This window comes from Vanellus vanellus, assembly GCF_965231255.1.
Source record: "Vanellus vanellus genome assembly, chromosome: 2".
Classification (NCBI taxonomy): domain Eukaryota; kingdom Metazoa; phylum Chordata; class Aves; order Charadriiformes; family Charadriidae; genus Vanellus; species Vanellus vanellus.
In genome coordinates, this window is record NC_138906.1 from 1251388 (window position 1) to 1509032 (window position 257645).

Here is a 257645-nt window from a genome sequence, read left to right on the forward strand (position 1 = left end):
CTGCCTTCTTCCCGGTGTAAGAGGGTTTGACGGGGTTTCCTTGCCAAAGGTCTGAAGACTGCTCGCTTATTTAAAGGGTGGCTTTCAGCGACCAAGCGCAAGGTGATGGTCTAAGGCTTGACTGGAGAGAGATCTCCCAAACAATCTGAAACCCACAGAACCACTTACACCATTTAAAGAAAAAAAAAAAAAATTTGCTTTGAAGAGCACTCAGGTGATTGACTCATCGATGTTAACGGTTGAACTTCCCGGGTCCTGAGAGCGCGTGAGTATGAAGTAACCATTTCTGGGCTGCTTGCACACCCGCTGCGTGCTCGGGCGATGCTCTGCAGCCTTGTTACTTCCAGCGCGTAGGAACGATGCTTTCCACCGTCGAGCTCTGAGAATCCACAGTGCCTAGCAGAGAACGGTCAGGGCCTGCCTGCCTCCCGCCTCCCACCAAGGAAATTCATCCCCACCGTTCCCTTTCCCTCCAGGGTCTTTGGGGTGAGCATGGGATTTTCTGGTTCAGACCGTAGTCCAGTTTAGAATAACCTCAGGTTGTTTTTAGCGTGATCAACTTCACATATAAAGGATCCAGGTGGAGACTATTTTTTACTGTACTAGTGATGATCCTACAGAGTACCTGAATTCTTGACACTGTTGTGTTTCTGTATAAATAAGACATGTGCTGACTTTTTCATCTGATCCAATGTATAGGGCCGGTTTTATTCCTGCAACGCAGCCACCCAATTTTGTGAAATAAAGGAAAAAAAAATGTGGTTTTTGTACAAAGCTTGTGCCACTTTGTCTGGAGTCTCCTTTCCTTCCTTGGGTGTCGTGGGTGAGCTGAGAATGGTTAATACGATATGGGTCTAACGGGCTGCGTCGTAACTACGATGGAGTTAATACAGAGCCTGAGCTCGTTACTCGGCAAGGTGGGAGACCCCAAAGGTAAACGCAGGTAAGCGAAGGCCCTTCACAATGCGCTCCGTGATCCGCCACTTTGGAAGATGGTATTTCAGATTTTAAAAGCTTAATGAATGTGAACGAAGTAAAACAGCGTTGGAGGCCTAATAGGATTATTTCTGTTTGATTCCTGCTTTCCCGCTGTCTCGCTGCGCGGACTTGGACGGTTGCTCCGGCTCGCGGCCCCGGTTGAATCGCACATTTGAAAGAAGTGCTCTGAAGTGGCAGGTTTTAATAGAGGAGGACTGGGCACGCCAGCCTAGCGGGGTCCCACTGTTCCTCTATTCCCGTACCAGCTTCGCTGTTAATTGTTTAATTCAGATGACTGTTGAGATCTTTTGTCCTCTCCCACAGGGCTCCAGGGCCCGCCGGGATAGTTTGCCTTTTTGATTAAACTGAAACCAGGAATCCAATCTGGATTATATTCTAAATAAGCTCCTTCTCCAAGACAGACCCTTTTCCTCTGAAGAAGTGTCCTAATGGCACTTCTTCCCCAGCACCCTACAAGTGTAATGCCCGCAGTCCCGAATTCCCGGAAGCTGAAGAAGGAAAAGCACAGGGGTGGAGATGTGCCCCTGGGTCCAGGACACCCTGTCCCCAATTGGGGATTCCTTCTTCGCTGGCGTGGGAGGTCCCTTGGGTTGGGGTCTCCTGCTGGATGCTCCCTTGGTGGGCTCCGTAGTGCTCCTGCAGCATCGGGCCAGGTAGGGAAGGTAAGGAGCTCTTCCTGCCTTTGCACTCTGGGTGTCTTCAGCGAGGCTCGTCCCTTGCGATTGCGCCCTTCTCATCCTGCGGCACAGTCAGTGATTGTCATTTTTCCTTGGGCAAAGGGTCTTCAAGACAAGAGGAGGAACGCAAAGAATGCGGTAGATCACAGTGTCAGTTCTTGAACAGCTGGGTTTTTTTATTATGAGCCTTCAAATCTTTGCAGTTGCAGAAGGTGATCTAATTGATGATCTGGTTCAACCTGATGTAGTTGAAGATGTCCCTCCTCAAGGTGGGGGGGTTGGACTAGGTGGCTTTTAAAGGTCCCTTCCAACCTGAACTGTTCTATGATTCTGTGATTCTAAGATGGCTGAGGCCGTTGTCGTGGCAGTAAATAAGAGTGCGGTTAAGTGGAGGTCTGGATGCAGTTTGGGACTGCGCTTTTGATGTATGGATCCCCCACAGCCAGCACTAGTGATGGGGTGGGAACCAGTGCCGAAGGGCCGGGGTCGCTCAGGCTGCTGGGGCACGGAGTGGTGTGTGCTTGGAGAGAGCAACTCCATCCCTCCTCTCAGCTGTGGGGTGGGAGAGCAGGAAGCTTGAAGGCAAGTGGAGGATGGGGCTCTCAACTGCTTCTCTTCTAAACTGGCTCAGTGTCCACTCCAAAACTGCAGTGGATTCTTTTGAGACTAAGATGGCATTCATAAATTATCACAGAACAGTTTAGGGTGGGAAGGGACCAAAAAGATCACCTTGTTCCACCCCCCTGCCCAGGTTGCTCCAAGCCCTGTCCAACCTGGCCTTGACCACCTCCAGGGATGGGGCAGCCACAGCTTCTCAGGGCACCCTGCGCCAGGGGCTCACCACCCTCACAACCAAGAATTTCCTCCTGATATCTCATCTCAATCTCCCCTCTTCCAGTCTAAAACCATTCCCCCTCGTCCCATGGCTCCCCTCCCTCATCCAGAGTCCCCCCCCAGCTCTCCCGGAGCCCCTTTACGCACTGGAAGGGGCTCCGAGGTCTCCCCGGAGCCTTCTCTTCTCCAGGCCGACCCCCCCCACCTCTCCCAGCCTGTCCTCCCAGCAGAGGGGCTCCAGCCCTCCCAGCAGCTCCGGGGCCTCCTCTGGCCCTGCTCCACCAGCTCCATGTCTCTCCTGCGCTGAGGCCCCCGAGCTGGAGGCAGCACTGCGGGGGGGTCTCCCCAGAGCAGAGCAGAGCGCAGCAGAGGGGCACAATCCCCCCTCGCCCTGCTGGCCACGCTGCGGGGGATGCAGCCCGGGATGCCGGGGGCTCGCTGGGCTGCCAGCACACGTTGCCGGCTCATGGTGAGCTGCTTCTCCACCAACACCCCCAAGTCCCTCTCGGCAGGGCTGCTCTCCATCCCTTCTCTGCCTGGGTGAGTGGAAGCTTACCCGCTCGGCGCTGAGCCCTTCTGCCTTGTCCAAAAAATGCGCCGTCCCCCCTGCTAATGCACGCTGCTGGGGGAGTTCCGTCTTTATCTGAGTAATTCCGTACTGCCGGCGGTAGGAGATCCGGTGTGCAGTTTCTTGGCACGGTGGCCTTGTTGGCGGGCGGCGCGATGGGGCGGTGGAACAGGAGCAGGCGTTTGCACCCCCTGCCTGCGCTTGTCTCCACTTCCTAATAATATCCTAAAACTCCCCGTTGCGGCTGTGTCCTGTCTGGCGATACCAGCTCCACCATGTGGTTCCTGAAAAGCTGCTGTTGTTTTTTGTTGTTTTGTTTTGTTTTTTTTTTTTCATTCTGGCTGACTTAAAGCCAAAACCACATGTTGGGTTACCTAAAAGAGTTTGGGGCGCTTAAATATGCGAGTGCGCTTTGTCCTCCGGCAGCGCTACTTCAATTCCCGCGCTTTTCTCACTTTAAAACGAAGGATTTGGCGAGGTGGGAAACTCCTTTTCAAATTCTGACGGTTTTCTAGCACCGAATACGATGCAGCTGGGAATAACCCCACCGGGCAGTCCCGGACACCAGCGCCCATCCCCTGGACTAATCCCCCCCAAAAAATCCCGGTAGGAAACGATGTGCCCCAGACAATGGGTGGCAGTGCGGATGTGGGTGACCTGCCAACGGCTTGGTTGCACCGGGGCCGGTCCCTTGCCCGGCTCTCTAGGAACAGTGTCGCTCTTTGTGCCGGCTCCCACCCGGCCGGCGCGGGAATTGCCCCTTTCATTGGGACCTTCTGCCGCTGCCGGGGGGTCACAGCGCAGGGACCCTTTTCTGCAGCCCCGGGAGCAGCGGGGTGTCACTCGGAGGCTACAATGGGAAAGCGAGGGCTGAGGATTGGGAAGGATTTTTTTTTTTTTCCCCCCCAAATTTCCCAAGCAGATCATCTTGAGTGCCATCATGGGGCACGCGCAGGTGGAGTCACCATCCTGGGGATATTTAAAAGCCATGTGGACACTGAGGGACATGGTTTAGTGGTGGACTCCAGTGCTGGATTAACGGTTGGACCTGATGATCTTAAAGGTCTCTTCCAACTTCAATGATTCTATGAAAATCCCTCATTTTCTGTCCTTCCAAGTTGAAGTGTGATTAAAAACAACCTGGTGTCCTTCAAAACCAGCAGCCCTTTCTAGCACGCTCCCACGTTTCTAGCACTGGCATGTTGGTGGTGCTCGTGGTCACCATGGCTCAGCGCTGAGGTTGCCCACCCAGCTCCGCGCTACTGAGCTGACCACGTGCCGTGGGGAGGAGCAGCGGCTGATCTGGTGGACAAAGATCTGGATCAGCCACTTCCACAACACAGGTTCAGCCCGGTCCTGGCTGGTGACCCTGAGGGACATCTCACCATGCTGTTGGAAGAGCCACCAGATCCCTGCAGGATCCGTTCCGTGGAAATCCTTTGTTTCCCCCCCCACCCCCAGCACTGGAGACCAGGATATCGCAGAAGACCCACTGGGATGGAGACGGGTTCTGCCCTTGGAGGATGCTCAAGGCCAGAGCTGATTTCTGGTTCTCTGCTGCTGTAATTTTGGCTTCTCTCTTCCAGCTGAAACCGAGCCCAAGTCCTGCAGGTCGTTAAATACCCATGACCTGTCCTGAGAGGGCTGAGGTGTGTGTTCACCACTCCGTGCACCACCGGGGTTCAGCTCTTCTGCCCTCCTGAGCTTTTTTTGCTCCATTTTCTGTTGGGTGAAGTGGTGTCTTCGCTCCTTGTCCTTAACCATGAAACAGCTGCTTTGATTCATCCTGGTTTCCAGCGCTAGTAAAAGCAAAACTTTGAAGATAAAAAGCATTTCTAAAGTGGGTTTAATGCCCTCTTTGCAAAATCACAAGTATTAGACCGGTTTCTTAAGCCGGGCAGGAGAGGTGGGGAAGGTGCTGTTGCTTGCAGCTGCCTTACCCCGCTCCGTGACGGTTTTGTTTTTCGCTCCTCTCAGGCTCTGTGAACATTCGCAAACACAAAAGGTGTTGAACGCAACGGGTGGGTGCTGCGCTCGGTCCTGGATGCTCAGTCCTCAATCCTGGATCCTCGGTCCCGGATGCTCTTCGGGACGTGACGCTTGGTCCTCGGGACGCAGCTCTCTGCCGGCTCTTCTCCCCAAAGCACCTCGGGTCCATTTTACTCGATTTTTTTTTTTTTTTTTTTTCCTGGTCTTTGCAGCTCAGAGCTGCGGTGTGTGAGTATTAAACCTCTCCCACTTTTTCCCTCTGCAGCCGCAGAGGACCGTGGCTCAAAAACGGCCGCTGCGGGGAGAGCGGCAGCCGGGGGCTGTGCCCCTCCGACGATGGGGCTCTGCCTCCTCCCCGAGCCCGGCTCTGCCTCTGCGACACCCGGTCCTGGAGCCAAACACACCAGGGAGCAGGCCAGGAGGGGTTTTTTTGGAAGATATCAGCTTGGTTGTCCCTCTGGCCGGAGGGAGGAGAGGGCCTGGAAGGCTGCAGCGCCCCGAGGACACGCAGAGGCTGCAGATCCCTCTTCACCCGGTGCTGCCGCCGTCCCTCCCCGAGCCGCTCGCGCGGTCCTAAACACGGCGCCTGTGCCGAGGAGGTTCAATTACAGCAATTTTCAGATCAACTCGGCGTCGGGAGCGGTTTGGCGGGTGACTGATAGGTGGTGGGTGAATTTGTTCCCCGCAGAGATGGTTTGGCTGTTTTGGAGGGGCGTTGGAGGCAGCGGGGCCGGGCAGAGCACGGAGGAGGCTGAAGGTTGGGTTTGGGTTTTTTTTTTTATTTTTAAATCTCACAGCTGAAGCAGGCGGCGGTGGCGGCTTCCTCCAGCTATCGGTGTCCCATCGGGGCTCGCCACCTCGGAGCCGTGCCCCGTGTGGTGCCACCCCCGATCAAGGGCAAACCTGTGCCCGGCAAAATCCTCACATGAGCTTCCCCTGGGCTCAGCCTCCCCCTCGGGGAGGATTTGGAGAGGGAAGAGCTCACGCGTCCAAGGCCAGCGGCGCCTGAGCCGGGGTGGAAAACACCCACCTCAAACCCTGTCTGCTCTATTCAGCGTTTTCTGAAGTCGTGACGTCTTTCCACCTTTCCAATAGCTGTTAATTAAGAAAATGGGAAAATGGGTGGTTTGAGCATCTCTGGCTGTCAAGCAGGTGGGGCAGGGAGAGAGGATAGGAGAAACAAAAGCGGGTGGAGAAGTGCTGGCCCCAGCCCGTCCTGCCCCACCATTGAACCCCCCCCATTGTCCCGGGGGTCCGGACGCAGCCTGGCATGGGTCACCGTCTGTGGGACATTGTCCTGCAAGCGCGGGGAGGGGGCGATTCCCCCCTGCTCAGATAATAGGAAGGATCCCGTGAAGATGAGGGTCGGGAGCCCGGTTCTGCGCATCCATCCAGCCTCTGTCTGTCCCCACGGGGTCCCGGATCCGAATCTGATCTGTCATCTGTGCCCAGGCGGGAGCCAGAGCAGACGGACCCCCGGCCATGCTCAGGGATGGGAGGAGGAAGGGGTTTTGGGGACCTCGGGGCTGGGAAAGACCTGTGAGCAAGCTCAGCTCCCAGCGCTGAACTGGGCTGAGAAGGGATGTGGGCTGAGATCCCTCCTCTGCCGCGTGTGACCCGCTCACAGGACAGACAGACGGACAGACCTTACGCTGATTTCTTCCAGAAATGCCCCAAACAGGGTGGGCTGCATTGCAGTCTTTCAATTCACCTTAAATATTGTAACTCCCCCAGGAAAACACAGCGGCGGCGGCCGGTTCTGCCCGAGAGGAGGGCGCTGCCCCTGGATTTCTCCTGCGAGACTGAAAAACCGACTGTCTCGGTCTGTCTGTCCGTCCTGCCGCCCCTCATCCACCCCTCTGCTGCTGCTTCTGCCTTGAACGAAGACCAACCTGAGGCAGGTTTGTGGGAAAGGTGGGGAAAGCAGACCGGCGAGACGGCTCCCACGCCTGCGGTGGGCTCTGCTGCCTTGTCTGGTCCTAAATTTAAGCGCGGTGATGGAGCCCCACGTGTTAAGGCTCCGCCACGCTTCGCCTGGGGGGTGTGGGAGGGGGGGAGGCTCCGAACTTCAGCCCCCGGCTGGATGTCCCTGCCTGGTGCACGGCATCGCCCACCGGCCCTCCCCTCCCCGAAGCAGGAGCTGAGCTTTGCCCACGGAGGGGGTGAGACCCTCGAGCCCCCCGTTGCCCACCCAGGTTGGGTGCTGGGGGGGCCTCATCCGGAGCCACCGGTGTGAGGATGGGGGCGGAGCCTGCACCGAGGGGGGGGCTCTTCCCCTGTGAAGGTGGTCCGCAGGGAAATGTGATGGTGACCATCCCCTGGGACTGGGGGAGCAGCCTCCAGCCGGGGTGGGGAGTGTTGATGCCCCCTCGTCCCCCATGGATCCTCTGGCATCTGGGGCAATGTCCCTCCTCCCCGCCTTGCTCGGCACCCCGGGGTGTCGTTACTTCGAGGGGACACCAGCGAGCAGCTGGTTGACCACGGCTGGTGGCCCAGGCATGGGAGGAGGGTGTCCCCTCGGTGGCAGAGCCAGGAGGGGGGGATGCCCCTGGCAGAGGTGACATGGGTCGGAGCCACACCACCCCACCAGAGAGGAGCAGCTGGTGCTCCAGGACGCCGGCATGGGCTGCCCTGAGAGCTGGTGGAATCTCCACCCGTGGAGATGTCCAAGACCCAACCAGACGTGGTCTTGGGCAACCTGCTCCAGGTGACCCTGGGGGAGCAGGAGGTTGGCCCAGGTGGTCTCCAGGGGTCCCTGCCAGTCCCATGAGCTTCCCGCGCCCCCCAGGAGTTACTGAGGGTGCCGGAAGCTCCCATGGGCTCAACGAGCACCAACCACCTGAGCGTGAACATCTTGAGCCATCGCTGCTACCTACCAGCACCCTGCCCCGGTGCTTTGGGTGCAGGATGGGTGCTGCTACCCTGCCTGGGCTCCGTCCCCCTGCCCCGCGTGGCACCCCCAGCACCGTCCCCAGCGCCGTCCCCAGGATCCCACCCGCCTTCCCTCAGCCTCTTGCTGCGACGGTGGGGACCCGGTGGAGGGATCCCCCCATCCCGGGCAACATGTGGGACCCCGACGCCTCTTCCCGACCCTTTTCCCGGGCTGTCACAGCCATGTCCCCCCATCCATCCCGGCGGCCCCTCGGCCGGTCCCCTTGGAAACGCATCCAGGGGCGGAAGCGTGGGGAATATTAAGCAGCTGCAGCCCCTTCAATCCCCCTTTGAGCGGGGACAGAGCGGGGCTTGTTCCCAGCACGGGGAGCCTGGCCAGGCGCGGCGGCCGCTGGGGGGGAGAGGGGACCCCCCGGCCCCACCGTGTCCCCTGCCGCTGGCCAGCACCCCCTGTCACACACCCCACGGCTGCCCCTCTGCGGGGGACGGGGTGGCGTGGGCGAGGGGCGCACGGGGGGGGGTGGCAGCTGAGCCCATGTGGGTCCCACGCAGGGGCTGGGGGGACCCTGAAATGGGCTCCCCCGGGAGCACCTGCTGCTCCCCGGGACCCCCAGCCCTGCCCCGGGCATCCTTTCCCGGTGAGGGATGTGGGAGCAGCCATGGCCGGCACGTTCCACAGCGGTGACCTTGGAAAGCCTTGGCCAGCCGGGAGCTCATGCCGGCCCCGGGAGGACGAGGTGGCCACGGGGCAAGCGGTGCAGGGGACAGCAAAGGCAAAGCTCCTCTCCCACCCAGGGTTCCAGGCTGAGCCCCCCCCGGTGCAACTCGGAGTGTCCCCACATATGTGCTTGTCCCCAACACTGCCACGCGTCCCCCTGCAGCGGTGGGATTTCGGGTGGCCACGGGCTGGGTGTCCCCTGGGTCTGGCGGTGGCACCGCACCGGTGCTGCTCCGGCTCTGTCCCCCCATCCCGGCGTGGCTTCAGGCAGCGCGAAGGCAGAGCCTGAGCCCGGGGGGGGCCCGAGGAGTCCCGGGGGTCCCTCTGTGCCTGTGCACACCCACGGCCACGCACACACCTGGATCCCTACTGCGTCCTTGTCCCCTCGTCTCTGCACGGTGGGTATGTCATGGGGCTCCTGCCTGCACCCTCCTGCCCACCCCCCTCTGCCCGCACCCCCAGCCCGAGAGCCCCGTTCATGGCACCCACATGGACGGACAGTGGATGACGGAGGCCGTGGTGGCACCTGGTGGCATCTGGACCAGTTTGGCACTGGGCAGCGGCGCTATGGCTGCGGGGTCCCCACTCAGGGGATGAGGAGGGTCTGACCTGGGCTTTCATCTGGGGGGGTCGGAGTGGCCGCAGCCCCCTGCCCTGGGGGGGGGGTGTCCTCGTGCAGGGCTGCCCCCCCAATATAGGAGGAGTTTGGGGGGGAGGGGGCGATCAGTGAGGGATTCTGGTGCAGGGGGTCGTCCCCCCCCCCCCCAGCAGCAGATTTGGGGGGATCAATGAGGAATCCTGGTGTTGGGGGGGGGGGGGGGGTTGCAGAGGCATCCTGGTGCAAGGATTCCCCCCCCGATGCAAGACCAGTTTGGGGGGTGTCAGCGAGGGATCCCGGTGCTGGGGCAGTGATGTCCGTTGTATGTGTCCCCCCCTCAGCAGCAGATTTGGGGGGGGTCAATGAGGAATCCTGGTGTTGGGGGGGGGGAGGGTTGCAGAGGCATCCTGGTGCAAGGATCCCCCCCACATGCAGGACCATTTTGGGGGGGGGGGTTCAGCGAGGGGTCCCGGTGCTGGGGCAGGGATACCCCCCCCCCAGCAGCAGATTTGGGGGGGTCAATGAGGAATCCTGGTGTTGGGGGGGGGGGGGGGGGGTTGCAGGTCCATCCTGGTGCAAGGATCCCCCCCCAATGCAGGACCAGTTTGGGGGGGGTCAGCGAGGGATCCCGGTGCCGGGGGGGGGAGGGGGGAACCACGGTGCAGGGATGAACCCCCCCAGTGCATGAACAGGTTTTGGGGGGGAGGATGCTGTGCTGGGTCCCCCAATGCTATTTTGGGGGGGGGGGGGTGTCCGAGACGTGTGTGGGTCGGGGGAAGGGGGGGGGGGTCGGTGTCCCGTTGCCGTGTCCCGGAGCCCCGGAGCGCCGTTCCCGGCGGTGTCCCCCCGAGTCCCGCGGGCGGAGCCGGTGGCCGCCGCCCGCCCCCAGCCCGGCCCGGCCCCCCCTCACTCCCCCCCCCACTCCCGCAGCGGAGGAGCGGAGCGGCGGCGGCGGCGGGCGGCGGGCGGCGGCGGGGGGCGCGGGCGGAGCCGCTGCCGGTGCCGGCCCCGCTGGCGGAGCCCCGGGTCCCTCCATGCCGCCATGGCCCCCGCGGCTGCCCGGCCCCGCGCCGCACTCGCCCTGGCCCTGCTGCTCGGTGCCCTCGGTACGGACCGGGGTTGGGGATTTGGGGGGATGGGGGGGGTGAGCCCCGGGATGGGGATGGAGCCCGCACCGGGGGAGGGGGGGGGGGATCGGGAGGGGGGGGGCGGGTCCCCGGGCGGGCAGCGGAGGAGCGGGGGGGGGTGGTCCGCGGTGCCCGGTCCGGGCTGCATTCCTCTGCAGGCACCGGGGGGGGGGGTCCCCTTGTAAGGGGGCTGGATCCCCCTGCCCCGGCTGGATTCCTTTGGGAGGGGGCTGGATCCATTGGGGAGGGGGTGGATCCCCTTGGGAGGGGGCTGGATCCTCTTGTAGGGGGGCTGGATCCATTGAGGGGGGGTTGGATCCCCCTGCCGGGGCTGGATCCCCTTGGGAGGGGGCTGGGTCCGTTGGGGAGGGGGCTGGATCCCCTTGGGAGGGGGCTGGATCCCCCTGCCGGGGCTGGGTCCCCTTATAAAGGGGCTGGATCCATTGGGGTGGGGGGTGGGGGCTGGATCCATTTGGGGAGGGCTGGATACCCTTGTAAGGGGTCTGGTTCCCTTTGAGGGGGGGGCTGGATGTCCTTGGGAGGGGGCTGAATCCCGTTGGAGGGAGCTGCATCCTCTTGCAGGGCGGGCTGGATTATTTTGGGGGGTGGGGGGGCTGGGATCCCTTTGGGAGGGGGCCGGATCCCTTGCCGGTGGCTGGATCCCCTTGCCGGGGGCTGAATCCCTTTGGGAGGGGGATGGATACCTTTGGGGGGGGGGGGGGGGGGGGGGGGGGGGGGGGGGATGGATCCCCCTTGCCGGGGGCTGGATCCCTTGGGGGGGGTGGATCCCTTGGCGGGGGCTGGATCCCCCTGCCGGGAGAGGCTTGATCCTGTTGCAGTGGGCTGAATCCCCCCGGAGGAGGGGCTGGATCCCCTTGTCATTATGGGGTGCACTTGCAGGAACCAGAGAGGGCTGGATCCCCTTGGGGGGGGGGGGGGGGGGGCTGGATGCCACTGCGGGGGGGGGCTGGATGCCCTTCTAAGGGGGCTGGATCCCCTTGCAGGGGGCTGGATCCTGTTGCAGAGGGCAGGATTCCATCACAGAGGGGGCTGGAACCATTTGGGGGGGCTGGATCCCCTTGCAGGGGGCTGGATACAGTTGGGGGTGGGGGGCTGGATCCCATTGTGTGTAGTGGGTGCATATGTAGGAACCAGAGGAGGGCTGGATCCCATTTGGGGGGGGGAGTGGGATCCTGTTATGTGTAATGGGGTGCACTTGCAGGAACCAGAGGAGGGCTGGATCTATTTGGGGGGGGTGGGGGGGTGGAGGTGGATCCTGTTGCAGGGAGCTGGATCCCCTTGTGTGTGGGGCATGCACTTACAAGAACCAGAAGAGGGCTGGATCCCTTTTTTTGGGGGGGGAGGAGGGGCAGGATCCTGCCACAAGGGCCTGGATCCCATTTGGGGGGGGGGGGGGCTGGATCCCAGTATGTGTAATGGGGTGCACTTGCAGGAATCAGAGGAGGGGCTGGCTGGATCCCATTGTGGGGGGCAGGGGGGGGCTGGATCCCTTTTGGGGGGGGTTGGATCCCTTTTAAGGGGGGCTGGATCCCCTTGCAGGGGCAGGAAAGGCCGGTTCCCTTCGCAGGGGGGACCCAGGGGCAGCCTGGCTTGGGGGGGGGGCTGTGTTGCGGTGCAGGGGGGGGGTCACAGAGTTGGGGGGTGATGACTGGGGCTGTCATAGGTGCGGGGGGACCCACAGAGCTGGGGGGCTGCTGTGGGGTTTGCCCCTTCAGTCCCCGGGAGAGGCTGTAAAAGACTCAGGGTGTAGCCCCCCCTCCCAAAATGGCTTGTCATGGTGGTGGTGGGTGTGAGGTCGAGCTGGTGGGGACCCACCTTGACCCCCCCAGGTCACCGCAGCCCCTCCGGGGTGCAGGGGGCACCTCTGACACGTCTTTCTCTCCTTGTCCCCCTCCAGCATCCGAGTGGCCCCCCCAAAATGCCAGCGAGGCCGAGGGGAGAGGCTGGGCGGGCTCCCTGGAGAGCAGCCCCCCACGGTGGGACACAGCGAGCAGAGACCCTCCGGGGGGGCCCAGCAACAGCACCGGCCCGGGGGGGGCCGCGGTGGGCGGTGAACCCCCGGCGGGACCCCAGCTAGAGCCCCCCGGGGGGGACACGGCAGTCACCACGGAGCCGGCGGCGATGCCGGAGGGGTGCGTGGGGTGCGCCGGGGAGGGCGATGCCAGCGCTCTGCCCCCCAAAGCCGGCTCGGCGGAGGAGGGCCAAGCGGCGGTGACCTGGCCCGGTGACGGGGGGACGGTGGCAGTGGCGCTCGGCAGCCCCGAGGAGCCGGGGAGCGGCGAGCGGCCCACGAGAGCCTCCCTGCCCGGCCCGGGGGTTTTGGGGGGGCTCACGGCCGCCCCGCCGAGCCCCCCTGGCCCACAGCTTGCCACCGACTCGGCTGAATCCGACCTGCTGCTGGTGGCCGGAGGCTCGGCCGTGCCGCGGACCCCCATGCCGGGTGACCCCAGCCCCATGCCGGGCGCTGCGGGGGACTCGGGGCATCCCCCGGAGCTCTGGGTGGCCGCATCCAGCCCGGCCCCAGCGCAGGGGGCTCGTGGTCGGACGGATCTGACCTGGTTGGAGGCGGAGGAGTCCATCACCGCTGCCACGGGCCCGGCTGAGCCGCCGGCCGACCGGACGGCCTCGGAGATCATCGACGTCGACTACTACGACCTGTTTGAGGGGGGTGAGGGGCTGGGGGGCTTCCCCGGGGGCGGCCAAGGGGCGGCCGGCTCGGCGCGGCGGCGGGAGCCGGAGGGGGCGGCCACGCCGTGGGCCCTCCACGAGCTCTACGACGACTTCACGCCCTTCGATGAAGCCGATTTCTACCCCACCACCTCCTTCTACGCTGACGGGGATGAGGAGGATGAGCTGGAGGAGGATGAGGACGAAGAAGAGGAGGAGGAAGATGGGGGGCTGGAGGACGAGAATGGCTACCGGCTGCCCGCCTCGGCCATGCCCGGTGCTCAGCCGGCACCGCGGGACCCCCGACCCACCGGCCGCCGTGATGTGGTCCTGCCGCAGCCCTCCAGCATCGCCGGGGGCAGCCCCACGGCGCGGCCGCGGCCAGGGGAGAGGGGCCAGCCGGAGAACGGCACCGAGTGCCGGAGCGGTTACGTGCGGCACAACAGCTCCTGCCGCTCCGTCTGCGACCTCGTCCCCAGCTACTGCCACAACGGCGGCCAGTGCTACCTGGTGGAGAGCCACGGGGCCTTCTGCCGGTAAGGGATGGGGACCCCGGGTCCGTGGGGTGATGGGGGGGTGTATGTGGGGGCTCTCCATCTCGTGCATCCCACCCCTGGGCTCTCCATCCCCCTGCACCCCATCTCTGGGTCTCCATCTCCATGAACCCCATCTCTGGGCTCTTCATCCCCTGTGCATCCCATCCCTGGGCTCTCCATCCCAAATACCCCATTCCCAGGCTCTCCATCCCCATGCACCCTGTCCCCAGGCTCTCCATCCTTGTGCACTCCATTCCTAGGTTCTCCACCCCCTGTGCGCCCCATTTCAGGGCTCTCCATCCCCCTGCACCCCATCTCTAGGTCTCCATCCCCATACACCCCATTCCCGGGCTCTCCATTCCTATACACCACATTCCCAGGCTCTCCATCCCCCTGCACCCCATCCCCAGGCTCTCCATCCTTGTGCACCCCATTCCCAGGTTCTCCAGCCCCTGTGCACCCCATCTCAAGGCTCTCCATCCCCATACATCCCATCTCTTGGCTCTCCATCCCCCTGCACCCCATTCCCAGCCTCTCCATCCCCTGTGCATCCCATTTCTGGGCTCTCCTCCCTATGAACCCCATCTCTGGGTCTCCTTCTCCATGCATCCCATTCCCGGGCTCTCCATCCCCCTGCACCCCATCCCCGGGCTCTCCATCCCCCTGCACCCCATCCCTGGGCTCTCCACCCCCCTCCACCCCATCTCTGGGTCTCCATCCACTGTGTATTCCATTCCCAGGCTCTCCACCCCCCTCCACCCCATCTCTGCATCTCCATCCCTTGTGCATCCCATCCCTGGGCTCTCCATCCCGATTCCCAGGTTCTCCATCCCAGTGCACCCCATTCCCAGGCTCTCCATTCTCCCATTCACCCCATTCCCAGGCTCTCCAGCCCCCTGCACCCCATCTCTGGGTTTCTATCCTTGTGCACCCCATTCCCAGGCTCTCCATCCCCTGCACCCCATCCGGATCCCTTTGCCCCCGCATCCCTGTCCCGCTGGGGCACAGAGGGGCTTTCCCTGCCCCCCGAGCGGCGGCTGGCCAGGAATTAGGTCAGGGCAGCGCAGCCGAAGCTCTGGGGCCGCCGCGCTAATCGGCCCCGGCAGATTGCGCCGGGGGAGAGCCGATGCCGGCTGTGCCGTACGGCTCGGCACGCGCTGTGTGGCTGGCATCGAGCCCGACTGCACGGAGGGGGGGGACACGAGCATCGCCCCGACCCCACTCCCGGCATCCCCCACTGTCCCCCATCTCACTTGGCCCCAGTGTCGGGGGGGTCCGCATTCCTCGGGGTCCTATTAATCTCATCCCCCACCAGATACTCATAATCTCCCTGATTACAGATGTGGTGTCCCCCAGGGATGCTCTGGGATGGGGACGTGTTTTTGGGGTGGGGGTCCCTAACCGCCTCCCCTTGCAGGTGCAACACGCAGGACTACACGTGGCACAAGGGCACGCGCTGCGAGGCCATCGTCACCGACTTCCAGGTGATGTGCGTGGCCGTGGGCTCGGCCGCCCTGGTGGTGCTGCTGCTCTTCATGCTCACCGTCTTCTTCGCCAAGAAGCTCTACCTGCTCAAGACGGAGAACAGCAAACTGCGCAAGACCAAGTGAGTGGCGTCGGGGCCAGGGCTGGCACCCCCAAAACTGTCCCCAACCGTTCCAAGGTGGCACCTTGATAGCCACAGAGGTTTGGGTGGTCTCAGCTCCCGGCGGTGGCACCGGGGTTGGATGCGGTCCTGTCCCCACCTGGTGTCATCGAGACCCCCGGAGCCGATGAGGACCAGGTGACAGTGGATGGGAAAGCTCCCGGAGGCGGGACGTGGCTTGTCGTTGCTGCTCCACGGTTAATCCTTTAAAGCTGCTCCTGACTGGCACCAGTTAATCTGCTGTACTGGAAGCTGGGGCCACCAGCTGGACTTGCCACCCTGCCCGAGGGCCACCGGAGACGGTCCCTACTCTGTCCCTGGGGACAGGGCTGGGGGGTGACAGGGGAAGGTTGGGGTCACCCACCCCAGCAATCACTGCCCACCTCCCTGGAGCCGAGGAGGAGGAGGAGGAGGAGGAGGAGGAGAAAGCCCTCCCAGCCTGGGTCCCTAATGAGCTGTTAATTAGTGTTTGGAAGTGCCAAGTGTAATTAGCAGCCAAGCTCCTCCGTGCCAGCCCATGGGTCTCCCTCTCCAGCCCTGCCCCGGGCTGCCCTCACCGCTCCCCTGCCTGCGCTTCCCCAGAACTGGGGGCATTTCGCCCCAAACCCCCTGACCTGGGAGCATTCAGCCCCCCAAAATGCCAGAGCTGGGGTCACGTAGCCCCCAAACCTCCATCCCTGGGGACATTCAGCTCCCAAGCCCCCGGATCTGGGGCATTTAGCCCCAAACCTCCAGCCCTGGTGACATTTAGCTCCCAAACCTCCAGGGCTGGGGGCATTTAGACCCCAAACCCCTAGACCTGGGGGAATTTACCCCAAAACCTCCAGATCTGGAGACGTTTAGCCCCTCAGATCCTCAGAGCTGGGGGCATGTAGCCCCAAACCCCCAGAGCTGGGGATATTTAGTCCTTACATCCTCAGATGTGGGGGCATTTAACTCCCAAACCTCCATCCCAGGGGACATTTAGCCCCCAAATCCCCATAGCTGGGGGCATTTAGCCCCCCCCCCCCAGATCTGGGCGCATTTAGCCCCCAGACCCCAAGATCTGGGGGTATTTAGCCCCAAACCTCCATCCCTGGGGACATTTAGCCCCCAGATCTCCAGCACTGGGGGCATTTACCCCCTCCCAACACTGGGTTCACCCCGAAATGCGGCCAGGAGCACGGAGGGGTGCTGGGCGGTGTCCCCGGTCTCACTGCCACGTTCTCCTCTCCCCCCCCCGCAGATACCGCACCCCGTCCGAGCTGCACAACGACAACTTCTCCCTCTCCACCATCGCCGAGGGCTCCCACCCAAACGTAAGGACCATGTCCCGTCTCCCCCCCCCCGCCCATCCCACTTGCTGTCCTACCCTTGTCCCTCTGTCTAGTAACATCTTGTCTGTCCCCCCCCTCCATGATCACCGCCTGGGTGATGGTGTCACCACCAGGTCCCTCTGCACCCTCCTGTCCCCATCCCACCACGGTCACCGCTCCATCCCCTCACACTCCATACCTGCCGTGCCGCATCCTGCCCTGACTCCCCAAACTGGACCGGGACCAGGCAGGGGGTTGGTGTCACCCTGCTGTCCCCCTTTGCCCCATCCCCTCCTGCCCTGCGTGGCACCTTGGGGAGCCACCATCCAGAGTCGTGTGGTGGCTTTGGCTCCACGCTTGGGTGGGATGGGGGACAGCCGGTGCGATGTGGCGCCGGCAGACGATGCTCGCCAGGGCAGGACCGGTGGACGATGGCCGGCAGTGGATGAAACGCTCTGGGACGCTGCTGGCGTGGTCAGGATGCGGCCGCCCACGTTCCCCCCGGGGCTCTCCTTCCAACCTCCTGTCTTTCGAATCAAAACAGAGAGAAGCAAAAGGCTTTGCCGAGCACGAGCCGGAGGAGGAGCGTAGGTCCCTCTAGCCTTTGCCTTACCCCACCACCGGTTTTCCCCATCTTTCGACCACCTATAGCAGCCGTAGCGTCTGCCGCCGCTGGGCCCGACCGCCCTGGCTGGAGGCTCCCGGAGCCGGCTCACTCCCCGCTGCGGAGAGGATGAAACTTGGGATGAATTCAGTGCCGTTCCTCGGCATCTTGCTGGGGTCCCCTTTGGGATGTGGAGGGCTCGGTGCTGGGATGGGAGCCCGGTGCCCGGGACGCAGCGTACTGAGGATGGTGGAGGGGCCAACACCCCCCCTGGGAAAGGGGTTTTTGGGGACATGCGGTGCAGCCCCTCCGCGGAGCTCGGAGCTCGGTGCCCATCCCGTGGGGTTTGCCGGGGAGCTGATGGCATCACCCCGGACCAGCTGGGCATCGCTCATAGGATCACTGCCCGGAAGATGGAAGTTTTCCATCCCCGCATGAGCCGGCCCTTGGGTGTCTCCATCCATCCGCCGCTCACCGCACGGCACCAGGAGCACCGTAATTGTTATGACGCCGGCAGGTGCCTCACCGCCACGGCCCATCTCGCCCTCGCAGCTCCCCCATGCCAGGGCTCATCCTGCCCCATGCCGGGGCTCATCCTGCCCCACCAGCACCGACGGCGATGCCAGGACCATCCGGGAACAGACGTTACCCATCAGAGCCGGAGCTCAGCCCCAGTGCCAGCGGCATGGCTCTCCCCATGGATGCGGGACAAACGCGGGGCGCAGCCCAAGTCCGGGAGGGGGGAAGATGCTCCCGGCAGCCATGGGGGGACATGGGGAAGAGGCATCCCTGGTTTTGCCGCCGGCGGATCCGGCCAGCGGCACGGCAGGGCCGGCTGTACGCTAACGAACCGCAATAAATCCAACCCCTCGGGCCTCCTGCCAAGCGCCGCTCGGGGAGTTGCTAATTGGCAGTGGGACGATGAGACGAGCCGGGCTGGAAACGGGAAGAGAAATGGGGTGGTGGTGGGACGACGGCGGGGGTGGCTAGAGGGGTGGCGGGTGGGACGGCTCCCGGTGCCGGCACGGCTCTCGGGTGCTGTTGGCGAGCGGCTTTGGGTGCTGGAGGCACCCCAAGGTGGGGGACCCATGGCAGGGAATGGCAGCGGGTCACCGCAGGCGGGTCGGACCCTGTCACCCGCCGGGTCCCCCCGTGCCGTGAGCTCTACGTTCCCCCCAGTGCTGAGATGTGCGCAGGGTGGGGGGACAAGGTGTCCCTGCCCAGGGCAGGGGGGTGGGAACTCAATGATCTTGAAGGTCCCTTCCAGCCTAAACCATTCTATGATTCCATGACAATTATATTCACCTGCGGGCAGCCCTGCCTGCAGGGAGGCAGAGACCCTGTCGGGATGCTCGTTTGCCAGTGGGGACATTGATGCCTTCACCCAGTCCTCGCTGCGGGTCACCCCCCACCCCATTGCAACGGTGTCCCCCACGGCACGGTCATCTCCTGACCCCCCCCATCTCTCTCCCGGCAGGATGACCCCGGCGCTCCCCACAAGCTGCAGGACTCCCTGAAATCCTGTCTGAAGGACGAGGAGCCATTTAACATCCACAACTCGACGTCGCCCAAGCACGACGGGGGCGGCAAAGGGGATCAGGACGGCAGCGAGCTCAACTGTCTGCAGAACAACCTGACGTGAGCAGGGGAGGAGAAGGCGGCGAGAGCGGGAGGCAGCTCTCCCATCCCCTTGCTGTACAAATCTCCCATCTCCTCCCCGTCTTGGTATCTCTCTCTTTTTTTTTTTTTTTTTTTTTTTTTTTCCCCGCTCCGTGGCATGCTTTGGTGTGTTTTGTACAGAGGAAAACAAAAATTTAATTAATAATAATACAAAGCCAAAGGCCGTAAATGGTCTTCGGCCGTGTCGTGTCGTGGGGGTGTTTGGTTTGTGCTCCGTGTCTATCGCTTGGGTTAGTTCAGCGCTGTGATTTCTAAGCCTTTGCTGTTCCGCAACTGACTTTTTTTGTACTTTTGCCCCACTTTTTTTGAAATACAAGTAAAAACAACAACAAAAAAAAGGGAAGATCTTGAAATAAAACTTTTTTTTTTTTAAAGTTAAGCCTCTTGCCGGTGCCTGCGATCTCCTGAGTTAAGCCTCTTGCCGGTGCCTGCGATCTCCCGACACAGACAGACCAAGCCCTTCATCCCCGCTCCCCCAGGGTCCGATCTGAGCATCACCCTGGGGGTGGGGTGGGTACCCGGTCCCTCCTCCTTGCCCTCCCCGGGCACGTCCCTGGCTCTGCTAGTCCAGGGGTGCACCGCATCCCACCGGAGTGGGGAGCCTGCGGGGTGCTGCCATCCCGGAGACGCTGGGGTGCAGCCGGGACACCCCGGGATGTTTGGCGGAGGTGCCTGGGCTGCACCCTGCTCCATCCCTGTTCCCCCTCTTTGGGGGTCCCCCCTCTTTGGGGGTGTAGCCGTCACCGCCAGCGTGTTCCCGGCCACCTCCTCCCCAAACAGCCTCCTTTCGATGGGATGTCAGGGGGTTTTTGGGGTCTGCAGCCGAAACGCCCCGGGGTTGTCGCCTCCCAGCTCCTCGTTTCCATCCGGCACAACCCCTGGCAGCTTTGGCGATGCTGTCCCGGCTTCTGCCGGTGTAAATCAGAAGCAGCACCCCCCCCGATTGCCATCGCCCTGTCCTGGGACCAACGTGGAAGTGGGGGTCTCTCCCTGTGGAACCCCAACACTCCCACCACCCTCCCCTCCGGCTGCGGCTCTGTCTCGCTTCCCGCAGGAGCCGATTTCATCTTCCGGAGATGGATTCACCCATGAGCCAAAATTCATGGCTCCTCGGGAGAGAGGAAACGAAGCAATTAATCAACATACAATATTAAGAGTGCCACGCATCAGGGATCTCCCCAGGGCAGGTAGGAGCTAAAGCCACAGCTCAGCGTGTTTTAGACGTTGCCGATGCTTTCCATGAGCTGCTGAGTAACTAATTCTCAGCTCACTCGGGGACATTAAAAAATGAGGGGTGGTGGTGGGAGCCGGCAGATGATCCTGGGGAGTCACGCAAAGCGGAGGGAGCAGTTGGCCGGCACGAGCGTGGCTTCGGTTTTTGCTGTTGCCCTTCCAGCACGGAGCTGTATGGATAAAGCATCGGGGCAGCACGGACACAGCAACAAAAGATGGCTGGGGTCAAGGCCGGGGAGAGAGCGATGCGTTGGGGGAGCAGGAGCCCGGCTGAGCGGAGAGGAGATGCTGATGCTCAAGAAAGTCTCATGGAAAGGCAGGCTGTCCCCAGCACGGGCAGATGCTGGGTGTGAGCTTCCCATGGGACCAGGCGGGAGGGAAAGGGAGCTGGAGCGGGATGAGCGTCGCCGTGACAGGAGGGAGAAGGACCCGTGCTTGTGTATGAGAAGAGAAGAAGAAATTGTTACGGGCACGCATAAGGAAGGGGATGTTGGGGGAGAGTGGGAATGACATGGGGTTGTGGGTGAAAAATGCCTGCGGGGCTGCGGGGAAGAGGAGGGAAGGGGCACTGTGGGGATGGGGGAGGCCACCCCCCGTCTCCAGCTGCCCCTGGAGGGAGTTGGCGGGGCTGGATGCAGGGAGAAGCAGGGTGGGATGGGACGGCGGAGGAGCGAGTCCAACTGGTGAACACACAGCTATATGGTGGGCTCTGGAAACTCTCCACTCCTCGCTAGGATCCTTCCCGATGGCGCCTGTGGATCCAGCTGGATGCTGCCTGAGGAGAGAAGAAAATTTCCTTTGCAGGGAAGAAGAAGCCGGCATAATGCTGGTCTCTTGACCAGACAGAGAAACATCATGCCTGTTTCGCTGGGCAGCAGCAGGCAGGTCACCCACCTGGAGGTGGGGCAGCCTTCAGCCTTTGGGTGATTTGGGGAAGCAGCCATCCCTGCCTTGGTCCTTCTGCTTGGAGGTTATGGTGGCATGGCACAGCCCCTCCATCACGGATGGTGCCCACCTTGGAGGTGACGGTGGCACGGCACAGCTCATCCATCACGGATGGTGCCCACCTTGGAGGTGAGGGTGGCACGGCACAGCCCCTCCATCATGGATGGTGCCCACCTTGGAGGTGAGGGTGGCACAGGACAGCCCATCCATCCCAGCACAGCCCATCCCTCACGGATCTGCCCTGGCTTGACATGGAGGTGCCCACCTTGGGAACCTCCCAGGTGGGCAAGGTGGCAACTGGGGTTACTTGTTCTTTGCCACCCATTTTTTGCCCTTTCGGAGGAGCCCAGCACGTGGCCAAGGTGGGCAGTGGGGGACCAGCCTCTCCACAAAGCCAGGGTGGTGACTTCTCAGTTACCCCCTCGTTTAAGAGCAGTGAGGGGAGGACCTGAGGAGGAGCCGCGGGGATGGGTGTCATCTGCAGCCCTGCATTCTCGGCTGCAGCTGCTCACCCACACGGGCTGTAGGGACTTATCGGGATTCAGGGCAAAATTGGGTCACAAGGATTTAAGCAGGTCTAAGGATGCTCCTGTTCATAATACACATGTTAGAGTGTGTGGGGGGTATTTTCCCTCCTGTCCCTCTGCTTTGGGATCTTGGTCTGACCCTCATAATTCCCCTCCTCGCTGTGCCCCCTGCTTCGCACCCCACTCACCTACCCGGCACGCTCCCGTTTCCCACACGAAGACACAACCTCCTTTCCCCATCTCGGTCCAGCCGGCCACGAGCTCCGGAGCCCCATCTTGCTGTGGGGTCAGCGTCCCTTGTCGTGCGCCGTGTGGTCCCCCCCGGGCGACGGCACGTCCCCAGCCCGCGGGCTCTCCTCCTGCTCTGGCTTTGCCGGAGCACCGAAGGAGGGAGGAGCACGGTTTGCATGCGTGGGTGCACCATCAGGATGGAGGGGCCAGGATGGAGGGGCCGGGCTCCTCGTCAGTGCCTCGTCTGACATGGGGAGAGCAGGGGGGGGACATGGCGAAGAGCATCCGCCGTGTGCTGTGCTGGTCACCGGGGCTGATTTCATGGGCCCTGCGGAGGAATTTGCCTCCCAGCCAGCAAAGTAACACATGGGCTTTAATCAAACGCCTAATCGCTTTGAAACGGCGAGGTAGCGGACAGCTATTAAATTTAAATGCTTGGTTAGTTTGCCGGGAGGGGAGGCGGCCTTTTGTGGCCGGGCAAGGGCTGGCACGGGACGCAGGGTGCAAAGGGAAGGGAATTGGCATCGGCACCGGGTCTGTCCTCCTCGCTCTGTCGTCCTCTTTTCTCTCGCAGACACATAACAGGATTAGAGCCGCGACCCCGAGACAAGGAGCCTTTCTTCCTTTTGACGAGCTCCGGCTGCCTGAAACAAAACAGCCGGAGTCCCGATTCACCGGCTGAGCCCTGGCCGGGAGAGCGAAGGAGGGGAGAAGGGATCAGAGCAGTGGTGGGCTCTGTGCACCCCGAGCCGTGCTCGACACCCTGGGTGCGGGATGCAGCTCCATTGGGACCTGGGGTTTGGCCATCCCTCCCCGAGCTGCCGTGAGCTTCCCCTGGGAATGGAGGTTGGGGATTTGTTTGATACCTGGAGCTGGTGGGGAGGGAGCTCTGTGCCCGTGTCCTCTTCAGCACCATCTCTTTGCTGGCTTGGGTTTACACACCCTGAGTGTGGCCGGCAGTGTGGGGTGCTGGCACCCACCACGCTGGCAGAGGCACCTGCTTTGCTCCATGTGCAGCCCTGGGTGCTCCCACCCCACCACAAACCCACGTCCTGCTGCCTCACCGGACCGAGCCAGTGTGGCAATGCTGTGTCTTCCCTCTGTGTGATATTTTAAACACCTCCGAGGCCATTTCACAGAATCATAAAATGGTTGAGGTTGGAAAGGACCTTAAAGATCATCTCGTTCCACCCCCCCTGCCCTGGGCAGGGACACCTCCCACCAGACCTGGTTGTTCCAAGCCCCGTCCAACCTGGCCTTGAACTCCTCCAGGGATGGGGCAGCCACAGCTTCTTGGGGCAACCTGCTCCAGGGGCTCACCGCCCTCACAGTGAAAAATTTCTTCCCAATATCTCATCTAAATCTCCCCTCTTCCAGTTTGAAGCCATTCCCCGTCATCCTATCACTCCATGCCCTTGTAAAAAGTCCCTCCCCAGCTCTCCTGGAGCCCCTTTAGGGACTAGAAAGGGCTCTCAGGTCTCCCCGGAGCCTTCTCTTCTCCAGGCTGAACAGCCCCAACTCTCCCAGCCTGTCCTCCCAGCAGAGGGGCTCCAACCCTCTGATCATCATTTCCTGCAGCTCTGGCATCTCCCCTTGCCTTTGAGGAACATTTGGAAGGTGAGGCTGGTCACCTCCCTTCCCCTTGGTCAGTGCTTAACTCATCCACAGCCTCCACCACGGTACGGTCTGCCTCCCTTTGACCATAGCTGCAGCCTACATGCTCTGGTTGTGCACACCTACATGTGGTCAGATGAATACCACCCTTGCTGTCCCACCTCCAGCCTCCCAGGACCAGGGGAAGGAGGGTCAGGCTTGAGGGACCATTCTCAAACCCTCCTGACCCACCTGGACCATCGTCGGGAGCTGCTCTGCCAACCCAACTTAAAGGGGGCTTATAAGAAAGATGGGGAGTGACTTTTTAGCAGGGCCTGTTGTGATAGGACAAGGGGAGATGGCTCTAAACTAAAAGAAGGAAGACTTAGATTAGATATTAGGAAGAAATTTTGTTATGCTGAGGGTGGTGAAACCCTGACCCAGGTTGCCCAGAGAACTGGTAGATGCCCCATCCCTGGAAACATTCCAGGCCAGGTTGGACAGGGCTCTGAGCAACCTGATCTGGTTGAAGATGTCCCTGCCCATGGCAGGAGGTGGACTAGAGGGCCTTTAAAGGTCCCTTCTAACCTAAACCATTCTGTGATTCTATGATTCTATAACTCCCAGCATAGGACCACTGCATGGGGAGCTCAGGATGCTTCCCAGTGACCCAAAGGTGGGCGGTGAGGCACATTTGGGAGGAGACACCTCCTGTAGGTCACTGTGAGGAGCTTGCAGGAGTCAACATCCCGGTCTCCTGCCATCACTGGGCTGCCTCCTGGCTTGTAGGAGCCCTTACCTGGTATGTGCATAGCCAGAAAGCATCGGGAACTCAGTATTTAGTGATGGGGAATACCAATTACTCCATTATTCTCAGTCTCATTGCAACAGGGAGCGAATCCAGTATTAAACTGACTCTGCGTTGGATTTAAAGAGAGGAGAAAAGCAAAATCCTCTTAGCTTCATAAACTGTAAAATGCTCAGTGTGGGGAAGAACAGCTGGGCTGGTGCTAGCGAAGCGCTGGGGATGGCTGTAACTGCAGCAGCCCCTGTTTGTCACTGCTGTGTGCCGTGCTGGCTGGCACACTGGGCTGGGTTAACTGGTCCTGCTGGGAGAGGGAGAGAGCAGGGTGCAGGCAGCGATGGCGATCAGCCACCGGAGACTGATTTGGAACTTAAAGGCAGGAGGCAAGTTGGCCGAGACTGAGCGTGGAGTGCCCAAGCTCAGAACCCTCCTGAAGGGATGCGGAAGAAAAGGGAAATAAAGACAAGGGACCCTGAGACAGTTGGAGAACTGGTAAGTAAGATCTCATGGGAAGCACGTTTAAAGGTGAAAGGAGTTAAGGAAACTGGCAGTTCTTCAAAGAAATGACGCAAAAAACACACATACAAGCCATCCCAATAGGAAACGTAGTAGGAACCAGCTTGGCTACGTCGCCAAGGGCTTCACTGACCTCAGGCTCAAGAAAAAAAAGTTTACAGAAAGTGGGAACTAGGTCAAATTACTAAGGACAGTTGTAAGAGTGGCATAAGCATGTGGGGAAACATCAGAAGGGCCAAGGCACAAATTGAGATGGAAACAGCAAGCATCATTGAGAGGAAGAAGAAAAGACTGCATCAGCAGGAGGAGAACGAGCAAGGGAGCGTTGGTCCAGACCCAGTGAAGAAGGAAGGCTGCTGACAAAGGAGGCTGAGAATTCAAGTTGTTTTTTTTAAAAAAACAGTCTTTAAAAATGACGACTGCAACCAGATCCCTACCACAACAAATAAGATATTGTGGTCTCCACCAAAAGAGTGTTAATTGCAATAAATCAGAATACTAAATAGCGTACATGGATTGGTTAGGTTTTCCCTGAACTTCATCCTATGGTACTTAGAAAAAACAGTTAAAGCCACCTGAGACCTATTAGAATTATAGAATCATAGAATTGCTGAGGTTAGAAGGGACCTTTAAGATCATCAAGTCCAACCATTAACCCAACCTGACAAAAACCACTTCTAAACCATGTTCCTAAGTACCACATTTACCCTTATTAGGTAGCATAAGGGTTGGATAAGGTTTTACAAGACTGGGTCCAGTTTGAGGCACGCCACGTCAGGAAAGATGTGGCCCATGGAAGACTCCCAGAATCCCAGACTGGTGGGGGTTGGAAGGGCCCTCTGGAGCTCCCCCAGTCCCACCCCCGGCCAGAGCAGGGGCACCTACAGCAGTGGCACAGGATAGCATCCAGGCGGGTTTGGAATGTCTCTAGTGTGGGAGACTCCCCCACCTCTCTGGGCAGCCTGTGCCAGTGCTCTGCCTGAAGGTTCAGGGGAAGCAAGAAGATGAGAGATCCAGAACCGACAGCCTCTGTGGGGTGGGGTGGGAAGGACGGAGAACTGAAGACCAAGGGGGACATGAGAACAGACTCCAAGGGTGTAAAGGGCGACTTCAAAAAGGCCAGGAATAACCAGGGTCTGTGGTGGCATGTCAGAAGAACCCAAAAATAAAAAAGGTGAACTTCAAATGATGAACTTCAGTTGCCCGAAGAGGCAGTTCAGAGAGACATCAGGCAGTATTTTCTAACTGTAAGGAGAAAGCACCACAAGGACAGACTGCCGGGAGAGGGTGTGCAGCTCTCCTTGTAGAGGTCATCAAGAGCAGGTTAGCTGCGTCTCTGTGTGACAAGAATTGCTGACTCTCCCCTACGGCGAGGCTGTGGGATTGCTGATCCCCCGAGTCCCTCTCAGCTCCGGTTTCTACGATTCTGTGTTTTCCAGCACATCACCTTCTTCACACGGGCAGAGGTGGGGCTGGAGTCTGAGCTAGTCCGGCTTCTCTGTCTGCTGGGCACCACACCCAACTTCTTGCTTCCGTCACTCCCCAATATTTCTTGATTCAGGAATATTGCACAGATCGATGTATAATATTTGCATTTATTAAATGAATCAGAAGTCATTCTGCAGAAGCACCTAGGAGTCTCGGACTTGCAGGAAGGTCTCCTTTTGCTCGGTGCTACAAAAACGCAGCGTGAAAATACAGCTCTTGCTTCAGAGAGCTCACAACTTAACTGCGAGGCAAGAGACAGCAGATGGAGACAATCTGTTGGGTAGAAGAGCACAAAGAAACAGTGAGACAATACTGGCTGGCACGGCAGACAGTGGGGTTTCGCACAAGGCAAGCCAAACTCGCTGGGGTTTTGTGCAGACGTTGGAAAAGCAAGAGGAGAACGAGCAAGGGAGCATTGGTTTCAGGAAGGATTTGGGAGAAGATGGGGAAATTCCTCTGCAGCTTTAGAGCTCTAGCTTCTGCGTGATGACCAAGGCCAGAGGTACAGATGTGGAGGGCAGAAGTGGATCTCTGAAGTTGTCTATTGTCCTCAGGCTGCTGAGAGCTTGTTGTACATGAGATTGGCAGAAAAAAAAAAAAAGAGAGGGCAGGAAAAAAGGAGCTGCAGGAGAGCTCCGTGAGCAAGAGTTGGGAGGACGAGATGGGAGTGCTGCAGAACGGGCGATCAGAGAGGCCAGAAGAAAAGCAGGTTGGGGCAAAATGAGGAGCAGAGTCAGAAGAGGATCAGAAGTGTGAAGGATGAGGGGATGATGGTGGCTGGGAAGGGCAGAGGATGTGGCAGAGCGTGCTGCCTTTAGAGACCCAAACACCTGCATCTTGGGAGAAGAGAAGGACCACGTTTTCTCTGCCTGCTTTGATCCCATTTCGCCCGCAGCCATCCTCAGGATCTCGGCGGTTCCCCGCTGAGATGACTTTGCTGCCGGATCCCCGCTGGTTTCAGCACGTTTCCCAGGGATTTTTCAGCCTCTGCTGGTAAAGGCCTGGAGACCCCTCGTGGAGAGCCAGCAGGCATTTTGCTTCCAAATGGCAAAGGGAATTTTAAAGGTGACTTGACAATTGAATCAAAACTTTCTTTTTTTTTCCTCCTTGCTTTATGAATGCAGTGAATTATTCTTCACAGCCACTGGCAATCAGCAGCAACAAACCACGGTTAAATGTAGCAAAGGATACTTATGTTCGACATTAGCAGCAAGTGTATAGAGTCGGGATAATGAGGCGCCGAAAAGAAATGCCGAGAGGGTGCAGAGTCATTGTCACTGGGGATTTCTAAGAACAGGTTGGACAAACATCTGTCAGGAAAGGTTTAAGTTGAGCTGATTTTGCCCGGTGGCAGGTGTTGCTCTATCTACACGACCTCTCTGGGTCCCTCCAGTCTTATGCTCAGTGATCCTGCAATGCTTCTGCTTTTTTCTCATCAGAAATGTCAGGCCTCTTCTTCCATCCCTCTGCCAGGGTCGTTGCCTCTGCAAAACAGGTTTATGAGTGTTATCTGCAGTGGGTGCTGACAGAATGGTAATTCTTAATCATTTTCTCCTCCATTTTAAATAGTTGCTACATACACAGAGGGATATATATGTAGATACGTATACAAATAGGCAAAAAATAAGATTTGAAAAAGGAAAGAATAAAAATCATTGCCCTTCCTATATGTTTTCTCTGTTTACCTTGTATTTCTTCTGTCCCAGTCATATCAGTTCCTCACAAAATCTTCCAGGGCAACGAAAACCCATACGTGAGACTAACCCACCCTGAAGCGTGTAACCGCTTTCCTGGCTTCATGCAAGCAGCGTAAGGAGAAGGCAAAAGAGGGAGACGTATGCAGTGATGCTCTTCTGTGTTTTTCTTTTGTAGGTGTAAAGGCAGCTCAGGTGTCCTGGCTGTTTTACCGCGTCCTCAGGCACCGAAATTCATATTTATTTTCCCCATCTCCTCCCTGGCGCTTTGTCCCTACAGCCCAACGATTCTATGATCCGCGGCCCTGGGGAATCATAGAGTAGAAGCTTTGTAAACACCTGCAGGACTCTGTTTCATCAGTAGTGATTTTCCCAACCACCGCCACGCTAAAGGAGACAGGAACATGGAAGCCAACACTCCTCGCTCCGCTCCCTGGGTGCTACTTGGCCATTTTACCCTGTTTTTCTGAGCCAGTCCCCAAGGAAGACAGCAAGGTCCTGTGCCGGTCAGTGTAATACCTAACCCCAAATTCCAGCATGCACAGGGGAGATCTGCTAGCTGCCAAAAGCGGGACGAGCCAGTCCAAACACACCCGCAGGCAGCGATGTTTCATACCAGGAGTTGTACACAACCAGATCTGGTGTTTGCTGCTCATTTGCAAAGTGTAGACAAGCTGGAAAAAAATAAGTCAGATGTCCGCATTGCTAGCATGATAAAAAGAAACCAGTTTTCCCCTAGTTTGCCTATAGAAAAAAGCTGCTGTTAATGGCAGAGGGGTGAGGACTGAGGTTACGGCAGGGTGACACGTCTGAGGAATGGTGACAATGGCAGGAACAGGCAGCAGCCGCCCCCGGAGAACAGCCCTGCCTCTCACACCGGGCTTCACGCTCCCTCTCTCCACTGGCTGTCATGGGCAGGGACCCGCTGGCTTAGAAATTCTTTTCAAAGTCTGGCTCTTGCATTTCTTCAGAGAAATTCGGCACCTGGTTCAGCTCATCCATTATTCCGTCCAGCTGCTTTTTGCCATGTCAAGGCCCGAGCATTGAGCGGGCTGAATTTATCCCCCGAACACAAGCTGAGTTAAAGGGACAACTTACCCATTCCTTTTCTTACCCGGCCATTGACTCGGCCCAACATCTGCTCTCTTATTAACCTTCTCTGGCCTCAAAGCACTAACGATCTTTTATGACTCCAAGCATTACTAAAGCATTTAGCATTATATCAGCAACAACGGGGTTATTTGAAGACAAGAAAACCCTCCCACTTTGGTGCGCTCCTTTTGCTGTGGTGTAATTTGATTTGTGCATTAAAATCCAAAGGGACGGGAATATCCTCAGCAATAAGTAACGCAGGCATCTCTGTCACCAGAAACGGATAATCAAAGGAGGTAAATCTAAGTGCCTGTTCCCTAAGAATCCTTTTCCACACACTCATATCAAGAAACCCGGTGGTTTTAGTTAACCTTCCCTGCCAGGCTCTTGGGAATTTCCTCGAACGCCACAAGATTAATTGTTTTGATTTGTCCAGTTGTGGGCTTTTTTTCTACTCTTGGTCATGAATTGTTTTTTGCCCGCTGGTCTGACATAGCGGAGGAGCTTAATTGTAAGCAGCATTGTTACCTATGGATGCCATATGGCTCCTCTATGCAATACTTACAAGGTTTGCTGCATTGTAAATACTGCAAATAAGCATGAAGCAGATGGGAGGGAAGGGGCAACAGTTTTAACAGCAAAATTCTCACTGCCTTCGCGCGGTAACAAGTCATGAAATGTGAGAAGGAATATATTAAGAAGGACAAGAGGTGTTTTGAGAGATGCAGCTGTACTTTGCATGCGGTTTTGGTCCCCTTCCCACTGCAAAGAGCAAAAAAAAGAGGATTTTACATTTCATTTACAAGGCATTTAGGGCTCTGCGGCTCCTGACGGAGCTGGAAGGAAAGTGCTACAGAGAGAGAAATGCGACAGTGCAGACAAAGGGTGGTCTGAAAATGGCATATTTGCTAGCATACAAATGCAGCCCTATCGAGAGCTCCCAGGTAGGAACATGTCCAGGTTCTCCGTCTCTGAACTCCCTTTGCTGTCATCTGTGCTGCAGAATGGGGCTCTGCAGACAAACCATGTGAACTAGGAGGCCAGGAGCCAGAGCCAGACTATTTCAAAGGGCGGCGAAGGAATTAAGGCTCTGGCTGCACCAACACAGAGCAGGGACTTAGCTGGTTACTGGACTCCCTGAGACCAGACCCAGGTTCCCAGCTCTGTGAAAGGGTAGGAAAACAAAAGCAAAGTGATTTGGACTTTTAAAGAAGCTTTCAGCTGAAGCTTTTACAGAAATGAAGCCATCAAAGGGTAAGAGAGGAAGTCCTTTCACAGCTAAACAACTGGTTAAAAGACAGGAAGCAATGGGCTGACATAAATGATCCGTTTCTGCAACGAAGAGAGATTACAGACAGGATATCTCAGGGTCTGGGCTGGGACCTGGCTTATCCAGCATATTCCTAAACACTCCGAAGAAGGGATGGGGAACAGGATAATAAATTTTACAGATAATACACATGTGAACATAGGAAATAAGAGAGAAGAACAGCTGCAATAGCTCAAGCAAATATCCATACAGCCCACCGTCTTTTCTACAACAGTCGTCCTAACCAGAAGGTGAGGGAAGACTGAGGCCAAGGCAAACACTTTGTGTGTTCCCACAGCTCTCCTCCCAGGCCCCTTGCAGCTCAGGGACTTCCCGAGCCAGTGGTGGCCCTCAGGAGATTTCTCTTCCACTGACTTGTCCCCTTCTCCCATTGATTCAACCTCTTAAACCCACATAAACCTTCAGCAGTGATAATTTGTGGTTCTGAAGGGCCCCACGCTAAACTACACAGGAGTCTCCTCTCTCTCTTGCTCGGCGCTTGCCACTTATTATCATCGTTGGATGCCCCCTAATGCTCACAGCAGATGAGACAGTGCGAGGCTGGCGCATCTTCTCTCCGGGCCCCTTGGCACACCCAGGGCTCCGGCACATCTACCCTCAGCCGGGCAAATCTCGTCAAGATTACGAAAAATCAAAAGTTACCAAAGCTTAGATGGGGCAATGAAAGGGAAAGGTGAATTCAGTGCCAAAAAAAATGCAAATTCAGGCACGCAGGCAAAAATAACACTAAATAATGTGGCTGTTTGTGGTTAGAGGCTGAAAATTTGCCGTTGCTACTCAGCTGCTAGCTGGGAACTACTGCAGCTTGTCCTTTGAGAGTGCCAAATTACTGCTCAGCAGCACTCAAATGTGCTAATAACATAATAGGAAATATTAAGGGAATAATAGACCCCTCCCAAATATCCCACTGGCCCGTGGCATATTGTATCGGCCATGTGAACCCAGAGGCTCGCAGATGGCAAAGGGGGGGACCTCTGAGCCGGGGATCAGAGTGGTGACCAGTGCCAGCAGGTCCAGCTGGTGGTCGGTACTGGGATCCGGTCCCATTAACACCCTCATTAACGACTGGGATGGAGAGCGGTGCAGCCGCGGAGGGGCCCTGGGCATGCTGGAGGGATGGGGCTGACAGGACCTTCCCGAAGCTCAACCACGGGAAAGGCCAAGCCCTGCAGCGGGATGAACCCAAAGCACCGGGAGGGGCTGGGGGCTGCCCAGCCGAAGCCCCCCCCGCCAGAGAAGGGCCTGGTGGGCACCAGGGGGAGGGTGACCGGCGACACTGCTCCCCCCCACCCGCCCCGCGGCTGCCTGAGGGGGAGCGCGGCCGGCGCGGCGCTGGGCCCAGCCGCAGCGGCCCAGGCTGCCCGGGGCGGCGGTGAAGACGTCCCCAGAGATGTCCGGGGGTCACCGACTGGGACAGGCCGAGACCCCACCGGGCCGCTGAGGGGAGGTGACACACCCCCGCGGCTCCCCGCCCCCCTCCGGCAGGGGGCGCTCTCCGGACCCGCTCCGCGCATGCGCGGCCCTTCCCGCCCGGAAGTGCCCGGGTTTTCTCCCGCCCCTCCCTTCACCACACCGTCCGCGGCGGCTGCCCGCCATGTTCGCGGAGTTGAACGAGCTGCTGGGCGCCTCCCCGCAGCGACCGGAGACGGTGAGAGGGAGGGGGGGTAGGGAGCGGGGCCGCCGTGGAGGCGGCGGGGGGAGGGGCGGCGCGGTGCATGCTGGGAGCTGTAGGCCGGGCGGAGGCCGCGGTGCATGCTGGGAGGGGCGGGGCCTCGTGAGGCGGTGGCGGGAGCGCGGAATGGCGGCGGCCACAGGGCCTCTCCCGCAGCGGTTAACGGTCTCCCGGCCCTTCCCTTCGCCCGGCCTTGGCTCCCCGCGGTTAGGGATGGGTCGGGCCCTGTCCCTGCGGCCTTCGGGTCCCCGTGTATCTGTGCGTGGGCGCGGTCGGGTCGTGAATAACAGCAAAACTGGGAGTAAACCCCGCTCCCCAGCGCTCCTCCGGGCCCTGTGGTGTATCCTAGAGGTTCCTCTGCCTTTAGGAGACTCAATTAATTCAGCTCGTCCAAGCCGTTCTCGTGCTAATGAAATCACGCTGTAACTAAACAGCCTGATCCTGTATAAGAACCGTGAAGCACTTCAAGTAAGAATGTAATAAAATAATGCGTGCGTTACATACTACTTCATGGTTTTCCTGGTAGATACTAGCTTAGATAATAAAAACATGTTTGGGGTGACAATTTATTTTGTAAATCTTGAGTTTCTCTTCTCTCCTTGTAGAGCTTACAATGTGAGTAGGGCAGCTTTCTCCCTGGGCTGGAAAATGCCAGTGAGGGAATTGTCATCTGCCTGGAGCCGGGCAGGGCTGGTCCGCTGGGGAAGAAACACCAGGAGAGCGCTGCTGGATACAGGTTAGGCCCTCCAGGCTTGAAGCAAACCTGGTAGAGGTTGTTGGCTAAGGCTTGGTGGTAACAGTGTCATTCCATAAAGGACAGAGTGGCGCTATGAGCTGTCAATGTGAGCTGGCAGCCCAGCGAGCTCCCGGCACCCCGGGCTTCATCCCCAGCAGCGTGGCCAGCAGGGCGAGGGGGGGATTGTGCCCCTCTGCTGCGCTCTGCTCTGCTCTGGGGAGACCCCCCTGCAGTGCTGCCTCCAGCTCGGGGGCCTCAGCACAGGAGAGACACAGAGCTGGTGGAGCGGGGCCAGAGGAGGCCCCGGAGCTGCTGGGAGGGCTGGAGCCCCTCTGCTGGGAGGACAGGCTGGGAGAGTTGGGGAGGGTCAGCCTGGAGAAGAGAAGGCTCCGGGGAGACCCGAGAGCCCCTTCCAGTGCGTAAAGGGGCTCCAGGAGAGGTGGGGAGGGACTCTGGATGAGGGAGGGGAGCGATGGGATAAGGGGGAACGGTTTGACACTGGAAGAGGGGAGATTTAGGTTCGATATTAAGAGGAAATTCTTTCCTGTGAGGGCGGTGAGCCCCTGGCACATGTTGCCCAGAGAAGCTGTGGCTGCCCCATGCCTGGAGGTGTTCAAGGCCAGGTTGGACGGGGCTTGGAGCAACCTGGGCTGGTGGGAGGTGTCCCTGCCCAGGGCAGGGGGGGTTGGACTAGGTGGCCTTAAAAGGTCCCTTCCCACCCAAGCCATTCTGTGATTCTATGGTAAGCTGAGGCTGCATAAATTCCCAAGTCCCCATGGTTCCCGTGGGTTGATGACTGGGTTTCTGACATGCGAAATGCTGTCTGAGGAGCCCTTGGTGGAGTGTGAGTGTTGGCAGAGAGGAGCCTGTGCTCTAGGGTGGATTTGATGGTGGGTCTGTGGGATGAGCAGGGATGCTGCCATCCACAAGTATGGTTTCAGAGACAGAGGGCTCACCTTGATACAAATAGCAAATTCTGCAGAGCAAAACCATAAGGAGATTTGGCCTCAAGATCCTGGGTTTTGACTTGGCAGCCCAGGCAAGACCTGGCAGAGGAGCTGAACCAAAGGCTCCTCTGTGTGAGGAATTGCCTCGGATTTGAGTTGGCTCTTCCTCTTCCATCAGCCAGGGACTTGGAGCTCCCACCGCACGCTTCAGGTTCCTCCTCGTTGAGGTGTCTGGCAGTAGTGTAGCACCAGAATATGGCTGGCTGCAGAAGGAGTGGTGTTCCCTGCTACCAGAGTTGCAAGACTGAGTTCATACAATGTGATATGGACTAACCTGGTGGCAAATCATGATTATTCTTGTTTTGCAAGGCCCCCTCTGCACTGCTCAGCGTCACCGATGGATGCGCAGAGCCGTGCAGTCCTGGTCCGGGCTCTCCCCCTTGGGAAGCACGGTCCATGGGGTGTGCTGAGATACCTGGCCCAGGCTGGCTGGAAATCGCTGTCCCGCTGTGCTTAAAAAACACCAGCCCTTTGCAAATCTCTCTTTCCTGTCTCTGCCATTCCAATTTCTGCATCTCCATGGTTGGCTTGTGCCATTTTCAAAGTGCTGACAAACGCCTTCACTGCAGGGCTGGTAGATGGATGAAGCTGCCGCCTGCGTGGGTGTATCTGACATGTCACCGCTGAATGCTTGTGACACCCGCTGCTGCCCTGCCAAGGGATTTTGGCAGTTTCTAACAAGTAGCTGCAGCTTCTGCCTTGTAGCCTGCAGGTGGAAAGAGCGTGAAAGCAGAACATGGAGGGAAAGGGCTGGGGCAGGCGCATGGAGAAGGTGCTGCAAGAAAGGCCTTGTGTTTGGAAGCGCTTCATCGCCAGCAGCATCTTTCTGGGCTGGAGAAGGCTGCGCAGAAGGGGGAAGAGAATCGGATGTGCATCTGTGGTGGTGGCTGAGGGCCCGCGGGTTTTCCTCACACCAGCAAACAAGGTCCTGGTGGTGGGGCTGGGTTTTACCTGCTTCTCAGCAGGAGAATTCCTCTTGCCTGGCAGCAAGGGGAAGGCGCTCGCCCTCAGGACCTCCAGGAAACTGGTTGCTTCCAGCCAGCTGCTAAACAATCTGATAAGCATCGTCTGTGGGTATGGGTACAAGAGGACCTGTGTGAAGACATCGTGACCACAGGGCTTTGCAGACCTTGGAAAGCCTCGCAGATTCCTGCTGGCTTTGCATGCCTTCCTCCTTGTGTCGACACGACTGGTAGAACCCCGATTCCCGTATTACTGTCCTGTGCTCTGGAGTTGGTAAAGGCTTTGGGACAGTTCTGTGGCCAGAAACAGGATACTGGAGTTTCCCAGAACTGTTGCCTGCCTTCCTTTCTTTCTTCCTTCCTTTCTTTCTTTTTCTGCCACCAGCTGTGCTTTGGAGATGCACGGTTTGGACTTTTCCACCGCTGGCTAGCTGGACATGCAAGTGTCAGAAATGAAGAATTTTGAGTGCTGTTTAAGCAGCTACAGTGTGACGGCGAGGTGAGGGTTGGCAGGATTTAAGGGCTGATAACTGGAAGGTTTGAAGAAGCGAAATAAGTGTGCTCCGAATGATAAGGTCCTGCCATGTTCTGCGCAGTGTGTGTGGGAGCAAAGGAGAGAGCTTTTTGGGAGCTGGCAGGCGAGGGAGGGGACTTGGAGTGGCATTCAGCCTGCTGTTGCAGGGGGCCGTTGCGGGGAAGTGGGGAGCTGAAGGGGATGGAGTCGTGCAGAAGCTAAACAGCTGAACTTTTGTGCTTGTGCTGTTTGAATCCAGAGACTTCTCCAAGCTTAGAAGTGGAGGATACATCTCGGTGAGATGCTCACTGGGGTGGTGCCTCCTGTTATTGCAGTGGCTGCGGCGGCATAACCCTTTTTTTGGGTGGGAAAGAGCTCGCTCTCTGGCTGAGGCGGAGCAGCTCTTCTCTACCCTGGCTTCTGCTTTGCATTCCCTGCAGACGTGTTCAATATTTGCCATTCCATTAGCACCGCTTTTTAACACGTTTTAGGCACTGGGGAGTTAACTCTGATAGATGGTTTGTGAATTGCCTATGGGTAGATTGCTTGTTGCTGCGAAAGGCTTTTTCTTCTAATAGATTGGGGGAAAAAAAAAAAAAAAAGCATTGATAAGTTCTTTGTGATTAAAAGCAGCCCTTCTATGATTTGTATTGATTAAAGAAACATCTTGACTAAGGTTTTAATGGAAACAAATGCCTTGATGAGACTGGTACTGATAACAAGTGTGCACTGATGAACGGAATTAATTTCCTGCATGATGAAAACAAGGTATACACTTTGCGCAGAAAGCTTTGCTCCAGTAAACAAATTTTGACGATAAGGTTTTCTGCTCTGTCTGAGGTAAGCCTGGAACAGGGAGCAGGGAGGGCTGTTTGGGGACAGGAGAAGCAGCAGCCGTAGCTGCCATTTTAAGCGCACAGGCGACGCTGGCTGTGGCAGTGGGAGAATGGACTGGGAACAGAGTGGGCGGCTGTTGTCCCCCTGCCATCTGTGCCACTTGGAGTAGACAGAAGATGACTGCGAATTGGAGAAGAGGAAGACAGAGCTGAGAGGTGGAAATTGCTCACGGCCAGCCATGACGATGGTGTCCAGCACCAGGGGCACGAATACGTGTGTGCTCTGGATGTGCCGGCACTGGGAAGTGCAGTGCTGCTCGTTGGTGTCCTCTGCAGCAGTTGGGTGTTTCCATGTGAGGAGGTGGCTCTTGGTGGGCACAAGAGCTTGGGGGTCCAGCTGGGGTCTTGGTCTGGCGCAACAGCTTTTAGCTGGTGGGCATGTCTCTCAGAAAGCGGTGAACTTGACATCTTCTGCTCTGTCCAGAGGAAGCGCTGGCATCCCCTTGTAAACAGATGGGTGGCCGGAGCGCTGTTTGCCCACTTCATTCTCTGACTAATACCTGCAGAGATTCCCATAGCCTGAGCAGGCATCTTGTCTACCAAGGTGGAACTGGGAGCAATTTGTGCCTCATCTTCCTCTGTTAAGTGATTTTTGCTTCTTCTTTTTCAGGGTAAATTCACGCTGCTGCGAGACACCAGAACAGATGGCAGCTTCCTGGTGCACCATTTCCTCTCCTTCTACCTCAGAGGTGTGTCAGCAGCAGGATTCTCCAAGGCAAGGGTTTGCCTTTGCCTGCTCCTTGGAGGTTCCTTCAGTGTAAAGTGTTTCTGTGTGAGCAGAGGCTGGTTTTGCCGAGCATGAGGCATCCTCGGATTAGTGCTAAGCTTTGGGGTCAGCGTTTATGGATCCCAGTCCTGAGTTGTTCTTGGGACTTGCTTTATATCCTTGGGTACATCCCATAATGTCTGTGCACCTTGTTTTGTCATTAGTGCAGGGAATGTTGTAAATCACATGGGCATCTGACAATGAGCTGTTGACTGTAGTTCCTTCACGAGCTAGGTGTTTTATAATGCAATTAAAAATATCAGGAACAAGTAACAAATAGATAAGCTGATAGTGAGTAAAGAAACAAACAAAGAGCCTGGCAAGTTGCCTAATTGCTTTTCTGCTAACAGTTTCACCTGTGAGTAACCTACCAGCCCCTGCACAGCGGACGCTGGATTCATGGGCTCCTCCAGCTTTCTGCTGGCAAAGCAGCCAGCCCAGCAAATCTGGTACCTATCAGACTTGAAATTTAGCTCGGAGTGCTGTGCAGGTGGTGGAGCTGAGAGCATCCTCCCCCCCTTAACTGCCACTTCCTCAGCTATGGCTTTACCCCATTTTAAAAAAAAAAATGTTTTTATGTAATGGAACAGAGTGAAACTGCAGGAAAAGCCATGGAGAGCAGGTTATTAACAGTGAGAACTGTTCAGAGCCCCACCAATGCGCTGCCTCAGGGTCTGCCTGCGTCCCCGCACGGCTCTTATAACGTGCTGACCTGGGAGTCGCTGGATGGAGCTGCCCGTCTGCCTGGGAAAAGTCTCATCATCCCTTGTGGGTAGGCAGCGCTTTGGGATTATTAATGCACCTCAAGGCAGGTGTCCTTGCTGTCCCCCTCTCATTTCCACCCCAGGAGCTGGGTACCAGTTACTCTGCGTCTGTAGCACCCCCACGTTGTCCAAGTACCCGCTCGGTGCTGTCCTGGTTTGAGCACGACAGGTGCTCAAAAGCTTTGGGAGCTCCCGAGTGGTCAGTGAAGGCTCAAATGGGGCCACTGACTTGTTCCACTTGAAATCCGTGGCCTGCCCTCTGGCAGGGAGAAGCAAATACTGATTTTGTTCATGCCCAGACCATGAGGCCAGGTTGTCACATGCTGGGTTGTCCAAAATCACATTTTAGTGAGGTGTTTTTGTCAAAATTGCTTGTTCTGTGTGTTTTTCTAGTCAAGGCCACTTGCCCTGCGAGAGCCAAAACAGGGATTTTTGGCACATCACTGGTTTCAGTGGTTCGTGTCACGGTCGGCCGTTGGCCTCCTTGCAGTAATGTCAGCAAACAGTGCCAGGAGATCCCAGGGCAGGGTGGCAGGAGACAGAAAAGGGGCCCTCTACGTTTTTTTATGTCATCTTTTTCTGGTTCTTTTCCTTTCTTTTTAAACTGACTGACATTTTCCCTGATGTGGAAATTCTGTCGAAAGGTGAAAATTGAAAGCCCAGCCATGAGCAAGTGAGGGGCTGCCTAGACCTGTCTCGTTTCAAGGTCTTTCCAGACAGATTTGTAGCCTGACTGCTGTGATTTATGTGCTTTGATAATGGCAGCTTGCAAAATGGAAATGATAACGTGGCTTTTTGTCTTCCCACCCAGCTGGCTGTAAGGTTTGCTTTGTGGCCCTGCTCCAGTCCTTCAGTCACTATAACATCGTAGCACAGAAGCTGGTAAGTCTGTTGGCTTGGGTTAATAATCACAGGTCCGGGTAGTCGCAGATGTAGTTTCATTAGTGCTCTGGGGAGAAAAATGCCGTGGTGCCTGCGTCCCTGGGGCATCTCTGTACGCCTGCGGGATGCACTGGCTGTACAGCACAGGAGCTCCTGAGGTGACTTTATCCTCTGTCCTGTGGTTACGTTGTGATAAAGTGCTTTGGGCTGAATCACCTGTAGATTGAGAAGGACACCTACCTGTATGCCTCTTTTGGCCTCTGGGCCAAGCCGTCAGTTTGAGCTGTCTGAGGAGCCACAAGCGCTGAGCGTGTTCTTAGGGATTTCCTTCCTGTGGTGAGTCAGGTGAGGATTATGTGTACCCTGAAACGAGGAAACGGAGAAACAAAGTAGACACGGTCGTTCCCAGTGTCAGCAAATCAGTTTGAGCTCTGGCTTTAAACTGCATCTCTCAGCTTTTTGTACAATGCTTAGGTGTGAAATGCTCCCGTTGGGAAGTCCAAGTGACCTTCCAGGGCTGAAGGGATGAGGGCTTGCATCGGTCATCCCTCCTCCGCGTCTGCTGGAAATCCCAGCAGCGATGCTGCTTATAAACTTCCAGGTGTTGAAGAACCAAGTGTTGCAATAACGGTGTACTCCCCACAGCAAATGTGGGTTGTGTTTTGGTGCTTGCTTAACAACTGTATTTTATTTGCTACTCATTTTTTACCTTTTAAAAGGAGATCAATGGTCTGAGAGCTCAGACCTAAACTAAATAAAACAGACAGAGCGAACGAAGCACTTCCCTGTGGAGCTTTAATTCACAGGCAGATACTCAACGTGCGATTTCCCTGCAGAGCAGATTCCCCACCAGCCTCTGCGAGCGCTGAATAGTTCTGGGCTTCATGGTGTGGAGAAGGGGAAATCTTGCGGGGGGGAATTTGCTAAGTGGGACAGGAAATGGGACACAGCAACCGGTGTAGGTAGGAGATTCAGCTGTTAAATACGGGATCCTTGCTGGCTCTAAAAGCAGAGTTGTGTTCGTTGGTGTGTTTCCTAATGCGGCAAAATTTCCTGGTGCACAGCTTGTGCGTGTGCTTTTAATAGGTGCTGTTGTCATCTCCCTCGTGGGAGAGTCTGAGAAGGGAGAGAACATGAGGATTAGCTGGAGCATGCGTGCGATGCAAATCGAAATGATTTGCTGTCTGATGCTTCAACAGAAAGGTTACTGACATGAAGAGAGGTGATAAGAAGAACAATACAGCTTGCCCAGGGGAGTTCAGAGAAGCGATTACATTTGCCCGCAGCGGTGAGCTGTCCCTGTCCCGTTGGTTTCACGTTTGAGTCAGTCTTGCGTTATAACTTCACAGGTGCCCGTGCGGTCGGTTGTTGTGAATTCCTCCTAAGCTCCGAGGAGTTGGAGGTCTTAATATCAGTTATTTATATCTGTCTGAGTTCCCGTAAGATCTTGTCTCTGCCTTAATCCTTCTTTGTCTAAATGAACACATCAGGTTCAGTAAAGGTGTTTTTTGGGGGGGGTTGTTTCACTCTTAGACTTGCTTAAAAATTTGTTGCTGGAGGTCTCTGCTGGAGACCAGCCGGGGTGTCATTTACACGGCTGTAGCAAACCCCAATTTCAGGCAGAACCCTGAGCTGTGTCATGCTGCAGTTAGGTGTGCTGTACGCTCCAGCAAACGACTGGCTGCTCCCTTCCCACCTCCTCTTCCTTGGTGGCGAGCTCCTGGCTCTCTATGTGGGCCAGCGGAGTTGCAGGGGGTCAGGCTGTAGTTCCTCTGGGAACTGCTTGGAAGAATGCCAATGGAATCCTGGGCTGCATAGGGAAGAGTGTGGCCACTCTTGTGCTCTAGGCAATCCTGCTTTGGCAGGGGAGTTGGACTAGATGATTTCTGGAGGTCCCTTCCAATACTGAAACTCCGTGATTCCGTGAATCTGGTCCATGGGCAGCCACCTGCATTATGTTATCCCATCCACAGGTTAAATGTGCTACACGTAATCATTCCTAGCAGAAGATGATGCGCTTAGGAAAGATTGCTACTGGAAGAGCTTCATAACTTAGTGATGCTCCTCTTCCTGCTGGGAACGGGGTGGTCACAGGCCTGGGAGGAAGGATCCTGGAGCCAGGGTCATATTATACAGTCTTAACAGCCATGTTTTGTGGATCTGGTGCTTTAGCAGCTGATGTCTGGTGATATACCGAATATTTATATATAATTGAAGTAACGCTTGCCTTACATGCTGCTTCCCCACAGTGTTTCCAGGTCTTACCAGTCCAGAACCAGTTCCTTATGTGTTAGCTAAATGCAGTGATGTATTTTTATTTGCAGGAAAAAGCTCCCCTGGATTTTTGTGCCCGTGCTGGCTCTACAATACTGGCTTCACACTTTTCCTTTTCTGCAAATCCCGCTCTTTGCATGAGGATCTGCACTCTATTTAAGGGACAGTTATGTCATGACCTTGTAGAGAACATGCTGGGCCATAGCAAGTCTAATAGCACCAGGGCAGCCTGCCAGGTTGGTGTTCCCACCCTCATTTGTACGATGTTGGTTTTGTTTTAAAGGAAAAACATATTTATCCCCATTTGGTCTCCCTCTCGCTTGCTCCCCTGTTCCCTGCCACAGCACTGAGATCACAGAGCAGAGGACATCGCCCGGTCACCTCTGCTTTCCCCTGCAGGTAGTTGTACAAGAGAAGAGATGTTGGCCGGTTGCCCGATCGCAGATCGTCGCACTTTGTACCACGGCTGCGTTCACTATTTGAGCTAATGACCGCTGCCTTGCACGCTTCATTACTAGTCCTCTCCTGCAAATATTTTGCTTTCCCTTATGTAATGGCCAGCGGCGAGCGGCGGTTCTGGTTTGAAGGGACGTCACTGCTGGCAGGCGGGTGGGCTGCCACACTGCCTGGCTGGCAACGTCCCGGACGGACGAGAACAGTTGTGCTCCATTGCGGAGCTCACAGCTCCAGTCACCCCGAGCTGCTGTTTCAGAAGCATTTCTGGGCTTGATCGATAAATGACAGATTGCCAGAGATAATGTCTATGTGTTCCCGGTGATAATGGGCCGTGGTGCTGTGAGATAATGAAAGCTTTCAGGGATGGTAATGCAGGCTGTTTGGGTGCTCTGCGGCACTGGGGCTCTGCAGCAGGGACGTGCATAGTGTCTGTGGCAGTCAGGCAGGTGCCGTTGGACATTTTGAGCACTTTTTCCACCATCTCCGAACTATCCTGATGCTTCCTGTGCTGCTTCTAGAAGTTATGTTGGGTGGGCTGCTAGCTGGGAGATGAGCAGAGGTTTGCTACGGCAGGTTGACTGCAGTGGGGTGAGTCCAGGTCTCCATCCGATGCTGTCCTTCTGGGACCTGGTTCCCCAGTTGGAAAATGAGACTGGACTTGCTGGATCCACCCAGGAACGTCATGGCATGGAGGGGATTGAATTCCTGGTCTGACCCACGAGCATATTGCCGCTGGCTGCCTTCCTCTCATGCTGTGGCACTTCTCTCTGTCGTCCAGGCAGGCCCTGGTGTCACAGCACAGAGCTTCTGGGTATTTTAAAAAGGGGACACTTTCCTTGCTGCTCTTGAAGTATAGAGAGTTTGTGTGTGCAGGAAATGGCTGAAACAAAGTTAAAATAAGTTTCTGAATTATTGACATTAATAGTGAATTTAGCCACTGCTGTAGCAAAGCATTTCAGCAAGTGCCGAGTCCTGTGGCCTCCAAAAATTCACGAGAGGATGAGGGTTGTGAGACTGCCATGCAACCCAGCCCTGCTTTATGGCACGTCAGGTATTTGCCGGCCGTTCCCGGCTCCTGGCCTGCTGCATAAAGGTTCTTCTGTCCTTGGCTGCAAATTTTTTCCATCGTGTGTGCTTGCAGTTGCCCAAGAGGCTTTCCTTAGCTCTCCGTTCCTGCCCTGCTTTCTGGCATGGTTTTAGTGAGTAAATATCACCTGGAAAAGCCGAATCCCTCCGCCTACAGCCCACATCAGCCTCTGCTGGGCTTGGGGCTTGCAGGAGGTATTGGCAGGGAGAACGAAGCTCCCTGTGCTCTGTAAGAGTCTCATTGTTAGGAATTACTGCTCCTGGCTTGCCTGGGAGAAGGGGAAAAGAGTGGAGACAATGTGGATTAGAGGAGGTGAGAGTGTGCTGCAACACTGGCTGGTTAATGCTGTTCATTGAGAAGGTGCTTGAAAACAAAAGGGATGTGGCCAAAAGTGCTGGCTGGTGCCTTGCCTGAGGCTCTCTTTCCCGGAGTTGGAGTTTTTGTGGCAGGTGGGACTGATTCCCTCCCAGAAGCATGCTTGGAAGACCAGGAAAAAGAAGGGCAAGCTCAGGGCTGATTTAAAAACTGCATGTGAGGTGGGGACACGTCAGACATCCTTTTGCGCTGGAGGAGCCTCCGCTTGTCAAAGTATCCCCTGGCCGTGATGGAAGACATTGCCTCCAATCCGTTGTTTTCTAATTGCCGTAGACAGCGTTTTCTGGCAGCAGCCCTGATGAATGGATCTCTCCCCTTCGCTGGGAGGGAAAGCAGTGGAAATCTGTCTTTCCTCTCATTAGCACTGAACATGTGGCAACTGATAAGCCTTGCAGGAGCTCAGGGGTCATCTTCCTGGGAAGGACCTCTTCCTTATCTACCCAGACCTTCTCTCTGGAGGTCCTCGTGTGGAAATGCCACTCTCACGATGCAGCTGGGCCCAGCCCCTCGCAGGGATCGTCTCATTATCAGATGCTTAAGATGTGGCTTTACAATCTTTTTATTTTTTAAATAAAAAAGAGAAAAAAAAAAAGGGTTAAAATGGTGGCACTGACATTTTCATGTCAGGATAACCGGAAGGTTGAGCAGGTGAAAAGAAAGGGTAGAAAGCAGAAGGCAGAAGTGGACACATCACTTTGCTGTCTCTCCCTCTCGCGTGTGAGCAAAGAGAGGTGGCTCTTGGGGTGTCATGAGGACTGGGAAACGCTTGGAAAACCTCCGAGGTCTTTTCAAAAGAAGGTGTTGGGACAGTGCCAAGCACAGCGCTCTTAGGTGCTCGAGGTCCTGGGGGAAGAGCTGCTATGAGCCTTCCCCTTGCTGGGCAACTCAGACTCTGTGCTCAAGCATCCTGCAGACCCCAGTATAGGTTAGGGGCGGACCTGCTGGGAAGTAGTTCTGAGGAGAAGGATCTGGGGGTCCTAGTAGACAGTAAATTATCCATGACCCAGCAATGTGCCCTTATCGCCAAAAAGGCCAATGGAATCCTGGGCTGCATAGGGAAGAGTGTGGCCAGTAGGTCGAAGGAGGTCATTCTCCCCCTCTACTCTGCACTGGTGAGGGCACAACTGGAATACCGTGTCCAGTTTGGGGCTCCCCAGTTCAAGAGAGACAGGGAACTGCTGGAGCGAGTCCAGCGAAGGGCAACTAAGATGATGAAGGGATTGGAGCATCTCCCGTATGAGGAAAGGCTGAGGGCACTGGGACTCTTTAGCCTGGAGAAGAGAAGGCTGAGGGGAGACCTTATTATGGCGTACAAGTATCTAAAGGGTGGGTTGGAGGAGGATGGAGCCAGGCTCTTTTCAGTGGTTCCCAGTGACAGGACGAGGGGCAATGGGCACAACTTGGAACATAGGAAGTTCCGTTCAAACACACAGAAAGACTTCTTTACGGTTCGGGTGGCAGAGCACGGGCACAGGCTGCCCAGGGAGGGGGGGAGTCCCCTTCTCCGGAGATTTTCAAGCCCCGCCTGGATGCAGTCCTGAGGGATGTGCTCTGGGCCATCCTGCTTTGGCAGGGGAGTGGGGCTGGATGATCTCTAGAGGTCCCTTCCATCTCTGAAAACTCCGTGATTCTGTGATTGTTTAGGAAAAAGAGCAAAAATCTGTATTTTCTGTGACGCTTAAAAAGTTCCTGGTCAAAAGCACCAGCGCTGCTGGTGTGGGCCTCTTCCAGTGTTCAGGCAGAAGCCAGTCCTGGCTTAAGGTAAGGGCTCCTGCCCCTGCCCTAGGACTTGCCTCTGTTGCTGACCAGTCCTGCTCTGCCACCCTCTTCAGAGGGTTCAAAATCTCGCAGCATCCCGGAGGGATGTCTTCTCTTGGGGGATATGGGAACCGCTTTCTCAGGATCCTTGTTTCTGGTTCCTGGCCTCTGCCTCACCAGTTCTGCCAGTCGAGCAATACCGCATTGAGCTAAACCTTCCTGAACTCTTTGTAAACCGTCTATCTCACCATCTCATCCACCTACCTGCTGTGTTGTGCAACAGCCCTATTTCCAGGCTGCCGAGATGCTGCAAATCTTGGCGTTAATGCTCCTTTGTTCCATTTTAAGAAATGGCAGTCCCGTTGTGAAATGTGGGAAGCAACCCACACTGCAAAGCCGAACAAATTTGCACTTCTGCCTGCTGGGGAATGCACGGTTTGGCTGAGGTTTGAAGCCAGTGTGCATGAGATGTCTTTGTATGATCACGCCAGTAACAGGTACTAAATTTTCTCCTGAAAGGTGGACCGATGCAGTCACCAGTAAGCTGAAGAGCTATAAAGAGGTTGGCAAAAGTAGCCCTCGGTGATGAAAGAAAGGAGGATGAGGAAGGAGTTCAGGAATTAGATCTCCAGTTGGGGTCTTATGCGTGTCTGCTGCAGGTCTGCCAGGGCTTTCTCTGTTGGGGCTGGATGTGCCCGGCATGTGGCTCTTGAGGTCAACCTCATCGTGAAGCAGGGCTGAGAGCAGGAAACCTCAGTGTGAGTTAGAGTCACGGCCCCAGGCGGTTTGTCACGGGCCCTCCTCCTTCTCCAAAGAGGAGTTGGGGCTGAGGCTGCTTCCCGTGGGAGCCCCGGCCAGGCTGCTCTCTCCCGCCCGTTGTGCAAGCGCCGGGGTGCCCAGCCCACAGCGTTCTCCAGGTCCGGGCTGTGCCTCGCTCAGGTGCGTGGGTTGTGCCGGGGGGTCATTATTGCCACAGCGATGACTGGGAGATAGTGAAAACCAAGGGCTTTTGCCACCTAAGGAGGGTGGCCGAAGAAAGGCAAGGGCAAGGACCCCAGCAGGGTCCTTGGGGCAGCGTGCAGAAGTCCATCCCCATCCTCTCCCTGCCTCTGGGTAAGAAGCTGTTTTTCTCCCGTGCAATGACGCTGTTGTCTTCCCAGGAGCGATTCCAGGATGTTTGAACCACCCATATCAGTGGGGTTTTTTCCCTCCTGGCAAAATACAGGAGAGCAAATGTGTCCACCAGTGTGTGTAACAGAACTGCCTCTCACATCCCCTGTGCAAGAGTCCCCGAGGCATAGGCTTTGTTAACACATTTAGGTTAGACCTGATGAAAATCGGCTGTCGATCTGCTTGGTTCTGTTTGCACCATTCCTCCGAAGCTGTTCGCTCTGCAACATCACGTTTTCTTCTCTCGAGGGAGTCAGTCTGACAGCTGCCAAAGAACGGGGACAGCTTGTCTTCTTGGAAGGCCTCAAGTCCTGCCTCGACCTCTTGTTTGGAGAGGAGGAGGAACAGTCAGCACAGCCCAGTCCTCTCCAGTTTATAAGGTAAACCTGAGCGGTCGGTGGTTCTGCTGGGCTCGGCAGATCCCCCTGCACAGACCGTTTCCCCCCTCGTGTCCCTGCCCGCTGCAGCCAACACAGAGAGTAGCAGTGATGCCCACGGCTGAGACCCGGCTCCTTTTGGGCTCCCCTCCGGGGCCCAAGGACTCGGTAGCTGGACACGTAAGAGAAGGGAAATGTCAGTGCCGTGCGCACTGCTGTGCTTGTCCTGCCCTGTCTCTCCCTGTTGCTCAGATCCTGTCCCCCTTCTCCAGCATTTCAGGGCAATTTCTACCCCCATCCTCATTGCCAAGCATGTCATAGGTCTACAGAAAATTTATTCCAGCACTCAACGTGTTTGTGTCGAGAAAAACTCCATCCCAGCAGTTCCGTTCCTCTTCTTAGTTATTCTGATTTTTATTCTCATCCAAGAGAACAGTGCTGCTTTAACCATGCTGGCTGTCGTTTTTATTCCCCCTTCACTTTCTCCATGTCCCTGATGATTTGACAGAAAAATCCACTGAGGGCTGTTAAATTGGAAGGTGTCACCTCTGGGTCAAGCAGCCTCTGGGCAAAGACAGACATGTACTTGGTCTGTTCCTGTATGCTCCTGGCTCTCCACTGTTTCAGACTCATGCTGGGGTGGATGAGCCTTTGGTGAGACTCAAACCTCATGAGGTTCAACAAGGCCAAGTGCAGGGTCCTGCACCTGGGTGGGGGCAACCCCTGGTGTCCATCCAGGCTAGGGATGGAGGGATGGAGAGCAGCCCTGCCAAGAAGGACTTGGGGGTGCTGGGGGGGGGGGAAAGCTGGCCATGAGCCGGCAATGTGCGCTGGCAGCCCAGCGAGCCCCCGGCATCCCGGGCTGCATCCCCAGCAGCGTGGCCAGCAGGGCGAGGGGGGAATTGTGCCCCTCTGCTGCGCTCTGCTCTGCTCTGGGGAGACCCCCCCACAGTGCTGCCTCCAGCTTGGGGGCCTCAGCGCAGGAGAGACATGGAGCTGGTGGAGTGGGGCCAGAGGAGGCCCCGGAGCTGCTGGGAGGGCTGGAGCCCCTCTGCTGGGAGGACAGGCTGGGAGAGTTGGGGGGGTTCAGCCTGGAGAAGAGAAGGCTCTGCGGAGACCTCCGAGCCCCTTCCAGTGCGTAAAGGGGCTCCAGGAGAGGTGGGGAGGGACTCTGGATGAGGGAGGGGAGCCATGGGACGAGGGGGAACGGTTTTAGACTGGAAGAGGGGAGACTGAGATGAGATATTGGGAAGAAATTCTTGACTGTGCGGGTGGTGAGCCCCTGGCGCAGGTTGCCCCGAGAAGCTGTGGCTGCCCCATGCCTGGAGGTGTTCAAGGCCAGGTTGGACGGGGCTTGGAGCAACCTGGGCTGGTGGGAGGTGTCCCTGCCCAGGGCAGGGGGTGGGACTGGATGGCCTTTAAAGGTCCTTTCCCACCCAAACCATTCTGTGATCCCTGGAGCAGGGCAGAAGGGTTTCACCACACACAGGCGAGTGAAAGAGTGACTGTAAGGAAGTGCAGGACCTGGTGACTGTCACTGCAGTGGGGACAGCTGGGAGGGTGCAGGCTGGCATTCCTCACGTTGGGTCAGTGGGTGAGGAGGGGGGGACACAATGCGTGAGTGGACCAAGTCCCTTGAGATCTGCTGCTTCTCTTACAGTGAGAGCGCTTCCAACCTCAAAGCCTTGTTTGACTTCATCCGAACATCTCTGACTCCTGTCAGCGGCGACTCCTGGAAGGGCCCCGTGCTGCTGGTGGACGACCTCAGCGTCCTGCTCAGCCTGGGCGCCACGCCGGTGGCGGTGCTGGACTTCATCCACTACTGCAGAGTTGCGGTGTGCTCCCAGCTGAAGGTACTACTCCCTCCACACGCAGCGTCCTGTACTCTATGTGTACAAAAGAGCTTCTGGAGCAAAGCCTGGCTTTCTTTTCTTTTTCTATGTGTGCATGATGATGTTTTGAAAGGCTTTGGCTGTCCAAGAAATTCAAATCATTGCTCTAGGGCCGCTCTCCGGAGTTGTGTTAGTCCCTGGAGTTCCAGTGTAGGGTCCTTTGCAACTGGTTTCCCAGGAGGTGATGCCCAGAGGAGGGCTCTGTGTGTCCCTGACACGTGAGCCGAGCTCCAAAGTGTAAAATATTGTTTCTCAGAGCTCCTGGCTCTCCAGAGATCTCAACTCACACCTATGTGTGTGTGCGTGTGGGAGGGCAGGGAAGGAAACGGGTTAGGAAGGTTGTGAGGGGCTGGTGAGTCTGGCAGGGGACAGAGAGGAAGGTCCACTTGGAGGGGACGCGAGTCTCTGCTTCCACCAATCTTCAGTGTTGCTGTGTGTGGCACCGGCTGGTTTCTAAGGGCGTGTGACCTCGCAGCACTTCTACAAAGATCTCCCCAGCGATGTGCTAACTTCTGAGAGCATCGCAGCCAAAACTCGTTACAGTCACGTCCATCCTTTGCTGTTTACATTGCAGCGTCCCCCACCCTGGCCACTTCTCTCTCTGCTTGAGTGAGAAATAAAAGTAGACGGTGTCAGGTTTTGTTATCCTGCACTTCGTATGGTGCCAGGGTGTTTGTGCTGTAAACGCTGACAGGGAACGTTCCTCTTGCTGAGAATATTTACCTCGAAAATAGCAAAAAAAAAGATGATAAATTGTGCTAACACATTTCTATTTCTGTATAGGATGTTCTGAAGCTTTAAAGTACATTTTAATTGATTGGGAATTTCATGTTATTTTAAGTCCTCGGTGACCTGCCTGGGCTGAGGCAAAGACTCTTGGGATGTATTTTTAACAGAGGTGGTGTTGCGTTGGGGAGCTCTTTGCTTCTTGCGAGAGCTGTGAAGGTTTGAGCATCGCAGCTCTGGCTGCGGCCGTTCGGTCATGTCTTTATTTAGCTGTTCTGAATTCATTCAGAGAGGTGCCATTTGCGTGGCCTGACAGACTGGTTTAACCAGACAGCTGTCTTGTAACAAAGGCTCGATGTATTTTTAGGCTGCGTATTACATATATATGTGTGTATGTGTATATGTATACACAATATATATACAACGAATTGTTTCAGAGTTTTATATAGGTATCTGCTGTTTATTTTCCTGGTGGACATTAGCTCAGAAGCAGATGCCGTGCCAGGGGATGTCGACGTTGCTTGGTTAACATCTGTGCAAGCTCCTCCTGCTATCTCCCCTTCCTTACCCTGAGTGGTTTAGGAATCAGCCAGGGGGGCTCACCGCTGCCTGGTGCTCTTGTTCCAGGGGAACATCGTGGTGCTGGTTCACAGCAACGAGGATTCAGAAGACGAGGAAAACGAACTGGTGGTGAATTCCCTGTGTCATCACAGTGACCTGATCCTGTGGGTGGAGGGGCTGGCGACCGGCTTCTGCAAGGACGTTCATGGGCAGGTAACGCACGGGGGAGCACGGAGAGGTGGCACATGTTAAGGTCACACACAACACTGCCTGCAGGCCCAAGGGTAGGCGAGATGTTCTCCGCTGGCCCAGGACTAGCCTGGTCTGCAGCACGGCTAAGGACTAACAAGCAGCCTTGTTGTGGTCACCAGGATCTGCTGGAGCACCCGGCTGTGATTCTGCTTCTGTGGGGATGCTCAGGGACATCCTGCCGCCTGGGGATTCCCCCTCCCCTGGAAGCTGGAAGGGGTTTATACAGCAGCTGCAGTGCAGGCTGTATCCCAGAGTGATGGCAGAGGAATCCCAGACTGGTAAGGGTTGGAAGGGCCCTCTGGAGCTCCCCCAGTCCCACCCCCTACCAGAGCAGGGGCACCTCCAGCAGTGGCACAGGACATGTCCAGGAGGGTTTGGAATGGCTCCAGAGTGGGAGACTCCCCCCCTCTCTGGGCAGCTGTGCCAGTGCTCTGCCGCCCACACAGCAAAGAAGTTCCTCCTCAGGTTTAGATGGAACTTCCTATGGTCAAGTTCGTGCTTGTTCCCTCTTGTCCTGTCACTGGGCACCACTGGAAAAAGACTGTTCCCATCCCCCCGGCACCCTCCCTTTAAGGAGTTATGAGTGTTGATAAGATCCCCCCTCAGTCTTCTCTTCTCCTGGCTAAAAAGCCCCACGTCCCTCAGCCTTTCCTTGTAAGAAAGATGTTCCAGTCCCCAAATCAGGAATATCTAGTTAGAATCATAGAATAGTTTGGGTTGGAAGGGACCCTAAAGACCATCTCGTTCCACCCCCCTGCCCTGGGCAGGGCCACCTCCCCCCAGCCCAGGTTGCTCCCAGCCCCGTCCAACCCGGCCTTGAACACCTCCAGGGATGGGGCAGCCACAGCTTCTCGGGGCAACCTGTGCCAGGGGCTCACCACCTGCACAGCCAAGAATTTCTTCCTAATATCTCATCTAAATCTCCCGTCTTTCAGTGTAAAACCATTACTCCTCCTCCTAGTGCTACAAGTTCCTGGGAAACTTCCCCAAACTCTCCTGTGGGTGGATCTCAGCCTGGCTTGTAGTGATCTGGGCTGGGAGGGCAGCTGGGTCACTGGGGACTGGCGGCTGCATGGTCTGTCATCAGGGGCTGCCACCAGAGGCACCTGGTTACAGGCACTTGTGTGATATTTGTTTTTAATGAGTGATCTCCTTTCCCTGCCGGCCAGCAAGAGGCGTGGAGGGTGAGGATGCTGTGACTGCGACAGCCAAAGGGATGATATTCCTCTTCCTTTCCCTTTGCAGATTAAAATAATTAGGAGAGTGTCCTTGGAGCTGACAGCGGAGCAGGATCACATCCAGATCTACCAGTATAAGATCCAGGACAAGAATGTCACCTTTTTTGCGAGAGGGCTGTCAGCTGCTGTCCTGTGATACTGCAGAGCGCTGTGAGAGCAACGTCGGGGAGACTGGCAACCTCTAGTCTGGACGTGCCACCAAACCAGCCTGGCTGCATCACCAGCGCCTTCCAGGAGCGCGGTGCAGCAAACTGACCCAGGAGGGAAGCTTAAACACGTGTTGAACTGCATGCCAACGAGGGGATTAGCCTGCCCGGAGCTTGCCGCATCCCTTTGTCCTCCCACCCCGTTCCCAACGTATGGAGGCCAAGAGGAAGAGCAAAAACTTGCAAGAATGGCCCTCAGAGCGTGTAAATACAAGCAGGGGGGATGCCCGGCAGGCTGGGCCGTGCCTCACCTTTTCCTGTGTTATGGCATGGCAGTGCCAGGTGCTGCTTCGTTGGAGGGATCACCCCACCCTCCCGCTGGCATTTAACGAGATGACACAGAGCGGGTGGAGGCAGGGATGGTCCGGGAGCGTGTTGCAATTCTTACTTTTCTCCCAGCTCTGGCACAGAAGAGATTTGCTCAACTCCCAATTTCCACAGAATTAAAACATCTATAGCTACACGTACAGTCCCTCGCTGTGCTGCTGCGAGACCTAAAGGCTGCCCGGCTTGGTTGATCCCGTGCTTTGTTTTGTTCCTTTCCCTCTTTTCACGTGAAACCACCGTGTCTGTGTGTGTCTGTTTAGCATGTGGCTTCCCAAGCTCGTCCTTGGCTTTGGGCAATGGACAGACGCCGGTACATGAGTCTGTCTCGGCCGCTGCTTCCTGATTGCAAATCATTACTCGCAGTTATATGACCTGCCTGTATTGAAGCACCGTTGGGGGCTAATCACTAGTTTTAATTCGATAAGGGTACAGTCATTAGGTAACCATGGATCTCTACAGGAAACCCTCCCCATGGGCTCCTGGCAGGGGAGAGAGATGGGTATCTCCTGAGCCGGGGTGAGGACACGGCTTTGGGTCCCCCTCCCTCCCCACGGATGTGAGGGCAGTCCCGGGAGCAGACCTGGAGGTCTCCTGGAAGATGCTCTGGTTGCAGCGGGAGAGAAGTAACATCCCGCTTGTGAGAGAAGAGCGACCTGCCCGGTTCTTTGCAGCTCCAGAGATGGGGTAACAACTCTGTTTCTGCTTTTGCCATGCAGAAACACGGGTCCCAGTGACCCATCCTGCCATGGGTTTGGGAACGGTCCCCTTTGGCTTGAGTTTGGGGAGCCCTGGCACGCTTGGAGGCTGTGGCTGCTCATCGATAGCAGCCCAGGGAGACTGGGCAGGCTCTGGGGATTGTGGTGAGTGCCAGGGAAGTCGGGAGGGTGAGCAGGACCCCGCGTGTGCTTTAGGATCACTTCACTCTGCTATGTCAGGACATAGCCTGTGGGTCTCCATGCTGCCAAGGAGAGCGCCAAGTTGTGTCTCCAGCCCAGCATCGCTCAGCAACCTCCCAATTCCCAGGTTCAGGTGGTGCCTGCTGGGCCTGACCCCACAGCGTCACGGGCCCAAATTATCCATGGTGGGTGAGTCCCGGGCTGCCCGTGTGCATGGCTCAGGCAGGTGGCTGGATCCCGTGGCACGTGGCATGTGGGTGGTGCTTGGGGTGCCCAGCCCAGCGTGGTAGCCAGCTTGGAAGCAGTCAGGTCCAGATCTTGCTGTGACCAAACCCTCATCCAACCTCCGTGTGGAGGCAGAGCAGGGAACACCATCATGGCTTGGGGTCCCGAGCGCCCCCGAGCTGCGCACAGAGCCCGGGGCTTCTCGGGAAGGTTCCTGGTAGCAGATGGTGCCTGGGCTGGCAAAGTACCGTACCCTGCCCTGGCAGAGGCAAGCTGGTGGCTTGGTCTCCTCCCATGTCACACGAACCTTCAGGCTGTTGCCTGCTCTACCTTTCTGGGGTAAAACACCTTTTTCAGCTGCCAGCCACGGAAGCGGCAGAGCCCAGCACCGTTGCTGCTGGCCTGGCATGGTGGCAGTGCCCAGGGGACGATGCCTGGTCACAATCTGCAAAGGGAGGACGAGATGACTAGTAGGGCTTGGGGAAGGGAGCTACTAGCTCCAGTCGCTGCAGGCACCACGGCTGCTTAAAATGCATGTGTAATGGGCACATAATGGTGGATAATTGAAGTAATACCTGTATGATTAGATTCCCCTTGGAGAGATCCCAAAACATCCCTGCTCCAAGGCTCTGCCTCCCTCCTCTGAAACCGGCAGGGTGACTGCAAGCATCTCTGGTGGCTTTTGCCCAGTTCTTTCTGCCCTCAATCGATGCCTGCATCCAAGTGGGAAACCAGAGGTTGCCCTGGGCTTGGAGGCAGGGCACCATGCGAGGAGCAGCACCCCAACCCCTGGTGTTCCCGTGTCCCCTGACGCTTTCCTGGATCCAAGGTCCTTCCGAACCAGCCACTCCTTGCCTTCAATGTGCACTGGTGAGGGCTTGGCCAGGTAGCATCTGGGAGATGCCTCCTGGAGAAAGGAAGGTAAAACCTGTGGTGGCTCCAGGTTCATGGTGAGGACCAAGCCCAGCATTTCCTCCATCCCAGCCTGACATCCAGGGGTCCATCTGCCATTAGGACATGAACGCTGGAGGCCTATCTGGCAGCTCTGCTGAGCCAAGGCCACCTGGCATGGCCATGACCGAACCAAGACCTTGATCTGGAGCTGACGCTGCGGGAAGGCAGCGTAGAAAGCAGAGATTAGGAGGGATGCGATTGATGGCAGAACAAGGTGGCCTTGACCAGGGTCAGCCAACATCTGTGTGCTTGGAGCCATTGCGATGTGCAGCTCTTTGTTTGCAAGCCAGAGCTTGTGCAACGCCATGTCTCCACTGATAAAGCAGGTGGGACTTGGCCCGAGGTCTCTGGTCTTCGTTCCTTCGGCCTTGGTGGGAGTAGCCCAGGCTCCCGGGACAGGCAGCAACCAGGGAAAGGCCCACCATGGCTGGGACTGGTGGGACAGGGGTGCAGGTCCCCTGGGAGAGGGTCAGATGCAATGGTTATGGGGCAGGGTTGCCAGCAGCAGGGACTGTCAGAAGGCATCAGAGCCTGACGGCTGCGAGAAAGGCCCTGGAAAAGGCCGGTGTTTTGGGTAAGAAAATCCGTAGCACCTCCAGTGCGCCCACCTCCTGGCCAGATGCACTGTCACCTCAGAAATGAGGCTTAAGGGAAACTTTTTGTGGCTTCAAACTGGGAGAAGGGAGATTTAGAATGGGAATTAGGAAAAAGTTTTTCACTCTGAGGGTGGTGAGCCCCTGGCGCAGGTTGCCCAGAGAAGCTGTGGCTGTCCCATCCCTGAAGGTGTTCAAGGCCAGGTTCGGGGCTTGGAGCAACCTGGGCTGGTGGGAGGTGTCCCTGCGCAGGGCAGGGGGGTTGAAACTAGATGAGCTTTAAGGTCCCTTCCAACCTAAACCATTCTGTGATTCTATGTCATCAAACTGTGGGGTCCTGAGCATGCTGGGAGGCTGGACATGGAGGTCCTCAGCCCCCGGAGATGAACAAGCAGCAGCTCTGCCTCTCCCCTGTCCTATTTCTGCTCTTTTCCTTTGCTCCTTCCCTGCGTCTTGCTCTGGTTTCCCACCAAGACCCATTCTGACACCGCCTCTTTCCTCGCAGGGGTCCCCCAGGATTTCAGGAGTGATGCTTGGCAGCTAGGAGCTGTGCCGGGGGTGACTGTTAGGTTGACAGCACTGATGTGGGGCTGGCTGGCTGTGGGGCAGTGGCAGCTCGGCTGGCTGTGGGGCAGTGGCAGCTCAGCTGCCTTCCACCATCCGCCTCTGCCGGCACTGGAACTGCTGCATCCTTTGCTGCAGGCCTCAGCCTGCCTGTGGCTTCCTCCAGCACCAGGGGAAAGGATGTTTATGACTGCTCCTGACCCTGTGGGCGACTGTGCCCAGGCTGTGTGGCATCCTACCCCGTGCCAGGGCTGCGCTGGCAGGAACAGCATGGGCATTCCTGAGGGGATAAAAAAGCATCCCTTATTCTCTGGGTACCACTTGCCCCTTCCCCTGGGCACTTCCCTACACCTCGCCCTGTTGCTCCACAAGGCTCTTGCTTTCTTTCCCGACCCAGCCCAAGCCCTGTGTCACTGTCCCCTCTGTGCGCAGGGCTTCCGGTGTCTGCCCCACCCTTTTCCCCGGAGTTCTGGGGATCCGGTTCTCCTCGCACCGAGTCCCAGGGCTCCCAGTGTAAGGTCCTCCCTCTGGGTCCACCCTCCCCCCCCAGCCCCGGGGCAGCCGATGCCCGGTCCACCCCGTCTCCCGCAATCCCCTCCATGCTCCCGGACGCCCCTGCCCCGGCCCTGCTGTCCCCACCGTGCCCCTCATCTCCCGGTCTGACGCCGCCCCCCCCATCCCCGCTCCACGTGTTCCCGCCGCCATCGGCGCGCCCACCCCGCCGGGGGGCGTGGCCTGACGGTCGGGGGCGTGGCCACCCAGCTAGGGGCGCGCCTTGGCAGTCAAGGGGCGTGGTTATGATACTGGAGGCGTAGTTTTCTCGGAGGAGGCGTGGTCCTGCGGGAGAGGCGTGGTTAGGACCACAGGGGCGTGGTTAAGTCTACGGAGGCGTGGCTTTGGGGTGTGGGGGCGTGACCACGGCGGCGGCGGCGGGGGGCGTGGCCGGCGTTCGGCGCTGCGCGCGCGCGCGTGGGGCCCGGCAGCGGCAGCGGCGGCGGCGGCGGCGGCGGCAACGGGGGGAGGGCGGGAGGGGGTGGGTGAACCGGAGCGGGAAACGACGGGCCCGAGCGGTTTAGGGTCAGGGGGTAGGAGGGTTTAAAAAGAAACCATAAACCCGAGATAAATTTAAAACAAAAAACGAAGAAAAAAAAAGAAAGAACCGACCACCAAACGGACTGCCGGCCACGGAGAGGTCAAAGGTCGGAGGTGAGGAGGGAGCCGCTTCCCCGTCGGTGAGGTGAGAGACACCGGTGAGCGTGATCGGTCCCCGATTCCTCCCCCTTCTTCCCTCCCCCGGTCTCCTCAGCGCCGTTCCCGCCGGGCCTGGGGCGCGCGCCTTCCCCTCACGCGCGCGTGCGTGCGTGTGTGTGAGGGGAGGGCGCGCGTCCCCCTATCCTTTTTAACGGCCATTTAACGGTCGCTCGCAGACCCCCCCCCCAGCACTCCCCTTCCTCCCCTCTCCTGAGGGAACCGCGGCCTTTAGGCCTTTCTCCCCGGCGGGAAGCCTGAGGTGAGGCCCCACAATCGCGGGGGTGTGTGTGGGGTGTCCCCGTCACCCGTTGGGAGTGTGGGGTGTGGGTGAGATTTCGGGGTGTCCCCCCACCCACCCACCCCTGTGGTGCTTCAGGTGCCTGTCGGGTTTGGGGGTTTTCTTGCAGAGGGTGGTGAAAACCATCTTGGGGATGTGGGGAAGGGTGTTGTGCAGGTTGCGTTTTGTTTTATGGCTGTTTTCTGATCATTAGCAGAAGGGTGGGTGTTAGCCCAAAAGAGCAAGGATTTAATTTTCTCCTTTGCGAAGAGCGAGGTGGCGTGGCGTCCTGATGAAGGGACTGGCTTACCCGCTTGGCACCTGAGGATGAAGAAGCAAGCGGTGTTTGTGGGGAAGGGAGGGAAGGTCGGGGTTGAGCAGAGGATCTGAGGGCCTGGAGTAGCGACCGCTCTGCTTGCAGGAGGATTCGGAAGGAATTGGGATCAAAACGGAGCGTATTTACCCCGTAGGAAAGCAGGATTCGTCAGCCTGAGGTATTGCCGTGCTGGAGAAAAGCAGGGAGGAAAAGCATGAGGAAATGTGTCTGAAAGAGGGATGTAGAAAGTTTTGGTGGGTCAGAGACGGTGGGATGGTACTAAACCCATAAAGAGGGTGAGAGAAGGAAAGAGCTAATCGTTTCTGCTGCAGAATCAGGAGAAGATGCTTTAAAGGAAAGAAGAAGAAATGACTGAGTATGTAAAGGGCATGACTGAAATGTGGAGTAAGCTCCTCTGCTCGATGGCTTTGCTTGGCACGTCAGTAGGTAGTTGCTGACCACTTCAGAACTATTCCGCTGCTTTGATTTTGTGGGTACTTCACTCTGTGATGATGGCGTGGTGCTGCAAGTATCTTTCACTCTGGGTGATCACCCTAGTCTTTGGAGTTTGGCTAATATTTAGGAATCAGCTTCCTTATATGAGACTGAATGAACATTTAGATTATTTTCTAATATAACGAGTGAGGCACACTTTGAATCCTGAAGTGGTGTGGCTGTGGCTTTGTATTTGGGAGAATCCTGAGATAAGGACTACTGCCTTAATGCCAAAATTTCCTGAATGCAATGTCCACTTATTTTTCAGGATTGCTGAAAGGCAAATTAAGTTTCCTTTCATGAAAGGGGCAAAGATGAGGCGTGATCTCGCTCTTTGTGAAACCTATAACTGCTATGACAGCGTACTAGTGTGATAAATTTAGGATTACACGAGCTGTTGTGTAATGCAGAAAGGAGATTAGCTGACTTGAATTGAAAAGAAAGGAAAATACCCTGGGATTTTCACTGAATGTATGATACGTGGAGAGCTGGGCTGTTAGCCCCTGAGTCCTTCCACCAAAATGATTCTGCTCAGTATTTTCAGTTACAAAGCTTAACTTGGTACAGTGCTGTTTATTTTTTCCAAATGTGTTTCAAATGTAACATCGCAAAAGAGCAAAGAAAAACCAGGTTCTGTCTCGGGAGCATTTAAAATAATTTTTTAAGTGTCAGAATAAATTTGTCAAGCTCTCTCTAAAGACAGCTGTTGAGTTATTCAATGTTATTTTTATGTAGAGCATTGCCAGGCCTGTCTGTCATCAGATTTCATATAATGATGCATAAAAAAGTCTTTTTCTTTTTTTCTTCCTCTCTGATGACCGAAGAGTTTGAAAACTAGAATAGGTACAGCTCGATGAACAAAAATAGTTTTACCTGTCTATAGCAGAACATAGTAAGTAATGAGTGGAAGGGGGAGTAACAGCAGTACAGCAATTTCAGCAGATCTTGTGACCTGGGAATCCTCCTTCCTAGTCTCTCTGCGGCCGACTTTCTGTGCTGCGCTGGTGGAGTTGACGCACCTCCCTTGCCTGCCTTTCCAGGGAGCTGCAGGCAGGTTTCCCCCATTTTACAACAGACATTTCACAGCGTGCTGTGGCAGCGTGGAGCCCTGGTGATGGGGAGCATGCTCCTCTGTGCTGGGCGCTGTATGAGCAAGGAGGAACTGATGGCGCTTGGCCTGAGGAACTCAAAAACCGAGATCGGAGATAGATGTAGTGTGAGCTTTACAAGCATTCCTTAGCCATAATATCTTGTGTTGTAATTCCTTTGAAACTTACATGGTGCGTTAAAGGGCGAGAGAGAAAGGTCTTAAGGAAAATGAGGCAGTTCTGTGGTTGTGCAGCCTTCTGTTTCAAGGTCTGTGAGCTATTACTTCTCACAACCAAAATATCAAAAAGGTGGTGGAAGAACAGGGACTTAAAGGTAGTTGTCTTCAATGAATCTTTTAATTTGCGTCCTCAGGTGAAGACACAGTCCCGGTGTTTCAAAATGGCCAGTATCGTTTCTGCGTAACTTTGTTCTCTTGGGAAGAAAATAAAATTCTAAGGCTTCTGCCAGTAAAAGAGTGAGTTTCAGCTGCAGCGAGAGAGCGGTGCTGAATGAGGAGGGGAGGAGGGTTGCATTGCTTTGGTTAAAAACTGAAATAATCTTGTATGGACCATTGTGATAAAGATGCCGTGGGAATAATAGTTGGTTTGTTTTCAAAAGACAATGTCCGAGTCAGACTTTCAGACTTGTTCTCTAACAGAGTAATTTTGGGATTGTTTCGCTGTTGGGAAGAAAGAGCTTAGTGATTTGCCAATCCTGGGTTTCTAATTGGTGATTATTAGAAATAAAAATATTTAGTTCTGTGTGATGCTAGAGCGGACGAAAAACTCGCTTATGGGATGTTGGGAGTCCAAGTAGTTTGCTTATTCAGGCTTGCCAAATGTTACTTCTGTAACCTAGAACCTGTTGAAAATCAATCCCATGCAAGTGATTCACCTTACAGATGCTTGTGTTCCCGTGTGCCTTCTCAGGGCTCTCTGCAAGCCTGAAAGATCCTGAAGTGCAGACACACTCTTTTTATAATGAAAACTGTTCTGAATAAAGCCTTGATGGTTTTATTTTTTAGGGAACAATGCAGGGAAATACATGCTGAACTTTATATCTTAATTTTTGCTTTCTATTTCATGGATTAAGTGGTCAGACTTGCGTTCGTTGTCTGTTTGTTGTCTCCCTTATTTCTGTCAGTGTTAGCATCCTGCCTGTGAGAGGATCCCTGTTAATGAGATGATGGACGCAGCCAAAACTTTCAGCCAAAACGTTCAAGCGTTCAGAGTGAAAATACCACTGAAGCGCTAACGTTCCAGAGTTGTAGAGAGGGTCTGTGTGGAAAAGGAAGTGTGTTTCCCCAGAAAGCCAAAGGTAGACTTCTGTTTTTCTGCCAAACGCAGAAGTGTTAGAAACCCTTCTCTTGACAGGTGTCAGAAGGTACCCAGCTGGTACTGCAGAAGCCAAGTCCTCCTTCTGACATGGGAAGACTATTGTTTTATATGTTTCCACAACATATTTTTCAGGAAAACAACAGTGCTTAACACACAAACTTAGTTTGACCCAACTCTAATTACAGTTAGTCAGGAAACTTCTGTCAGTGATGGCTGGTCTTTATTATAGAGGTGTATTTTTAATGTGATGGAATGGCTTACTCAAAAGCTATTTCTGAGTGGTTTTGGGGGGAATTTCCTTCTAGGAGGCAAATGACCCAATGTAAGCTGTGATCTTGGCAAACCAGAAAAATAATACTACTGTTATATCAATGGAGATCACCAACGTGAGCTGCTGGACTAAATTCAAAGGCTTGTGGGAGCAGCAACGAAAACGGTGGTGATGCAAAAGGTGATTGAAACCTCTATGCTGACAATGCAAATTTCAGGAGAAGGAAGATATTTAAAAAAGCTCTTCTGCCCGCCCTTTGTTAAAGTCTGAGCCAGAACTGTTTTCTGCATGGTGGAGGGACTGCACCTTTGTACGGGGAAGTGGAGTGGTACGTGGAAAATGCAGAAGTCTGCTAGAAGTGTTTACGTAGGTGTGGTTTACCTGGGAAGGGTTTCAGAAACCCACTGTATCTGTGTCACCCAGGACGGAAGTAGCAACCTAAACATACGCAGTGGTGTAATGGGCTGCTAAATGCACTACACTTCCTTCTGAAGAGTATATTTGCCTGTTATGGGCCCTTTTTAAAAATGTTATTGTCCAATTTAACTTTCCCTACCCTTTAAAACTGTTGAATGAAGTATGGATGTTAAGCATTTATCGTGGCACAATCTCTTAAAAAATAGTTGCAGTAGAAGGTACTATTCGGAGACACAGACACGACTATCTATTTGAGAAATAGAACTGAAACCAATGCAGTCAGAATCTGTGGGCCTAAATTATTTTTTTTTTTAAATAGGAGTCATTAAACACTAAGTTTGATTTCTGTCCTGAAGGAGGGTTTTGAACCAGGAAGTGTGTCCTTTGCAGGGAAAGGAGCCCCAGCTATAGATAAAGAAACAGGAAAGAAGTCATGCTCATTTCGGGTACTTATTTGATGAGGTAAATGAGTAATTGCAGCTGCAGACCTGTTAAGAAAAAAAAGAGTGAATCTCCAATGGGTGTGTTGTGATGGTAAATGACTGCTGTAAGTACTTCTCAGTTGCATGAACTTTGTCTCAAAAAAGCAGTGCTGGAGCTGAGTAGAAATCACATACTTAAAGCACTAATTGCAAACGTTGCTTTCATCACTCCTGCAATATGTGGGTTATTCAAACCCACAGGTGTTTAAGGTTTTCATTTGAAGAGTAGCAAGACCATGTAAAAAGAATTAAGATAGAGATCAAACCTGGCTAGTAGAGGCCGTCAAGGGATACAAAAAATTATTCTGTGAATGTCTCAATAGTAAGAAGATGATGGAGGAAAGAACAGAGAGGAAGACTTACTGTCCAGTGTCTCTGAAACTGCAGTGTTCAATATCTTTTGCAGCTGATTCTTACTGAAGTCCAAAGTCAGCTGGCGAGCAGCTAATGCTAGTGACAGATTAGAAAAAAGAAAGAGCAGGTTTGCAAGCAGTCATCTAAGTGAGATATTTTCGTCTATGTACTTAAAGTACAGACTAAAAAAAAAAAAGCTTAAAAGCTTTAGTAGGCGTCTTTTGAGAACTGGAAAATAGGTGAAGTTTTGAAAGACTAGAGAAGAGCGAGCAGTTTGTGTAGGTGAAGGAGTGGGAAGAAGAGAATGGAGAGCGGTAGTCATCTTAAAATCCTGCAGCAAGTAGTCAAATGATGCGTAAGCACCTGAAAGATTACAGGGAGCACGTAAGAGCCAGTGCTGGTTTGCCACGGGTACTTCCGTGGTAAAGCAAGTTTACTTCTTTCTAGGATAAGATGCCAAGTCTGTTGCTGGCTGCAGAAACAAAAGCTTCCGTGTATCTTGCATTCAGTAAGGTTTTGATTTTTCTGCTAATAAGATTTTCAAATAGGTAAGGTTTAAAAAAAGGCCCTAAAAACCTAAGAAGGTGCTGCTATGTGATGGATACAAACCTGGTTAAATAAATGTACTGAGAGTACCAGTAAAGACCTCATTAAAACAGAAGGCTGTATTGAGAGGGTTACTCTGGGGACTGTGGGTTTCATTCTTGCTTTGTGGTATGCACAGACTATGCATATTAAAGTTGTAAATGACAGGAAGTTGGGAAGGACTGCAAACGTGCTGCATGACAGGATTAAAAATTGAGAAGTGGATTTGATGACTTAAATGTTGCCTGAAAAATTGGCAACAAGTAAATAACAACAGTGGTAATGTTATATATTCAAGCAAAAATAACCAGCTGTGGGCATTGGAATAATTGATTAGGTATAATACAGAATTCAAGGAGCTTTTTCACCCGCACTGGTGACCAGTGATCTCCTGTGGGGAAAGGAGGAGGAGAAGCAAAAGTTTTGTTAGGGTGAATAGACCAGAAAATAAACTGCAAGTTCTGACGTAATCCTTCCGTTCCACCCAGTGCCGGTAAAAGCTTCATTGGGACACCCCGTGACCTGCTTTTGGTCTGACACTGGGAAAGTGACATGAACCAAGTGGAGATACGATGAAACAGAGCAGTCGGTCTCTGGAAAGCGTGATCAGGGGAAGTTGTGTGCCCTGAGAAGACTGAAGGGAGACTCAGGGAATTTACTCTGACGAGTGTTGCTGCTGAGGCTGTCCTGTTCTCCGTGCCCACCGAGAAAAGCACAAAAATACGGGTTTAAATAGTGGGGAGGGACACAGGTAAAATGTTTAAAAAAGCAATCTAAAGCTTAATACTAGAGTACTAATTGCTTGGGGTGGCTGCAGAGTCTCCAACTAAATGCTTAAGAGCAAGTTGGATAAACATCTGTTGGGATAATTAGGCATAACTCATAATGCTCTGAGTGAGGTGTATGAATTAAGAGCTCTCAAAGCCCCTTCTAGCCCCGTCGTCTCTCGTGCGTGAGCGGTAATTACTAATGAGGTTTGTTCTGCGCTGCCTGCGCTGCGGGTCTCTGACCACGAGTGGGTGAGTGCTGGGGCAGGGTAGACGGCGCAGGCGAAGAGCAGCCTGCCTTGCGGCTGGTGCCTTTCACTGCAGATGGAACGAGGCACATAAAACGGAAGAAAAAGTTTGCGTCCTTCAGCGCAAAAATGTGCGTCCGGCCTTGTGGGCTTCACAGAAAGCTGCCATGGTTATGCTGAAGTGTTTATCTTGATTTATTTTTTTTTTTTATTATTTTTTATTTTGCAATTTGCATGCTTTAGTGGGGTGCGAGGGCTGCTTTTGGGAGGTTTTGACTCTTTATTGCTAGTCCATAACATACGTGGTACTTGGAAACTTTTCAGTAACATCACTGAGGATGGATCTAACAAAGTTACCACTTCATGAATGATGTCCAAAATTCTACGTATATTGCAAACAAAAGGCATGGGCTAAGATGTTAAATTTAATCTTGTAGAGAGGTTTAGAAAATGACATTAGTGGAAACAGTAGCTGTAGTAGAAAGACGAGTGTATTGCGGGTCTGCGCGGGCTGAGCTGTTTGTGTACTGCTCTCGGAAGTCTTGCATAAAACGCTGCAACGGTACGCAGGCCACAGTGATTGTTACAGAAAGAGCCAAGCGGATGACATGGTGTTCAGGAGGTGGTACAAATGGGGGCACAGCTACTTTATATTACAGTGGTGGAGCTTGATTAAGACCGACAAGTAGGTAAAGAACACACAATTAGCACTTGGAGTCCATAGTATTTTTATGGAAATTATTTTTCTCCATACTTCAGGAATTTTAAAATATGTGTTTAAGATGCCTGATCGGTGCACTCATATAGATGAGGTATATCCTAAAAAAGATCAGAGGTACTCTTTGTTGGTTACTGTTTGCATGCTGGAATTAATTCCACTACAGCTGGAGTCAGGAACTTCCCGAGTGGCCGGAGAGTGAAAAGTTGATCGAATTCCTCCGTGTTTGTGCCTGGCCACTGAGTTGGGGCACACTGCAGCGGGCCAGCACGCTCTCGTTGAAGTGAGAGGTGGATTTAATGGTAAAGCTCTGATGTGTAACTGCATGTGGGTGTTGCATCAGTCTTTTGGTATTTTTAGGAGAAAGTGATTCCCTAGCCGTTTGTCTTAAAGCAGCTACATCGATAAACAAAAAGAAGCGGATTATTCCAAAAGTGATCATGTGAGATGCATTGCATAAGGACAGCTGCTGGGTCAGACTGATGTGTCTGGTTTCTGAGTGTGGACAGTATTTAATACAGGGGAAGAGTGTACGAACAAGACAAATATGTTGGATGCTGGCAGCCAGCATGGTGTTCGGGAGAAGTGGCTTGTGGCTGAGGGGCTTCTTGAGCCAGAGGAATGCCTTGGCTTTGTGCTGAATAGCGTGCTTCATGGCTCTCTCTTCCAAAAATTCGTCCGCTTGCTTTTTTAACCCACGTGACATAGACAATGTCCTGGGGTAAAGATTTCCACAGCTTAACTGTGTGTTTATTTTGAGCTGCTACTCTGTAGTTGTGTTTGCTGCTGAATTATTCCTGTATGGACAGAGGAGGCCCTCCCCTCTTCAATTTTCTCAGATCATCTCTGATTTTTAGAGAGGTCTGTTGTACCCGTTTGCTGATAAAGTCTTTTCCAGATTAAAAAGTCTTCCCATACTTTTTTGGTTTATGGAAGCCGCTCCGTATCTTTGATCGTCCTTGTTGAACTTCTCTGTACCTTTTGTAGTTCTCCTGCATGTCCTTTTTGAGATGTGGAGGTAGAGAAGAATGACCAGAACTATGTATAACACTCAGTGTGTGCATAGCACAGGTTTACATATTAACATAATGATTTTTATTTGTTCTCTATTCCACTTTTAACAATTCCTAATATACAATTTGCATTTTTTGACTGCCTCAAGTTCATGTTTTCAGAGAATTAACAATTAGGACCCCAGGATCTTGTTCATGAGTGGCAATAGCCAGTCAAGAATGTATTCCTGTGTATGTAACGTTATTTTCCCTATATGCATCACATAGCATTCATTGGCATTGAACTTAATCTACCATTTTGTTGCCCGGTCACTTGGTGTGGAGTTATTTCTGCCAACTCTTCAGCCAGCCTGACTTTTGCCACCTTGAATAGCAGACAACTGAAAGTGTTATTTATGTCACCATCGCACCTTTTTTCCAGGTAACTTGTGAATATGTCAGACAGCACAGTTCCCTGTGGCACTGGCTGATTACCTCCCTCTGTTAAAAGAATCAGACATTTGTTGTGATCCTTTTTTAACCTCTCTTAGAATCAACTTCTAGCCATGTGAAGGCCCTCCTCCTTTATCGCATGACAGCTTAGTTTTTCAGAAGTCTCCCATAAGGAGCTTTCTTGAACACATTTTTAGGAGTCTAGGTAGACTTTCTAAATTGGATCGGTGCTCTACGTGCTTATTTATTCCTCTGGAGAAGTCAGTCTCACAGAGTTGTGAAGCTGACTCTTCCTCAATGTGTGGTAACTCTCCTTCCATCAAACAATTCTGTTTGCTGTTTTCTACTGATTTCTTTAGAATATCTGCCTTAGTGATCTGCAGTTTCCCAGATATTCCCTAGTAAAAGTAGGCAGAATAGTTCCCACCTTCAGCAACCGTACTGGGACAAAAGGTTACATGTTACTTCAGCTGTTTGGTGTTGGAGTTCCTCTGGGTCTCTTGCAGTAATCCCCTCTGGTCCAGGACCCTGGCTGGTGTAACGTCTCGTTCTGTAACCCCTTCACTGATGTGCTGGTCTGCAATGCAGCCTGATGTCCCTCCTAAGAGGAGTTAGGGTAGAAGCTTCCCCTACTATATATATAATAATATATATTATTCTAGGTTTTCTTGTAGGTTTCCCACAGAGAGAACTGTGTTCTGGTCATCTGTTGGTCCTACAGACTCTCTGGGGGGCATGCTGCTCATGGTGTCTGAATTAGCATTTATTATTAGTTCTTACGTGGCTTCTCAGCAGTTCCTCAGACTCCTTTTTGACCTGCTGTATAAAGTTCTCCTACATAGTGTGCAAGAACCTCTCTCCTTCTTTGGACGCATCAACTCTGCACCAAATTTGTTGATATGTGATAGGTGTTTCTTTTGAGCTTCCTGTGTAATACCTCTAAGTAGCCTCTGTCATCTCCAAACATTTTCCTCTTCTAATTCCCCTTAAGTTTTTCTTAAACACTCTCTTTTTAATGTAGTCCCCCCCCCCCCTTCCCCCGCTGTTGTGCAAAGCAGTGGGTTTTTATTTGGGACTCTGTTATTCCTGGAAAGTTACAACTTTAGTTGTCAAATAAGATTTTCTTGTAAAAGCAGAGTCACTGTCCAAACCTGCTTCTCTGTGCTTCACTTGTTGGGAGTTTTAAATACAGAGTTAATTCAAGTACTGCTTAGGTCTGATCCTTTTGAGGTGGTGCCACACATGAAGGAAGTCAGACCTAATGCTGTCTAACCAGATGAGAACTCAAATCTTTGTTCTTTTTTATTTCTATTAAACCTTTTAAGGAATTACACTACAGCCTGGTTCTTTATGCCCTGCCATGACGATATCAACAGGGAGAAGCGCACTAAAGCCACAACACCTAAGCTGAGTGTGGCTACTAGCTACAGAACTGACCATGCAGCAAAAATAATGTTGGAAGACCCTTTAGTGGACTGAATGATAATGAATTGGGGTTGTTCTTATTGATAGAGAAGTTCAGTGAAAAATGCGTTGGGTGACAAGTTCTGAACTCTAATTCCTTGGTGAAATAAAGGAATTGCCACTGTACAGTTCACTGTGGTCTTTGCTAATAGATGGTAGAGGAGGTTTATGCGGCATTTGAAAGTATTTTTTTGAAAGACATTCTAAATACCATTGTTTAAATGTTTGTGTATTGCGTGACACTTGAGAGTTTATATGCTTTCCAAAGCTCCTGGTAGTTTTTAATTATCGTGTTATAACTGTGGACTTCTATTTGTATAAGTAAATGTCTATATTCTATAGTAAAACATCAAGAATTATATTAAAAGCCAAACACTGCAATCTGATTTGTCTCTTGCTTTCTTATCTCGTTGGAGTAGGAGTTTAGTACTCAGTTGCCTAAGGCCTGGAAAAAATATAACATTGGGGTTGCACTTCTAAAATTCAGTTGCAGGTGATACATTGGTACCATGGAAAAAATCCACCTTAACTAGAAATCCTCTGACAGACAAAGCAACTGCTTTCTGGAGGGCTTACAGACTTTATCTGGCTGAGAATTGGCACGCTGCTTGGCACGCTTGTTAGAAAAGCACGCTCTGGTGAAACTGAAGAAAGTAAGAGTTTGATGCGCATCTTCCTAATATTTACAGTAGCAGCTTTCAAATTGTGATTCTTAGCTCTGTATTTCACAGTATTTTTTAATAAAATCAGTATAATTTACTTTCTGTTTACAAACTAGGGAGAAATGATTCTAGAAAGGACAAGGCTTTTTATCCAAAATATGCTCAGCAGGTTAGTGCCAAAATTGGAAATTGAATTTGGGGATGTCCTGCACCTTTTCTTCTCTAGACTACCCCTTGTATTAAGTAATTTTGAAGGTTTGCTATCATGTGTCTCCATCACTTGCTCCATATGAGGTATATACTAATATTTCTGAAATTGGAATAAATGATGCTAAAACAGGCTAAACCCATCTTTTAAGGGAGAAACTGTCTCATATGATCCTGTTTCTTTCTATGTACCACACTGATGGTGGACACCAGGCCATTGCTAACAAGAACTAGGCTGGGCAAGAGCTCTGAGGTCAGGAAGAAGAGGTTGGGAAACGTTTTCTTGTGTTTGGTAAGCTATCAATATACTTAATAAGCTTCCTTTGGCTGGATGCAAAAAGAAGAGTAAACTTTGAAGCTGTGGGGTTTTTCTAAATTTGGGTAATTTCTATTTTTGGTACATATCTCAAACTTCTGTGTTTTATGATTCTTCATGTGGCAAATCCTATCATTACATCCACACCAATAAGTGGTTGTCTGACGCTGTTGGAAGTATTGTAGGAAGCAAAAAAAGGACATTTGATCGAAACTACATTCAAGGAATTGCTTTTCTTAAGCGGGAGTAGAGCTGAGGTTCTTCTCTTGTGGCAGAAAGGTCCAAAAGATGTCCTGAAAATAGGTTTGGAAACTCATTTTGAATGTCAGTCCCTTCTTTAGTAGCAGATAACATATTATAGAATCATTTAGGTGTGAAAAGTCCTTTGAGATCGAGTCCAACTGTTATCTGGGATGTTGAGATTATTTAAGTGCTTTTTGAGTCTTTGTGGCAGTGTTTCTCTGCCGTTGTTGCTACTCAAGTGTTTCAAGACATGATTGAAAATTTGTAAAAGGAGTGAAATACCACTTGTAAAATGGGGTCCATTTCAGATAACTTCTAGATTTTTAAACTCTCAAAACATAAATGAGTATTGTAGGGGGAGGAAAATGGGCAAAAAGGTGACAATGAAGTGAATGGTTGATGTTAATTTGTATAGAATTTTGTATCAAGATGTGTGTAACTCCTTGATCTTTAAACCTCTTAAGTTCCTGGCAAACATGCTTTTATTGGGTTTTGGTGGGTTGTTTGGGTTTTGTTGTTTTTTTTGTTTGGTTTTTTTTTTTTTCAGTTGACTGAGGGAAATGAGTAGCCAAGCAAGTTTAGAGCACACAGTCCAAATATTAAACTTGTGTGAGGAGCTTTGAGGTGTCTTCAGAGAAGGATAAACGGGAAGGGAAGGTTATGCTGGAGACGTTTGATCCTTGCAGTGCAACATTGTACTATTGAGAACACAAAGGTTCAGCTCACATGAAAATTAGCTTGTTTCTGACCAGGGGAAGGTGTGACTTGTGCTGAGGATGAATGTGCCTGGTTATGCTGGGCTAGATGCATGTTTTATGTGTTGAAATCTGGTCTAAAAACTCAGTTCAGACTTTAAATACTGTTTTGGCCACATGGCTGGAATGGAGGGAATGCAGCCTGAAATTTAATTTATTGAGGAGTTTCTACTTTTTGAATATGAAAAGTGCCCTTCTATGAAGAATACTCAACTGAGAACATACAGGCTGTTCTGGAGCCTTGTTTCTGAAAGAGCGGTGCGAGGATTAACCCGTTCCAGACACCAGCCTCCAGGAGGTTAGTGCACTGGTCATGATTTTCCCATAGGAAGTATTCTGTTCCCCGTGACCTCTATGTCCTTTCACAGCACAAAGCCCGTTATTCTTCTCTTGGGAATGCAAGTGGAGAATAGGAACTTGGTGTTAGAGCTGATTGGGTAGCATTTCTATGAAGGGAGGTTAGTGTCTTGAGCATATTTCTTGTTTTCCCACCTCTGAAGACTTCAGAAGAACATTTCATCCCTGGGCCTTGTTGGAGGAGAATCCACACTTGCTGAAGAGTGGGAGAATTGGGTTGCAGAGGGCCATTCCTCTCTTTCTTCTTTTCCCTTTTGCTGATGCTGGGATGTGAGAGCTCCTGCAGCAGCTGACACCAGTCACTTTACTGAGGGGACTGCAGCAGTGACAGCTTCTAGGATCTCGAGGATGTGTGAAGCGCCTCTACAGTCCAACAAAGGGCTAGAAAATCAGTTTTTTCTTTGCTGATATGTGAGTGATTTAATATCTGGCCGTTTTCTGCATCTGCAGGGAAACTCTTTGATTTCACTTGTTTTCCGGGGATGTTTGTGGGGCTGAGTTTCTGGCCTTGTCATGAAATCACAGCTGTAGTGAGGACCGAAAAGAGGTTAGAGAGACATTTGCAGGTGGAGTAGAACCTGTAAATCAGACAGAAGACTCCGTAGCAGTGATCATTCCTGGTTTTCTGCTTTGTGTGTCCTGGGCATAGCCCAGGAATGCATGAAATACCTGTAGCTATGTGTGTGTGAGAATATGTTCCCGCAGGCTGTGGAAGTGTTGCTGTGTGAAGGAGGTGGTGGCACATGGGTATGAAAGAGGAATTGTCCTCTGTGGACACTCCAGTCTGTGGCTCAAGATCTTAACTGGAGCCCAGATCAATTTTTTTCTTGTTTAACAGTACAAATTTCTAGTCTAGCTAATTTTGTCTCTAGCAGCACCGATCCTGCTGTCTCCGCTTGTTTTGTGATAACTTTGAAGGCAGAAGGCTGCTCCACTGATTCTGCTGTCTCTGGGGAGCCTGTGCTGGATTGATGGGTATGTGGCAAATCACTGCAGCAGCGTTGGGAGGGTGGATTATTTCTAATGGCCCATATGCCCACCTTGCCCTCAGGTGCTGAGGGAACAGCAGTCAAATTGATCTGCTCTGATGGCAACAGCAGAGAGCCACTGAGTGACTTTCTAAATCCTAATTTTTAGTAAACTCTTGCTTCTTTCCCCTTCATTCCTCCCCTTTCCTTCCCCAAATACACAGCAGCCTTGGCAGGAAAGCTTCTGAAATTCTGCATCTGATCTGGGGCTGTTACATTGATGTGATGTGTTGTTCATCTGGTGAAGAACAGGTACGTTGCAGAGACAGGTCATGCGTTTGCCATGTTAGGTCCTGGGGGGATGCTGCGGCTGGTGGTAGGGTTTTTTGGGGGGACAGAAGGACCATGTTGGGTCCGTTCCTACTTTGCTGAGCTCGGCATTTTAAATGGAAAATGCTGGGTTAAAATTCATGTTGAAAGTTTAAGTATAGGACTTTGCTATAGGCAACAAGATGGAGCAAATTATTTTACGTTTTGAAGTGCAAGAAAAATTACTACAGAACAGTGATTTTTTAAAAAAAAAAAAAAAAAAGGTATTTTTTTCCCACTCTTTGCTAGCTCAGTAATATGTTTTTATGACCACCTAGCGCTAAGGCCTGATTGAAGAATGTTTTATGGAGAACTGAGATGTTGAATATACTTTATAATAAACCGTAACCTGGGTTTTTTTAAGGGAAAAGTTTTCATACATTTGATAATTTTGCCTCTAAGCTTACAGTGGACTTGTGTTGTCTGAGCTGCTGCTATCTACATACAGGAGCACTTTAGTGAAGGCTGTAAAATGCTCTTAGGCAGAAATGTAAAGAATTTGGAACTTGTAACTATTGTTAAGTGAGATAAAAGCTTTTGTCTTGTGAAAAGTGGTATCATTCAGCATCTCTTAGTTTGAGTTTATTTTTCCAGCAAGAAGAAATCCTACATTTCTTCCTTTGCTGGTCAGTCTTGTTTTTTGTAAGAATTTGCAGTAGAGCCAGCAGACTACAGCAACAGTAGGAGTTTTCCAAGAAAGTATAACTGTTCCAGCATCCATAATACTTCAGAAAAGCAAGCTCTTTCTGTGCATTTGAGGCATAGTTTAATATTCGCTTGGTCTGGACTCTCTTGGTCCTACGCTCATTTAGGAAGGAGATGTAGGAGGCTGTTCTGGTTCTGTGTCAGCATTGCAAACCTTGTGGTGGTGCAGGTGGGGATGAGAAGCTGCTGTCTGTATGTAGGGATCTTGCACTATATTTCTTAAACTTTAGCCGTAGTGAGGCTTGTAGAACCATCCAGTGGGCTACCAAAAGTGTTGTATTAAGACTGATTAGATGTGTGTTTAATGAGCACAGCTGTGTGTGTGAAGCAGCAGTGCAAGTCTTTCAGCATAGAGGCTTTATACAACGTGCCGGGGGACTAACTTCTGGAGACCACCTTGGCATCTGCTTTTTCCCAGTGGCCAAACACTGGAACCAGTTGCAGAGAGGTTGTGGAGTCTCCATCAGTGGAGATACTTGAAACCTGATTGGGCATGGCCCTGGCCAACCTGCCCCAAGTCACCCTGTGCGATCTCCAGAGGTCCCTGCTAGCCTCCGCCGTGCTGCCATGTCTGTGAGATTGTCTGGGTTCACCTTCAGTCCAGCTGCATTACCTGGTGCAGAGTTGGCCAGCTGAGTGTTTTGAAAATGCTCCACCACCAACTCCTCGTTAGAGAAAAGCTTTGAAAGTGGAAAGTGAATCATCTGTTCAGCTCTGGGAAAGGTGAGATATAGAAGAGCCTTGACCTACTGCCGGCTAGCTAGAGGTTACGGTGAGCCAGAATTGGGTTTTGAGGGGTTTGGATGAAGAGGTGCTGTGCTGGTGTACACTGAGGGGAAGGCTGGTGAGGCTGGGAGCAGGTGGCACGATGCAGTCCTCTTAAGCGTGGATGCTGGTGCTTAATTCCAGTTGAACAGTTGCTTTGTCTTATGACAGCGATCAGCATGGAGTCTATTATGAATTAAATGGTATATAACATAACACACTTTCTAATCAGGGTAAGGATCAGCTTGAAAAAAGGTGGCCTTGGGGCTCTAAGAGTGTTGTGGGCATTTAATATTCTCTGTGTCTGTCTTGCATTAGGAATGAATAGCAAATACATGATTGTGCTTTTTCTTTATGAGTTGGTAGAGGCCCTTCTTCCTGAGTTGCAGCATTATGTATGAGAAGTAGTTTTGGCTACTTGAGAAACTCATCTGCAAGTGTGTGTGTGGGAGAGGATGCAGGACACCCAAAAAAGTACAAAGATGTGGTGTACAACATGATGTCAGAAAAAATTCCAGTTTTCAGTCATATTTCCCTTCCTGTCCGTGGGTGAGAGAATGGGCTTCAGAGGGAAAGAGCATTTGAGCTGAGAAGCGCTGTGGGTTTCTGACCTGTGTGGAGTAACATCCGGGCAGTGGGCAGGAGACCGAGGGACGCTGGGCATCAGCGGAGGATGCAAGCTCCGATGTCTCGCCTTCACCTGGCACATGCTGCTACATCAGCTACCCGCAGATTTCCAGGATTTGGTTCAGGACCTTCTCAGCAGCTGAGCTGTGGCATGTGTGGATGTCTGAGGTGTGGTATGCACTGGTGTCTATAACAGAAAGTGAAGTGTGCTTAGTCCCTTATACAATGTAATCTGCTGCGGTTCATGGCAAATTACCGCTTAGGCTGCGGCAATCGGATAGTTTCAGTGATTGCTGTTTCTCCTCTGTGTGACGCAAGGAGGAGGAAAGGGTTCTGTTCACAAGGTAGATTAATTCACTCTTCTGCAACTATCTGGGTATTGTGAATGTGTAATAATCTGAATTCTGTTTTCTGTCTGCAGCACCGAATTTCTAGTTTGTGACAAATTTGTGGCCTTAGTGTTGTGTTACATCTCATGTGAAATGTTTGTCAGGGCTGCACCCAAAGGTCTGTTTCTGGAGGCGTGGATGAGTAACCTGGGTGCAGGGTGTCCTTCCCGGACCTCGGCTCTCCCAGCCCACCCCTGCCCCAGCCCGCCCCAGGGTAATAGTGACCGTGGGAAGTGCTGCGGCTAAATGACACGTTGGAACTGGATGTGTGTTTGTGAGAAAGCATCTTAACTGAAATCACACTCGTGGATAGCTGAGTTTCTGTAATCCTGGCAGTAATAATGGTTTATGCTTCTGTAAATGGAAGGAAGGACTGGACAGTCTACGCAATTGCTCAAAGTGTGACTTAGTTTGGCTATCAAGAGACTTTAAAAGCCAAACCATGCTCTTTTGAGCCTGCTGTTTGCTTTTGTTTCCTACGATCTCTCTGTGAACTTCATTGTGTATCTGTCTCTTCTACCCGAAGTGAATCGGGAATGCAACATAACTGTGTTGCAAGGTTAAGGAAACGCCCTGGTGTCCTCTTGTTTCCAGTCAAACTTTGTCTTGGATTTGCAGTCATGCAAAAGGAAAGAAACATTCCGAATGGATTGTCCTTTAACATTTGTCCTAAAATCAGAGGGTTTATTTTGAATTTAGCTAATATTTGTTTGCAAAAATGACTTTGAATAGAACCAGTTCCTGCTTTTAACTTTTATGAGCACTGTTGTAGCATAAAGCTAATAAAGTTTTCAGAATTTAATATGCAACCCCAAAAAGCAAGTATTAGCTTTGGAATGCTTAATGTTTTCTTCTTAATGAATGCTGATGTTTCACATCAGGTGAAGCAAGTAGTTTTCCTCTTTGCAATTAGTAGAAATGGTTCCCAGTGCAATGCTAATAACCAAAATTGCTGTTAGAAGGTGAGGCTGGTCAAAGAGCCAGTCATGGCATATTTCTGCCATGGAAGTAGAACGTATGTGTTGTTCCCAAGTTACTCACAGAACAGGGATGGTCCAATCCCGACACTCAGCCCTACACAGGATCGCATCTGCCCGGTCGTTTCTTCTTAGACTGCAAACTCAAGTGTTTGTGGACCCCAGGTCAGTGGTTAGTTACAGGGAGGAGCTGTGGCTTTAGAGACCCGCGTGCATCGGACATGGCCGTTTATTTACATTTTTAAGGTAAAAGTGGAGAATCAAATGCCACGTGCTTGAACTGAGGGGATGAAGCCAGGATGGCGTTTGCCCAGCGTGTGAGGAAACTGGTTCTTGAGGTCTGTCCCAGGCCAAAGACCAGCTGCCCGTAGAAGGCGGCAGGGGAAGCAGCAGTGGCCCGGCTTTGCCAGCGCTGTGTCCGTCTAAGCCTTCCTTGTTCTGATCACTGCCGTGGTGATGCTGTCTGTTAGGCATGAGAATCGTGCTTTACATTTGACCTATGCTTTATGTTGCTTATGTTATGTATATCCATTTGAATTTTTGAGTAGTCTAAACTTAGGGTTTTTTTTCCCCCTCCTCACTTCTGGGGCTGGTTTGAATAGAATAGAATATTTCAGTCGGAAGGGACCTACAACCATCATCTAGTCCAACTGCCTTCTAGTGCTTGAAGCTTTTCTCAGAATTCCATTTCTTGCACTTGCAGCATTCATAAACTTTATTACTAATGTCAATGGGGCTGATCTGAAACATATTAATTGGGCAGTCAGGTTAGTGTGCGTTCCGTCACAAGGGATCAGATCTTCTGTTGCCACGGGACAGCTGTGGAGTCTGGGTGCTGAAAACCAGAGGTTTTGCAGCGTACTCAGTGTTGGCTTTGCTTTTAAGGACTGTTTAATTCTTGATTTTTGTATTCTGCCCTTAGATAAGGGATACAATCTGTCTACGTGAGCCCCAACATCATGCTTTCTAGCTCTAGCAATACCCACGCTGAGAAAAATCACCAGTGGGATGAAGCCCTGCATGTTTCAGTTACACTGTACTTGTTTGCAACTTCCTTTCCAATTCTGCTAACGCAGACTGTGGATTTTCAGTTCAGTTACTGCCATATATTCAAAAGGTATATTTTTTTATTATTATTTTGAGTGGTCTGTTTTGAGTAGTGTGCTTTTGTATGTAGATATTTTCTGCATTACTTCCCACTCTATGAACAGCTCTGAAAGATGGCTTTGTCATTGAAATTTTAAATTAAAATTTATTTTTCTGTTTACTCCTAAGACCTAGAATAGGAGGTCTGTGTTTCTGGTGATTTCAGTGCACCTTTAAAAATATTTTTTAATTTTTTTTTTTACATTTCCCTTGGACTTGATTTGAACAGGTTGGATTTGCTATTGGACCAAAACAAGCTAACGGTCAAAAATTGTGCTTTTTCTGATGTAGTCTGTACAACTTTTAAACGTACTCCTATATGCTGTATGTCTGTTCCATTGTGAGGTACCATATTTTAGGTTCTCTGTGTGACTGTGAGACAAAACTTTTCTGTTCCACATGAATGCGATGTATAGCGTTTTGGCTGGTTTGTCAGCCTTCCCCCTTGCATTGCAAGGTCTCCAGGCAGCAAGAGCGTACTTCTCAGCCCTCCCCTCTCCCAAAATCCTGGAACGTTCCTGCTAGTGTTGGGCTGCAGGCAAACTGAAATTGCCTATGACAAGAAAGGGATAGTGATTCTTACGGAAAGATGTAGTGCCTTGCTAAAAGGTATGAGCAAAAATATTTATCCAGGTTTTCCATTTGTTCATTAGGCCAATACAGTGGTGCTTCTGTTGCTAAAAATCTGATTATTTTTAGTTGCATTACTGGGGGGGGGGGGAAATAGGTAGATGAATGTAAAATAGTCCTGTGAGCATTAAATAGAATTTAATCTGAAATTAAAAGCGTAGTGGCTGTACTTAGGGTTTGTCTTCCCTTGTATGCTCTCTCCCATATAGCTGAAAGTGGATACTTAGGAAAGAATATGAAACAAAACAGCCCCTGTAATACCTCCCCCAGCCTCTAAAAATTTGAGGCTTACAGAATTCCTAAGCCAGATGTGTATAAAAACCCTTAATGGATTTCTTACTGGTGTGAGCCTATCAGACCTTCTCCTCTAGTATTTTTTCCATTTAAGATGGTGAAGGTGAGTTGTTCAAAATGTCAAATGACCAGCTGGTTTTAATGGGTAGCCTGGGTTTAGGTCTTGTATTGAATTCTCCAGTGCAATCATTAATGGCATTTTCCTGTGGACAAAATGACTTATTTCATGTGCTTTGGGTCTCTTATTGTCCCAGTCTTATGCTGTAGAGGCCAGGAAAAATACATTTATTTCCTCTCAGATAAAAATATAAAAATCTTGGATAATCATAGCTTTGAACTGCATGACAAAAATCTGTCTTGCGTTCAAGCCTTTCACTTCTCGGAACATTGTAGTGAACCACGTGCTTTGCATTTAGCCTGAGATTAAAAAAAAAAAAAAAGAGGGTAGGCTTCGTCTGCTCCATCTTTCCTAGAAATTTGGTTTGTGCTTTATTTTAATGTATTATTTTAACCTTTTCTTAGGGCTTTTTATATTGCATTTTTTTATCCTTTGTAAATCAAATTGCAAGTTTAATTTGACCAGTTCTGACATCTGCAATTCAGTTTGCACTTGGCAAACAGCCTGGTCATAAGTCTTTCAGTCAAGACAAAATACGTTTTGACGAGAAGTATCTGCATTAATTTGTTTTACTGTGTAGTGCACTCTGGGCTTAGTCTTCTGAACTGTGGCTCCTTAAGCCTCCCTCCCTCATTCCTCATGCAGAAATAGCTTTCTTTGGATTGTCTGGGCTGTAAAGCCTGTTCTAGTCTCTTCTCTTGTTACTGGTGTGTTGCTAATAGTTAAAGCACTAAAAGCGCTTCAGTCGGTGTCCAAGAGCACTTCCCTTAAGACCACATTGCTGACAGCTAGCCTCAATCCTTCTTTTCTAATTGGCATTTTGGCATCTACTGAGAGTACTGCTTAATTCTTTTACTGCTAAGCTCCTTTTCTTCCTTCCTTTCAGAAGGTTTGGTTCCTAGCTCCGTTCCTGTGTGTTTTCTCTGACCAGCAGCTCACGGCAGTGGCGCCTGACGTCTGTTCGGCTGGTGTTCGTTCTCTGCTTGTGTTTTCTGCCCTTCCCTCCCCTAGGCAAAAAAACAGTAATTTGATCAAATTGCCTGTAGGCTGGTAACACGTGCTCAGTGTGTGGTGTCTGTTTCTCCCTTCTGAGGAGTTACAATGCTGGAAGTCTTTCTAAAACAAGTTGGTAATGTTTATTTTCCTTTTATTTATGTATGTTTCTCACCAGCTTTCTTTCTTTCCAATTTCTAGCTGGATACAGTGCCTTTGCTGAAGCATTGCACATGCTGGAATTCCCTGTCCCCCTGATGTATTCCGGGATGGCAACTAGGTGACGACAGTTGAGGATGACCCTGACTGAAAAACTGCGCGAGAGGATATCGCGGGCGTTCTACAACCACGGGCTGTTGTGTGCTTCCTACCCCATTCCCATCATCCTCTTTACTGGGCTCTGTATTCTGGCCTGCTGGTAAGTCACACGAAGTACTTGGTTTTAGGTAGTTTTTTGTTGTTGTTGGTGTGTTGTTTTTTTTTTTAATGTAGATTTTTTGTATTCTTTTGTATTCTGTGGGGCAGAAAAAAAACAGGGATGAAGTATGTTCCTGTGGTTTAAGAAGTTAATAGTAAAATCTCATTGAATAAGTGAAGTAAGTAAAGCAAGAAGTAAAATAAAAGTAATGCCCAAACACCTGGTAGTGGACTCCAAAGCCATAAATTAAAAATGGGGAGAAGGAAAGGTGATCTTTCTCTCTGTACTTGCCTATTCTGTTCTCCCTGAAGATTGTACTCTTCTTTTTCATCCCTTGCCTTGGCATGCGTGTGTTGTTTGTTCTTGTAAATTCTCAACTCTCCTTATGGACTCTAATTTGGATATGAGTTGCAGCTGAATGTATTTTCACTCTCGGAATTATTACATGGGCCTCTTATTCATTTCCAGTGAGGCATTATTACTGCTGGAGTCGAGAAAACTTGCGCTCAGATTTGTGCAGACACATGCATGTGCATATACAGATTCTGTCTTCAGGTTTATAATGCTAAGTATCTTGTCTCTGTTGGTCAAAAGAAACCCTATGTGATGATGTACTCTACTCCTCTGCTTTTAGAAAAGCTCCACCTGTTTTGATATACATACAGATGTAAATTTTGCTTCGAGCATCGCTGAGAATGACAGACTTCTTTCACATCTACTGTTAAAAGATTATTGAAGTGATTACTCTCATGTATTGAAAACCTGTGAGATCACTTCTCATGACTGTGACTCTTCAAGGTTGTCAGCAGCAATCCAGGCATTGCTTTCCTGACTTTTCACTGCTTCATATGAATTCTTTTAACTGGCAATGATAATAGTTTTGTTTTCAGATCTCTTGTTCTGTAGAAATATGAAGTGTTTACAAAGTCCAACCAAGTGGATTGTGTGTCCTGTTTATCTTTGTTGATATGGTTGCGATCTTATCTATATTTTTGCTCTATCTTTTGACTTCAGCTGTGCTGGATGCTGCTTTCACATCAGTCCTGCATTAGCCAAAACAGAGTTCCACCATGAGTCCTGAATCGCCATGCCATAGTGCTCTTGCTTGCTAATTGCTTCATCAGTGCTTCCAGTGGTATTAGGCTCCTATTTTCAATTATCTTTCAGGTGCTGTTGCTGGGGTAAATGCAGGAATGCAAGACAACTGCTTCAGTATAAAATATTTATCCATACAAATGTTGCTTTTTTGGGAGGGATCAAAACAAAACCGGTGTGCTTACTCCCTTTCCTAAATTTAGGACTTCCCGGACAAGAGGAAATCCTATCTAGGATTATGAGCAGCTGTCCTCATTCTTCTTGGGAACCTTGTGCCCACTAGGTCAGAACTTGTATCTGTCCTGTCTTTGTAGACATATGTTTAGAGCAGTGCGAATTAAGGTGTTTCCACTAAGTCGCTGGAGCTTCAAACCAGGTTGTCTTTGGCAAATTAGCTTCATGTAATTGTGTATTTGTGGAAGTGTCTTCAGTGATGTTGGTGTTTGAGGATTCTGCAGTTATTGGTTTCCTCTAGACTGCAGAAACTTGTCCAAGACATGATCAAACATGAAGTGAATAGTCTATATTTTCTTTAAGGAGTTTCACTAACTCATTAGAAAAGCAAATAATGGCCCTAGGAGAGACGGGAGTTTAAAAATACTGTAGCACCCTTTGAAAGCGAGAGTACCGTGGCAAAAAATTGGAAGTGCAGCATGGGTAAAGTGCTCCCTCTTCAGAAGCAATTTTTGGGGATGTTCCAGTTCTGAGCTGCTCTGTATTAACTGGTGTTGACTAGGTGTTAATTCTGGCTTGAGAAGTGGCATTATTAACTAGGTCAAAACTATTCCAGAGTTCATCCCTTGTACACCTGACCACTTCAGTGAACTCCGACAGGATATCTGCGCACAGGATACTCTGAAATGTTTATTGGAAGTTTAGTTTTGAGTTGAGGTCTTCAGGTCTTCCTCTTAGTTTGAGCCTGAGGTCTGACTTCTTCTTTGTTGACCTGGATGATGGAGCAGACTGCACACTCAGCAGGTTTGCAGGTGATATACAAACTTCATGTATCGTGAACTGGAAAGTGGAAAGCTGGATGAAGTGGCTGGATGAAAACTGGAAAGAGCGGCTGATACACCAGATGGCTGCATGGGCAGAGAGGAACCTCATGAAGTTCAACACAAGGAAATGTAAAAGGAAGACTAACCCCAGGCATCTGTACAGACTGAGGGTCAGCCCTCTGGAAAGCAGCTTTCCAGAACAAGCCCCAGAGGTCCTGGTGGACACCAAATTGAACAGGAGGCACCTATGTGCACTCACGGCAGAGGTGACCCACAGTATCCTGCCCTGTGTTAGGGAGAGCATTGCCAGCAGGTCGAGGTGATCCTTCCCTTCTGCTCAGCATTGGTGAGGCCATACCTGGAGTGCTGAGTCCGGTGCTGGGCTTCCCAGCAACAGAAGGACGTGGAATTAGTGGAGCAAGTCCAGCAAAGGACCGCAAAGATGATGAAGGGACTGGAGCATCTCTCCTGTGAGGAAAGGGTGACAGAGCTGGGACTGTTCAGCCTAGAGAAGAGAAGGCTCTGGTGATCTTACCACCATATATAAATATATGAAGAGAGGGTGTAAAGAGAACCGATCCAGCCTCACCGCCCAGTGAGTGCCCAGTGACAGGACATGAGGCAACGGGCACAAGCTGAAACACAGGCGATTCTGCTTACACATAAACTTTTTTACTGTAAGGGTGTTAACAATTGGAGCAGGTATCCCAGTGAGGTGGTGGAGGCTCCATCCGTGGAGGTAGTCAGAAGCCATCTGGACATGGCCCTGAGTCAGCTGCTGTGGCTGACCCTGCTCTGAGCAGGTTTAGCCTAGCCGACCTCCAGTGCTGCCTTCCAGCCTCAACTGTTTGTTGTTCTGTCTGTGTGCCTTCTAGCCTGCCTGGGAGGCTTATAAAGGAGCTGTGCAATGCAGAATGGTTTAGGAGAATTGTTTTTAAGCTCCCTTTTCAGTTTTTCCAGTGTAAGAGTCGTGTTGATTTATCAAGGTGTTGGGAGTGTCCCCTTCCTCCTCAAGCTTCCTTCCTTCCGTCCTCTTTTTCCAGGCTGAAGAAGGAAACGGTGCTAAAGGGAACACTTGCTATCAAGTGATTTGAGAGTAACTCCTGCTTTCTTGGGGCTATGTAGATTTGCAGTCACAGTCCATGTATTTTTCATTCTTTTAAAACAAGAAATAAAACCTATTATATCCACTTCTAATGAAACTACATTACCAACTATATTGTACTTCAGGTTCATTGGCTTGTACTAGAATCTGGGCATGTTCTTGCAAGAGCTCAAATTCAAAGGCTGCTCTCTACAGTGAGCACTTGATAAATATCCTTAGAAGTCTGAGAGATGCCTCCTCCTTGTTTGCTCTGTGTGGAATAATCTGATATTTGTGGTGTGTGGCTGCACACAGTTGTTAGCTCTGTGGCTTGTGCAACTATAGCTGTTGAAAGCTAATCCCCTAAAAAAAGGGTAGGGACTACAACTGTGTAAACCTGGAGCGGGATATTCAGTAACTTTTCAGACTGTACTGCACTAGAGTCATTCTAAGCAAGTCTTTTTATCGGATGTAGTGAAACTTTACAGTTTCTTGGAGGGGCAGGGTGCCATGCCCAAAGACGGGACTATAATTTCTTTTTTCTAATCAGGATGCATGAATATATAAAACAGTGTGAAATAACGGAAGTGTGATCAACAATCATCTCAATGACTGCTGGCTATCTATGGGGTGGGGCAGGAAACTTCGAAAGTATTGTAATAATTATTCAGGAAAACTAATATTTAGCTAACATATGAACTCACTTTAGGTTGAAGTTAAGTCCTGAAACTATGTCATGTGGTGGGCATTTAATTCATTATATGTTTGTCCTGTTCTTAGTCTTTTCTGCTGTTGGCCACTGGGCAGATGGACCCTTGGTCTGACCCAGCACAGCTACCTGTGTGTATATTTGTTTTAAATCACGTCCATCTGAGATTCAACCAGGCCAAGTGCTGGGTCCTGCCCTTGAGTGCTGCCAACCCCATGGACGCTACAGGCTTGGGGCAGAGTGGCTGGAAACTGCCCAGCGTAGAAGAACCTGGGGGTGTTGGTCGACAGCCAGCTGAACATGAGCCAGTGGTGTGCCCAGGTGGCCAAGAAGGCCAACGGCATCCTGGCCTGTATCAGCAATAGTGTGGCCAGCAGGACTGGGGCAGTGATTGTCCCCCTGTCCTCGGCACTGGTGAGGCATCACCTCGAGTGCTGTGCTCAGTTTTGGGCCCCTCATGACAAGAAAGACATTGAGATGCTGGAGCGTGTCCAGAGAAAGGCAACGGAGTTGGTGAGGGGTCTGGAGCACAAATCCTGCGAGGGGCGGCTGAGGGCCCTGGGGGTGTTCAGCCTGGAGAGGAGGAGGCTGAGGGGAGACCTTCTCGCTCTCTACAGCTCCCTGAAAGGAGGGGGTAGCGAGGGGGGGTTGGGCTCTTCTCCCAAGGGACAGGCAATAGGACAAGAGGAAACAGCCTCAAGTTGCGCCAGGGGATGTTTAGATTGGATATTAGGAAGAATTTCTTCCTGGAAGGGTTGTGAAGCACTCGCAGAGGCTGCCCAGGGCAGTGGTGGAGTCTCCATCCCTGCGGCTATTTAAAAGCCGTGTAGCCGTGGTGCTGAGGGACATGGGTTAGTGGTGGGCTTGGCAGTGTTAGGGTAATGGTTGGACTTGATGATCTTAAAGGCCTTTTCCAACCTAAATGGTTCTATGATTCTGTAATAGCCTTCCAGAATGCAAAACTGGCAGCTGTGGGGCATGTTCAGCATATCCTGTGGGTTGGGTGCTGTCTGCAGGAGCCGCTGCAGACTGTTGCTTATGGGAGCTGTCGGATGGCCACCTCCTGTGGAAGGTTCTGTTTGCTGCAGGGAGGAACTTGCTGATGGCCACAAAGTGCGACATCTGCATTTTTTCCTGCAGTCACATTCTGAGGACTCTGAGTAATGGTCTTTGGCACCCATTGACTGTTGGAATTTAATTTGTTTTTGCTCTTCAAAAGTGTTCCATTTTCTTGGGACAGATCTCATTCATTTCATCCACCTCACTGCACAAAGGAGTGAGAAATGTGCTGGAATTTGGAGAAAGAAGCTGGTGGAAAGAATCCAGGCCCAGCTTCAGGGTGGAAGGTCATTTAGGCAATGTTTCTGTCCAACATGATTGATAAGAGACCCTCAGCAATGTTTGCATAGTAATGCAGATTAGTGTCTGAAACAAGGATCGACTAATTAAGTAGTAGGAACTACAGGTCTTTCTAATGAGGAAAGAAGATACACAAGTGATCCAGTGGTTTCATACTGACTTTTATCAACAGGATCATCCTCAATGTTGCTGAGAAGGTTAGTCCCTCTCCCTGAAGAAGTAGGTGGAAAAAGGAGAGAAGGTAGTAGAGCAAAAAGGAAGCATTCTCTATTTTTCAGTCTTAAAGATGGTTAATAAATAAATCCTGTTGTTAAAGCAAGCACGGGTGGATCCTACATCCCGAATTTTTGAAAGGGAGAGAAGTTAAATGAAGTTTTCTCTTCTCACCTGTAAGCAAACAGAATCAAGGAGAGCTTATAAAATTCTACTGCAGAAGAAATTAACCCAATTCTTCTTGTTTTCCTCCCTCCCACCTCAGTAAAACATGACCATCTTTGTGTTCAGATAACTTTTTCTTAAAAGCTGAAATAAATTATGTGGTCCACAGTTTATTCAGCATCAGTTCTGGTTCTCAGTCAATGTGACAACAGTTAACATGTGGCTGTCACTCCTGGTCTGAAAAGGTCAGGTCTCAAGGATCAGGTAGCACTGTCACCACAGAGCATCTGTTATGGGTTGTTTGAATGTATTCTGTCTTTAACCTGGGAAGTAATTTGTGTAGACACCATTTTTAATGTGTCTAAAGACATAGCGTATCTGTTTTTGTTAATAAATAATATATTCAAAGTAAAAGCAAGAATTCCTATGACTCCTTCTTACTCTATAGTTTTAATCAAAGTCTGAAAATCCAAGTCACTTCACTTCAGAGGGAGGGTTTTCTGCTGAACTAGCGATTGACAGGCATACAACTTGTTAGTTAATGGCTACTTACCTTACTTACCTGAGGGTTTCCTTTTTTTTTTTTTTTTTTTAATTGTAGAATGAGAGTGCCACTTAAGCCTATCTGACACAAGAGTAGTTCCTCCTCCCCAAATCCAAGAAAAACAGGCGATACCTATAAATCTGGTAATCAGGGTGAATTTGAAATTCCTGTGTAGTTCTGAAGAATAGTTTTTAAAGTAAGAATTTAAAATCAAACAGTTGACTCTGTGAAGCAGATTTAGGAGAATTAAACAGGTGAGTCTTTGCAGGTGGTCCTTATTTGACTGAAGCACTGTAGACCTGTCTGGAACCAGAGCCCTTTTGTGTGTGCGCATATGTATATTTCTTTATAAAAGAACATTTCACTATCTTAGAGGTTTCTAATATCCTGTGTGATAACCAGAGGAGCTGAGTTGCTGTCAGATTCCTCATGTTCCAAATCCACAGAGAATTCAGTCTCCTGTGGGACCGCATGATGAAACTAGAAGCAAGTTCTGTGTGATGAGACCTCTCTTCTGCTCCGCAGGAAAAAAAGGAACCTGGCAGTGCGGAGCAAGGGGAATCTTTACTTTTGCAGTGCAGGTTTCTGAGGGTCCTGTCAGTGGGAAACGGGGCAAAGCAAATATCGTTTATTCAGAAACAGGTATTGTTTGTGCACTTACCAAGGCTAAAAAGGGAACTGTTGCTGCCAAATATCTGTCCTTCTCTACCTTCTGGCAAGATCTTTTTAATCAAATTTCATATTTCTCATTACCAATGGGTTTTCAGGTTCTTCTATCTTTGTGATAGTTTAGGCTGGAAACAGGCTAAAAGCTTGTTCTGCAGTGTGCAGAACAGAGGTGGTGGCTGTTTTAAGGCACTATATCACCACCTTCCCTGTTACCTAAGGCCTGGCGGCTCTCTACTTCCTTCCATATTCACCAGCTGAAGACTATTCTGGGATGGTGGAGATCTCCGCTTTGATTCCGAGAAGGAGGAATATGCAATGGTAGGGTTTGCAGTTCTGTTGAGTTGCCAGCTGCCTCGGGCTGACCTGGCAGTTCTCCATCTTGGCTCTCTAAGCTGTCTTGAAAATATGTAAAGTAGTTGGATGAACATTTTTGCTTGAACCTACCTCATGCTTGGTAACTGAAATATACTCTTGCTCGAATTCAGCAATACCAACTTATAGATGATCTATTTTTCCTTTATTTTGGATTTGCAGAAGGGTGACAGGGTGCCCTGTCACGTGAGCATCTAAAAAGAACCCTTCTCAAAACAAAAACATTTTTGAGCTGTCCTGTCATCTGGTTTAGATCCTACTTTTCTTTCCTCCTTTCTTCATACTTTCCATTCTGGTGTTCACCTCCTTCATTGATGCTGAAATAAAATATCTAACAAAGGCAAATGTAAAGAGAATGAAACCTGCGTGCTAGAAATCCCTCCTCTGTAATTCACTTGGAAAAGTTCTCACATTTGGTAAGAAGTGCACCTGGAAAGGACCTGGGCCTGCCACATCTGACAATCCTTGCAGCGTTCAGTGTCTGGGAAGCCAGGATGCTTCTGACAACTCAGCAGCAGCTCTTGGTTTAAGTATCTCTTTACTTAAAAGGTGCTCTGAAGTGGATGTCTGGAGTAGGTCTAGCGAGTTTCTCTATCACTGGGTGGTTCTTTCTCAGTCTGTCCTTTTTTTGTCTCTGCTGTCAGTCTGTCTCAGGTATCACTGGGTACATCAGCTGGTACCGCATGCCTGTAGAAGGCTAATTAAATTCAAGAATTAATGTTTTAGCATCTTACTGAAATACCTTATAAGTATAATCTAGAGTGCGTATTTGTGTGTTCTTCCATCAGACTTTCTCAATCACATGAATCTTCAAATATCACTGTGATACAAGCAAATATATGTCCCTGCATCCTTTATGGGGACATATATTCATGTTGTAGTTTGGCTCAAGATGAGGGAACTTTTGATGAGAGTCCCAATAGTAAGCCTTGTTCCTGAGCTCTGCTGCGAAACAATACCATGAGCAGTCTACACTATCTAGATCATGTTGTTATAAGTACTGAAGGAGCTAAACATAAGTGTGTACCGACTACACGGACTGTTTAAACCTTTTTAACCTTTTAAAAGTGAGTTTCTGGTGGGGCCTTTTCTCTGAATATGCCTGCTGAAAATGTGGATTATAATCAAAATGGTTCCAGCTTTTTTTTTTTTTTTTCGGTGGGCCAGATGAGCTGCTAGGAAGTCTTGTTCCTGATGGGTGCGCATCAGTGTCTTCTAATACCACAGCTGCCACAGCTCTTCTAGACTCAGTAAAATAGAGAATCATAGAATGGTTTAGGTTGGAAGGGACCTTGAAGACCATCTAGTTCCACCCCCTGCCCTGGGCAGGGACACCTCCCACCAGCCCAGGTTGCTCCAAGCCCCGTCCAACCTGGCCTTGACCACCTCCAGGCATGGGGCAGCCACAGCTTCTCTGCGCAACCTGCGCCAGTGCCTCAGCACCCTCACAGTAGAGAATTTCTTCCTAATATCTAAACCTACCCTCTTTCAAAATATGCAGTTAATATCACTAAAGAGAAAAGCTCTTGCTCCCGATGAAGGCGATGACCTATGAGAGTAAAGCCACAACTGAAGAGTGTTGTGCCTCACTGTCTTTAACAAGTATTACAATTAGGACTCATTAGCTTATAGGAAAATGAAAAGAATTAGATGTTACTTGGCAACCTAGCTTTTGTTAACTGAGCAGCCTGGAAGTGTAGAGGAAGCTGAAGGAGCCCATCAATGTGACCTGCTGAGAACTTTGGACTGGCCGGAGAAAGTCTAATGCTGTTTTGGATCACACGAGCAAAAGGCAAACAGTTTGAATAACTGCAGCGTTAGATGCCACTTCCCTCTTCCTTGCCTACTGTAGGGCTGGGTTAAAAATATGGATTGGAGGGAGCATATAGATCACTTCCTACAGCATAAATCCTGTTCCATAGTCACAATTTAATCAAATTGCAGGAAAATGGTGAAGTTTAGACATTGACAGACCTATCCTGACATCAGGCCTGAAGAGGCCGGTGAAATATGGGAGTCTCGGTTCTCTTGGTTTGCCAACAGCTGCAGTAGGATATAGTCCTCAGCAATGCACAGATGTCTCTAGATTATTTTTTTTCTTTCTTGAAAAAATTCCCTTTTGTTTTTCCCCTAGTTTTGTTGCCCTTGAATTTTCCAAGAAATGCCCTTTCATAGAATCCTAGAACAGTTTGGGAGGAAAGGGACCTTCACAGGCCATCTAGTCCAACCACCCCTGCAATTAGCAGGGACACCTCCCACTAGACCAGGTTGCTCAGAGCCCCATCCAACCTGGCCTGGAATGTTTCCAGGGATGGGGCAAACTTACTCATTCCTCCATTACATTTGCATGTACTTTCAAAGTTTTTGGACAAGTTTGAAAATCCTAACATTAAAAATAAAACTCAACTAAACAAAAATCTTGTTTGTTCAAAAGTGACATCAAAGAGCTGTGAGTTGCTGTTTCCAGTATTTTGGGAGGCTGCTTGACTTTCAGGATGGGAGTGATTTGCTTCTTCACCTCTACAGAAAATTGAACTTTTATTTTAACAACAGAAAAAACAAATATGGGGTTCTCAGCTTACCTTCCTAGTAGCTGCTGTCAAGCAGCCTGTCTTGTCTTGCATTGTTCTTTGAGGTCTCGTGTAACCCTGAGCCCACTGGAAGCTGTGTACAAATTGCCATTGTTTAGATGAACTTTCCTCCTTCCCAACTTCTCAGGTAGCTTCCGTAGCTAAAATCAAGGCTACTGTGAACAGCTGGTACAGTGGCAGGAGGAAATCCTTCAATAGTCAAGGACTTGACGCACATCTCCACTCCACTCTGGCAGCAGGCATGTTTCTTGGCGACAAAGTGGTTTTATTCAGATGTAAATATACTAGTGGCTGAGAACCAACATGGTGGAGCAACTGGCAACCATCTCCAGAGGGTAGTTTTTTTTAAAACATAGAAATACTCTTTTTTTTTTTTTTTTCCCAAGTTCCTGTGGTAATGTAAGCTGCTGTGTTAAGGCCTTCCTTTGTGGCCTTAAGCACAGAAAGGGAAAAACAGAATCCAGAATTGCTTGGTGTGACACACTCAATACTGGCAAAACATCTGTGATTATGGCCAGGTTGTTGATTTGCAGACAGCTGTGGAGATTCAGGTCCTTTACCTTCCACAGCTGTTCTACTGTGAGTTGCTGCTCCCACAGCTCTGCCAGCAGTTCACGTTAACGCCCTAATCCATGAACAGAGGCGAGGTCTATTTAACATCGCTGTTAATGACCTGAATGAAGGAGCAGAGCATGTCCTCACCAAGTTCATAGGTCATGCCAGACGCGGGAGAGCAGTCAGTATGGTGGAGAGCATGGGTGCCATTCAGAGACACTTTCGCAGGTTGGGAAGATGGACTGACAGGAACCTCAGGAAGCTCAGCAAAGGCAAAAAAGCAAATGCAGAGCTCTGCACCTGGGATGGAGTAAGTCCTTGAAGCAGGACAAGCTGGAAAGCAACTTTGCAGCAAAGGACAAGTTGGACGTCAGTCAGGCAGCGTGTCCTTGCAGCTAAAAGGCCAACTGTGCCCTGGGCTGCACTAGCAAGTGTAGCCAGCAGGGTTAAGGGGAAGGGAGTCTTCCTTCTGTTTGGCCCCTGTGAAACCACAGTCCTGTATCCAGTCTGGGGCTCTGCAGTATGAGGAAGACTTTGACATACTGGAGCACAACCAGCAGAGCTGTCGGGGTGGGGAGCTGTAGCATCTAATGGAGAAGGAGAGGCTGAGGAGACTAAAGTATCGTCAGCCCTAAGTAGAGATCTTACTGCTGTCCTACAACTACTTACTAGGAGGGTGTAGAGAAGGCAGAGGCAGATTCTTCTCAAGTACACAGTGGAAGGACAAGAGGCAATGGACAGATGGGAAATTTTGATAGATCTAAGGAAAAAAAGTGTTCATTATGAGGGTGATGAAATGCTAGAATGGGTGCCTGGAGAAGCTGTGGGACCTCCATCCTTGGAGATACACAAACCCAGACTGGACATGGCTCTGAGCAACCCGCTCTTGTTGGCCCTGGTTTGAGCAGCAGTTTGCACTGGAGCCCTCCAGAGATCCCTTCCATACAGGGGATCTGTGATGTCTGGAGGTCGCTGCTCGAAGCAGGGCTAACCCCAAAGTTAGGCTCGGAGCCCTGTCTCATTGACCCTTTGAATATCTCCAGTGATGGAGAGTCCACAGCTACTCTGGATTCTTTTCCAGTGTTTGACTCTCTCATTGTAAGATTTTTTTTTTCCTTATATCTAATTGGAATTTCCCTTCCTGTGCTTGCATCCTTTCCTGTGCACCCCTGAGACAAGTCTGGGGTCATCTTCACTGTAACCAGTAACTAATTAGCTGAAGACTGCATTTCAGATTCTCTCCTCAGTTTCCTCCAGGCTGGATAAGTCCATTTCACCTGATATCTCCTTTTGCCCTATGTTCACCTGCCACATCACTGTTTTGGTGGCCTCCGCTGGACTAGCTATGGTAGCACAGGCTGGTGAGGCTCTGGAGATCACCTGGTCCAAATCCCCCTGCTCACGCTGGATTTTGGGGTGCTGTACTGAATGAGTAGGGTGAGGGAGGGTGGCTGCTTGTTCCCTAGCTGGATGAGGGTGATTGGGACACAGGGAGGGATGTGGTCATCTTCTTGGGAGGCAGCAATTTATTCCTTCTGTAGGTTGAGCTCATTGCACACACTGAAAGGACTTTCACCTCTGGCTGCAGAAAATAGTTTTCCCCACCTACCAACTAGTAAGAAGGAAAATCCTTGCATCCCAGCAGGCCTTAAGGAAGTGAAAAAAGAAAACATTACACCTCTGCCAGGATTTGGGGCAATTTTGTTTTGAAAGACAGCAAGAGTTGAGAAAGTTTTCAAGGTAGGATTGCGTGCAGGGCTAGCTAAATCTTGCTAAACTTGGAAAAAGTATCTGTGAAATGTTCAACATCCAGGAGAGCTCAGTGTTTCCATCACCCTTTGCTTGGTGCCATAGCTGTGACCTCTGGCAGTGGTCAGGTCTTCACAGCAGACTGTGGAGATCCAGCCATCAAGCTGCATTGCTCTCAGCGTTTCCCCCAGCTTCTGGACGTGGATTCTTCCTCATCAGGTGCGGCACTGGGCGCTGCTCATTTCGGCATATCTGACAATAGCCTGGTCCTAGAGAAGAAGCTTCAACCAGAGAAGCAACAAGATCACTTCTGAAGCCTGAGCTGCTCCACTGGTGCTGGTGAGGCAAAGCCAGTGTGTCCCGTTGTTACACCTGCAACGCGCTGGTTGTTTAGATTCGGTGCCTCTAAATGAGTTAAGTTCTATAAAAGATTATTCTTCTGACTCCTAAAAACTGCCAGGTGATTGCACAGGGAAATCCACCTTAGGATAAGCATGTAGTATGGATATAAAGTGTTTTCCTTACATTTCTGGAAATACTCAGTCATCAACATCACAGTCATTTAGTGAAAAGATCACTCTTCCTTGGTCACCTGTTCAACTCATGCTGCTTTGTATATCACATATACTCCATTTTTTATTTTAATTTATCTCTATCTCTGCCTCAGTCCGATGCAGGATGATTGCTGTGTGTATCTCCCCCAGGCTTTTGTTTTCAGCAGATCATTTGGGACAAGCAGGTGCTACGTGTCGTGTAGAAGGACTGAAACTGATTGCTGATTGTGAGAGAAGAGAGGCTGTGCCATGTCTCCAGATTGTGGCTTTTGTTGGGCATTTTCACCTCTGATGTATTGCAACATGATTTTGTTATTCCTTTTTCTCTTCCCTCCCATTGCACAATGAAATGATAATAATTAGATGTTGTATTTTTTGTCAGACTAATAAAACAGCAAATCCGACAAGCAGTGCTTCTGATTTCATTGTTCTTTTTCAGCCTTTTGTTGTTCAGTCTGAAGCCTTTTCTCTAGCTGTTGCTTGTTCCCTCTCTGGCCTTTGATGATTCAGATGAATCCCTAATGAAGTGGGCAGAGCGTTGCAGGAAAACAATTCCAAGGCCTTTATATTAATTTTGGCGATATTGCAAGAAAAGTTCAGCTATAAACAGGAAAATACGTCAGAAATTTAAGGCCTGGTAGATCGTCAGGCTTCAGACAACAAAAAGACAGAAGTTATATCATCAGAAAGCCCAGGAAACTCGGGGCACTGGTTGATTTCGGAGCTTATTGGTCAATATCTCTGTTACAGCTGTCTTGCTTTTTCCACCAGTTCAATTCTGATACGGTTGTAATCACTTTTGAGAACCTCTGGAGCTAAAACTAATACTCTAAACTCTCGGAAACCTCAGTTTCTCAACTTCCAAATTGTTTGAAGTCTTTGTTGTGGGATAGCTGCCACAATCATCTGAAGATTGCAGTAGCAAAAAGATAAATATTGCGTATCTGGTTTGGTGTCTCATTGCTACTATTAAAAGCGCTTTGAGGACTGATGAAGTTAATGATAAATAATGGAAATAGTTTAAATCTTAATGAGGAAAAAGGGGTGATTAGTATGGGGTTTGGGTCAGGAAAGCAGCTATCTGAATACACTGAATGTCTCATTTTTGTGCGGGCTGCAGAGTAGTTGAGACATGGCTGTACTTAGTCAGGGTTTTTAGCACTACTAACTTTCAGGTCATGGAGAGTCACCCAGGTGAGGTCCTGCAAAAACTTCTTTTTCTCCTCAGACTTTTAGTTATCCCTTTCTAAGGGAGAAAGACCAATTATCTCTTGTATTAGGGCAACACATGAAACAGTTCCTATGAAAGCTAAAGCCCTCTTGTATTGCAGCTGTGTGTCCTGTCCCGGAGAGGTTGGATTAAGCTGCAGTGGGCTCATTTTTCATTTTTTGAGCTCTTCTGTCTAAAAGCCTAGTTAGGAAAAAAAAAAAAAAAGAAAAAGGCACAATGTTTCTTGCTTATGTCTTAACTATAGTTACCCGCTGCTGAAGCTGCCACTGCCTGGAACAGGACCTGTGGAGTACAGCACCCCTGTGAAGGATTACTCCCCACCCTCTCCAGACGCGGGTCTGCAGCAGGGAGACCTCGGCGAGCGTCCCGACTGGGTGAGTCCTGCACTAGAATCATAGAATCATAGAATGGTTTAAGTTGGAAAGGACCTTGAAGATCATCGAGTTCCAACCCCCCTGCCATGGGCAGGGACACCTCCCACCAGACCAGGTTGCCCAAGGCCACATCCAGCCTGGCCTTGAACACCTCCAGGGATGGGACCTCAACAACCTCTCTGGGCAACCTGTTCCAGTGCCTCACCACCCTCAAAGTGAAAAACTTCTTCCTAATGTTTAATCTAAACCTTCCCTCTTCCAGTTAAAGCCATTCCCCCTCGTCCTATCACTACATGCCCTTGTAAAAAGTCCCTCCCCAGCTCTCCTGTAGGCCCCCTTTAGGGACTGGAAGGCCGCAATAAGATCTCCCCGGAGCCTTCTCTTCTTCAGGCTGAACAGCCCCAACTCTTTCAGCCTCTCCTCATAGGAGAGGTGCTCCAGCCCTCGGATCATCCTCGTGGCCCTCCTCTGGATGCGCTCCAACAGGTCCATGTCCTTCTTATGTTGGGGACTCCAGAGCTGGATGATGTAGGTAGTCTAGGCTTCACCTCCAAGATATAGGCTTTTTTTCTTAAATTCACAATCAAGAATTTTTCATTTGAATTTTAATTTAGACAGCCAAAGGCTGTATGTGGAGCTAGCTGCTACAGTGCAGTCTAGGGAGTGTAGGGATGCTTGAAGAACCTGGTGAATTGAGTATAATCTAAAAGTGGGTTTTGGTGTTTTTTTGTTTGTTTTGTTTGTTTGTTTGTTTGTTTTTTTAATTGACTGGTGTGTATCATGCAGGTAAACTAGACTTATAACCTTATGTTAAGGGTAAAGAATTGACTTTTCTTTTGCTTGAGCAAACTGGAACCCTGATGCTTTCCAAGAAGGCTGATAACCTGGTCCAGGAAATCAGGAAACAATTCTAAAATCATCCTTTGTAACCTGCACTGTTCTTTTTCATTCCAGGGACTATCTTAAGTAGAAGTTACCTGTTGACTTAATGCTTTTGATGCCTCCAGCTCTCTACTCTCTCCATGCGTGCTCTTCTCACTGTGATTGAAATCACTTTCCGCCTTCTGTGCTCCCTGGTGCCACTGAGAGCTTTTTGCACTATGCTGTTAACTCAGGCTGCTGCTGGCTGATTAAATCTTCCCTTCTGCTTTGTTGCCTAGTTCAGCTAATAGAGCACAAAAGTTCTGGCTGCCATGGCATGTCAGCGTGGAATCCCCAGAGCAGGGTCAGCAGCCTGGGCACAGAGACCAGGAAGATTTAAGTGGCACAAAGCAGAATCAGCACAGGTTGGGGGAACTGCAGTGTTGTGAGAGGCATCTGTGAGAGGCAGAGAGTCCCTGCTCCTGCCTTTCATTCCAGTACCAAATTCAGCAGGAGCTGGGAGCCTCTGCCTCACAAAGCAGCGCAGTAGACTGATGCCAAAATGGTCAGTGGCATTTTGCCTCTTTGAGAAACAGACTCTTTTTGTTCTTGTTAGGTTAGCACTGTCATGTTTCACCTTTAATTTGGGAAAGGAAAATATAGTCTGGCAAACCCCTTCCTGAAAGGTTGCCAAGCTGTGGTCTAATTCTGCTAAGCAGCTTCCCACTCACCATGTGTTTTCATTCTCCCTCTGGTTTTCCCCACAGTATGTCGGTGCTCCTGTGGCCTACATTCAGCAGATCTTTGTGAAAGCTACCGTCTCCCCATGGCAGAAGAACTTCCTTGCTGTCGATGTATTTCGTTCACCCCTCTCCCGCGTCTTCCAGCTCGTGGAGGAGATTAGAAACCATGCCCTGAGAGACAGGTAATTACTGTTCATTAAGGTTTGTGTAGAAGGCAGGCTGACCCACAGTTGTACACACCCATCTTCAACATTCGTGCCTCGTAAGTCTAATTATTTGCTTTGAATTTGTAAGATTCTCAAAATTTAAAGACAATGAGAGATCACTGCTAACAAGTGACATCGTATCCATCCTGCGCGTAGAGCAGTTTAGCTTTTGTGCTAAAGAACTTGCCTGTCCTCTAGTCACTGATAATTGTCAGGAACCTTCCAGTGAGACTCCCAGGCAGAGGGGTCTGGAAGGGCCCTGCGAGGTTATACCTATTACAGCAGATAGCAGTGTCATATAATCCCTCCGTAAGGCTTCGTAATAAAGCAAGTTCATTTGACCCCACCACACCTATTGTGAAGCTCTTCTAGAATTTCACATGGTCAGAAACCTTCTTCTGACTTTCCACTTTGGCTATATTTAGGACTAGTTTATACCTGCTTGTTTTTGTCCTGACACACTCTTTGTACAAAAATAGCTTTCCTCTGCTTCTGGATGTTTACAGGGAGAGCTCATACTCCTCACCCCAAATCCTTGTTTGTTAAGCTAAGCGTGGAACTCTTGGCATACTCTGGTAAGAGGGCTCTGTATTCACTTTGCCATCTTTGTTGCTCCTCTTGGCACTGTTGTTAGTGTATCATTCCTGAACATTGGAGATTAGAACTGCACACAATATTCTCAGAGAAGTCTCATTTGTGTGTTATTTTCCATGGAAATGCCTTTCCTGAAATATAGTGCGATTGCCCTTTTTCATGGTTTGTCACATCAATTTTACACCTTATAAAGTGATTGATTAACATCTCCATGTCCCTCTCTGTCATTTCCAGCTGATGAGCTGCTGTCTTATAGCAGAAACTCGTTAGTCTGCAAGTGCATGGTCCTGCACTTTGTGCAATTAATAGAAGGGTGATTGAATTTATTCCAGCCTTCACATCATCCATTTCAGATATTCTGTTCCTTTTCCGTATTAATGGTGTTTGTTTATTTTGTGTCATTGGCAGATGTCCCTGTATCTTATTCCAAGGTTATAAATAAAAATATATAATAATCCTGGTCCTCTGAACTGTCTGTGAGAAATTCCACTTTATTTTCCTCAACACCGGTAGTTCCCCTTTCAGCAGCCCCCTGACCGTTTTCCTGTTAACCTAATTCTTTACTACATGGCAATTTTTGTTCTAACTTCTGTTTTTCCTCTGCATTTTCGCTGTGGTGGTGCATCAAAATCTTTATTAGGGCCCAAGTAGATGAGATGGGCTTTCCCTATCCAAGAAGTCAGGCATTTTAAAGAAATGACCACTCAGATTAGTTCGGCATATTTTCTCTTTTGAACCAAGAATACATTTCATACACGTTAACTTGCCTCTGTTTTTTTAAAAAATAAGTTTTCCTTTGGATTCTAAGCTTTTATCTAAGGACAGAAATGCTTCCCTACTTGTCTGTCTTTGTTCAGTGAGAATAATGATGCTGAGAAGAAGCCAAGTGTGGTGAAAAATGGTGAGATTAGAGCCTTTGATCATCTCCTAGCTTTTCAGCCAGGAGCTTTCTTCATTCTTTGTCCTCTGACTCACACGGGTAGGGAAGATTTACTGCTTGTTCATACTTCCTTGACAGCATCCTTCATTCCTTCATTTTTGAGAGCGTCCACTTTGCTACTCTACCTGATGATTTGTCCTTTTTTTTTTTTTAAACCATTCCTTGCAAGCTAGCTGCCTACTCTCTCTGGGGTAATTTTTTAGAAATGCCATTTATGCTGTTAAATGTGTTGCTATTTCCTATCAGCTCACAAAGCCTTGGCACTGACGTTCTTTCTGTGTTTTCAGTTCTTCTCTTCCTTTATCATACGTGTAACTTTAGATAATAATCGGTATATAGTTGCCAATTGCAAGTTAGAAACAACTTGCTCCCAGGATATGTGTTCTTCTCATTATCTCTCCTTGGTGTTGCCCTTGATGAACAGTGATGCGGCATGGAAGCAAAATTAAACTTACATAGCCATCAGAAAAAAACCTTACACTTAAGTGCTTACACCTAAACCTTGGGATAGGAGCTCCCATTTTGGTGACAGACTTGGATGTTTCAGAAACATCTAACTTTGAGATAAATTCTGAAATTACCTCAAAAGTCATTATGAAATTCCGTGTTGTCAGTTGCTTTTGTCAGTATCAAAGTTAACTGCGGCTGAAAGTCAGAAGTGAACTGAAACTTGTAGTTTGCTTCAGTTCGTATTTTTTGGTATCACTCTGCATCCACAACATACTGGTAGGGGCGTTGGCTGTGTGCATTTGCTTCACAAATGAGAATGTACTTATGCTTGTCCGCAGTATAAACTGTTACTGTTTCAGAGTTAGCTAAAGCTGAAATACAAAACAACAGTTGTCTTGCTCTTCCTGGAGCTATTATCGGAGGCATCACTGCATCAGTTCCTTTAAATTATCTTTCGGAAATCTTCTGTTCCTATAAACACAGTATTTTCTAGTATTTTCTTTAGATAAGTTTGGCTTTTCTAGGTATCCTGCCATATAGATTCTGGAGGGAGTGTTCACAAAGACATAATTCAAATCATCATCGCTTGGTTCCCATGTTTGCTCTTTGTAGTCATTATTGAAAAAAAAACCTCCTCTAGAGAAGGCATTTTACAATAGGACGCTAACTGATTTGTCTTCTGGAGCCACCTTCTCTGGAACCTGCGAGGCTGGAGCCAGGGAAGACTGGTCTCTGGTATCTTAACTTCGCCTTTCTTAAATACACCCTTCCTTTGCAAATCCCACCAGTTGCCTGTATGACGTTGAGGGAAGCGTTCTCTTTTGGATCAGCAGCTCTTCCTCATCTAGCCAAATCACGTGCTGACAGGTTTTGTCACTAAACCTTCGCAGTGAAATCCTACTGTGAGCTTGAATTACTAGTTGATAAGGATTACGTAATTGTGTTAAAATGAAGTTTGGGAACAAACACAAGTTCCATTTCATACCAGTTACACCTCTATTGCTTTCTGAACCTGTAAGGCATTGTCTTTTCCATACAATGCAGAGGAATTCTGAAAATATTTTGCACAGTTGCCGGTATTGAATCCTTTGTACGTTTTAGAGCACTCTGTACACATTAAATAATCCTCCTCAGGAAGGATAATAAAGATTTCTTTAAAATGCCCCATTGCATGTGTGGAAAGAAGTATGCAGAAGAGTTTAAGGTCTTTGAAGAAGAGTTCCAGGGAGACAGTTTCTCTACAGACTGGAGGTATCTTAAATGTGAAACTGAAAATTGTGGCACCTGGGCTGGGTGAAGAGTGAAAGCTGTATGGCCAGATAGTATGCAGAGAAATGATAAGGGGGTTCTGGAGTCTGTACAAGTGTTACAGTGAGATCCTGGTCTATGGCCCGAGGCTGTTGATCCTTAGTTATTAAGAACAAGAGCAGTAACGTGGTGGTGCAGGTCTTTGAGGTGTTCATCTCAGCAGATTTGCCTTTTGTCTGTGAGAGTTGCAACATACACAGCAGTGTCAAACCTTTGGTTGCCTTTCAGTTCTGGTGTCAAAAGCTTGGAGGAAGTTTGCCTTCAGGTAACAGATCTTCTGCCTGGCCTCAAGAAGCTGCGGAATCTGCTCCCCGAACACGGCTGTCTGTTACTGTCTCCAGGGAACTTCTGGCAAAACGACCGCGAGCGATTCAATGCTGACCCAGATATCATCAAAACCATCCACCAGCATGAACCAAAGACATTACAGACATCAGCTACTCTCAAAGGTAAGAGGCTGAAGTGCCAAAGAAGCTGTGAGAAGTGCCTACAGCTTGCATTACTATTTTGTTCTTAGTATCTCCAACATCTAGATTGCCAATATTAGCAAATTGGGTGGCATTTTGTTACTTGCAGCATCTGAAATGAAGCTACCAAATATATGTCATCTCTCATTTCATATCTGTATTTCAACTCAGGTCTGTTTTTGTGGAAAGTGAATAATTCCACTCAGTCAGACTCCTTTCTATAGCTGTAAAAATAGCAGGTAACTTGTCCAAGTTTTTTTGTTCCTCTTACTCTATGTATGCGCTAACCTATCTTTCCCCTCATGCTATTGTCTGTCTTACTCAAAGACTGTCTCATTGTCACAGATAAATGAACATTCACCCTGCTCCCTCTTGTGTGTTCACTGATTATTTCTTGCTGGTACCCTGAGTTGACACTGGACATCATAAAAGTATTTTTCTCTCTTAAATAAAAAAAACACCTCTGACCATGTCTGGGATCGTGTTGTTTAGTGTTTCCATAAGGTCAGAGGAAATGCTGTTCCTTTGTTTTTAAAGAAACTTTGTAGGTGTCAGGAAGTCCTGTCTGAAAAGGGGGTTTGTAACCCTAAAGTAAGTTTGGTTTAGTGGTTATTTTGTGAGCATCCAGAATGTGTGCATGCTGTGGTTTGGGGCACATGGAGCCTCTCTTTGACCAGTCATTAGCAAACAAGATAGAGGTCCACAATATCCTGTGAATTCCTGAGAACAGTGGTAGTGTTCATCATGATGCATAATTTTTTTAAGTCTGCCTTTTAGTGCACAAGATTAACAGAAGAGACATTAAATAGTCCTTTGCAATGCAAAGTCTTCCTGGAACCTCTGGTTCAAATCACATGCTGACATGCACAGAAACAAGTGTCCAAGGATTTATTTGGCTACATCCTTAAGGATAATCCCTGTCTCCTCTGTTGAAGGACAAATTGGGTGCCCACTTGATGTACCTATAACACTAACGCACGGAGCATGGAGAGCAAACAGGAGGAATTGGAGATATGCGCAGTTGGAGGAGGCAGCCTCCTCCAGCTCACAGAGATGGCGTGGGGTAGCTAGCAATACTGGAGCACTGCTGTGGGCAGACACGGGCTCTTCAGAAGGACAGACTGGGAGGGCGAAGGGTTGTCCTTTGCGTGAGAGCAGCGGCAACGCATGGAGCTTTGCTTCGGAAGGGGTGATGAGCTAGTTGAGAGCTTATGGGTTAGGATTAGAGGGCAGACCTTGCCTGCTACAGACTGCCTGGTCAGCGAAGAAGATGAGGACAGACAACTTCCCCCCCAGGGAGGTTTTTCTTGTGTTTAAAGGGAATTTCCCGTGTTTTAATTTGTGCCCATTGCCTCTTGTGCTGTCACTGGGCACCACGGAGAAGAGACACTGCATCTTCTTTATTCCCCTGCATCAGATATTTATAGGCATTGATAATGTTACACCAGAGCACCGAGAAAGTGCTTCGTATAAGAACAGTAGTTCTCATTCAGCATTCTTCACAATGAACACCTCTTGTATCCCATCTTTTTTGTTTTATTTTGTTGTTATCCTAATGTTTGGTTCATGCTGTGTTTTTGCAGATCTGTTGTTTGGACTCCCTGGGAAGTACAGTGGGGTGAACCTCTATAATAGGAAGCGCGTGGTATCGTACACTGTCACACTGGGTCTCCAGCGATATGATTCCAGGTAAGGAGCTTTACCTGTGCTATTTCTATGTTAGGGATCCCTTCTTCAATTCTTGGCAAGTTTGCTGTTTACTCTGATTATGGTTATGTTTTTCTTTAATCTCCATTTTCTTGTGTTTTAGAGTATTTTAGATCTTCTGAACATGGAGCAAACAGGGTGCTGTTTTTTGGGAGAAAACTTGCTGTGTTTTAAGGAAGTAAAATACTATCAGTTCTCGGTTTCTCTTTCAAAAAAGTATCTATAATACCCAAAGCTGCCAGTGGGAGTTCCTCTGATGATGAATGTCAGAGCTGTCATTGTTGAAGCCAAGACCCAGTAGGTCTGTTTTGACCCAGTTCCTCGTACATAGAGTGGTTTGCTTTCCAATAAGCGCTAATTCAACTGGTACCAACTGTGAAACCCCTTTGGCAGTGTTGGCAAAGCTGGCTGGAATTGAGTGGATCTGAGGACTAAATGCTCTGCTCAGTGCTGCACAGAATTCCCTAAGGAATGCCTGAGACGGAATTGGCAGCACAGTAGTTGAAATTTGCTCTGCTGCCGCCCATGCAAGAACCCTTCACCCTCAAGGACTGTCGTGTAGCACCTTTCATTAGCTGTAGTTATGTAAAATACAGGCAATGTTTGAAACTACAGCGTGTTCTGTTCCCCAGGGCCAAGATTTTGGATGATGAGCCTTTGCTTTAAATAGTTTTGCTGAGTCTTCACAGTTATCTTTGAATCTTCGTAGAAATCAAGGGCTGTAAGATTGCCACAGTACAGATGTGACAAAAGTGGAACAGACTTAGCAGTCAGGCCTAGAGAGAGCTGTGCTTTCTAAGTCTGTGTGAACCTGCTGAGCTTCTTCCTACTTGATCAGTACCCACTGAGCTCCTCCTTGGAATTGTGTGCTGGTTGTTGGGTACAGTGACATCCTCCTGCTTGCTTTTCATCTCAGGTTCCTCAGCAGCCTCCGCTCTCGCCTCAAGCTGCTGCATCCCAGCCCTAACTGCACGCTGCGAGAGGAGAACATCGTTCATGTCCACTTCAAGGAAGAGATTGGCATTGCTGAGCTGATCCCCCTCGTCACCACCTACATTATACTCTTCGCTTACATCTACTTCTCCACACGTAGGTTTGTGGGGTGGAGAGCCTTGAGGGGAGAGCAAGCTGATAAGCCACCTATACACCTGCCAGCTGAATATATGTAAGGGATCAGTGGTGTGGTGCCCTTTCCCTGGCTGGAGATAAGAGAGACTCCTGTCCGTAGCACTGCAGTTCCCTCCTGCTTCAGCAGGAAATGTGGTGTTGAACTGAATTTTACCCTGAACTGTCATGTAGAGAATTAGTAGTCCTGTTTATCTGATTACTGCTCTTTTGTCCCTCTTAGCCAGGGTGGTGTTACTCCTTGTGATGTCTTCCGAGGTGTTTTCTGTCTTAGGCAGCTTTAAATGCTATGGTAATGACATTTTTTTCTAGTGTAGAAAGACTAACTCATTGTCTGATAGATCAAATACATGTTCTGAGCTGGAGGTTTTCTACCTTACTAGCCACATTTAAGTTCCTTTTTTCAGGCCTCAACAGTGCTGTACTGGAACTAGCTTGAGCTCAAGGCATGCATTATCCTCTGTCCCACCCTTGTTACGGTACCTCTTACGTACTGGGAGGGTCTGGGAGCTGCATTTCAGACACTGAGACTGAACTGCCGTTACTTCTGGGTTGCAGGGTATTGAGCTACCTGCTGAAATAAGTCAGGATGAAGATCCCTTCTTGTTTTTTTTATCTATATGTCATTTTCTTTTGCTTGGTAACTGAGACTTAGCATTCTGTTTTTCAGGGAAGATCGACATGGTGAAATCGAAATGGGGCCTGGCACTGGCAGCGGTTGTGACGGTGCTCAGCTCTCTGCTCATGTCCGTTGGGCTGTGCACGCTATTTGGTTTGACACCTACTCTTAATGGAGGGTATGTTTCCAGCACCAAACCTCTGCATAAAGAAGGGTTGAAAATAAAGATGGAGTTGAAATCATTTGAAAACAGCTGTTAGAAGCTTAGTCTGTAAGATCTAGTATTTTTCAAACAAGCTTACGTGATATTATTTTACACACTGCTGTGCGAAATTGTGATCAGATCTCCTTCTGGACTGAAGGGCTGTGTGTTCCTCTGCTGGCCAGCAAATGGCACGAACTGCATCCCAGTCTTCCTGGAGATGCCTTATTGCTTAGCAGTTGGCTCTTTCTGTCTAAAGCAGAAAGATTTGTTGGGACAATGTCTTATTCGTAACTTGATTTCCTAGCAGCTAAATAGGCTCTCGCATACCTTCCTCCTGTAGTGACTTTCCTGGGTGACTTTCCACCCACCACTAATAGTTGTCCACTCTTCTTTTAACTGGGGCTCCTGTGCCTGTTAGAGTTAGCGTTTGGGACTTTTGATGTGGTTACTACCATATTTGTGTCAAGCTGAAAACCTTTGAGAAAGCTCTAACTGGCACCTCACCTACCTGAGTTCTACACAGTGTTCGTTTCTCATTAATTAAAGTTCAGTTCAGAATCTTTCTTTTGATTTTTCAGATCCCTTTTCTAATTAGTTAAGGAAAAATCCATCTTTTTTTTTTTTTCCATCTCCTCCTCACAGCTGTACACTGCAGGAGCAATGAAAAGTCTCACCTTGAGGGAGACTCTTCAATAGTCTCAAATAGATAGTTTACCAGGAGCCAGACCTACATGGAGGAATTCCTCTCCTAGAAGCCTGAAAGAGCTATGAATAATTGACTTCAGAAATGGAAGTATTTGTTGTTTATGTTTTTACTGCTGTGGTGCCTAATTATGGATCGAGACCACATTATTCTGTGAGCTACTCAAACAAACCAGATAGGATTCACTGGGAATTTATCATTTTAATGCAAGAAGAAAGGCAATTTTTGGATGCAGATCCATGGGGGAAATCCAGGGAAACAATTTTGGTTAGTGCAATGTCTGAGGCCTTTGCATACTATCACCCTTACTGTTGTCACACAGAAGGGCTAAACTAATCTAGTTATTCCTCCTACAGGGTAGAAGGAGTTAATTTAGTCCTTATTTCTAAAAATAGTTTTCCAGCAAAATGTTTTTTGCCTTAAAATGATTTGGGTTGAAACTTAATTCTTGTAGTATTTTATAAATAATGTCTAATTAGATGGAAGACCCTTGGTTTCTGTGGTGATGGGCTCTGATGACATTGAGTTTTTTTTTAGTTTTGGTGAATGACCTTTTCCTGATTCCCCAGGGTCTGGCAGAACACTTTCCCTCTGGTTGCCTGATGCCTGAGTGGGGACAGAGTGTTCTTGGTGTGTCAGATACCAGTGGCAACATGCTAGGAGTTGGCCAGCTTAGGGTTAAACTTTGATCTGACTTTCAGCCTTTTTTATCTGTTTTGTTTACAGCAGAGCCTTCCAGATGTGGGTGTGCTTGTTTTTAATGGTATCTGTATTTATGATAAGCCTTTTTCGCTCACTGGTTTTTGTAAGGTATTAAAATATAGCTTGTTGCTTAGAGATCAGTGTTTGCTTGCTACAGCTATGATATATAAACCGGACCTTAGTCATTATCAATCATCTTTTAGAATGAAGTAAAGTAAGTATGGGTGAGGTAGGTATCAGTCATATTTTATGGAAAAGAAAACTAAGTGAAGATAGGTTGATGTGTTCTATGCAGGATTTAAGAAAGAGTAAACAGTGAAGTTGAGGAGAATGCCTGGAGTTCACTGGACGTGGGATTCCTGCGAGCTGGTGGATTGGGAGAGTCTCTAGATGAGTCTGGAGCACAAGCCGCCAACCCACACGCTGGCATCTCAACTAGGTTAGAGGAATCACAATCAGAAATGATGAACTACTGCTCCTTGTTGCCTATAAAAAAAGGCCTAAACCAACTAGCTCAGATGTGAACATTTGCATTTTAGATAAGAGAATCTAGTGATATAAATTCTTCCATCCTCTAAACATTTTGGATAAAGCAGACGTTGTCTCTGTTCACAAGTATATATGGAGTCAGAGAAGTTTCTTTATGGGTTAACAGTAGTGTTTCTGCTGACCCTCTGGGGTGCCGTATCATGCTACGATGCAGCACCTTCTGGCATCAAAGCGGTAAGTGAAGTGTAAATGTTTCAGTAGATGGGCACGATACGGCATCTCCCCTTGTTCTTCCTCTTCCTCTTGGAAGCTCTTTCTCAGTGCTTGGCACTGTATGGCGGAAAATATAACGAGGATCTCTTGCCATCTGCTTCCCTCTGAGTGGAGACAAATGACCTTAGGTTTTGGAGTTGCAGGGCGTGAACAGCTTGTGTTTGTCCCGTACAAAGACGCGTTACTCTTCAAGAAAACCTAATGTCTCATTGCTTTTAAACTGCTGGTCATTTAACATGAAAACTGCTGACACTTCAAGGAAACTTATAACCTGGGACTATTAGTTAATTATCTTCTGCAGTAGAAGCTATGGTTTAAGTAGGATGAGAGACTTAGGAATTTCCTTCTCCGTATTTGTACTGCCTTCTTGAAGGCTTACTGCAGCTTATCTGGAAATGGTGCTAGACCCCCTGCGTATCTTGCAGGACTGTGCAAGAGCATACCTTTGCAGATAACATGCTCTGCAGAAGGGTGCTGTGCCGTGCCGGGCAGCAGAGCTCTCTCTCCTATTTGTTGCATCCTATTTATTTAGAGATTTCCGTCCCTGGGGATTACAAAGAGCTTTTTCTCACATCTGTCTCCTGTCCTGCTGTACTGCTCAGAGGAGAGACACAGGTTATGAACTGAAAATGCTTTAGATAAAGGCAGGACTGAGTTGAACTTTCCAGATTTTGGATTCTTTGACATTAACAGGAAGTTGCCCATGAGAGGCTTATATATATTTGTATTTTTTTCCCTCACTACGGAAATTCACTGCTTGTGCAGCTTTTGGACAGGAGGTGAGGGGATCAACGTGTTGCACAATTGTTAGAGCTAAAATTTGGTTAGGATACCTCGAGATGGGTGCATGGAGTTTGTTTGTTGGTTTGTGGGTTTTTTTTGTAATCTTGCTTTCAGTGGAGCTCTTGCTCTTTCAGCTTGCCGTTTGTTCAAGGAATCAATCGGAATGAAATAGCTGAGTTAGCAGTGATTCCAGACAGGTGTTTTTCCCTAGCTCAGCTTGTAAGGTACAGGCTGCTGACAGCTATATGTGTGCAAATGTTGTTGAAGCCCATGTCAGATGGCCATAGGCAGTTGAAAGGAACGTTTGGGAAGATGGTCCTTGGGGGGTTATGGCAGGCACTGGCAGAAAGCAGGAGGTGTTCTTCTGAAACCCTGTTATTTACCTGTCTTGGCCGTTAGTGATTTGCCAAGGGGTGTGTGTGCCTGCACGCACGCACATTCTCCTTTTGGATCCATACGTACCAGCGCAGCACAAATCCATTACCCTCCACGATGAAAGCTTCAGTATTTTTGCTTAAGTTTAGCTGGAGGGAAATGAAGATATTTACTATCTGCTGTGTTCTGACACGGAACAGCTTTTTCTTCTCTGATCTGGCTGCAAGTAGTTCAAAAGAGAAAAAAATTTAGTGGTGAGAAGAATCGAATAGTCGTGGTGGTGACCTTGGGTAGTCTTACTCTTCTGTGTGCGTATATTCTGAAGGGCAAATCCATTTCAGTGTGTTTTCCTGACTCCATGCTCTTCACTTGAGAATTTTTTTAAAAAGTTTTGTTTAATGTAATGCTTAGCTGTGATTTATCAGGATTTTCACTGTTGATGGTGGGACGTATTCCCTACCCTCTTGTAATGCGTCTCGCTGACTAATTATTACTGAGTCTATTGTATTGTTGTTCAAAGTCCATCTTTTTGATTTGCACCTCTTTTTACTAGATGCTGGAGAGACTCTTTGAGGGGCACTGTCCCAACCCTAGGAAGCATTAAGACTAATTTAGCGGTGGCCTACAATGGCTATTTTCCAGAAAATCATGCAGCTTTGCAAAAATGTTAGTATCTGTCCAAAGCAGATGAAATACAGAACCCTTACCTCATCAGAGAGTAATATTGTACGAGAAGGGCTTTGGCTGAGAGCACTGGGTAGTGTTTCCTGGCCATGATGCTAGGATGTGTGTTTGCTGCTTAACTTGCATTTTGCCCTTCTTTTTCACCAAGGTTTTCATTCTCAGTTGTGGTTCTGTTTCCTCTAGAGAGATATTTCCATACTTGGTTGTAGTCATTGGCCTGGAGAATGTGTTGGTCCTCACCAAGTCAGTTGTCTCTACGCCTGTTGACCTGGAAGTGAAGCTACGCATTGCCCAAGGTATGCAGCCTGCTCTGGAAAAATGTCCAGAGAGAGAAAACTAGGGTAACCCAAGGACTGGGAGATGGAGAATGATCTTAATTCTGGTCTGCGAAGGAAACAAGGACTGTGTGTGTTGAATGTGAATTGGGAATTGTATTCTAATAGACTTTTTGTACTGTTTTTGATAATTCCAAGAACTAATGTAAGCCTGTAATTGTGGGCACTGCTTATTAAGATTGTGGTCTGAAGCATTGGCTAAACAAGTTTAAAAAATTATTAGTAAGTGAGAGCTGTATCTCCTGTTATAGATATTTAGCACATTGTCCTCTCCTGTCATTAATATCATAAGTACAGTCCACAGGTCATAGAAAGTTCTGCTGAGTCTGTGACAAAATTATCTTCTCTATTATAGGTACACTCTGTACCTGCATAAGGGTTTGAGTATGCTCAAACCATGGTTAAATCTAGTTTACAAGCTTAAAAAATATTTCTAGACATCAGGGAAGAGAGGTTCTGGAGTGATGCCCAGAAGAATCTACCTAGTTTTAAAAATACAAGTGTTTTTTATCCTAGGTTGAAAACAGGACTCAAAAACTCAATGGTCCTTTACACGTCTGAATCCCTGTATTGCCCTGTGCAGTGCCTTCTGACTGCTTAAATCATGACAGTTTTGTGAGCTGAGAGAGTCATCCTCAGCTCCCTTTTTAGTTCATGATAATCCCACTAATAAAGACATTGGGAGTCCAATTCTTTGACTTAGATATTCAAAATAGGTCATATGGATTTTAGCCTGAAAGTGCCTTCGTTGCCTGTTGTCTATAGACACCTAATTTTAAAGAAGGGAAATCCGGTTCGGTTTTGCTATATTCGTGTCAGTCCACTAGTGACCAGTCTCCTTTTACCTGTCTTTGCATATTCTGTCTCCAGGCTTGAGCAATGAGAGCTGGTCGATTATGAAGAACATGGCGACGGAGCTTGGGATCATCTTGATCGGGTATTTCACCCTTGTCCCGGCCATCCAGGTAAGTATGGCTGACCAGTCTGAGTTTGAGGGAATGCAGTGGGCAGTATTCTGCTCCCCTCTCTGGCTGATTGGATTAAGTCTCTTAGTGGGAAATACATACATCTATACAAAGTGGATCCCTCCAGAAGCTAGTCTTCTGTCCAGCAGCTGCCCCTGGCTCCCTAGTGTCCCCCATCGGCAACTTTTGAGTAGCTGGGCTTACACATTCAGTTCACCCAGTAGTTGGCCCTGGATCCTTCCTCTCCCCAGTTGCCTCACACAAACACACGTGTGCAAGTGGGTCTCTCAGTCGCCTCACAGTTCCTCTGGCAGTTGGTCTGGAGCCCCTGGTCCATCTGGTAACCTGCTCCTCCAGCTCTCTCGCTCAGGGACACACGCACACACCTGCACCCCCAGCCTCTCACCCTGCTCCCCAGCTGCCTGGCTTAATACTTGCTAGTGATCACACGCTGACACGCATGCTCTGACTTGCTCCGGTTGCTGGTGACCCAGACACGTGGGCTCCTGTGCTCCTTGGTCCCTGTTCCAGTTGCTGGTGCTTAGAGCCTGCTTGTGCCAGCAACTGGAACCACAGACACACGGGCTCCTGTGGGACACTGGATTTGGAGAGCCTCTCTCATCATGATGGCTATCACCCCCGGACCATGGGGCTGATCACTTTGCTGCACAGCCCTGGGAGGAGCTGGAGCAGGGGCTCGTTTCCCTCCCAACCGTCTGTCTGTGATCCTTGTGTTTGTGGAAATGAGCTTCCTAGCACAGAACTTAGCACTGCCCGGTGCCTTTGCTGTGGGCATGCCTTTATTGCAACCTGAAAGGGCCTTTTTGTGAACTGGCTAATCCACTCTACAAATGGATGGAAGAAAAAAAAAAAAAAAGTCCTGAGTGCAGAGTATCTGCTCTGAGAATTAGGGTGGACAGTCTGTTTAAGTCTTTCACCAGACTGATGAATCTGTAGGTTTTTACAACCACAGATATCACTGCCTCTGTTTCATGGGTGGGTAAACTGAAAGCTCGAAGTAGAATGATCTGTCAGGGGTCATGCTGTTGGGTCTGTGTAGCACTGAAAATAGCATCTTCTGCCTCGCAGTGTGTTACTTTCTCTGCTGCACAGTCTCCTTTTCAGGACTGTGCTTGCTGAGTTGTCTCGGGAAGCTGACACCATTTGATTTCTGATCCTTAACCGAGCAGGGCTTGTTCCTGGTGAGCTACATGAACAGAAGTACTGCCTAGACAAATCCTCATTGCCAATTGTGTAGCACCTCTGCAGCCAGACTTCAGGAAGGTGTCAGCCTGTTGTCTCCGGAAATTTCTAGCAGGCGCAGTCAGCAGGCGAAGGCAGGAGCAGCCCACCATCTACAGAGTTGGAGGCTGCTCTGGGCCCTTGCTAGGTGCTCGCTGGCGATGCATGACCTGCATGAGGAGGGGTGGGTTGCATGTATCCTTGCTTGAACATCGGGGACTCACCAGTACAGGCTGCAGATTAAAGCACATTATAATCTAACAAGATTAAGCATTCAGGTTGGACTGGAGCATTACAGGCTGAACTTCCCGGTTCCTGAGCTTCTCTCTCAGTATCCAAGAGGACAGCAAGAGAGGAGCTACAGTAGAATTCCCCAGGCTACAGCCAACCACCTGTTGTGGCCTAATTTTTTTTATTTGAAGCTGATTGCAGAGACTGCTCAGCTCAAGTGCTGGCATGATCCATCCTTTGGGCCTAAATTGGGCTCATTAATATGGTATAGTAGCACCTTTTGGCCTCTGCTTCATTGCTGCCCTGCTTGACCTCAGAAAGTGAAGCTTGACAGTATCTGTGAAGCGAGCGTAGTGCCAGCAGCCCTGTCGTGTGGATACCGCTGGGACGGTTCACTTTCTTGTTACACTCTGCTGTAGAGGAGCTTGCAGGGTGTGCTGATTACACATAATAAGGAGTGTGATAAAAAGGACGGGGCAGAGCCATATAAGAGTGTCAGTAGAGCCATGAGGAAAAATGACACCATGCTGCCACCCCCATGTTAAAGTGCTCCTGTTTATTACAGCTTTTTGACGCGTGTGGTGGCATCCACTCTCTCCTCTTTGTGTGATCCTGCCTTTCCTTGGATGCTTGCTTTCTCCAGAGGAAGGATCTCACAGGGATGCTGTCTGTTAAAGACTGACAGCTGCTCTGCTGGAGGCTGGTGTATGCCCCTTATCTTCATCCCTGAGAGTGAAGGACACTACAGATAACGTGCTGTACTTGCGTTGCAGAGTCCAAGGAATCTGGCAGAAAGAGAGCCAGGCTGCGTAAATCTGGCAGGGACCTTTGCCCTAGGCTGTCAGAGGGAGCAATGCAGGCACTGTTCAGTTCAGGCACCGTCTGGTATAAGGAATAGCAGAAGAGAGAGGCGTTTCTTTGCTGAAGGCTCTCACCTGCCCCCAGACCTGTAATGGGTCTTGTCATATTTTTCAGTCCTTGGCAGTGCAACTCATTTAGCAGAGGGGTATTTTCTATGTTTTCTGTGGCTCTCCTTGTCCTAAAATAGTTTGTCTTCGGATGCGAATTGTGCATCCACTTTAAATCCCTCATAATTGTGAGCAGCAATGAAATCCTCTTGCCTTGCGATGCAGGTGGGTACAGACCCCTGCTTTCTTGGTACAGCATGGTCCTGAGATGCTGCAGGGTTGTGTGCTGAGCACTCATCCTGTGTTTTTCATCTCTTACCCACTACCTTGTACTGAAGTTCACACACCGATAGCCCAATCCTGCACCCACAGAAATCACTTCGGGGTTTGCCAAAGGGTTTGCAGTATCCCAGGTATAAGACGATTTTAGGTCTCCAGGGCTAGCAGCTTCAGATGGCTCTAATCCTAAGTGGAGTAAGTGGAGGTATTAACAGAATTAATATCTCTTTATGCAGAGCCTGCCGTTTGTGGAGCCTGTGTTTGCTGAGGTCTGGGTGAAATCCAGATGGATGTTGCTTTCCTTCTGGTTTTCTCCTTGAGAGAGGAACCTGTGCTGTGTTTTCATCCCTCTGCTTCCAAAATCTCCTGTTGGACGGTGGGGAAGGGGCTGAAGAGCAAAAGCTGATCAGAACCTGCTTCCTTGTGCTGGTGTCACTGGGAGGTTTGGGGAGGGGCAGCTGGCCTGGTGGGTTATCTCATTTCATATCACACTGATTTCTAAATAACAAGCAGTTGACTGCTTTATGTTTCGAGAACAGTTTGGACAGGATGGGGAGGCTTCGAGGTTTGTTTAGAAGTTTTGGATAGCCTTTCACGCTATCTCTTTTCGTGTCACTGTGCTGATATTCGTCTCCAGCCTTAGGCAAGAAACTGGGGCAGACACAGGAAGGAGGAGGAGGACAAAAGAAATTAATCTCTATGGCCTCTCTCCTTCCCCTTAGATGGATGTGTCCTGGCTTGGTCTGCAGGTAGTGAGCATGCCACCACACCAGCAGGCAGTGAATGGCAGCGGGTGTTCACCAGCTCTGTTCTGCAAGTGAGGGCCAGAGTCTTTAATCTGTTGTTTAGCCTAAGGTTTTTACTCCTGCTCACGTTCAGCTTTCTTGATCTCTCCATGTTTACTAGGTCCTTTTTGGGTCGTGACAGGTCCTGACAGAAATTTATACCTCCAAGGGAAACAAGACTCCTCTCAAAAATATTTTAATTCTATGTTGCTTTGAAGTTTTGAATGTAGTTGGGGAGAGTGGATGGCACTTCGCACTAATGGGGAGTGTGCATTTGTTTTGTAGGGATGATCTATCTGGGAGTTAATTGCATTTCTGCTGCTGGGCAGAATCTCTTAATCCTTTTTTCTGCAATGGCACCTGCTGGGGAAAGTGGAGCATTACAGGAAGTTTAGGAAACGCCGGCTTTTGCAAACTTTGTTTCCCGTATATTTGTTTAGAGACCTCTGAGAGTGTGTATGGGACTTTTCTTCCAGTGGCACAGGAACGAAATTTACCCATAAAATATACATCAGCCAAAAGTATGATTTAAGCAGAAATGGTTTAGCTGGGGTCCTGGAGAATGGCTAGAAATGAGTACACAGATGTACAGTGGAGAGCGATTGATCCAGTTCCTGAGCAACCTGTGTTCCTGGAGGAATTTTAAATCAGGGCTGAGCTTTATTGGGAATATGCAGGAAACTGTCACTGTTGGAGGCTGTTTGGCTCTGTGATTTGACCTCATGGGCAGGAGGCTGAGAGCTCAGGCTGCACCCTGCCACGGCTTTGTGAACTGCGAAAACATCCTCTGCTGTTTTTTCCTATGGTGCTTTGATGTTTTATGGCTAAGAAGAACAAAGAATGCGAACATGAATAAACATGCTCTTGAGTTTCTCGTGGACTTTTTTAGCACTGAACTCAACTATTACAAAATATTGATAATAGGATTTATCAGTAAAATAGACTCAGGCCTGTGCTCTGGGCAAAAGTTTGCCGAGTTTCCTTTTCTGAAGCTGAAATAAACGCAGTTGTCTCCTCAGCTGCCATAGCTAATCGATGTGTCCTGTCTGTAGGAGTTCTGCCTCTTCGCTGTGGTCGGCCTGGTGTCTGACTTCTTCCTGCAGATGTTTTTCTTCACTACGGTCCTGTCCATTGACATTCGCCGTATGGAGGTAAGGCAGGGCCAAGAACATGGGGGTTTGCCTTCAGTTTTCCTTCTCTGCTGTTGTGGAAGGATTAAAGGAAGCACAGCCTGTGATTTTCACTCTCTAAACAGAACAGGCCAAGCTGTAAAAGTTCTGGGGCAGTACTTGCTTGGTTACACATACGCGGGGATTGAGGACAGGATGCTTGAGGGAGCAAGACACCCTCAGGTGTATAAACATGCAGATTTGGGGTAAATGGGCTGGAAGGAGACACGGTCAAAAACAGGTGACGATGGCTGGGCGAAGAAGAGAGTGTGTGCTGGGACAGATTGACTTAAGGGTGAAGGTGGAAACTCAAACATGGGCATGTATCAAAGACAGCTGACTCTGTGCACATTTCTCTCGAGGGACCGCATCACCACGGCTCTCACATGTTTGCTTTTCTCTTGGCAGCTCGCTGATCTGAACAAACGGTTGCCAGCAGAAGCCTGCATGCCCCCAGCGAAGCCCGTCAGCCGCTCTCAGCGCTACGAACGCCAGCCAGCTATGCGACCTGCCACCCCCCACACCATCACCCTGCAGCCATCGTCTTTCAGGAATCTGCGCCTGCCAAAGAGGCTGCGGGTGATTTACTTCTTTGCCAGGACCCGGCTGGCCCAGAGACTCATCATGGTATGCCATGTGGTGTTTGTTACCTGGTGCCCCTTGCTGCTGGACAGTAACCAGCCCAAATTGGCTTCTGTGGGGGGAAAAAAGCCCAAGATTTTTATGCATCCTTGTTGCCGTGCAAGACTTATGCTGTCCCGTGGTAAATACAGTTCAAGAAATACTTCCCTAAGAACATCCCTCTGCATACATTAGCTCCAGGGATCTGATGTTTGGGTGGTAGTGGGTAATTTTCTGATACTTGCTTTGAGACAAAAGTCTGCCTTATAAAGGCAGATTTTCAAGGACTGTATGAGTGGAGAGAGAAGAATTTTACAGAGCAGAAATCATGTTTTGTTCCTGCAGATAATAAGGACTAAAGACATGGAGGTATTTTGCTACATGAAAGGCTAAGGCTTTTCCTTTTGCATGTGTAACTGCAGCGGTTACACCAGTTCCTGCCTCTGCTTGTCCTCCCCATCTCTGTTCTGGATGTCTCTAATGGAAGCAGAGGAACATTGTGTTCCTCGGCTCTACAAACCACAGCCCAATCTGTTACTGTCAACTAATGTTGATGGCAGTTTAAGTTAAATTAGTACATCAGTCTGTGAACTGTGGCTGCTGCAGTAGGTCTTGCAGAAGTCATGAACCAGAACCCCGAATTCAGCCTTTCCAGCCCTGTTTGAGGGTGGCAGACGTGCTGGTCCCAGCCGCCAGCAAGGAGTCTCTTCCCTGCTGTGCATTTGTGTGGGAGAAGTGGGGTTCCCACCATCAGGTAGTTGGATGGCTCACAGAAAAGTAGCACTCAGTATTTTTGTGTACTCTGCAACCTCTCCCAATCCTCTTAGAGGATAAGTGTCTGCCGGGAGTAAGACCGTAAATGAGTGCAGGGCATACCCTTGGTGGGGCTGTTGCTGATCAGTTCAGACAGCTGAAGAAGTGTTGGACCTGAAGTGTGAAGTCTGTATGCTAAACAAGCTTGTCTCTTTGCTCATCCTGTGTAGGCTGGGACGGTGATCTGGATTGGAATCCTGGTTTACACAGATCCTGCTGGTCTCCGCACCTACCTCACTTCACAGGTCACCGAACAAAGTCCTTTGGGTGAAGCAGGTCTCCCTCCTATGCCTGTTCCTGGAGGGGTCCTACCTGCTGGGGACCCCAAGATTGATCTCTCAGTCTTCCCATCGGACCCTATACAGCTGTCAGAAAACCAGACGCAGCAGCGTGAGCAGAAGTCAGGGCTGGAGTCCCTGAGCAGGCTGGAGCCAAACCAGCACACTTGGGCCCATGGACCAGAGGGTAAAGGGAATGGACAGACGGAGCTCGGAACTGAAGCAGAGGTTACCTGGGGAGTGGAGGATGAGGAGATTTGGAGGAAGCTCTCCTTCAGACACTGGCCATCCCTTTTCAGCTACTACAATATCACTCTGGCCAAAAGGCAAGTTGGTTGGCGTTGAGTGCCACAGGCACTTTAATTTCCCTGTGGAATTGACTCCGAGCATTTTTCTTTCTTTTGTCCTTTGTCATTCGGAGTTAGATAATTTGTGTTCCATACAGCTTGCTCCAAATGTGTCTTCAGGAGGAGACTATTAAACAGGCCCTCCTGTGTCGTGCAGAGGTACCAAACTCTCCAGGACTGTTTGTCTGAGAATAAGGGTTGTGTTTCTCTCCTGTGCCCTTGGGTATATTACTTGCTTGTTGTCTTCCTTCACCCTGGAGGTGACGTTTAGAATTTTGTAAAATACATGATTACCTGTGAGGAATAGAGGCAGATGAGCTGAAGAAACTTCTTGTTGAGATCTTCTGGCATGCAGTGTACAGTGAAGTGGACCAGATCATTATATCCTTACTTAAATCTGTGTGATCCATGTGATCTCATCAGTAGTTCATTCCACTGTTGGCTCTTAGCTTCATCCACAGAGTAAAGGTTAAAACCTGGGAAATATCTTCATAGAAAAATATTTCAAGGGAGGTCTTTAGCTTAGAATACCTGAAACAACAGGACTCCAAGTACATCCTGAGACCTACCTTGGCTGCTAGTGAGAAGATGGGCTGGGCAACCTATTAAGGTTTTTGTGTCTTTGTGTTTGTTGTTCCTAAGCTGTCCTCATCTTCCCATTCCTTCAGATACATCAGCATCCTTCCAGCAATCCCTGTCACGCTGTATCTGAACCCGCAAGAGGCCTTAGAAGTGCGGCATCCCCAGGAGGCTAACCGCTACCACCCCTTCTTATCTTCAAGCAGTGGGAAGCTGGATGCTGAAGCTCAGCCTGACCAAGCCTCATCCAAGCTGCAAGGACACCAGGATGTCACCCTTTACAAGTAAAAGAGTCCTTGATGGAGCCATCTGGCCATGCCTTAACTCCCTTGGAGACTCGGGTTGCTCTTTGGCTGTTTGGTTCTTCTCCTGGAGGGAAAAAGGAGAACAAAAATATTTGTAAAGCTTCAGTGCGAAATCCCATAACGCTCAGGACACTGTAGCTCAGCTAGCGCAGCATTAATCTCTCCTGCCCCTGTTTTTCTGAGTTCCCTGGCAGGAGATGGTGTGTGCAGCCCAGGCTGTTGGGCAGCCATTGCTCTGGTGGCAGCTGCTTGTCAATATATATTGATGACTATGGACAAATGGCGTACAAACTTGATATACGTGCAAGTGTTCGCTATAATCTAGTAACTGTTGTGCAATTAGCCCTGCATTTTGAAGATTACGCTGTGATGTATTTTAATTGGATGGCTTGGTGATGCTCAAACTGTTACTCCTAGCACCACACATGATGCGTTATGGGGTTTATTGCTGGGTAACAGGCATAGGAGTTCATCTTTGGGAATAAATGCTGTGCTTCAATAATGCTATATTGGGTGTTAGATGAAGCGCTCATGCAAGCAGGGAGGTCAGGCTCCCAGCTTGTCCTCTGAATCTGCAATTCTTCTTTGGCTCTGTTGGGCGCACTTTATATTATTCTTATCCACATCTAGTGTTTTTCTTACTGCCTTGATTGCAAAGTACTTTTCTTACTGAAAAGTCTGAAAATCTTGTTGAAATGGATATTTCCCATTATAAAAATCCTTTAATTTCCAGAAATCACTATAGCTTATTGGAAATTTTGCTCGGCTGAAAAATTTAGACCAGCAACATGTGTAATACTTTCACAGTATTTTTCAAACTCTGTTCATGGACTAGTAACTGGATCTTTTCTTTTTTCTCACCTTCTTTTTGTCTTTCTGTTTGTCTCTCCCACCAGGGTGGCTGCTCTGGGTCTGGCCTCAGGCATTATCCTGGTCCTCCTGCTCTTCTGCCTGTACAGGGTGTTCTGCCCCAAGAACTATGGGCAGAACGGGCTCTCGCACAGCAGGAGGAAGAGGGGGGACCTGCCCTGTGATGATTATGGCTACTCCCCACCGGAGACTGAGATCGTCCCCTTGGTTCTCAGGGGTCACCTCATGGTAGGTTGGACAGGTGCAATCCTTACAAGAATGGCATTTTACTGACTTGCGCCACACATCTTTCATTTTCTCTGTTTTATGTCAGTAACAGCCCTCGCAAAGGACAGACCGGCTATGCAGCCTTAGCGTAATGCAGCTGTGGAGGCTAACAGCTGGGGCAAATTGTATATATATATATAATCATAGAATCATAGGGTTGGAAGGGACCTCTGGAGATCATCTAGTCCAACCCCCCTGCCAGAGCAGGGACACCTTAGAGCAGGTTGCACAGGAACGCGTCCAGGCGGGTTTTGAATGTCCCCAGAGATGGAGACTCCACCACCTCCGTGGGCAGCCTGTTCCAGTGCTCTACCACCCTCAAGGTAAAGAAGTTCCTCCTCGTGTTTAGGTGGAACTTCCTATACTCAAGTTTGTGCCCGTTACCTCTTGTCCTGTCACTGGGCACCATCGAAAAGAGCCTGGCCCCATCCTCCTGGCACCCACCCTTTAAGTATTTATAAGCATGGATCAGGTCCCCCCTCAACCGTCTTTTTTCCAGACTAAAGAGACCCAATTCCCTCAGTCTTTCTTCATGAGAGGTGTTCCAGTCCTCTAATCATCTTGGTAGCCCTATGCTGCACCCACCTATATATATATTAGGGTATTGTAGCATGAAGTTTCCTGCAGGACTTTTCCATTTGTTCCTGGGACTTGCTCTGAGGTTTTTGCAATTGCTGTTACTACCTTCTCTGTGTAGCCAACTGTTGGCTTTTATTGGCTGGGCTGATCCAGCCTTTTTTGCTGGGGTAGCTCTAGATTCCTGATAATTAATGCTGACTGGATCCTTTTTTCCCTGCTTCACAAAAGTTAGTGCATAGGTTTGAGCTGTTAAATGTTATTTCCAGTGCTAAAAGCATCCATGGGTTTGCATGGAAGTGTGCTGCTGCTCAGCTTACTCATTTTTCTTGAGGGGAAAGATGTTTCTTCCTATTCTGACATGAAACAAAGCACTTGGGTGTTGGAGTTTGAAATGCTGTGCCGTGTCTTCCAGAGAAGCTGCACCTCTGTTCCTGATCCTACCATCTCTTTGAGCCATACTTTGTCAGGGAAAGGGAAAACAGATGGAATCTGTTTGATTTGCAGCAGTGTAGTGCACAGTGAGGACTCTGGGCAAAGATATACTCATGTTCTCGGAGTATCCCTAGGTTGTTAAGCCAGCCATGTAGTTTTGATGTAGTTTTATCATCTGTATGGTTCCTCAGCCACACGCAAGGTGATTGTCAGGGTCCAGAGGCCTCGGTGCTGCTATGTGCTCAGCTGTGCTTGTTCTTCCTTCCCAGGACATCGAATGTCTGGCTAGTGATGGGATGCTGCTTGTCAGCTGCTGCCTGGTGGGCCAGATCCGTGTGTGGGATGCTCAGACTGGCGACTGCCTCACCGTTATTCCCAAACCGAGGTAAGTGGTGTCTGTACCAAGTCGTTCAACTGCGGGCAGGTCCTTCCATAACCCCTGCTCAGCAGCTGGTGCAAACCCATCTGTTAGAAATCAGAACCTCCGACCGTAGAGGTGGGAAGACTGACCTTTTATTACTGTGTTTCAGGTTGCGAAGAGACAGCAGTGGCATTTTTGATTACCAGGAAAGCTGGGATCATAGTCCAGATGGCAAGAATGGTCTGGATGACTCCTTTGAGAACAGTCACCAGCTCAAGAGGATGCTCAGCCCTCCCCAACCTCCTCTTTTCTGCGACCAGCCGGACCTCACATCTCTCATTGACACAAACTTCTCTGAGCAGGTGAAGGTGGCCGAGTCAGAGACGCGGCTCCGTGCTGTGGGCAGTCGCCAGAAGGAGACCGGGTATGACTTCAGCAGCCTGGTTGGTAAAGTGTATGAAGAACACGGCACCTCCAATTGCATGAACTTCACTGGCCTCTCAGCCCCGCATGGACAGGCTGGCTTCTGCGTGGGGAGCGGCAGTTCCCGCTCCCTGGGCTGCGGGACCGAGGAGGGAGGCTGCAGCAGCCGCAGAAGGAGCCTGGGGGATGAGTCTTTTACGGGATTTGACAAATCGTCACCGCTTCCTTCCTGGGGAGGAGACTTTGAGAGCTCTGTCTGGAGCCTGGACCTGCAAGGAAACTTGATTGTGGCTGGTCGGAGTAACGGGAAGCTGGAGGTGAGGAGCAAGGCTCGCTGCCAGCCCAGGCACTGGGTTAGCTGCCGCTGCCGCGGTGGCTTTGTGCGGAGCTGGTGCTGCTGCCTGTACCAGAACCACCAGCACCAGGCACACAGCCCCTGGGGGTGCAGGTTAGGACAGGCCCCAGGGCAGAAATTCCTCTTCTGCACTGAAAATCTCAGTGTTTCAGCTTAATTTGGTTTTAGAACAGAACAGGAGTTACGGTAAAGTGTCTGTTACGACCTACCATCATTTTTTAAAGTATTCGAAACAGCTTCTTGGTTGATCAACACTTTGCTTATCTTCTTTTCTGGTTCTTGAGTGTTGAAATGTTTCATTTCAAAGGAGGTTCTTAGTGTAAGGAAAAAAAATCTTCAATTAGTGCTAAATAATAGCAGCTCTTTAAGACTGAAGAAACTTAAAGATTGCCATGTCATTAAGTAATGTTGCTGGTCAGTCATGAAATGAAGTAAAATGAGTAGGAATTCTATCAGAGTGATGAAGGTGTTGAAGTAAATTTTAAGCTGAAATGTAAATCTCCTCCAATGAGAAACTTTCCAGATAAGTTTAATTTTCATTTCCCTTCTGGAAATTCAGGTAGAATTTTTCCTTCAAAATAAATACAGTTTTTTTTTTTTTAAAACAAACACATTTTGAAATAAAATTTTTAATGATTTTTGACCTGTTCTGCCTGTGCTGCATGTGAGCAGCTCTCACTCTTCCCAACAAAGCCGCAGCCAGGGCACTCCGATGCTTCTCTTTGTCCTTTAAATATGGTTTTGAGCTCAGATAACTTCTCCCAAGCAGCTGCCTTGAGACATTGAATGAATTTTACTGTTGTATCTTGTTTCCAGTCCACGTCACAATATTGCTTCAAAATCCAGAGCACTTCATGCTCAGAACAGGGCAGGTGTGGGGCTGGCTGGGAGTGAAGAGCTGCAAACGGGGGGCGTGCAGCAGGAGCCCGTGCTGCCCCAGGGAGCCTGTAGTGCACCAGGGCTAGCGTTCGTTGTGATCCCAGTAATAAAGGCACACAGATTTTGAAGTATTGATTAAAATACCATTTATTGGCAGTAATGCTAGAAGGAAAAAGAGGATAGTGTGATCTTACATCCCTCCCATTGCAGGAAGCCCCACGTTGTGCAGTGTTGGTCAGAGCAGAGCTTGCACACTGTGTGGATTATGTCTCTGGAGATGTCAGCTGGCACGGTAGTCCTTAGATCTCTGAGGGGATTTCCACAGAATCATAGAATAGTTTGGGTGGGAAAGGACCTTTAAAGGCCATCCAGTCCCACCCCCTGCCCTGGGCAGGGACACCTCCCACCAGCCCAGGTTGCTCCAAGCCCCATCCAACCTGGCCTTGACCACCTCCAGGCATGGGGCAGCCACAGCTTCTCGGGGCAACCTGCGCCAGGGGCTCACCACCCGCACAGCCAAGAATTTCTTCCTAATATCTCATCTAAATCTCCCCTCTTTCAGTGTCAAACCATTCCCCCTCATCCCATCGCTCCCCTCCCTCATCCAGAGTCCCTCCCCAGCTCTCCTGGAGCCTCTTTAGGCACTGGAAGGGGCTCGGAGGTCTCCGCGGAGCCTTCTCTTCTCCAGGCTGAACCCGCCCCAACTCTCCCAGCCTGTCCTCCCAGCAGAGGGGCTCCAGCCCTCGCAGCATCTCCGGGGCCTCCCCTGGCCCCGCTCCACCAGCTCCATGTCTCTCCTGCGCTGAGGCCCCTGAGCTGGAGGCAGCACTGCGGGGGGGTCTCCCCACAGCAGAGCACAGCAGAGGGGCACAATTCCCCCCTCGCCCTGCTGGCCACGCTGCGAGGGATGCAGCCCGGGATGCCGGGGCTCACTGGGCTGTCAGCGCATGTTGCTGGCTCATGGCTAGCTTTTCCCCCCCCAGCACCTCCACGTCCTTCTTGGCAGGGCTGCTCTCCATCCCTCCATCCCCAGCCTGGATGGACAGCGGGGGTTGCCCCAACCCAGGTGCAGGACTGTGCGCTTGGCCTTGTTGAACCTCATGAGGTTCACACTGACTTACCCCTCCAGCCTGTCCAGGTCCCTCTGGATGGCATCCTGTCCCTCAGGTATGTCAACCACACCACTCAGCTTGATGTCATGTGCAAACTTGCTGAGGTTGCGCTCGATCCCACTGTCTATGTCATAGATGAAGGTTTTTCTTCAAAGAAAAGAGTTCTGTTCATCATTTCTGCTGTCAAACAAAAGGGTGTTCACTTGAGAACTTGCTGCTTCACTTTAAGATAGATACAAGGACATGCAGGTGGTGTAATCACTAATGCCAAGTGGGAGCTGCTTCCAAGCTCCTTCATTAAGATCAGACAGCGAAAGGGGACGGGGTGTGCATGTGGCACAGCACAGGTTAGCTGGTACGTGGATCACAACGCTGCAGTGTACGATGGTCTCCTGGTCAGGATCATGGCATTAACCCCTTCTTCTTCCAGGTTTGGGATGCTATCGAGGGGACCCTCCGTAGCAGTAATGATGAAGGTCAATCTGGCATCACAGCGCTCGTCTTCGTGAACAACAGGTAATTGCGTTTGTCCTCAGTGGTCTCCTTTGAGGGGAGGAGAACACATGGTATAAGCCGGGACCCCAGTCCTGACCCTTCTGCTGTGGAGGTCAAACAGCTCCAGATGGCAGAGGCTCAGCTGGGAAGTCTTTTCCTTCCCACACGTCCACCTCTCCAGCCAGGCATGGTGGAACAAGGTTTCCCAGGTCCAGGTCCGTTCCAGCAGCTGCTTCTTCTTCATACAGATAGTCAGTCTTTCTAGTAGCTGAATGTCCAGAATAATTCTGGGCTGGGAGACGGGGCCTTTGGGTCACTGGTTTCTGTGTGCCGTTACTCAAGGGGCATTGCCATTGGCCAGTTTATTCTGTGGTCTGAGCTTAATATAATTTCCGAGCCCTCTTCCTTGCCGTCAGGAATGCCTCCTCACAGGGGGAGCCTGGTTGGTTTGTGCTCTGCCTTGGAAGGTGTCTGGTCTCAGGGCTCCTCGCCTTGTGAGAGCGGGGAAAGGCCTCTCCTTATGCGCCTGTGTTTCTCCCTCAGGATTGTCGCGGCCCGGCTGAATGGCTCTTTAGATTTCTTTTCGCTAGAGACACACACGTCCTTGAACCACCTGCAGTTCCGAGGTGAGAAGGCGTCCAAGCATGCTGTGCACCACTTTGAGCTCCACTGAGCCTTTTCCCCCTCCCTTCCCTCCTGGCAGCTGACTCTTCCTCACACCCACTTCATAAACTGTCTTAATAACTCCCTGTGCTGCAGGATGCAGAACCAGGTGCTGTGGAGAGGTGAGGAATACTTTGGGAGTTCTCTATGCAGGGAGAGCATCTCGAGTGCTGGTTTTCTCCAGCGCATCGGTCTGAAGGCTGAGGCATGTGTTCCAGGGTCAGCTCTGCCCTGTACCTCTTTCTTCTCCCGCTTCTCACTTATTTTCTCCTTCAGCAAAGTCTGTTCTCACTCCTTTGCACACCACGTAGCCCCACACAACCACGATACAGCCTGGGGCCTCGGCACAACCACCACACACACAAAACTAGTCCGTGGTGGTAACTGGTTTGCAGTGCAGCGGCTCCTTTGGTTCTGGAGTGGCCTGGAGGGGAGAGCAGCTCTGGCCTTACTCCAGGAGGATGGCTGCATTCCTGGGGGATGCCCTGGGATCTGCAAGCTGTAGAGCTGGAAGCGGAGCAGGGTCTGCAGGAAAGGACTGGCTGTGGAAATGACACTTCCCCATAGAGTGCAGAGTCTCTTCTGCCTCTCTGACAATGCTGATAACGGCAGTGCTCTTGGGCTTTGGGGATCCTGGTGTCGCAGAAGACTTGGTGCAGAGGGGAGTTCTGCTGCTGAGGAGCCTGTTGGAGATCCTCACTCCAGTTTTTCATGGGCACCAAGCAGCTGTAGCTTCTGTTGGTGTCAGCCAGAGTGCCGAGTATTCAGCTTTTTGGAGGACCAGGCTCAGATTCCTTAAAGTTCAGCACCCAGGTGTCCTTGATACCACACCATTTCTGGGTGACATGAGGAGCGTAAGGCTGTGTCTGCTGCAGCGAGGACTTAACCTGCATGTCTCACCACAGGAGCTCCCAGCAGAAGCAGCATCCCATCCTCCCCAGTGTTCAGCAGCAGTGATATCATCATGTGTCAGCTCACCCACACCGTGTCCTGTGCCCACCAGAAGCCCATCACGGCGCTGAAGGCTGCGGCTGGACGGCTGGTCACTGGGAGCCAGGACCACACTCTGAGAGTAAGGCTTCCTCGGCTGCAGTGCGGGGCTGCTGCTGCCCTGTGCCTGCTGGGGTGCAGGTGCTTGTCCGTCCTATTGTGGGACAACGTTGTGGGACGTCAGCTTGTCTCGTACGTGGGCAGAGGGCACAGTTGACGTGTGTATGTGCACAGAGGTGGGTGAGTGTTCGGGGTGGTGTGGTTGGAGTCTGGTCCAGTGAGTTCCTGAAGCTCCCCATGTTCTGTTCGTCTGTCTGGATGTGGCCCCTTGGTGGAGTCAGGACAGAGCCCTGTGTAAGCTGTCTTCCCAAGCAGAGCATGAGATCCTGGCTGACAGATAGAACTCAGAGGGTTGTGGTTAGTGGCGCAGAGTCTGGTTGGAGTTCGTTAACAAGTGGTGTCCCTCAGGGGTCAGTACTGGGTCCAGTCCTGTTCAATATATTCATCAATGACCTGGATGAAGGGATAGAGTGTACCCTCAGCAAGTTTGCTGATGACACAAAACTGGGAGGGGTGGCTGAAATGCCGGAATGCTGTGCCGCCATACAGTGTGACCTGGACAGGCTGGAGAGTTGGGCAGAGAGGAACCTCAGGAAATTCATCAAGGGCAAGTGTAGGGTACTGCACCTGGGGAGGAATAACCCCATGCACCAGTACAGGTTGGGGGCTGACCTGCTGGAGAGCAGCTCTGTGCAAAGGGACCTGGGAGTCCTGGTGGACAACAGGATGCCCATGAGCATCCAGTGGCATCCTGGGGGGCGTCAAGAAGAGTGTGGCCAGCAGGTGGAGGGAGGTCATCCTCCCCCTCTGCTCTGCCCTGGGGAGGCCGTATCTGGAGTACTGTGTCCAGTTCTGGGCTCCCCGGGTCAAGAAGGACAGGGAACTGCTGGAGAGGGTCCAGCAAAGGGCTACAGAGATGATGAGGGGACTGGAGCATCTCTCTGATGAGGAAAGGCTGAGGGACGTGGGGCTGTTCAGTCTGGAGAAGACTGAAGGGGGATCTTCTCAATGCTCATAACTCCTTAAAGGGAGGGTGCCGGGGGATGGGAACAGTCTTTTTCCAGTGGTGCCCAGTGGCAGGACAAGAGGGAACGGGCACAAACTTGACCATAGGAAGTTCCATCTTAACATGAGGAGGAACTTCTTTGCTGTGTGGGCGGCAGAGCACTGGCACAGCTGCCCAGAGAGGTGGGGGAGTCTCCCACTCTGGAGCCATTCCAAACCTGCCTGGACGTGTCCTGTGCCACTGCTGGAGGTGCCCCTGCTCTGGCGGGGGGTGGGACTGGGGGAGCTCCAGAGGGCCCTTCCAACCCTGACCAGTCTGGGATTCTGTGATCCTCTTGCCTTAGGGCTGGGTAACCATCAACAGGGTTTGGCTTCTCGGGTGTCTCCTGTCTTCTCTTCGTCCCTTCCAGTGGCAGCTGTCCACTTCAGCCATGCGCGTTGCTTCCCTGCTCTGTCACTGCCCTACAGGCATCACCCTCTTCCCCTGCCCTTGACAGCAGCATCCCCTGACCTTGACAGCAGCATCCCCTGACCTCACTGTCCTGAATCGCTGACAGACTCCGACTCTGCTGTGAGAGGGGGATGGCAGCAAGGAAGATAAAGTGACATCCGTTGCTTCGTTAGCAAGAGTGCTAAGGCTCAGGTGGTATTGTCCTGCAGCACGGCTGGCCCACGGATGGTCACATCTGCCTCCTCTGCCCTGCAGGTGTTCCGGCTAGAAGACTCGTGCTGTCTGTTCACGCTGCAGGGTCACTCGGGAGCGATCACAGCTGTGTACATCGACCAGGTAAGGTGCCGCTGAGTCCGCACCTCAAAGAACATCCTCAAGTATGGCCGCTGAGCCACGGGTTCTGCCAGAGCTGGGACCCTTTTCTGATGTACATGCAGAGAAGTTGATGTGCACTTCTCTGAGGACGCAGAGGGTTCGCTGGCCGCTGTGATGGTGTGCTCCCCGTGTGCTGTACAAGCTCAACCATTAGTTCCTCTCCAGCCCCCTGCGAGTGCAGCAATCCCTTTCCTTGGAGGTGGTTTGTCTTCTTACCCTGTTTGCAGCAGGAAAGCCTCATTCCGGCTGTACCTGTGCTGCCGGGTCAGCTGTTCTGAACGCAGCTCCAAAGGCAGAGCCGGGAGCAGGGGCTGAAACATTCCCTGTGCCGTGGGTGTCCCCCCTCCCAAGAGACCGTCTGTCTCCCATGAGAGGCAGTGTAGGCTCAGCTGATGCTGCACTGCTGGGGCTGGAGAGTAGAGTGAGGCTAGGGACAGGGTCCTGCTGTGCCGTGAGCCTCCACCGAGGCTTTGTGTACCAGGAAAGAAAGAGGGCCACACCTGAGCACTTTACAGCTCTGTTAAATTAATTTAAGATTCTCTGCAGCTGGGAGAGCTGCTGGGCTGGGGTTTTGTTACCTCCAGCCTGCTCAAACACATGTACACAGGCAGGGAAGCCACCAAGATGGCTGTTCAGCTTTCTGTCCCTCGTTCCTGTGACCTCCTGCAGCCTGGGAGCGTGCCCGGAGCACTGGACATGTTTGCCTATGGAACTGGCCTGTGTGCTCAGCGGCTTCCCGTGTCGGTGGCACTGCGAAGCCCCGGGGTGTGATGGAAAGGGCACTGTCCGCCACGCGCTGAGGTTCCTGACCTGGTTCTGCCCGTGTCCTTGCAGACGATGGTGCTAGCGAGTGGAGGGCAGGATGGTGCCATCTGCCTTTGGGATGTGCTGACGGGGAGCAAGGTCAGCCACATGTACGCCCACCGAGGGGACGTTACGTCCCTCACCTGCACAACGTCCTGCGTCATCAGCAGCGGCTTGGACGATGTGATCAGCATCTGGGACCGCAGCTCGGGGATCAAGCTCTATTCTATCCAGCAGGTTGGTAGCTGGGGCATAGCCACAGAAAGGTTAAGGGTGCTCCTGTGCTTTTCTGGCCCCCACCAAACCCCGCAGCCCACCTCCGCTGGGCTTGTAGTCTGACGGGAGCTTGCTTTGGGAAAAGCTCCCCTGTTTGTAAATTTAACATGCAAGAGCTCAGAAAAGACCGATTCTTTTGCTTGGCCCAACCGCACCGTCCCACTGCAAGGCTCTGTGGCCCCATTCCAGCACGTGTGTGCCCGCGGGGCCGGGCTGGCAGAGGGGCTGCAGCTAAATGGCCTCTTCCCCGCCACGGCAAGGGCCGGCTGCCAGCATGGCACGGGCAGGCTGCTGCGGAGGAGTTCCTGCTGTGGGCTTGGCTCGCTGACATGCTCTTGTTGCACGCAGGAGATGGGCTGCGGCGCCAGCCTGGGCGTGATCTCCGACAACCTGCTGGTGACAGGAGGCCAGGGCTGCGTCTCCTTCTGGGACATTGGCTACGGCGACCTGCTCCAGACCGTCTATCTGGGGAAGAGCAATGAGTCGCAGCCCGCCCGGCAGATCCTCGTCCTGGAGAACGCCGCCATCGTCTGCAATTTCGGGAGCGAGCTCAGCCTGGTCTACGTGCCCTCGGTGCTGGAGAAGTTGGACTGAGGAGGAGGGGCAGGCGCTGGAGCCAGGGCTGAGCGAGGCAGGTGGGACGGGGCACCCGGGCCCCTTCCTTCACTGAGAGCAGCGCTGCGGGTGCAGGGACAGGGACACCAGCTCCATCGCCTCTGTCACCCTCCCTCCTCGTAAACTGGACTCTTGTCACCCAACAGTCTGCAGGGCCTGAGCCCTCCTCCCCGTTTCCAGCATCTTCCGCACAGTCGCTGGGGCTCCCCAGAGGTGCAACAGTCCCCGGGGAGGGGAGGGACACTTTTGGGGGGGGTGTGCTGCAGGGATGGACCGCTGACCTCTGCTCTGGCACCCTGCTCGGGAGGGGACAGTGTGTGGTGGTGGTGGCGGCGGCTCCCCAGAGCTGTATGGGGAGACTGAGCAACGGCAGCGGGTGCTGGAGGAGTGTTGGTGCCCTGTGGGAGCTGAGCTGAGCTGGACCCAGCCCCATCTCTGCAGGTTCCCAGCCCTCAGTATAGTGGGGTTGGAGTGGGGCTGTGGTGGGCAGCAGGGCCTGCAGGACACCCTGCAGCGGCCATCCCACCCCAATGCCTGCTCCTGGGGCACCGAGCACACCCTGCAGCCCTGGCCTGGCCCGGCAGCAGCCATGAGCGCAAGCCCCCAGCCAGAGGGGAGCAGCTGGGGGTCACCAGCCCTCGGGGAGGCAGGAGTCCCACCGGGGGAAGGATGGGGCTGAGCCCGCCTGGGCACTTGGCTTTGGCCTCCATGTGCCTTAGAGCGCGGGCTGTGTGCCGCGGCAGTCCCTGCCCTATTTATTTATATGCTGTATATATTTATTTATTATGGCAGGAGAGCGCGGGAGCAGCGCCCGCCCTTGCTCCACCAAGCCGCCGTGGCAGAGCCACCCTTCCTGCCTTGCTCCTTCCCTCAGTTTGCAGCAATAGCACCTTCTCCTCCTCCTCCTCTTCCTCCCGCTGCGGGGCCAGAGGAGGCTTTTCTCAGGTCAGGCCTGCAGCCCTTGCCCCAACCTCCCTGCGGGAAAAGGGGAGAAAGGCCCTTGGGGTGAGGGGGGACGGCCGGACTGACGCAGGGGGGAGCCAGGAGGGCTCAGGGCTGGTGGTGCCCCCAGGCACGGGGCTTCTCCCCCAGCGCTGAACCTTCCTCCAGCGCTCTCTTCCCTCAAGTAAACGCCGATGACGTCTGTTAAATTGAATCCTGGTGATTGTAGGGGCAGGCGGGGAGGCCCTGGAGGGACCCAAGGTGGGGGTGCTCCCTCGGGGAGCCATGGGGCAGCCCCTGCCCGGCCCCCCCCCCTCTGCCTCGGGTGGCCTTAGCCCAGCTGTACGCTTTGTACTGTACAGGGGACGCTTTTTGTACCAGATCGTGTTTTATAACGTGTATGAGGACACCTCCATTAAACGGAACTAACCCAAGCCTGGATGCGCCGCTGCCCAGCTCCCTCCTGCACCCACCACCTTCCCTCACAGCCCCCCCGGGCCCCCCCAGAGCCATGGCCAAGGGCAGGGCAGGGAGTGAGAGCGCCCCCCCAGCAGCTGCAGATCAAACTCTTTTATTTTAGTAGCAAAGAGCTGAAAAAATCAGTTCTAATTGGAGTCAAATAATGTGGCACCTGCCAATGTTACACCTGTACAAAGCAGAGGGACTGGGGGGGGTGTAGGGGAAGGCAGACCCACCCCCCCCCAGTGCACCCCACCCCGGGGGTGCCCCATCCACCCCTGCCTGGGGTACTTCCCCCCCCCCCCCCCCCCCCAAACTGGGGTGACTGGGGGGGAGGGGGGACAGCATCTGCAGGTGGTGGGGGTAGTGGGGCTGTAGTGCTGGGTCTAGGGGAACAGGGGCAGAACCCTCCTGCCCCTCACTCACGCCTTGTTGAGTGTCCAGAGCGGGTCGAGCATGCTGAGGGGGTCGTCACTGGGCCGGGGCCCCCGCAGCCCCTCACCCGTTTGTGCCTGGAGGAAGTTCTGCTTGTTCATCCGCTGCTTGCCCTTGAGGGAGGCGTCCAGGCTGAAGGCCTCAGGTGTGAGGGAGGCCAGCAGCTCCAGCGAGGAGGAGGGGGGGGCGACAGGGGGGGGCACCAGCTCCCCTCCGGGTGGCTCGGGGCTCTCCACCACGTGGTTGCTGCTCTCAGGGTCACCGGGCGGCTCGGGGAGGGGTGGCCCCGGTGGGGAGGGCTCTGGGGCACCAATGCCATCTGTAATGCTGTCGGGCAGCACTGGCATCACCTCTGTCTCAGCCGCATCCAGCAATGAGGGGGCGGGATCGGGTTCCCCGCTGACCCCTGCCGGCTTGATGCTCAGTTTGGCGATGGTGGCCTGGATGGAGCTGATGGGCATGTCCCCCCCCAGGACCAGGTCCTGGGGGTCCTGGTGGAAGTAGAGCTGTGGGAGAGAGGCCCCATGAGCCCTGGGGATTGCAGAATCCCCCCACCCCACCAGCACCCCCTGACCCTGCACCCACCTTGGGGGAGGCACTGTTGGTGGCCTTGGGGACAGCAGGGGCACCCACACCATGGCGGTGCAGCACCTGCTCGGCGTGCAGCAAGACAGCCTCATAGCAGAACTTGAGGTGGAGCTGCAAGGGGGAAGGAGGAGGAGGAGGACAGGGTGAGTCACCCCTATGAGCATCAGCCCACAGCCCCGGGGGGGGCTCCAGCCCCCTCCCCACAGCCTCCCTACCTTCTCCTGGAGCATGTGCTTGCGCTGCTGCCGCATCCGCTTCACCAGCTGGGGCAGGTCGGGGATGCCATTGCCGGCCTCCACCTCCTGCATGGCCGCATAGAGCAGGCAGAAGGCCCCAGTGCGGCCCACCCCAGAGCTGCGGAGAGACACCCCCAGATACCCCCCCAAGCTGTGATGGGCCCGAGGGGGGGGGAACCCCCCCCCAGCCCTAGCCCCCAGGAGTCTCCTCCCCTCCCCGAGCTCTGCTCACCTGCAGTGGACGACGACAGGGGTGTGGAGTGGGCGCTGGTGCAGGTAGTGGCCGTGCACCTCCTGGATGAAGCGCAGGAGGCTCCCCTTGCTGTCGGGCAGGCCCCTGGGGAAGGGAACACACTAATTAGCAGGGGGAAACACTCATTTGGGAGGGTATCCCACTCTCAACCCCCCCAAGAGGGGTCAGTGCTGCCCCCAACACCCTCCCTGCACTAGGGCTGAGGTCCCCCACAGGGGAGCAGCAGTTCAGGGTTCCATGGAGCCCCAGCTGGGTCCCCTCCCCCAGCTGCAGCAGGACGCCCATGCCTGTCCCCACCCTCCCCCCCACCCCAGGACCCCCCAGTGCCATACAGCTCCGGCCAGGAGGTGAATTGGAGATGGATGACGGTGCGCTTGAGGCTCTGGTCACGGTACTGCAGCGTGATCATCCTCTCCACGTGGGTGGGGGCGACCTTCAGGCTGGTGAGGATGAGGGTTATGGGTCCCTGCACCATGGGCTGGCCCCGCTCCGGGGGGAAGTACCGCAGTACCTTCTGCTGCGGGGAGGGAACGGGACGCACCGTCAGAAGCTGTAACACCCTGCCCAGGGAGACCACCTCCCTGTGGGGACCCTCCTGCCCCTCCCTGGTCCCCACCAGGGACACCAGAGCACAAGGAGAGGGTAACGGGCACCAGGAGGGGTAAGGGACGCTGCAGTCCCGTCCCTGGTGGCTGTGGCGAGCCCTGCTGCAGCCAGCTCTACTAGGGAAGGGTCTACCTTGTCCAGCTCCTGCTCTGACACCAGCATGACGACGACAGAGACCTTCTGCTCGTAGATCATCAGCCAGAAGTCAGCAGCGGTGCCCAGCAGCGGGGCCTGGGTGGCGATGATGGTGGGGCAGTAAGGTGAGAGGTCCTCCACCCTGCTGGCGTTGATGTAGTCGTCCTTGCCCGAGCGGAGGACGACGCGGTTCCTGTCATAGGGCATGATGTCCTGGTGCCGGTTCTTCATGGAGTAGCAGCGGGCGATGGCGATGGAGAGCTGCCGGGCGTCCCTTTCCTGGGCGTCCTGCAGCTCCTTCCAGATGGTGTCCAGCTCGGTGCCGCCGCCAGGCCCTGGGTGCTCCAGCCTTTCCACCAGCCCACGGAAGCGGTCGAGCTCCGCCAGCAGCCGCAGGACACGCTCCGGCTTCTCATAGGGATCATTCTCAATCAGCTGCACTGCCTTGGGCTTCTGCCCCTCCTTGGCGTCAGCCTTGGTGGGCTGCAGCAGGGGTTGGCCAACAGCTGCCTTGGAGCCACCGTGCTGGCTCTCAGGGCTGGAGGACAGGAGGTCGTCGGTGGAGGAGCTCTGCCGCTGGAAGGGGACCTCGCCGGGGCCCTGGGGGAGCGGGGCTGTGCCTGGCGTCAATGAGGGAGGGGGTCTCTGTGGCCCGGGCACCAGCGCCGGGGGCTGCATGGGCAAAGCCGGCTGCGGGGAGGGGGCCGGGGAGGGGACGAGGGGACCCTGGACCACCACCGTGCCCGGCATCTGGCTCAGGCCGGGGCTGGGAGAGGGGGGGACGTGGTGGGGGGCAGCCTGGCTGGTGGGGGCGTGCTGGGGGGGGCCCAGGGCCATGGTGCCGGGGGGGATCTGGCTGCTGGGGGGGGCAGAGCTGGGGCAGAAAGGCAGAGCGGGGGAGCTGGTGGGGACCGGCTGCAGCCCCCCCAAAGCAGCGTGCAGGGGGGGACCGCTCTGGCCAGGGGCCCTGGGGAAGGGCAGAGCCCCTGTGGCGGTGGGGAGCCCCTGCGGGGGCAGCTTGTCCTGCCCGGGGAGTTGGTAGAGCTGGGGGGTAAGTGGGGGCTGCCCCCCAGGGCTGGTGAAGGGCTGCTGGGCAAACTGGGGCTGGGTGGGGGGCAGCGGGGGCCGGGCAGGCGGCTGGTACTGCAGGGGGACCTGGGCTCTCCCCGGGGGGAGAAAGGGGGCTGGGGGGAACTGCTGGGGGCCCTGGGGCCGAGCCGGCATCTCCATGCCTGGCTGGAGCTGCGCTGCGGGGGTGAAGGCATGCGGGTGCTGCCCGGGGGGGAAGGGGTGCTGTGCCGGCTGCCTGAAGGGCTGCAGCCCCCCCTGGGCATAGGGGAAGGGGGCAGGGGGCCCCCCCGAGCGCTGCGGAGCCAGGAAGGGGCCTGGGGGCATGGGGAGCCGTGGGGGAGCGGTGCAGCTGGAGATGGGGGCCTGGATGCTATCCACCGTGGTGGTGGCTGGCCGGGTGCCTGGGGCCGGCTCGGGGCCACCCGCCGGTGGCTGGGCACCCATGGGTGCTGGCCCCAGGGCAGGGGGTGCGAGGGGGCCGGGTGCAGGCACCCCCGGCTGGCCCAGGCCATAGGACGCAGTGGGAGCAGAGCCAGGCAGGGGGCCGTGCTGCGGGGACGAGCGTGGGGGAAGAACGTGGGGCCCCACGAAGCCAGGCTGCACCGGGGCTCGCATCAGCGGGGCGGCCGGGAAGAGCTGGGGGGCAGCGGCTGGGGCTGAGCTTTGTGGGGGACCGGCCCCCTGCGGAGCAGAGGGCTGCAGGAGCTGCCCCGGGACCCCCCCGCCAGGGGGAAAGGGTCCCGGCGCCGAGGTGGGCGCTGCCGGCAGACGGTAGTGCCCGGGGAGGACGGGGGGCCCCGGGAAGCGGGCAGGGGCAAAGGGCTGCAGCGGGGCGCTGGCCATCCTGGCCGCCGGCAAAAAGGGCTCGGGGGGCCGCAGGCCGGTGGTCAGGGCGGCCAGTGTGTTGGGTGGCAGGCGGGCCAGGTGGCTGGCTAGTACGTCAGGTGGCAGGCTGCGCAGCTCCTCCGGCAGCTCCGGTAGCTCCGGCAGCACCAGGGAGCCCAGCAGCGGCAGGTCACCGGCGTCCAGCCCACCAGCTTCCAGCTCCAGCGGCTTCTTCTGCAGGGCGGGTTTGGGGGCCGTGGGCCGAGGGGGCGGCTGCTTCTTCATCTCCCTGCCGGGAGGCAGCAGGGCTCAGCGCGGGGCTGCCCACCTCCCCGTGGGGCACCGCACCAAAGGCAAACCCTCGAGCCACAGCCCATCACCCAAAGGTGCTGCCCGCCTCCCGGGGGGTGTCACACTGGGGACCCCAACCCCGGCTTTACATCCCCTCCAGCCCACGACACGCGTCTCTGCGACGGGCATGACACCACCTACTTCTCCAAGATCTGCTGCCTGTTGGCCTCGGCAGCTTGGCAGGCGGCCCGGGCTTTCTCCAGCAGTTTGGTGGCTTTGCCCTCCAGGTCAGTGTAGAAGTCCTTCCCCTCCTGCGATTTCTTCATCAGGTCCTCGTAGGCTTCATAGGAGGCCACCAAGGTCTGGACGGTGGTGTTCCACCTGGGGAGATGGGACAGACAGGCTGAGCGGGGATGTAACGCCAGGCCAAAGCTGGGTGTTCCTGCTCCTGGGACCTGGGGAACCCACTAGCGCCCACCTGGGACAGGCACCAGGGGCAGGACAAATAGCCATCAGTGGCCTCCCAGCAGTTGAACGTGACAAGGGACAGATTAGAGAAGCCGGTAGTGACCCCACATCTCTCCCTGAGGTCACTGAGGGCTGTTCCTGTGCACCCAGACCCCACCGGGGCACCCAGACCCCATTGGGGAATACTCGCCGACCCTGACCCTGGCCACCCACACGACTCACTTGTGCTCCACTTCTGCGAGGGCCTTGCGCACAGCTGCATATTTGACATTGGCATCCGTCAGGGCCTTCAGGACATTCTCCTGAGCAGCCAGGTTCTGCTCCAAGTAGACCTTGATCTGGTCATACTTCTTCAGCTGCTCCTCAAAGAGTTTCTGCGGAGAAAGAGGAGAATCTGAGGGGCAGCACGCGGCTGGGGAGGCTCAGGGGTAGGTTGGGACAGGGCAGAGCTCTTCCTGCAGCCCTGACTGGGACGTGTGGCACACAAAGGGGATACCCCAAACACAGCAGCTGGCACCCACCTTCATCTCAGAGCGGTCGGTGGTGACCAGTGAGGTGGTGATATCATCCTTCTGGATCATCTCACGCAGCTGCTGCTCCAGGGATGTCCGCTGGTCCCTCATCTCCTGCACCTTGGCTAGGATTCGCTTCAGGTTCTGCAGTACCTGCTTGTCATCTGGGGGACAGGGAGGGCTGAGTGGCCACACCAGACCCCGCCGAGCTCGGCCAGCCCCCCCCCAGGGCACAGCGAGACCCGACCTGGTGCACAGCACCACTCACCTTCGGTCAAGGCGGGTGAGGGCAGTGCAGCCCGGACCTGCTCCAGCGGCCCGCTGAGCAGGCGGAGGTTGCCAATGTGCAGGTTCATGGCTTTGTGGAGCTCGGTGTTGGTGAAGCTGGCCTTCTGGTGCACCTCCATGTACTTGGAGCACTCCTTGCTGACCTCGGCCAGCCCTGGGGACAGCGGTGGAGGGGACCCCTGGGACAGTGGGACCTTCCCGAGCAGCTCCTGCAGCTTCCGCTCCTGAGCCTCGTCCTCTTCAAGGAGGTCTCGGATCTCCTTCAGGGAAGCCTCCACATCGGTGAAGACTCCAGAGAGCACTGCACAGGAGAGACGCAGCAGTTGGCAAAGAGCTGAACCTGCTGTGAGCTCTCCTAGCCCCTGCCTGCTCCAAGCCTGAAGCCAAGAATCGATACAGCAGCCCAAGGAATAAATCCGGCTGTGGGTGAGCAGAGGAGGGAAGGATGTAACAGCCTGAGCACCTGGGTGCTGGGTTCACAGAATCCCGGACTGGTCAGGGTTGGAAGGGCCCTCTGGAGCTCCCCCAGTCCCACCCCCCGCCAGAGCAGGGGCACCTCCAGCAGTGGCACAGGACACGTCCGGGTGGGTTTGGAACGGCTCCAGAGTGGGAGACTCCCCCCCCCTCTCTGGGCAGCTGTGCCAGTGCTCTGCCGCCCGCACAGGAGAGAAGTCCCTCCTCGGGTTTAGATGGAACTTCCTATGGTCAAATTTGTGCCCGTCCCCTCTTGTCCTGCCACTGGGCACCACTGGAAAAAGACTGTTCCCATCCCCCGGCACCCTCCCTTTAAGCGTTGATAAGATCCCCCCTCAGTCTTCTCTTCTCCAGACTAAAAAGCCCCACGTCCCTCAGCCTTTCCTCATTAGAGAGATGCTCCAGTCCCCTCATCATCTTTGTAGCCCTTTGCTGCACCTTCTCCAGCGGTTCCCTGTTCTTCTTGACCCGGGGAGCCCCGAACTGGACACAGTGCTCCAGATGTGGCCTCCCCAGGGCAGAGCAGAGGGGGAGGATGACCTCCCTCCACCTGCTGGCCACACTCTTCTTGATGCCCCCCAGGATGCCATTGGCCTTCTTGGCCACCAGGGCACATTGCTGGCTCTTGGGCTTGTTTGTGCTTGGGAGATGCCCACAATAGGCTCCTCCGGGCAGCACTAACGCCCTTGGCTGCAGCCCCCAGGAACGGCACGGGGGGCCGCAGCCACCAGTGGGGTGACAGCTGGCCTCACCTGCGAGGAAGCAGCATCCCCCACAACTGGCCAAGAGGAAAAAAATGCTTTGAGCTTCAGGAATTTATATCGGCAAATCATCGGAGCTGCCGTTCCCAGCACCAAGACCTGGGAGGAAGCAGCACGCCTGTCCCCAGGGACAGCCCAGACATCCCCAGTGTGTCCCCCCACACGCCATATGTCCCTGTGTCCTTACCCTGCATGGACTGGACGAGATTCTTGACGGTGTCGGGGCGCACACTGAGCGCGGCACATTTCTCCATCAGGATGGGGGGAATGTGGCTGTACATGTCCAGGTTGTCCACGGTCTCGGGGTCCAGCTGCATGGAGTCCATGAACTGGCTACAAGCAGGAGAACAAACCCCTGAGCGATGGCAGAGCCCCCTCCGCCTCCCTGCAGGTCCCCCCATCCCAAACCGTGGCCAGCTCGGGGCACAGCAGGGCAGCATCGCCCCCGATGGCCTCAGCAAAGCCGCAGGGTGAATTTGGGGACCAGTCGTCAGGACTGAAACCCGCTGGGGGACGGGGTCTGCCCCAGAGCTGGGCAAACTGTGACTTGACAGTGCTCAGCGTGAGGGTAACAGACCAGGGACGTCTGCGTTCCCGTCAACGCCAGGGTGGGAAACCCGGCGAGGGGATAATTGGGACATCCCTGTGCAAGGGAACCCCCACTGCTGCTTGGGTCTCCAGCGGGGAGGAATTGGCCGGGGCCCCGTTCAGGTATGGCCCACACGTACTCCAGCACTTCGTTCTTGGCTTCGATCTTCGCCATCATATCTCTCAGCAGTTTGGCCTTCTCCTCGCTGCGATGGAGGACAAAAAAAAATCCTTTAGTGCTGTGACAGGAGTAGGGAAACCTCCACTGTAAGTCACAAGTGCTTTGAGCCATGCGGGAATTAGCCAGAGCGTCATCCATCCCTTTGAGGCTGGAAGGGAAGCTCCAGATGCCAGGAGAGACACTGGACAGGAGCCAGACACGAGGACAACTCAGGAACGCTGGTGGTTCCCCAAGGAAACCACCACGGCTGGTTTGGTGCCCTCCAGCTCCCTTCAGCCTGCAGAGAAGCTGAGCCGGGGCACCGGCTCCTTGTTGAGCTCAGTGCTGAAGATCTGCGTGGCTGTCCTGCTCCGGCCGGAGCTGTGCCCACCCATGCCATGTCCCAGGACACACCTGTACAGGGAAGAGGCCTCGTGGGCAGCCATGGGCACCAGCTTGGCAAATATATCGGGGCCAGTGACAGCCGGATCCGTGGGGTTGACGGGGAGGGCTTTCACCAACGGGGCACCTGGGGGTCGAAGACAGAACACATGCCTGAAACCTCCACGGGGAACTGATTGTTTCCAAGATGGGTCCTCCCACTCAGCACCTTCATTCCTGGCAGATCCCCAGAGATGGGGGATGAAGCCCCACCAGCCCCAGGGGTCCCGTAGATCTGCCGTGTGTCACGGTGTTTGTGTCCCCCTCCCACCAAGCTGGCAGGAGAGGGCACTGCCCATCCTCACCTTTCACAGACTGCAGGGTGTCCAGCGCGGGCACAGCTTCGTGGTAGATGAAGTCATTGTCCTTTTTGGCTGAATTGTACCTAGAAAAAAGAAGCGATGCCGTGTTGGTGAGGAGCAGACAGCATTCCCGGCTCCCTGAGCTCACTCCTGGTGGGGTCAGGTCCTGGATCTCTTGGGCTCGCTCCATGGAGAGCAAAACCCAAGTTCCACGGCAGCCACACGTCCCGAGAGCCTCAGGCAGCACAGGGTGCTTGGCTCTGTGCCTCAGGGGACATTGGGCACGACTGCTGCGGCCACCAGGCCTTTCTGACCCACAGAGAAGGAGGACGGTCACGCCCAGGGGTGCCCTGTGCACGGACTCACTTGCCACCGATCACATCCATGGTGAATCTCAGGGCTTCCTGGACGGTTTCGGGCTGGCCCTGCAGAGATGAGAGCGAGTTAGCACAGGCAGGGAGTGGGTATTGCTGCCACAGCGGCCGACCGCAGCCCTGGGTGCCACAGCCACAGCCCGAGCGTGCCCAGGAGCCAGCAGCAGCCTCTCCAGCCATCTCCCCTTGTGCCCCATAAAGGAACAGAGATGCCTGCAAGCAGCCCCAAATCCACCGTGTCCCTGTTTTCACATGCCGACCCTGCCACGGGGCTGTCCTCGGTTTCCCGAGCACGGCAGCACCAGCACCAGGGGCTCTGTGGGGTGCCCACCAAGGCGGCAGGGCTGAGCTCTGCAGACCCACGGCCCTTCTGGAGCTGTCCACATGACCCTGAACGATTAAAACCAAACCAATTCCCCCCTAAAACCCTGGTAGACCAAGTAGCCAATAGATCCCAGAGCCTTGGGCTTGGCTGGATGTCCCAGAGGGAAGCAAAGCGATGCTTTGGGAAGCCAGCACAGGTATGCCAACCTACTCATCGGCAAGAAAAACTTTTAAGCTGACACCAGTTGTCATCTTCTCAGTCTGGCATCCCATTGGCCTGAGCACAGCAACAAAAAACCCAATTAGTGTGACCAGACGGAGCAGCAACGCACCTTTGCCAGCTTGATAGCTTCGTTGAGTTTATCCAGAGCGCTCTGGAAGTAGATGACCTGCAGAGAGACCAGGAATTAGGCTTGGCACTGAAGTAGGCGCCCTTGCGTTGCACAGGAACACCACCACCCATCCCCGAGGGCCGCAGCTTCCTACAGCGTAAGGGGGCTTTCTGAGAACACCCAGAAACGCTGGCAGGAGGCAGGACATCATTGTTGACACACTTATGTCCCCAGAGCTGAGGATAGCCACTGTCACTAGGCATGACAATCTCTTCCAGGACTCAACCCTCCCAGGACAAGACCGCAATCCAGAGCCTGGACTGGATGGGATGGACTGACACAGCTCTGCTTACCCTTTCCCCAAACTTCTGCTGCTCCTCGGCCTGTTTTCCCATGTGCAGCTGCAAGAAAACACACATCGGTGGTGTCAGAGCTCCTTAACTCAAGGTAGATCTTTGAAAAGGGCAAGAAAACCCCACAGAGCAGCCAAAGCCCCTTCGTCGGTCGTGTTGTGGTGTGCACCACTCCACGGCAGGTGTGAGCAGCCCAAGCTGGGGTGGGAGCAAAGGGCAGGTCCCCCCATCGCAGCTAAGCAGCCCCCCAGTTGGTGTCCCCACTCACATGGGCCACAGCAGCAAAATAATAGATTTTCATTTGAACCAGCTTCTTCCAGTCTTTCTGGATCTTTCCCAGCAGCGAGGCTGTCTCCGAGTTCTCCAGCGCCCTGCAGGCCTCTTTGTAATAATCCACCACCTACAGAGAGACGGATGGGTGCTTGGAAACTCCCCCCAGAAAGCCGGATCCCAGGTGGAACTGGGAGCAGCAAAGGAAAGGAGGATTCACCGGCACCAGCGCTTGTGCCTCAAGGCCTCAGATCACCCAGTCAGCACAGCAAAACGGCTGGTGGGAAACTCCCAGACGCATTTCGGGTCACAGCGATGGACTACTGACATCACCATGATAAACCTACCCCACACAGAGGGTTGGACACAATGGTTTGGGTTGGAATGGACCTTAAAGATCATCTTGTTCCAAGCCCCACCTCCCACCAGACCACATGGCTCAAAGCCCTGTCCAACCTGGCCTTGAACACCTCCAGGGTGGAGGTGATCATCTCCAGAGCCTTCTCTGGCCCCGCTCCACCAGCTCCATGTCTCTCCTGTGCTGAGGCCCCCAAGCTGGAGGCAGCACTGCGGGGGGCTCTCCCCAGAGCACAGCACAGCAGAGGGGGACAATCCCCCCCTCTCCCTGCTGGCCACGCTGCTGGGGATGCAGCCCGGGATGCCGGGGGCTCGCTGGGCTGCCAGTGCACATTGCCAGCTCATGGACAGCTTTGCACCCCCCCAGCACCCCCAAGTCCTTCTCAGCAGGGCTGCTCTCCATCCCTCCATCCCCAGACTGGAGGGACACCTGGGGTTGCCCCCACCCATGTGCAGGACCGTGCACTTGGCCTTGTTGAACCTCATGAGGTTCACACTGACCCACCTCTCCAGCCTGTCCAGGTCCCTCTCGATGGCATCCTGTCCCTCTAGAGCATCTTACACTCTCCTTTGAGGAGCTGGTGGTTGTGCTCACAGCCCAAGGTGACAGCAGCACCCCGTACCACTGTTTGACTGCACTGACACTGTGCTGGATCCAGGACAACCTCCCCAAGCTCCCAATCCCACATGGGATCAGGGCTGTGCTGGGAACAGCAAGTGCTGAGGCAGAAGGGGCCGGAGTTCAGCACAGCAGAGATTGCCCTGGAGCTCACCTGGGCGCTGATCCGGGCCACGAGGAAACTCTTCCTGTTGTCCAGCATGGACTTCTCCAGGAGACACTCCTGCGCCTGGCCCTGCCAAAGACAGGAGGGGAATATTCAGTATCGCCTATACCTTGGGACATCCCCCTGTATCCAATCCTGTGCCAGGCCACGTCTCCTGGCAGGACCCAACAGCTACAGCCCTTCTTGAGGGGTCATAGAGCACAGTAAACACCAACCCCGAGGGACATTTGAACAGCCCAGGACGAGCAGCACAGCACAGCGCCTCCCGTTTTCCCCACTGCTTCCCAAAACCTCCTTCCGTCCCACAGGAGGGAGCCCCTCTTGCCTACAGCAACCCCAACCCTACAAACAACAAACCCCCTGTGGAGCACTGGGGGTCATGTCTCGCTCAGCTCTGACCATTTAAGCGGCACCTCCTCCCAAGGCATGCACAGAGCTATCCCAGTGTGACCAGTGCCCCGGTGGAGGCAGAACCCAGTTCCTACCAGCATGAGGTTGATGTTGAGGTTGAGGATCTGGTGGCTCATGTCTACGCTGTAGGAGTGGGGGAAGTGATCCCGCAGGTAGGTAAACGCCCCGGCAGCACACTGGAAATGGGTACAGGAAACCTTCATGCCCTGAGCGGACAGAAGAACACGTGTCAGGCACGCGCAGCCCTCCTCCATGCACACCAAGACAGCCGATGTCCATAGACAGGTGCTGCCAGATGTGATTCATGGAGAATCAGCCAGACTGGAGAAGCAGTGACCTCCTTTCACACGGAGGCGTTAGGGTGATAAACCCCAGTTCAGTGGGGTCAGATGTTCCCCACACTGCTCATACCACAAAAAATGATCTGTGGGCTAGAGCCCCTCTGCTGGGAGAGTTGGGGTTGTTCAGCCTGGAGAAGAGAAGGCTCCGGCCTAAAGGGGCTCCAGGAAAGCTGGGGAAGGACTCTGGATCAGGGAAGGGAGCGATGGGACAAAGGGGAATGCTTTTAAATTGAAAGAGGGGAGATTTAGATGAGGTATCAGGAAGAAATTCTTAACTGTGAGGGTGGTGAGACACTGGCCCAGGTTGCTCAGAGAGGTGGTGGATGCTCCATCCCTGGAAACATTCCAGGCTAGGTTGGACAGGAATCTGAGCAATCTGATCTAGTGGAAAGTGTCCCTACCCATGGGAGGAGCATTGGACTAGATGGCCTTTAAAGGTCCCTTCCAACCCAGAACATTGTATCTTTCTATGCCTCCCCTGAGACCCCAAAAACCAGCTGCCACAAGGCTGGAATGAGTCCCTGGAGTTCACGGGGCTCTAAACAGCTCGATGACCTCCTGTAGCCAGGCAGACCCCAAGCTGCGCCAGATCTCTCCCCTCCTGGCCCTACATGCTGAGGGTGGAAGGTCAGCTCGGCCGGCAAGCAGGCAGAGCCTCGCTGGAGCAGGGATGGCAACAACGGGGCAAGGAGGGACACAACCAGGAGGAGGTGGCTCCTTGTAACACTCTATAGCGATACTGGGTCACAGCAGACATCCAGAGCTGGTAGAGACACTTGTAACAACCCAGGTTATGGAGAAGTTCTTGGTGCTACCAGCTTGTGGCTGTTACCACATGGAAGAGAAAAAAGTTTTGAGGGATTGTTACCTCCTCGGACACTCTCTTGTCCATGGCGCCCAGCATGGAGTGCAGCGCACCTGCGGAAAGAGGACGGCAGCTCAGTGGGGCGAGCACACCCTGCCAGCCCCCGGGCACTGCTCCCAGAGACCGGGTGTCTTGTAGTGGTGAAGCCTAAATTTGTGGCAAGTTGGCCACCGGCGGCAACCAGCTGGATCTCTGTGCCAGCAGGACGCAGGGAACCTTGGCACGCAGGATGCCCATCTCACAGGGCATCAGTGCGAGACTGCACATGCCAAGTCATTCAGCACAGGGAAGTCCCAGGCTGGAAATCCTCAGTATTAAAAAGTGAGTTTCTAACACCCTCACGGTTGAACAGATGTGATTCTACCAACTTCAGGGAGCAACCAACTCTTGAAAGGGGCCCGGGCACCGCATCGGCTCCTGCTGTCTTGGGCTGAGCTTGAGCTAAACCGCTTTGCTCTGTGCGCGGTCGGCTGGGAGAAAGCCATCGGCTCCCGAGCCACAGCGCAAGGGGCAGCCGCAACACCAAGGATGGGAGTGTTTTCAGCTGCATTAAGTGTCCAGGGGCTGAGCATCACCTTCCCTTTGGAGCTACCAAAACAACCCCCACTCTGAGCTGTGATTGGCCACAGCTGGAGAGCAAGGGAGAGGGGACAAAGGTTAGATTTGCTGCTTTTACACCCATTTGCTGCTTTTGAGGAGATGGGGTGCTGGATGAGCTGGAAAAAGCCTGACTGTGGCTGTCACCATGCCAGAAAGGGCATGCCCAGTGATAGGACAAGAGGTGACAAAAAAAACTTGACCATAGGAAGTTCCACCTAAACCTGAAGAGGAACTTCTTTCCTGTGAGGATGGCAGAGCACTGGCACAGGCTGCCCAGGGAGGTGGGGACATTCCAAACCCACCTGGATGCTGTCCTGTGCAACTGCAACTGTGCAGAGTATGGCCAGCAGGTGGAGGGAGGTCATCCTCCCCCTCTGCTCTGCCCTGGGGAGGCCACATCTGGAGCACTGTGTCCAGTTCGGGGCTCCCCGGGTCAAGAAAGATAGGGAACTGCTGGAGAGGGTCCAGCAAAGGGCTACGGAGATGATGAGGGGACTGGAGCATCTCTCTTATAAGGAAAGGCTGAGGGACGTGGGGCTTTTTAGTCTGGAGAAGACTGAGGGGGGATCTTATCAGCGCTCATAACTCCTTAAAGGGAGGGTGCCGGGGGGATGGGAACAGTCTTTTTCCAGTGGTGCCCAGTGGCAGGACAAGAGGGAACAGGCACAAACTTAAGCATAGGATGTTCCATCTTGACATGAGGAGGGACTTCTCTCCTGTGCGGGCGGCAGAGCACTGGCACAGCTGCCCAGAGAGGTGGGGGAGTCTCCCACTCTGGAGCCATTCCAAACCCGCCTGGACGTGTCCTGTGCCACTGCTGGAGGTGCCCCTGCTCTGGCAGGGGGTGGGACTGGGGGAGCTCCAGAGGGCACTTCCGACCCTCACCAGTCGGTGATTTGCAATGCCACAACGCGAAGTCAGCCTCGTCAGTGCAACCTCTGACCGAGACACAGGGCAGCGCACGACCAGGGTGTGCTGAGACTAGGAGGAAAGGAGAGGAGGCTTCTGACAAAAGCCAAAAATCAACGTCTCATGCATCTCTGACGCTGAGCACCCAGCTCTGCAGGCAGCACAGAGGAGGGGAAGAGGCACAGCCGGGCTGAGCCATGGCTGCTGGTGGGACCAGCCGGGCCGTGGTGCTGCCTGCCTGCTCCGAGGAAGGCTGACGTGGAGCTCAGAGCGAAGGCTGGGCAGAGAGGAGGGACATCCCTCACACCCAGGGCAGCGGGTCCCTCAGGCCCTTACCCAGGTTGTACAGGATGCACGCCTGCTCGTACTTGATGTCCTCATGAGTCACCGTCTTGCCTGAGAAGATCTCAGTCCTGCGAGGAGAGAAGCCTGGTTACCGGCTGTAGATGGAGGTACTGGTGTTCATGGGCACAGGCCACAAAAAGGATTTGTCAGGAGACGTGCTCCCTTAGAGGTTTGGAGAAGGTACCCTCCTGCCTGGTGTCATGCTGGACATCAAACCAAGGTGCCAGAGGCAGTGGGAGCTGGTGGGACAGCGTGTCTCCATGCAGTGGGCTTGTTTTGGCTTTGTAAGCACACAGACACCCCGTTTACAGACAGCCAAGCAACTCTGCCACCCCAGGGGATCTCAGCACTGTCACCTTGCATGGTGACACTGTGCCGGCTCTGCCATGCATCTCCTCAGAGCCAACTGTGTTGCCTTACGGCTTGGCTTAGATGTTCTGCCAGATCCCCAGAGCAGGACGCCATTTGCCAAGGGGTGCTCAGGACATCCCAGTGCCACCCAGGTGCAGCTGCTGGGCTTCGGGGAGGAGCGTATCGGATGCTGGTGAGGGACGTGCACAGGGAAGAGGGAACAGTTGCTGTTTTGGGTCAGCCTCTGCATTTCAGGAAGTTCCTGTTGGGAACCGATCCTCCCATCTGCAATGCCCGAGCCCCACACTGGTGACAGGGTACAGGGAAGCTCTTCCTCACCATGCGATAGGGACCGCTGCCTCCTGCTCAGCACCCATGGGGATGCGGCTCTGCAGGTAGTGGAGTTGGCCGAAGTACTTCCGCAGCGTGCTGCAGCCCTCAAAGTCCCTGGGCACATTGACGGCACTCTGGAGAGGAGAGAGGAAGAGGAAGAGGAGGCTGCTCTGGGGACAGGATTGTGCTCATGCACAAGGTGCCAGGCAGGAAGAAGAGCCTGCCTGATTTGCGGTGAGATCTGCAGGCAGGAGGGGACAGCCAGAGCCGGGCATCGGCTGGCTCCCCCGGGATGAAGCAGCCCTGCAGGAAGGAGCAAGGCCTCACGGAAAACACCTGCGTAACACAGCTAGAAAAACAGGTCTGTGCGCCTAAAAATGAAGCTGGAGGGGGCCACTTTATGGATCCAGAGCAACCAGTTCAGGGAATAAGAATCTCTGCTCTCCCCAGCACAGGCTCCTAAGGGCAAAATAAACAGGGGGAATTTGGGAGCAACTGAAACAGAGGTGTCCTGGAGAGGGCACAGGACCCGCTAGTACAGCAAAGCTGTGCTGGGATAAGGAAGGGAAGAGCAGGAGAACCCAGAAAGGTTTCCCAACCTCCTGCTTCACGGTTAAGCCCACAGGCAGAGGCCAGAGTTCCCCAGAACCTGCACTGGGGGTGTTTAAGCACCCACCCACCTCTGTGCCTGTTGGAAGACCACCGCTGTGCTTTGGAGCCGCTGGTGAGACCACCCCAGTGCCAGCAACACAAGTTACCCCAGCTCCACCCTGTGCGTCAGGCTTACAGCCTCGCTACTAAACCACGGCACGGCACAAACTGGCACCGGTCCCGGCTAGGGGAGAGTCTCTGACCATCTCCAGCCTGTTTTACCACCCATATCTCAGCTACCAGCTGCCGGGGGCTGAGGCCATCTCTAACCAGCTCAGCAGCCCCCAAATTCATGACCCCAGTGACTAACACAAGTATTCAGGCTCTGGAACTGAGAGCGAAGGGCTGATTTATTCCATGTGAAGACCTCAGGCACCAGCCTAACCACCCAACAAGGAACTTGTATTCAACACAAACCTCCCTAAATCCAGGGAAGCGAGCACAGCAGAGCCTCAACATCCAACCCCAGGATGCTTCTTGGGAAGCCAGAATCAGCTGGGGAGCCCATGATGAGGCCTGGCTGCTGATAGCCTCATCCGTGGGCCACTGGTGAGGAAGAAGAGCAGCTGGGCAGCCCCAGTCCGAGGAGGTGGTGGGAGCTGGCACACACACCCTCGAGCACAAAGCAGGCGATGAACCAGCTCCTCCCAGTTTGGCTCTGGCAGGTCTCACTGGGGCTGCCAGCACTTCGGGACAGAGCCCGGCTTACCTGCCGGAGCAGCTCCAGCTTCCGCAACTCCTCATTGTAGTTCTCTGGGTTCTCCCCATAGTTCTTCAGAACAAACTGGAGGGGGAAGAGAGGAGTGAGAACATGGCCCTGTCCAACACCAACAGTAACCTTCTCAGCCCCAGAGCTACAACCGGTGGCCCTCCAGAGAAGTCCAGGAGAAGCCCCCGCGGCAGGTAGGGCAGCATGAAGGGGCACGCACTGACTCAGGGCCTTGTATCTCCTGGTTCGGAGCTTGTTTGCCCCCCAAAATCCCCCAAATCTTGTCCAGCTCCTGCTGAACCTCAGCTTAACGCAAAGCCAGGGCACAGGGTCCTGCAGAGACAATAGCCAGGGGACAGGCACCGATCTGGCACATGCCAGGAGCTGATGGGGACCTCAGAACTGGGGTGGAAAAGATGGAATCAGGCAGCTGTAAGGTCCCGAGGAGTAACCAGTGAACGGGACAGACCAAATTGAAGTCCCTCCGGATTCATGCCCAATACCCCTCTGTACATGAATGAAATCAGAGCCCCTGCACCCATCAGGGTGAATGTCACACAGAAAGGCAGCTCATCACAGCGAGGGCCAAAAGGGAAATGAAACAAGTTAGTGCATGCTGACACTGAACAGCACGGCGCTGCAGCCCCCGCTGGAGGCTCCTGAGTCACCGTAGAATGGAGCTGGAGCCCGGGCTTGGCCAAAAATGCTCCGGTACCCCCGAGAAAGGCACTCAGTGATGAGTTATATCTCCCCACTGCTGTGGAGGAAGCCATAGGGATAGAGCTCCCCAAACCTGCTTCTAGCGAGGGTTTTAAGATCCCTCAGATAACAGTGCTGTCAGCAAGCGTAGCACTTCCCAAGTGTGGGCAGCTCTGGATCCTCTAAGGGTCCGGGCAGGAATTCATCCAACCTTCCTAGCAGCTGTGAGGGAGAGCTGGGGACCAGCAGCCCCACTCTATGCTGGCTCAGGCAGACACCAGGGGCTTGATTCACCCCAGCAGCTTGCCAGGCTAAAGGAGGATGGGGACATTTGAGAGGCTGCCCACACCCTCTGTCACCCCATGGGACCACTGGCTCCGGCAGGCAAGCAACAGCAGGGCCGGAGCCACGCCAATGGCCGCCGCACCTTGTCCTGGCTGGCACGGCATGACTCAGCTCACCGATCCTGCAACACCTTCCTCCTGGCACAGGGACATCCCCACCATGCTAACACTGCTGCCGGGGTCCGACAGGACACCAGTCCCCAAAAAACAGTGGGGTGGGAAGTGGGTGGTGACACAAACACAGGAGAAACACACACACCCCCATCCTCCTTCCACATCAATAAATCATGATTTCCATCCGTAGGCGGCACTAGAAAACGCCAGTCATAGGTGGAGCTTGTTTACAGCTGGTTAATTAAGTACTTCACCTCCCTAAAGCCATCAGTTTGATCCCTGCCTGGGTGGCAAGGGCAGGTCACGTCCGCCGTGGCCCTCAGTGGTCACTGGCAAAGAGCCCATCACCTTGCACCCACCGTACTCTTAACCTTTCTCTGTCGGCGCCACGAAGGGACAGGGGCTTTTAATTGACTGACAATCAGTCAGCCTCAGCTGTTGGCAGTGGGAGAACCAGCTCCCCCCTCCTCACTTCCCTCTTTCTACAGGAGATTGGAAGTAAAGGAGAAGCTAGGGATCAGTCATCCCCGGCCTGGGGCTCCTAACAACATCCGCCACAGCATTAATAATGGCAGAGGCCAGATCGGGCAGCAGGACTCAGGGAAGTGTGGCTGCAACACTGGGAGCCTGGAGTCAGCACAGTCACATGTGGTGGGGACGGACTTGCCAACTCACCGCTCGCCCCTGAGGTGGCTGGGGAAGGCTCTGCCCAGGATGGGGACCGCTCCAGGGTCTCCCCCTTCCCCAAACTCTGCCCAATCCCAGCAGCATCCGCCGATCCCAGCCACTAAGGAAGGTTCAGCAACCCGAGGAGGCAGCAAAGCGAGCGGGGCCAAGCCAGGGGGCCATGACTCCCTGACGCACAGCATCCCCCATCCCCAGATATAGCTCCCTGCCACACCAGTGCCCCCCAAAAATCCCTCACCCCCTGCACTCCCCTTTCCTGTGCACCCCAAGACTCACCACACCTCAGACCCTCCCCCACCCCCCCGCTGGAGTCCCCAACCTCCCCCTGCCCCACACTCCCCTCACACACAGACAGCCCCCCCCCCTTCCCCCAGAGCCCCTCACACCCCTCATGGATCCCCTGACTCACAACTCTCTGCCCCACACCCCAAGCATTCCCCTCCCTCACAGACACCCCCCCACACACAGACTCCCCTCTCCCCCTCCCCCAAGCACCCGCCCCAGACCCCACACACCCCTCAGACCTCCTCTGTCTCCCTCCCCACTCCCCCATACGCTCTCCCCTCTCACAGAGCTCCCCTCCCCCCTGCTCAGCCTCTCCTAAAGACTTCCCCTGCCCCCAGACCTCACCTCTCCCCCTCTTCAGCCATCCCAAGCATTCCCTCCACTCACAGACACCCCCTTTCCTCCTCCCGAACCGCCCAAGCACTGCCCCCCCCCAGTCCCCCCTCTCGTCCTCCTCAGCCTCTCCTAAGGACTTCCCCCACATCACAGACCTCGCCTCTCCCCTCTTCAGCCACCCCAAGCATTCCCCCAACTCACAGACCCCCCTCTCCCCCTCCTCAGCCTCTCCTAAGGACTTTCTTCCCCCCCTCACGGACAACCCCTCTCCTCCTCAGCCCCCCCAAGAACTGCCCTCTCTCACAGACCCCACACACCTCTCACAGACCCTCACTCTCCCTCTCCCTCTCCCTACCCCCCCAAGCACTGTCTCCCCTCACAGAGACCCCCCTCCTCCTCCTCAGCCCCCGCCCGCCAAAGGCCTGCTCCCCCTCACAGACCCCCACGCTCCCCCTCCGCACCCCCTCAAAGCACTGCTTCCCCTCACAGACCTCCCCCTCCCTCACAGGCCCCGCCCCGCCCCTGACAGGGCCCTCCCGCCCCCTCTCCGGGCCCCTCGGTGGCCCCAGCCGCCTGCCCCCGACCCCGGCCCCACCTTCTTGACGGCGGCGTTGAAGGCGAACTCCCCGGCCTCCTTGAGGTCGAGCCAGATCATGGGCATGCGGGGCACGGCCTCCATCCCGGCCTGCGCCCGCCGGAACCGCCCGCCCGCCGGAACCGCGCGCGGGGCCTCACGGGAAACCGAGTCCTCCCGTCGCCCCGCCTCTTCCGGTACCGCCTCCCTGAGGCGCCGTTCCCATGGAGACGCCCCGCCCCCACGGGCGTGGTTCCCATGGAGACGCTCCGCCCGCCTCCTGAAGGCGGGGTTTGTTGGCAAGGCGACGCCCCGCCCCCTGAGGCCTGGCGAGGGTTGTTCCCATGGCGACGCTTCGCGCGCTGATAGGGGGAGGTGGCTGTATCCATGGCGACGCTCCGCCCCCGGGGAGGGGTGTGGACAGGCAGTTCCCATGGCAACGGCCGCCCCCAGTCAGGCCTGGCCCTGGTGCAGGCCCGAGGTTGGCCCCAGAATAATGATAGGGCTTTTTTCTTATAATAACCCATTAATTTAAGTATTTGATGAGTTCTGGCATAGGATGAGCTCTTTGGCTCATTAGCGGCTTCCCAAATCCCAGCGGGGTGGCAGCCACCTTCTGCCACCTAGGAAAAATCCCCATTTTCCCGTCCATCCACTCGATTTATTGCTCCCCGGGGACACTGGGGGTCAGGGACATGGGGACATGGGACATTGAGGCCATTGGGACATAGGGACATTAGAACCTGGAACGCAGTGATATCAGGACACAGGGTGTCAGGGACATCAGGGCCTGGAGACATCAGGGCCAGGGGGGCATCAGGACACGGTGACATCGGCACGCAGGGACCTTGGGACATGATGACATTGGGACACTGGGTGTTGGGGTCATCAGGACCTGGGACCACTTAGGGCCATCAGGACATGAGGGCCCAGGACATGGGGACATCGGGACCCGGGGATCTTGGGACACGGTAACATAGTGACACTGAGTGTCGGGGACACGGGGATCTGGGACACAGGGACATGAGGACACAGGGTGTCAGGGATATTGGGATCCAGGACATGGGGACACAGGGTGTCAGGGACATTGGGACCCGGGACATAGGGACCTTGGGACTTGGTGACACTGGGTGTCAGGGAAAAAGGATGTGGGACACAGGGACATGAGGACATCAGGATCCGGGACACAGGGTGTCCCGGGGGATGGGGACACCAGGACACAGGGACATCAGGGCCTTAAGGTCATTTGGGCCATAGGGACATTTGGTATCAGGGACATTGGGACACAGAGACCTTGGAACACAGTGACATTGGCACACTGAATGTCAGGGACACAAGGATCTGGGACACAGGGACATTGGGACACTGGTTGTCAGGGATATCAGGATCCGGGACATGAGGGCACAATGACACAGGGACATCGGGGCCACAGGTACATTAGGTGTCAGGGATATTGAGAACAGGACACAGTGACCGTGGGAGACACAGTGACATTGGGACACCGGGTGTCAGGGACACAAAGACGTGAGGACATTTGGTTTGGGACACAAGGATGTTGGGACACTGGGTGTCAGGGATATTGGGGCCCGGGGACATCAGGGCCATAGGGACATTACGTGTCAGGGACACTGGGACCCAGGACATGGGAACATCAGGACACAGTGACCTTGGGACACGGTGACATTGGAACACTGTGTGTCAGGGACACAGGGGATCTCAGACACAGGGACATGAGGACATTGGGAACCAGGGATGTCAGGAGACACTGTACCAGGGATAATCTGGACCTGGGACATGAGGGCGTCAGGACATGGGGATATCGGGATACTGTCTGTCAGGGACATGGGGACCTGGGGCATGGGAACTGTGGGCCACCAGCTATTGGGGACACTGAGACCCAGAGCATGGGGACCTTGGGACACTGGGTGACAGGGACATCAGGACCCAGGACACAGGGATATAGGGACACCTAGTGTCAGGGGACATCAAAACCTGGGACACAGGGACCCCAGGACATGGAGACATTGGGACCTGGGGACATAAGGATACAGGGACACTGGGACTTTGACACTGGGACCCAGGACATGGGGACATTGGGACCCAGGATGAAATGACACCAGGACACAGGAACACTGGGTGTCAGGGACATCGGGAGATGGGGCATGGGGAGAGTGAGACACCAGGTACTGGGAACATCAGGACACAGTGTGTCAGGGATGTCAGGACCCAAGACACTGGGACGTCAGGACACTGGGTGTCAGGAACATGGGGACCCGGGGACCAAGGGACATGGGGACACCTGATGTCAAGGACACAGGGATGTCAGAACACCAGGTGTTGGGGACATCGAGGCCTGGAGCACAGGGACATCAGGACACAGGGACATAGGGACACCTGTGTCAGGGGACATCGAGACCTGGGTTACAGGGACCCCAGGAGCAGCCGGGGGCATCAGGATACCTGGTGACAGGGGACATGGAGACCCAGGACACAGGGACGTTGGGACAGCAGGAGACAGACATTGGGACCTGGAGACAAAGGGATACAGGGACCGGGGACACAGGGACATTTGGATCTGGGACAAAGTGACACTAGGGCACAGGAACACTGGGTGTCAGGGACATTGGGATAAGGGGATCCTGAGAGTCACGGTCCAAGCACATGGGTCCCAAGGGCCCCAGGTCCCTGGCTGTGGGGTGGCACCGTGGGGACGATGTGGGCAGGGGGTCCCAGCTTCCCCCCAGCATGGTGGGGGATGGCTGGTCTTGCCCTGCCTATCCCACCCCACCCCACCCTGTGCTTTTCCTGCCCGATCCCATCGTACCCCATCCCATCTATCCATCTCACCACATCCCACCCCATCCCATAGATGCCATCCCATCCATTCATACCATCCCAACTGGTCCTATCCCCTCAATCCCATCCCATCCATCCATCTCGCCACATCCCACCCTATCCCACAGATCCCAGCCCACCCCATCCAAGGTTCCATCCTATCCATACACGCCATCCCAACTGATTCCATTCCATGTCATCAATACTATCCCACCCCATCTGTCCATCCCATCCCATCCATCTCACCCTGTCCCACCCCATCCCATAGATCCCATCCCATCTCACAGATCCCAGCCTATCCCATTCCAGAGATTTCATCCTATCCGTTCATCGCATCCCAACTGATCCTGTCCTACCCCTTGCGTCCATCTCACCCCATCCCATACATCCCAGCCCAGCCCATAGATCCCATCCGATTCAACCACCTCAACCCAGCCTACACCATCCCAGAGATCCCACCCCATCCATTCATCCCATCCTATCTGATCCCATCCCATCCATTCATTCCATCCCACCCTATCTGTTCATCTCACCCCATCCCACAGATCCCATCCCACAGGTCCCATCCCACCCATCTCCCCATCCAATAGATCCCAACCCATCCCATCCAGCTCACCCCATCCCATCCCACAGATCCCATCCCACATCCATCCATCCATCCCACCTCCACCACCCTGTTCCCACTCCACCTCCATCCATGCCCCCATCCCATCCCAGCCCCACTGCATCTGATCTGGGCTCCACTCCCTGCCCTGGACTAACAGGGACCTAAGCCTAAGCTGCGGGGCCATTTTTGGGGGGACCCCAGACCCACGTGCAGGGACTGCTGGGGGACCTGAGGGTCCCGTCCATGCTTGGAGGGGGGCTGTAGGGGTCCCATCCATCTCTTTATTCCTGGTGCAAACAGGCTTTGGCATCGTCCCAGGGAGGGGACACGGGGCGGGGGAACATGTGGCTGGGGGTCACAGGGCCACAGTGGGGCATGGGGTCCTGAGCAGAGGCCAGCGGGGCAGGCAGGATGTGGCCAGGGGGGTGGTGGAACAGTGCCCCACCCCACCAACTCCTCATCTCCTGGGCCAGTAAAGCACGAAGCCGTCGCGGCTCTTGCCGAAATCCGGGGTGGTCGCGTCCGACCGCGTCTCCACCGTCAGCAGCCGCCGGCGTCCGCGTAGGCTCAACTGGATGCAGTCGGAGACGCGGACCTGCAGGTCCCGCTTGGTCCTACAACATCCCGCTGTCAACGGGGGGTTCGTGGTGTGCTGGGACCTCCCCCCAACCCTCAGTCCCCCCCTCAACTCACGCTCGGCAGTGCTCCAGGAGGACGCCCACCAGCTCGCCCACCCGGTTGTCCCCCGCCGGCTGCGTCTTGTGCAGGCACACAGCCAGGTCCTCCTGGCTCTGGGTGTGGAAGACCACCAGCTGCGCCTGGCAGCTTGTCACGCTTAGCCCTGTCACCTGTGGGGACGTCTGTCACCGCTGCGGCCATGGCTGCACTGTGGGGCTTGGGGCCACAGCATGGCCAGCGTGGCATGGCCAACACACAATGGTCAACATGGTGGGGACAACATGGCATGGCTGGCGTGGTGGGGATAGCACGGTGGGGACAGCATGATGAGGACAGCACAGCATGGAAGTGGGGCTAGCATGGTGGGGACAGCACAGTGGGGACAGCTTGGCATGGCCAGTGTGGCTGGGGACAACGTGGTTGGGGACAGCATCACACCTCTGTTCCAGGGGACTTTACCGTGCCAACAGGGATGGCCCCGGTGCGTGGCCATGGGGACCACAGAGGGGTCTCCAACTTCTGGGTGGGAGTGGGGCAGCGAGGACACCTGGGTCCCCTTGACCATCCCATACCCTGGGGACACCGGTGGGGCTGGGGACACTCACAGTGCTGAGGGGCAGCGCCCGCATCACCCGGTACTGCTGCCGAGGGTCCAGCTTGTAGACGTGCTGGTCCGTCACGAGGATGGCCCGGTCCCGGCTCTTACCAAAGCGGTTGATCTGCAGGGACAGGGACAGGGACAGGTGAGGGGACACACCGGGGGAGTGACACAGATGCGGTGGCCAGGCAGGACCTCCCCCCTCACCTTGCGCACATGACAGGAGAAGAGGACGGAGCCAAAATGCACCTTGTCCTTGAGGGTCTGGAGGCGGCGGGCGAAGGGCAGTGCCAGCCCTGGGTTCTCGGTGGGCTGTGGGGAGCCACGGCGTGGGGTGGGGGTGGCACCTCGGGGTGCAGGTGACACCCTGGGGTGCACCATGGGACACCCCCAAACCCGCCGCCAGCCCTTACCGAGGAGAGGTAATCCCGTGCCCAGCTGCGCTGGCAGCCCCAGTCCTTCCGCAGCCCCTCCAGCGCCTCCATGGCGGCCACCTTGGCCCGGATCTGCCCCATCTCCGAGGGAGGGATGTTCTTGACGATCTGCCGCGCTCGCCACCTGTGGCAGGGGGGGAAACAGCACCATCACGTCACCATCCCATGTCCACATCTCTGTCCCACATCCCCATCCCACATTTCAGCCCCGCATTCTTATTCCATATCCCCATCCCGCATCGTCATCCCACATTCCAGTCCCACATCGCCATTCTGTGTACCCATCCCACATTCCCATCCTGCATCCCTGTACCATGTCCACATCCCTGTCCCCATCCCACATCCCCACATCCCTGTCCCACATTCCCATTTCATGTCCCCACCTCCATCCTATATTCTCATCCCACATCCCCATCCCACGTCCCACATCTCCATCCCACATTCCAGTCCCATGTCCCCATCTCATGTCCAGATCCTGCACCCACCTCCCCGTCCAGTGTTCCCATTCCACATCCCCATCCCACGTCCCCGTCCCACATCCCCATCCCAAATCCCTGTCCCATATTCCCAACCCACATCCATGTCTGATGTTCCCATTCCACATCCCCATTCCACATCCCCATCCACGTCCTTGTCCCACGTCCCCATCCCTGTCCCGTGTCCCCATCGCACACTCCCAAACCACATCCCCATCCCATATCCGCATCCCACGTCCCTGTACCACGTCCCCATCCCAACCCGGGAGTGGAGCGGGATTCAGGATGGTACCTGCGGAAGAGGCGCTGGCTGGCATCCTGGAAGCGCGCCAGCACCGCCGGCGGCTCTGGCCAAACCACGCTTTTGCCGAAATCGGGGAGGGTGCGGACGGCCTGGAAGCGGCGCAGCAGCTCCCGCAGGTACGCCTTCACCTTGTGCCGTTTGTAGTAAGCCATGATGGTGTAGGCGGCGCGCAGGTAACGGCAGCGCCGGCGTGCCAGAGCACCGCGCCAGGCCTGCCGAACGCCGATGGTCAGGGTGGGCGCTGACCCGTGGATCTCCCCTCCCTGGGAGCGCGGCCGTGGCACCAGGGTGGGCGCCTGGTACCGCACCGCAGCTCCGGAAGACCCCCCAAATGTGCCTCCCCACCCCCAAAACTCCCTGTTGTAGCCTGTGTTCTGCTCCGAAGAAATGCCCCGTGTTGTGCACTGTGCCAGCCCTGCATCCCACCCCACAGCCTGCCCCACAGCCCGCCCCACATGGGGTCCTGTGCCACGCCGAGCCCCGTGCAGTGGCCCCGTTCTCTGTCCCGTGCCATGCTCCGTACCATCCCCCACTCCCTGCCTCCTGTCCCACCCCATGCCATGCCCCACAGCATGCCCTATGCCCCGTCCCACATCACACCCCATGTCATGCCCCACAGCGTGCCCTATGGTCTGCCCCACATCACACCCCATGCCATGCCCCATGTTCCATGTCACGCCCCATGCCAGGTGCCATGTCACACCCCGTGCCATGCCCCCATGTCCTATGTCACACCCCATGCCATGCACTGTGCCCCATGTCACACCCCATGTCACACCCCATGCCATGCCCCCGTGTCCCATGTCAGACCCCATGCCATGCCCCTGTGTCCTATGTCACACCCCGTGCCATGTCCTGTGCCCCACAACGCTTCGCCCACACCACGCCCATGCTCTGCACCATCCCATGCCCCATCCTGTGCCCCACACGCTGCCCCACGCTGTGCCCAGAGCAGCCCAACAACCTCTCCGAGCCCACCAGCGCCAGCATCTCCCCGTGCGGGCAGAGTCCTGGCCGCCCGCTCGCCCTGCCAGTGCTGCTGTTACCCCTCCAGCGCCCCCCGGGCACTTGGATGTCCCCCCAACCCCGTGTCACCCTGGCGGAGCTGAGACCGAGCCAGCTCGTGTGGCGCGCGCCCACCTTCTGCAGCAGCAGAACGATGATGGGGATGAGCTGCGCCCGCTCCTGCTCGAGGCAGAAGAGGGTGCGGGGCGTGCGGATGAAGACCTTGGTGTGGCCGTAAGCCACGTCGTCCTGGAAGCCATGCTGCTCCAGGAGGGCTTGCGTGGCCTCCCGGTCGCTGGCCATCAGGTGGTTGGGCCAGGTGTACTCGCAGGTCATCTTGTACCTGGGGGGCAGAGCGGGGTGAGGGGGTGCGGGGGATACCGGGGGTCCCCGGGGAGAGCGCGGGCCGTACCTCAGGAGGAAGCGGTGGTAGGGCTGGCGGTAGGCGAAGCCGGCACGGCGCACCCGGACGTTCTCCAGCAGCCCCAGGTAGGAGACCTGGTGGCGGCAGCGCTCCTCGTCGAAGAGCGTCGGTGACTTCTGGTCGTTGGGTTTGATGCAGCGCACGTAGTAGGGCTCCTGCGGGGATACGGAGGGGATGGCACCGCGGTGGCACCTGCGAGTGGCACTGTGCCCATGGGTGTCCTGGGCTGGGGCGCTCCGGGCGTGCAGGGTGGGATTGCACTGGGAATGGGTGGCATGGGGACAGGAGGGTGCAGTGGCTGGGGACATGCTTGGCTAGCACTGGGACATGCCAGGCTGGCTTGGGGACATGCAAGGCTGGCTCAAAGGCACCTTGGCTGGCTGGAGACATGCCAGGCTGGCTTGGGGACACACCTGGCTGGCATGGGGACACACCTGGCTGGCACAAGGACATCTTGGCTGGTTTGGGGACATGCCCGTCTGGCTCAGGAGCATGACCATGTGGCTTGAGGCCATGCCCAGCCACCATGGGGACATACCAAGATGGGTTGGGGACGTGCTCAGCTGGCGCAGGGACATGTCAGGCTAGTGCAGGGACATGCCAGGCTGGCTCAGGGACATCTTAGTTGGCTGGGGACATGCCAGGCTGGCACAGGGACATCTTGGCTCACTTGGGGACATGCCAGGTTGGCACAGGGACATGCCCTGCTGGCTCGGAGACGGGCTTGGCTGGCTTGGGGACATACCTGTCTGGCTCAGGAGCATGACCATGTGGCCTGAGGCCATGACCAGCTGCCGTGGGGACATACCAAGATGGGTTGGGGACATGCACAACTGGCATGGGGACATGTCAAGTTGGTGTAGGGACATGCCAGGCTGGCACAGGGACATGCCCGACTGTCCCTGGTCCCCTACCTTAGAGGCGAGATTCTCCACCAGGGCCACGATGGAGTTCTTGAAGAGCGTACCGGTGGTCAGCGGGCGCTTGGTGACCTCAGTGATGCTCTGCTCGCCGTCGGGCCACATGGCACGCAGCACGGGGTCTGCGCTGAGGATGGTGTTGGTGTGGGGCTGGCAGCACCGGTCACCCCGCTCCTGCCCCACAGCTGTGCCACCAGCCCCCCAGCTGTATCCCGTGTGTCCCCAACCTGTTGTAGAGGAGTCGTTTGAAGTCCTGGAAGAGTGTGTCCTTGTTCTTGTCCAGGAAACCCTCCACCGAGTACCTGAGGGAGGGGGACACCATGTTGGGGGGCTCCTCCAGCCACCCTGGGGTGTTGGCATGGGAGCTGCACCTTGAGGGACCCAGGCGTGGTGGGACAGGGGCACCCAGCTCCATGCAGAGGTGACACGTGGCCTTAGGGGTGTCCTTTGGGGCACCCATGGAGGCCAGGGGACTGTGGGGTTCAGTGCTTATGGACAGAGAGTCCCCCCACCCCTGTCCCCACTGTCCCCAGGCTACACAGCCTGTCCTGCTGCAGGTGGCCTCTGGGGACCTGCCAGACCCCAGGGACCCCAATGGTCCCCCAAAAGGCCTCCCACGGTCCTAAATGGCTCCGCGCAATTTCCCATGGATCCTCAAAGCCTCATGGTCAATCAAGGCCACACATAGTCCCCCAAAGGGCCCCTAAGGTCCCATGGCCGTCCATGGTCCCAAGTGGCCCCCCACAGTCCTCCACACCCTCCCAAAGTCCCTCACAGCCCCAAGGCCCACCATGGTCCCTCATGGTTCTCCATGGCCCTCCTGTGACTCCATGGCCACCCATGATGTCCATAGTCCTGAATGCCCACCCACATACCAATGGCCCCAACAGAACTCCCTCCCAGTCCTCCATGGTCCTCACAATCCCCACAGCTCGATGGTCCCCAATGACCCCAAACCACCTCCCACAGTTCCTCAAGAACCCCCACAGTCCCATGCTTCCCCCATGTTACCACATGGCCTCCCACAGTTCTCCAAGGCCCCACAGTCTACCATAAACCCTTAAGAGCCCTATAGCACCATGGTCTCAAGTGGCCCCCCATAGTCTCTCCATGCCCTCACAGTGTCCCACATGGCCCCAAGGCCACACATGGTCCCCCACGGCCCCACATGACTCCATAGCCACTAATGATGTCCATAGTTGCCACTCACGCTCATATGGCCCCAACTGACCCCCCACCAGTCCCCCACAGTTCCCCATGATCCCCACAGCCTGATGGTCCCCCATGACCCCAAACCACCTCCCATAGCCCCTCAAGACCCCCCTCCATTCTCCCACGTGGTCCCCTATGGTTGTCCAAGGCCCCAAGGTCAACCCTAGACCCCTAAGAGCCCCATGGTCCCAAGTGGCCCCCCATGGTTCCCCATGCCCTCCCAAGGTCCCTCATGGCCCTCCACAGCTCTCCTCTGGCCCCACTGCAACCCCATGGCCATTCATGGATGTTCATAGTTGCTGATGGCCACCCACGCTCCCATGACCCCAATTGACCCCCCATGGTTTCCCACGATCCCCACAGCCTGATGGTCCCTCATGACCCCAAACCACCTCCCATAGTCCCTCAAGACCCCCTTCCATGCTCCCACATGGTCCCCTATGGATCTCCAAGGCCCCATGGTCAACCATAGAACCCCAAAAGCCCTATAGCCCCATGGTCTCAAGTGGCGCCCCATGGCCCCCATGCTCTCCCAAAGTCCTCCATGGTGCCCCACAGCCCCATGGCCACCTGATGACACCCATAGCCCACCATGCCCCCCAGTCCCCGTCCCCATCCCCCCAGTGCCCGTCTCACGTGACATCTCCAGCGTAGTGCTTGATGCGGAAGTCCCGGTCAAACTCCATGGTCTTGTCTGTGGGGCAGAGCTGGGGAGAAGGAGGGTGTCAGACCACCACCTACGGACATCCCTGCTCCCCCCAGACCTCCTCAGAAGCACCTTGCGGCTGGTGTAATGGGGGTGGCGGCCAAGTCGGGCGTCCATGGAGGTGAGGAAGAGGGCATCTGTGACAGTCCCTGCGGCCAGGCAGGCCTCGTCCAGCAGCGCCAGGATGCCGCGGTGCGGCTGCTCCACCAGCTCCACGATGGGCTCGTTGCTGAAGTACTCGATCTGGGGGGGGGTGGAAGGGTGGGCGCTCCGAATCGCCCTCCCCACGCACCCCGATTTGCCCCCATGCACCCTAAATCGGGGCATGCCAGGTGATGGCATCCATGTCCCCACCATGTTCCCTGTGTCCCCACCATGCTCTGCCAGGTGATGTCCCCCCATTTCCCTTTCTAGGACGCTCACCCTTTGCCAGGTGATGCCCCCACGTCCTCTCCTTGTCCCCCCTAAGCCCCCTGTGCTCTGCCAGGTGATGTCCCCCATGTCCTCCTGTCCCCCAAGCTCTGTCAGGTGATGTCCACCATGTCCCCTCCATGTTCCCCTGTCCCACTGTCCCCCCAAGCTCTACCAGAAAAGAAGATGCCCTCATACCCCATCATATCCCCCCAGAGCCCCTCATGCTCTGCCAAATGATGTCCCCCATGTTCTCCCCATGTGTCCCCCACGACACCCATGTCCCCTCATGTCTCCCCTGTCCCACCCATCCCCTCACACTCCGCCAGGCAATGCCCCCCATGTCCCCCCCATGTCCCCATGCCCCTTATGCTCTGCCAGGTGATGCCCCCATGCCCCTACTGTGTTCCCCCCTTATCACCATGTCCCCCAGTGCTCTGCCAGGTGATACCCCCCATGTCCCCCTCCATGTCCCCCACGTCCCCATGGCCCTTACGGTCTGCCAGGTGATGCCCTCCCGCTGGTACTCAGCCTGCTCTTGCCGCAGGATCAACTCGATGAAGAGCTGCTGCAGCTTCTCATTGCAGTAGTTGATGCAGAACTGCTCGAAACTGCGGGCAGGGGGTCAGGTCAGCCACTGCCACCCAGCCCCACGCCACGTCCCCTGCGCGCCCTGCCCTGCCACAGGGCCCCCCGAGACACATAGCCCTGCTGGGGACCTCCTGCTCCTGTCCCTCCATAGGTCCCTTGTGGTCCTGTCCCTCCTGGGTCCCATCATCTTCACACGCTCCTTCCATGTCCTGTCGCCTCCACATTTTCCTTGGGCATCCTCCCCTGCTGTGTGTCCCTCACAAGCCCCAACCCCTCCATATGTCCCTCCTGGGTCCCATCCCCTCCACGTGTTCCTCATGGTCCTGTCTCTCCCCCGTCTCATCCCCTCCATGTGTCCCTCATGGATCCTGTCCCCTCTGTGGGTCCTTCCATGTGTCCCTTGTGGTCTCATCCCTCTATGTGCCTCCTGAGTCCCATTGTCTCCATGTGTCCCTCTCAAGCCTTGTCCCCTCCATGTGTCCCTTGAGCATCGTCCTCCTGCTATGTGTCCCTCACAAACCCCAACCCCTCCATGTCTCCCTCCTGGTCCTGCCACCTCCATGGTCCTATCGCTGCTGGGTCCCATTCTCTTCATGTGTCCCCCCTAGGTCTTGTCCCCTCTACACGTCCCTTGGGCATCCTCCCCTGCTATGTGTCCCTCCCAAGTCCTGTGCCCTCCATGTGTCCCTCTGGGGTCCTGTGCCCTCCATGGGTCTCTCCCAAGCCCTGTCCCCTCCATGGGTCCCCTCCTGGGTCCCACCCCCTCCCTGTGTCCCTCCCATGTCCTGTCCCCTCCCTGTGTCCCTTGGGCATCCTCCCCCTGCTGTATGTCCCTCATAAGCCTCAACCCCTCCATGTGTCCTTCCCAAACCCTATCTCCTCCCTGTATTCCTCCCAGGTCCTGTCACCTCCACATGTCCCTCCTGGGTCCTGTGGCCTTCTTGTGTCCCTCCCAGGTCCTGTCCCATCTGTGTGTACCTTGGGCACCCTCCTCCTTCTATGTGTCCCTCCTGGGTCCTGTTACCTCCATGCATCCTTCTCAAGCCCTGACCCCTCCATGTGTCCCTCCTGGGTCCCATCTCCCCGTGTGTCCCTACTGGGTCCTCTCACCTCCATGTGTCCCTCCTGGGCCCCATCTCCCCGTGTGTCCCTCCTGGGTCCTCTTACCTCCATGTGTCCCTCCTGGGCCCTCGTTCCCTCCATGCACCCCCCCAACCCCTGTCCCTTCCAGGTGTCCCTCCCAGGTGTCCCCCTGTCCCTTCAATACATCCTTCCCATACCCAATCCCTCTGCCGTATGCCTCCCAGGTCCTGTTGGACCCCTCTGTGTGTCCCCTCTGCATGTCCTCCCTCCTCCCCCTCCCCCTCCCCCCCCCCAGGCCAAGTCACCTGTTGGTGTCGAAGATCTCAAAGCCATAGATGTCGAGGACGCCGATGACGGTGCTCTTGCCGTGCAGGCGGGCGTCGTAGCCGCGGGTGGCGATGCTGGCGTTGATGCGCCCCACGATCCAGCAGAAGAGCCGCTCATAGATGGCCTGGGGACACCGGGGTGGTGGGCACCCAAGGGTGCTGGGTGGAGGGAACCCATCACCCCGTGTCACCTCCCTACCTTGGCACAGGCGTCCCGGGCGTAGGCGGCCTCCTTGGGGCTGTGACCCTTCTCGATCAGCTCCCCACCGCCGGCCGCCACGGTGCGGGTCAGGAGCGTCCGGCGCAGGCTGTCGGGTGCCGTGGCCGTCAGCTCGGCCAGCGCTGAGAGCTGCGCCGCGTCCTCCACCGTCGCTGTCTCGCCCTCAGCCGTGAACGTGACGTTGCCCTGGGGTGACCACCACGCCACATTGCCGGGTGAGGGGGGGGGGGACACACCCGGGAACCCCTGGAAGGGGGTGGGGTGTCCTGGCACCGATCCCTCACGCACCCCAGGCTGGGCCATACGTCACTGTACTGGTTTGTGTTGGGCTGTGCTGGTTTGCATTGGGCTGTGCTGGGCAATACTAGTTTGCATTGGGCTGTGTTGGGCTGTACTGGTTTGTATTGGGCTGTGCTGGGGCTGTACTGGTTTGTATTGGGCCGCGCCAGGCCATACTAGTTTGCATTGGGCTGCGTTGGGCTGTACTGGTTTGTATTGGGCTGTGCCGGTTTCTATTGGGCTGTGCCAGGCCCTACTGGTTTGCACTGGGCTGTGCCTGGCTGTACTGGTTTGCATTGGGCTGTGCCAGGCCATACTGGTTTGCATTAGGCTGTGCTGTGCTGTGCAGGACCATGTTGCTTTGCATTGGGCTATACTGGTTTGTACTGGGGTTTGCTGGGCCATACTGATTTGTACTGAGCTGTGCTTGTTTGCACTGGGCTGAGCTGGGCTTTGCTGGGCCATACTGGTTTGCATCGGGCTGCGCTGGGCTATGCTGCTTTGCATTGGGCTATAATGGTTTGCACTGGGCTAAGCTGGGCCCTACAGGGGTTCTACTGGTTTGTATTGGGCTGAGCTGGGCTATGCTGGTTTGCACTGGGCTGCGCTGAACCACACTGGTTTGCACTGGGCTATAGTATTGGGTGTGAATTGGGTTGTACTGGCTTGTATTGGGCTGTACTGGGTTGTACTGGCTTGTATTGGGCTGTACTGGTTTGCATTGGGCAATATTGGTTTGCATTGGGCTGCACTGGTTTGCCCAGAGCCATACTGGTCTGCTTGGGGCTGTACTGGTGCACAGTGGCTGTAATGGTGCTGGGGTGGGCATACTGGTATGTGGTGGGGTCATACTGGTCTGCCTGGGGCTGTACTGGTGTACAGAGGCCATACTGGTGTGTGGGGGCACACTGGTTTTCCCAGGACCATACTGGCGTGCCTGCGACCATACTGGTGTGCAGGGCATCGTACTGGTGGGGTGGGGCCATACTGATGGGGGGTGCCCATACTGGTCTGCCCAGGACCATACTGGTGTGAGGGGGCTATACTGGTGGGGGGCCATACTAGTTTGCCCAGAACCATACTGGTGTGTGTGGGGGGGCCATACTGGTCTGCCTGGGGCCATACTGGTGTGTGTGTGGGCGTACTGGTGCACAGGGGCCCAGATTGGTGCGTGGGAGCTGTACTGGTGTGGAGTGGGCTGTACTGGTGTGAAGGGGACTGGGTGTACCAGTGCGGGTGTGAGCGGGCTGTACTGGTTTGCTGCCGTACTGGTTTGCCCAGAACCATACTGGTGTGTGTGGGGTTATATTGGTCTGCCTGGGGCCATACTGGTGGTGGGTGGCTGTATTGGTGGGGAGGGGGCTACACTGGAGGGGGGGTGAGTGTAATGGTGCGGGGGTAAGCGTACTGGTATAAGGGGTTGTACTGGTTTGCCCAGAACCATACTGGTGTGTGGGGGGGGGGCATACAGGTCTGGCTGGGGACATCATACTGGTGTGTGGGGGCTGCACTGGCGGGGAGGGAGCTACACTGGAGAAGGGGTGAGCGTACTGGTGTGAGGGTAAGTGTACTGGCAGAGAGGCCGTACTGGTTTGCCCAGAACTGTACTGGTGTGTGTCTGGGATCCATACTGCTCTGCCTGGGGGCATACTGGTGCGTGGGAGCTGTACTGGTGCGGAGCAGGCTGTACTGGTGTACAGAGGCTGTACTGGTGTGGAGCAGGCTGTACTGGCGCACGGGGGCTGTACTGGTGCGTAGGGGGGTCCATACTGGTGGGGGTCTCACCAGGTGCAGGATGGCGGCCAGGATGCGGCGCACGGAGCCCATCTCCTCCGGGGAGAAGCCGATGACGGTCATCGCCTCCTCCACCGCCCGGTAGCCGGCGGCGTCCCCGCAGACCTGGGACTGGGAATGGGGTTGGGGGGGGATGTGAGGGGCCGGGACCCCCCTAACCGCCCCCGGCACCCCCCAACCGCCCCCCGCCCCACTCACGCCGCCCCCGGCGCCCTCCTGGGTGTAGCGGTAGGCGCCGGCGTCCCGGCAGAGGTGCAGTGAGGTCAGCAGCGCCGCCGGGGCTCCCAGCAGCAGCTGTGGGGTACGGGGGGGGGCGTCAGCCAGTGCCACCGTTGTGTCACACCCCCCCCCCCGTGTCCCCCTGTCCTGTTCCTTCCCATCCCATCCCCACCTGGCCTGTCTCAGCGGGTCCCATCCATCGCCATCCCATTTATCCTATCTCATCCATCCCATAGATTCCATCCCACAGATCCCATCCCCACCCCATCCATCCCAACCATCCCATACCCATCCCATCCCACAGATCCCATCCCCACCCCATCCATCCCAACCATCCCATACCCATCCCATCCCACAGATCCCATCCCATCCATCCCAAACATCCCATCCATCCCATCCTATCCCATCCATACCGTCCCCACCCCATTCCACAGATCACATCCATCCCATCCCCACCCCATCCATCCCAAACATCCCATCCAATCCCAACCATCCCATCCCCACCCCATTCCACAGATCACATCCATCCCATCCCCACCCCATCCATCCCAACCATCCCATACCCATCCCATCCCACAGATCCCATCCCATCCATCCCATCCATCCCAAACATCCCATCCATCCCATCCCATCCATACCGTCCCCACCCCATTCCACAGATCACATCCATCCCATCCCCACCCCATCCATCCCAAACATCCCATCCCATCCATCCCAAACATCCCATCCATCCCATCCCCACCCCATCCATCCCAAACATCCCATCCCATCCAATCCCATCCATCCCGTCCCCACCCCATTCCACAGATCACATCCATCCCATCCTCACCCCATCCATCCCAAACATCCCATCCCATCCCCACCCCATCCATCCCAAACATCCCATCCCATCCCCACCCCATCCATCCCATCCCATCCCCACCCCATTCCACAGATCACATCCATCCCATCCCCACCCCATCCATCCCAAACATCCCACCCCATCCATCCCATCCCCACCCCATCCATCCCAAACATCCCATCCCATCCATCCCATCCCCACCCCATCCATCCCAAACATCCCATCCCATCCATCCCATCCCCACCCCATCCATCCCATCCCCACCCCATCCATCCCAAACATCCCATCCCATCCATCCCGTCCCCACCCCATCCCACAGATCCCATCCACCCCATCGCATCCATCCCAAATTTTTCATCCTATCCTGCCCCCATCCCATTCTGCCCATATCCCATCAAACCCACCCATCCCATAGCTCCCATCCATCCCATACCAACCTTCTCCTCCCATCCATCTCATCCCCGTCTCATCCCATAGATCCCATTCATCCCATCCCAACTTTCTCATCCCATTCATTGTCCCCATCCCTGTCTCATCCTATAGATGAGATCTGTCCCATCCCATCCATCCCAACCTTCTCATCCCATCCTGTCCCCATCCCATCCCATCAAACCCATCCATCCTACCCCATCCTGTAGATCCCATCCATCCCATCTCATCTATTCCATCCCAACCTTCTCATCCCATCCATCCTGTCCCCATCCCATCAAACCCACCCATCCCACCCCACCCCGTCCTGTAGATCCTATCCATCTTATCTATCCCATTCCAATCTTCTCATTCCATCTATCCTGTCCCCATCTCATCTCATAGATCCCATTCATCCCATCCACTCCATACCATCCCCATCTCATCCCATCCCATCCCATCCCAACCATCCTCATCCCATCCTGCCCCCATCCCATCAAACCCACCCATCCCATCCCACCCCACCCCATAGATCACATCCATCCCATCCCCACCCTATCCCACAGATCCCATCCCATCCCCACCCCATCCCACAGATCCCATCCCACAGATCCCATCCATCCCATCCCAACCTTCTCACCCCATCCCCATCTCATCCCATAGATCCCATCCATCCCATCCCAACCTTCTCACCCCATCCCCATCTCATCCCATAGATCCCATCCATCCCATCCCACCCCACCCCACCCCATCCCCTGGTGCACCTGGTAGAAGGCGTGGAAGTTCCTCTCTCCCGGCTGCTGCTGGAGGATTCGGGACTGAAAGAGGGAGCAGGAGGTGGGTGCCCGGTGGTGCCCAGGTGGGACTGGCACCTGCCTGGCCGTGCCCAACCATGGCATCACCCGCACCTTCTCCAAGAGGTAGTTGTGGATGTGGCCGCCGGTGGGGTCACCCTTGAAGTCAAAGTTGATGTCCATGTACTTGCCGAAGCGGCTGGAGTTGTCGTTACGGTTGGTTTTGGCGTTGCCGAAGGCCTCCAGGACGCAGTTGGACTTGAGCAGCACGTTCTTCACCCTGGGTGGCATGGTGTGGCACGGCACGGCATGGCACGGCACGGCATGGCACGGCACCGCAAGTCTGCAGCCTCACAGATGGACATGGGACAGGGCACCCTTGGACCCCCCCCCCCCCTTATGGCCATGAGGTCCCCCGAGCTCCTCACACCACCCCTGTGGGCATGGGGCACCCCTGGGCCCCCCCAGGACCACCCCACAGGCATGAGGTACCCCTGGTTGCCCCACACATTCCCTATGGGCATGGGACACCCCTGGTCACCCCAGACCAACCCTATGAGCATGGGACACCCTAGGGCCATCCAGAACCACCCCACAGGCATGGGGAACCTCTGGTTGCCCCAGACCATCTCTCTCGCCATGGGGCACCCGAGGACCCTCCAGGACCACCCCACTGGCATGGGGCACCCCTGGTTGCCCCACAACTCCTCCATGGCTATGGGGCACCACAGGGGCCACCCCATGGGCATGGGGCACCCCTGGTGACCCGAGATCATCAATTTGGCCATGGGGCACCCCAGGACCCTCCAGGACTACCCCACGAGCACGAGGAACCCCTGGTTGCCCCACACCTTCTCTATGGGCATGGAGCACCCCAGGGCCACCCCAGGGGCATGGGGCACCCTTGATTGCCCCAGACCATCCCTAGACAGGGGGCACCCTGAAGCCTCCCAGGACCACCCCACAGGCATGGGGCACCCCTGGTTGCCCCACACCTTCCCTATGAGCATGGGACACTCCTGGTCACCACACCTCGCAGGACCACGGAGCACATTGGTCACCCCAGATCAACCCTATAGGCATGGGGCACCCCAGGACCCTCCAGAACCACCCCACAGGCATGGGACACCCCTGGTTGCCCCACACCTTCTCTACAGGTATGGAGCACCCCAGGGCCACCCCATGGGCATGAGGCACCTCTGATTGCCCCACACTTTCCCTACGGGCATGGAACACCCCTGGTCACCCCACAGACCCATGGAGCACCCTGGTCACCCCAGACCAACCCTATGGGCATGGGGCACCCCAGGACCCTCCAGAACCACCCCATGGGCATGGGGCACCCCTGGTTGCCCCAGACCACCCCTATAGACATGGGCACCCTAAGGCCTCCCAGGACCACCCCACAGGCATGGGGCACCCAGGACCCTCCAGGACCACCCCACAGGCATGGAGGCATCCCAGGTGCCCCACATCTTCTCCATGGGTATGGGGCACCCCTGGCAGCCCCAGACAATCTCTCTCATCATGGGGCACCCCAGGACCCCTCAGGACCACCCCACTGGCACGGATGGGGCACTCCAGGACCACCCCACTGGCATAGGACACCCGTGGCTACCCCAGACCATCTCTCTCGCCATGTGGCACCCTGGTCACCCCACCCCACAGGCGTGGGACACCCTTGGTTGTCCCACACCTCCTCCATGGCTATGGGGCGCCCCTGGTGACCCCAGATCATCTCTTTGGCCATGGGGCACCCCAGGACCCTCCAGGACCACCCCACAGGCATGGGGGACCCCTGGTTGCCCCACACCTTCCCTATGGGCTTGGGAAACCCCTGGTCACCCCACCCCACAGGCCCATGGAGCACCCTGGTCACCCCAGGACCACCCCACGGGCATGGGGCACCCCTGGTTGCCCCAGACCATCCCCATAGACAGGGGGCACCCTAGGACCTCCCAGGACCACCCCACAGGCATAGGGCACCCCAGGACCACTCCATAGGCATGGGACACCTCTGGTTGCCCCACACCTTCCCTATGAGCATGGGACACCCCTAGTCACCCCACCCCACAGGCCCATGGAGAACACTGGTCACCCCCAACCCAGGGCTGGCAGGTCCATGGGGGCTGTGCCTCAGCACCCAACACTCCCACCGGCGCCATGGGGCCGGACCCACCTCTCCACCTCGGCGCGCTGGGTGGGGTTGGTGATGGCGGCGATGTACTGCATGATGTACTTGCTGGCCTCCGTCTTGCCCGCCCCGCTCTCGCCTGGGTGGCAGGGAGGGCAGGAGCTGGGCGAGGGTGCCCACCCCAAAGGGTGCCCCACACCCACGTGCCCCCCAACTGCCACCGTGCCCCTACCCGAGATGACGATGCAGGTGTCCTTGGCGCGGCGCTTCATGGCCTTGTAGGCAGCGTCGGCCAGGGCGAAGAGGTGGGGCGGGCGCTCGTAGAGCTCGCGGCCGCGGTAGCGCTCCACTGCCGGCGGGCCGTACAGCGCCAGCGCCCGGTACGGGTTCACGGCCACCACCACCTCCCCGATGTAGGTGTAGATGCGGCCCTGCGAGAACCTGCGCAGAGGGGCGGCCGTGGGGTGAGCTGTGGGGCCTGGGGGGGCAACCTGTGGGGTGCTGTGCAGTGGGGTGGCACCCTGTGCCATGGGGCAGGATGGTGCTGTGCTGTAGGGCAGGGTGGTACCCTGCAGGGTGCTGTGCCATGGGGCAGGATGCACACCCTGTGGGGTGCTGTGCCATGGGGTGGGATGGCACTTTGTGGGGTGCTGTGCTGTGGGGTAGGGTAACACTCTATAGGGCGCTGAGCTATGGGGTGGGATGGCATCCTGTGGGGTGCTGTGCCATGGGGTGGGACGGCTCTCTGTGGGGTGCTGTGCTATGAGGCAGGATGCACACCCTCTGGAGTGCTGTGTTATATGGGGTAGGGCAACGCCCTGCAGAGCGCTGAGCTATGGGGCGGGACAGCATCCTGTTGGGTGCTGTGCCGTGGGGCAGGATGCATGCCCTGCAGAGCACCGTGCCATGGGGCAGGACCACGGCACAGGCACAACGCCTGGCACCATGCTGTGGGGCATGGCTGCGAGCGCTATGGGGCAAAGCTCCACTCCATGGGGCTTGGATGCCACACCCGAGAACCACGCTGTGGGGCAGAGCCAGGCACCGTGGGGCTGGCTGGCGCCATGGGGCAGCGGGAGCAGGCAGGAAATGTGGGGAACCCCTGGGTGGGTCATGCGGGGTGCATCCCTCTCCCCACAGACAGACACCAGCCCCCCAGCCCGCTCTGGGTGGGCGGGAACGTGCCTCATTTTCCCCCCACCGGCAGCACGGCACCGCCCGGATGCTTCCTGCGGAGCTGGGGTTTGGTACCGGGCGCTTCCGCATCCCCTCTGGGACTTGGGGTCCCTGGTGTTCCCCCATCACCACGACACCAAGCCCCACATCCCGGCTGCCCTGTGGGTGATGCCGTGGGGTCTCGCGGTGCATCATCCGCACCGGGAACCGGTGGCACCCACCTCAACCCCGGGGTGGCCCCGGCATCCCCCCCCGGCCCATACCGCAGGCGTAGGTTCTCCAGGAACTGCTCCATGGTCACCTCATCCAGCAGGACAAAGTCGGCTTTGCCGAATTCGGGACCCTCCAGCTCCGCCATGCCGCGCCTGCCGCGCCCACAGCGCACCCACTTCCCCCCTCACCGGCTTCCTGCACCGCCAACGACCGCCGAGGCTGTCGCGCAGGCGCGGGGGAAGACCCGGTGTCATCACCATCACCCATGGGTGACAGTGGGGTGGCACTGGGGCAGCCGTGGGGCTAGGGACAGCCAAATCTGGGGGGTGGAAGACTTAGCTCCACACCCCCAGGGCTGACGTTGACCGTCACCGCACCGGCACCCAGCCCCACGGCGAAGGGCGGGCGAGGGATGTGTGGGGCAGACGGCGTGGGGCTGCATCACCTCAAGCCACCGCGCTCGTTCCCCGGTTGCGGTTATGGGGTGTCACTTCCCTCCGGTGCCATTCTGGTGCCTGGCAGCATCCGGTGAAGACGCCAGGGTGACGGTCGCTGGGGGCATCACTGCATCCCCAAAACCCGTCACCGTGCGTCCCCTTCCCCGTTACCACAACGTGCCAAAAACCCACCGGGAAATCAGTTATTTATTAAGATGCCATCATCGCCCATTGTCATCCCAGTATCCCCAGTTAAATCCCAGGAAGTGGGAGATCTGGGGAGGACAAACCAAGGTGAGGATCATCGGAGAGGGGACCCCCACGCCGGTATCCAGCTGGAAAAGAAGGGGGGGAATTATTAAGATAATGAGGATTATGGTGCTAATGAGGCAGAGGATGGTGCTGCATGGTGAGGGGCTGGTGGTGGTGGTCCCCAGGGACTCGGCCACCAGCCCCTCACCATCGGGATATAAATTTCACAGCTCCACTCACGGTTATAAAGGCAAACCAGCATGCACCAGTATTCCCAGTTCCAGTTTTTAAACAAGAAATTATTTCCAGTAAAGCCCAGCAACCAAAAATACTCCTTACCAAGTGAACAAGGAACACGGTGAGCTTTTCCGCAGGGCTGCCATCCGGTTTTCCCAGCGTTTGTGCCGAAAATGTGAGATCTAGCAGATTTTCCCCTAAAAATTAAGGGAAAAAAAAAAAAAAAAAGTTTAGAGTTGTGTGGGTGCCCGACCACATTGGTGACTGCCAAATAAATCCCACCGGGATGAAGGGACCCGGCATCTATAGAAACAACTGCTGCGCTCTGGGGAGACCCCCCCCCCGCAGTGCTGCCTCCAGCTCGGGGGCCTCAGCGCAGGAGAGACATGGAGCTGGTGGAGCGGGGCCAGAGGAGGCCCCGGAGCTGCTGGGAGGGCTGGAGCCCCTCTGCTGGGAGGACAGGCTGGGAGAGTTGGGGGGGTTCAGCCTGGAGAAGAGAAGGCTCTGGGGAGACCTGAGAGCCCCTTCCAGTGCCTAAAGGGGGTCCAGGAGAGGTGGGGAGGGACTCTGGATGAGGGAGGGGAGCCATGGGACGAGGGGGAATGGCTTTACACTGGAAGAGGGGAGATTTAGGTGAGATCTGAGGAAGAAATTCTTTCCTGTGCAGGCGGTGAGCCCCTGGCGCAGGTTACCCCGAGAAGCTGTGGCTGCCCCATCCCTGGAGGTGTTCAAGGCCAGGTTGGACAGGGCTTGGAGCAACCTGGGCTGGTGGGAGGTGTCCCTGCCCAGGGCAGGGGGTGGAACTGGATGATCTTTAAGGTCCTTTCCCACGCAAAACATTTGAGAATTCCAAGACAAGTCAGTTGAACCCACCTCCTCCTTCCCGGCGGCTCCCTACACCCCTCCGGGATCCTCACAGCTGGAGCCTACAACCAGAGAGGGAAAGAACGGCATCAGCGGGGCCACAGGAGGTGGCAGCTGCCTCCCCCCCACCCCCCATCTGCCCTCGGACATGGGGGTGTCCGGGATTTCTATAACCCCTCCCCGGAGAAGGCGGGGAGAGGCCTCAAACCGTCCCGGGGCTGCTCTGGCAAGCGCTGTAGGAATGGTGGGGGCCACCCCAGGCCCCCCCACGCTGGAAGCCTTGCGGCAAGGAAGCCCCGTGACTGTCCCATCACATCGGCAGTGGCCAAATAAATCCCGCCGCACTGAAGGGACGGGGTTGTGACTTGAGGTGCCACCGGCTTTGAGGCTTTCCACACCGGGAGAAGCCTCACCAATTCAGTTCAGGTGTGCGGCACTGTGGCTGTCACCCCAAGAAGGCAGAACTAGAGCAAGGGGTGACAAGGGAGCACTGGGTACCGGGGCCTCGTCACCCATGGCGTCACCTCAACCCGCCCCACGTCAGCAGGAGCACCAACCCCACGCCGCAGCTCTCCCATGGGATTTCAGACCCCAGAGACTCTTATTTGGGGACTGAAGGGGTTTGGGAGAGCTAATTACTCAGAACTAGACGAATTACGGTGACAGGGGCAGAGTGGAGGAGGCAAGTCCCCCAAGACAGCAGCGGTTGCCAAATAAATCCCGCTGGGATGAAGCGATCTGGTTGTGCGGCTCCGTGTCCAGCCACGCTCCCAGGTTGCAGCTCTCCCGGGGGACTTCAGCCTCGAGAGACTCGTCTGGTGGTTAACGAGGGGACAAAACCTTGTGACTGCCTTTACCACAGCTAATTATAGAGAATTAAGGTAATTACGATGACAAGGGGGAGTCTGGAACAGTTTGGAACACAACCCCCGCAGGACAGGCCCCTTGAACCCACCTCCTCCTTCCCGGTGGCTCCCTACACCCCTCCGGGATCCTCACAGCCGGAGCCTATAACCAGAGAGGGAAAGAACGGCATCAGCGGGGCCGCAGGAGGCGGCAGCTGCCTCCCCCCGACCCCCCATCTCCCCTCGGACGTGGGGGTGTTCGGGATTTCTATAACCCCTCCCCTGGAGAAGGCGGGGAGAGGCCTCAAACCGTCCCGGGGCTGCTCTGGCAAGCGCTGTAGGAATGGTGGGGGCCACCCCAGGCCCCCCCACGCTGGAAGCCTTGCGGCAAGGAAGCCCTGTGACTGTCCCATCACATCGGCAGTGGCCAAATAAATCCCGCAGCACTGAAGGGACGGGGTTGTGACTTGAGGTGCCACCGGCTTTGAGGCTTTCCACACCGGGAGAAGCCTCACCAATTCAGTTCAGGTGTGCGGCACTGTGGCTGTCACCCCAAGAAGGCAGAACTAGAGCAAGGGGTGACAAGGGAGCACCGGGTACTGGGGCCTCATCACCCATGGCGTCACCTCAACCCGCCCCACGTCAGCAGGAGCACCAACCCCACGCCGCAGCTCTCCCATGGGATTTCAGACCCCAGAGACTCTTATTTGGGGACTGAAGGGGTTTGGGAGAGCTAATTACTCAGAACTAGACGAATTACGGTGACAGGGGCAGAGTGGAGGAGGCAAGTCCCCCACGACAGGCTGCAGATGCTGAATAAATCCTGCCGGGACAAAGGCATCTGGCTGCACCGGCTCTACGTGTCCAGCCACACTCCCAGGTCACAGCTCTCCCGGGGGATTTCAGCCTCGAGAGACTCGTCTGGTGGTTAACGAGGGGACAAAACCTTGTGACTGCCTTTACCACAGCTAATTACAGAGTCATTAAGACAACAAGGGGGAGTTTGGAACACAACCCCCTGTAACGCACCTCCTCCTTCCCGGCGGCTCCCTACACCCCTCCGGGATCCTCCCAGCCGGAGCCTACAACCAGAGAGGGAAAGAACGGCATCAGCGGGGCCACAGGAGGCGGCAGCTGCCTCCCCCCCGACCCCTCATCTCCCCTCGGACGTGGGGGTGTCCGGGATTTCTATAACCCCTCCCCGGGGAAGGCGGGGAGAGGCCTCAAACCGTCCCGGGGCTGCTCTGGCAAGCGCTGTAGGAATGGTGGGGGCCACCCCAGGCCCCCCCACGCTGGAAGCCTTGCGGCAAGGAAGCCCCGTGACTGTCCCATCACATCGGCAGTGGCCAAATAAATCCCGCTGGATTGAAGGGACGGGGTTGTGACTTGAGGTGCCACCGGCTTTGAGGCTTTCCACACCGGGAGAAGCCTCACCAATTCAGTTCAGGTGTGCGGCACTGTGGCTGTCACCCCAAGAAGGCAGAACTAGAGCAAGGGGTGACAAGGGAGCACCGGGTACCGGGGCCTCGTCACCCATGGCGTCACCTCAACCCGCCCCACGTCAGCAGGAGCACCAACCAGAGCGGGCACAGCCCCACGCCGCAGCTCTCCCATGGGATTTCGGACCCCAGAGACTCTTATTTGGGGACTGAAGGGGTTTGGGAGAGCTAATTACACAGACCTAGACGAATTACGGTGACAGGGGCAGAGTGGAGGAGGCAAGTCCCCCACGACAGGCTGCAGATGCTGAATAAATCCCGCCGGGACAAAGGCATCTGGCTGCACCGGCTCTACGTGTCCAGCCACACTCCCAGGTCACAGCTCTCCCGGGGGATTTCAGCCTCGAGAGACTCGGCTGGTGGTTAACGAGGGGACAAAACCTTGTGACTGCCTTTACCACAGCTAATTACAGAGTCATTAAGACGACAAGGGGGAGTTTGGAACACAACCCCCTGTAACGCACCTCCTCCTTCCCGGCGGCTCCCTACACCCCTCCGGGATCCTCACAGCCGGAGCCTACAACCAGAGAGGGAAAGAACGGCATCAGCGGGGCCACAGGAGGCGGCAGCTGCCTCCCCCCCGACCCCTCATCTCCCCTCGGACGTGGGGGTGTCCGGGATTTCTATAACCCCTCCCCGGAGAAGGCGGGGAGAGGCCTCAAACCGTCCCGGGGCTGCTCTGGCAAGCGCTGTAGGAATGGTGGGGGCCACCCCAGGCCCCCCCACGCTGGAAGCCTTGCGGCAAGGAAGCCCCGTGACTGTCCCATCACATCGGCAGTGGCCAAATAAATCCCGCAGCACTGAAGGGACGGGGTTGTGACTTGAGGTGCCACCGGCTTTGAGGCTTTCCACACCGGGAGAAGCCTCACCAATTCAGTTCAGGTGTGCAACACTGTGGCTGTCACCCCAAGAAGGCAGAACTAGAGCAAGGGGTGACAAGGGAGCACCGGGTACCGGGGCCTCGTCACCCATGGCGTCACCTCAACCCGCCCCACGTCAGCAGGAGCACCAACCAGAGCAGGCACGGCCCCACGCCGCAGCTCTCCCATGGGATTTCGGATCCCAGAGAATCTTATTTGGGGACTGAAGAGGTTTGGGAGAGCTAATTACTCAGAACTAGACTAATTACGGTGACAGGGGCAGAGTGGAGGAGGCAAGTCCCCCACGACAGCAGCGGTTGCCAAATAAATCCCGCTGGGATGAAGCGATCTGGTTGTGCGGCTCCGTGCCCAGCCACGCTCCCAGGTTGCAGCTCTCCCGGGGGATTTCAGACTTGAGAGACTCGTCTGGTGGTTAACGAGGGGACAAAACCTTGTGACTGCCTTTACCACAGCTAATTATAGGGAATTAAGGTAATTACGATGACAAGGGGGAGTCTGGAACAGTTTGGAACACAACCCCCGCAGGACAGGCCCCTTGAACCCACCTCCTCCTTCCCGGTGGCTCCCTACACCCCTCCGGGATCCTCACAGCCGGAGCCTGCAACCAGAGAGGGAAAGAACGGCATCAGCGGGGCCGCAGGAGGCGGCAGCTGCCTCCCCCCGACCCCCCATCTCCCTTCGGACGTGGGGGTGTCCGGGATTTCTATAACCCTTCCCCGGGGAAGGCGGGGAGAGGCCTCAAACCGTCCCGGGGCTGCTCTGGCAAGTGCTGTAGGAATGGTGGGGGCCACCCCAGGCCCCCCCACGCTGGAAGCCTTGCTGCGGGGGGTCCCGGTGAGCCCCGCTCCCCGCAGGGACACGCAGCGCTCCCCCCGCCCCGGGGAAGGCCTCACACGCGGCCTGTGGAGGACTACCCTTCCCAGCATGCACCGCGCCCCTCAGCACCTCACGGCGGCGGCGGCGAGGACCCATGGAGGGGCTGCGCCTCGCCCCGCGCTGTCCCCGCTCCTCTCCCGGGCCATGGGAGAGGCCCCGGCGGCGGATGATGGCGGATGGCGGCGGATGAGGCCGGGCCGCGCCGTCCTCCCCTCCCTGACTCCGTCTCCATCACGGCTGAGGGCGAGGCCGCGCCTGCGCGTGACGTCAGCGCGCCACGCCGCCGTGCAGCTCCACCTGGCGGAGAGAGGGTGAGATTCGCACATGCGCAGGAGCGCCGCCACTGTGTGGGCGTGGCCAAGGGGTGGGCGGGGGTACCGCCCTCAAGTCTCAGTTACACTAGAAGGCGTGGCTAGCAGTGGTGGGCGTGGTTAGCGGGGCGGGCGGGACGGCTCCGATCGGCGCATGCGTATTGCGGCTCCACCCCCCTCCTCGCGCCTTCGGGAGGACTGACGTCAGTCCTCCGGGCGGAGGGCGGGGCGCGGTGCACGCCGGGAAGCCGCCGCCCAAGATGGCGGCAGGATTGAAAAGTTGTCGGTGGCGCTGAGGCGGCTCTGGGTGGGCAGGAAGCGGGAGCCGAGCTCCGGACGGGCTTTATGGCCGCCTCTGGGCAGTGAGGCCGGGCTGCTGAGCCCCGCCGCGCACCGAGCCCCGGCGAGCACGGCCGCTGCGGGGATGCCCCGGGGGGGGCCGGGGCCGCCGCCGCCGGAGACATGGAGGAGGAGAGCAAGAAAGGCAAGAAGGTGAGAGCGGGCCGTCCCCGAGGCTCCTCGCCGCTGTGGGGCCCGGCTGTGCTCCCGGGAGAGGTTTCCTCCCTCAGCCCCCGTCCTGGGGCTGCCCCGTCCCCTGGCCCGCGGCTGGCCGGGCCCTCTGTCGCCCAGGACCTGCGGTCCTGAAGCCTTCCCAGGGGTGGCTGGACCCCCTCTTGGCTTCTCAAGGCCTTGTCCCCTCCCTGAGGTAGCTCCAGGCTTGGCCCTGGCTGAGCTGAGCATCTTCCTGCTGATATGGCTGCTCCAATGGCTGAGGCGTCGCTTCCCAGGGGATGGAGCCCCTCTGCTGGGAGGACAGGCTGGGAGAGTTGGGGGGGTTCAGCCTGGAGAAGAGAAGGCTCCGGGGAGACCTTATAGTGGCTTTTCAATACTTAAAGGGGGCTTGTAATTACGAAAGATGAGGACAAACTTCTTAGCAGGACCTGTGTCAATAAGACAGTGGATAATTGTTTTAAACTGCAAGAGGAAAGACTTAGACTAGATATTAGGAAGAAATTTTGTATGCTGAGGGTGGTGAGCCCCTGGCCCATGTTGCCCAGAGAGGTGGTGGCCGTCCCATCCCTGGAAACATTCCAGGCCAGGTTTGACAGGGCTCTGAGCAACCTAATCTAGTGGAAGGTGTTCCTGCCCAGGGCAGGGGGGTTGAACTGGATGGCCTTTAAAGGTCCCTTCCCACCCAAACCATTCAAAACTAAAAAACTTCTTCTCTCTGTGAGTGTAGGGCTTGGGGAGAGTGCTGCTGTGGCCCCGCTGCCTTCCTGCCACCCCCTGTGCTGAGCCCTGGTATGGGTCCGCTCCCCCTGCTCTGCTGGTTTCCTGACACCCTTTGGTGGTTGACTTACCCTTCTGCTTCTCTGCCCAGGCTGCAAGTGAGATGCCTGGTTAATGGTATGGCTTAAAAGGTGTCCTGTAACAGTGCTGGATTGTCTCGTCTACTCGTTGTAGTGCTAAACTGGGAATGCTGTATACACATTCATAGATATAGTTTTATAGAGAGAGAGTCAGCTATAGTCAGGACTACTGCACTCTAAGTGCCTCAGAGGTCAGCAAGGTGCGTCTGTGTTGATTGCAGCCAGGCTGCTCTAGTTTCTCTTGTTTAAACACATTTTTATGTTGTGTGAGGGAGGTGAAGCTTGAGCTGGAGGTTGAGGCTGGGATGTTTGCTGTGAGCAGCACTCCCTGACCTGGGAGGGGTTGGCTCTTTCCTTGCAAAAGGAACCTTTCCCTTGGTTTGGTGACATAACTGGGGGAAAACAAGTTATTTTTAGTTGTTTTGGGGGCACCTGCAGTAACAGCGATTTCAGAAGGTGGCAGCAGAGTCTCCTGCTGAAACTCTGGTTTGAAGTGATCAGAATACTTGCAGAATTAGAAATATTGAAAGGGTTTATTTCTGGAGTTACCCTACAGACTTCCCACAGCTGGAAAGTGAAACCACCGATGTCGCCTTGCGATGTCTGGTGACTCGTGTGTGATGTGGCAGGACCTGCAGCACAGGTGGGAAGGGAAATTATTCATCTGGATATGTCATGTTCCTGCCTTCTGGAAGAAGCAATTCCAGACACTCGCTCCTGGGGCTGCAGATAATTGTAGAGTAACTTTAGATGTAAGTAACTGCCTGTTCTTTGTGGTAGGCAGTGACTGCAGAGCTGGAAGCAGCGCTCAACTAAAATACATAGACAAGATGTGGTGTCTTGTAGAAGTGGAATCAATTCTTGTCTCTGCTGAAAACTGTTTTTCTGCTATTGGGGGAAAATTCGGGAGGGGGGGGCGTTGCCTTGGAAAATGGTGATTTCCAGAAATGCTGTTTATTTCTGTGGCTGGAGAGATAGCGCTCTCATACTGGCTGGCGTAATGTGGGACCTTTGTGCTGCCGTCCAGTGGCTTTCAGTGTGAGAAGAGGCAGCCATCTCCTGTGGTCATGGATCCTCAGGATGGCTGAGGTGGCAGGGACCTCTGGAGATAGCCTAATGCAGCCTTCTGCTGGGAGTAGACCGTGTCCTGCTGGGTTTTGAGTATCTCCAAGGATGAAGACTCCGCAATCTATCTGGGGAACTTGTTCTGTGTTTGTTGCCCTCATGCCAAATAAAGTTGTTGTTGTTTTTTTTTTTTTTTCGTTGTGCTTGAAAGGGATTTGCTGTGTTCCAGTTCATGCCTGTTTCATAGAATCATAGAATTGTCTAGGTTGGAAGAGACCCTTGGGATCATCGAGCCCAACCATCTACCCTACTCTACAAAGTTCTCCCCTACACCATATCCCCCAACACCACATCTAAACGTCTCTTAAACACATCCAGGGATGGTGACTCAACCACCTCCCTGGGCAGTCTATTCCAGTGCCCGACCACTCTTTCCGTGAAAAATTCTTTCCTAATGTTCAGTCTAAACCTACCCTGTTGGAGCTTGAAGCCATTCCCTCTTGTTCTGTCACTAATTACCTGTGAGAAGAGATCCACACCAACCTCTCTACAGTGTCCTTTCAAATAGTTGTAGAGAGTGATGAGGTCTCCTCTCAGCCTCCTCCTCCTCAAACTAAACAGTCCCAGCTCCTTTCAACCGCTCTTCTTATGATTTGTCTGCTAGGCCCTTCACCAGTTTCGTTGCCCTCCTCTGCACTTGCTGGGAAGAGGCTGGATTCGTCTTTCCTCTCCCACCAGGTCCTTGTACATGTTGATGTGATCTCCCTAACCTCGTCCAGGCTGGATGATCCCACCTCTCCCAGCCTCCCCTCATGGGATAGATGCTCTGATCCCTAAACCCTCCTCATAGCCCTTTCCCTGGGCCTGCTCCTGCATGTTCCAGTCTCTTGTGTACTGGTGACCCCAGACCTGGCTGCTCCAGTCCCCCCCTCAGCTTCCCTGCTCCATTGTAGTTGATCCTGATGGATGTGGAGCTCACCAAGACCTGCAGGAGTGTGGCTATAGCTGAGGAACTTAGTGTTGCATAGAGGTGGCATCTCCTGTGCCAAGGCATGAGCTTACGGAGCTTCTGTGGTGCAAGTTTTCCATTGTAGGCGTGATTAATTAGCGCTTGGAGCAGACCCCTGCGGCTCCTTTGAGCTTGGACTGCTATCAAACATGGTTAATTTGGCTACAGAGATGGGTGTATTCATCTGCTGTGCCGCAGAGGTTCCCAGCTGCAGGGAAAACCTCTTTATTTCCTTTTTTTTTTTTTTTTTTTTAACAGTGTGGATCATTCCAGAAGGCAGGTGCTTGTCCCTCAGCCAGCAGCGTTATGGGCTGAAAGAGGGCAATTGAGTTTCTTTAGTGCTGCTCCAAAGGGGTATTAGGGCAGGTTTGGTCAGGACTAGGGAGAAAATCCCAGCGCTGCTTTGGGGGTAACTCCAGCTTTAGACAAAGGATGTACTTGGTAAACTGGAGCCCTTAAAATCCTGCCAGGAACTTCTGTTCCCCAGCTCTCGCTTCTGGTGGCTCACGCCAACGAGGTTATCCCAACCGGAATGTGGCAGCGCTGGGATGGAGCACATCCAGCCTGCTTTTGGCTGTGGTCGCGAAAGCTGTCTTAAACAGGTTTGGGATAAAACACCCGTTTCTTGCCAATATTATGAGGAAGGATGGATTGATTCGGAGCTCCTTGGCACTGGTTGTGCCGTGAGGCTACCTGGCTTCCTTGGCACTTGCCAGTGCAGTCAGCTGGGCCATGGGAACCTGCCTGGAGCTGGAGAGCTGTTGGTCTTGTGCCTGGGAGCCTTGGGTGAGGATGGATGTTTGGATGTTCCTGGCGCACTCCTTCTTGGAAAGAGAAGGGGTAGAGGGAGGACGGAGGCAGATTTCTTGGCGACCCTGGTTATTGTTTGCCTGTAGAGAGGATTTTCCTGCTGGCCTCTCTCACAGAGGCTCTTAAAACATGGTGAGCATGTCGGATGGGTGCCAGGCTCCTGCAGGTGATCCAGTGCAAAGTGCTTGCATGGTTTTCCCAAAGTAATTCTCTGTGGGTGGCAACAGATAGTTTGGGTTGGAAGGGACATTTAAAGGTCATCTAGTCCAACCCTCTGCCATGGACAGGGACACCTCCCACCAGCCCAGGTTGCTCCAAGCCCCGTCCAACCTGGCCTGCAATGTTTCCAGGGATGGGGCATCTCCCACCTCTCTGGGCAACCTGGGCCACGGGCTCACCACCCTCATCATAACATTTCTTCCTTCTGTCTAGTCTTAATCTCCCCTCTTTTAGTATAAAGCCATTACCCCTCGTCCTATGTCTCCCCTCCCTGATCCAGAGTCCCTCCCCAGCTTTCCTGGAGCCCCTTTAGGCACTGGAAAGGGCTCTAAGGTCTCTGCGGAGCCTTCTCTTCTCCAAGCTGAACCCCCCCCCAACTCTCCCAGCCTGTCCTCCCAGCAGAGGGGCTCCAGCCCTCCGATCGTTTTTATTAGCATAAAATTCCTGACTCTTCCAGCTCAGGTATGCCCTGGATCTCTGATGTTGGCTCGGTTTGCCTCTTCCCAGGCCTCTCAGCAGCTGTTTCGGCAGTTGCCAAATCTTCCTTGTAAAACTGATTTCTGTCTGTGGCACTGAATTCTTTGTGGTTTTAAATGCTGGTTAATATTAAGGATATTGGCCAGTCCAGCAATTCCTTCTTGTGCAGATCATTGGGAAACGTCTGCCAAAACTGAGCTTGTAACTGAAGTGTGCTGCGTTCCACGCCAGAGGACTCGGTCAGCGGGGTCCTGTTCTGCACTGGTGTTTGTGGGAGGGAATGGAAAGCCAAGAAGCTTCTGGGGGGAAGCAAAGTGGTTATTAAAGGGCTGAAATAGAGATGGTTCTTCCTGAAGCTGGGTGCAGGGTGAGTGCCCAGCCTTAATGTAAAAAATATTGAGGGGCTGAGCTTGAAGTCACAGCTCTGCGGGAGTTTCTGCTTGCAGGACGTGTCGCTTGAGCTTCCTTTGTTATCCCGAATATCCAGCTTGTTCATGCCGGAATAACTGCCAGGCTTTGACAAACCCCTCACCCACGTTCCCATCTGAGACTCTGTTGCTGCAGGAATGGCTCTTCCATGACTTATTTAGGGCACTTGAGTGAATGCAGTATCTGTATTTTTAGCTGGGAGGTTTTTAGGCTAATGAGAGCATCCGTATCTACTCGGTCCCTATTTGATTTGTGTACGGAGCTGAGGTCTGTACTTCCAGCTAAAGCAAGCTGTGGGAAGAGTGTTCTTGTAGGCTCTATTGCCCATTGCTCTTTTCTGTTCCAATACCTGATGCAGCAGCCCTGACGGGATCCCCAGCCCTTTTGGGATGAGTAAATTAGTCGGGTGGGCTGTGACTCCTTGTGATCAAACTCCAGCTACCCCCGTGTGGCATGGTGGCTGCTTGGTCACTTCACGCTCTGCTCCAAAGCCGTGCTGCGGGAGGGTACGACGAGGGGTATTTAGCCCCTTTCTCTCATCTCCATACCTGTGCAGGAGTCCAAGCTGTAACCTGAAAACCTTCTTCCAGAGTAACTGCGGAGTCCGCAGTCCCGGTAGGTGCAGTGAGCGCTACCACCTTCTCTGCTCCCAGTGTGTCCCTTGTCCCTAGGCTTACGAGCAGATGTGACTCGTGGTGGAAATGCAGCGCAAGCTGCCCAAGTATCTGCCGTGTTTGTGAACGAGCAGGGTTGGTGCACTGCCCGGATGGCGGGGAACCGGTGGAGAGGGAGGAAATCAGCAGGCTGGGCTTGTATCGCTGGAAGGGCTTGGCAGGGGTAAGGCCGGCTGCCTGCGTCCCTTGCTGCAGTGTCGATGGCCGGTGCGGTTTGGCATGCTGGCACTGCTCTTTGGGCATTAGGGGACAGCTTGGAGTGCAGCAAACCACTGCTTCTTCCAGCATGGCACTGTGCTGCTCTGAAAACAGGAGTCTGGCTTCCAAGCTTCCCTTGCTGACAGATCTAGCTTGAGGTGTTTGCGTCGATTAAAATAATGTGGTTTAAAATACAGCTGGGGTCCAGCTGTGAGAGATCCTCTTGAGGCCCCTCTTACTGAGCCTGAGAACGCACCGGGTTCCTGAAGCGGGGACAGATGGAATGTGAATTGCTGGTCGAGGCGCTGCCCTTCCTGCTCTGTGTTTTAGTCCGAATGCCTGGGCACTTCGGCTGCTGTGAAGCTGAACAGCGTTTGCGAGCCTATCCCTGGCTCTCCCGCTCGGAGAGCGTTCTCCGGTCTTCCTCTGTGGTCAGAACATCATTTGCTGACGTTTCCAGACAACAAACCCATCTGAAGTGGCTAATATTTGATTTCTCTGCTGCACTGCTTTTTGCAAGCCTAGTTGGGGCTTGTGCGGGTAAGAACAAGCAAAAAGCTGTCATACAGCTCTCTGACACCCTCTGGATTTCTATTGCTTATCCCGTTAAACCATAACGGTCGCAGTTACAAACCCTGCTGCTGTTTCAGACAAAGCTTGGGAAAACTCCCAAGTGCAACTCAGCGTTTCCCTTATCGCGCTTAAAATCTCTGCCGACGTTCAGCAGCTCAACGAGGAGTAAATTTGGCGGCCCTGCTCCCTCCGAAGGGATGGCCTCTGGGTTGGGGAAACAGGCTTTTCGTTTTGAGAGCCGTCGCATGATCTAATTCGTCGTGGGGAAGCCGGCCGACCCGCTAGACTGGGTTTTAGCAGCTGCTCTTCTTTGAACCGCTGGCGCTTGGCTCGCTGCGGGGCTCAGCAGGACAATCCTGTCCTTGCTGTTCTCGGCTGCTTTTGGCCTCGGCCCAGTTACGAGCAGGGAGTTGCTCTTTTTACTCTTCTCAGTGCTTCCTCCTGCCTCTGGAGGAAGCCAAAAAAAATCTTCTGGAAAATGAGAAGCAGAGGCTGAATGGAGGTGGGATCTTCTTGGGTTTAGGCTTGAAGCAGGGGTGAAATGTGGAGTCAAAGGGGTAGGAGAAATGGGGCTCTGGTGTGCTGAGTTCAAACACGGCATGTCTTGTGCCCCGCTCTGGGCGGTGGCATGTTCCTCTTGCTGCTGCTGAACCTCTGCCACTTGTCACGAAGGTTTGGATGGTTCTGGTGAGCCTTGCAGCACTTTAAAACATTTAATTCAAAAATTAAACTTAATTGTGCTTCTAAAGGCCTGTGAAATTTGAGACTTGCCCAGCCGAAATTCAGTGCCCGTCTGTCTCCTCGTAGGGTGTGTTTTGGTCTCATCTGTGCCCTACTTGGAGACCTTCTGCCTTGCCTGAGGCAGAGCAAGGACCTGTGGTGTCATGAAGGACTGGAGGACTCTGGAAAAATGTGTTGGCGTCACCCTGCAGCGTGGAGCTTTGCTCCCACATCTCCAAGAGGTCTGGGATGCTGGTGGGGCGCTTTCCTTGTGTGGTGGGTCACCTCTTCCAGTTTGGAGGTGGTGGTAACTGTGGCATGGGACATCTTCAGCAGCCCCTCTCTTGGCATTAGGTCTATACCTCCTGGCTGGAGAGCCAAGAGGGGCTGGAGGTGGGCATGGAGTACACATCGCATGGTGCTTGCTCAGGAGGGGCTTACCCTGAGGACCAGGGTTTGAGTGCTCCAGGAGGGCTTTATGGTAAGGCTGTCCTTACCACACTGCATGTATCCCAATGACCTTGTGCTTCTCGTGGTAGGTGGGATCATCCTGCACGTTCAATATTTGTGGTTGCGGTGGTGTACTGCTGCTCTGGGCCTCGGGGCTGGGTGGAAACAGGTGTCTCAAATGTGATGTACATCCATGAAATGAGGACACTGGAAGCTCGAGAGGCCACTTGAGACCCAGCCCTTGACTCCGGTTGAACACAGGACGCCCGATGCTTTTGTGGTGGAGGGCAGTGACCCATGGCGGTGAGGCTGCTGGCAGGGGCAGCCCCTCTTCCATCCGCCCCAGCTCCTGTCCCGTCCTCAGCACTGTCTCTGGGGCTCGTCTTCTGCCCACCCGCCTTCCTGCACTGCCTGGCATGCGCTGTGGTGGGAGCAGGACAGCCCTTTCCTCTGGCAGGTGGCCACTAGATAAGAGGGTCTTCTGTCAGGGTTGTGGTCTGCCTCAAGACAAGGGAGGCTCTCCCAAAACCCAGTGAGGGCCGTCAGTGGGCACCGGCACAGTGGCTGGGAGTAAGGATACGTTCCCAGTTTGCTTTCCTCCTCGAATCAGGGATGTACTGAGCCAGTGCTGTGTCTGTAGCTGACCTTTGAGGTTCGCGAGCTGTTCTGCAGACCAGGCTCCCACCCTGTCCCACGGCAGGTTCTCCGCAGCGTGCGGTTGGGCAGCAGTGTGGGTCCTTCATCCTTGGGCTCACCCTGCTCAGGATAGTGTCGCTTCTCCCATCTTGAACTGGGAGAGGCAGCGAGCAGGTCATCTCTGTCGGCACCGTGCCGACTTGCAGAGATCTGCGAACGGCATCTCCTCGGTGTTGCTGCTTGTCCAGGCTGAAGGAGACTTGGTCTGAGTTACGCGGCTCCTCTGATTCTGTGGTCACCCCCATTCTGAGCACCTTCCTGGCTTTTCTGGTCTTTCCTCATCCCTGTGAGATGAGCGGATCAGAGCTTGGTGTTGCAGTGGTGATTCCAAGAAAAACGTGGTGTTTTCCGGGGTGGAAGCCAGCAAGAGTCTGCTGGGTACGTGAGCTGGGGAGCGTGCTGTCTGCCTTGCTCCAGATACCGCCCGGGGTTTTCCTCTGCCCAGCTGCTTGGGCACCGACAAACCTGAAATGTTCTATTCTTGTCCTCATTTCTACCCTTGCATAATTGATGTTCTCAGTAAATGTTGCCACCTCCCTGCTGTTCCTTTTCCAGATGGCCAGTGCAGGTTCCTGGGGTCTGACGGCATCCCCACCGCAAAGACAGACTTTCTGATCCTGACCAGCTCTGCCTTGGCAGGAGCTCCCAGTTCCTCCTCCCTTTTCCTGTGCATCCTTGTGTCCTCCCTGGTGCCGGCTGGCACCAGGACATGAATAGCCGCTGTGACTGGAGGCGAGTTCCCTGAGATGGGAGGCACTGGGGGGGGGACAAAGCTCTGCTTCGCATCACAGCAGTATCCTGACTTCTAGCTATAGGAAACACCTTCCAGCTGGCCGTGACCTGTGTGTTGGGGTGTCCTGTGTTGGCTGCTCTGGCTCCCAGCAGCTACTGTGGGGGGTGCTTGGTTTGTATTTGCTTTCACCTGCAAGGATGTGCAGAAATACTCGCCTAATTAGAGCACCAGCGTGGTAGAGAGGCATGTCCTGGGGAGACGGCTCTTCTGAAAGCTCTGCTTGATGCTCACATGCAGCTTAAACGTGTTGTCTTCTCCTGGGCTGTCCCGGGAAGCAGAGGGAGAGTATCCTGACTGCTGCTGCTTCTTGCTGTCTACGTTTCTCTACCCCTGCCGCTTTCTATTTCCATGCATGTCCTGGTTGTGGCTCCTGTGAGTTTTGAGGATGGAGCAGCATGAGGGAGTGGGGCTGGTGGCAAGGAGCATTGCTGGGGGAGCATCTCTTTGGGGAGCTCATCCAGGGCAAGTGATGGCCATGGCCTGGGCATGAAAGGGATCACTTATTCTGCTCCTATGTTGCGCTCTGCTCTGGGGAGACCCCCCCGCAGTGCTGCCTCCAGCTCGGGGGCCTCAGCACAGGAGAGACATGGAGCTGGTGGAGCGGGGCCAGAGGAGGCCCCGGAGCTGCTGGGAGGGCTGGAGCCCCTCTGCTGGGAGGACAGGCTGGGAGAGGTGGGGGGGTTCAGCCCGGAGAAGAGAAGACTCCGGGGAGACCTGAGAGCCCCTTCCAGTGCCTAAAGGGGCTCCAGGAGAGGTGGGGAGGAACTCTGGATGAGGGAGGGGAGCAATGGGACAAGGGGGAATGGCTTTACACTGGAAGACGGGAGATTTAGATTAGATATTAGGAGGAAATTTTTCACTCTGAGGGTGGTGAGCCCCTGGCGCAGGTTGCCCCGAGAAGCTGTGGCTGCCCCATGCCTGGAGGTGTTCAAGGCCAGGTTGGACGGGGCTTGGAGCAACCTGGGCTGGTGGGAGGTGTCCCTGCCCAGGGCAGGGAGTTGAACGAGATGGTCTTTAGGGTCCCTTCCAACCCAAACCATTCTAGGATTCTATTTGGGGTTAAAGCTTAGTAACCATAGAAGCTAATGATCCCACTTTGGACCTTCAGCCTTGGGTCACCTCCACTGTATACCACACTGCTTTGCTGCTGAGGCCGGCATGGGAAAGGACAGATCCTGCAGCAGCACTTAATATAACACAGATTTTTTTTCCTGGACTCTCATGCCTTTGAAATAGTTTTGCTGTTGTGGGTTTTGCCTCGGTACAAAATAAGTCTACCATGTAATTGCGTAAATACTTGCTGTGCTGTTTGGTGAGAGAATGGCAGACAAAGCTTGAGCTTCCTAAAACTGTGTTGCTCACCCAAGTTGCTGGCTGAAGTAATGATTCAGAAGTGTAACTCACACTCTGTAAAACTTTCCGTGATGGAAGCCCCAACCTGACACACGTCTGGGTCCAGCCCCAGATAAAAGCGTGAGGCATCCCTGACCCTGCAGCCCCGGTTCGTTGTGTTTTGTGGAGTAGCACTGAAGCCTCTGACGTCTCCCTTTCTCATGTGTAACATCCAGAAAGGAGCTAACGGTTTCTGTTTCAGAGGTGCAGCCTGTTTCTGTGCTGGTGGAAGCGTGAAGCCATGCAGGAGTAGCGCTATGGGATGAGATGGTGCCTCTTTACTCCAGAGACCTCCTCGAACTTGAGCAGTTCCCATATTTCCAGCAAGCCGCATTGATGTGCGGGGACTCGGTGGGCTGAGCTGGCAGACATGAAGCTCTCCCCTGTGGGATGTGTTTCAGTCTGAGGTTCATCCTCACGGACCCATGGCAGGCTGCGGAGCCCAGTTCTCCAGGGGTATGACCAGGAACCCCCAGGTTTGCTATGGCACCACCAGAATCACAAATCTTAAAGCAGGGACTTAGCAAAGAGTTATAACTCATCTCCTCAGTGGTGACTCGTCTGCAGAGCCCTAATCCTTTCCCCAGCCTGTGGCATCCTGCTCCCAGGGCAGTGTTTTGGTCTCGCACAGGCTTAATCTCCATTTATGTTACCTTCCACAAAGCCATATTGGCCTCCAGCGCCTCTTCATTCTTTAACCCTAGGAGTTAGTCGCAGCAAAAAAAGTCAATCAAGGGAGAACGTGCTCTGCCGAACAACCAAGTTTAAGCTGGCTCCAGAGTCATGGAGGGGTGGCCACGGGTCTCATGATGCCCTTGGTGACCACTGAAAAGTGCTCACCTCGTAGTGACCAAGCAGGGAATGTTGCACTCATCCTGATACCCGATCGGCTCTGTGCCCCAGGGCTAGCTGGGTGCTTTAGCGCGGCTACTGTAGGGAGCAACAGTTGTGTGCCACTAAATCCTGGTGGGTAATTGGAACACACGTTTAGGTGATGCAGATGGATCAGCATTGCTGTGAAACTTCGGAAACCTCAAGCCCCGTGTTCAGCAAAGGTCTTTAGGTCCCACTTATGCTCAGCCTGCAGAAGGGGCTAAAAATACCGCAGCAAATTCTGCTTTGTAGGAAGGTGCATCACTACCTGGGGAGCAGTCTCCGGGACTGAGTTTCAGCTGGAGTTTGCTGGAAGCAAAGCTGTGGCTGGCCGATACCTGGGAAGTTTTCCTTTGCCCATTTTAGGTTTTGCAATGGCAGCTATGGTCCATGGTGCCCAGCTGGATTCACGTGTTCCGGTGCTGCCGATCGCTGCTGATGGCTTTGATGATGGTAGCTCCTGTTAATCATCTCTGGCTTGTGTTCCTGCAGACACCTGTAGTAGTCATCCAGCCTGACCCATGCAGGCATTTTCTAGCCAGTTAGGGTGGGAACAAGGTGCTCTGATGTAGCAGTAAATGTCCTGAGGGCTCCATCCATGGATGTAGAGCAGAACAGAAGCAACCTTCTCCCCAGCCAATACACCTGGCAGAGGTGAGTGGGTTAATGCATTTGAATCTTAACTCTGCATCCATTTGAGTCTCTTAATTCTTTTGCTGTTAGAATCACAGACTGGTTTGGGTTGGAAGGGACCTTTAAAGGCCATCCAGTCCATCCTCCCTGCCATGAGCTGGGACATCTTCCGCTAGATCAGGTTGCTCAGAGCCCCGTCCAGCCTGACCTGGAATACTTCCAGGGATGGGGTGGCCACCACTTCTCTGGGCAACCTGGGCCAGGGGCTCACCACCTTCAGTGTAAACAATTTCTTCCTTATATTTATTCTGAATCTCCACTTTTTCTGTTTAAAACTGTTCCTCCTCGTCCCATCGCTCCCCTTCCTGATCCAGAGTCCCTCCCCAGCTCTTCTGGAGCCCCTTTAGGCACTGGAAGGGGCTCAAAGGTCTCTGCAGAGCCTTCTCTTCTCCAGGCTGACACCCCCCCCCCCCCAACTCTCCCAGCCTGTCCTCCCAGCAGAGGGGCTCCAGCCCCTGCTCATTAGGTTTTGAGTGAATTTGTTCCATTTCTCTTCTTGCCAAATAAGCTCCTCACCTCCAAATCAGAGAATGTTAGCTGTTTATTGCATCTCCATGCTGTGGTGTACCTGTGTCCAGAGCAGTACCTCCAGCGGAGGAGCACAAGTTTCTGACCGTGGAGGCAGATCCGGGCTTGGCACTGGCCAGTCGTTAGGAGAGAGGCGATGACAGGCTGACGGCATCGCAAGATGTGCTGCGGGCATGGTCTGTGCAGCCTGGCAAGTCCCCTCGGCAAGTCTGGCAGAGCTTTGGAACCGCTCAATGGGGTGAGCCAGAAATGGAATCTAAACCAGGAGGCTCTGGATGAAGAAGGAGCTTGAGGGCACTCGGTCAGTCTGCTTGCAGAGTTCATGTACCCGTTTCTGATGAGAGATGGAAGAATGGGAGTCAGGCACTGTGCACTTTGCTGTAGAAACAGCTTATTTCTCCAGGCTGAAGCGTACAGCGTGGGGCTGGCTCTTCCACTTCTCCGGGAACTGGGAGACTGTGCCGATGGGACCAGCCCAGACACTAGTGAAGACTTCACTGGATGCTTGACACGTGGATTTTTAGCTTGGTTTACATTCTTGATCTAAAACTACAGCTGCTTCCTGCCTTAATCTTTGTTTTGATGCCTCACTTTTAAGACACTAAGATTTCCCCAGAAGCAAGGTAGGATAACCAAAATTCACCGCGTCAGCTCCATCGGCGTTTCCAAGGGAAGATGAGCGGCTGTGAAATCACCGCAGCAGCACTGGCCATCCTGGTGTCTCTGTTTTATGGTGCCTTAAAGGCAGGTAAAAGCAGAATTAGGGGATGAAATAAATGGAATTAATTACATTCTGTAGCGTGAGAGGAGCTTGTGTGATTTCCTTAACGCAGCTCTCAGTTCTGGGTGGCAGAACTGGGCAAACTGGGAGGTCTGGATCTTACCTGTAGCAGGCTGTTATGGTCTCAGGTGGGTCAGCCTGTGTATTTATAGGGTGGAGAGTGCTGTAAGTACACTTGAAAAATCTGAAATAAATTAACTTTGGCAGGAAAGCAGTGAAAGGATTTATGGAAGCTGATGAAATGGGCCAAGCTAATTGCTGAAGCCAGAGTATGCAAAACACAAAAGTCAGAGCCCGGCTGACCCGCCTGTGCACTGCATGTAATGAGAGCTCGTGCTTCCCTCTCTGCGACTGAATTCCTCTGGGCAGGAATACCGGTGGTAAAAGGATGCCTAAATCGCTGGTTTCTCAAAAGTCTTGGCAAAATTTTGAGTAAATAAATATTCTCGGGTGCTTGGCTCCTAACAGAGGAGATGGCATGAGCCAGACTGAGCAGTGGTGAAAGCATAAGCTCCGGACTCTGTCCCTGGCCAGCTCAGGAGTTTGCTGTCCTGCGTGTGTGCCCAAGGTCTGTATCGGAGCAGGGTGAACCCCGGAAGAGGTTGGGTTGGGGTAGTCCCCCCCTTGCCTTGTCACCTGCCCTCCAGAAACATGTGATTGTGTCCCTGAGACCTGTTGTCTCGTGGTGTGACTTCTCTCTGCTTCATCTCAAACCTGTTCAGCTTTCTGTGTCTGTGCTCGATGGATGGCTAAACCCACGCGGGGATTGCACGGGAGCCTGGCCAGGCGGGGACGTAGGGAATATGTGGTAAGCTCAGATCTTCAGAAGAGAGATCAGAGACTTCTTGAAACGTCTCTGCAAATTTAGTTTGACTTGCATAAAATTGTGCTCTGCTTTATCCTGTTTTACCGGCTTTTCTACTGTTCAGAAGAGAGACTTGAAAGCGGTGTTTTCCATAAAGTCCTTCAAATTCTTTACGTATTATTATTATTAAAAGGCTTCTCTTTGTCTCCCAAAGTACCTTTTTGTGTTTACCCAGCCAGAAGCATAATACCAAACCCTTCGAGTGTTGATGCAGTAGAAGTTCACCAAGCAGACTTTTCTCATCCAAAGCAAATATACTGAGCTCCAAAAACCAACCCAGAAAGTGCACTTCGTGCTGCTGGATGGGGACAGTGGGCTGTGTGAATGTCAGGGCTTCCCTGCTTTTGTGTCGTAACCTTGTTAGGTGAGTAAAATAAAGTAATGTCTTTAGTAAAAAGAGGAATTGGCCACCTTTTCTGGTTTAATTTGAGGTGTGAAGCCTCTTCTGAGAGTTTCTTGCTGCTGCTGGTGGGGGGAGTCGAAGGGGCCCTACTGCTAAAGCAGATCCGGGGCTTTACTTTCTGAAGCATGCTTCCCGCGACCTCTCCTTAGAAATGTTTTCCAGCTGCTGATTACTCCTGGTGCTCTTGGGTGGGAGCGTTTGGAGCTCCACATCCTTTTCTTGCAGGAACCAAAAGCCGAGGCCTTGTTAGTGCTGCACTAGAGGGATTAATTAGTAACATCATCAGCGTATCTGCATAGCTCGGGGTTGCCAGGGAGGGCTTTAGGGCAACGTGGGTTTGTATGAAGCCTGGAGAGAGCCAAAGGCTTGTCTTCTGCTGAGGCATCATGAAGACCTGCTGGGTACAGCAGTGGTGGGCTGGGGGAAGGAGACGTGACTTCTGGGGGCGAGACTCAGCACTGGGAGGGGGTGTCTGGGTGTGAGGGACACCAGCACAGAGGACACGCTGTGCATCAGCTGCTGGTGGAGGTCAGGAAGTGCTCACAGCTCAACAAACGTGGCTTGTGTTCCTCTATAAAATCCTACGACCATCAGAAACCCCCTTTTTAAGCTTCTCTGTGCATTGGTAGGTGTGTAGCTCGGGAAGCGTGGTGTGCCTGGGTGAACAGAGCCCTAAACGGGAGGTAAAATGGGAGGAGGTTGAGGACTTTGGTAGCAATGCTGAGCTTTTTAGTGTTGGAAGTCACCTGAGATGACTTGACCTGGTCTGGCAGCTCGGTGCTGCCCAAAGGGGAAGGTCTCATCCCTTTCCTCTCCCTCTGCCAGGCGTGACGACCTGCTGGGCTGTTGGGGATGGGTCTGACAGGTGCCTTTCTGTGGATATTGCTGTTAAAGAAGATGGCAGAGTTGGTGAAGCCAGGAACTAGAGTGGGGTGAACGCAATGTGTCAGCTGAAAGCTTTGTTTGCTGGAGAGGAAGGAGCCTTCTTCACCCTGGCTGAAGATAAGCCTGCTCTGGGTGTTGCAGGAGGTGAGAGGATGGCCAGGCTAGCGTGGTGACTGTGTGCCATATCTCTTAAAAATTGACACCTCTTTGAGAAGGTCATTAATCTTCTTGTAGAGCAGCAGCTTAAAATATTGTCAGGTTTGGCAGGGTGTGCCTCCCTGGGGGTCCTGGAGAGCCTGGCCTTGCAGAAAACAGAGGTGGTACGTATTGAGAGGACAAGGAAGAACTTAACCAGTAAAAGCTGGATTTGCCAAGTCCTCTTCAAAGATGCTGTGAAGTCCTGGGCCTCTGACATGAACTGGGGTGGGGGGGGGAGGGGGGAAGGCTGAGGTGCCTCCCTATGGGGAAAAGCTTTTTGTTGTGCCCTGCTGGAAAAAATGCAGCCTGTCTACCTTGGGTGAAAACAAGCATCCTTCAGACGAGGTATCTGCCCGGGCTCCGGTGGGAGTGCCCGACTGTGAACAGGCTGCAAACTGCTTTTTGGAGGACTTTAAATAAAGCTGGAGTTGCCCTTGAAACTGGAACAGCACTGGATTTAGGGGTACAGCTCTATCCTCGGAGGGCTGGATGTCACCTCTGGAGATGTTCTTTGCAGGACCTGCCTGGGATTGGTGCTTGGTTACAACAGGGAAACCAGTGCCACTGCATCTTCAGCTGGCTTCACTCATGGAAAACGCTGGCTAAGAGATCTTAGTGCTCAGGGGGAGACTGGGATTGGGAGGAGGTAGTTTTAGGGTGCCTAAAATAGCTTGGGAAGTCATCCCGGAGCTATGTGGACACAAACCCAAGTTACCCCACCGAACTCCTCTATTCTTCTCTGTGCTGTAAATAATACACAATTGTCACAGACTGGTGAGGGTTGGAAGGGCCCTCTGGAGCTCCCCCAGTCCCACCCCCCGCCAGAGCAGGGGCACCTCCAGCAGTGGCACAGGACACGTCGAGGCGGGTTTGGAATGGCTCCAGAGTGGGAGACTCCCCCACCTCTCTGGGCAGTCTCTGCCAGTGCTCTGCCACCCGCACAGCAAAGAAGTCCCTCCTCAGGTTGAGGTGGAACTTCCTATGGGCAAGTTTGTGCCTGTTCCCTCTTGTCCTGTCACTGGGCACCACTGGAAAAAGACTGTTCCCATCCCCCCGGCACCCTCCCTTTAAGGAGTTATGAGCATTGAGAAGATCCCCCCTCAGTCTTCTCTTCTCCAGGCTAAAAAAAAAAAAACCCAAACAAGTCCCTCAGCCTTTTCTAATCAGAAAGATGCTCCAGTCCCCTCATCATCTCTGTAGCCCTTTGCTGGACCCTCTCCAGCAGTTCCCTGTCCTTCTTGACCCGGGGAGCCCAGAACTGGACACGGTACTCCAGATGCGGCCTCCCCAGGGCAGAGCAGAGGGGGAGGATGACCTCCCTCCACCTGCTGGCCACACTCTTCTTGATGCCCCCCAGGATGCTGTTGGCCTTCTTGGCCACCAGGGCACGTTGCTGGCTCATGGCCATCCTGTTGGCCACCAGAACTCCCAGGTCCGTTTCCACAGAGCTGTTCTCCAGCAGGTCAGCCCCCAACCTGTACTGGTGCAGGGGGTTATTCCTCCCCAGATGCAGTACCCTACACTTGCCCTTATTGAACTTCATGAGCTTCCTCTCTGCCCAGTTCCCATCGCCACTGCTTCCTTCCCTTCCTCGGCTCCTTGGTCCTTGGGCTTGGAGTGGTCAGTGTTCCCAAACACTTGTTTTGTGCACTGCATTGGGGCTGAGCAGTCTTTTGGTTACATTAATGAGGAGTGGTGTGGCTTTTCTGGACTGAACAAGAGTAAAGCCTTGTGTTGAATGCTCCTGAACTTTGGGATTAGCAGGTTACCTCCTTTTTAGATGCTGTAACAAGCGCGTGCTTTCCCAGCGTAGCTCAGGACAGACCTCTGCAGGCTCTCTGGGGTGATGTGGGTGCTGTTTGCCATCGTACAGCTTTGACTGTCCTGCCCCAAAAGCTCAGTCCTACGCTCCTCAGTCTCAAAGCATCTTTCCTTGATGGTGGTGACATCTGCTCTCAGATGTCCTTCTTCCCATAAACTTTTGTGTGCTGCAGGCTCTGGTGAGGTGAATCCACAGCCTTGGCTGTCTGTGGAAGATGCCAAAAGGCTATTTTTAAGCCAAAAACTTCTTGGATGTTGTCCTTGGTGTCTGAGGAACCAAAACTATCTGCCTTACTGGGGTCTTGTGTGGCCTACAACTGTGAAGAGGCCTCAAGTGAAAAGCAGCAGTAAGCCAGAACTTCACCTTAGCTGTAGCTGCCTGGTGGTTGTGTCTGTGCCCTCCAACCTGACCTCCCCGTGGTGGCCACCCACTTCCTGGACCTGCATGGATGGCCTTCACCTCTTCTTCTGAGACTTGAAGAGGTAGTAGGGCTGGAGAATGTGATCTTAAAATCATCCCTGCAGCCAGCGGGGTCCTGGGAACACCGGGATGATGTGTGGTCTCCAGGGGGTGGTTGTACCAAAGCATTGACTGATGCTGACAGATCTCTGTAAGCATCGTCTCTGTGGATGAAGGACCATGAGTAATGGCACTGCTCTGGCCAGGGTCATTGGGAAGGCCCATGGACCACATTTAATACACAAATTAAAATGATTGTGTTACTCCTGGCTGCTTCCATGACTTCGTTCACCACGTGGCTGTGTGACCTGGCACAGCCGAGGGAGGCACAGAAATGGTGGGAGCTGGGAGAGACCTCCTGGAACTGGTTCTGATGCTGGAAAAGCTTGAGGTTTTGGGTGCTTTGGGGATGGACGTGTGGCAACTTTGTCTTTAGGGGTTTGTTTACATGAAGCTCCAGCTTCAGCATGACTCTAGAAGCTGGACTTAAGGAGAAGACCCTGGAGGATTAGTTTCGGATAGAAAAAAGCTTAGGGATGCAAAGCAAATCTTTAAACTCAGAAAGATGATGAGTGTTTAAATCCTTCAGTTCTTGGATGGGTGGAAATGTGTGAGGCTGATCGGGGATCGCTCCTCTGCACCTTCCTTGTAAATAGGGTACTTCGTGTAAAGATCCGCTTCTTGGCATAAATAAAGGTTTATCTTGTAAGCAGCTGATGTTAATAAAATTGAGTAGAAGGGGACTTAATGCATGAACCGAAGAAATCTGGTGTCCTGTGTTAATGGCAGTATGTGCGGCCGAAAACTGGGGAAATAGGGAAAGGAGTACGGGAGCAAGCGAGCTTCCTTCCTCCTCCTCACCTCGCTTCTCTGGTCCCACACCTGTGTAACTGGTATTCCTCGGGGAAAGGGGAGGACGTCGCATCCCGAGGAATTGGCTGGAGCCAAGGAAGCTGGTAAGCTCGTGGTTCCCTTTCCCAGCCAGAAATGGAAAATACGGTGTTGTAAGTGAAATGAAGGGACTTGCCTGTGGCCGCACAGCCCCAGCGCTTTCTCCTGTTAAAACTCCGCATGCTTTCTGCACTCCGGTACCTTTTTGATCTCTGAATTTTGGCAGGACCCCCTGGAAGCTGTGGAAAACAGTAACTCTCCCTCCAAAGTGTGCTCCCGGTGCCGCTATGACTGCAGATAAACTGGTCCTACCACCCTTTTCTCCTGCAAATACTGGTAAAGGCTAAAGATGAAAAACTTGGCTGGTATTGACACTGGGTCCTGGGAGACCCTCCTTTGGCCGGCTGTCTCTAAGTGCTGCTGGTACCGGCAGAAGGCTGTTTCCCACCGCTAAAACCTCTCAATATCAATGTACGTTGGAGGGGGGAGAGGCAGCGAGGACGTGCTGGGTCTGGATCACCTAGGCAGGAAGGTATTGGCTTCTTTTCTCTTGTCCACAGTGCTTAAGTTTAGCTTAGAGTTTAAGCTGGGCTTAAATTGAGCTCGGTCCTGCAGATGTGGATTCCTGAAATGGGGAAGAGAAGGCGGCTAGAGATGAAATCAAGCCTTGGAGCAACCCTGAGCTGCTTGTACTGCGATACGGGACATCCTGGGCTGAAGCCCGGCTTAGGAAGCACCACTCTTGGAGGAGGATTTAGTTGGAGGCTGTATGGATGCCTTTCCCTCCTTCTCGCCCAGGGAGCCGTTTGCTCGGAGGATCCGCTGTAAATTGCTAAGTTGAGTCAAGGCAAACTTCCCAGCGCGTCTCTGCCTCCGGCCTCTTGTTCCAGATGTGACGGCTCAGCCTGGCTCGGTTGCGCACCCGGAGATGAAAGCCGTGGGTGGAGGGCTGAGCCGGGGCGGTAGGAATCTCTTTGGGAGGAGGAACAAGGCTCTGCTCTGCTAAAAATAGCCGGGGAAAATTCCTTTCCTCTTGCCTTAGAGGAAAATCCTGTCGGGGAGGCCGGAGCCCGGCTTAGCTGGCAGGGCAGGCTGAAATGTGAAAACACGGAGCTGAGCCTTGTTTTGGAAGTGGGTTTTGTGCAACCGTTGCCTTTAGTCTTGAGTTGCTGCATTGGTTTTGGTTGGTTTGTTTATTTGTTTTTTTGTTTTGGGGTTTGGTTTTTTTTTTAAGATGGACTTGGGCGCCAGCTCGCTGTTTTTAGGAAAATGGTGTTTCTGCATTACTTACATTTAATAATGTGCTTCTTTGAAAGAACAGCTTTGAAATCAAATACGGCGTTTCTGGCTGAAATGTGAGGTTTTTATTTATTTTGTTCTTGATACTGCTGGTGCGTGTCAGCTCTGCGTCAGCCTGCTGGGAGCTGGGGAGGAATGAGAGGTCCTGGGGCCAGTGGGGACCCCTCGCTCCAGCCTCTAATTCAGCCCAGTGGAGATGAAGCCAGGTCTTGTGGAGCACCTGGAGGGGCTGTCCCACCAAAAGACTGTTGGGCAGAGGTGCAGGATCATCTGCAGAGGCTTTCCTGCAAGCTGGTCAAAATGATCTCCAAAAAGATCCGTGTGCTGGCTGGGTCAGAGGAAAGTGATCAGGGTTAGAAGGGGTGTGGATGACTAAAGTGGTGCAACCACAGCTGTAAAATCACCCACAGGGTGGGCTGGGGAGGGACAGTGACCTCAACCAAAACCCTTTATAGAATGGTTTAGGTTGGAAGGGACCTTGAAGACCATCTTGTTCCACCCCCCTGCCCTGGGCAGGGACACCTCCCACCAGCCCAGGTTGCTCCAAGTCCCGTCCAACCTGGCCTTGAAGACCTCCAGGGATGGGGCCTCAACAACTTCTCTGGGCAACCTTCCTTCATGCCCTATTTTTACTTGGTGCTATAACACAAGACTTGCATGTTATCCATCCTGCAGACAGGGCTGAAGAGGTCTGTAGCCTCATTGCTGAAGGAATTGAGCTTTATCCTTCTTCTCCTGAACCCCAGCACATTGGGTTATGGTCTCAGATGTTCACCTCCTCAGGGACGGAGGGGACGCCGCTACAACTGCCCTTTCTGGTGGTCACCTTGCAGTAAGATCTTCCACCGGAGAAGCCTTGTGAAACTGAGATGCAACCCCACGCAAAGCCTGAGCATCGCTGGCTCTGCCAGTCCCAGGAACAGAATTGTCTAAGACAATGCTTGAGCAAGACATAGGAAGAGCTGCAGGTGGTCCCCAAGTGATCCTTTGCATCCTCCTTGCTTAGATGTTCCCTGGGCTTTGCTATCTAGTTCAGACACAGGTAGGGCTCACCCATGAGGAGGCTGAAGTCTGCAGCAGTGATGGAGACTTCGCTGCCTGGATGACCCTCCTGAAGATGGAGCCTGCTCCACTTGCTTTGGAACTCACCAAAGAATGCTTCCGTACATTGTTTCTCACTCCACATGCAAAGTTGTGGCTAAGCACCTGGGTTGACGCAGATGAATTTTGAAACGCCATTCTGGGCAGCCTGCTGCCATCGGGGGGACCGTGGACAGGCTTTGAAGGTCCCTTACTCCGACGATGTCATCCTAGGAGGTGTCCGTGGAGCTCCGCATGGTGAGACGAAGCTGAGGACGCTTTGCAGTGCCCGTGTGCCGTGTTTGGGTGCAGGCGTTGCAGATGTGGCTTCAATGCCCTCCCAGCGCCGAGGAGGAAGGGTCTGTGGCAGTGACTGTGGCTTTGCAGAGGGACAGGAGGTCGCAGAAGGTGGCATCCAGCCCTGCAACGCCTGCCCTGAAGCTCCTAGCCTTGCCCGCCTGCCCACGGCTTTGGTCCTGATTAATTTTCAACTCCGTGCCTGGCGGCGTTATCCAGAGCCCCCCTCTTAAATTCTTGCTGTCGCGTTCCGCTAAAGCTGATAAAAAGCTGAAGCTCTTCTTAGCTCTCCGCTTCAAAAAGGAATCCCTCGAATAATTGGTTTGATTTAGTGTTTTTAGCATCCATGGATCTTTGTGGGGAGGAGAGCAGCTCTTCTGCAACGATGTTGGTGTGCCAAGTTCAGCGTTGAAGCCAGAGTTGCCCTGTCTGGAGTTTCTCAAACTGAGTTCAGACACCCCTTCGTCTCGCTGTGCCTCCCGTGTGAATAAGTCCCCCCCTCCACCAGTTTACCCCTTTATCCAAAGCTTCCCGTTGATGAAAATGGGAGGAAAGGGGAATAAAAGGGCTTTGGGAAGATGCTGCCAGCTGCTGTGTTGATGCTCTGAACCCAGCAGTGGGATGAGGAGGAAGCAGCAAGTGGCACATAAAGGGAACGTGTCCTGTGGGTGGTCTTCAGTCCAGATCCCACATGGAGCTTTGAGGTTCCCACGCTGCTCCGTGGCTCCTGCGGAGTTGCTGAGCTCTCCCTGTTGTTTTTCCTTGCAGTGCTGGGGTCCAAATGGTGCATTTGGGGGTCCTGGGGTGGTGGGTACCATCCTGTCTTACAGAAAGCTGTTTTCCCACCCAGCATCTCAGCACCAAATGACATTCCTCAATGAAACCACCTCTGTGAAGTTAAATGTGGAGAGGTTCCCGCTCCTTGGGCAGCACTGGGACAGCTTCTCATCCCTGCTCAGAAACCCGGGGCTCTTGCTCAGGGCTGCCGGCGGTGGGCTGGGTACCGCTGCATCAACCGACTGGGAAACTACTTGGCTTTGCTGGGTGTGTTGCTGAGCTGCGGAACCTGAATTTTGGCTTGTGCTCAGATGTTTGGGTTGTAGACGGCAGTGGAGGGCATCCTCCTGAGCAGCTCAGTCCTCTGCATAGCAGGGGCAAGAGCAACCTCCTCCTTGATCATCCCTCTGCAAGTTCAAGTATGTAGGCAGCTTTGTTGGGATAGAGCTTGAGTACTGGCCAAGTCAAAATAAACCTAATTACAGGGACAGGATGATCTGGAAAACGTCACATCTACCTGAATGCCCGTAGCTGCTCCTGGTACTTGGTTGAGTCCTCTTGCCTTGTTCTGGTCCAGAACCAGAGAAGGTCCTGATGGGCACCAAGCTGAGCATGAGCCAGCAATGTGTCCTCGTGGCGGGTTTGGCCACCAGCCTCCTGGGTTGCCTGGTGGCAGGAGGTGATCCCCTGGAGCACTGGGCTCCCAGTACAAGAGATGGGGATGTACTGGAGTGAGTCCAGCAAATGGTGAAGGGACTGGAGCATCTCTCATGTGAGGAAAGGCTGAGAGAACTGGGACTGTTCAGCCTGGACAAGGCTCAAGGGGATCTTATTAAGGTATATAAATGGCTCACAGAGGGAGTGAAGAAAAGAGGGAGGATCTAGACTCTTCCCAGTGGTGCCCAGTGTCAGGACAAGAGGCTACAGGCGCAAACTGGAACACAGGGACTCGTATTCAAGCATAATAAACTGTCTTTAGCTTGAGGACAGTCAAACACTGGACAGGCTGCCCTGGAGGCCACAGGTTCTCCATCCTCGGAGATGCTCAAAGCCTGACTGGACGGGCTCCTGACCCTCTGCTTTCCCCCACTGTTCTTGGCCAAGGTGCTCTGCCCCTAAATGTGTGATGCCACCACATGGACCTGGCTGTTAAGGATGGAGGGATGGAGAAATCCAGCAGTTAGGGGCTGTAAAAGGTCTGCAGCCTGTTCCTGAGGTGGTAGGGTACTTGTTGGGATTTAAAATCAGAGTTGTTTAGGTTGGAAGGGACCTTGAAAATCATCTCCTTCCAACCCCCCCTGCCCTGGGCAGGGCCATCTCCCACCAGCCCAGGTTGCTCCAAGCCCCGTCCAACCTGGCCTTGAACACCTCCAGGGATGGGGCAGCCACAGCTTCTCGGGGCAACCTGCGCCAGGGGCTCACCGCCCGCACAGCCAAGAATTTCTTCCCCATATCTCATCTCAATCTCTCCTCTTCCAGTTTGAAGCCATTCCCCCTCATCCTATCACTACTACTTAAATGTTTTTTAAGCAGCAGCTGCTGTAAATCCCATCACTGCCAGGTCAGGAGTTGAGCTGGTGGTTTATCGTCTGAGCGACTTTGGGGTCACACTAAAGGGCTGGAGGGGACCCCTGAGCAATTCCCCACCTGGACGGGGACCCGCCTCGCTCAGGCAGAGCAAAACACGGTTCTGAGGGCTTCCTTATGCCAGCGGGGTGAGGAGTAGGAAGGCATTGGGACACAAACCTCTTCTCAGCATCGGGATGTAGCCGGTACCGCCGTGATGCGGAACCTGGCCGGGGCTCAAGCCGTGCCCAGGCAAAGCTGAACCCGCAGAGCCCGTGTTTCCCTGGCGTCGCCCCGCTGGAGGCTGGTTGGAGTTCGTTTCTTAACAGCCAGGTCTTCTCTAAACACGCTGAATGTGGGTTTTTTTCTTGCTTGGTTTCACATTTTATTATTACAGGCACCTCCCATGACTTCTTGCCCTTCCACGCACGCCGCTGCGGTCCCGTTCTTCGTTTCCTCGTTTCCTCCGCTGGCATTAAGCTCACCCAGAGCCCCTTTGGGCTTGGTTAATTATTTCACCCACTGCCGTTATCACGTGCTGCCTTTGTGCAGATGCTTCCTCCGCCGAACCATCGCATCGTCGGTGCTCTCGTGGTCGGCTTTCTGATCCGCTCAGAAACGGCGCCTGGTCCTGGGGCGCTGCCGGCAGCTCTCTAGGAAAGCGCTCTGGCTTTACCCTAAGCCAGCGTGCCCCGCGTCCCTTTAGGAACAGGATAACGGGATTTGGGGATGCAGGCTGTCCCTGGGGACGTGCAGCGTGCTGGCCAGCAGTGGCGCTGGGTGGCTGTTCAGATCTCAGCCTCCCTTAATCTCCACGCAGCCGTGCTGGGGGAGAATTAGCCTTACAAATTTGCATTTCAGATAATCCGCTCGAGGGGATTAAGAAGCTGTTTCCGCTCCTAAGGAGAGGGATGCTCTTTCTCCTTTGTGCTCAGCTCAAAGGGTTGAATGTATTGAAAGGGGCTATCCAAGACTTCATTGATTTTTGGATGGGTACAAGCAGCTGGGCTCCGACTGAAAGCAGCCCAAGAAATTTTCAAAAAACCTTTGATGCTCCGGCTGGAGTAATAATGATCTAGATGAAGGGTAAATTCCTCCTTTGCCCAGAAATCATAGAATTATAGAATGGTTTGGGTTGGAAGGGACCCTAAAGACCATCTCGTTCAACGCCCTGCCCTGGGCAGGGACACCTCCCACCAGCCCAGGTTGCTCCAAGCCCCGTCCAACCCGGCCTTGAACACCTCCAGGCATGGGGCAGCCACAGCTTCTCAGGGCAACCTGCACTAGGGGCTCACCACCCTCAAAGTGAAAAATTTCCTCCTAATATCTAATCTAAATCTCCCGTCTTCCAGTGTAAAGCCATTCCCCCTTGTCCCATTGCTCCCCTCCCTCATCCAGAGTCCCTCCCCAGCTCTCCTGGAGCCCCTTTAGGCACTGGAAGGTGCTCTCAGGTCTCCCCTGAGTCTTCTCTTCTCCAGGCTGAACCCCCCAACTCTCCCAGACTGTCTTCCCAGCAGAGGGGCTCCAGCCCTCCCAGCAGCTCCAGGGCCTCCTCTGGCCCCGCTCCACCAGCTCCATGTCTCTCCTGTGCTGAGGCCCCCGAGCTGGAGGCAGCACTGCGGGGGGGTCTCCCCAGAGCAGAGCAGAGCGCAGCAGAGGGGCACAATCCCCCCCTCGCCCTGCTGGCCATGCTGCGGGGGATGCAGCCCGGGATGCCGGGGGGTCGCTGGGCTGCCAGTGCACATTGCTGTCACGTGTTGGGCTGAAATGGCTTTCCTGGGATTTCCAAAACCAAGTGGCAGCTGGGGATGGGGTGCGCTGCTCACCCGCGGCTCAGTGGGGTCTACAGAGGAGCACGGGATGGGTGAGCAAATCTTAATGACGTGGGTGCTGCTGACGATCCAGGGAACCCTGATTTTTCCCATGAGCGAGGGGAAGGTGCACCTCATCGGTCATCCTACCTGTAATGGGACCGGAGACCACTGTGCTTACATTGGGAGAGCCCTGGTCTTGCTGCCTGAGGATGGGGGCTGCTTATTTGGGGCGCCAAATAAAGTGTTTTTTGAAATCTCTGCGCTGTGAGAAGCTTGGAGTTCTTTTATTTTATGGGTTTTAAGGAAAAATGAGATCCTTCTCCCCCCAGCAGCGTGCCGGAGGGGTTCGCTTGCATCCCGAGATGGGAGTCTGCTTGGTGCAAGCGTCGAGGGGCTGTGGGTGGCTGGTGGCCCGGCGGGTCTTCAGGTGCTTCTTCAACCGACCTCCTTCTTGCCTCTGCTCGACGGGGGGATTTCATCAGGGAAATCACCACCTTCGCCTTTCTAATTTGATTCTCCGCCTGTGAAATTAGCAACTTGTTTTCATTAATCCTCTCAGCCTGACTCTTGGGCTCACATTTGAGCCTAGCAAGGCTCACGTGAACGCTTCGTGCTCTCCCAAAATGCCTCCTGGGAGGGCTTGGCTCAGGCAGGGACCTCTTAACCTCATTACCAAGCTTTGCTTTTCTGATGTGAAACTTAAGGGCTCAAAATACTTCTGGCCGTACCACACAGAGACTGCCGGATCTCGTCCCATCTCAGAAGCTAAGCAGGGTTGGGCAGCTTAGTACATGGATGGAAGACCACCTGGGAATACCGGGTGCTGTAGGCTTTAATTGACCTGGACAGGCTGGAGAGTTGGGTGGAGAGGAACCTTATGAAGTTCAACCAAGGCAAGTGTAGAGTGCTGCATCTGGGGAGGAATAACCCCCTGCACCAGTACAGGTTGGGGGTTGACCTGCTGGAGAGCAGCTCTGTGGAAAGGGACCTGGGAGTTGGTGGCCAGCAGGATGCCCATGAGCCAGCAATGTGCCCTGGTGGCCAAGAAGGCCAGTGGCATCCTGGGGGGCATCAAGAAGAGTGTGGCCATCAGGTGGAGGGAGGTCATCCTCCCCCTCTGCTCTGCCCTGGGGAGGCCACATCTGGAGTACTGTGTCCAGTTCGGGGCTCCCCAGGTCAAGAAGGATGGGGAACTGCTGGAGAGGGTCCAGCAAAGGGCTACAGAGATGATGAGGGGACTGGAGCATCTCTCTGATGAGAAAAGGCTGAGGGACGACTTTTTTTTTTTTTTTTTAGCCTGGAGAAGAGAAGACTGGGGGGGAATCTTCTCAACGCTCCTAACTCCTTCAAGGGAGGGTGCCGGGGGGATGGGAACAGTCTTTTTCCAGTGGTGCCCAGTGACAGGACAAGAGGGAACGGGCACAAACTTGACCATAGGAAGTTCCATCTCAACCTGAGGAGGAACTTCTTTGCTGTGTGGGTGGCAGAGCACTCGCACAGCTGCCCAGAGAGGTGGGGGAGTCTCCCACTCTGGAGCCATTCCAAACCTGCCTGGATGTGTGCTGTGCCACTGCTGTAGGTGCCCCTGCTCTGGCGGGGGGTGGGACTGGGGGAGCTCCAGAGGTCCCTCCCAACCCTCACCAGTCTGGGATGCTGTGAAATATGGGTCCTAAAAAGGCTTTACTGCCCTTGGTCTCAATGGATGTTGTTGGACCTTGGAGAACAAAGTGACTCTGAAACTCGGAGGAGAAACCAGGGTTAAAGACTCCCATGGGACAGGGATATTTCCATCCCGGCTGCAGCCGGGTGCGAATCCAGGCTGTAGCGGCAAAGGCTTTTGGGGCGTTTCCAGGGGTTTGGGGGCGCAGGAGGTGGGACGGCGTGGCTGGGAGCCGGACACGGGACCGAGCTTTGCAAAACGGGCTTCTGCGCCTCGCCTCGCCTCCCGCCCGGCCCCGTCGCTGCCAAACCTTGCCGATTCTTAACCAACAGCGTTTGGGTTTTTTTCTGTCGTCGCTGTTGCTGCGCGTAAGAGAAGGAAACTGTGGTTATTGCACTTCCTGGCCGCGAGCCTGGTAGGCGAATGAAAGCTCACGGCTTTGCCAGCCCTTCGGAAGCCCCCGAGACGAGGGTTGCAGCTTCTCTCCCCCTTCACAGGTGCTTTTGGTTGAAGCCACCAAAGGCTCCGCGCCGGCAGGGTTCGGCTCTGCTCTCCGTAGCCGGGTATTTCGATGGAGAACGAGGTAGGTTGCCGGTTTAAGATGGGCTCCCAGAAATGCAGAAGCTGTTGTTCTGCCTTGCGTCACGCCGGGGCGACGCCTCCGCCTGGGATTTGGGCTCCCCCAAATCCTCCTTCCAGGAGAGCCGGGAGCTCTCCCATGGAACTTGGGACGGTGGGGAATCCCTCTGCAGCATCTTCCCAGCCCTGCGGAAGATTCCTGCGTCCTTGAGGGAAAAGCAGGAGTTTCTTCTGGTTTGTTCCGTACGGATTGGGCTGGGTCCGGCGGCCTCGGCACAGAGAGGTGAACCTAGCTGGAGTCCGGCTGGTGGAGGGGGATATGTCCGTTGAGATACAGCCCTGACCCCGGCAGCAGTTTTCTGCATCTCTCTGCTTTTGATTCCTAAAAGATGCTGCTGGAATGAGATCTTTGCACGCCGGCAGCCAAGGTTTGGGGTCGCACACCCTCGTAGTTGGGGTGGCAGAGCCGGGGTCAAGCCCCTCACTCCGGTCTTGGTGGAGAGACCCGTTTCTTTCAGGTTTTTCTTCGTTCTGGAGCCAGGAACGGTCTCCCAGCCCCTCCGTGGGTGCCAGTCGGGTTGCACAGCGCAGGGTGATGCTCCTTTTCGGGAGCCCGGCTGAAGGAAGGGATGCTGCCCCTAAAATCCGCAGTGTTTGGCCGTGCTGGTCCCGCTGCTGTCAAGGCAGAGCAATGTGGAGCTGTATTTTCTATCCCGTTTGTCCTATAAACTCACTCTATTTTTATCTCCCTGGTCCAAGGGATGTTTTTCAGGGCCGGGCTGTCCCCGATGCCCTTGCGGTGCCTGTCTCGCTCTGGGATTTGGTGAATACCCTTCAACCAGGAGCTTTTCCATCCCACTTTCCCGTCCTAGTAGAAGGGTTTCAAATTCTTGCAGTCTGGCTTTGATCTCTCTTGTTCCTGTAGATCTTTCACTCTCGTCTATGTTGAGAAAAACAATGGGAGAGGCTGAAGCCGCCTGGTAGGAGCAGGTCCCATGCGTGCACCTCAACCCGGGGCATCAGCAGCTGCGCGGGGAGGGACACTGCTGGGAGTAGGTGACGTGGTGGTGGCACTCCCCTGCCAAATACATCACCCTACAGAAAGGCTCATGCGGTTTAGTTGAAGGGTTTGCAGCAGTTCTTGACGGTGGTTTCCACGGCAAGGACCGGCGGTGGACGGTAACAGGAGATGGAGCCGCTGCTCTTTGAGGTTGCAAAGTACTCCACACTTTTCTGAGCAGAAGCACTTGGTCTATATTGAATTAATTCGCCTTTCAGAGCATCTTTTCTGCCTCTGCAGATCATACAGTGCTTTTTCTTACCCATGAGGATCAGGGGAGGCAAAGTGTGGTTGCCCTAAGGGGTGGGAAGCAGAGAGCATCGCTGCCGCGGGACAGGGGAGCCGGAGCCCAGTGTGTGGGGGGTATTGGAACTGTGTGGCCGGTGAAGCCACCAAGGAGCTCTGCTTTTCCCCTCTGGACTGGCATTTGACACTGCTGTGGATGAAAAGCTGTCCCTGAGCCGGCAGCGTGTGCTGGCAGCCCAGCGAGCCCCCGGCATCCCGGGCTGCATCCCCCGCAGCGTGGCCAGCAGGGCGAGGGGGGGATTGTGCCCCTCTGCTGCGCTCTGCTCTGCTCTGGGGAGACCCCCCCGCAGTGCTGCCTCCAGCTCGGGGGCCTCAGCGCAGGAGAGACATGGAGCTGGTGGAGCGGGGCCAGAGGAGGCCCCGGAGCTGCTGGGAGGGCTGGAGCCCCTCTGCTGGGAGGACAGGCTGGGAGAGTTGGGGGGTTCAGCCTGGAGAAGAGAAGGCTCCGGGGAGACCTTCAAGCCCCTTCCAGTGCCTAAAGGGGCTCCAGGAGAGCTGGGGAGGGACTCTGGATGAGGGAGGGGAGCGATGGGATGAGGGGGAATGGTTTGACACTGAAAGAGGGGAGATTGATATGAGATATTGGGAAGAATTTGTTGCCTGTGCGGGTGGTGAGCCCCTGGCGCAGGTTGCCCCAAGAAGCTGTGGCTGCCCCATCCCTGGAGGTGGTCAACGCCAGGTTGGACGGGGCTTGGAGCAACCTGGGCTGGTGGGAGGTGTCCCTTCCCATGGCCCATAGATGATCTCTAAAGGTCCCTTCCCACCCAAACTGTTCTATGATTCCATGAATCTGTCAATCCTGAGCATTGGATCTGCCCACTTCAAAACCTCTGTTTGAGCTGCTAAACTTGGAATTGGAGAAGTTTGCGCACACTCCCGGTCATTTAGCTGTCAGGAGGACTGGTGTGTAGCTTGGTGGGGATCTACCATGGGTCGGCTCTGCCACGGTGGCCCCTGGGTATGCAGTGTTCCGGGGCTGTCCACCCCGCGACACAGTAGAAGAACGGTGGTAGAAGAACGGTGGTGATGCTCCCTCTATAGCTGGGAGCCCGTGTGTGCACGCTGCCGCCGCCTGGACTATTGGCTCCGATGTTTTTCCAAACCCAACACTCAGTGGTTTGGGAACCACAAAGACCAGTTTTGCCCAGCGGAGGCTGTCTCCTGTGTTGTGGACTCACGTTTGGGGGTCTCCCGTAAGACCTCAGAGACGTTGGCGGCATCTCTGCCTTTTCCTTTCGCAGTCCTTCGTCACCCAAATGCTTGGGTGAAATATAAAATTGCATGGAGGTGAGGAGGAAGCCTGCCAGCTTTGCACGTGCCCATGGCGCGCTCACTCTTCCACCTCTTAATCTGAATATATATTTGTATTTTTTCTTAACTGAAAGGTTGGACACCCTGACTTTGGAGGCAAAAATCATCCCGTTTTGGTAGAAGGCGCTTATCAGCGCTTGCGTTCCTGCGACGTATTGGGGGAAAGGGGTTTTTAGTGGAAGATCATTCACTCGTGGATTCGTAGCTCTAAAACCGACGTATCCGCGGGGTGGCTGGGGCTGGTAAAACCGGGCTGTGAGTACAGATGGTTGGGCTGGAGGAGCACTGAGCAGTGGGTGCTGCCAGTTTCCCCCCAGTTTTGGTGCAGAAATTCCTTCTCTCACCCTTTACCCGGTGTTTTCCCTTTCTCTCCATAGCCTGGAATAGTGTCTCCTTTCAAAAGAGTCTTCCTGAAGGGCGAAAAAGGTCGGGATAAAAAAGCCCAGGAGAAGGTTACGGAGAGACGGCCGCTGCATACGGTGGTGGTGTCCCTGCCGGACCGCGTCGAACCAGATGTGCTGCTGAACGACTACATCGAGAAAGAAGTGAAGGTACCTTCTGCCTGGGTGGGGCTGGGGCTCGTATATAACAATATATAGCTATAAAGCGTTACGAGAACGTAAAGGCGTGACAGATGTGCCATATGTAGGTGCATTTAGCAGCTTCTAAATACGGGCTTGGGGCAGCAGCCCTTTGCGCTGAGTTGACGGCGTCTCTCTCGCAGCAGCTGGCGTGTTCAGGGGTGTGCTTAGTGTGTGCATGATGCGGTAACGGTTTGGTTCTTCTTCTCCAGTATTTAGGTCAACTGACGTCCATCCCAGGGTACCTGAATCCCTCCAGCCGCACGGAAATCCTGCATTTGATCGATAATGCAAAGGTGAGTGCTCAGCCTGCTGAATGACCCACTTTGTGGAATCTTTATCTAACATAGGTAGAGAAAAAAAGGCTTGCAGAGCTTCCTCGGGGCTGAGTCCCGGTCTGACTCATGTCCTCCATCCCGTGGGAGGGAAGTCCATTACCAGATCATTACCAAAGGGGAAACAGTTCAACCTGTCAATGGAAATACATTTATTTCAGAGAGCACACCAGCTCCCAGGGCAGCTGACCCAAGAACACGATGCTGTCATCAGTCTCTCTGCCTACAACATCAAGCTGGTGTGGAGGGATGGAGAAGATCTCATCCTCAGGGTCCCCATCCACGACATCGCGTCCGTTTCCTACATCCGAGATGACTCCTCTCACTTGGTCGTGCTGAAAACCGGTAGGTTGTGGCCAGCACTGGGAGGCTGTGGCCTCGTGTTTTGGGATTGATACGTGTTTTGGGATTGATGTGTGTTTTGGGGTTGTGGGGCAGAGCCCCACAGCAGCCAGTATTGCCCTTGTGTAGGATGGTGGCCGGCCTGACCAGAAACAGGACAAAGGCAATGCTGGGTGAGAACAGTCCAGAACAATCGGTGTCGATCACACAATCATAGAATCACAGAATGGTTTGGGTGGGAAGGGACCTTTAAAGGCCACTCAGTCCAACCCCCTGCCATGAGCAGGGACATCTTCCAGGAGACCAGGTTGCTCAGAGCCTCGTCCAACCTGGCCTGGAATATTTCCAGGGATGGGGCATCCAGCACCTCTCTGGGCAACCTGGGCCAAGGGCTCACCACTCTCAGCCTAAAAAATTTCTTCCTTAAACCTAGTCTTCTGCCTTGAGTTGTTTTGGTCCATCCTTTTCTAGACCGGGGTTTAGGAAGGACTGGGTTTACGCCTGTTCTCCTGAGGGTGCTGTGACTCGCAGAAGAGCGAGAGATGAAGGACGTTTGAGCTGGGCTGAGTTGTGTCTGGAGATGAACTGCGGGCTCATGTACCCCTTAGACATTCCTCCCGTAGCCTGGCTGCCACCAAGCCACTGAGAGCTGTCATTTACTGACCTTTAGGAAAGTTGGGGATCTTAAAGTGTAATAGTTTATTCTTCTGTGCCTCCTGTCCTGCTCCAGTCTGTGGGATCCTCTGGGTGCCAGCGAGGAGGAAAAACAAGGAGAGCGGGTAGGGGTGGCTCCTCCAGCCCGGTCCCCCTGTGTGTTGGTCCTGCCCTGCTCTTCATGACCCTTGTGCAGGATTTCACCGTGGTGCTGGATGTCTAAATGCCCGGGTTGAACAACGGGGGTGATATCCACCACTTCCAACACACCTCACCTCTTGTAATACCCGGGGAGGGCCTCGAATCCGTCCCCAGCAGTGTGTCAAAGCTGCGTGGGTTTGGGCTGGAGTGTTTGGGGAAGGCTGAGCTACTTAGAGGATGTAATGACAGAGATTTATCGGATTATAAACCCCATGGCAGCAAAGGACAGTCTGTAGAATGAATGAGTAAGTGAGCTAGAAGGCTGTAATTCCGCTGGTGGATTTCTGAGGCTGGCTAAGCCCTGGAAACGAAATCGACGATTTACAGAGTTGTCAGAAACCAGCTCTAAATTATAGGCTTTTCATTCAAAGACTTTAGCCCTGTGCAGCGTTCAGGTGGAGTTACCGGGCTCCCCGAGAGCTCCGGGGCATTTTCTCCCGGCTGCGGGATCCTCTGCTCTCCTGCCTCGGGGGCTTTGCTCTCCTCGCACGCAGCCTGCCCGGAGGACAACTCGCCGTGCGAGGACTCCTTGCTGTTCTCCCAGCAAGTTTGCTGATGATACCAAATTGGGTGGGGTGGCTGACACCCCAGAGGGCCGCGCTGCCATCCAGTGTGCCCTGGACAGGCTGGAGAGCTGGGCAGAGAAGAACCTGATGAGGTTCAACAAGAGCAAGTGCAAGGTCCTGCACCTGGGGAGGAAGAATGCAAAGCACCAGTACAGGTTAGGGGCGGACCTGCTGGGAAGTAGTTCTGAAGAGAAGAATCTGGGGGTCCTGGTAGACAGTAAATTATCCATGAGCCAGCAATGTGCCCTTATCGCCAAAAAGGCCAATGGAGTCCTGGGCTGCATAGGGAAGAGTGTGACCAGCATGTCAAAGGAGGTCATTCTCCCCCTCTACTCTGCACTGGTGAGGCCGCAACTGGAACACTGTGTCCAGTTCTGGGCTCCCCGGTTCAAGAGGGACAGGGAACTGCTGGAGCGAGTCCAGCAAAGGGCAACTAAGATGATGAAGGGATCGGAGCATCTCCCGTATGAGGAAAGGCTGAGAGCGCTGGGACTCTTCAGCCTGGAGAAGAGAAGGCTGAGGGGAGACCTTATTATGGCGTACAAGTATCTCAAGGGTGGGTTGGAGGAGGATGGAGCCAGGCTCTTTTCAATGGTTCCCAGTGACAGGACGAGGGGCAATGGGCACAAGTTGGAACACAGGAAGTTCTGTTCAAATACACGGAAACACTTCTTTACGGTTCGGGTGACAGAGCACGGGCACAGGCTGCCCAGGGAGGTGGTGGAGTCCCCTTCTCCGGAGATTTTCAAGCCCCGCCTGGATGCAGTCCTGAGGGATGTGCTCTGGGCGATCCTGCTTTGGCAGGGGAGTGGGGCTGGATGATCTCTAGAGGTCCCTTCCAACTCTGAAAATTCCCTGATTCCCTTCCTGCCTCGACCTTTCCCATCACGACTTCTCTCTTTCTCAGCTCAGGATCCCGGGATTTCCCCGAGCCAGAGTCTCTGCGCCGAGAGCTCCAAAGCCCTTACCTCGGGCTCGCTGTCTGAGAGCGGGGTGGTTCCCGTTGAAGCTTGTTGCTTGGTGGTCCTGGCTACGGAGAACAAAGTAAGACTCAAAACACTCGATTAAAACTCTGTCCCACGTTGGGGTTGCCTCCAGAGTCACTCTCTGATTGCGATGACTCTGGCACTGGGATTGCTGGGAGGTTTTCTGGCCCTTAGACCGGGGTAGGCACAACCTTTCAGGTTGGTGCTGGAGAGCCACGAGCCCCAGGGTGGCCTCATCTTGCCCTCCCCAAGCGTCCCCTTCTGTTACGTGACCAGATAAGCCCAGTTGTGTGACACACATAGGCCCAGTTTTAAGACTGCAGGGTGTGGGTTGAGCTTTGCTGGCAAACGAGATGCTACATGGAGGAGTAAACCTCATCCCTGCCCCAGTCCCAGGATCTGTTTTGGACACGAGAAGGTATCGGAAGATGGTTTTCCCTTGGTGGTGGTGGTGGTGTCTGCTGCCCAGAGCTTTCTCCAGCAGCAGGAAATCTGTGAAGACAACTGAATCTCTCCCACAATAGGATTTTGCTAACTGGGGCATTTTCTTGATGCTGACCTGGAAATTTGTTTCATCCGGTATCTGAATCCAGAGATTTTGATCTCGGGCTGTGTGCTCCTACTTCTGCAGCAGGAACCCTTTTCCTTCAGGGTAGAGTTTTTCTTGCCTTGTTTTCAGCTCTAACGCTCTCTGGGGTGCCTGCACCTATTTGGGATGTAGGTTCTGTAGCCAAAATCTCAGGGAGCTGAACCTGAGGAGTAGGACAGAGCATCGGCGTGATACCTGGGTGCTAATTGATAGCTGTGAGTTGGTGACAGAGCATCCGATCTCCTATTGCTTGGGACTGGCTGATTGAAAGGGCTGGGATGCTTCTTTGGCGGTACGAGGAGGTGATATATCTCAGGAGTTTGTCTCCTCTAGAATCAAGGAGAAGCCCAAGGGGACAGCGGGAGGTAGCAACGAGATTCAAGGTTTGTCACCTCCAGCCCTGGAGACCCTGTCGGTCTGGCAGTGTCCTGAATCTTGGACAAGTGGGTTCCGTGTCCTTGCTGGGAGGACAGATACAGCACACCACTGTCCCACATGGTGTGACCACCGTAGGGAGACGAAGAGAAAAGCCACTGCAGTCTTCTGCCTTGCACCAGCCTTTCTTTGCTCCTTCCCCAGGTGACTGCCGAGGAGCTGTGCTCACTTCTCAGCCAAGTCTTCCAGATTGTTTACACTGAGTCCACGATAGACTTCTTGGACAGAGCAATATTTGATGGGGCGTCCACACCGACGCGGCACATGTCCTTACACAGCGGTAAGTCCGTGCTCTCCCTGTCTGCCTCTTTCTTACTGGGCCTTTCTGAGGGATGTGGAATCCTCAAATGGTTTAGGTTGGAAGGGACCTTAAAGACCATCTCATTGCACCCCCCTGCCCTGGGCAGGGACACCTCCCACCAGCCCAGGTTGCTCCAAGCCCCATCCAACCTGGCCTTGAACACCTCCAGGGATGGGGCAGCCACAGCTTCTCGGGGCAACCTGCGCCAGGGGCTCACCGCCCGCACAGCCAAGAATTTCTTCCTCAGATCTCATCTCAATCTCCCCTCTTCCAGTGTAAAGCCATTCCCCCTCATCCCATGGCTCCCCTCCCTCATCCAGAGTCCCCCCCCAGCTCTCCTGGAGCCCCTTTAGGCACTGGAAGGGGCTCTCAGGTCTCCGCGGAGCCTTCTCTTCTCCAGGCTGAACCCCCCCACCTCTCCCAGACTGTCCTCCCAGCAGAGGGGCTCCAGCCCTCCCAGCAGCTCCGGGGCCTCCTCTGGCCCCGCTCCACCAGCTCCATGTCTCTCCTGCGCTGAGGCCCCCGAGCTGGAGGCAGCACTGCGGGGGGGTCTCCCCAGAGCAGAGCAGAGCGCAGCAGAGGGGCACAATCCCCCCCTGGCCCTGCTGGCCACGCTGCGGGGGATGCAGCCCAGGATGCTGGTGGCTTTCTGGTCTCTCCCCATCTTCACCAATGTCTGTCCCCTCTCCTCCTGCCACCGTCTGAGGGCAGAGCCACCTTGGTGGCTTCCCTCCTGCAGGGTATTTGGAAAAAATCCCTCCTCTGCTTTAATTATCTGTGAGTTGGAAGGACACGAGGGCTATCTCCTGCCGGCAGGTGTTTCACTAGCTGGGCTGCGGGACGTCAGCCATCCTCCTTGTCCCCCGTAATTTTTGTTTCTCGGTACCTGGTGGGTGCAGGCACTTAATAAAGCAATCTCTCTGCGGCTCTGCATCTCTGCTGAGTCTGTATCCAGTCGTGACACAGCACTGCTCCGCACCGCCTCGGCCCCAGCCCTGCTGCCTCTCCCCTTCCAGCTGCGAAAGCCGCGTCGGAAATCAGTGTGTTTGTGTAAGGTCGCGGGCTGGGAAAGAAAAGCCCCGAGTTTCTGCCTCTCAAACTCCGTGTCTCGAATGTTTTCCTTGCAGACGACTCATCTACAAAAGTGGACGTTAAGGAATCTTACGAAACGGAAGCAAGCACTTTGTAAGTTGAACGCGGTACGCTGAGCTCGCTCAGCGCTCGGGCTTATTAGTGCAGCGTCGCTGCCGGGTTTAAAGCCCCCCGGAGCAGGAACCGCTGCGGTCTGCACATCGAAAAGCTTCTGCTCAGTCTGGCTGAAACATTGGACGGGTCTTTTTTTTTACTGTCCACGGGCGGTGCCGTGGTCCCTGCTTCCGCCCGTTTCCAGAAAAGGTCACGTACGCAACGTGTGTGCGGTCCCCCCGGGTCAGCAAAGCCGGGGCTGCAGCGCTCGCCCGGCTGCTTTGCCCTTGGTGAAGTCCAGCTGGAGTTGGGAGAAATGTTTTCCCTAAACCCCTTCGTTTTAGAAACGTTTTTGCCTTCCTGAATTGGTGACGACTGAAAACGGGACAGAACTCAGAGGGTTGTGATCAGCGGCGCAGAGTCTGGTTGGGGGCCTGTAAGCAGTGGTGTCCCCCAGGGGTCAATACTTGGTCCAATTTTGTGTAATATATTAATTAATGACCTGGATGAGGGGACGGAGTGTATCCTCAGCAAGTTTGCTGATGATACCAAACTGGGAGGGGTGGCTGACACCCCAGAGGGCCGTGCTGCCATCCAGCATGACCTGGACAGACTGGAGAGCTGGGCAGAGAAGAACCTAATGAGGTTCAACAAAAGCAAGTGCAAGGTCCTGCACCTGGGGAGGAAGAATGCAAAGCACCAGTACAGGTTAGGGGCGGACCTGCTGGGAAGCAGCTTGGAGGAGAAGGATCTGGGGGTCGTGGTAGACAGTAAATTATCCATGGCCCAGCAATGTGCCCTTGTTGCTAAAAAGGCCAATGGAATCCTGGGCTGCATAGGGAAGAGTGCGGCCAGTAGGTCGAGGGAGGTCATTCTCCCCCTCTACTCTGCACTGGTGAGGCCACAACTGGAATACTGTGTCCAGTTCTGGGCTCCCCAGTTCAAGAGGGACAGGGAACTGCTGGATCGAGTCCAGCAAAGGGCAACTAAGATGATGAAGGGATCGGAGCATCTCCCGTATGAGGAAAGGCTGAGGGCACTGGGACTCTTCAGCCTGGAGAAGAGAAGGCTGAGGGGAGACCTTATTATGGCGTACAAGTATCTAAAGGGTGGGTTGAAGGAGGATGGAGCCAGGCTCTTCTCAGTGGTTCCCAGTGACAGGATGAGGGGCAATGGGCACAAGTTGGAACGTAGGAAGTTCCGTTCAAACACACGGAAACACTTCTTTACGGTTCGGGTGACAGAGCACGGGCACAGGCTGCCCAGGGAGGTGGTGGAGTCCCCTTCTCCAGAGATTTTCAAGCCCCGCCTGGATGCAGTCCTGAGGGATGTGCTCTGGGCAATCCTGCTTTGGCAGGGGAGTGGGGCTGGATGATCTCTAGAGGTCCCTTCCAACTCTGAAACTCCGTGGTTCCATGAAAACGTTGATAGGGTTTGTGGGCTGAAAACCTGACGCACAAACCAGTTGTTTAAAATTGACTGATGCTATTTGAAAATTTCACATTTAACACCAAAATAAGGTGGTTTGAAATTTTTCTGCACACTGTTCCAAAATGAGAAAGTAGTTGGAGGGGGTCGATGCCCGCGTGGGGCTTAATTTTCAGTGGGTCACCAAACCAATGTAGTTCCAAGTCCTCTGTGCTGTGGGAGCCTTCAGACGCCCTCGGGAGCAGAAGAGAGCTGCAGAGAGAGCGCGTCTCCTCCTGCCTCTCCACCCTTCCAGGCTCTCCCATGCACCGACGGCCCCGCAGAAGGTGCCCGAGGAGCTCTGGAGGACTCACGATGTGTTTGCTTTTCAGTTCTTTTCCAGAAACCTTGGATGCAGGTGACAACTCCCCCTCGTCCTTCTCCACGCAACAGTCTCCACACATCAAGACCGTCAGCGAGAGCGAGCTGAGCACCACGGCGACAGAGCTGCTCCAGGACTATATGATGACGGTAGGGTGCCCGTGGGTTGCAGGACAGGGTGGAGGCGTTTTCTTCCCTTTAAGGTGTTTGAATGCTCTTAGGAATTGGGATCGTCACCTCAGTGTGCAGAACACGAACCTGTGCTGGTGTAGGAGTGTCCCATCTTCCTCTTTCTCATAGAACCATTTAGGTTGGAAAAGACCTTTAAGATCATCAAGTCCAACCATTACCCCAGCACTGCCAAGCCCACCACTAACCCATGTCACTCAGCATCACGTCTGCCCGTCTTTTAAATACCCCCAGGGATGGCGACTCCACCACTGCCCTGGGCAGCCTCTGCCAGTGCTTCACAACCCTTTGCATGAAGAAATTTTTCCTAATATCCAACCTAAACCTCCCCTCCTACCAACCTGTGCTCGGAAGCCTCACGACATCCGAACGTGGGCTCGCATCCTTCTCCTGCGGGATCACCTCGTCCCCTCTCACCGTGTCAGTGCATGTCACACCATCCCCAGCGTGCCGGGTCCGTCGCTTCATGAGTCACGGTCCCTGCGTACGCTCACAGCGTGTCCCCGTTTGAAAGCTGCCAGCTTCACGGCGGGTTGCACCAGCCTGTCCTGCTTTTCCGTCGGGATGAGCTGGTTCATTCCCGCAGCTCTTGTCAAACAGCAATAAACCCGGTAAATGCCGTTCCCAGGCTTCCCATCATTTCTTCCTCCTAAAAAAAAATAAGTGCCGTTTATGGTGTGCTTCTCTTCCTCAGCTCCGAACAAAACTCTCTTCCCAAGAGATCCAGCAGTTTGCAATGCTCCTGCACGAGTATCGCAACGGGGCTTCGATCCACGAATTCTGCATCAACTTGAAGCAGCTCTACGGGGACAGCAGAAAGTTCCTCCTCTTAGGTGAGTGTCACCTGCCAGGGATCCATCCTGGATGACCGACCGGAGGGTGAGAGCCGGCATTGGTTGTGACGTGCCCATCACTGACACGCGGACCTTCGACACCTGATGGGATGTGAGGTGGTAAAGGGGCGGGTGTGGGTGGCACAAAGACTCCTCCGGGCATCACCAAGCAAGGAGCAACATCCCAATCCATCTCTCCTTTGGAGATGCCTCTTTCCTGAGGGCAGCTGGGTCCATCTGGCTCAGCCCACCACCTCAGAGCCTTGGTCATCCCTGGAGATGTTCACCTCTCCCTCCTGACTGCAGAGGGAGCCTGGGTACCTCCTCCAGACCAGACACCAGGTTTTTCCACGACTGCTGGTAGTAAGAGAGAGGGTTCTGCTCCTTGACCAGGCCATTCTGGTGTTGGATGTGTCATTCATCCGGGCGTATGGAACCTGCACTCCCTGGAGGGGACTTCGCAGTCCTGGAGGGAGGGTGTGCATCTCCTGGCAGGGGAACAATCCCAGGGTCACTATCCCTGGAGGTATTGAAAGGATGTGTAGATGTGGTGCTGAGGGACGCGGTTCAGTGGTACCTCAGCAGTGCTGGGTTGATGGGTTGGACTTGATGATCTTGACAGGCTGGGGTTGTTCAGCCTGGAGAAGAGAAGGCTCCGGGGAGACCTTCGAGCCCCTTCCAGTGCCTAAAGGGGCTCCGGGAGAGCTGGGGAGGGACTTCTTGCAAGTGCAGGTGGTGACAGGATGAGGCGGAACGGCTTCAAAGTGGAAGAGGGGAGATTTAGATTAGATATTAGGAGGAAATTTTTCACTTTGAGGGTGGTGAGCCCCTGGCGCAGGTTGCCCAGAGAAGCTGTGGCTGCCCCATCCCTGGAGGTGGTCAAGGCCGAGTTGGACGGGGCTTGGAGCAACCTGGACTGGGGGGGAAGGTGTCCCTGCCCAGGGCAGAGAGGTGGAACAAGGTGGTCTTCAAGGTCCCTTCCAACCTGAACCATTCTATGATTCTATCTTAAAGGTCTCTTCCAACCAAACCGATTCTGTCCCCTGATTCTCTTCTAACAGGACCCTTTCCTTCCCCTTTATTAAACAGCGGCGGAGAGCCTCTGGGGCTCTTGAAGTCCCTCCTGCTCGAACTCCATGCATTCATTTTGGCTTTAATAATCTGAATTTGGGGTTGGGACAGGAGCCCGTGGACCTGACCTCTCTGCTCCAGCCCTGGGGCAGACCCAGGCTCAAGCTGAGCCCTGAGCCGGCGCCGGAGGGGACTTTCCAACAGCGCAGGGACCGAAGGGGAGATCCCTGTTGGCGCTGAAAAGCGGTGCCTTGCGTTTTCACCCTCTCCCGGCAGCCGACTTCTCTTTCCTTTGTCCTGGGCATCCAGCAGCGCAGCCGCGCGCCTCCGCCAGCACAAAGGCGCTTTCTTTCGGCGGTGCGCACGCAACCGGTTCGCTTTTAACATCACTGCTGCCGAAGCCGGTCCACCAGCGAGGTCGCCGTGCTGGGAAGGTGACTCTATAGCGGCTGCGTGTCACCGAAAAGCAGATGCGACTTGCTTTTCCCAGCCGGGGCGGTCGCAGGGGTGCCCGGCGCTCCCGGCGCAGAGTGGGGCTGAGCGCTGGCTGCTCCCCCCGCGGGTTTGAAGGGGGTGGGCGGCACGAGACGGAGAGGTGAGGAGCAGCAAAGCCTCTGCCCAGGCTCAGGCTACGCTGGAAACCTCCTGTAAAGGCTTTTCTTCCAGTTTTTAGAATCACTTACGTCGGAAAAGACCTTTTAAGATCGAGTCCAACCGTTCTTTGAGTACCCAGAAGTGTGGGCAGTGACTGTAGCCCTAAAGCTGGGACTGATTATGGGAATCGGGGACACACAACTCATTTTTGGCCAGTAAGGACCTGCACTGTGGTGGGAGTAGGGAGAGAGACGATGCTCAGCCTGGCGATTGCAGCTGGAGCAGGATTGGTCCCATCTGGAGGGGGAAACATTGAGATAGTTTAAGCACTTGTTCTTGAGGACTCTCACCCTACCTCTAATTACAAAGAAAAATGAGTTAGTTACTTTAAATCCCAAAAGGATAATTAGCAGTCTGCCTAACCTGCATCCCGATGACCATCTCTGCTTTGCAGGAGAAGACGGTCATCCCATGAGGACAAAAATCCCCCTCAGGACTTTGTCCTCAGTGGCCAACGGCTGCACTTCTCAGGGGTGGGAGATGTGGCCACAAGCCAGAGACTCCAGTGGTCCTTATCCCTCCCCCCAAAACAGGCTCGTTGCTGAGCCCTGCGTGGTTTTGGGGAGCTGGGTCGTGACGTTGCAGCCAGGCTCTGCCGGAGGGCTCGGAAGCCCTGGAGAACTTCAGGCAGCTGTGCAAATCCATGGGGAAACCTCTCCCGGGTGTCTCACCTGCGCTGTACGAAACACACGCCGCCGCTAACAGTTTCGTCTTCGCGTTTTCTTCCCTGATCCAGGTCTTCGCCCCTTCATCCCCGAGAAGGACAGTCAACACTTTGAGAACTTTCTGGAGACCATCGGGGTGAAGGACGGCCGGGGCATCATCACAGACAGTTTCGGGAGGTACAGGCGGACGCTCAGCACCACCTCCAATTCCACCACCAACGGCAACGGCGCTGCCGGCAGCTCGGATGACCAATCCGTCCCTTCGGAGGAGGACGAGTGGGACCGAATGATCTCACACATCAGCAACGACATCGAAGCCCTGGGGTGCAGCATGGACCGCGATTCCTCCTGAGAGCGAGCCCTGGGGGGGGGCGGGGGAGGAAGGACAGCCCTGGCAGCTCCCTGTGCCGGAGACAGGAGCTCGCTCCGGTGCCCTCCCACCCTCTTGGAGACACCCCGCAGCGGTGCCTGTATCCTGAGCATCGTTCTGGAAGAGGTTTTTGGGGCTCGAGCAGGATGTAATTACTCTCCCATCCTCGTTAACGGCTCCAAGTGGCCCTTGGCAGGCGGCCGGTGCCTTCTCACCACGCCGGCCCGCTGCGGTGGAGGACCCCAACCCGCAGCCGTCCCTGCTTTGGTTTTGCCGACGCGGCCAGCGGGGAGACAAGTCGGCTACAACCCTCTGCCTGGTTTACAGTTTTGCACATGGTATCCTTATTGTAACTGCTCTCTTCTTCCTCCTCCTCCTCCTCCTGTTTTTGAATGAAGTTTACCACAATGTGAATTATTTAAACCTATTGTCTGTGGTGTCCAAACCGTTTGGCTCCAGACCCACGGGAGAAGCTGCGGTGGCGGCCGACGTCGACGGCTTTGTGCTTGTGCTGCTGCAGCCCGGCCTGCGAACCCCGTGTGTGCCCCCCCACCCCGGCCCTGCTCAGGAATAGCCGGGGGGGCCCCAGGGATAAGGAGGGGTGTGTGGGGGTACACAGATGCCGGTTTACTTGCCAGCGGGCTCGTACGTGCCCACTGGCACAGGGGAGGCGGCTGCCAGGGCATCTCCCTCCCACACGCCAGCCTGCCGAGCACAAGGATTTGCCCCACACATTCCTCCCCCCCCCCCAAAGTCTGGGGGACCCCTACAGTCCCCCCCCAGCACCCGTGGTGCTGGCAGGAGGTCATGGGGTGGCTACCGGGTCTCCTTGGGGACCGTGCTGTCCCCCAGGGCCACCACTGGGACAACAGAACCCACCCAGGACCCCCATTAGGAAGGTTTTTGGGGGGGGGGGGGGGGGGGGGGGGGGGCGAACAACACAGACGGACGACAACAGGGGGTGGTGTACATGTTGTATATATTTTAACATATAGTTATAAATACACACTTATTTTTTTTAAAAAAAAAGATCTGTATCCCCTCCCAGAGGAGTGCTCCCGCCCAGAGGGAGGCGCTGGCTGGGCCCCATGGGTGAAATGCCACTTGTGGGGGGGCACCAGAGAAGATTTTGGGGGGGCAGGGGGGTCCCCAGTTATCCTGGAGCCAGAACTGGGAGGAAGTTTGGGGCTGGAGGAGGGATGGGGCAGCACCTCGGGGGTCAGCCGGGGTCTCCGGTACCCATGGGTGGCTCTGGCAGGGTCCTCGGTGCCAGCTGTGGTGGTGCTGGGGGGGGGGGGGGGGGGGGGGGGGGGGGGGGGGGGGGCAAGATGCTGGCTCAGCAGTTTTTTGGGGGGATCCCACCTCCTCCTGCGCATCCCTCTGCTCTTTGTCCTGCAGGTTTAGGTCACATGCAGCCCCCGGTTTGTCCCCAAAGCCCACCCCCCAGTGCCTTTAACCCCTCTCGCAGCCCCCTGGGACCGTCCTCCAGCTCCCCCCCCACTCCTCCCCAGTTAACCATTACCCTTTACTGGTGTCTCCTCTGGCTGCCACCCCAGGCAGACAGCAGCCTTCATCCCACCATCCTCTCCCTCCCCGGCCCCGTTGCTCCCGCTGTTCCTTACCTGCTTTTCCCGGGATCGCAGCCGCCGGCCCTCGGTACGATCCTGCACGGAGCCGCCGACCCACAGCGCTTTCGGTTGGGATCGGGGTGGTGACATCCCCCCGACTATTGCTCCCGGGGAGGGGGGTCCCCACAGCCCCCATCCCACCTTCCCCTGGACTTCCCGGGGTGCACACAGCTGCGTCACCCCCGTACCAGGGGACAGGGGTTGGGGACAACGTGTGCCTCCTCCCACAGCCATTCCCTTCCAGTCCCCAGGCTGAGAACTGGAATTCCAGCACGGAATGGGGTGGGGGGGGTCCCCAAAAGGGTCTGTGTGTCCCCCCCAGTCCCAGCCATCCTGGAGAGCATTGTCCCTTGGAAGAAGCCGTGGAGACGCTCGAGGTTTCCTCCTCCCGGCACATGTTTTTGCCGTCCACCGAGGGACAGGGAGGTGTGGGGGGGGTCCCACCTCCGGGGTCCTCGGGAGCTGGGGACAAAGATGATTTTTCCTCGTCCTTAAGGCCGGGAAGCAGCGGCACAGCTCCAGGGCTGGGAATACTCGGAGCCGGGGGGTACTTTCTCAGTGCCTTTTTATGATTTACAGATTAAAAAAAAATAAATAAATTAAATAATCAAATTGCACATGTGGATGTTGAAGTCATTAAAGACTTAAGGAAATTTGGAATTTAAAAAAAAAAAAAAGAAAAAGCCCTATTTTTTGACACAATTGTATACGGAGCGCTATAAACAGAAGCTGTAACAGCTCATGGTGGGTTTTTTTTTTTTTTTTTTTTTTTTTTTTTTTTTTTTAATACTTCGGTGGGAAATGGGATTTAATTCTGGAAATAACCCTCCGGGGGAGCGAGTAGATGGCAGCGGGGGGGGGTGGGGTGGGGGGTTCTCCCCCCTCTCTGTCCCCATTGCTGGAGTGTCCCCAGCCCTGGTGGCACCGGGGGACACGGGGTGGGGTGGCGGCGGTGTACGTATGATTTTTGTACGGACTATTTCTTACAGGTAAATATAATCCTGCGCCCGACGGTGGTTTGTCTCCTCGCTAAAGGCCCTCGCTCACCTTCGTTAAACACCTCCAAATTAGCAAGGGGGGGGGGGGAGGGGCAAAGCCCTGATGGCTTCAGGAGCATCCCGGGACTCTGCCGCCCCCATCCAGCACCATGTGCCCCCCAAAAAACACCGAGCCGGGGTGTGTGTCTTCTACGTGACAGCCACTCACCCCCCATCCCACTGCTGGAAATGGGGGTGCCCTGAACCCCCCCTCCCCCCCCCTCCCCCAGGGACAGACTCCTCTGAGATATGGGGCTGGGGAGAGCCATGGGGCAGCCCAACCCCCCCAAAATCACCACGCCGGGAGGCGGTGTGCGATCCAAGTGATACATGAGGCCATTTATTGAGCGTTACAGACGCGGAGGAGGAGTATGGGGGGGTCTAGAGGAAGGATGGCGGCGGGGGGGAAGAGGGGGGGGGCAAGTGTGGGAATAACTGTGCATCTATACAGGGGGGGGGGCCGGGACACCCCCCGGCCGCTACATGGTCAGCTCCTGCGGAAGAGAGAGAGTAGAGGGTCAGGGACCCCCCACAGCACCCCAGGAGGGGGGTTTGCACCCCCAGTTCATGCTGGGAGGTGGGGGGGTACCCCAGTTTGCAGCTTCTGCCCCCCCCCCCGCCCTGCCCTGGCCACTCACCATGATGGCGTTGACGATGTCATTGTTGTTGTGCCGAAGCGCCCGCACGGCTTTGGGGCGCGAGACGTTGGCTTGGGCCATCACCAGCTCGATGTCCCTCACCTCCAGCCCTGTCTCATCCACCTGTGAAGGGTGGGGGACACCACCGTCACCACCCCCACCATGGCACGGACCTGTCCCCAACGTCCCCTGGGACACTGGGGGGGGTCCCTCCCCACCCCATCCCTTCTCCAGTACCCACCTCCTCCTCCTCCTCGCTCTCCTCCTTAATGGTGAGGGTGGGCGCCGTCTCCGTGATGAGGGGGGAGTGCTCCATCGGCACCTTGAACTTCTCCGCCGCCGCCTTGTGCACTTGTTGTGACAGGTCCTCGATCTGCGGGGAGGGGACACGGGGTCACCCAGTTGTCTCCAAGGGCCACCAAGGATGGGACCCACCCCCGAGACCTCTCTTCTCTCTCCTCCCCCCATCACCTTGGCTTCCCCGAAGACGATGTAGATGTCGGACGCGGGACTCTTGAAGACGTCGGGTTTGGTGATGACAAAGAGGATGTTCTTGGACTTGCGGATGGTGATGCGGGTGACACCGTGGATCTGCCGCAGCCCCAGCTTGGACATGGCCTGGGGGGGGGGGGGGGGGCGAATGACACACAAGGTGACCCAATGTCCCCCTGTCTGGCATCATGACACCCAGAGCCAAGGTGGGGGCTCCAGCACCCCCCCAAACCCCTGAGACAACAGCGAAACTAAGGATGTGGGACAATGCTGTCCCCAAGCACGGCCAGGCTGAGCCTCCCCAGAGCGGGGGACCCCACATCACCCCCCACCCCAGTGCTGGGACACCCCAGCATGACATAGAGACCCCCCCGCCCCGGAGACCTCCCCAGAGTCCCCCAACACCCCAGGGCTGACCCATTCCCTCTCCTAATTTCTCCCCCAAGCCCATCTAACCCCCCCCATAAACCCTGCCATGCGGAACCCACTCCCATGGAGGACTCCCAACTCCATGTTGGGACCCTAAAAACCCACCCGGGGACCCCCAACCCCACCCGGGGGGGATGTCACATCCCACCTTTCTGGCCTTCTTCTCGCTCCGGCTCTGCTTCGCCTTGCTGACCGTCTCCTCCCCGGTGCCCAGCGAGTGGGTGAGCTGCGCCTGCCGGAGACGGGGTGGGGGGGGTGAGGGCAGCCCACCCCACCCCATCACCCCCCCCAAAAAAAACAACCCCACCCCACCTGGGTCTGGGCCGGCGGTGGCTCTGAGCCCTCGGGCTCCTCCAGCTCAGGGATGGACTCGTCGTTACTCTCCGACTCGTTACACGACCCTACGGCCAAGCAGAGGGGTGGGATGGAGATGGGCATCCCTCCGACCCCACCCCACCCCCAAAATATTGGAGGAGCCCCTCCCAGGGATTTTTTACACCCTACACACACACCTTTATGGTTGGCCTCGCAGCGGCGGGGGGCCGGGGGCTGCTTGTCCTGGCGCAGGGCGATGCCGGTGGCTTCCCGCAGGCGCTGGATTTCGGGACAGGGGTACGGAGCATCCGCCTCGCTGGAGGAACTCGACTCCGACTGTAGAGACCCCCGGGGGGGGCCCCGGCCGCCCGTCCCCGCCTGCCTCCCCCGGCTCTCCTTCTCCTTGCGCGGGGAGGGCTGGGGGGCTGTAGGGGGGGGGTGGGGTGGAGGGGTGTTAAGCTGGTGGTGACCACCCCAAAATCCTCTCCCAGGGGTTGAACCCAGCCAGTGCCCACCCTGGGACCCCCCAAAGGGGACCCCCAGCATCTCACCGTAGGTGGTACCCAGCAATGCTCACCCTGATCCCACGCAATACCCCACGGGGGGGGGGGGGGGCTGAGTTGCTGATACCCCCCAAAAATCCCTCCATCAGGTTGAACCCAGCCCACTCACCCCCAGTGCCCACCCTGAGACCCCCCAAAGGGGCCCCCCAGTACCCCACCACAGGCGATGCCCACCCTGGTACCATGTGATACCCCATGGTGGTGGGGGCAAGGGGGGGCTAAGCTGGTGGTGCCCCCCAAAAATCCCTCCATCAGGTTGAGCCCAGCCCACTCACCCCCAGTGCCCACTCTGGGACCCCCCCCAAAGGGGACCCCCAGTGCCCCCCCATGGGTGATGCCCACCCTGGTCCCACATGATACCCCATGGCAGTGGTGGGTGGCTGTGGGGGTGGGGGGGAGCTGAGCTGGTGGTACCCCCAAAAATCCCTCCATGGGGTTGAACCCAGTCTGCCCACCCCCGTTACCCACCCTGGGACCCCCAAAAGGGCACCCCCCCCCATGGACGCGATGCCCACCCTGGTCCCCCTCGACACCCCACGGCGATGGGTGTGGGGGGGGTCTCTCTTACCCTCGAGGTGCTTCCTGGAGGGCGGCAGGACAGACGGACGCTCCTCGCCGGCGGGGAGCCCTGAGGTGTCCTGGGGGCCGCGGGCCTGATCCGGGCCGGGCGATGGCGGCGGTGATGGCGCAACGGCGGCGAGAGGAGGCACTTGGCTGAGTTTGGGGAGCAGAGGGCAGGGGGCCGGCGGCGGTGGGGGGCTGGGGGAGGTTTGGGGTGCTGCTTCCCCAGCCGGCTCCGGGGGGGGCTCTGGCTGAGCATCCCCCCCTTGACGGGCAGCCGGAGCAGGCTGGGGGCTGGATGCGGCCCCCGCCATCGCCTCCTCTTCCTCCTGCTGCTGGGGGGGCGCCGGGGGTTCGCTGGGGGCACTTGGGGGGCCGCCCACCCCCGAGACTTTGGCATCGGTGTCCCCAGCAGTCTCATGGTCCGGCCGAGGGGTCGGGGGCTCATGGGGGGCCACGGGCTCCTCCGTCCCCCCATCCCCGGGGGGGCCCTGCGGGGGCTCTGCCGGCACCTCGGGGGGCTCCGGGGACCTGGGGAGGTGACGGGGGGCCGGCAGGTCCCCGAAGGAGCCCCGTAACATGGCGGTGACCCGTTGGCGGTCCTCCCAGGCCACCCCGCTCTCCGAAAAGGCACCGGGTGGTTGGAGCAGTTCGAGGGGGGCCGGGGGGACCCCCACGTACACCTCCCGCTCCGAGGCGGTGAAGAGCAAAGGGGGGACGGCGGGGGGCGAGGGGGGCAGGCAGAGGGCCAGGCAGCGACGGGCGGCGTCCTCCTCCTCCTCCTCTTCTTCGTCTGAAGACGGGGGTCTGGGGGGGGCGGCCATCTCCCCCGCGCTGTCCTCGGGGGCGGTGAAGAAGCTGGAGTCAGTGCGGGAGCGGGAGGTCTCCAGCAGCTCCGGGGACGATTCCTCGGAGGAGGCGGTGGTGGCGGCGTCCCACTCCTCGGGGGCTTCGCCGGCATCCCCGGGGGGACACGCCATCATCCCCGGCGCCGTCGTCCCCGTGGGACACACAGTCGCTGCTGGTTCCGGGGACGCGCTGGTGGAGGCCACCCCGTCGGCCAGCTCCTGGGTGTCGCAGGGGGACACCTCCCGTGGTGGTTCTGGGGACAGTGCCGTGATGCCATCTGGCGGGTTGGGTGGCACTGATGGTGCCAGGTCAGTGGCCGTGGTGTCCAGCTCATCCGGTGGGCTGGGTGACATCGATGGCTCCGGGTCATTGGCCGGCAGGCTGGGTGTCACTGATGGCACCAAGTTGGTGGCCACGGTGGCCGGTGGGCTCGGCATCACCGATGGCACCAGGTCGGTGGCCACAGTGGCCAGTGGGCTCGGCGTCACCGATGGCACCAGGTCGGTGGCCACAGTGGCCAGTGGGCTCGGCGTCACCGATGGCACCAGGTCGGTGGCCGGTGGGCTCGACGTCACCGATGGCACCAGGTCGGTGGCCGGTGGGCTCGACGTCACCGATGGCACCAGGTCGGTGGCTGCAGTGGTCAGTGGGCTTGGCGTCACTGATGGCACCAGGTCGGTGGCCGGTGGGCTCGACGTCACCGATGACACCAGGTTGGTGGCTGCAGTGGTCAGTGGGCTTGGCGTCACTGATGGCACCAGGTCGGTGGCCGGTGGGCTCGACGTCACCGATGGCACCAGGTCAGTGGCTGCAGTGGTCAGTGGGCTTGGCGTCACCGATGGCACCAGGTCGGTGGCCGGTGGGCTCGGCGTCACCGACGGCACCGGGTCGGTGGCTGCGGTGGCCGGTGGGCTCGGCATCACTGATGGCACCAGGTCAATGGCCACAGTGGCCGGTGGGCTCGGCATCACCGATGGCACCAGGTTGGTGGCCAGTGGGCTCGGCGTCACCGATGGCACCAGGTCGGTGGCCGCGGTGGCCGGTGGGCTCGGCGTCACTGATGGCACCAGGTCGGTGGCCGCGGTGGCCAACTCATCATGGCCATCGGTGGCTGCTGGCTCGGTGCTTCCCATTCTCACGGCGCCAAGCTCATGGTCACTGTCACCATCATCATCACCATCACTCCCATGGCTGCCCTGGGGCTCCCCATTGGCCGGTGTCACACTGTCCCCCCCGAGCCCATCAGTCTGGGGGTCCCTGGGCTCCCCAGAGCAGAGCCCAGGGGGCTGCAGGACACTGCCAGTTGCCACCAGCTCTGTGCCAGGCCCCTCTCCCGGCGCTGCCATGCCGGAATCATCCTTCACTGCCGGCTCCTCCTCGGCACCCGCCATCGCCATCACCTCCTCCGGGAGCTGGTGGGGCTCTGGTGGGGGACACCCCCCCAGGACAGCATCTGGCTCCTGTGGGACATCGACCTCCAGGGCTGTGGCCTCTTCCGGCTCTGAGGAGGAAGAGGAGGAGGTGAGGAAGGTCTCGCCATCCGGCTCCATGCCGTCTTCTCCAGAGGGTGCCGGTGGGGTCTCGCTGCCATCCCGCTCCTGCCTCCCCTGCTCCATCCTCTCAGCACCGAGATGCTCCATGCCGGTCCCCGGCTCCTCGCCGTGGCGGTGCCGGGGGGACCCCTCCGGTGAGGCAGAGCCGGTCGGCGCCATCCCGGCGTGAAGGTGGAGCTCGATGCCGCCATCCCCGGAGGTCTCGGTGGCGGGGGGCACGGCAGCGGTGGTGGCCCCCTCAGCCCCCACGGCATGGCGTTCGGTGCCGTAGAGCCGCTCGTCCTCCTCGCCGTCGTAAGCGGCCGAGTCGGAGGAGGCGGAGGTGTCGTCGCGGAAGGCGAAGGACTCGTCCACCCCCTCGGTGATGGAGGTCTCGGACAGCGAGCGGAGAAAGGAGGCCGAGGTGCTGCCGCCCTCCTCCTCCTCCTCCTCCTCTTCTTCTTCTTCCTCATCCTCTTCCTCCTCATCCTCCTCTGGGGCGGAGAGGGGCAGCGGGGCCGTGCCGGGGGGCAGCGGGGCGATCTCCACCGCCTCGGCCTGGAAGAGCAGGCTGCCGCGGAAGGGCAGCAGCGCCGCTGGGATCAGCCCCGTGTCCTCCGATACCCCCCACTCCTCCTCATCCTCATCCTCCTCTTCCTCCGGCGTCTGCCCATCATCCTCATCCTCAACCCCCGGCGGGGCAAAAGGCCCATCTTCCTCCTCATCATCCTCCTCAGGAGACGGCGGGGTGAAGGCCGGGGGATCCATGGGCAGCGCCGCCATGGCTTCGGCCTCCACCATGGCTTCCTCATCCTCCTCCTCCTCGGCCATATCTTCGGCCTCGGCCACCGCCATGGCTTCGGCCTCGGCCACCAGGTTGGGGGAACAGGACGGGGAGGTGCTGGCGGTGCCGGAGGACCCCCAGCTGCCCCCCTCGGCCGTCATGTAGGAGCCGGAGGGGGAGGTCGGGGGGGAGCAGAGCCCCTCACTCTCCCCATCCGTCTGCTCCTCAGGGGGGGGTGGCAGCAGCCGGGACCCCCCGACCCGAACCGGGGTGGAGGGGGCCGTGAAGAAGAGATCGGGGTCCAGGGTGGCGGCGGGGGGTCTGGCGGGGGCGTGCTCGGCCGCTTGGCGGTGGGGGGGGTCTTTGGTGGGAGCGGGGAAGGGACAAGGCACGGCGGGACCCCCCCGCAGCTCAGGGGGGGCGGCGGGGGAGCGGGTCTCCTCGCCCATGACGATGCGGGTGTCCAGGGGGGCGGCGGCGGGGGGGCCGGGGTCGCAGCTGGCCCCCTCGGGCTGCGGGCGAGCCTCCTCCTTGGTGGGCATCGGCGGGGGGGCCGTGGCGGGCAGGGGGGCTGCGGAGAGAAGGGAGACACCCCCCCCCACACACACACTCAGTGTCGTAGGACCCCCTGGGTGCTGCCATGGGGGGTGGGGGGGGACGCCGCCAGGCTGGTGTCACACCCCCCCACACACCCCCCAGGGGTGGGAGAAAAGGGTGACCCCCACCCAGAGGATGTGGGGGGGTCAACAGGGTTTGGGGGGGGGGGGGACACACGACAAAGATACCCCAACCCCTCTCTAAGGGGAGAAGGATGGAGCTGCATTGGGGGAGGGGGGGGGGCAGACCCAGGTCTCCCCAAACAAGGGGGACCCCTCTATGGGAAAGGGGGGCACCCCACATTTCCCCCCCCCCAGCAAAGCCCACCCCCCCCCCCCCCATGGAGCATCCCTGCTGCAGGGGGCTTTATGCCCACCCATGCACTGAGTTTGGGGGTGCTCAGCCCCCCCCCCACTTCCCAGACTGGGGGGGGAGGGGTTAAGTGGGTGCAGCCCACTCCCCACCTCATGGACACCCCAAAGCTCCACTGGGGGGGGGGGGGGGGGGGGGCAAACATAGGCATCTCCAGGCAATGGGGACCCCTCTACAGAGGGACACCCCACATTCCACCACCACCCCCCCCCACCCCCCCCATGGAGCATCCCTGCTGCAGAGGGCTTTATGCCCACCCATGCACTGAGTTTTGGAGTGCTCAGCCCCCCCCCCCCCCCCCCCCCCCTTCCCAGACTTGAGGGGGTTAAGTGGGTGCAACCCCCTCCCCACCTCATGGACACCCCAAAACTCTGCACTGGTGGAGGGGGGAGGAACAAACCCAGGTGCCCCCAAGCAAAAGGGACCCTCTCCATGGGGGGAACACCCAACATTCCACACCCCCCACCCCTCCCCCGGAGCATCCCTGCTGCAGGGGGCTTTATGCTCACCCATGCACTGAGTTTGGGGGTGCTCAGCCCCCCCCATTTCCCAGTTTGAGGGGGGGGGGAGGGAGGGTGCAGCCCCCTCCCCACCTCATGGGCACCCCAACCTCCCCCCCCCCATTACCTGGAACCCCCGAGGACACGTCCATGGGGCAGAAACAGCCCAGACCCACCTCCAGCACCAAACCCAGCAGAGCCCCATGTGCCCCCCCCGGGGGCTTTATAGGGGGGAGGGGGGGGGGAGGGGGGAGGGGCAGGGCCGCAGAGGCTGCTGGGAAGGGGGGGTGGGGCCTCACCTGAGTATTTAGCAGGCAGCTGCCTGCCCCCCTCCCCTCCCCCCCCAAAAAAAGTGTCTGGGAAAGGTCATTGCTGGGGTCCCCCTGTGTTCTGGGGGCCCTTAAAGGGTTAATTGGGGGCGGGGGGGTGGCGGCGGCTCCCCAGGGGGTCGCTGGGGCTGTGCCCCCCCTCCCCCCCCCCCCCCCCGTGCCATTTGAGGGGGGGGCATCCCCTTAACCCTGCCCTTCCCCACTGCTGCCCGGCCGGGACCCCTCCCACCAGTGTTTTGGGGTTCCCCCAGTTCCCACCTGCTATGGGGACACTACACCCCCCACCCCACCCCCCCCCGGAGGGGGAGCCCTGACCCACCCCCCCGCACAAACCGGACCCTCACCCCCTTTTTTGGGTGAGTCATCCCCCCCCTCCGGACCTGCTCCAAGGGGAAACTGAGGCACTGGGATGGGGGTGGCACTGGTTTGGGGGGGGGGGGGGACGACGACAGTACCGGGGGGACCCCCCCAGCTGTCCCCAGCCCTTGGGGACACCTGCACAGGGTGACCTTGGGCCGCAGCTCTGCGCTGCCCCGTGCCTCAGTTTCCCCACCCGGTGGTCCCTGGGGGGGAGTGTGGGATGGGGCTGGGGGGAGGCTGAGCCTCCCTGGGGGTGCCGAGACCCCCCTCAAAACCCCCGGTCCTGGTGCGGGGTGCACAGGGGTGATGGGGGTGGTGTCCCCAAAGTCACCTCCTGCCTCGTTCCGGGGGGGAGAACCGGTACCGGAGCCCCTTGGCGGTGCCGGCTGCCAGCCCTGTGTCCTCTGTCCTCCATCCCTCTGTCCTCCATCCCACATCCCTCCGTCCTTCCATCCTTCCTCCTTCCATCCTCCATCCCTGCATCCCCCATCTCTCCATCCTTCCATCCCTTCTTCCCCCATCTCTCCATCCTTCCATCCCGCATCCCCGCGGCCTCCCCTCGGCCTCACCTGCCTCCGATCCCTCCGGCATTCCGTTTTCCTTCTCCAATCCCCCCAACCCTTGAGTTGGGATCGATTCTCCGGGCATGGCCATGCCAGGAGCCCGGCCGGCCGGCCTGGGCGGCCGCCTGCCACCCCGTCACCCGCCGGCACTCCGGGCTCGGGCTGGGCGAAGGCGGCTGCGCCGGGAGAAGCGGAGCATTAGTGGGGCTCCGGCGGGGGGGCCGCCAGCGGGATCAGCCCCGTCATCCCAGATGATGTCAGCAGGATTTTTTTTTTCCCTTTTTTTTTTTTTTTCCCTTCTCCTGTTGGTTTTTTTCCCCCCGTCTTTTCTTCTTTTTTTTTTTTTTTCCTCCCCTCCTGCCTTTTCTTTCTCGTCTGGTTATTTATTTATTTATTTATTTTTTATTTAATCTCTCCGGCGCGGGGTGTGTGCCAGGCACTGCGGCGCTGGGAGGGGAGGGAAGGGCCCACCCCGACGCTGCTGCTTGCATCAGCTCCGATGAAAGGGAGGTGACGAGGGGGGGGAGTGTAGGGCAAGGGGGGGGGGGTGTCCCCCAGCCTCCGTTTCCCCCTCAGCCTCAGTTTTCCCAGGATTGATGAGAAAGGGGATGGAGGTGGGATTTTGCCCCCCCCTTCTCCAAAAAAAACCAGGGGCTTGAGCATCCAGCTGTGTCCTGAGCCCCCCTAAAAGTGGCTCTGTGTGTGTGATGCCAGATGTACGGGGGGACGATCCTGGGTGTCTCCCCCCACCCCATCCTGTGTGTCCCCAGGGCTGGGTACCACTGGGGAGGCAGGATGGGTGCCTGCGTGGTTGCCATGGGAACGGCTCTTCTCCTCCTCTTGTCTCCGTGGTGATGGGGAGGAGGATGAGGATGGTTCCCTGGCAACACGGATGGGGGGGGGGGGGGGTTACCCGGTGGGGGGACACTGGATGGACGGACAGACAGAGATGGCTCCTTGGGAGGAGGGAAGGAGATGCCAAGGAGGAACTGGGTACCCCTATCGGGGTCCCCAAACCCCCCGGTGACTCCTCCCTGTGCCATGGGAAGGGGGAGCGCCCACCAAAGGACACTGGGGGGGAAACTGAGGCACAGCCCAAGAGCATGGAGGGGTGTTGGTGCCCGGTGCCGGGCACAGAGCAGCGCTGGCACCCGGCATGGCAGGGGGACTGGCTGCCACCCTGGGCACGGAGCGAGGCTGGCGCCGAGGCCGGCCACGCCGTGACGCCGGTGCCAGGAGCAGCCCCGAGCCGTGACTCAGCAGCTGCCGGTAACTCCGGCACCGCCGCAGCCTCCTCCCAGCAAAGCACCGGGAGAAGGGCACAGATTGGGGGGGGGGGGGGAGAAGCAGGCTGTGCCCCCCCAGCCAGAGGGCTGGAAGGGACGTGGCGAGGACCAGTAGTGTTCCCCTGGCCAGATGGCCGCTAATCCGTCCCCAAAGCCCTTCCTGGCAGCCGGCTCTGGTGCGTCACGGCATGGAAGGTTTTCCTAACCCACCTTGTCCCCCCACCAGGCCGGCTACACGTGCCCTGTGGGACACAGGGGACAGGGTGTACATGGGGCAAGAAGGGGGAGTGTAGGAGTACTGGGGGGTGCTCAGGGCCGGCATGACACAGGGCAGGATCAAACCCTTCCCAGTAAGAGCCCCCCAAGGCACTGGGGCTCTCCCGTGCCCGCTGTGGGTCCCACTGCTCCCAGTGGAAGCGGCACAACTCCCTCCCCTCTGGCACCGGCGACAAAGCCCCCGCTAATAAGATGGGAATAAGAGAGGCCAGGATAGATCTTAATCCTAAACCCTGGCTCAAGGCGGCTTCCTCGGGGAGCTGAGCCGTGGCTGTGGCCAACGGGGTCCCACTGAGCATCGGCGTGAAGCCGTCTCCCTCCCCAGGGAGACGCAAAGTCGCACGCCAACCGGCACAGACGCCAACTGGCACAGACGCCAACCGGCACCCCAAACCGCGGCACTATACAGTGGTGGGTTTATTCAAACAGGTTTTTCACACAGCTGGACGTTGTTGCCGGAGAGGCCGGGCAGAGCGGCGCGCGGTTAGCTCGCCATCTCTTTGGCCATGGCCTTGTTGAGCTTATCTTTGAGGTAGGATGTCCGCTGCCGCTCCAGCTTCAGGTCCAGGAACTCGTAGTGGGGAACCTGCGGCGTTGGGGAGGGAGAAGGAGATGCCATCAGAGCCCGGAGATGCCAAAACGTACTCCTACGTACCCCCCGAGGAGTGTCCGTAACCTCTCTTGATCCCCGATGTCCCATGCCAGGGACACGGGGCCTGTGGAGCACAGATGTCGCTGTGGCAGCCCTTGGGCCGGTCCCCACCACGGCAGAGGCGGGCACTGAATTTGACGAGGCTGCGGGGGATGGCACCCTTCGCTCCCACCCAGCGGTGGCACATCGGCACCCAAAGGACCGAAACGCAGACAATTCAGGACTGTCCCCAAATTAGCCCGCGTCACCACCGCTGAACAACGGGGCTTCTGTGAGCAGCCGGGACGGCACGAAGCACCAGGAGCCGTGTTGGACCAAACACCCTTTTCCCCTTGGCGGGGGAGGATTCCGGGCAGTGCCTCCACCGTGACAGTCCCGGGGATGTCACCGAGCACCAAAAACCTGCTTTATTTTTCACGTGAGACTCAGAGGACGTGCAGGGCTTCACGGCCCTGCTGGTGGCCCATCCCCATCCCATCCTCCTCCCCAGCAGCCCCAGCCTGGCACGAGGCAGATGAAATGTTTGTTCGGAGGGAATTTGCAGGCAGGAGGAGGGCGAGGAGCCCGGCACTTGCTCTCTGGCTGGTGGCTGCCGGCTCCAGCTACGTTGCCAACACCGGAGTTGAGCTGCTGGTTCCTCGGCAGTGCCTCCGCCAGCCTGAACGAGGGAGCAGCCTTGTTTGGGGGGGATCCCACCACCCACCCCTACCTCTATATTTAGTAGGCAAGGCTGAAGCTGCGAGAAGCAATACTTCCCTCCTCCTCTTCCTCCTTCTCCTCCCGTCCCCCTCCCTACCCGGAGCCTCCCCAGCCAGCGCAGGGGAGGGGGAATTACGCAAGCGACTGGGGAAAAAACCACTGTCGGTGAACCTCAAACTTCACTTCGCATCAGCCTCAAAGCGCGGCAGCAGGCGCAGGGAGCTGGGGGGAGGAGGCTGGGGAAGCGCTGAAGCTCAGGGTCCTCGCAGGGGAGGGAGGGACAGGCTTGGGAGACCACCGCAGGGTGACAATGACACTGCTCTGGGGTGACACGTGGCCCTCCAGCCCCGAAGGAGCCACGCTGCCGGTAGGCAGCTCGGGCAGGACGGTCGGTGCTGAGCCTGGGCTCCGCAGGGCATGGGGCAGAGGGACGGCTCCCTGCCTGCGCAGGCAGCACGCCGAGCCACCAACCCTCCTCCCCCAGAGCGACCTGCGGGAGAGCAGGGCTCGCTGCCGGCCAGGAGAGCTATAATTACCTCCAGGAAGCTAAATAATGCATGACCCCGCTGGAGCGCAGGGCTCCGACGCAGGGGATCAGCGCCTTAAGACCTTGTCTGCTGTCCTCCTTGATTACCGATCCCCTCCCGGCTACCTTCGGGCTGCCAAACAGGTGGCCCGGAGAGGATCACGGCGGCTAATCCCAGCGTGGGTAGGGAGGCAGGTGACCTGCCGGGTCACCCCGCATGGGGCTGCGGGTACCGAGGAGTTCTTGGGGCTGACCGGGGGCTCTGCCCTGCTGAACAGGACCCGGGGCCATCAGGAAGGTGCGGGGAGCGAGAAGGAAGCTGGTATCCCCCCAAAAAAGGTGTCTGCTTCTCTATTTCCACGGAATTAAGAGCCCCTTCTCTTCCTTGCAGCTACTCACATCCACCACGAGGAAGCCGGCTGCCTGGACGTGGCGACGGGCCATGACATAGCGGCCCAGCAGGTCCTTGCTTCTGTTGCTGAAGTTGGGGAACTCCCACCGGAGGAAGGCGACCCTGGGAGGTGCACAGGGGAACGGGAGGCCGTGAGATGCGAGGCTGAGCACGTGAAGCCCAAGCGGAGCTGGCAGCAGCGCCCAGATCCCAAAGGGAGCCGTGGCAGAAGGGCCTGCTCCGGCTCTGCCGGTTGCCCCGGGCCAGCAGGACGCAGATTTGTCCTGCTGGAGCTGTTATCCTGCTTCTGAGCTGTCAGAGAAGTACCAGGACAGCAGCTCAAGCGTAATTGATCCACAGCCCAGGCCTGGCAGCAAGCTGAGTGGGGCGACGCTGCCTTTTCCAGGCAGGAAGGAGGCAGCTCAGTCCCCAGAGCCCTGCAGAGAGCCGGGCACCACTGCAGGGGCTCTATTTGGAGAGAAAACCATTGCCAGGACCGGCGTCCAGCCCCTTCCCCTGCTGTGCCTCCACCAGGTTGGCTGGTCAAAGCAACCCCTGGCTCCAAAATGTTACCCCGGGGGGGGCTGGCACAGCCCTACCCCGATTTCTGTCCTGTGCCCACCCCCTCCTGCTCCCAAATGAGGGGGGATGCAGCTGGGCACGGCGTCCTTGGCACGCTGGCAGCCCCTGCGGCTCTGCCGTGAGCCACCAGCAACTGGGAGGCATGGAGCCCACGGATCCTCAACACTACAAAGGCAGAGCCTTCCCCCTTCCTCTCCCCATGAGCTCCTGCCCGGATGGCGGGACACAGCTGAGCCCAGACCCACCTCCTGGCACCCGGCGGCAGCGGCTTTGTCCCTTCCGAGTGGAGCAGATGGGGAGCAGCGAAGTCCTTCACAGGGAGAGGTTTATTTTCCCTGTTCACCACCATCTCGGCATCTGCACGGAGAGGAAGGAACACAAGGACTCCTGAGACCCGCCTGGATGCTGCTCACACCATCTCCCCTGAGGCTGGTGATGCAGAGCACGCAAAGTCCCGCTGCTCCCTTCCCAAAAAACCCCATCCTTGCTGGAACCGCGGAGCAGCTCTGCAGACGCAGCCGGGGTACAGCATCCTCTTCGTGCCACTGAAGGGCAGGGTCTGCTTCCCAAGCACCTCCTCGGACAGAAGATGTGTCCGTGGCGTGATTTTATCCCCCAGTGTCCCACAGGAAAGGGATGAGGGGCTCACACGGACTACGGAAGCTGCTGTGGCAGCCGGTTGGCCGGTCCCCGCCACGGAAGAGGCAGGGATCGAATTTGACAGGGCTGCAGGAGAGTGGGGAGCTGGGGGAGCCTGGGGTGGGCAGTGAGAGCCGGGAGGGCGGCAGGGGAAGGGAGGGCAGAGCCGGAAGCCTTTCACCGGCCTCAGCGCCGCTTGGCTGCAGGAGAAGGGTTTTCCTCCCACATCCGTGCCCTGGGCTCTGCCTTCAGAGCCAAGTTGTGGGAGGAGTCGGGAACAAGAGAGGGCAGCTGCGATGAGGAAGCAGAAGGGTGTGAGGCTGAAGAATGAGGAGGGATAAAGCCTGGTAGCTGTACAAGCCCTCAAGTTCAACTCCCTCCACCAGGCAAAGCCCGATGGAGTCCCGCTGCTCCCCGCAGAGGTGGGGAGAGGACGCACTCACCGATGTGCCAGCCGTAGACGGTGCGTACATCGAAGCGCCCGTTGTCCGGGCTCCCCAGCACCCCCGCCAACGCCTCCCGCAGGCTGCTCTGCATCAGGGTGACCTTCTCTCCTGCTGGCTCCGCGGTGTTCAGTATCTCCACCGTCAGGAACGGCCCCCGGTAGCCAGGGCTTTCCAGCTTGGCAGCAGCATTGATGTGTTTGAGCTTCAGCCGTAAATTCTGAGCCTTGAGGGACTGATCGCCTGGCAGGACGAGAGAAGCAGAGCTAGAGACACATCCTAAAGCCTCGGCCCACAGCAGGGTCTGGCTCTTCATCTGGTGGCCTGTGTAGCCTGTCCAATTGGGATTCCTGGTTCTGATCCCCCTGTGATGGGTCCCTGCCTGCTGGCATGGAGACACAGATCACCAACAGCCAACTGCCAGGGTTCCTGGCCTTGCTCCGGGCACTCGCAGGAAGCCACCGCGAGCTGGCCAAGCCAAACAGCGCCCTTGTTCAGTAGGGACAGCCCTGTCGGAGCCCAATGTCTGTGGTGTGATTCTGTCCCCGGGGTCCCACAGGAGGGGACACGAGGCTCACTGACTACAGAAGTTGCTGTGGCAGCTGGCTGGCCAGTCCTCGCCACGGAGGACGGCAGGGACTGAATTTGACAAGGCTGCGCCGCCCCAGCAGTCACCATTTCGTTGGGAAATACCAAGCCCTCCTGTCTCTTCTCGAGGTCTTGGAGGAAGCACACAGGCAGTGCCGGAGCAGAGAAGCAAGCTGTGCCTTAGGGCACGTGGTTTCCACGACACGGTTGGGGACGACCCCACAGGCATCGCTTCAGCCGTATAACACGTTCAGCTTCGGGCTGGGCAGGCAGAAGAGCAGACAGTGGGCAGGATCGGGAGAGGAAGGTGGGAGAACAGGGAATGAGCAAGGAAGGCATGAGTAAGATGGCACGGAGGAGGATGGCCATCACTGTCTTCTTCCCCCATCGCACACAGGCACAAACCCACAGCCCAAGGGGGCTGCAGGAGCTGGTGGCCGTCTCACCAGCCCAACTCTCCTCGTGCTGCTGCCCTGCGCTCCCCTCGCTCACATACCCTGCACAGAGCTGCGGGGGGATCCATTACAGCCACTCCCAGTGAGATCGATTCCCTCCTGGTTACATTAACAACCCGTTAACTCAAATTTAGACGAACCAGGCTCGGTATGCTCACTCCCTGCCCCAGGTCTGAGGTTCTCGGTCCCCATCTCCCGGCAGAGACGCCCACCTCACCTCGGATCTGAGCGTGGAAGTCGGGCGCCAGCACTCGCTGCAGGTAGGGAGCCTTGGCCTGCTGCAGCACGCAGAGCGACCACACCAGGTCGGTCAGCACGTGAGGCTCCAGTTTGTCCAGCTGGCCCTGGAGCGCCTCATGGACCTGCAGAGAGGGGAAACCAACAGCTCAGCTCAGCACTGCTGATGCCTCAATCCTGCAGTCAACACGCAGACCTGGCAGCTCGACAGATCCCCGAGGCGTTACGGTGCAGCCGACGTGCGTTGTCTCCTCTACAGCAGCAATTCTCCCCCGGGTTATTTGCAGAGGGGAGATTTCAAGATAGCTCTAACGTGACCCTTGCAGCTCATGAGCTGCGGTTTTCTGGCCCAGGATTCTGCATCGCTGCAGGGGGTCAGCAGAAAGCCCAGCAGCCAGGGGTAACGCACCACTGCAGCCAGCCTTGCCATGAGGGCAGCGCTCAGAAAAGGGATGGCTGGGGGGCCATAACCTCTTCAGGATCTGCAACTAAACCCTGCCATAAATGGAGCTGGAGGGGTCGGAGACTGTATCGGTGGTGTCAGGATGTCTGTCCAGGAATCACAGCAAGAGCCTGGAGCTCTGCACCCCACAGGGGTTTCTCCTGTTAAACCTGGAGGACTTTTCTGCAAAGCCTCACAAACGAGTAGTTTTTCACTTGCTACAAAATCCCCCTTTGTGGTGACCGCAGTTCATGCTGGCGGGGTACGGGTGTTCTGCAGGAGGGAGGGAGCCCAGAGCCCTGGATGATACTTCCACACCTTGCCCTTCTCCCTGTCCCAGGGAGACCCCCTGCTCCCCAGACTGGTTTGGCCGTGAGGTGGTGGGTGGGACGCAGGGTCCCGCTGATTAGAAACACCCATAGCTGGGTCCTCTTCCTTCTCAGCTGCGCACGAGTATGGCTGGGCAGGCCACGCTCCCTCTGCCAGGTGCTTGGCGAATGCCCTCTTACTCAGTGACAATGCAGCTCCTCTGGAAATCGTCAGCATAAATCTGTCCCCAGGGAGGTTAAGGTGACTTCCTCCTCCGCTTCAGAGGCCAGCTTGGCCACCTCCATGAGCCGGGGAAGGCAGGAGGATGCCAAGGACAGCGCCTGCCCCGTGCACACCTCCTGCCAGCCTCTTGCTAAACTCCCTCCACTCGGCCGTTCCAGCCGGTCACGTCTCCTCACCCTGGGATGTGGCAACCTTCCCCTTCAGGCAGGAAGACAGCGACCACGTCTGCCTGTGGCAGCCTCTATCCTTCTCGACAGCTCCTCGGAGCTGGGGGAGCAGCCTCGGCGCGACCAGAGTGCGTGCTTGGCTCAGCTAGGAGAGCCACACAGCTCTGCCAGGAACTGACGTGCAACCGTCAACACCTATGCCCTCATTATAAAGCGTTAATTACAGCAATCAGAGTTCAGGAGGACACGCAAACACCCACGTGGCTGCTTGCATCTGGTGGAAAAGTGAGCCTGCGGGGGACTCGAGCCGGTCATGGACTAACTGGTTCAGCTATCGTCCTGCACACAGCCAGGGGAGCGCAGTGTGGGTTTTTAAGCCTGGCCTGAGCTCTGGGCACCCCCTTCCCATTTCTCACACCGTTTACAGCTCATTCGAGCCACCCGACACCCACTTTCACACGGGGATGTGCTAGAAGGAGACCTGCAGCCTTCCCGCTGACTAGGGAGGGAGGAAGGTTGATGGAAGATGGGGAGAGAAGGAAGGTCGATGAAAAGGGGAGAGGAGGAAGGTTACCATGTTGAAGAAGTCCTCGTTTCCACTGGGCTGGAAATTCAGGCGAGCAAAAGACAGGATGATATTGCACAGATGGGTGACCGACAGCTGCTTGGTGTTGTCCAGGGCATACTGGAAGATTACAGGGGACAAAAACAGAGGTTTAGGTCTATCCTACATAAGTACAGTCAGGAAAAGATTGAAAACATCAGGCAAGGACGCATCCGACCCCGTGGCAAGATGGGAAAACATGAGTGCAAGATCTTCTGGCGCTTCCTTGGGATTTCATACTGGCTTCCACTGTGAGTGGAAGCAAAGCTCTGCAACATTCCTACTTGCCTGGTACAGACGCAAAAGTGCAGGCACATAAACTGGGGCAGAGCTGGGAAGGTGCATGGGGAGAGAAGCAGCACTGGCACTCGGGAACGGAGGCTCAGACAGAGCCGAGACCGGCCCCAGCTCAGCACGGATTCCCAGTGCTGACTTTAGTGGAAGATGAACAGCGAGTCCTGTCAGACTCGATTACAGCTGATGGCTGCGTAGGGAAAACAGTGACCACATCCCAGGGAGCATCTCTGGAGAGGTGGGGGGAAACTGCTCCCACCTCCTGGGAACTGGAGTGGGTCACCAGTCATACTGGTGGCCAGAGGGTGGCTTCCTTACCACCCCCAAGCCCCCTCCTCACCTGGGCAATGGCCTCAAACAGCGGCAGGCTGAGCCACTTGAGGAGGGCAAAGGATCTGATGCAGCGCGTCACCTCGACGGGCGTCATCGTGGAAACATGGGGGTGCAGGTCGGTGGCTATCTTCTGGAAGACCTGGGGCTGGTGGAAATTCAGTTTTCCTTAAAGGAGCAAAGAGAAAGTGGCAGCCACTTACAAGGAGCTGGTACAGAAGCCGTGCCTGGACAGGCCGTGGCGGCACAAGGGAAAGCGTGAAGCTGTTCATCAGGAGCAGAGGAAGCTCGGACAGCGATATTGCCTCCCCCAGTTGGTTTGGCCCCATCCTTTTTAGCCAAACCAAGTCTCTGCCGCGTCCTACCACACCCACCAGCTCTCAATCCTGGCGCCAACTCATGGCTCCAGCCTCCACCCAGTCCTGGTAGCAAATTTTAGCCCCAGCATCTCCAGCTACAGACCCTGGTCCGGCCAGAAGAGCCCTGAACTCGCTAAGACTACCGGGAACCACACGCTGACCTGAGGAATAAGTGAGCAATGATCAGCAGCCGGCAGCACCAAACCCTGGAGGGTCAGCGTGGACCAGCCAGGAGGGGACAGTCCCCCTGAGAAGGGCACAGGGAGGGTCCAAGACCGGCTGCAGCAGCAACGACAGGTTCAAAACATCCTGATACAACCATGCAGCAGCTACAAGCACCAAAGAGAACGGTGCAGCATGCCAGCGTCCCGGCCAAGAGCCTCCCCGTCGCAGCGGCTACAGTGCTGCCAGAGCCTGCAAGAGCCAGTCTTGCTCCCAGACAACGTCTAGCCCTTGGAGATGTCCACTTTGTAGGTTTTAAGGCTGGGGAACTGCTGGATTACCTGGTCCAATCTCTGCATATGATCCAGGCCTGTATATACCATACAGCTTCCTGCCCTTTGCCAGGCTTAGAGAGTAGGGGCTGTTCAGCCTAGAGAAGAGAAGGCTCCGGGGAGATCTTAGAGTCCCTTCCAGTCCCTAAATGGACTCTGGGAGAGCTGGGGAAGGACTTTTTACAAGGGCATGTAGTGATAGGACAAGGGGGAATGGCTTCAAGTGGCATACCTGGGCTCACTCTGCCTGTGCTTGGAGCTGGAAGCTACCTGGCTGCGCTGGCTGGTATGCCAGGTCCAGCTGAACATACCCTGCCAGCCCTTCTCCTTCATCTGGCCTCAACACCATGGCAGCAACACCACCAAATCCTCACTTGAGAGCCCAAAATCAGCTAAGCAGATCCAAATACAACCAAGCCACTTACCATAGGCAAAGATTAGGTCCATCAGAACGTTGAGGCTGAGCTCAGGGTGCTTCTGGATCAGGTGGTAGGACAAGGCTCGGAGCAGAGGCACGCAGCGCCGGTTCTGGTAGGCTAAAGCCAGCGTTATTTTCCGGATGTCATCAGGGTTGAACTGTTCAGCAAGCTCCAGAGCCTGCCAAGATACGTTTTAAGCGGGGATGTAAAGGGAAAGCACAAAGCAAGGCGCAGATACAGGCTTTATTTGGAGTGGGACGCGCACTTGCTACCGGATGAGCCCCTCTGAGGGTGACAGGGACTGGAACTGGTGAGTGTTTAGCACGCAGCGAGGCTGAGCAGCCGGGAGTGAGCGTAATGGCTCACATGGAAGGAGGGTGAGGGGAAGCAGACCCTCGTCCTCTCCCTCAGCCTCCCTCAGCCAGCAGGACCTCAGTGTCTGCTCCTGTTGTGTCCAGGCACTGTATCATGCTGTTGGGCAAAGACCAACAGAGGAAAGGCACCTTCTGCTGGATCAGCACCCTGCTTTCCACTGTAATTTCTGCTTCGTTTGCAGGACACTAACCCAACATCATTAGTTTGGGCTCTGCATAAGCTGACAACCCAGTTAGATCCAGCTACAGCGTTCTGCCTTGTCATACGCTGGTGTCTGTAGCATTTATTTATCCCCAGGGTCAAGGGAGCAGGACGGTGGGGCTAATGAGCTACAGATATTGCTGTGGCAGCTGTTTGGCCAGTCCCCAGCACTGGCTGGACGAGGACTGAATTTGACGCAGCTGCAGTCAGGGCTCCTGCAGTGGCTCCGACCCAAAGGACATTTTCCTGCTCCTGCGAGCGACAGCAAACGGGGACCCGCTGAGCCCTGGAGGGGACAGACCTGCCCCCTTTGACGATGACGGGTGCCCAGAGGCAGCCAGAAGGTGACGACAGTACGGACACTCCTTGTTCCAGCTCCCCTCCCAGCCTGGCTTGTACAGAGAAGCAAAGGATGATGTTTTTGGCAGCTGTGTTATGCTGGCTCTGTAAGTTACCACTTGCCAGCAGAGCTAAGGCAATTTGAGCGTGTTCTCTCTGAACCTGCTGCAGCTGCAAAGTAAAATGCATCAGCTCAGCCCACCTTCCAGCAGCGCAGACCAGTGCGAGTCACACACTTGCACCAGTATAGATTGGGAAGGGGCTGGCGAGTGCAAGCTTCCCTGTCTACGTGGCTCCTCAGATGGAAACCCCTCTTAGAAGAACTCATGCACGGGAAGCTGCTTAACAGCAACTTGTAAGCGCACACCGAAGTGCTCTGGAGCAGCAAAGAGCACAGCCTGTGTGGAATTAGTGTTCCCATATAGGACGGGCTGAAGGGGATGAGGTTTTCCCCTCCCCACTGCTGTCACCTGTCGGAGATGGCCTGTTTGAAGGGAACCGAGGCAGAAAGGAGAGCCCAAGCTTGTACCTTGTCCTCCAGCCGGTCCATCAGAGCTGGGGAGACGTGCCCGACCTTGGCCATCAGTGTCACCACGGTTCGGGTGCCCTCGAGCTCCGTCCAACGCAGCTCCAGCTTCTTGATGACTTCGCTCAGCAGCTTGCTCTCCTTCCCCTGCCTGATTGCCAGGAACTCCGCCAGGGAGGTGAGCTGCCTGAAGGTGAGGCGCCGCAGCCGCCACAACACCTCCTGCTCCACTGACTGCATCTCCCTCCTGTTGCTGTCCATCCCCAGGGAGTAGAGGCTCTTCAGGAGGTTCACCAAGGTGTTATTCCACACCTGAGAAATCTGAGAGGCAGAGAGAAATAAGGAAAAGCTGTCGATGAGAGACAGCATGAGAGTACTCGATTGCCAGTCACACCAAACACACCAGGCAATGCTCTGCCTCTACAGAAGGAGCTACACAGCATTGAGGGGGAGGCAAGAGTGTCCTCCTCAGTCTGAGAACATTCAGCTGTCCCCCAACACGACGTGAGACCTCTGCTCCTCCTCACAGGCTTAGCCTGCACAGTCGGAGACAGACTGGAGCGACCCAGCGCCCTAGTGAGGAAGAGGAACCTCAATGCCTGTACCACAAGCCAAAGCGATACACCGATCCACCGATCCCAGGGGCATGGATGAGCCTCAAGAGGTAATTCCATGTTGTTTACAGAGTTGCCATATAGGTGGTGAACTCTCTCTGCCTCAGAGAAGGAAGTTATACAGATTTGCTACTAGCTGGGTGAAATAGTTAACTAGACTTTACCCTTCTTCGGAGGCAATTAAGCTTCCTTGTGGTGTGGCTGGTGAAACCAAGAGCGGTGGGAAGGTCTGATAATTCAGGGGCAGAAACTTGAGGGTCTCAGGGGAATGCCATGGGACTCTGACTCACCTCAGCACCTCAGGTCAGATGAAACTTATCCTAAAAGCTCTGATTTCTCTCTAATGTCTCTGAAAGGAGACTGGGCATAAATCCCACTGGCTGCTGGGAGCACCAGGACTTGCACTCTGCCCACTGAACTTCTCCGCCTGGCCACCGCCAGATGATTTCCTACTGGCAGCCCTGATGAGAGGCAGAGCTTGTGATTTTCCACCAGCAATCGGTCTTCCAGATTTCATCTTCCGCGTCTAACAGGGAATGCCCGGCACCTCTTAATTTCCAGCCCAAGCTTCTCCAGCTGTGCTCTGCTGCTGCTGTGCAGCACTAAAAGGAAATTCCAGTCTGAACACTCTCCTGATTTCTATAAAAAATAACCCGATCCTTAGCAGGTCAGTACTGATGGGCCCTTCAGAAAGCATCACCTCGCCAGCGTGACAACATCCCAATGTTACAAAACAATTTCAGAAACAAGGAGTTGCTTCTCAGACTGAGAGAGCAGGAGGCAAACAAGGCAGTGCCGTGAGATGTTGAATTTCAGGCAGGAGGGACCACAGGCTTTAACTTTCTGGCCTGTCCAAACTTCAGCATTTCCACCGGCATGGCAAATTCCTAAAGCACTGCTCAGGCACAGTTCAGCACCTCAGGCACGAGAATGACCTGCGTGCTGCCAGGCTACTCTGCTAAAGTCTGAAAAATCACAGACCAGGATGCAGCTGGGAAAAGGAGCAGAGCTCATAATTTGCCCCAGGTTATGGGGAAGGTCACGAGGAGAACCACATCGCTCCCCTGGCTGATCCCTTGTCTTTCTCACCCATTCACGCGTACAAAACTCGTCTCACAGCCTGTTAAGAGCCCTTTCCCTCAATGCTGTCCTGGCTCACACCTCATCTACCGTTCAAAATCTCTGGCTCATTGACACAAGGGCATTGCAAGCTGATTAATTTTTTTTTTTTTTTTGCATCAGAACATCTTTGCATCTACACAACGACCTCTTACATTCAGTCATCTATGACTGCAGCTGCAGTAACAGCTCGCTGGAGAAGGATAATCATGTTTACAGCGAGTTTGCTTGCTTTACATCTCAAAATCCCTAGCCATGTCCCTCTTGGCAGTTTCCTACACTTTGGTCACACTGCCTCACTTGTCATATCGCTCATGCTGCGCGACAGCTTGGCTCTGCCAGTTCTGGGACGCCCCTTCTCCACTGAGGGGTCCCCAGGGACATGAGCACCCCCTTGATCTCTAGTGACAGCAACACAGAACCACGTAAATGAGCAGGAGTGATGCTTTCACTCCGAATACAGCAATAAGGAAGTGTTTCAGCTCAATGGAGCTAACCAGGCACCCTCAGGACAAATCCCACCTCTCTGCTATCCTTAGACAGGTTTTAGGGAGCAGAGATTAGGAATCAGGAGAAATATGAAGCATCTGCAGAACACCTGTACCCCCACAGCCCTGCCAGGAACCTCATCAAGTTCAACAAGGCAAGTTCACAGGTCGGGGTAATCCCCAGTACCAGCACAGACTGGGGGATGGATGGACTGAGAATTGCCTGGTGGAGAAGGACTTAGGGGTACTGGTGGGTGAAAAATGGGACATGAGCCGGCAATGTGCGCTGACAGCCCAGAAAGCCCTTGGCATCCCGGGCTGCATCCCCAGCAGTGTGGCCAGCAGGGCAAGGGAGGGAATTCTGGCCCAGTGCTCCCCTCTCTGGAGAAGAGAAGGCTCCAGTGAGACCATCTGACGTCCTTTCAATATATAAAGGGGCTTATAAGAAAGACCAGAGGGACTTTTTACCAAGACTTGTAGTGACAAAGAAAGGCAACAAAGCTGGTGAGGGGTCAGGAGCACAAGTCCTGCAAGGGGCAGCTGAGGGTCCTGGAGCCTGGAGAAGAGAAGGCTGAGGGGAGAACTTCTCAGTCTCTACAGCTCCCTGAAAGGAGGGGGTAGCGAGGCAGGGGGTGGTCTCTTCTCCCAAGAAACAGGCGATGGGACAAGCGGAAACGGCCTCAAGTTGGGCCAGGGGAGGTTTAGGTCAGATATTAGGAAAAGTTTCTTCACCGAAAGGGTTGTGAAGCACTGGCAGAGGATGCCCAAGGCAGTGGTGGAGTCACCATCCCTGGGGGTATTTAAAAGCCGTGTAGCCGTGGTGCTGAGGGACATGGGTTAGTGGTGGGCTTGGCAGTGCTGAGGTAACGGCTGGACTCGATGATCTTAGGATTTTTTTCCAACCTAAATGGTTCTGTGATTTTATGACAGGACAATGGCAATGGCTATAAACTGAAAGAGGGGAAATTTAGATGAGATATTAGGAAGAAATTTTTCACTCTGAGGGTGGTGAGCCCCTGGCCCAGGCTGCCCAGAGAAGCTGTGGCTGCCCCATCCCTGGAGGTGTTCAAGCTCAGGTTGGACGGGCCTTTGAGCAATCTGGTCTAATGGTGTCCCTGCCCAGGACAGGGGAGCTGGACTAGACGGTCTTCAAAGGTTTCTTCCAACCCAAACCATCCTGGGACCCCACAACATGTGGCCCATGAACTGCAGGTATTTCTGTAGCAGCCAGCTGTGCCAGCTCCAGCCGCAGCAGACGGTGCTGAGTGTGACGGGGCTGCTGAGGTTTGACAGCACAACATGCTGAGCATGGTGCACTAGTTGCCTTCAGAGACCCCATCTCTAGCGGCTTCTCTGGGGCTATGAACCAGCGAGAAGAATCACAGATGAATTTACCAGGATGTCTGGGTGAGACACCGCAGGCACCATCAGCTCTTGGCAGGACTCACAGGCTTTCCAGCTGCGTGGCTCTGACACGTCTTTGCCACGAACTGGAAAAGGTACAACTTTATCTTACTGAGAAAACTGAAAATTCATGGAAGCAGGAGCAAGGTAGCGTGTAACGAGGATTATCCCTCCACTACATTTTGTCTCCAGTCCAAAAAGCAGCGCTTTTAGACAGAAATAACCAGGCGTCCTGCCTAGAGCTGATCATTTCACCTCCTGATCCTCTCAACTTCATTTTTTACTTGAAAAGGCAAAGTATAAATCCTAAACAAGCAGCCTGCTCCAGCCAGTCACACTGGTTCGATCCCAGGAGCACTGGTTGCTTTCCACCTTGGATTCTTTCCCCAAAACACTTCTGTGGCAAGTAGGGAACTTACCTGGGAATCTGTGATGCTGATGAGGTGCTGGAAACGTTCATCTTGCAGAAGGCTCTTCGTTTCCAGTTTTTTTTCCGCTGCGAGCCAGGAAAGTTGAGTAATTATTAGAGAGGCTTGGTTGCTGTTAAGATCATGGAGTTCGCTCAACTGGAGGAGTTCCTGAGGACTTGTGGCTGTTTCAATTAGTTCCCCAATGACTTTGTGCTCTGGATTTCTGCTGTCCTCCACCTCCTCTTTGACTGAGAACCCATCTGCCCAGCTGGCAGGGCTCGAAGTATGAAATAAAGTGAAAGATGCTTGAGGCAGAGCTCTCGCCATCACCACTTTCCCAGCCGGCACCAGCAGAGAAGCCGGGACTGCTGAGGGAGTAGAGATGAAGGCACCGAAGTGCCGCCAGCAGCACTGTCGCACCAAGCGAGCTGCCATGGTGGAAGGTGTGGGGGGAAGAAAGGCCAGGGGCAGTCAGTGCCACATTTCAGGAACGCTAAGAAAGGAAAAGAAATTCATTAGGAGCGGGAGAATTTTAGAGATAAAAAGTAGGAGGCAGCCAGCTTCTGGCAATGATTGTGAGAAAAAGGAGTGTTTTAACCCACAATATTGGATGTGAAGAGGCAATAAAAGTTATCTGGTGATCAACTGGAAAAACAGCGCTGTGGAAGAGGCTACGTACTTCCCTGCTGGGGCTAACCTGCCTCCAGCCCTGCTCAGGGGCTGCCGAACTCCATCACGCCATTCCAAGGCAGCACGCAGCCACTCCAGAGCAGCTAGCAGCAGGTTTGAAGCACATTCAGCTCCTCTCGGGTCCTGACTGAGCCTTTCCCACACCTCCAAGGGCACTGCCCCATCTCCCCAGCCGCTCCCAGTTTCCCCCAGCTGCTCCCAGTTTCCGCACACCACCCTCCCTAGGCTCCCTCCTTCCCTTCCCAGCCTCCGCTTCTCAAAGCCCCATGGCCTTTCCCTTCCCCCGGGACTATTCCCCTCACTCCCCGCCGGACCCGGCCCACACTTCCCCAGAATAATTCCCCTCAGAGTCCCCTGGGCCTGGTCTTCCGCTCTGGGCCTGGTCCCCCGCCGCGGGTCCGGCAGGTTCCCCTCAGAGCCCCCCCGCCCCCGGGCTCTTCTCCTCAGAGGCCCCCGGGCCCGGTTGTCCCCAACCCGGACCCTTCCCCTCCGTTCCCGGGCCATACTCGCCCCCTCCCGCCGCCACCGGGCCTGACCTCACCCGCCCCAGCCGCACACCGGGCCGGGAGCGGACACGCACCGACGCAGCCTCATGACGTCATCTCACTGCGACGAGCGCTTATTGGCTTAGGAGCCGGCGCGGGCCGCGCGCTACTTCCGGGGCGCGGGCGGCGGTGAGGAGAGGGAGCCCGCCATGTACCGCCGTGACCCAACCGCTGTCCTCCCGCCGTCCCCGCGGCACGGCTGGGTCTGGAGTGCGGCGGGAGGCCCTTACCCGAGGCTGCGGGTCAGGCTAGGCCCGGCCTCGCTCGCCAGGCCGCCATTTTGTGAGGCAGCGGGGCCGACTCAGTTCAAGAAGGACAGGGAACTGCTGGAGAGGGTCCAGCAAAGGGGTACGAAGATGATAAGGGCACTGGAGCATCTTTCTGATGAGGAAAAGCTGAGGGGGATCTTATAAACGCTTGTAAATCCTTAAAGGGAGGGTGCCAGGGGGATGGGAACAGTCTTTTTCCAGTGGTGCCCAGTGACAGGACAAGAGGGAACAGGCACAAACTTGACCATAGGAAGTTCCATCTAAACCTGAGGAGGAACTTCTTTGCTGTGCGGGTGGCAGAGCACTGGCACAGCTGCCCAGAGAGGTGGGGGAGTCTCCCACTCTGGAGCCATTCCAAACCTGCCTGGAGGTGTCCTGTGCCACTGCTGGAGGTGCCCCTGCTCTGGCGGGGGGTGGGACTGGGGGAGCTCCAGGGGTCCCAACCCTCACCAGTCTGCGATTCTGTGACTCTGCTGTGGGAATAGGGGGCAGGGGGAGGCCAGGTTTGCTGTGGGGCAGCGAGTGGGAAATGCTGTCAGGGCTGCTCCTCTCCGGGGCTGAGACCTGGTGATGTCCTGCTGCCATACTTCCCTGGCCCTCCTCCTTCCTCAGCTCCCCCTCAAAGCCTCCCCTTGGGTGCCTTCGGCTGCCTGGTTGCTTGGGGGCAGGGTTGGCCCTCTGTGGGGCTGCTCCAGGGCTGATGGACCGGCCATGCCCTCCCTTTACCTACTGAGGTTGTCAGCAGTGAGGTTAGATGGGTTCTGCCTCACCCACTCCCTGCGTTTTGTTTCCTGCTGTATCACAGTATCCAAACAGAGATTGGGGCCCGGCTGCGGGAACGAATAAAAGACAAATAAATATGTGGGTTGCCAGGAATGAGGAGGGGCAGCTCAATCTTGATGTGGTCAAACAAAGCGAGAGACTCTTGATTTATGAGCGGGGTATTTCTCACAGCTCAGGGCCTCTGTGTTTGGGTTTGGGGGTGTTATTTACACACACGCACTGCCCTCGGTGGTGGGGAGTTGGCCTGCGAAGTGCAGCTGTAGCTGTGAGAGCATGGGTTTACCCTGAGTAAAATTCATCAAATTTTCCCTTTCTGTTTCAAAAACGGAGCAGAGAGTTTCCTGTGGGGACGAGGTGTGCCCTCCCATGGGCTTGGACTCGTGTCAGGCACTGTCTCCCCGTGGGACATGGTTGCAGCTCAGCTGGACGTTCCCTTCTGATACCATAGAATCATAGAATGGTTTAGGTTGGAAAGGACCTTGAAGATCGAGTTCCAACCCCTCTGCCGTAGACAGGGACACCTCCCACCAGACCAGGTTGCCCAAGGGCACGTCCAGCCTGGCCTTGACCACCTGCAGGGATGGGGCCTCAACAACCTCTCTGGGCAACCTGTTCCAGTGCCTCACCACCCTCAAAGTGAAAAACTTCTTCCTAACGTTTAATCTGAACCTGCCCTCTTCCAGTTTAAAGCCATTCCCCCTCGTCCTATCACTACATGCCCCAGTAAAAAGTCCCTCCCCGGCTCTCCTGTAGGCCCCTTTAGGGACTGGAAGGCCGCAATAAGATCTCCCCGGAGCCTTCTCCTCTCCAGGCTGAACAGCCCCAACTCTTTCAGCCTCTCCTCATAGGAGAGGTGCTCCAGCCCTCGGATCATCCTCGTGGCTCTCCTCTGGACACGCTCCAACAGGCCCATGTCCTTCTTATGTTGGGGACTCCAGAGCTGGACGCAGTACTCCAGGTGGGGGTCTCACGAGAGCGGAGTAGAGGGGCAGAATCACCTCCTTTGACCTGTTGGCCACACTTCTGCTGCAGCCCAGGATACGGTTGGCCTTCTGGGCTGCGATCACACACTGCTGGCTCCTGTTGAGCTTCTCATCAATCAGCAGCCCCAGGTCCTTCTCCTCAGGGCTGCTCTCCAGCCATTCCCCGCCCAGCCTGGATTTGTGCTTGGGATTGCCCCTACACAGAAGGATTTTGGCTCAGTCAAAAGGCAGATGACTTTGCCCACCTTGGTGATGTGACACAGAGGGGCAGGAGGCTTGGCAAGGACTGCCTGTGCCGAGTGTCCCACCTGAAGCTAATTTTCTGTGTAACTGAAGACTTTGGAAGGACTTTGGAAGAATTGAAGAATTTGGAAGGAAGTGAAGAGTTTGGCAGGAACTGAAGTGTTTGGAAGGAATTTGGAAGAACTGTCGAATTTGGAAGGAGTTTGTCATCCCCCAAAGCTTGTCTCCAGTTGAAGAAACGTGGAAGAGCTGGCAGGGACACTGCCGAGAGCCAGCTCAGCCGCAGCAGGTTGTCCAGCACTTCCTCCAGTTGAATTTTGCGTATCTCCAGGACCAGAGACCCCACAACCCCTCTGAGCAACCGGTTCCTGTGTTGGCTCATGGTGTCCACCAAGACCCCCAGGGCCTTCTCTGATGAGCTGCTGGGTGGCCCCCAGCATGTCTTGGTGCCTGGGGTTGTTCCTCCCTTGGTGCAGGACATGGCACTTCGCCCTGTAGAATCCCACGAGGTTCCTGCTGGCCCATCTCTCCAGTCTGTTGAGGTCCCTCTGGATGGCAGCACGACCCTCTGGTGTATCAACCACTCCTCCCAGTTTGGTGTCATCTGCAAACCTGCTGCAGGTGCACTGTTGCCCCATTATCCTGATCATTAATGAAGATGTGAAGCAGTTCTGGCCCCAGTATGGATCTCTGGGGAACACCACCAGTGACCAGTCTCCATCTGGACCTTGTGCTGCCGATCACCACCCTCTGGGCCTGGCCATCGAGCCCATTTTCAGCCCATGCTGATGGCTCCTGACCACCATCTTGTTGGGTACAACCCCTGGTGGCCTTTGTCTTGCTCAAACCCAACACTGCACTTCGGGCAGTGTGTGCATCTTCCTCCTGCGTCATCTGTCCTGGCTTCTACCTCTTGTACATGTCTCCCTAGTCCTTGAGCTTAGTCAGGAGCTCCTTGCTCTAGGCAGAGCTCTGGCCATCTCCCTGCCTGTCAGGATGGCCCGTTCGGCTTGGAGATGATGATCCTTGGAAATCAACCAGTTCTGGACCTCGCTTCTCTCCAGGGCTGTATCCCATGGGATTCTTCCAAGCAGGTTCCTGAAGAGGCCATATTCTTCTCCCTTTAAGCATCCAGGGTGGAGATCCTACTTTTTACCCAGCTCCCTCCTCTGAGGATCTTGAAGTCCACCATCCCATGGTCACTGCAGCCAAGGCTGCCCCCAGCCTTCTCATCTCCAACCAGCTCATCCTTGTTTGTAAGTGGGAGGTCCAGTAGAGCACCTCTCCTTGTTGACTCCTTGGTTGCCTGGCTCAGGAAGCCGTCCTCCAGGCCACCCCTGGAGTGGTGTGTCCAGTTCTGGTCTCCACAAGTCAAGAAGGACATGGGCAGACTGGAGAGGGTCCCAAGGAGGACCAGGACAATGGTGAAAGGGCTGGAGAACCTGCTGTAGAAGGAAAGACTGAAGGTGTTGAATCTCTTCTCCCTGGAGAGGAGAAGGTTTGTGGGGGACCTCATCACAGTAGTCCAGTGCTTAAAAGGTGGAGGCTTTCAAGGAGTCCCGTGGAGAAGACAAGGGTACAAGTTGTACTGGGAGAGGTTTCATCTCAACTTAGGTTGTACAGTGAGACCAGTTGGAGACCAGTTGTTCACTGGAAGAACCTCCCCGGGGACATTGTAGAGTCTCCATCGCTGGAGGTTCTCAAGATGAACCTTGATAGGGAGTGAGATAATCCCACCTAGGGTACCTTCTTCATGGAAGGTTGGACCTGGATCTTCCCAGGGCCAAACTAGGCTGTCCTATGGGTCTGTGATTGATGGCATCCATCCCTGGGGACTTCCCAGGTGCCACCCACCAGCCCTGACCTGGGCACGCTTGTCTCTGCTTGATTTACAAGCTGCTGGGAGAACGTACTTTATGGTCTCCGCCGGCCAGGAGCTCTGAACCTGTTGGGTTGGGCTTCCCCTCACTGCGCGTGGTGCTGCAGATGGGGGTTGAACGGAGAGTCATCTTCTGGGTAGGGTTCCTTGATGTCCTCCTGGAGGTTCCTGCTTGGCCTCGGAGAGGGTGACCGCTCCCAGGGCTGGTGTTTGGTCAAACCCACCTTGTTTACCGTGAGGGACAGATGTCTTAACCGCTCCGCCCAGCCATAAAACACCCCAGGGGGGCTGGAAAGCCCCGGCTGTGGGGCAGGGTGGCTTCCAGCCCTGGGGGAGAACGGGGGCAAGAAACCCAACGTGGTGTCACCCAACATGGTGTCACCCTATGTCCCCATCAAACCTGGGTCAGCTCTTTGGGTTCATCTTGCCCCGGCGTGGTGGCTTATGGTGCCCTGGGTCAGCACCCTTTGGGACCAGCACCCTCCATGGCCACAACGTGACTTGATGTCACCCCTTGTCCTCACTGTCACCCTCCTCGGCCACGTGGTCCCTTGGCCCCTCCTGTCACCCTCCTCGGCCCCTCCCATGGGGACCCCTGTGTCAAGGAGACCCCAAACCCTGTGGCCTCCTTTCTGCTGAGCCCCAGAGGAGGGCTGGGGCAGCCGCTCCAGTGGCCTGGGGACTGAAGGGGGACGGACTTGGCTCCTGGCCGGATTCGTCCCACTGGGAATTTCCTGGTGGCTCAGGAGGAGGACGGCACAGCGGGGCAGCTCCCATAAAAGGGCTCCGTGGCCCTGGTGGGTGACAGGAGGCAGGATGAGACTGTGGCGAGCGGTGCCACCGCTGCTGCTGCTGCTGCTGGGACTGGCCAAGGCCACCACGCCGGCGTCGGATGGATCCACGCTGGGCTTGGCCGGATCTGTCCCACCGGGACTCTTGGCCGTCAGCTACGGCGACGCCGTCTCGGCGGCTGTGGAGCTGCTCAACGTGAGGGCTGTCAGTCCCTATGTCCTGCGGCTCCGGGAGGCCCAGGACCAGCCCGGCTGGGTGAGCGCTGAGTTCCTCCACCCTGCAAGCAGCACCGGGCCTGGGCGGTGCAGGATTCGGCCCATTTTGGGGCTAAATCCTGCCCGTTTGGGGGCTAAATCCGGCCCATTTTGGTGCTGCATCTGACCCCCTGCAGGGATAGAGCCCACCCAGCTTAGGCCTGCGTCTGACCCATCTCCGAGCTGGATGTGGCCCCTTTCCGGGCTGGATCTGGCCCATTTTGGGGCTGGGTGTTGGGGACAGCAGTGCTGCGGGTCCCTGACACCTTCTGTCCCTTCTCCCAGTCCGGAGACCTGCGGCACCGGCAGGAGTTGAGCTTCACCGTCGAGGAGACCACATGCCGCACTCCGGGGACGGCCACCACCGCCTGCAAGAGCCGCTGGCTCGGGGTGAGGCTTTGTCCCGCTGCCGTCCCCAGTGGCGAGATGGGGAAACTGAGGCACGGGAGGGGGTGTGTTGGACTCCTCTCGGCCTCGTGTCACCCGTGTCCCCCTCTGCTTTTCCGCAGGCGGTGAGTTGGTGCCGGGGCTTTGTCTTCCTGGAGCAGCAGCAGCCCACGATCGAGCTCTCCTGCGAGAGGGTGCGCACTGCGGTAAGAAGGTGCCTGAAATGGCACCGTGACCCCTGGTTTTGCCACCCGCTCCGTGGGGCACGTCCCCAAAGTGTGTGTGTGTGGGGGGGGGGCGGGGGGGGAAGGTCACCCCTATCTCCCTGAGGTTTGATGTCCCTCCTTCTCCTCCCAGCTCGGCCGTATCCAGACATCCAGGCTCAAGGATTTTTTTGCCAAGATCAAGGAGCGGTTTAGGAGCTTCTTCCAGTGCGGGAAGATCTGGATCCGCGACAAGCTCAACCTCACAAAACCCCAACCCTGAGCGGGTGATGCCGTGTCCGTCTGTCCCCCCCTCCTGTACCCCCCACCCGGGTGCTCTGCTTGCAATAAATGTCCCTGCAACACTGCCGGTGTCACCTTGCAGGTCCCTGTGCCGCCCTGTCCCCCCTGCGCCCCATTGGGAAGCAGGGACGGTCCCCAAGGTCCCAAAATCCCCCACCCCATGCGCAGCCAAGGGCTCCAAGGGCTGGGGACACCCCGGGAAGCGGTGCCAGGTCCTCGAGGGGGACCTGGCATGTCACCACCCACACTCAGGTCACACTCAGGACCCCCCCACGTCATGTGTGTCCCCCTCCCCCCCAAAAAAATAACCGCCACTCTGTGGGATGGGGCCAGGCGTTTCCGGAGGGGGGAGCTGAGTCCCGGGGCGGGATCCCCAACCTCCTGGGGAGGGGGGATAAAAGGGGACACCGAGGGGGGGTGGCCGTGGGGACAAGGATGGCGAGCTCCTGGGCGCTGGTGCTGGCGGTGCTGGGGGGGGCGTGCGCCCTCCCCGTCCCGGCCCCCCTCGCCTACACGCAGGCGCTGGCTCAGGCCGTCGACTCCTACAACCAGCGCCCCGAGGTGCAGAACACCTTCAGGCTGCTCAGCGCCGACCCCGAGCCTGCCCCGGTGAGTGCCACCGCTCGGGGACACCGCCAGGTCCCCCATGGGGACCCGGCGGGGGACGCCCGAACCTTGGCCTGGTGGGGGTGGGAGGATTTGGGGGCGCGGTGTGGGTTGCTCTCCCCAGGTTGGGTCCAGGCACCCGGTGATGGGTGGCATCTCTCCTTGGTGGGTGTCACCACACTGTCACCCTGTCCTCGTCCCCTGCAGGACATCCAGCTCAGCTCCCTGCGGCACCTCAACTTCACCGTCATGGAGACGCGATGCCCGGCGCGCTCGGGCGCCCGCCCCGACGCCTGCGACTTCAAGGAGGATGGGGTGAGAGCGGGGAGGGGGGCTCATAGGGGGTGTCCCCCACCTCCCATGGGGTCCCCAACCTGGGGACGGTCCCCTCTGTGTCCCCCCACGCTCAGACCCCGCTCTCTGCAGCTCATCAAGGAGTGCTCCGCGCCCGTTCCCCAGGGTGGCACCCGCCCCGTGCTCGACGTCACCTGCGTGGACCCCGATGTGGACGTGAGTTGGGGACGTCCTGGGGACACACACACACACGCTGTGGGGCCTAGAGGGGGGATTTGGGGGGGGTCCCCATTGGCCCCCCCACCCCGTGACACGTCCTCTTCTTGCAGCCTGTCCGCGTCAAGCGCTTCTGGCCACTGCTGCGCGTCGCCATCAGGACGGTGTCCACCGGCATCAACCTCTTCAAGGCCTTCAAGAGGAAATGAGCCCCCCGCCCCCCCTCGAGGGGCCACCATCTTGGGGACCCCCCCCCTCCTTGACACCCCCGCACCCCAAATAAAGCTGCTTCCCGGCCCCGCTGTGTCTTTTCCTGCCGGGGACCAGGGGGGATGATGGGATGGGAGGTGATGCTGATGGAGGAGGGTCCTGGGGTGGGGGGGGAGTGGGGTCAGTACCCCCTGAAACGGGCACAGCGCCGTCCCGGCCCCACAGCCTCATTGCGGCACTGGTCTCCTGTAGGGTCTCCGAGACTGGGTCCCCCACTGCGCCCAAGGACCTTCAGGACCAGAGGGTCCCCAGGAACCTGTGCCAGCCGCGGGGACGCCATGGGGGCGCATATGGGGCACAAGCCCACCAGGCTGTTGGCCCATTGCGGGGGTGGAGGGGATGGGAGGTGATGGGGGGGGACATCCCCGAGGTCCCGCGAGGCCACCAGAGCCGGGGCTGCAGCCGGGGTGGCCGTTCACAGGTCACGAGGATCCCTGTGCACCCCGTCCCTGTGTCTCCATCCCAAAACCGCCGGTGACGGCCCCGGTGGCACGGCTGAGGTCGATGCCCGGTCCCCCCCAGGCTGGGGTGTGCCATGGGGGTCCCTCGGGAGCTGAACCCCCCCCACCCCTTCTCTTTTAGCTCCCTGGGTGGGGACACACAGCCCCAGTCGTCCGTGTCCCCCCCCATCCCTCCCCTCAGCCAACGCCACTGGTTTTGGGGACAAAACGCTGTGGGGACGCGATGACGCTGTGGGGACAATGGGGGGTGGGATGTGAATGACTTCTTTTTGGGGGGGAGGGGGGTTGATATGCCCTGGGAGCTGGCCCCTATCCCCAACGCTGACTCCACGTCCCCGCGGGGGGGGCCACCCTTGATCCCTGAGGTGGGGGGTGGTGGGATGTGGGGATGGTGAACGATGTGTGGAGAGGAGCCCACCCGGCTCCTGCCCGCACCCCCTCCCCGTGTGCCTCAGTCTCCCCCCCCCCCCCGCCAGCCCCGAACCCCGGAGGCAGCGAGGAGCCCGGCTGACGCGCTCCGGCCGCGAAGGGCCCCTTTATTCGCTCAGCCCAGGCGGACGGTGCCCCTGGCGTGGACGTTGAAGCTGATCCTGGGCCGAAAACGCCGGATCCTGCCCAGGAAGCGCCCGAACCGGCCCCGCTGGATGAGAACCGGCTGTCGGAGGGATAACGGGGGTCACTGGGGTGGTGGTGGGGGACACGACTCCGTACTCGGGACCCCCGCACCCAGGACTCTACACCCGAGATCCTGCACCCAGGAATATGTACCCAGGTCCCCACACCTGGAATCCCACACAGGACCCCACCCAGGATCCCATCCAGGACCCAGCACCCTGCACCCAGGACCCCATACCCAGGACCTTATTCCCAGGACCCTGACCCCAGGTCCCCACACCTGGAATCCCACCTAGGAACCCACCCAGAACCCCACACCCAAGATCCTACACCCAGGACCCCATCCAGAACCCTGCACCCTGCACCCAGGACCCCACCCAGGACCCCACACCCAGGATCCCATCCAGGACCCAGCACCTTGCACCCAGGACCCCATACCCAGGACCGTACCGCCAGGTCCCCACACCTGGAATCCCACCCAGGACCCCACACCCAAGATCCTACACCCAGAACCCCATCCAGGACCCCACACCCAGCACCCTGCACCCTGGCCCCCGGTTCCCACAGCTGGAATCCCACCCAGGACCCCATACCCAGGACCCCATCCAGGATCCCGCACCCGACACCCTGCAACCAGGAGCCTGCCTCCAGGTCCCCACACTCAGAATCCCACCCAGGACCCGGCACCCTGCACCCAGGATCCCACCTGGGTCCCCACACCTGAAACCCCACCCCAGACCCCATCCTGGACCCCACACCCAAAATCCCACACCCGGCACCCTGCACCCTGCCCCCAGGTCCCCACACCTGGAATCCCACCCAGGAACCCACCAGGACAACACTCAGGACCCCACACTGGGGACCCAACACCCAAGACCCCATCCAGGACCCGGCACCCTGCACTCAGGATCCCACCCAGGACCCCACCCCCAAGGTCCCACCCCCAGGACCCCCATCCAGGACCCCACACGCACCACCCTGCACCCAGGAGCTGGTCCCCCCACCTGGAATCCCACCCAGGACCCCACACCCAGGTCCATGCACCCGTGACCCCCATCTGGGACCCCACTGCACCCTTGCAGGACCCTACACCCCACACCCCATGGGTGCCCCAGGACCATCCCCTCCCTCCATCCCACCCCCCACCGCCCGCGGGCTGAAGCCATCGTGGTGGGACGGAGCCATCAGGGTGTCCCTTTTGGGGACAGCAGCCCCCAAGACGCAGGGCAGGAGGAAGGACAGCCCCCAAAACCCACCCACGGGTGGCCCCATGGAGGTTCAGCGGGTGCCGGGGGTGGGTGCTGTCCCCCCGATCCCCCCCCGACTCACGTTGGAGGAGGCGTCGTTGCAGCGCAGGTCGATCTCGGGGGAGCTCTGAAGGAACTCCACCGGCCCCGAGCACTCCTTGATGACCTGTAGGGGGGACACGGGACACGCAGCGTCACCCTGAGGACCCCTACTGAGGACCCCCAGGACCCCCTCTTTGGTGTGCCATCCCCCCCACCCCTCCCATCCTCATCCTCACCCCGTTCTCCTTGAAGTCGCAGTCGTCGGGGTTCACCCGGACGCTCGGGGTGCACTCCGTCTCCATCATGGTGAAGTTGAGCGCCCGCAGCGCGCTCAGCTCGACGCCCTGCGGGGTCACGGTCATGGTGGGGGGGTGTGGGGTGTCACGAGGTGACAGTGTGGTGACACCCACCAAGGAGAGATGCCACCCATCACCGGGTACCTGGACCCAACCTGGGGAGAGCATCCCACCCCGCGCCCCCAAATCCTCCCACCCCCACCAGGCCAAGGTTCGGGCGTCCCCCGCCGGATCCCCATGGGGGACCCGGTGGTGTCCCCGAGCGGTGGCACTCACCGGGGCGGGCTCGGGGTCGGCGCTGAGCAGCCTGAAGGCGTTCTGCACCTCGGGGCGCTGGTTGTAGGAGTCGACGGCCTGAGCCAGCGCCTGCGTGTAGGCGAGGGGGGCCGGGACGGGGAGGGCGCACGCCCCCCCCAGCACCGCCAGCACCAGCGCCCAGGAGCTCGCCATCCTTGTCCCCACGGCCACCCCCCCTCGGTGTCCCCTTTTATCCCCCCTCCCCAGGAGGTTGGGGATCCCGCCCCGGGACTCGGCTCCCCCCTCCGGAAACGCCTGGCCCCATCCCACAAAGTGGCGGTTATTTTTTTGGGGGGGGGGGAGACGGACATGATGTGGGGGGTGTCCTGAGTGTGGGTGGTGACACGCCTGGTCCCCCTCGAGGACACGGCACCACTCCCCAGGGTGTCCCCAACCCTTGGAGCCCCTTGGCTGGGCATGGTGGGGGGGGCGGGTTTGGGATTTTGGGGACTGTCCCCACTCCCCGGGGGGGCACAGGGACTCGCAGGGACAGAGGTGACACCGGGCACGTTGCCTGTGTCGGGTCAGTGCCCCCCGGGTTTGCCCAACCCCGGGTTGCCCCATCCCCGTTGCCCAATGCCGGGGGGTGGCCCCCCCCGAACCCCCCAATCCCCCAATCTGTGTCACCCCCCAACATAGGCACACGTACGACCCCAAAAGATCTTTATTCCAGTCCCGCGGGGGACGGGGGACCACGGGATGTCCCCGAGAGGGACGTGCCGGCGGGGGGGCGAGGACGCAGGGGTGGCCGCAAGGATGATGATGATGATGATGATGATGATGATGATGATGGGTGACGCGGACCGGTGTCGAAGGCTCATGGGGAGCCGGGGGAGCTGCCGCCGGGCTGCTGGGGGGGGGGGGAAGAAATAAGGGTGGGCTTCACCCTGTGGCCAAAAATGTCCCCCACCCAAAAGGGTGGTGGTGGTGGGGACATCCCCACTGCTGTGTCCCCAAAAGGATGGGGGGGGACCGGGACCTCTCACCGTCTCCCGGCTGCACTCCACCATCGACAGCGGCACGTCGGGCAGGAAGGAGAAGACGGAGACTTGGGCTGTGCACCGCTGTACCTGGGGGACGGAGCGACCCTGAGCGCCTTGGGGACACCTTTCTGTCCCCTCCCCTCCCCCCGCTGTCTGGGTTTTTTTTGGGGGGGGGAGGACCCGGTCCCAGGCTTACCCTGCCCGGTCGGCTTCGGCAGCTGGCGCCGCGGCGGTCTGGGAGGTTTTTGGGACAGGCGGGCTGCCGGGCGGTGAAGTTGATGCTGAAATGGGTTCCCCAGTCGAAAATCTGCCGTGGGGAGAAGGACGGAGCCGTCGGCGGCTTCCCAACGCCGGCAGGGAAAAAAGGGATCCCCGCCAAGATGGGTACCCCCCACCCCATCACCCAAACCCCGTTCCTACCGTCCTGGTGACTCCCAAAACCTTGAGGAGCTTCAGCTCCTGCCCGTGGGTCTCCAGCACGGACCGGGCCAGGTCGCGGGGAGCCGGTAGTCCCAGTGGGACGGTGGCGCCCGTCGCCATCAGCAGAGCTCCCAGTACCAGCGCCATGCGGGCCGAGGACGAGGGAACGGGTCGTGGGATGGGGAATGGGCAGCCGGCTCAGCTCGGATCGGCTCGGGGGCCCCCCAACTCCGCCGGCTTCTCCTCCAGGATAAACACCGGAGCCCCATCCCCTGCCGCCGCCGCGGGGAAGGGATTGGATTGCCGGTGTTTTCCTTGGCGCGCTGCCGCGGCAGGAGCTTGCCCGGACCTGGCGGAGATGCGGCGATGCCGGAGGAGAGCTCTCGGTGGGACCAATCCCCCTCCGCGGCCCCTTCCCTTCGTCCGCTCCCAATTTCGCGGTGGGATGGTACAACCGATGCCCCCGGCGCCCATCCAGCCACGTTTTGACATCCCGCTCTTCCCGAGCCGGGAGCGAGAGCATCCTCCCGGCTTCTACAGAGAGAAAAAACAGGATTCCCCTCCCCTCTCCCTCTTTATTTCCAGTTTTTTGTTTGTTTTTTTTTTTTTTTTTTTTTTTTAAATCCCTCTCGCCCTGCCCAAGCTCCGACTTGTCTAAACTCTCCGTCCCCGGGAGGAGATCACGCCTGGGAACCCTCCCCGCCTCGCTCGAAGACGCCACTTCAGGGGATGAATTTTCTCTTGTTTTTAATATAAAAAGAGTTAAGTTGACAGTAAAAGTGCCCTTTTTGGGGTGGGGAGGGGGGTTGGCGTGCACGGGGGAGACGCAGCGCAGCAAAAGCTCCAGGGCAATGCGTGGGGGGAGCGCAGCATTGGTTTGAGGACACCGAAATGTGCCGGTATTCCAAGGATCTTTAATGGATTTTGCAACATTTTAGGGGTTTTCCTTGAATTCGAGGACATGGGACTTATCGAGGATTACCCTCAGCGGCTCATGCTCTCCCAGGAGTTTACATTCCCTGGGTGACAGGGGGCTCGTTTCCCCAAAATTCCCTATTTTTCTGTCCCCTTACGGACATCAGCAGTTTGGGGCTGAGGATGGAGGCGCTCTCCTTGCCGGAGGGTCAGGAGCTCTCCTTTCCCTTTGGTTCATCCACAATGGAAAAGCAAAGAAATCCTCGGGGAAGGAGAGCCGGGGAAGCTCGAGCAGGGTGGCTGGGGGACAGCCGAGTCCCCCCCCAGGGCCACCGTGCCACTGAGTGCCAGCCTGGGAGCATTGTGGGTCACCAACAGCCCCGGCTTTAGGCGGTCTGGGGAAGACGCGACGCAAGAGCTGCCGCTCTTCCCAGACTATCTGATCCGATATTCACGTTCTTACAGCCATGAAAACCCAACTGGGGAAGGGTGGGAGATGCTGGGAGGGAGAAGGGATGCGTGACGGGACAAGGGCACGCCGGGAGAGCAGCCCCAGGCTCATCGAAGCCTCCTCTGCTCAGGGCGACCATCAGAGGGACACGTCCTGGAGAAGATGGGAGGAGGTGGGAGATCAGAAGGCGCGGGAGCACGAGCTACACCAACCCCCCGCCTCCAGCAGCACCGGAGCCAGGGAAAATCAGGAAGAGAGATGGAAAAATAGAACGTGGTCCTTCCCTCCGAGAGGATGGGGGCAGGTCCTGCCGAGACCCCACTACAACTCCGTTATTTCTGCAGTTCACGGCCCGAAAAAGCGACTTCATTTTGATTCCGATGTTCAGGGGGGTGTTGGCTTTTTTTTTTTTTGACATTTTTAAGGTCTTAAGCAGCACAGAAACCCCCACTGAATTCCCCCTCCGGTGAATCCAGCAGCTGATATACATGGAAGAAATAGATATATATATGGACAAATCACATTTATAGGCAGATATGCTCATTATATATACCTAAAATATACATAGTACCTGAATATATAGACATCCACATATACACCCAAAGGTAAAATCCCGAGCGATGTTGGGAATCGGGTATGAACAAGT

General features: G+C 55.2%; 11 protein-coding genes and 1 long non-coding RNA gene across 15 annotated transcripts; 6 read left to right on the top strand and 6 right to left on the bottom strand.

Annotated features, from left to right (window-relative positions):
• Positions 1-10317: 10317 nt before the first annotated feature.
• CSPG5 (chondroitin sulfate proteoglycan 5) lies at positions 10318-18812 on the top strand (the record flags this gene model as incomplete). The annotated part of the gene is made up of 5 exons (XM_082479941.1): positions 10318-10381; positions 12321-13626; positions 15044-15232; positions 16497-16569; positions 18648-18812. 5 exons carry the CDS (start codon positions 10318-10320, stop codon positions 18810-18812), a joined length of 1797 nt encoding a protein of 598 aa, XP_082336067.1.
• A 13086-nt stretch (positions 18813-31898) lies between these two features.
• On the top strand, positions 31899-51338 carry ELP6 (elongator acetyltransferase complex subunit 6; the record flags this gene model as incomplete). Its single annotated transcript, XM_082479681.1, has 7 exons — positions 31899-31952; positions 36702-36780; positions 38433-38503; positions 45873-46003; positions 47661-47853; positions 49246-49392; positions 50677-51338. 7 exons carry the CDS (start codon positions 31899-31901, stop codon positions 50803-50805), a joined length of 804 nt encoding a protein of 267 aa, XP_082335807.1. The 3' UTR covers positions 50806-51338.
• A 4143-nt stretch (positions 51339-55481) lies between these two features.
• Positions 55482-125623, top strand: SCAP (SREBF chaperone). Its single transcript, XM_082479169.1, has 23 exons — positions 55482-55671; positions 76673-76889; positions 91022-91151; positions 92780-92937; positions 96482-96702; positions 98304-98409; positions 99344-99516; positions 100223-100349; positions 104548-104681; positions 105591-105685; positions 110183-110281; positions 110708-110926; positions 111904-112337; positions 113027-113221; positions 114139-114340; positions 115660-115775; positions 115921-116491; positions 118951-119036; positions 119559-119641; positions 120584-120750; positions 122440-122520; positions 123394-123600; positions 123988-125623. Exons 2-23 carry the CDS (start codon positions 76768-76770, stop codon positions 124231-124233), a joined length of 3972 nt encoding a protein of 1323 aa, XP_082335295.1. The 5' UTR covers positions 55482-55671; positions 76673-76767; the 3' UTR covers positions 124234-125623.
• Positions 125624-125751: 128 nt separating this feature from the next.
• Positions 125752-145549, bottom strand: PTPN23 (protein tyrosine phosphatase non-receptor type 23). Its single transcript, XM_082499002.1, has 25 exons — positions 145460-145549; positions 142400-142474; positions 141046-141173; positions 140347-140423; positions 138505-138554; positions 137370-137501; positions 136873-136953; positions 135741-135872; positions 135473-135520; positions 135120-135176; positions 134456-134514; positions 134093-134172; positions 133761-133875; positions 133327-133392; positions 132786-132931; positions 131344-131664; positions 131085-131239; positions 130786-130937; positions 130297-130476; positions 127906-130093; positions 127500-127684; positions 127147-127251; positions 126894-127032; positions 126676-126789; positions 125752-126596 (listed from the first exon to the last, which is right to left on the bottom strand). Exons 1-25 carry the CDS (start codon positions 145541-145543, stop codon positions 126078-126080), a joined length of 5388 nt encoding a protein of 1795 aa, XP_082355128.1. The 5' UTR covers positions 145544-145549; the 3' UTR covers positions 125752-126077.
• Positions 145550-149156: 3607 nt separating this feature from the next.
• MYO1G (myosin IG) lies at positions 149157-165376 on the bottom strand. The gene is made up of 21 exons (XM_082478981.1): positions 164970-165376; positions 164783-164876; positions 162718-162883; positions 162574-162627; positions 160540-160635; positions 160333-160452; positions 158248-158454; positions 158028-158173; positions 156545-156659; positions 155710-155880; positions 155568-155638; positions 153947-154021; positions 153714-153846; positions 152788-152954; positions 152511-152718; positions 151359-151582; positions 150570-150714; positions 150364-150468; positions 150164-150277; positions 149574-149728; positions 149157-149494 (listed from the first exon to the last, which is right to left on the bottom strand). The coding sequence occupies exons 1-21, from the start codon at positions 165265-165267 to the stop codon at positions 149338-149340; spliced, it is 3021 nt and encodes a 1006-aa protein (XP_082335107.1). The 5' UTR covers positions 165268-165376; the 3' UTR covers positions 149157-149337.
• Positions 165377-166760: 1384 nt separating this feature from the next.
• LOC309686397 lies at positions 166761-172353 on the bottom strand. Of its 3 annotated transcripts, XR_014270534.1 has the most exons (7): positions 172087-172353; positions 171687-171739; positions 170725-170777; positions 169791-169843; positions 168872-168924; positions 167155-167249; positions 166761-166898 (listed from the first exon to the last, which is right to left on the bottom strand). It is a non-coding gene; the product is annotated as an uncharacterized lncRNA (long non-coding RNA). The 3 variants fall into 3 exon arrangements; XR_014270533.1 differs by lacking the exon at positions 171687-171739; XR_014270535.1 differs by lacking the exons at positions 171687-171739; positions 172087-172353 and adding an exon at positions 171390-171530.
• A 247-nt stretch (positions 172354-172600) lies between these two features.
• CCM2 (CCM2 scaffold protein) lies at positions 172601-215509 on the top strand. Its single transcript, XM_082479983.1, has 10 exons — positions 172601-172820; positions 203728-203901; positions 204144-204227; positions 204428-204611; positions 206937-207073; positions 208184-208319; positions 209468-209525; positions 211325-211463; positions 212197-212335; positions 214797-215509. The coding sequence occupies exons 1-10, from the start codon at positions 172791-172793 to the stop codon at positions 215075-215077; spliced, it is 1362 nt and encodes a 453-aa protein (XP_082336109.1). The 5' UTR covers positions 172601-172790; the 3' UTR covers positions 215078-215509.
• A 2671-nt stretch (positions 215510-218180) lies between these two features.
• NACAD (NAC alpha domain containing) lies at positions 218181-226729 on the bottom strand (the record flags this gene model as incomplete). The annotated part of the gene is made up of 9 exons (XM_082479750.1): positions 218181-218254; positions 218399-218521; positions 218640-218771; positions 218870-219016; positions 219468-219551; positions 219632-219720; positions 219832-220059; positions 220766-224494; positions 226651-226729. 9 exons carry the CDS (start codon positions 226727-226729, stop codon positions 218240-218242), a joined length of 4626 nt encoding a protein of 1541 aa, XP_082335876.1. The 3' UTR covers positions 218181-218239.
• A 1876-nt stretch (positions 226730-228605) lies between these two features.
• TBRG4 (transforming growth factor beta regulator 4) lies at positions 228606-243806 on the bottom strand. 2 transcript variants are annotated; one of them, XM_082478982.1, is made up of 11 exons: positions 243787-243806; positions 242565-243048; positions 238524-238841; positions 237086-237257; positions 235818-235975; positions 235154-235264; positions 233399-233543; positions 232139-232381; positions 231302-231413; positions 230483-230597; positions 228606-228792 (listed from the first exon to the last, which is right to left on the bottom strand). In XM_082478982.1, the coding sequence occupies exons 2-11, from the start codon at positions 242988-242990 to the stop codon at positions 228691-228693; spliced, it is 1902 nt and encodes a 633-aa protein (XP_082335108.1). In that variant the 5' UTR covers positions 242991-243048; positions 243787-243806; the 3' UTR covers positions 228606-228690. The 2 variants fall into 2 exon arrangements, with proteins under 2 accessions (XP_082335108.1, XP_082335109.1); XM_082478983.1 differs by having other exon boundaries at positions 243782-243800.
• Positions 243807-248763: 4957 nt separating this feature from the next.
• Positions 248764-249866, top strand: LOC309669034 (cathelicidin-B1-like; the record flags this gene model as incomplete). The annotated part of the gene is made up of 4 exons (XM_082479607.1): positions 248764-248994; positions 249279-249383; positions 249503-249586; positions 249738-249866. 4 exons carry the CDS (start codon positions 248764-248766, stop codon positions 249864-249866), a joined length of 549 nt encoding a protein of 182 aa, XP_082335733.1.
• A 455-nt stretch (positions 249867-250321) lies between these two features.
• On the top strand, positions 250322-251293 carry LOC309669248 (cathelicidin-3-like; the record flags this gene model as incomplete). Its single annotated transcript, XM_082479857.1, has 4 exons — positions 250322-250495; positions 250700-250807; positions 250919-251002; positions 251116-251293. 4 exons carry the CDS (start codon positions 250322-250324, stop codon positions 251209-251211), a joined length of 462 nt encoding a protein of 153 aa, XP_082335983.1. The 3' UTR covers positions 251212-251293.
• A 948-nt stretch (positions 251294-252241) lies between these two features.
• Positions 252242-254386, bottom strand: LOC309668859 (cathelicidin-2-like). Its single transcript, XM_082479388.1, has 4 exons — positions 254210-254386; positions 253874-253981; positions 253678-253761; positions 252242-252388 (listed from the first exon to the last, which is right to left on the bottom strand). Exons 1-4 carry the CDS (start codon positions 254381-254383, stop codon positions 252278-252280), a joined length of 477 nt encoding a protein of 158 aa, XP_082335514.1. The 5' UTR covers positions 254384-254386; the 3' UTR covers positions 252242-252277.
• Positions 254387-257645: the final 3259 nt, after the last annotated feature.

Coding starts and splice junctions, on each gene's coding strand:
- SCAP (XM_082479169.1), top strand. CDS start 76,768: ATGACCCTGACTGAAAAACTGCGCGAGAGGATATCGCGGGCGTTCTAC. Junction 76,890..91,021: donor CTCTGTATTCTGGCCTGCTG/GTAAGTCACACG, acceptor TCTTAACTATAG/TTACCCGCTGCTGAAGCTGC. Junction 110,927..111,903: donor TGGCCCAGAGACTCATCATG/GTATGCCATGTG, acceptor CATCCTGTGTAG/GCTGGGACGGTGATCTGGAT.
- PTPN23 (XM_082499002.1), bottom strand. CDS start 145,543: ATGGAGGCCGTGCCCCGCATGCCCATGATCTGGCTCGACCTCAAGGAG. Junction 135,521..135,740: donor ATTTTGCTGCTGTGGCCCAT/GTGAGTGGGGAC, acceptor GTTTTCTTGCAG/CTGCACATGGGAAAACAGGC. Junction 131,240..131,343: donor CTCACCCGCCTTGACCGAAG/GTGAGTGGTGCT, acceptor CCTGTCCCCCAG/ATGACAAGCAGGTACTGCAG.
- MYO1G (XM_082478981.1), bottom strand. CDS start 165,267: ATGGCACAGGGTGCCACCCCACTGCACAGCACCCCACAGGTTGCCCCC. Junction 158,455..160,332: donor TGGCCGCCATCCTGCACCTG/GTGAGACCCCCA, acceptor TGGTCACCCCAG/GGCAACGTCACGTTCACGGC. Junction 150,469..150,569: donor CACGGGATTACCTCTCCTCG/GTAAGGGCTGGC, acceptor GGCTCCCCACAG/CCCACCGAGAACCCAGGGCT.
- CCM2 (XM_082479983.1), top strand. CDS start 172,791: ATGGAGGAGGAGAGCAAGAAAGGCAAGAAG. Junction 172,821..203,727: donor AGAGCAAGAAAGGCAAGAAG/GTGAGAGCGGGC, acceptor TTCTCTCCATAG/CCTGGAATAGTGTCTCCTTT. Junction 212,336..214,796: donor CAGAAAGTTCCTCCTCTTAG/GTGAGTGTCACC, acceptor TCCCTGATCCAG/GTCTTCGCCCCTTCATCCCC.
- TBRG4 (XM_082478982.1), bottom strand. CDS start 242,990: ATGGCAGCTCGCTTGGTGCGACAGTGCTGCTGGCGGCACTTCGGTGCC. Junction 235,265..235,817: donor TGTTTGAGGCCATTGCCCAG/GTGAGGAGGGGG, acceptor GTAATCTTCCAG/TATGCCCTGGACAACACCAA. Junction 232,382..233,398: donor CTTCCACGCTCAGATCCGAG/GTGAGGTGGGCG, acceptor TCGTCCTGCCAG/GCGATCAGTCCCTCAAGGCT.
- LOC309668859 (XM_082479388.1), bottom strand. CDS start 254,383: ATGGCGAGCTCCTGGGCGCTGGTGCTGGCGGTGCTGGGGGGGGCGTGC. Junction 253,762..253,873: donor GCGACTTCAAGGAGAACGGG/GTGAGGATGAGG, acceptor TCCCCCCTACAG/GTCATCAAGGAGTGCTCGGG. Junction 252,389..253,677: donor GCAACGACGCCTCCTCCAAC/GTGAGTCGGGGG, acceptor TCCCTCCGACAG/CCGGTTCTCATCCAGCGGGG.